Source organism: Panthera tigris, chromosome A3 (assembly GCF_018350195.1).
Source record: "Panthera tigris isolate Pti1 chromosome A3, P.tigris_Pti1_mat1.1, whole genome shotgun sequence".
NCBI classification, from domain to species: Eukaryota; Metazoa; Chordata; class Mammalia; order Carnivora; family Felidae; genus Panthera; species Panthera tigris.
Window position 1 is genome coordinate 67821887 of NC_056662.1, and position 288358 is coordinate 68110244.

Sequence of the window (288358 nt, forward strand, 5' to 3'; positions counted from 1 at the left end):
CCAGCTACTCACCTCTTACATATAACATCTAGTGCTCATCCCAAACGTGCCCTCCTTAATGCCCATCATCAATTTAGCCCTCCCCTCTAGCAACCCTCAGTTTGTTCTCTTTATTGGAGAGCCTTTTATAGTTTGCCTCCCTCTCTGTTTTTATCTTATTTTTCCTTCCCTTCCTCTCTGTTTATCTGATGTGTTCCTTAAATTCCACATGAGTGAAATCATATGATATTTGTCTTTCTCTGACTGACTTATTTTACTTAGCATAATACAGTCTAGCTCCATCCACACTTGGAGCTTGGCAAGTTGTTGTTACAATCTTGTTGCAATGGCAAGATTTTATTCTTTTTGATGACCAAGTAGTATTCCACTGTATATATAATGCCACATCTTCTTTATCCATTTGTCAGTAGATGGACATATGGGCTCTTTACATAATCTGGCTATTGTTGATGGTGCTGCTATAAAACATTGGGGTTCACATGCCCCTTCAAATCAGCATTTTTGTATCCTTTGGATAAATACCTAGTAGTGCAATTGCTGGCTTATAGGATAGTTCTATTTTTAATTTTTTAAGGAACCTCCATACTGTTTTCCAGAGCGACTGCACCAGTTTACATTCCCATAAACAGTGTAAAAGAGTTCCCCTTTTGGAGGCATTTTTAAAAGCTAATCTTGAAATATAATGTAATCATTCAGAACCTCTTAAGTTTTGTTTTTTGAGTGTAAATTTTTTACTGCAACTTTCTAACAGTAAGGGATAGGCAGAAGCTCAGCCCGGGCAGCATCAAAAAATAAGAATGTAATTACATATCCAAATCAGATCTTTAGACTATGGAATTATTTTTAAGAGGATAAAGATCTGGGGGTGCCTGGGAAGCTCAGTCAGTTAAGCATCTGACTTTTGATTTCAGCTCAGGTTATGATCTCACAGTTCAGGAGATTGAGCCCTGCATTGGGCTCTGAGCTGATAACACATAGCTTGCTTGGTATTCTCTCTCTCCCTCTCTCTTTGTCCCTCCTCTGCTCGTGTATGTGCATGCATGCTCTCTTTCTCTCAAAATAAATAAATTTAAAAAAATCTGTCTACTTTTGATTAGGTCTGTCTCATAGTCTTTACCCCCTCCTCCCCCTACCCTGCAAGCCCTGTTTCTCCTGCATTCTTCCTCATCCTGGGAAAGCAACTCCATTTTTCTGGTTGTCCAGGTTTATAACCCCATGACCATCTTTGACACTGTTTTCTTTTATATGCAATTTGTCAGTGATCTTCAATTTGTCAGTGATTTTATTTTCTCTGCTTTCAAAATATGTCCAAAATCTGACCCCTTCTCATTATCTCCACTGTTCCCACCTTCATACGAACAATCATTTGCTCTCACATGAGTGATAGTCTCCTAACTGGTCTTCCTGCTTCTGTCTTGACATCTTTCAGTCTCTTCTTAACAGTAATTCTGTGAGAGCTTGAATCAGATCACATCTCTTTCATAGTTTCCCATCTCACCCTGAACAAAAGCCAGTGTCCTTACAAGGGTCTATACATCCTTCATGACATGCAAACTTCTCAGTGACTCTCTGACCTTATCTTACACTGTGCCTTCTCCACTCATCCATTCCAGTCACTCTCAGTTTTCTGCTGTTCCTTGTACATGCAGGTGTTTCCCTGCCTCAGAGTCCTCATTCTTGCTGTCTCCTCTCCTGTAATACTCTTGCCTATGATGTTCATGTAGTTCTTCCCTTCACCCTCCTTAGGTCTTTACTGAATTTGTTCCTTCTCTGAAGTGCTTCCTGGCCAGCATATTTACCACCCTGACCTTCTCTACTTCCTTTCCTAGTTGTATTTTTCTTAGTAGCACACATCACCATCTAGCATATTTTACATCTTATTTATTCCTGTTCATTATAAATCATTTACTATAAAATATAAGCTCTACAAGAATTTTTTGTCTCTTTCTGCAGTCTGTTTTGTTATCATCTATATCTAGAGCATATAGAGCATTGTCTGACATGCAGTAGGCAATCAGTGTGTATTTGTTCAATGAATGAACGCATTGGTGGTCACCAATCTTTGCTTTCTTTTTTATACAGGAAATGATACTCACTTACTTGAGGAATTTAAGGTCCTTTCCTGCCTCAAACTTGAAGGGTTGTTGGTTTTAAATATAAGACTTAGACAAAGAAAGTCAGGAACCATCACTCACATGTATTTGAAGTGGCCCTCATTCCCGGTCTTGCCACTTGCTATAGTGGTGTGGACAAAATGTCAGTTGTTAACAGACCTAAAGACTAGAAAAGTGCAGATGGCTGGTGAGCCTGTTAGCCTCTGTTCCCTCTCTTCCTGGGGCAGGGTCTAGAGGGAAAATTGTCAATAAAAAGACTCTGATCCCTCAGCTTAGTCCTGCTGCCACTTAATCATGACAAGCCAGAAGAAAGTGGCTGGAAAAAAAAGCAGGATTTTCACTACTCATGTGATATTCCTAGAATCATAAATGAAAAAAGCCTGAAGAGTCTCTGGAAGTGGCAGTCTCAAGAGGACAGTGAACCAGACATGAACCTGGTTTGATTATTAAATGGTTGAATAACTTTAGTCCCAATTCATTCATGAGTCCAAACTCATTCCTAAGTTTTCTTTTTGTTTAGTGGAGATGGATGTGACTTTGGTGATCATTGGGTTTAATTACGTCACTTTATAGAGGAGTAAACTGAGGCCCAGAAACGTTAGATAATTTTCCTAGGTTAAATAATGAAGTACCCTTGGGACTAGGGAGCCCAGGCCTCCTCCCTCTAATATCTGGGGTCATTCCACTATGTTTTGGCTTCCTTGGCCTCTCAGGAGGTGAAACTTGAGGGTTACAGGGTTGGCTTGCAGGCCTGACCCTTAGGGAGGTATCTATCCTTTATCTCTGCTTTCTGTATTTGCCAGAGAGAAAAATTGTCTTCTTCTGTCAAGCTGGCAGGGAAATGGTGAGCATCCAAGGATGGTTTGGGTAAACTTAAAGGAAAGAGAGGTGGGAAAGTTGGAGAGTAATGATCTTGGGTGAAGAAGAGTCCTAAAGTGGCAAAAATAATGGAAATATCTTAGCATATAAAAGAATACAGATAACTAAAAAAAAAAAAAAAAAAGTAAAAAGGTGCCTGGGTAGCTCAGTTGGTTAAGCACCTGACTTCAACTCAGGTCATAATTTCACAGTTCATGAGTTTGAGCCCTGCCTCGGGTGAGCTTGAACTCCGCTTCAGGTGAGCCCTGTTTCACTCTCCCCCCTACTTCTCTCTCTGCCCTGGTGAAATTCTCTCTCTGCCCCTCACTCACTTGCCCTCCCTCAAAAAAAATAAAAAAGGGCACAGATGAGAAATTGCAAGAAATGTGCACCATGGGAAAAAAAAGGAATAAGAAATGGGATGGAAGAAGTATACACTTATAAGTTCCCTGTGCTAATTAAAAACTGATTTTCAATAATGTTCTCCCTTTCTTTCTTCTGAAATATCCTGCTTTTCCCTGAACAAAGACCATTACACACACACACACACACACACACACACACACACACACACACACACTCTTCATCACTTATCTAAATGATTCAAGGTACAGGTCTACTGCTGTCTACACCATGAAGACTTCCTTCTCTAATCCACTGTGTCATCCCCAGATGCTGCCTTCTCTGAATTCCCACAAGACTTCTAGCTCTTTTGGCCCCTATGATTTGTACATGACTTACTCTCATGCTGGTGTGCTAACTTCCTGAATTCAGATCTGTGCCTGGTTAGTCTTTCTGTGCTTAACAGTAACTACCTCAGTGCATGTTGAAAAGATATTTGTTAAATGAATGAATGGGAACATTTTGTTAAAGTAAAAATAAAATTAAAAGAATTTATAAAGGATATTAAATACATACCCATATGAACAAATAGAGCAATGACTGAGAAAACATCTTGAAAAATACCGCATTAAAAGTTGTACTATGCACAAAACAAAGGAACCCCAAATCACAAGTAAAGACAAAAGAATGACAGGAACCTAAATCCTAGAATGTGTTGGGGCTTAGGAAAAATGCTAAGACCTACAAAAAAGACTTTCCATCTGCATTCAGGGCAAGAAGAACTACTGGTCATCTTGCTGTTACTGTAACACTCACAGATAACACGAGAACACAGAAGTAACTGACTTCTATTTGACTTATTCCTTCTTAATCAAGAATATTCCAAGAATAGTCTTGGAAAGCATTGAATAGTCTTTTGTCATATTAGAAATGAAGTTCATTATATGAGAGGGGAGAAAGGGAAGAGCAAGCTGCTTCAATTATGTTTCTACTTCTAGCACAGAAGTGGTATCAGAACACTGGAGGATAACAAGTAACAATCTATTTTTTTTCCAGAAAGATGGAAAACAGATTATAGAAACTATAGAATAGAAAACATCAATTCTATTAGTAATTTCCTCTAGGATTCGGCAACTTACAGTTGGCGAGGTGGTTACAAATAAGCAGATAAAACTAAAAATTACTAGAAAAAAGCTTGGATTCATTAAGGACATGACATGATGATCCTAATTTCACATCCTTATCCTACTTTGTGGTTAAAGCACATGAATCTTGTAGAAAATTCATGTATTTCCTTGTTATCTTCACTCATGTGTTTCAAACTCATCTCAAATTCATGTCCCAAACTTTACTTTTTTCTTTACCCTCCCCATCCCCTGTCAATCTGCTCATATAACCCAGTAAATGATAGTGCTGTCCACTCGATAACAAATGCTGACTTGAACATTATCCTGCATTGGCCTCTGCCTCACACTTTACATCAAATCCATCATCCGCATTTGAGGATTCTGAGTCAGTGCTTGCCTCTCTGCATCTATAGCCATCTCCAGTGGCCTGATTCCCTTCTGATTCCCTGTGAGTAGAGACTGCTAAGTGACCTACAAAACCATATGTAATGAGTTCTATTTGCCCAGGATCTAAAGAGCTTGGATGGTCAGAACTAGAGGAGTGAATAATTAGAATCACTTAGGTAGTTCTGATTCTAATAGGATAATTAGAATACCTCTATGTGCATGGCTCCGTGGAAGCATTTGGTCACTCTTCACTGATTGGAGCAAAAACTTCAGAGAATGCTTCAGATTCTGTCTCTCTCTGTTTCTGCTCCTTCCCCCCCCCTCTCGAAAATAAATAAACATTAAAAAGAATTCAGAGTTGAATAGGACTTTGGTATATAGGGCCGGGAAATAATGCCATTTCAGGATTCCTAGTCCATGCTATGGCATAGTATCCAGACCTGATTAGGTGTCTGAGTCCTAAGCTATTAGTTGAACATTTTCAACATTATGAGGCTATATTTTGGAATGTAAAGGCTACATAAATATAAAAAAGATACTGTGATTATTATTTTTTAGAAGGCTTTACTTTATGGAATTCACATAAATTAGAGCCTTGATATATCTGCAAGGCTCTGTACAATATGTCTGGTAGATCTACCAAGGTCTAACTTCAGGTTACCCAAGAGATGTGAAATTTGGGTGTTTTAAAGTACTTAAAATGAGAAGATGGGGACAGGTTTATAATTTCAAGTTCTCAGGTGAGAAAACAATCCTCCTTTCTTCTGTTTCTCCATTTTCTTAAAATGATATTTTCCTTTCTTAAAATTCATATTTAAGCTATGTTATAAAACATTTTCCTCCACTCCCCATGATGCTTTGAAATGATTAAGAGTCTTGGGGTCTTGCTTCTTGGGTCCAAATCCTGGATGTACTACTTGGGCAAGTTACTTAATTGCTTTGTGCCTAGGTGCTTTATCTGCAAGTGGTGATAATAGTAGGGCTTGGCCTGCCTGGTTGCTATGATGAATAAATGAAATGATACAGTTAAAACACTTGGAGCACATAGTAGTTACTCAATACATGAAGCCCAATTACTTGTCTGTATTGTTATTATGTCTGGAGTCTCAGCTCTCTCCACCTTAGTTATTGTTTTTGGGAAGTCTTTAACTTCAGTTTCCTCAACAGCCAGGAAGGCCTGGACTCCTGATCATTTCAAGTTCTGGTTTTGATTAACTGGCGATTGGGACATCTTGACCTTCTACTTTCATAACTATTCTCTTAGTCCAGAAAAGCTTAATTCAGCTCATTCCAATCTGATCTAATCCAATTCAGTTCAACTCATCAGTTCAATTTAGTGCAAATCATTCATTTCATTTATTCAAAAAATATCTCCTGAGGTCTGAGTCATTCATAATACTTGCCAGACCTAAGTCAGACAGAAACAAGGCATGGGAATCCTTGTTTTTGAGGGTTTTACAAATCTGAATGCTTTCTGTAGCTTCACATCCTTACTAGTGAAAATAAAAAAGACTCTATCCCCTTAAGGGTTTAAAGGACTTTTCCTTTAAACAATCTTGAGGAAAACAATAACCAGCCAATTCCAATTGGAAATAGGAAATTCAGTTCTGATACCTAAGTGGTTCTAATTATTCCCTATTCAAGGGGTGGGGGGCAGTTCCTAGAGGCTGATGAATCTTCCCTGGAGGCTGCAGCAGACAAGCTACTGAACTTTTTTGAAAAGAAGAGGGTGACTGTTGTAGGGTTCAAACAACAGCAAAGTAAACAAATACTGGGCTTTTTTATTTAGTCAAAAAGAATTGATTTTCCCTGGAGTGTCACTTACTTCATAATGATTATTGGAAGGAAGACAAATTAGAGTAAAACAAAGACAAAATTAGTTGGGTTGCAGATCAGTAGCTGATTTTGACTGCTTGTCTTGAAGGCAAAGTTAGAAAAATACAGTAAATGGGGAGGCAGGATATCTGAAACATCTTTAAATGTATTTTTCTACATTCATTCATTCATTTGTTCATTCATCTCATCTGTTTTTTTAAAAAAAGTTGGAGATCAATATGCAAAATGGTAATTTCAGGCTAATTCTAGGCAAAGTTATCTAGATCTAACTGGAGCCTACTTGCTTACTGTGTAAAAGAATAAATTAGCTCAATGTTTACATAAGTTTCTCTGAAGGAATTATTATTTTAGAAACATGTGGCTTTAGATCCAAAGATCTCTAGGCATAATATGATCTCAGCTGTTCCCCACTCCAGGCACTTGAAACAAATAAATGAATAGAAAACTAATTCTGTTTGAAAAGACTTCAAGGGACTTAAGTAATTTGTATTTCTTAACTGCAAACTAAGACAGGGTCGAATCTGTTCTACATTTAGCTTAGGAGATTTTTAAAGCCATTTATTGCAACCCACTAAGTTTCTCTGAACTACACATTGGTCCTTTTTACCCAAACGGCCACAAATTGTTAAAAGAGAAAATGAATTCTTCCTGCTAGATAATATTTCTTGAATTTGAAGATCTGGAATGGAAATATTCCAATTTCAACACCTCCCTCGCCTGAATGTGTACTTGGCATATATCTAGAAATTAAATTGATTCAGAAGCAATACTTCGGGAGGGGAAAGTCTTTCTTTGACTTGCAGGTGTGTGCTTAACTCTCCAGGTGTTTTTTCTATCTACCATGCATTCTCCTTTAGTTTATTTACCATGTATTTAAATTTTTTAAAAATATCCAGCACAGGTCTCACCTTTTCAAGGAAGTGCCCTAAGTTTAATCCCAAGCATAGGGATTTCTCCCTTTAAAGAATTCATGCAATGCTCAAATATTTTTCTGTTTATTCTATTCTTATTAGGTCATCACATGATAAACTGAAAAGCTACCTTCTCATTTTCTGTGAATGTGTATGTGTGTGCATCTACTCTCTTCAGCTACGTTAAGAGTTCATGTGTCAGGGCTATATCTTCAGCTTTTCTATCTCAACAAATGGCTGTACAAACAGTAAGTAAGTGTTCAATATAGGTGTGTTGCTGGAGTAGCAGGCTGTAGAAGATGTACTGCTTGGTTTAGGGTCTCAATGATTTTTCTGTGAAGGTACTGAACTCAGGGTTTTGATATTCCTTTTGGCTTGTTTTCCATTTGGTACCACTGCACTCTCTCTGTTGCTGAAATTACTCAACTCAAATGGTCATGACTGTAAATACACAGGGGGAAGGTCATTTTGTCTATATTCTGCTCACGAGAAAATGAATCTGTTCTTTTCCTGTGATCTAACAAACTGAAGCAGACCTGGAAAGCGTCCTTTCTGTTGTAATTCCATTTCCACCTGTTTCTACCAGATCACAGTTGTTAAGAAACAGGCCTGACAACAAGAGCAGTTGTTAGTGGCCTTACTTTGGAGGTGATAGGGCCATTACCATTCACCAGACCAATATTTAGGACACACGTACTGAATTATTTAAAACTAATAATGCACATGAAAACCATTAAGGTAAAAAATGGGATGAAAAACTCCACTGTGATAATGTTTATTTCCTCTGGCTTGCCCAACTGTTCCCTTCACTCAAGGACACACAAAGAATCTCAGAGATGATAATCCTGAGTACTGGACTGCTCTATTGCTTTCATCCCCAGCCCACTCCCTCTCTGTTCCCTCTCACCTCCAGAACCGTGGTGAGATTGACTTTGGGCATGATAGAGTGAGGAGCTATGCTGACCTGCTCTTTGGTGAAACTGGTGAAAATTATAAAAACAAGAAAATTATACAAAACAAAGGGAAACGACAACAACAAAAACTCTTCAAAGCCTTTAGAAATGGTTCTAAGGGCAAAGGCAAAGAAGGAAACATCTACTTAAGAAACATCTATTAAAATCCAGTAAAAGGAGGCAAGAGTCTATAGCATGTAAACCAAAACCACTACTTCTCTCTCCTCTTCTCATCTCTTCCATCTCAGGAAGGTGGAGACTCCACTCTAGATTGTTGCAGTCAAGAACACCGGGTTCTTTCTCATTTTGACTTCCAGCTAGAGGGCCTTCATTCCTAGAGGAGCAGGACTTCAGCATTTCTTATTCTGCCTCCAGGTGCCTGTTGCTGAGGCTACATATGACAAATGCAGTTAGGAAGTGGGCTTTTTTTTCTTCTTGCCAAGCCACACTTGTGTATTGGAGGCTCTGTCTTGGGTGTAGGCTGCTGAGAATACTGGGGCCCCAGTAGCTCTTGCCTGGACTCATGAGGTGGTGGTTCCATGGTAGAAGAATCAAGCTGAGAGGATCTTAGGCTGCTACCCTACCTTCCACCAAGTGCTTAGCTCCTAGAATGAGGATCTCAGAGAGAAACTTGCCTATGAATTCACTCCTGGCTCCAGAGCCTTGACTGAGACTTTGCTTAGGAGGGTAAAAGGGAAGCAGACTGCAAAACAGATACCTGGTATTCTCTTCCCCAAAGAACAGACTTCATTTGCAACAGAGCATGGAGAGATTTAAGCCAAAGAGCATTCTCAAATACAGTAGAGGTGTGGTAAAAGGGAATTGGGAGATTCATGGAACTAATAAGTATCTAATGTAGGCTGGCTAGTATGCAGGAGAGAACTAGGGAAATAAGACAGCTGGAAAAAGCCCTCACGGGGTCAGAACAAATATCAAATACTGACCTCGGAAATGATTTCTTTGTAGGATCCACAATTTGATTAGTCTGTAAAGAAACTTAGGTCTCCAGGGGATTGTTGAAAAATCATAACATTGTCTGCCTACAAGTCCTACAGGTTAATATCTGGGTGTGGTCAGGGAAAGGTGAGAGAGCCCTCTCAGTACCACTGTCCTCCCAGGGTGATTGTGGGCGTATGTTAAACTGTGCCTCCCTGAAGAGAACATTGGAGTCTTTGACTAAAATAATCCAGGCAGTTACTAAATAAATAAACAAATAGCAGGCCATGCAGGGAAATCAACACCTAGAATGCTACACAATATCTCTTCTACAATATCAACTTTCCAGTCCCAAATTAGGAGCCATACAAAGAAACATGAAAGTATGACTCAGATACTGGAAAATTAAGCAAGCAACATAAATTGACCATGAGAATAACCAGATGCCAAATTTAACAGAAAAGAATTTCGAAGTCATTTATAATGACTATTATAAATATGTTCAAAAAAGTAAAAGCATGATTAAAGAAATAAAATATATGACAATATTACATCAAAATGAGAATTTTAATAAAGAGGAATTATTTACAAATGTATTAATTTTAGGGGCATGTGGGGCTCAGTCAGTTAAGTGTCTGACTGTGGCTCAGGTCACGATCTCAGGGTCCATGAGTTTGAGCCCCACATAGGGTTCCTTCTTCAGATCCTCTGTCTCCCTCTCTCTCTGCCCCCTCCCCCTGCTTATTCTCCCTCTCTCTCAAAAATAAATAAACATTAAAATATATATTTATATATGAATTTTAGAGTTCAACAGTACAGTTGATTTTTTTTAAATTGGAGGGGTCTCCATAGTAGATTTAAATCTGCTAAAGAATTAGTAAAATTGAAAATGGATCGGTACAGATTATGCAAGCCAAAGAATAGAGAGAAGAATGAAGAAAAATGAAGAGAACCTTAGAGAAATAGGAGCCAAAAGAAGGGGCACCAGTATGTGTGCAATGGGAGTACCAGAAGAGAAGAGAGAGAAAGGAAAAAAAAATATTTAAAGAAATAATGGGTGAGAACTTCCCAAATTTATTGAAAAACAATATCCTACACAGCTAGTAAGCTCAATAAACTCCAGTAGGATATACACAAAGAGACCCATAAAAGATACATTACAGTAAAAATGCTTAAAGGAGAAAAATCTTGAAAATAGCAAAAGAAAAATGACACTACTTACAAGAGAACCTCAATAAAATTAGCATCTCACTTCCCATCAGAAACAGTGGAGGTCTGGGATGGTGGGATAACAAATTTAAAGTGCTCAGAGGAAGAAAACCTGTTAACCAAGAATAGTATACCTAGAAAGCTATCTTGTAATAATAAAGGTAAAATCAAGATTTTCCAAGATAAATAAAAACAGAGAATTTGTTGATTGCAGGCCTACCTCACAAGAAATAATAAAATTTATTCAGGCTGAAGCAAGTGGCCCTAGATGGCAATTCAAATCCACATAGACAAATAAAGCATTAATAAAGGTAATTATATAATTATAAAAAATTCCACAAATGCACATTTTTTTTTTTCTTTTTTGCTTTTAACTGGCAAGGAATAGAGCTATAGGTGTAACATTGTCTTTCTCACTCTTGCTCTCACTCTGGAATTAATCTAGCATAAACCCAAAGCCGATTCTGATAAGAAATATAGTAAACCTTACAGCAATTGTTAAAGCAGTTGCTCAAAACATAGTGAAAGAAATCATTAAAAAAAAATTAGAAAAGCTACGTTAGAAAAATCTACTTAATGTGCAAGACAGTTGTTAAAGATGAATAGAACAAAAGATACATGAGACATAGAAAACAAAAAATCAAATGGCAGATGTAAATCCAACTACATCAGTAATAATATTAAATGTGAATGAATTAAACAATCCAATTTTAAGACAGATTGTCAAATTGGATTTAAAAAACATGACCTAACGATACTTTCTAAAGGATACACAGTACATTCAAGAAAAAAAATAGAAAATAAAAAGATTTAAAAAGATATGCAAAAAGCAGCCACAGGAAAGCTGGAGTGGTTCTACTAATATCAGATAAGAGACTTTAAAACAAGCAAACAAAAAATGTTAGTAGAGATAAAGATGGATATTTTATGAAGATAACAGTGTCAATCATCAGGAAGATGTAACAATTATAAATATATATGTACTGAATAACACACCAAAATATCTGAAGTGAAAACTGAGAAATTAAGAGAGAAATAGAAGATTCAATGGTAATAGTTGAAAACTTCAATACTCTACTTTAAATAATGGTTAGAAAAACTAGATGGATCAACACGTACTTAGGACACTTAAACAGCCTTATTAACCAATTCCATCTAACAGGCATGTATAGAACACTCAACAACAACAGGTACAGATTCTTCTCCAGTGCACATAGAACATTCTCCAGAATAGATCATACACAAGGCCATAAAAAAAACTTCAATAAATTTGATAGGTTAGAAATAAAATAAGTTATCCAACTACAATGGAATGAAATTTGAAATCAATGGCAGGAAAAAAGCTGGGAACTCACAAATATACCAAAATTAAACGATGTAGTACTAAATAAGCAATATATCATAAATAAAAACAGAACAAAAAAGTGAGAGATGAAGGAAAATCAAGACATAGCATACCGAAACTTGTGGGATACAGCTAAGACAATGCTTATGTAGAAATTTATAGTTGTGAATGCCTATATTAAAAAAGATGTTAAATCAATAATCTTCCATCTTAAAACACTGGAAAAAGAAGAGCAACCTAAACCTAAAGTGAACAGAGCAAGAAAACAGTAAGGAGTACAGCAGAAATTAATGGAATAGAGAATAGAAAACAAAACAAAACAAAACCTAAAGCTGATTCTTTGAAAAGATTTTTTTTAATGGGCAAATTTTAGTTAGAATGACCAAGAAGAAAAGAGACTCAAATTATTATAATATGAAGTGAAGGAAGGGACATTATCACTGACTTTATAAAAACAATAAGGAATGCTGTGAATAAGTGTGCATCAACCAATTGGATAATTTAGAATGATTGGGCTCAGCGTCCTCCTACACCGCCATAAAATTTGTTAGAAAGCTGCAACTATGCAAAGTGACTCAACAGGAAATATAAAATCCAAACAGAACTATATCAAATAAAGAGATTGAGTAATTAAAAAAAATTACCCCCCCAAAATATTCCACACCCAGATGGCTTCACCACTGAGTTCTACCAAACACTTATGGAAAGAGTAATACCAATTATTCACAAAATCTATTAAAAAATTTGAAGAGAACAGTTCCCAACTCACTCTGAGTCACATATTACCTTCATATCAACACCAGATCGACATCACAAGAAAAGAGAACTACGGACCAATGTCTTTTATGAATATGAATGCAATAATCCTCAACAACATAGTAGCAAACCAAACCCATGTAAAAAGAATTATATACCATGATTCAATAGGGTTTATCTCAAGGATACACAGTTGATTTAACATCCCCAAATTGATTAAAGTACATCATATCGATAGGATAAGAAAAAAATATAAGAAAAATATATAATACTTCAACTGATACATAAAAAGCCTTTGATAAAATCCAACATCCTTTTTTTGATTAAAAAAATACTCAACAAACTAGGAATAGAAGCAAACCTCCTCAACATGATAGAGGGCATTTATGAAACTACAGTTAACATCATACTTAATGGTAAAAAGTAGATGCATTTCCCTTAGATCAGGAGCAAGACAAGGATGTATACTCTTGCTACCTCTACTTAACATTGTACTGAAGATTCTAGGTCGGGCAAGTGGGCAATAAAAAAGTAAGAAAGACATACAGACGAAAGGAAGGAGTGAAAAATATTTCCATTCACAGATGCATATTTTTGTATATAGAGAATTCTACTGAATTAACTAGTCTTTTAGAAATAACTAAAGAGTTCAGTAAGGTTACAGGTTACAAGATCAATACACAAATACCAGTTGTATTTTTATATACTCATAATGAATAAACTGAAAATAAAATTAAAACACTTTGATTCATTGAAGTATCAAAAGGAATAAAAAACAGTAAATTTAATAAAAGAAGTAAAAAATGTATAACTTGAAAATTATAAAACATCATTGAAAGAAATTATAGAAGATCAAAATAAATGGAAAATCATGTTTATGAATTGGAAGACTTCACAGTGTTAAGATGGCAACACTCCTCAAACTGAGCTACAGATTCAGTGCAATCCCTTATCAGAATCTCAGCTGGGATTGCTTTGTAGAAATTGACATGTTGATTCTAAAAATGATATGGAAGTGCAAATCAAACAATCCTGATAGAGAACAAAGTTGGGGGGTGCCTGGGTGGCTCAGTTGGTTGGGTGTCCAACTTCAGCTCAGGTCATGATCTCACCATCCTTGGGTTTGAGCCCCACATCAGGCTCTGTGCTGACAGCTCGGAGCCTGGAGCATGCTTCGGATTCTGTGTCTCCCTCTCTCTCTCCCCTCCCCCACTCAAGCTCTGTCTCTGTCTCTCTCAAAAATAAATAAATATTAAAAACATTAAAAAAAAGAACAAAGTTGGAGGACTCATACTCCCTGATATCAAAACTTACTAGAAAGCAATACTAAGCAAGACAGTATGGTACGTACACAAAGATATACATATTGATCAGTAGAACAGAATTGAAAGTCGGGAAATAAATCTGTATATCTCTATGGTCAGCTAATTGTCAACAAAGTTGCCAAGATTATTCAATAGAGAGAGAGTAATGTTTTCAACAAATTGTGATGAGACAACAGGATATCTAGTTGCAAAAGAATGAAGTTGGACACTCACCTAATATCATATACAAAAATTAATTCCAAATGGATCAAAGGCCTGAACATAAGAGCTAGTACTGTAAAACTCTCAGAAGGAAACATATGAATAAATCTTTATGACATTGAATTTGGTAAGTTATTTTTGGATATGAAACCATAAAAGCACAAATAACAAAATTAAAAAAAATATACTGGATTTTATAAAAATTGAAAAAACATTTGTACTTTAAAGGATGCCATCAATGAAGTGAAAGGACAATTCATGGAATGGTGCAAATTATACATCTGACTGGGGACTTGGTTCTGGAATGTACAGGAACATACTAGCAACTCAATAATAAGACAACCCAGTTCAAAATGAGCAAAGAATCTAAATAGATATTCAATAAAGAGATGAAAATGACCAACAAGCATATAAAAAGATGTTCAGTGTCACTGCTCATAACAGAAATGCAAATCAAAACCACAATGAGATACCACTTTATACTCATTAGGATGGCTAGAATCAAGAAGGTAGATAACAGCAAGTGTTGGTAAGGATGTAGAGAAATAGGCACCTCACACACTGTTCAAGGGAATATGAAATGGCTCAACCACCTTGGAAACAAGTTTAGTGGTTCCCCAAAGTATTAAACATCAAGTTACCATAGGACTCAACTACTCCACTTGAAGGTGCACACCAAGAACAATGAAAACACATGTCCACACAAAAACTTGTACCCAAATGTTTAAAGTAGTGTTATTTAAAATAGGCAAAGAGTGAGTAAAATGTCCCTCAACAAGTGATTGAACAAATGTGGTATGTCTCTGCAAAGGAATTCTTTCAACCCTAAGAAGAATGGAGTATGATACCTGTCAGAATTTGAATGAACCATGAAAATATTAAGCTAAGAGGCTAGTCACAAAGACCTCATATAATTCCGTTCATATTAAAGTCCATAATAGAGAAATTTAAAGACAGTAAGTAGATTAGTACTGCTGAGGTCTAGGTGTAAGAAGGTAGGTAGGGTAGTAATAGCTGAAGGAAAAGGGATTTTCTTTGAGGTGATAAAAAATGTTTGGAAATTGACTATGGTGATGGTTGCAAATATCTGCAAATACACTAAAAACCACTGAAATGTATACTTTGAATGACTTGTGAACTTTGTGTGTTATCTTAATAAAGGTGTTTTTCAGAAGCAGGTAAAAGGAAAAAGCAGTAGAGTTCTAACGAATATCTGGAAGGTGTTCCCTTGGGTGAGAGGAGAGGTAGAGGTGGCAGTGGAGGGTTTTCTGTTCTTTATGGGAGGAGAGAGGTATGCTTCATCAGCAAGCCAGACATAGAAACTTGTCAATTGTGGGTTTAAAGTTTTGGCTTTGGGAATAGAGGCTAGAAAATACCTTTAATTACCCACATGACTTTAGGCAAGTCATTTCATCTTGCTGGGCCTCAGTTTTAATTCTTAAAACAAAGGGATGGAAGAAGCGTATGCTTTCTGAAGTTCATGTAGCATAAAAATTCTCTGATTGGAAGAGCAAAGCAGGTTTTGACAGGTGAAGACTTGGCACACATAGAATTTTGAAAAGAGGGGAAATAGTTTTTGGTGTCTACCACATATATTGGGTTGTATATACTACTTCTCTCAACTCTCCAGTTCCTCTGGGTATATACGGAGGCCCATTTGCCAAAGCATAATCTTGGTTAGCTATACCTCACTAAATCAGAGTTTCCAAAAGTGTATTCTGTGGAACACTTATGGATTATATAGAATTGGAATGCTTCTGAGAGCCTTTAATATGTTATGTACTTTGTGAATCTTTAGAATGGGGGTATAGCATGCAGTTTTCCCAAACCTATTTGGTCATGGAAGACTTTTCAAAATTTACTTTCTCCTGGGGTGCCTGGGTGGCTCAGTCAGTTAAGCGTCCAACTTTGGCTCAAGTCATAATTTCATGGTTCGTGGGTTTGAGCCCAGTGTCGGGCTCTGTGCTGACAGCTCAGAGCCTGGAGCCTCCTTTGGATTCTGTGTCTCCCTCTCTCTCTGCTCCTCCCCCACTTGTGCTCTGTCTCTCAAATAAATATTAAAAAAGTTAAATAAAATTTACTTTTTCTTGAGCATCTTATAAAAGTAGAGTTATGAGGAATCTGTTTTGAAAAATGCTAGAGCAAAGGGCCAGTTTTCAAAAACTTAAAGATATTTCTCTTCCAAAAGGATTTTAGGTTCCTTTGCAGAGTCTTGGAAATTAAGGCAATCTTGAAGGCAGCAAGGATTTATTTATTAATGATGGCATTGTGACAAGTAGCAGGGGAGATGTTTTGGGTAAACTGAGCCAGCTTGCTGTTTTTCAAATCATGTTACATATGATGTGGACTAGTTAGAGCAACTTGGCCCAGACTTGAAACCACATCCAAGATGAGACAACAGAGGTACAGTTCCTCAAATCTAGGAGAAATTGTAGAAAAGAAGCTGTGAGGTCATATGAGATCAATAAGGATTTTTTTAAAAAAATTCTGTGGCGCTTTTATAACATCATCTTCAAGGTTCATCATTTTATGAGGGCCATTTAGGGAGCATCTACAGAGCTCTCCAAACCTTCAGCAAGCAGTGCCATTTCCGCATGGCATTCACTTTTGTTAAGCCTCTACAGCTACAGAAGGTCAGCTACTAAGCCTGCTTAAGGTTGATTATTTCTGAGGGACTGTCCTCAAAGGAAATATGTAAGGGACAACAGGGAGAAGAGCCAATCACCTTTTCCACAGGTGCACATATCGCCCAAGAAGCTCTTGAGCATTATTAGACAACTTCTGGTTACTTTGCAATTTATCACTGGAAATGGCCATTGACATTTACCTTTTAGTCCTATTTATACACGACCCTACTCACTGATCTTCTGTCTGCCTGCATGCTCCCTGTTCATTAGTTACTGAGTACAAAATCATGGATGGCTGGAAGGGTGGAATGCTGGCCCTCAGAGAGCTTACAGGATTTGAGAGACAAGACAATACGTGTTTTGCATTATGGATGGCTCCAGAATTGTACATATTTAAGCTCAATGAAGAGTTTAGATTGTTTGGCTTTAGGAGTTCAGAGCACAGGGAGGTCTTCTTTGTTTTTGTTTTTTTTTCAAGCTTAGTATGAACACTGGGCATTTTAAAATCAGTTTTATCAGTAATCTCAATTTCAGCTCTGAAACTGAGAAGCTGAATAGCTTTGGGTTAGTTCTTTAATTACATTTTCTTTATTTCCAGAATGAAAACAGTAATAGCTACAGTGCAAGACTGCTGGATGAGATACTATGAGAAGCAAACAGCATGGTGATAGAGTAGGACTTCCTAGATGTTTGTTACATTTGGTCTTTCCTTCTAGTTTTTATTTGCTTGAAGGGACTTTCATTTATTCATTCATGTATGTATTGATCATCTAGTGTGTACCAGGAACTATTCTGTATGCTGGAATCCTTGCCATCATGAAACTTTACTTCTAGTTTCTAGTGGATAAAAGTAAATAGGTGAGTAAAAACATTCAAATTGCAGTTACCTTATGAAAGAAAAGAGTCCTATGCGAGAGCAATGGGGATTGCTATTATAGCAGACTGGTCAAAAAAGACCTCTCTAAGGAGGTGGCATTTCAGTATACACTGGAAAGATGAATGACCACTAGAGAGGGGGAAAAAGACATATAGACAAAGAAATGGAAGTTAAAAAAAACTTTGAGTGGGAAAGAGCTTGGTGTATTAGAAGAGCAGAAGGGGCCTAGGGCAGCTAAGGCTAGTGGTGATGGGCAGGTGATAGGTGATAGATGATGTACACTATGCCTCTGGAACGGCAGGTAGAGGTCAGATCATGGAATGCCTTACAGCCATGGCAAAGCATAGAAGCTCCAAGGGGGAATGATTTTTTTCTGTTTTACTCAATATTGGTGCCCTAGCACCTAGAACGGTGCTGGTCATAGAAGGTAATCATGAAACATGGGTTGTTAAATTTTATTCTGTGTGCAATTCTAAGTGATTATGTATCATGCTCTTTAAAACTTTATCGAGCTGCTGTGTGAGGGATGGATTGTCACTTTGAGTGGAACCAGGGGATGGAAGTGGTGGGGACTATTCCAATAACCCAGGTGAGAGACAATGGTGGTTTGAGCTAGAGTGATAGTAGGGAAGATAAGGAGGAGAGTAGACATTTGTGCCTGGGTGAGAGACAATCATGGTTTGAGCTAGAATGATAGTAAGGAAGATAAGGAGAAGTGGAGACCTTTGTGCTATTTTTTAGGGGTCAGATCTCTGGCACTTGGTGATAGATTGGACTTAGGGTTGGGGGGCTGGTGCTATGTGCATTTATGTAGATGATGAAGCTTGGGAGAGGAGATTCTGAGAGATTTAGGGGAGGGTGATTAAGTGTACTATTTTCTACTTGCTCCTTTTGTTTTGTTTTGAAATGCCAGTAAGAAATCCAAGTGGAGAGACCAAGGTTTCAGCTAGATATTACCTGCCTGGTGCTTAAAGAAGAGGTCAGGCACAGCATATATATTTTGAATATAGGTGAGGTGATATTTAAAGCCATGGACTGGATAAGATCCCTACAGAGAATACAGGTGCATGAGACAAGAGTATCCAGGTGGAACCTGGGAAACTAACATTGAAAGACCATGAAGCAGTAAAGAACTCAACACAGACCAAGGTCTGTTGTGAGATGTAGGAGGAAGTCTAGTGTGGTAGAAAAGTGATTCAAGCAAGAAGATGGCTAACTGTGTGGTGTTCCTGAGAGGCATGTAAGATGTGGATAGGGGAGTGACCATTGAATCTGGCATCTGAATTGTGTGGCATTCCTCTTATATTGAAATTTTTATTTTTTATTTGAAAAGTACTATAACCACAGTATAAAACATAATGAAAATATAAGTTTATTGGTACCTGTGACAAGAACATTTTCAGTGGTTCCTAGGGGAAGAGAGCCAGAATGAGTGGGTTGAATAATGAGTGGGTTGAATAATAATTGATGAGAAGAGATGGTGTAGTAAACATGTAACTATTTATTTCCTCTAAACGCTCCACTGAGAAGACAGCATTGTTTGTTTTTTTTTTTTTTTTTTAAAGGCATAAAGCCACAAAGCCTCCTAGGAGCTGGTTAAAAATGAAGACTTTCAGGCCCCACTCCAGACTTATTGAACTAGAATCTGAATTTTCCCAATATATTCTTCTGATTTGCCTACACATTAGTTTAAGAAGTACTGACTTGGCAGTACTGCACAATCCCTAAAACACTCAGGAATTGGAGGCATTGATGTTCCTGAAAATGGGCATGAAGAACAAATAGGGTCAGGTGGCTAACGTACAAGGATTGGTAGAAAGATGAAGAGGCAGGCATGCTTCCCCCTTGGAGCATTCAGGCAAGTGCTTCTCCCCACTTGAGCAAAACAGCAAAGGTTTATTCTTTAAAGAGAGTAGAGTAGATAGTTTCTGGACTGGAGAATGCCAAGGAGTACTTAGGATGCTAAATGCTAAGACCCTAGCCCTTTTCCTCAGCTACCAAAATGCTGACATGGGGCTTCACCATCTGGGTAGGAGCTTGGGAAAATCTTACCCCGGGAATTTGACCAACTCAAGAGGCAAGATTTAGATACTGGCTCAGAGATTTCCTAACTCTAATGCCCAGGGGTTTGTCTGTCTCCCTCCTTCCCTCCCTCCCTCCCTCCCTTTCTTCCTTCCCTCCTTCCCTCTCGTTCTTTCCTTCCAACTTCTGTTGCTGTTTTGCTCTCCCTCTGGCATCTTAGTGGAGAGCTCTGCTTCCAGAGGTACTTTGTAATTTTCTCCAGAGCTAGTTTGTAATTTTTTCCAGAGCTACTTTATAATTTTCCTATCTGGCTATCATAACTGTTTGTTCATTTTTCTCTTGTCTCTAGTATTTGTTTGGGGGAATAAGATGCCATTCCAAGACTGTATGTTCTTATTGAAGAAGCCCGACAGATTTTTACAATCAGGGTCCTGATAAGCAATTCTGCTACTGTATGTAGAAATTCAGATGACCTCTTTTCTGTTCACCATATTCTCATATTTGCTTTCACTGCCTTTTCAGCTTGTTTTCTAAATTAAAAGAGTGTTTCTTGTTGCATTTTCCACTGCCTTTCTCCCACCCCCAATATATTTACTTACAGAAATTCTACACAGCTTGTTGTGTACAAAACAAACCCCAATTAAATGAAGGTTTCTTCCCTTCCTGCCCTGATCAGAGGTTAGCTTTGGTGGGGGTATAGCAGTGGCAAGGGTTTGGGCGAACTCTTGATACTTGCTCAGACATTATTTGGTGATGGAGTGATCACTCTTTTTTGTTCAATTTGTTTTTCTATTCTAAAGCTAACAAAACCATGCAGAAACAGTTTGAAATTTACACAAAAAGAAAACTGATTATACATTCAAGAGCATTTAAGGACTCCCTATTAGTGTCCTCCTTTTGCCAAAGTTGAAAATTTTAAGTTGTGTCATTTCAGAAGAGACATCTGTGTTTTGTTGAGACTAACTCTGTGTGATTACCAAATTTCAGAGATGACACTCAGCTTCTCTAGGGGAAAGCTAGCATACACAGTGCATTAATACATATGTTCCTTTAACATATTATCTCCTGGTATCCATATAATAGTATTCATGAACACAGCAGCTTTGGGGAAAATTATAAAGTTGGCAAAGAAAACAGTGCAGATGAAGCTTAACCTTTTGGTGCTGTTTTCCACCTTCTGTATCATTCTCTTTTATCTCAACTCAGAGGACCCAGTCCCTTGTATTTGCACAATTTAAAAACTTCTAGTCAAATTTAAATATTTGGACATTTTTCTGTTAAACCTTACCATAAGTTTGCAGGTGTTCATTTGTCATTCTCTTTTATTTGAGGTCCATATTCTCCTTTTAAAATAAAGCAAGGATTTTTCTGACCTTTTAAAGACTATACTGTTCTGGAAGTGGCCTTGCATAATTCCTGAAATCAAGCCTAGGTGGTCAAAAGGGCAAGTATCAATGGGACAGGCAGATGCCCATCTTTTCATCAACTGTCTTCTGACAGCAAACAGGTAGACATCTTCTCATTGGCTTTTACTGGGCGTCCATTTCTTCCATTTCCCACAATTTAGAATTTCAGATTGCAACTTGCAGTTAATTTTCAAATGAGTGGATTTAACAATGAGTATGCTGGATTCTCAGGGGGGATTTTGATCTCTGTGAACAGGGTGAGGAAAAACATCATTGTCATTATTTCTTTGATGTTCTTCTCTTTGAGCAACTCCACAAGTACAGGCAAATTGTGCCTCTCCTGTTGGTTCTGTTTTTCTAAGAGCCTAGTACAGTGCCTTGCACAAACATAACCAAATATTTGCTGTTGAAAGAAAACTTCATGAAAAATGAGCATCTTTACTTTGGTCTCAGAACCGAACCATATTGAAATAGGCAAATATACTTCAGGTTGGAGAAGGTAATAGTATTTGGGTAGGGGAATAGAAGACCTATCTGGAAATAGAAAGTAGTGCATGAAGCAAAGAGTTGAAAGGGTGGAAGATGAGAAAGAGGACAGGAGAGCTAATCTGAGGCCAAAATATGGAAGACCTTAATGTCAAACATAGGACTTGGGACTTTTTTCCTGAATCTGACCATTGAAACCCACAGGGGAATTAAACCAGAGCAAGGGCTCAGAGCAGGATCCTGGGAGGGTAGAAGGCTGAAGGCACTGATATTAATTCAGAAGCGGTTACTGTGAGATGATGAAGAATGCACATGTAGAGGCAACCCTGTCTTCTAGGCATGTGATCCATTGTCTGAACCAAAATTTAGTAGATTTTATTAGAAAGGACAGAATATTTTAAGTTAGGGCCACTTTTGAAAAATCTAGTGCTCCAGGCTGTGGCCCTTCCATATGAGGGACCTTTCCTTTTCCATGCCCTTCTTATTCCAGGAGGATTGTGGATGAAATGTTCCATGACCTCCCATCAGCCCTCATTTATTTAGTTGTAGCCATTGATGGAAATGGGATCTCCCACAAATATGTTTAAAACCCCTTGCCAAGCTGAAAGTTATGAGACAGAGGTGTCTGTGTGGAGGTTTTCTGTGTTTCATGTCAAAACAACAGAACAGTCTACTGAGTCTAATAGAACCCAACCCCCCCAGAATCCCACAACCGAAATTGCATGAGTTGAGGAATCACACACCTGCTGGATTCTGAGACTGAAAAAAAGCTTCTTTGCTTTGGGAAGTTTGATGCCTGAAGATGTTTGTAAAATCAAAGCATTTTAGAATTGAATGAGGGGTGCCTGGGTAGCTCAGGCAGTTAAGCATCCAACTCTTGGTTTCGACTCTAGTCATGATCTCATGGTTTGTGTGTTTGAGCCCCACATTGGGCTCTGCACTGCCAGTGTGGGACCTGCTTGGGATTCCCCCCCATCCCCCTCTCCCTGCCCTCCTCTTGTACCCCTCTCCCTCTCTTTCCCTTTCCCCCCTCCCTCTCTCCCTCTCTGCCTCCCCTGCTAGCTCGCTCCTTCCCTCTCTCTCAAAATAAACTAAAAAAAAAAAAAAAGAATTGAATGAAACTTTAGCATCATTTTATTTCAGGTTTCACCAATCTACTGATGAGTTTTCTCTCTGATATCCTCAATTAATTAATCTCTGTTTCACTGAAACTTAGCTGAGCTTTTTGGGTTCCTACTTTTTAAAGGTTTTCATCAAGCTTGCCAATTGGGAGATGTAAAAATTGGCTCATGCTGTTTATTTTCCATTATTTCTGACACTGGATTCTGTGATGGCTCTGTGTTAGCTGTTGCTGAAATGGTCTGGGAGAAGGGATGAAAGAGAGGACTCAAGCCACTCCTAAGACTAAAAATACCTGAGTTCAAGGCTATAGCAAGGCTTTGGTTACTTTATACTGGTTTTTTTTTTTGTTTTTTTTTTTGTTTTTTTTGTCCGTCACTTGAAGATTTTCAGATCCGCTAGCATATTCCATATGAGAGAACAAGGTAATGGCATGTTCAGGTCAGAGACACACAACATGCTCTGAGATACTTCACAGGGAGGTCAGATTAAGAACAAACATCCAGATCTCATTATAATCAGATCCTAAGCAATTAAAAATAATTACTCTCTTTTCTAGCTGACCTTGTGGGATATATAAGCTAGAGTCTAGTCTAAATAAAGCTGAATTGGAGAGTCTAAATCTAACAGCTTAAAAAAAGTGTAGTCCAATCAACCATAGTGACTAGATAACCCAATTAGTGTCTTTGGAGAAGGATAATCACAAGTCAAATGAATTTCCCATTTATTGCCAACACGTCTGGCTTCTGAAGCCCAGCTTCTTTGGTAGAGGAATTGGGTGAGGAAGGACAGTGCTCACCTTTAGGGTAAACAAGGGATTTTATCATCACCAAGCAATTGGAATTCTCTCTCAAACCCCTACTCTTCAATTGCTGATAATGACTCTGTAAATTATAGCTCTTAGCCAATTCTGAGGGTAGAATTCATCTTGTATTTTAAAGGATTCTTTCCCTGCGATAGAATTTCTACTTTTTCCTTTTCAAGATAAGCATTATATAGTTTTTCCTATAGTCATTTTTCTGATTTCTCCATGGGGAATATAAACCTCCCTTACCCTCAGCCCAATTAAATTCCAAATGTTGGACATATACCTACCATTTCTCACTAAAGTAGGTGCTTGATTTTGTTCCAAGAGAAAGGATTATGTATGCATTAGCAAGAAAACTGTGCTGTTTGTTTCTTTCAAAGAAATATCTAAACAAGACAGCAAGAGTCTCCGGATATGGACACTTGGGGCAATTTGCACAGTGGGGTGTTTGATTTTGATATCCAGACAGAACTACAGTAATCAAAGCACATCTGGGGAACACAGAAAACCTCATGTTCAGGTTTTGGAATCTGACCTTAATTGGAAAAAATTATATTTCTTTGAACATTACTGCATGGCTTGATGTGATTTTGTTTAGGCAATTTCATTTATCTTTTTAATATTCTCATTAGGTATAGAGAGGCAGGTAGTATTATTTACGTCAGGAGAACTGAGTGACGTGCCTAGAATACAGGATGTTCAACCTTTGGAAGATTTTGCTTCTGATCTTTGTATCCTTCTGAATAAATTAATTAATTCTAGAATGACATATAGGCATTTTCTTAAAACAAACACATAATAAAAAAGCAAGGAAAATAAGAAAACTATCAAATCCTATAGTACTGCACCACAGGGAGAACAATAATCATCTTTTATAAGAATCTTTTCCTTAGTATTGAAGAGCGGAGTGAATAAACAGATGTAATTCCCCCTGATTTATTATATCATTTGTTCTACATGTAATTGAAGGCCCAGAACATACATTGCATTGAACCAGGCACAACAAAGAATACAAAAGAAATTTTCACTGCAGTTGAGGAAATACAACACACATGAACAAATAAGAGCAAAGTAAGATTAAGTGTGAATCGAACAGTACTAGTATCCAGACTAAATAAAGATGAACTGGTCAGGGAAGACTTCATCAAAAAGGCAACCTTTGAGCAAGATTATGATCCGTAGGTCAGACTTTAAGAGGCAAGAAAGAAGAAACTGAGGATAGTATAAATAGGCATAAGGTGAAGACACAGGGAGGCAAAAATACACACACTGAATTAAAGAGCCAGTCTTCATCAGCCTTGCAGAGTAGCTGCCTCCTGTTGGACAGTAGTGAGAGGCAGTCAGAAAAACAAGCCATTGAGTAATTTTGAGCTGGGGATTCATAACATGGTGGCAATGGTATTTTATGCAGAAAAATTCAATGGCGGTGTGTAGGCTAATTTGGAGAAGAGGGAGAGGTTGGTTGAAAGGAGATAAAGTAGAACATAATTATACAATCCAGGCTTTGAATGTTCAGGGACCAAACAGATGATGGCAATAAAGAAAGAGTTGCTGGTAGTAGCAACATGAAGGGAGTTTGTAAAACTGATTGAATGTGGGCAATCAAGAAAGTCAACCATCAATACTCAACAAATCCAGAAGTCAGGGGTGGTTTTAGTAGTTTTGTAATCCAGTGTTTTATCTTTCCTTTCTTCACTTCAGTGTAAGTAACATCTAGTTTCCACATGGCTATAGTCTTCAAAACCATCTTCTTCGTGAGAACACAGTACATTCCTAAACGGTAGCTTCTCAGACACAAAGTACTAAAAACCCAGCCAAAGATTTATCTCCAGCTGATGCTGAATACTGAATTTTAGGAGTCAGGAGGTCCAAGTTACAGTTAACACTTGACAAGGGGTTCATTCTAGTGGCTGGGGTTGAATAGAACAGCTTTTGGATTAGCCTTTCCTAAAATGTGTTCCGCATAATATGAATTCCAGAATATGCTTTTCAGAGGGAAAAAAGTACAATTAAACTTGTTCACAAACATCAAAAGCTGTATTTCCTTCTTAGAGATCACAGAGCCTTATTGGCATAGGAAAAGTCTTCCCTTTTGGCACACGGTACTTAGAACTAAGGAAAGTCTAAAGGAGCTCCTAGCTAAACAATAATCTATGATGATGGAGTTAGGAGAGTGATCTAAACCAAAGCAGTGAAACAAGAAGTATAAGGCAAAGGAAGAAAACAAAGCAAAACAAAATAATAATTAGATAATTACAAGTAAGGGCTGGCCAATTGAGACTGCAATGAGATACAGGAACTTAAAGTGAAGAGAGGGGTCAAAAAAGGCAGCCTATAATAAAATCTCAGTACAGATCTCTCTACGTCGACAGTGACCGCCAGTGGGCCCTTTTCTCCTCTTAGTATTGTGGTCATCTGACCCTGCTGAAGAGAAAGATAGCTGTATCTGCACTGTCACTTAGTCAAAATTTCAGATTTTGAATGGGTGTTCACATTCTCCTTGGAAATTGTAACTCCAGGAAGAAAAAAGCAAGATCAAAGTGTCCTTGCTAAATTCATTGACTGCCTCCAACTGAAACTGAGTTTCTAGGGTAAGTCAGAAATCAAAATTCCTTTGACTGTGGTCAGAACGAAACCTCCCTGAGTTCTTGCCAAATATTGAAAGCCTAAAAGAACACGTTTTCTTACTTAGAAAATAAGTGCACAGAGAGTAAGTCCTCCAGCCACTGGGAGGAGGAGGAGATTATTCTTTTTTTTTTAATATGAAATTTATTGTCAAACTGGTTTCCATACAACACCCAGTGCTCATCCCAGATTGTTCTTAAGTAAGTAGGAGTCTTATAGAGTTATAAAGATCTTTCTATCAATTGTGAAAAGCATTCTCATACCTATTGATTCATTTGGTCGTCATGAATGCCCTCTGGTGTTTTTTTTTCCCTAGTGTTTTACAGATGACAACAGCAACAGCCATCACCACCACCACCTGAGAGGCATTACGCTAGGTGTTTTATATTCATTATCTCATATAGTCCTCACAGCAACTCTTTGAAAAAGGCCCACATTGCAGTTTCCATGACATGGCCAAGAGGCCATGTGATTGAGCAAAAAAACAGTGTCACATCCTGTGTTTGAACTCCAGTCTCTCGGATTCTAAAGGCTATACTATACCATCTCTGACTTGTCAAAACAGCAAAAGATCCTCCTATGAATATTACCTGGGGTGCCTGTCTGGATCAATTGGTTAAGCATCATAATCTCATGGTTGTGGGATTGAGCCCCGAGTCGGGCCCCATAGCATGGAGCCTGCTTGGGATTCTCTCTGTCTCTTTCTCTCTGCCCCTCCCTGGCTCATACTCTCTATCGCTCTCAAAATAAATGTTAAAAAAAAGAATGTTATCTTAGAATTCCCTCCATTCCTGATCCAGCTTACCTAGTTTAGTACTTTCCTCATGGCACCATGTTGTTTCAGACTGCCTCAACTCTACTTAAGCCAGTAATATTTAGCCACTTTCAGCTATAGTTTAAATCACAGGTGGGCAATCTATAGCCTGTGGACCATACTTGGCCTATCTGTTTTTCTGTGGCTCATGAGCAAAGACTATTTTTCATCCTTTACATGATAAAAAAAATCAAAAGAAGAATGATACTTTGTGACATGCGACCATTATATGAAATTGAAATTTCAGTGGCAAAAAACAAAGCTTTGTTGGAACACAGCCATGCTTATTCATTTACATTTTGTCTGTGTCAGCTTTCCTACAACTGTGACAGAGTTGAGAAGTTGGAGTAGAGAATTATGGCCCATACAGCCTAAAGTATTTATTATTGACTCTTAACAGCAAAACTGCTAACCTCCAGTCAAAATTCTAAAGGACATCTTTTGTTTGTTTGAAGAGGAACAAACAAAATGAGTCAGAGGCTTTTATTTTATACAACAGAGATAAGCTGTGGGAGCACGGGCTCAGGTTTGGATCCCAGCTCTGCTATCCAAGAGCCGCAGGACTGAGCCTGTCGAAATTATCAAACTCTAGAGCTCTTTGGTTTGCTTCATCTGAAAAATGGAACAATAATACTAAACTTGCAGTTCTACTGTGCAATTTTAATGAAGTATTATGTGTAAGGCTTCAGGAAAATAGTATGGGCCCTTTGGTAAATGGAATCTACCTGCCTGTTGGTGATGCTTTCCTATTCCTTTTGTGTTAACATTGGCATGTGCTGATGGTTGGGAATTAGAAATCTCTGGTGATAGCTGGCAGATAGATAGAATGAAAGTGCTGCAAGGTGGATGCTTTGCTAGGATAAACTGTACATGGTTAAGATGTAGCACCTGTTCTCCCCTGGGTGAATTTGACGGACAATGAAGCTGTGATGTATTGATGGATTAAACAGTTGCACTCAGTGAAGCCCAGCTATTCCATCCATCTCCACTTGATGTGACCATCATTAAAGTCAATATCCAAATGCAGAAGACTGCAAGGTGAACTAGAAATGCTTAGTTGAACAAGCTGTTTCATCTTCCCTCTGCCAATGTTCCAGATAAACCCAATCCAATCCTCTTAAAAAGCACAAATAAAAATAATGGTTCTTTCATTATAACTCAGCACCTGAGTAGTTCATGTGGCATTTTATCTGCTCTTCTGTGATGAACAAACTAACCTCCAAAATATCCTCAAATAATTTTTTTATGTCTAGCAACCAAAGCAACATGTATCTTATTTTTCTGTATATACCTTGCCCAGAAGATTGCAAAGCTAAACTCTAAAATGGCCCAATTCACACCCTACTAATGAGTGTGCAGAGAAAAGAATCTTCTCAAGATTAGATATCTGGGAGAACTCTTTCAAAACTCTCAAGCAACTACACTCACTCCTGGGATGGGGGGAATGCCAATAAAGGGCATTCCCCTTCTTAGTTTTATGCAACTTTGTCCTCTAGTATATACACCTAAGGAAGGCGTTGACCAGGGCTACCTTTTGTCAAGAGTTACAAACACTCTTACCTACAGTCTCTTTCTCAGTTGCAAAGTATTCTTGGACAGACAAATTTTAGTCATTTATATCTTAGTATGAATTATTTTAAAAAATCATACGTCTGCTCCTTCCACACTATACACACATACTCCCTGAGGTTTGGGGTTTGGGAATGGATTTTCGTTTCTTTCCTCCCTCCTTCCTTTATTTTCTTTCTTCATGTTTTCTATGCATAATGAAAAAAAAATCTAGTAAAGAGATGTAAGAAAGTAGATGGCCTAGTGCAGAAGGGAGTTTGATATGGAGGATTATTACTAAAATGAAACCTTGTTAGGGGTTGTATGCTCTAGTAACTGGTTGGCACTGCTTGGCCCACAGGGAAATATTGGAAGAAGTGGAGAGGCAGAAATGGCTATATTTGTGAGGCAACTATGTCTTTTAGTCTTAATAACAACCCAACCAAACTGGTTGTAGTAAAACCACTTCAGAAGTGAGGAATCTGAGGTTCAGAAGGGGTTAAATAATTGTTCAAAGTTGCTTAGGAGCCAGTGACTTCTTTCAGGAGCTCAGGTGCATTGGCCTTCTCCTGTGTTTATAATGACTAGACTGTGCCTAGGCACATTCTTCCCCATAATCAGGAATAACTGTCTCATCTGAGACAGTGTACCCAAAACACAGAGCTGACGAGTTATTTACTCTGCTGCTGCAGCTGCCTCTGGATAGGAACTGAGGACTTAGGATGTCCAGGGAAAAAGTAGCAAGTGGAACCAACCAAGTGTACTACTAACCACTTGTCCCTGAGTGACAATGTGAAAGTCACTACCATGTTTGAGTGTGGCTGTGGTAATTGTGAACTGAAAAGATGACCATACTCTGCAGTAAAATAAGAGTCTTCCTTAGCCTTATGGGACCAAGAGTGAAAGAGGCGTCCAGAATAGCGGCTTCTATTTAAAATACATGGAATAAGGGGCACCTGGGTGGCTCAGTTGGTTGAGCGTCCAACTTCAGCTCAGGTCATGATCTCATGATTCGTGAGTTCGAGCCCCGCATCGGGCTCTGTGCTGACAGCTCGGAGCCTGGAGCCTGCTTCAGATTCTGTGTCTTTCTCTCTGTCCCTCCTTCACTCACACTCTGACTCTCTCCCTCTCTCTCTCAAAAATAAATAAACATTAAAAAAAAATTTTTTTAATAAAATACATGGGATAAAAATACTGAGTGTATCTATATCCTTTGAGCTGTAACCTCCCAGTTCTTTGGGGAAGTAGTAATCAATTGGACAGAATGAGGTTTGGGGGAAAGAAGAGTAGACTATGAGTCAAAAGGCCCATTTTCAGTATTGACTATGCTTTGGCTCCTTGTAAGAGATTGCACGAATCTTTTGTCTCTCCAGATCCCAGATTCCTCATTTGCAAAATGAAGAGATAAAGTGAACTGGTCTAAGATCTTGTCCAACTCTGAGAGTCTGTTGACTTCCTATTAAATAGTTTACTAAAATTCTCAAGTTGGGAATCACATTTTCCTAGCTGTTTGAAAGACGATGCTATATTTTTCATGCCCACTCTGCCTCCCCTGTTCTTTCTCCCTTTCTTCACACCCCTTCCCTTCTCCTCTAGTTCCCTGTTTCTCCAGGAAGCAGAACCTCTGTTGAGGAATTACTTGCTGGTGGCTCCAAAGTGACAGTGACTTGTGCCTTCTTGAATTCAGTGTCCTTAGGAGACATGTTGTGTATTTCACTTAAATCAAAACTGTCTTTCTGCCTTTAATTCCAGGTCTTCAAAGTTTCTAGTTTTTCTAAGTTTTACTTTTCTGGTTTCATGAAACATAGTTTGGAACCCAAGAGCAAATGTGTTGAAAAGACTCAAACATTTTCCTTCTGCCTTTGAATTGAGCTTTCCATACTGCCTTCCTTGTCTGGCTGAGACAGGCTCTCACTAAGATCCTGGGAGAGCAGAGTTGTTAGGATGGGGGAGTTAGTTTTATTCAAGCCTTTGGTCAGTGCAGAAATAGTTCAGCCCAACCGTTATCAGCCTAAAGTGAAAATAATAATAGCACACAACATGCAAATGCCAGCCCCACCATTGTTCCCGCTGCCTCTGATACTCACAGTTCAACTGCGTTCCTGGGAAGGTCGGAGGGAATCTCTGTCACCTTGCTCTCTTGGCAGAGGAAAACCCTGTGCCAGCAGTGACAGATCCGATGATGACATCCTGAGCCTAAGCTCAGGAATGCCAGCAAGGAGACCAGGAGCAAGGCCATACTTATTCACCCATCCACCTGCTTTCTTGCTGCATCTGCAGAGAAAAATCTCCACAAATTTCAGAAGCTCCACACAGCGCTCTTATGAGAAGATATCTGCCAGGGTCACGTGGCTGACCAAAGGAATTTTTTTTTTTTGGTCACTTTCAGACAAATAGCAAAATTCCTGTGTGCCTGTAGTGATTTCCGGGGCAAGATAAGCTACTCCCTTATTCTTCTCTATTGGATTTCTTCCACCCTAACGCAAGGAAGAGAGTAAATAGAACCTTGATGCATGTCTGGAGTAGTTTACATTTATTAAACTGTAGAAGTGTCCCTGCTGATCACCGTTCTCTTCTCAAGAGAGTGACATGATTGACTTTCTCCAAAAACAGACACAACATACAATGAGAACCATCAATGAGAGTGTCACTCAGTGAGGGGCATGGACCTGTTTCTAGTCTTGGCATCAACCTCTTCCTCCAGCCTACTGGGTATAAAACCTGAATTTGTGGGTCTTAGTCATGAGCCCTCTTTCTTGGTGTAATTAACAACCAAAACTGGTGTTGCTCAGAAGATAGATGGGTGGGTTAGTAAGTTCCTGGGGGGAAGGCACTTATGAGAGGGTTGTCCACAGATATAAGTGACTAATCTGAGTGACCTGACGAACGGGCTGTATTTTCAGTGTGGATTTAGTGGACACAAGCAATCCACTCTCTGTTGCGGATCCTTCTGGCTTCTCTTATTTTCAGGCTCGGAAGATTGTCCTTGCCTTTGGGACATTGGCACAGATGAATTTATTTAATCTATGCTTTTAAGTTAATTCTAAGTGCTCCCTGTAGGTGATAGTCTTTGCACTTTGATTGGCATTCTCAACGGCTGCTTGTTGGTCAGGAATCAGGAAACGTTTGGTAACACTTTCAGTAAAGTGGCCTTCTACTTCAAACTCCAGAATCTTTGAAGATTAAAAGGCTGAATATTCTCCAGGACTCTCCCTAAAATTTATTACTTCCTAAAATTAGTTTCAACACTATTTTTAAGTAATTAGTTGCATAAAATTGAGTTAGCTGAAAATGCTAAACATGTATATATTTATCTCTCTCCTTCCTCCCCCTCACTGAGGAATAATGACTTAAAATGAATGGATTAAATTATCATTAAAGGAAAAACAGAAACAAGTGACTTGTAAGGTGAAGTTGTTCCCTAGCTTCTTCTGGGAGCAACTGATTCATTCTAATTCCAATACTGGAAGATCAGGGTGATACTTATATGGACTCTATGTAGTTACAGGTTTGGCTAACATTAATAGTTAAATTATTTGACTTGACAATTGACAATAATAGTCTTTCAGATATGGAGGGGATTTAATGCAGTCAACCAACTAATGCTTAAGTTTTTTCTAAGATATTCACAATAATTGGGGCACCTGGGTGGCTCCGTTGGTTAAGCCTCTGACTTTGGCTCAGGGCATGATCTCATAGTTTGTGGGTTCAATCCCTACATCAGGTTCTGCACAGGGCCTGCCTGGGATTCTCATTATTTCCCTCTCTCTTTGCCCCCTCCCCAAATAAACAAATAAACTTAATAAAAATAAAGTATTCTCAATAATTTAAAGGGATTTACCTGCCTATGCTTGACTAACACCAGTGACAAAAAACAAAAACAAAAACAAAAGCAAACTCATTACCAGTCGAAACTCCCATCTCTACCCCTGCCTCACAAATCTCCACTTAGGCTTCTGCAACTCCAATTATAACGAAGTTAGACCTTGTAAAATGAGCACAAGTCCTTTTAAAATTTAAATTTTTATTTTAAAACTGTGTCATATTCAAAACTTACAGAACATAAATAAAATACATATAAATTATTAAGCAAAATTATAAAACAGGGCGGCCTGAAGAAATGGGACATTACAAGTGCCACTGAATCTACTTAGTTGCTCCTTCTGATTCCCTCTGATGTTCCTATGCCTGCAAGTGACCATTAATGTGAGTTTTGTGTTTCAAAATTCCATTAATTAAAAAAAATTATCTCCAGGGGCGCCTGGGTGGCTCAGTCGGTTAAGCGTCCGACTTTGGCTCAGGTCACGATCTCGCGGTATGTGAGTTCGAGCCCCGCGTCGGGCTCTGTGCTGACTGCTCAGAGCCTGGAGCCTGTTTCAGATTCTGTGTCTCCCTCTCTCTCTGACCCTCCCCTGTTCGTGCTCTGTCTCTCTCTGTCTCAAAAATAAATAAACGTTAAAAAAAATTTTTTTTAAAGAAGAAAAAATAAAAAAAAATTATCTCCGAAGTATGTATCAGCAAATAATATATTGCTTAATTTTGCTTGCTTTATTTTGATTTTATACAAATTGTATCAATCTTTAAGTAGTCTTTTGTTACTTGCTATTTTACACTAACTTGACATTTTTAAGAATAACCCATTTGCTATGTTATAAGTAGCTGTAGTTAGTTAATTTTATTACTGTAGAATATTCTATTGTATAAATAGGCTATAATTTATGTTCTTATTCTCATGTGATCTTTCTTTATCCTGAGGTTAGGAAAATATTCTCCAATTTTTTTTTCCTAAAAATTTTGGGGTTTTGCTCTGCACATTTAAGTCTCTAATCTACTTGATATTGAGAATTATATATACTTTGAGTCAGGAACTCAATTTCAGTGTTAGTGATATAATAGGTTTTTTAAAATTTTTTTTTAATGTTTTTATTTATTTTTGAGATAGAGACAGAGCATGAATGGGGCAGGGGCAGAGAGAGAGAGGGAGACGCAGAATCAGAAGCAGGCTCCAGGCTCTGAGCCATTAGCCCAGAGCCCGACGCGGGGCTCGAACTCACGGACCTCGAGATCGTGACCTGAGCTGAAGTCGGATGCTTAACCGACTGAGCCACCCGGGCGCCCCAGTGATATAATAGTTTTTATCCACATGAGTAAACAGTTGTCCCAGAACCATTTATTGAATAGACCCTTTCCCCCCCTCATCTATAAAAACTACTTTTCTCCTATCTCAAGTAAGTGTTTTGAATAAGTTTGTGTTGAAGCTCTTTTATAGTCCATTGTCCTTCTTATCTGTACCAGTGCTCTACTGAATCACTTAAACTTTAAGTCTTGATTGATACATGATATATGGTAAGAAAATACTCTCTCAAGTAATATCTTGCCTATTTGGACCTTGATTATTCCATATGAATTTTAGAATCAGCCTTATTAAACTTCTTATTTTCTTAAGTTTATTTATTTATTTTGAGAGAGAGAGCACAAGCACTTGTGGGGAAGAGGCAGACAGAAGAGAGTCAGAATCCCAAGCTGGCTCCACACTGTCAGCGTGGAGCCCAATTCTGGGCTCGAACCCACAAACCGTGATATTGTAACCTGTGCGGAAGTTGGACACTTAGCTGACTGAGCCACCTAGGCATCCCTACTTGTCAAACTTCTTGAAAAAAACTCTGATAGAATTCTGTTTGGAATTACATTGATTGTATAGATTAATTTTGGGAAAAATTATCACCTTGAAGATATTAAGTCTTCTTAGCCCTAATTGTGGTATATTACCATCCTTTATAGGGCCTTCATTGATGTCTTTCAATACAGTTTTATAGTTTCTCCACAAAGGTCTTAATATCTTAAGAAAGAAGTTATGTAGAAGTTATATCTACATGACATATACATGTTTTTGCCATTGTAAACAATACCAGTATTTAAAATAACTTTGTTATCACATTGTAAAAATGCAATTGATTTTGGAATATTTATCTTATACCTAATTGCCTTACTACACTTCTATGTAGACTACCATTCACATCTAAGCACATTGTATGTAGCACATATATTATATGTATATATGAGTCTATTTTTTCTTTTTAAATTCCTTCCTCCCTTCCTGTTCTTCTTTCTCTCTCTCCTTCCCTTCCCTCTCTTCCCCCTCCTTCATTGTCTCATCCTTCTCCTTCTCCACCTCTCTCTCTCTTTCTCTCCCTCTCTATCTCTCTTTCTTTTCTTCTCTGGGTAGGATATCCAGTGCAATGATGATTAGAAGTTTATGGTGAGCCTTCTTGTCATGTTCCTGTTTTTAAAGAAAATATTTTCTTATTTTTCATTACTCAAATGATATTTATCACAGGCTTTTGGTGTGTACCAGGATAGATATCAGGTTAAAGACCTTAGAAAAGGTTTCTAAGAATTTTTTTTTAAGTATCAATGGAGATCAATATTGTTTAATGCCTTTTCTTCATTTGTTCCCCCCTAAAAGAACTATTAATTTGCTGAGTTATGATGCTAATTTTATACTTAAACTATTCATATTCTCAGGATTAACAGACTTGTTTATGAGTAATTGTCATTTTATACACTGATTTAATCTCCCAATATTTTATTTAGAATTTTGGCATCTATGCTCCTAAGTAATTTGTAACTTAGTAATGAGTAGTTTTTATTTATTTTTTTTAAATTTTTTTAACGTTTTATTTATTTTTGAGACAGAGCATGAACAGGGGAGGGTCAGAGAGAGGGAGACACAGAATCTGAAACAGGCTGTCAGCACAGAGCCTGATGCGGGGCTCGAACTCACGGACTGCGAGATCAGCAGAAGTCAGCTGCTTAATCGACTGAGCCACCCAGGCGCCCCAGTAATGAATAGTTTTTAGTGAGCAGTGTAATTTCTACCTTTCTTATGTTGTCCCTTTGTGGTTTGGTATCAAGGATATATTTTTCTCAGACTGAATTGGGAAATGATCTTGGTTATTTTGTTCTTAGGAAAAAGAAGTGTTACAGATTAGAATAATCTACTCCTTGGAAGTATGGCTTTGCTTGCATGTAAAACCACCTATGCCTGGTTTTATGTTATGTGTGTGTATATATGTATGTTTTTAAAAATATAAATTCAACTTTTTTGAAAACATTTTTTGAGGTTATTTATTTACTTTTTAGAGAGAAGGCACAAGCTGGGGAGGGACAGAGAGAGAGGAAGAGACAGGATCCCAAGCAGACTCTGCACTGTCAGCGCGAAGCCCAATGCAGGGCTGGGGCCTCAATCCCACGAACCATGAGATCATGATCTGAGTTGAAATCAAGAGTCAGACGCTTAACCAACTGACCCACCTAGGCCTCCTTCAACTTTTCAAAAAATTTTAATGTTTATTTTTGAGAGAGAGAAATAGAGGGAAGGGGGGGGGGAGAGAGAGAGAGAGAGAGAGAACACAAGAACGCAAGTGGGGGAGGGACAGAGACAGAGGGAGAGACAGAGTCTGAAGCAGGCTCCGGGGCTCTGAGATGTCAGCACAGAGCCCCACACAGGGGTCAAACTCACGAACCACAAGATCATGACATGAGCTGAAGTTGGCCACTTAACAGACCCAGGAGCCACCAACTGCTTTTTTTAAAATTCAGACCTTTATTTGTGGCTAATATTCCACTGACAGAGACTTTGTATATTTCCGTCATATTTTTAATTATTTAAATCCAAGTTAGTTAACATATACTTTAATAATGGTTTCAAGAATAGAATTTAGTGATTCATCACTTATATAGAACACCCATTGCTCATCCTAACAAGAGCCCTCCTTAATGCCCATCACCCATTTATTCCATTCTTTCTCCCAACTCCCCTCCAGCAACCCTCAGTCTTTTCTCTGTATTTAAGAGTCTCTTATGGGGAAGGCTGGGTGGCTCAGTCTGCTAAGCGCCTGACTCTTGATTTTGGCTCTGGTCATGATCTCACAGTCCAGGTTTCCTTCTCTCTCTCCCTCCCTTTATGCCCCTTCCCTGCTCACATGCTCGCTCGCTCGCTCGCTCTCGTGTGCTCTCTCTCTCTCTCTCAAAAAAGAAAAAGAGTCTCTTGTGGTTTGCCTCCCTGTTTTTATCTTATTTTTCCTTCCCTTCCCCTGTGTTCATCTGTTTTGTTTCTTAAATTCCACATAGGAGTGAAATAATAGAATATTTGTCTTTCTCTGACTGACTTATTTCACTTAGCATAATACATTCTAGTTCCATCCACCTTGTTGCAAGTGACAAGATTTCATGCTTTTTGATTGCCGAGTAAATACAGCACTATCAGCAATAGCCAAATTATGGAAAGAACCCAAATGTGCATCGACCGATGAATGGATAAAGATGTGGTATATGTACACATATACATATATACATACAGTGAATTCAACTTTATAAATTGTGACTGTGTTATTTAGGCTTCCTATTTTTTCTTAAAATTTTTGTTATAATTTTTTTAGAAACTTGCTATTTCATGCAAGTTTTAGTGTTTATTGTCATAAAGATTTTTAGTATTTTCTATGAAATCTTTTTAAATCAATTAAATTTTTTTAAATTTTTATTTATTTTGAGGGAGAGAGAGACAGAGTGAGAGTGGGGCAGTGGCAGAGAGAGAGGGAGACACAGAATCTGAAGCAGGCTTCAGCCTCTGAGCTGTCAGCACAGAGCCTGGTGCGGGGCTCAAACTCATGAGCCGTGAGATCATGACCTCAGCTGAAGTTGGATGCTTAACTGACTGAGCCACCCAGGTGTCCCTTAAAACAATTTTTAGTATTTATTTCTGTCCATTTATTTCTATTGAAGTATAATTGATACACAATGTTACATTAGTTTTAGATGTACAACATGATTCAACAACTCTATGTGTTATGCTATGCTCACCATAGTTTAGCTCCCATCTGTCACCATACAATGCTATTAAAATACCATTGACTATATTCCCTACAATGTACCTTTCATCTTCAGGGCTTGCTCATTCTATAACTGGAAGCCTGTACCTTACTCACCTTCACCTCTTTTTGCCATCCTCCCACCCTCTCCCCTCAGGTAGCCATAATTTGTTCTCTGTGTTTATGGGTCTGTTTCTACCTTTTTGTTTGTTTCTCAGATTCCACATGTTAGTGAAATCATAGTTTCTTTGTCTTTCTTTGACTTACTCACTTAGCATAATACCCTCTAAATCCATCCATGTTGTCATAAATTGCAGGATCTCATTCTTTTTTATGGCTCAGTTGTACTCCATTATACATATATACCACATTTCTTTATCTATCATCTGTTGATGGACACTGGTTGCTTCCATATCTTGGCTATTGTAAATAATGCTAAAGTAAATATTGGAGTACATCTATCTTTTCAAATTAGTGCTTTCATTTTCTTTGGGGGAAATGTTTGGTAGTAGAAATACGGAATGGTGCGGTATTTCTATTTTTATTTTTATTTTTTGGGAATCTTCATACTGTTTTCCACAGTGGTTGAATCAATTTACATTCCTGACAACAGTGCAAGGGGGTTCCTTTTTTTCCACATCCTTGCCAACACTTGTTATCTCTTGTCTTTTGGTATTAGCCATTCTGACAGGCGTAAGGTGATACCTCATGATGGTTTTGATTTGCATGATGATCAGTGATCCTGACCATCTTTTCATGTGTTTGTTGCCCACCTGTATGTTGTCTTTGGAAAAAGATATATTCATTTCCTTTGCACATTATTTAATTGGATTATTTGTTTTTTTAGTGTTGAGGTGTATAAGTTTTTTAAAAAATATATTTTGAGTATCATCCTTTTATTAGATATACTACTTACAAATATATTCTTTCATTCAACAGGTTGTTGTTTCATTGTGTTGATGTCTTTCCTTGCTGCATGCAAGCTTTTGATTTTGACATAGTCTCAATAATTTATTTTTGCATTTGTTTCCCTTGTCTGAGGAGACCTATCTAGAAAAACGTTGCTTAGGCTGACATCAGGCAGATTACTACCTGTGTTTTCATCTAGCGGTTTTATGGTTTCAGGTCTCATATTTAGGTCTTTAATCTGTTTTGAGTTTATTTTTGTGTATGGTGTTAGAAAGTAGTCCAGCTTCATTCTTTTCCATGTAGATGCCCAGTTTTCCCAACACCACTTATTGAATAGACTGTCTTTTCTCCCATTATATATTTTTCTTCCTTTGTCACAGATTAATCGACCATATAAATGTGAGTCTATTTCTGGCATCTCTATTCTGTTCCATTGTTGTACCTGTCTGTTGTGTGCCCATATCAAACTGTTTGGATTATTGCAGTTTTGAACTATATGTTGAAACCTGGAATTGTGATACCTCCAGCTTTGTTCTTCTTTCTCAGGATTGCTTTGTCTGTTTGGGGTCTTTTGTACTTCCATACAAATTTTAAGATGATTTAATCTAATTTTGTGAAAAATGCTCTTGGTAATTTGATAGGGATTGCATTGAATCCATAGATTGCTTTGGGTGGTGTGGACATTTTAACATTCATTATTCTAATCCATGGTCATGGCATGTCTTTTCTTTTGTTTGTGTCATCTTCAGTTTCTTTCATCACTGTTTATACTTTTCATTATATAGGTATAATACTTTATACTTTTCATTATATAGGTCTTTCACTTCCTTATTCTTTTTGGTGCAATTGTAAATGGAATTGTTTTCTTTATTATTATTATTATTATCATCATCATCATTATTATTTTGAATATGAAATTTATTGTCAAATTGGTTTCCATACAACACCCAGTGCTCATCCCAACAGGTGCCCTCCGCAATACCCCTCACCCAGCATCCCCTCCCTCCCATCTCCCATCAACCCTCAGTTTGTTCTCAGTTTTTAAGAGTCTTTTATGTTTTGCTTCCCTCCCTCTCTAACTTTTTTTTCCCTTCCCCTCCCCCATGGGTTTCTGTTATGTTTCTCAGGATCCACATAAGAGTGAAACCATATGGTATCTGTCTTTCTCTGTATGGCTTATTTCACTTAGCATCACACTCTCCAGTTCCATCCACGTTGCTACAAAAGGCCATATTTCATTCTTTCTCATTGCCACAGAGTACTCCATTATGTATATAAACACAATTTCTTTATCCATTCATCAGTTGATGGACATTTAGGCTCTTTCCATAGTTTGGCTATTGTTGAGAGTGCTGCTATAAACATTGGGGTACAAGTGCCCCTATGCATCAGCACTCCTGTATCCCTTGGGTAAATTCCTAGCAGTGCTACTGCTGGGTCATAGGGAAGATCTATTTTTAATTTTTTGAGGAACCTCCACACTGTTTTCCACAGCAGCTGCACCAATTTGCATTCCCACCAACAGTGCAAGAGGGTTCCTATTTCTCCACATCCTCGCCAGCGTCTATAGTTTCTTGATTTGTTCATTTTAGCCACTCTAACTGGCATGAGGTGGTATCTCAATGTTGTTTTGGTTTGTATTTCCTTGATGAGAAGCAACGATGAGCATCTTTTCATGTGCCTGTTGGCCATCTAGATGTCTTCTGTAGAAAAGTGTCTATTCATGTTTTCTGCTCATTTCTTCACTGTATTATTTGTTTTTTGTGTGTGGAGTTTGGTGAGTTCTTTACAGATTTTGGATACTAGCCCTTTGTCCAATATGTCATTTGTAAATACCTTTTCCCATTCCATTGGTTGGCTTTTAGTTTTGTTGATTTTTTCCTTTGCAGTGCAGAAACTTTTTATGAGGTCCCAATAGTTCATTTTTGCTTTTAATTCCCTTGCCTTTGTGGATGTGTCAAGTAAGAAATTGCTGTGGCTGAGATCATAGAGGTTTTTTCCTACTTTCTCCTCTAGGGTTTTGATGGTTTCCTGTCTCACATTCAGGCCCTTTATCCATTTTGAGTTTACTTTTGTGAATGGTGTGACAAAGTGGTCTAGTTTCATTCTTCTGTATGTTGCTGTCCAGTTCTCCCAGCACCATTTGTTAAAGAGACTGTCTTTTATCCATTGGATATTCTTTCCTGCTTTGTCAGAGATTAGTTGGCCATACATTTGTGGGTCTATATCTGGGGTTTCTATTCTATTCCATTGGTCTATGTGTCTGTTTTTGTGCTAATACCATGCTGTCTTGATGATTACAGCTTTGTAGTAGAGGCTAACGTCTGGGATTGTGATGCCTCCCGCTTTGGTCTTCTTCAAAATTTTGGGGCCTTTTGTGGTTCCATACAAATTTTAGGATTGCTTGTTCTAGCTTCGAGAAGAATGCTGGTGCAATTTTGATTGGGATTGAATTGAATGTGTAGATAGCTTTGGGTAGTATTGACATTTTAACAATATTTATTCTTCGAATCCATAAGCACAGAATGTTTTTCCATTTCTTTATATCTTCTTCAATTACCTTCATAAGCTTTCTATAGTTTTCAGCATACAGATCTTTTACATCTTTGGTTAGGTTTATTCCTAGGTATTTGATGCTTCTTGGCGCAATTGTGAATGGGATCAGTTTCTTTATTTGTCTTTCTGTTGCTTCATTATTAGTGTATAAAAATGCAATTGGTTTCTGTACATTGATTTTGTATCCTGCAACTTTGCTGAATTCATGGATCAGTTCTAGCAGACTTTTGGTGGAGTCTATCAGGTTTTCCATGTATAATATCACGTCATCTGCAAAAAGTGAAAGCTTGACTTAGCTTTGCCAATTTTGATGCCTTTGATTTACTTTTGTTGTCTGATTGCTGATGTTAGCCTAGCACTTCCAACACTACGTTAAACAACAGTGGTAAGAGTGGACATCCCTGTCATGTTCCTGATCTCAGGGGGAAAGCTCTGTTTTTCCCCATTGAGGATGATATTAGCTATGGGCTTTTGATAAATGGCCTTTATGATATTTATGTATGTTCCTTCTATCCCAACTTTCTCGAGGGTTTTTATTAAGAAAGGATGCTGAATTTTGTCAAATGCTTTTTCTGCATCGATTGACAGGATATGGTTCTTATCTTTTCTTTTATTAATGTGATGTATCACATTGATTGATTTGTGAATATTGAACCAGGCCTGCAACCCAGGAATGAATCCCACTTGATCATGGTGAATAATTCTTTTTATATGCTGTTGAATTCTATTTGCTAGTGTCTTATTGAGAATTTTTACATCCATATTCATCAGGGATATTGGCCTGTAGTTCTCTTTTTTTTGCTGGGTCTTTGTCTGGTTTAGGAATCAAAGTAACACTAGCTTCATAAAATGAGTCTGGAAGTTTTCCTTCCCTTTCTATTTTTTGGAACAGCTTGAGAAGGATAGGTATTATCTCTGCTTTAAACGTCTGGTAGAACTCCCCTGGGAAGCCATCTGGTCCTGGACTCTTACTTGTTGGGAGAATTTTGATAACTGATTCAATTTCTTCGCTGGTTATGGGTCTGTTCAAGTTTTCTATTTCCTCCTGATAGAGTTTTGGAAGTGTGTGGGTGCTTAGGAATTCGTACATTTCTTCCATGTTGTCCAGTTTGTTGGCATATAATTTTTCATAGTATTCCCTGATAATTGCTTGTATTTCTGAGGGATTGGTTGTAATAATTCCATTTTCATTTATGATTTTATCTATTTGGGTCATCTCCCTTTTGTTTTTGAGAAGCGTGGCTAGAGGTTTGTCAATTTTGTTTATTTTTTCAAAAAACCAACTCTTGGTTTCGTTGATCTTCTCTACAGTTTTTTTTAGATTCTATATTGTTTATTTCTGCTCTGATCTTTATTATTTCTCTTCTTCTGCTGGGTTTGGGGTATCTTTGCTGTTCTCCTATTTCCTTTAGGTGTGATGTTAGATTTTGTATTGGGGATTTTTCTTGTTTCTTGAGATAGGCCTGGATTGCAATGTATTTTCCTCTCAGGACTGCGTTTGCTGCATCCCAAAGCATTTGGATTATTGTATTTTCATCTTCATTTGTTTCCATATATTTTTTAATTTCTTCTCTAATCACCTGGTTGACCCATTCATTCTTCAGTAGGGTGTTCTTTTTTTTTTTTTTTTTTTTTTTTTTTTATTATTATTATTTTTTATTTTTTTTATTTTTTTTATTTTTTAAGTAGGGTGTTCTTTAACCTCCACGCTTTTGGAGGTTTTCCAGACTTTTTCCTATGGTTGATTTCAAGCTTCATCGCATTGTGGTCTGAAAGTGTGCATGGTATGATCTCAATTATTTTATACTTATGAAGGGCTGTTTTGTGACCCAGTATGTGATCTATCTTGGAGAATGTTCGATGTGCACTCAAGAAGAAAGTATATTCTGTTGCTTTGTGATACAGAGTTCTAAATATATCTGTCAAGTCCATCTGGTCCAATGTATCATTCAGGGCCCTTGTTTCTTTATTGATCCTGTGTCTAGATGATCTATCCATTGTTGTAAGTGGAGTATTAAAGTCCCCTGCAATTACCACATTCTTATCACTAAGGTTGCTTATGTTTGTGATTAGTTGTTTTATATATTTGGGGGCTTCAGTATTTGGTGCATAGACCTTTATAATTGTTAGCTCTTCCTGATGGATAGACCCTGTAATTATTATATAATGCCCTTCTTCATCTATTGTCACAGCCTTTAATTTAAAGTCTAGTTTGTCTGATATAAGTATGGCTATTCCAGCTTTCTTTTGACTTCCAGTAGCATGATAAATAGTTCTCCATCCCCACACTTTCAATATGAAGGTGTCCTCAGGTCTAAAATGAGTCTCCTGTAGACAGTAAATAGATGTGTCTTGTTTTTTTTTTACCCATTCTGATACCCTATGTTTTTTGGTTGGAGCATTTAGTCCATTTACATTCAGTGTTATTATTGAAAGATATGGGATTAGAATCATTGTGATGTCTGTAGGTTTCATGCTTGTAGTGATGTCTCTGGTCCTTTGGGGTTCTTGCAACATTTCACTCACCGAATCCCCGTTAGGATCTCTTGTAGGGCTGGTTTAGTGGTAATGAATTCCTTCAGTTTTTGTTTGTTTGGGAAGACCTTTATCTCTACTTCTATTCTGAATGACAGACTTTCTGGATAAAGGATTCTCGGCTGCATATTTTTTCTGTTCATCACATTGAAGATTTCCTGCCATTCCTTTCTGGCCTGCCAAGTTTCAGGAGATAGGTCTGCCACTAGTATTATCGGTATCCCTTTATAAGTTAGAGCATGTTTATCCCTAGCTGCTTTCAGAATTTTATCTTTATCCTTGTATTTTGCCAGTTTCACTATGATATGTCATGCAGAAGATTGATTCAAGTTATGTTCGAAGGGAGTTCTCTGTGCCTCTTGGATTTCAATGCCTTTTTCCTTCCCCAGATCAGGGAAGTTCTCAACTATGATTTGTTCAAGTACACCTTCAGCCCCTTTCTCTCTCTCTTCCTCTTCTGGAATTCCTATTATACGGATATTGTTCCATTAGATTGCATCACTTAGTTCTCTAATTCTCCCCTCATACTCCTGGATCTTTTTTATCTCTCTTTTTCTCAGCTTCCTCTTTTCCCATAATTTTATCTTCTAATTCTCCTATTGTGTTCTGCCTCTTCAATCTGAGATGTGGTCACCTCCATTTTATTTTGCACCTCATTTATAGCATTTTTTAGCCCCTCATTACTTTCTTAGTCCCTTGATCTTTGTAGCAATAGATTCTCTGCTGTCCTCTATACTTTTTTCAAGCCCAGCAATTAATTTTACATCTATTATTCTAAATTCTTGTTCCGTTATATTGCTTAAATCATTTTTGATCAATTTGTTAGCTGTCACTACTTCCTGGAGTTTCTTTTGAGGAGAGTTCTTCCATTTCATCATTTTGGGTAGTCCCTGGGGTGGTGCTGAACTGCAGGGCACTTCCCCTGTGCTGTCTGGAGTAACTTGTGTTGGTGGGCAGGGCTGCAGTCAGACCCGATGTCTGTCCCCAGCCCACCGCTGGGGCCACAGTCAGACTGTTGTGTACCTTAACTTCCCCTCTCCCAGGGGCAGAACTCACTGTGGAGTGATGTGGCCCATGTCCGGGCTACTTGTACACTGCCAGGCTCGTGGTGCTGCTTTGATGGGATCTGGTGTATTAGCCGGGGTGGATCTGCAAGGTGCACAGGGGCAGGAAGGGCAGGCTTAGCTTGCTTTGCCATTGGTGGTCCCCTGCAGGAGGGGCTCTGCAGCACCGGGAGGGAGGCAGACCCGTCAGAGGGATGGATCCACAGAAGCACAGCGTTGGGTGTTCTCGCAGTGCAAACAAGTTTGGTGATGGGAACTGGTTCCCTTTGGAATTTCGGCTGGAGGATGGGAGAGGGAGATGGTGCTGGCCAGCACCTTTGTTCCTCGTGGAGCTGAGCTCTGTCTTCCAGGGCTCAACAAGTCTCCCTTCTGGTGTCCTCTCACCCTCCAGCTCTCCGAGAGCAGAGCTGTTGACTTTTAACATTCCAGGTGTTAAGTCCTGCTGGCTGTCAGAACTCATGCAGTCTGGCCCCTCTGCTTTTGCAAGCCAGACTTGGGGGCTCTGCCTTGCTGGGCGGGCTGCCCCTCCACAACCCTGGCTCCCCCTTGCTAGTCTGTGTAGTGCTCACTGCCTCTCCGCCCTTCCTATCCTCTTCTTTGGGCCTCTTGTCTACGCTTGGCTCCAGAGAGTCCATTCTGCTAGTCTTCTGGTGGTTTTCTGGGTTATTTAGGCAGATGTTGGTGGAATCTAAGTAATCAGCAGGACGAGGTAAGCCCAGCGCCCTCCTGTGCTGCCAGCTTCCCCTTAAGAACTGGAATTGTTTTCTTAATTTCTTTGCCTATTACTTCATTAGTAGTGTATAGAAACACAAGAGATGTCTATATATTAATTTGTATCCTCAAATTTACTGAATTAATTTGTTAGTTCCTGTTACTCCATTAGTAGTGTATAGAAACACAAGAATGTTGGGGCGCCTGGGTGGCTCAGTTGGTTGAGCGGCCGACTTCGACTCAGGTCACGATCTCACGGTCCGTGAGTTCAAGTCCCGCGTTGGGCTCTGTGCTGACAGCTCGGAGCCTGGAGCCTGTTTCGGATTCTGTGTCTCCCTCTCTCTGACCCTCCCCTGTTCATGCTCTGTCTCTCTCTGTCTCAAAAATAAATAAACGTTAAAAAAAAAAAAAAAAGAAACACAAGAATGTCTATATATTAATTTATATCCTCAAATTTACTGAATTAATTTATTAGTTTTTATGGTGTTTTTAGGGTTTTCTATATATGTTATCATGTCATCTGCAGATAGTGATAGCTTTACTTCTTCTTTATCAATTTGGATGTCCTTTATTTCTCTTTTGGTCTGATTGCTGTGGCTAGGACTTCCAGTATGATCTTGAATTAAAGTGGTTAATATAGACATCATTGTCTTGTTCCTGATCTTAGAAGAAAAGCTCCCAGCTTTTCACCATTCAGAATGATGTTAAGTGGATTTTTCATATATTGCCTTTATTATGTTATGTCCCCTTTAAAGACACTTTGTTGAGAGTTTTTATTATGAATGGGTGTTAAATTTTGTCAATTTTTTCTCTGCATCTGTTGAGGTGATCATGTAATTGTATCCTTCATTTTGTTAATGTGTTGTATTACATTGATTTGTGAACATTGACCTTTTCTTGCATCCTTGTAATAAATTTCATTTGATCATGGTGAATGATCTTTTACTGTATTGATGAATATGGTTTGCTAATATTTTGTTGATAATTTTTGCACCCATGTCCATCACGGATATTGGACTGTAGTTTGGTATTTTGGTAGTATCTTTGTCTGATTTTTTATTAGTATTGTTATCAATATTTTAGTATTCTCTTTAAAATACTTTTAGGACAATTTTTGTACTGCTTATTTCTGTCTCTTTACATTGACCAAGATAGCCAGAATTTTCTATAGTTTATTAATCCTTTCAAAAGACTTTTGCTTTTGCTGATCTTATTCTTTGTTTTCTCTTTCCACATTTTTTGCTCTTATTTTCCTCTATTTTCTTTTTGCTCTATTTTTTTAACCTCTTATTTGATATCATTTCATTAGTTTTCCAGCTTTTCTTCCTTCCAATATATACACCTGACCTGTAAATTTCCCTATAAAGTTTGTCTTAGCTCTATTTGACAAATATTGATAGGTAATTTTTTCATTATAGCTTAGTTCTAAATATTTTTCAATTTCCCATTTTGATTTCTTTTTGGTATATAGATAAATGAAAGGTACTCTTTTGAAATGTATGAACTACCAGAAATATTTAAATTTATCTCTTTGCCATTAACCTCTAATTTAATTGCATAATAGAGAATATGGTCTGTGGTGATTTCCCACCTCCCCAAACATGTTGATACTCTTGTTTTATGGCTTACTACAGTTAATTTTTGTAAACACTCAGTGTGAGCTTGAGAGGAATCAATATTCTCTATTTACTTGTTGACATATTCTGTATTTGTCCCATAAATCCGGCATATTACTATTTTTCTAAAGTCTTCTATATATTTACTAACATTTTAAGTTTTAATTTATCCAGTTGAGGGATTTCTATTGATATTTCACAGAATGGCAAAACTTGTCCCTATATCCTGTCAATTTTATCTTTTTGTATTTAAAATTGTTTTAATGTTTATTTATTTTTGAGAGAGAGAGAGAGCAAGAGCAAGCATGAGTGGGAAAGAGGCAGAGAGAGAGAGGGAAACACAAAATCTGAAGTAGGCTCCGGGTTCTGAGCTCTGAGATATCAGCACAGAGCCCAGTGTGGGGCTTAGACCCAGGAACTGTGAGATCATGACCTGAGCCGAAGTCAGATGCTTAACTGACTGAGCCACCCAGGCTCCCCTATCTTTATGTATTTCAATGCTGTTTATGGGCTCTAATTTTAGAATCATATACTTGGGGAGTTGAACCTTCTTTCATTTTATAGCATCTTACTATATTCATAATATTTTATGTTAAAGCCAATTTTATCTGAAATTAATATAGATATATCAGCTTTTCATTTGGTAAATAATTTCTTTTAGTACATTTTTTTCTACCTTTGTGCTTCAACCTTTATGTCATTATGTTTTAGGCATATTTCTTATAGCCACATATCAACTGGATTTTGTATTATAATCCATTCTTAAAATCTTTTAACACATGGCCTTAATAATTCAACATTTATTCTAATTATCAGTGCATATGGATTTTTTCTACCATGTAACTTTATATTTTGTTCTAATTTTACACCTTCTATTTTTTTTTCTTTTCTTGCCTTTTATTTGTTGAATTTTTGTCTTTGCTTTTTTACTGCTGTTGTTTTATTTCATTGTCTTATTATATGCTGTTCCATATATAGTTTGGGACATTACATATTCTCCTTATAAATTTTAATAGTTACTCTCAAATTTTTACCTTATGCTTTTACCTTACACCTATAGTTTTACTTAAAAAATTAATAACAATATTCCTAATGCCGTCCTAAAAATGCATGTACTTCACTTTTTAAAATGTTTATTCATTTTTGAGACAGAGAGTGTGTGTGCACAGGGGAGAGGCAGAGAGAATGAGAGACACAGAATCTGAAGCAGGCTCCAGGCTCTGAACTGTCAGCATAGAGCCCAACGCGGGGCTCAAACTCACAAACTGTGAGATCATGATCTGAGCCAAAGTCAGATATTTAACCAACTGAGCCGCCCAGGGGCCCCAAAATGCATGTGGTTTAAATGTTTAAGCCTACTCATGGGCTACATAAAATATATTTATTGTTTCCCAGTATTTTATTTCTATCATTATTATACATCCTCATTGCCTTCAGTATTTAATACTTGCTTCGATTCTCTGCCACTTTGGACCATATCCATGGAGCTCCAAGGAATCTGTTTTATTCTCACTTACCTTTGTGAATACTGTGTTAGAAAGCTTTGAGAAGCTCTGTTTTTGAGCAAATACAATCTCTTTTGAAAGATATACCTTAAAATAATTGAAGACAGCTATTTTCAATGACAAACAGGCAAATGTTTAACAATCAGCTTTCCAGAAAAATAAAGTCATTTGTTGTAGTATTTGTTAATTCTGTGGCATAAATTCTCCCACTATAGCTTATATCAACTACTGATGTGATGTCGGCCAGCTTGTAAAATACCTGAACATATGCTCTTATGAGTTGCTAAGAGCTGCTTCTAACACATCACTGGCTATTTTGTGCCTCTCGAATCATCTTCTTGTCAGAGTAATCCCTGATTCCTACAGCCATTCCTTCTCTGACATAGCTTTGCATGTGAGGAAGTGTATCCAGATCTTCACTATGGAATAATCTCCAACAGCGGCTTTACCTCAGTGGTTGAAGCCTAAAGTACTGTTCTGGGTTGTTTAGCACCATCATGAGTTCTTTGAGCTTTATGAGAATCTGGGCAGACAGGAAGTGATTTAGGGTGTAAATATGTACGGCATGGTCTCAGAAGCAGCTATCTAGAGTTGCACTCTTCTCCTCCAGTGAAGAGAAATGGCTACTTATACCTTAATCAGAGAATTGGGCATAGCAATTATGGCAGCAGTGTTTGGCAGTGGTATTGGATACAGAAGGGAAAAATCCTTCTCTAACACAAAATGGAGTCAGATGTGGAAAATGAGACTTGAACAGCTTATCTGGAGATTAGCGGTGATAAACTTGAATTAAATGCCTTATTACTGAGTGTTCAGTCCAGAAAAATTATGTGGAATACAGACCTTTTTCTCCCACAGTAAATCTCCCACTTGACCTTTGTCATCCTTTTAATCCTGTCACAGACTTCCCTTATTTTTTCTTTCATGTATTCTATTTCAGGAAGAGCTTTCTCTTAAGGTCATTTGCCAGTTCTTCCTTTTATCAGAGGACACCTTGTATTTGACACTGGCTTCTGGTTGTTCAGACTTCCCTATAGATTTCCTAGAGATTAAGAACTATGTAAACTTCAGGTGATGATAATTATGATTATAACTTATCTTAGGGATGGACTCTTAGGAATTCTCTTTAGGAATCTATTAGGAGTTCAAGGTCCCTTTTAGCTTCCTGATAAGTTAGTTTCTCGAACTTCAAAGTCCTCAAATCTCAAAGATGAGTCAGTAGTATGTCTTTGCATCCATCATTAGACTGGAGGACTAAGTGCGATTTCTTCAAGTAGGTTTACACTATGGAGTCCTGATGCTCTCACACAACTCTTTAGACTTCTTTACCAAGGAAGGTTTGTCACAGGCTAGGAATTTGAAATGGCTGGTTAATAAATTGGAAAAACTAATTGCCAAGCCAATTTTCTTTTCAGGGTAGTCATGTGAAGACAGGGTCTCTGGGGTCAGTGGAAGAATACCTGTGTGTCTGCTGCTGAGCAGAACGATGTCTTAATAATGGAGAAAGTAGCCACACAAAGAATAAAGTCCTACAAGCAAGACTGTAAAATGAGATGAGGTAGAAATATTTGTACTAGAGACTCTTCTGCTAAAAGGAAACTAGATACAAATATAAGATGATATTGGTTCCTCTTTACGTATTCAGTTAGATTTTCATACTTAACAAACAACCCCAAATAATCATGTCTTAACCATTTGTTTTATTCATGATTCTAGGAGTTAGAACTTTGGTCTGGGTTTAGTTGAGTGGTTTTGGATTTGGCCCAGTACATTCATATATCTGTAGTCAGCTATTGGGTAGATTGGAGCCTTACTGGTCCAAGATGGCTTTCGTCATCTTAGCTGATCTCTTAGCTCTGTTGCACATAATCGCTTACCCCTACCCCCTACCCCCCCCCCCCCAGGAGACTAGCTTGCTGGTATTCTCTTGGTAACATTCCAAGAAGCTCAGAACTGGCACCATTACTTTTACTGCAATCTGTTGGTCATGTCAGCTCACAAGGACAGATCACATTCAGGTGCTGGTGAAACTGACTCTACCTCTTGATTGAGAAGAACACAAAATGGTGTGCACACACAAGTGAATATAAGTTCAGGCACTCTTGCCAACATTTACCACAGGCACCTAAGCATCGACAGAGGACATATTGTCTATACTGGGTAATTTTTTTCCTTAATGTTTTCCAAAGTACAAATTAGGCCAACTAATTATGGATACTGACAATGATAATGTTATATATTCATTTTTAGCGTTTAGTAGTTTGCTCAACTTTTAAGAATGTTACTCCAAGAGGGAAAATAATATTGGCTGGTCTTTTTCAAACTATGATGTTATAAAATAACCAAAGATATTTATTCCCCCTTCAGAACTCACATTTGGTAGTTATTTGTTATTAAAAAACAACTTCTTTTCTCTTTTTATACATTATCAGGCCATGACTTCAGTTGTTGATGTGACTTTAATGTGGCCTTGCTATAATATTATAGGCCTTAGTGAAGTATGCTGTGAGACCCATGGCAAGAATGAAAATTATTTGTGATAGGACAAGAGCATAAAGGTATATAGCATGTGAATTTTCACTAAAACGTGGTAATCTTTGGACACTAAATCTTGGTAGCAGCATCCTTGAGTCCACTTTATAAATATTATAATGTTAATTATAGTTTCTGTTATACTTATTTTTTATATATTAGGCTTTATTTGTTGATATTTTATTGTTATGTCATATAATTTATAGTGAGAAATGGGATTATGTAAACATAGTACAGCATTACATAAGGGCCTAGGATACAAGCTCTGCAATGAGTTGTACGTGACCTGATGGCCCATGGCACACATTTTGCACATTGAGACAGGACATTTAGGCCATGATATTAATGAACCCTCTTGGGTTGAGCAGTGCACAACTTACACAACCACACCTGGCAGCCCAACCCTGGGGACTTAGGGTTGTCAATGACATTTAGGTGTCAATGATGTGTGCTTGACCTGGTGAGAATAAGCTTCTTGGACACTGGCAGTGGAGGCTGACGAGAGACATTTGACAGAGTTCTCAGAATCAGGGGAGGTGGTCCAGAGGAGCTTCAGCATTCCATTCTGCTGATTGCCTGTATCACCTATTCCTAAGTTCAGCAAAGGAAGGAGTATTATCCTGGAGTTGGGAGGCCCAGGCTCCGGTCATAGCTTTGTCACTACTGTGGGATCTTGGGAGATTTTCAATCATCTGGTAGTCAGTTTCTCCTCTAATATGTAATTTACAGGGCTCTTGTTAGGACAGAATGAGATGCACACGTGCATGAACTGTGAGTGAGCCTGGTGAATGTGTGATGTTCTTTTCATAGCTGTTGTGGTGAAAGGGAGGAAAAAAAATTAAACTGCTTATCACTGGAAGAGAAAATCTTTTTATTTTTTTTTAAATGTTTATTTATTTTTGACAGACAGAGCATGAGCGGGGGAGGGGCAGAGAGAGAGGGAGACGCAGAATCCGAAGCGGGCTCCAGGCTCTGAGCTGTCAGCACGGAGCCCGATGAGGGGCTCAACCAATGAACTGAGAGATCATGACCTGAGCCAGTCGGACGCTCAACCAACTGAGCCACCCAGGCGCCCCTAAAGGAAATCTTTTTAATGTCAGTTTTCCAGTTTGTTTCTGTGGTGAAGTCGTATGTGGACAACTTTGGTCACACGGTTATTTAAACCTGTATGTCTGTTGTTTAAACCCTCCTTGAGCCAGTCACATAATTATGCCATTGGCAACTGACCCCCATCTCTCCTTTTGGACCCTTTCTCCCATTTAGGACTGGGGGAGTTCAAGGCTGACTGTGTGGGCAGAGAGATGAGGTAACCTCCCTGACTTGTCCTTGACTGCTTTGGATAACAAATGAAGTATGCGGTCAAATCTGTATCAACAAAAATGTTACTATGAAGACTAAGGATAGGTGAAGGCGGGGCATTTTTGTAACTTGATGTGCAAGTTGGTGCTGCTTTTGAGTAGACAAGTGGATTTTAAAATTCTTGCTGTAGTTTAATTTCTTAGAGAGACACACAGAAAGCCTTCATCTCTTTTATAAACAAAATGGAGAGAACCAAATCACATTGTAGCTACGGCAAATAATCTTTATGTCACTGTTTTGACCTCCAACATTTCCAGGTTTTACAGTAAGGCAGAAATTAAAAGGGAGCATGCTTGGAAATTGGGACACATGCATACAGAGACCAGATGCTTCATGTGTTCAGATACCAGGCAGAGGCCCAGGGAAGGGAGTGGTGGTGGCTGCATCTAGTTACTGGTTTGATCATGGGCAGTTTCATAAGAAAAGGCAAATGAATGTTCTCAGGAATGCTGGTAGTGAAGGCAGTATGAATGTAAATACACACCTGATATCTACCAAAGTTAAGTCCGAGGAGTTGGTGTATACCTGTCTAATATAACTGCCCCTTCACTTAAGGAGCTGAAACATTTACTCAGGACAACATGACTACAGCATGTGGCATTCTTTTAAAAAATAAAATAAAATTTGAGTATACTAGATGCACATTACATTAGTTTCAGGTATGCAACATAGTTATTTGAGAAATTTATATGTTATGCTATACTCACCACAAGCATAGAGACCATCTGTCACCATGCAACATTATTAAAATACAATTGACTATATTCCCTGTGCTGTACATTGCATCCCTGTGACTTGTTTATTACATAACTGTAATCTTGTATCTCCTACTCTCCTTCACCCATTTTTCCCATTCCCCCACCCCCTTCCCTCTGTCAACCACCAGTTTGTTCTCTGTATTTATAATTCTTTTTTTTTCAATATATGAAATTTATTGTCAAATTGGTTTCCATACAACACCCAGTGCTCATCCCAAAAGGTGCCCTCCTCAATACCCATCACCCACCCTCCCCTCCCTCCCACCCCCCCTCCCCCATCAACCCTCAGTTTGTTCTCAGTTTTTAACAGTCTCTTATGCTTTGGCTCTCTCTCACTCTAACCTCTTTTTTTTTTTTTCCTTCCCCTCCCCCATGGGTTTCTGTTAAGTTTCTCAGTATCCACATAAGAGTGAAACCATATGGTATCTGTCTTTCTCTGTATGGCTTATTTCACTTAGCATCACACTCTCCAGTTCCATCCACGTTGCTACAAAGGGCCATATTTCGTTCTTTCTCATTGCCACGTAGTACTCCATTGTGTATATAAACCACAATTTCTTTATCCATTCATCAGTTGATGGACATTTAGGCTCTTTCCATAATTGGGCTATTGTTGAGAGTGCTGCTATAAACATTGGGGTACAAGTGCCCCTATGCATCAGTACTCCTGTATCCCTTGGGTAAATTCCTAGCAGTGCTATTGCTGGGTCATAGGGTAGGTTTATTTTTAATTCTAATTCTGCTCTTGTTTGCTTACTAATTTGTTGTTTTGGTTTCCACATAAAAGTGACTTAATTCATTCATTTTGACTTAATTCACTTAGCATAATACTCTTCAGGTCCATCCATGTTGTAAATTCACAATATTCTCCTTTTTAAAGATACATAATATTCCATTGTGTATATATACCACATCTTTCTTATCCATTTGTCAATCAGTAGACACGTAGGTTGCTTACACAACTTGGCTATTTAAAATAATGCTAAGATAAACATAGGCATACATATATATTTTCAAATTAGCACTTTCATTTCCTTTGGGTATATATGCAGTAGTGGAATTTGGATTGCATGGTATTTCTATTTGAAATTTTTTGAGGAACATTTTGCCTCAGTGTTTTTCCATAGTGGCTGCATCAGTTTACATTTCCACCAACAGTTCATGCTGTTTCTTTTTTATCCACATCCTCATCAACACTTGTTGTTTCTTGTGTTTTTGATTTCAGCCATTTCTGGCAGCTCTAAGGTGATACTGCATTGTGGTTTTGATTTGCATTTCCCTGATGATTAGTGATGCTGAGCATCTTTTCATGTTTGTTGGCCATCTGTATGTCTTCTTTGGTAAAATGTCTATTTAACTCCTCTGCCCATTTTTAAGTCAGATTGTTTCTTTCTTTGGTGTTGAGCTGTATACATTTAAAAAATATTTTTTGGATATTAACCCTTCGTGGATCTATCATTCGCAAATAGCTTCTCACATTAAAGAGGTTGCCTTTCTGTTTTGTTGATGGTTTCCTTTGTCATTGCAGAAGCTTTTTATTTTGATGTAGACTTCATAGTTTATTTTTCCTTTTGTTTCCCTTGCTTGAGGGGACACATCTAAAAAACATTGCTATGGCTCATGTCAGAGAAGTTACTACCTGTGTTCTCTCCTAGGATTTTAATGGTTTCAGGTTTCACATTTAGTTCTTTAATCCATTTTGAGTTTATTTTTGTGTATGGTGTTAGAAAGTGTCCAGTTGAATTCTTTTACTTGGAGCTGTCCAGTTTTCCCATAAACATCTATTGAAGAGACTGTCTCTTCCCCCACTATATTTACTTGCTTCCTTTGTCATAGAGTAACTGATCATATAAGTGTGGGTTTATTTCTGGGATCTCTGTTCCATTTTCTTTGTGTCTATTGTATGCCAGTACCATACTGTTTTGATTGCTATAGCTTTGTAGTATGTCTTAAAATCTGAAACTGTGATACCTCCAAGCTTTGTTTTTTTTGTCAAGATTGCTTTAGCTATATGGAGTCTTTAATGGTCTGTACAAATTTTAGCATCATTTGTTCTAGTTTTGTGAAAAATGCTATTGATTTTTGATAGGGTTTACATTAAATCCATAGATTTCTTTGGGTAGCATGGATATTTTAATAATAATAAATGTTTTTACTTCACAGGAAAATAATCAAGAATTAAAGTATAGCATCAGTACTCAGTTTCAAACTATGTATGTTGTAGTGCTTGTGGAAACACTGAGTTTAAGCTGAGTCTCCATAGCAGTGAAGATAAGCTGGTTTGGCAGTTTTCTACCTTATCTGGTTCCTGCACTCACTTAGGCCTCCCAATCAAACCCTAATTAAACAAAATATTTTAAATATCTATGTTTATCTATATGCAGTATGTACACATACTCAACACACAACGGACTCTTGGAGTACAGTTGTTGTTTAGGAAAGCATGAATGCCAATTGCCAGCAACACAGCACTGCAAGCTAGAAACCCAAGGCCTTTTCTATTTTCATTCTTTGGAATGAAGAAAAATAATACGGACATTCCATTATTTATGAACATGGTTAAAGACAAGAAGTGAAATTTCACTGCCTTCAAAGAATAATTTATTTTGACTCCACGTAGGGCTTCTTGCCTTTGCCTCACAGTGATGTCCCCTTCCCTGCAGATACTGTGAGTAACCCTAGTGCTGTGATAATTTGATGCTTTCCAGGACAAGGAAAGAGCCAGCAGGCAGGACCTGGCCATCAGTGTTCACTGGGCTTGGGAGGCAATTGATTAACTGATTAGGAATGTCTTGAGGGCCTGCTTTGTGCCTTGTACAATGGAAGTCGGTGCTGTGGGCAAAACTGAGGTATAAAATGGAGACTATTGTCAAGGCATTTGCTGACTCTCAGGATTGGTGAGAATGAGCCACATAAAAATAGGGCCCATTTATAAGATGGGGAGAATCGTCTACTAAATTGTTCAGAATTCACATATAGGCTATGAAAACAGTTTCTATTTATTTTGTACTAACTTTGCACTAGACCCCAGGCTAAATACTTGCATAATCTTGGATTCTTCCAGCAGTCCTGCAAGGCAGCTCTGATTATTCTCATTTTGTGGATGGAAAAACTGAGGCTTAGAGAGATTAAATGAATCTGCCTGAGGTCACACAGCTGACAAGTAATAAGACTGGAATTGAAATGCAAATGCAGTGGCTCTAAAGCCAGTGTCCTTCCCTTCTGGAAGAGGGGATAGCCCAGGACAGGGGACCAGAAGCAGCAGGCTGAAGGTGGTTGACTGGCTGGCCAACAGCATGACTTCTGCTGGACTGTGCTCAACTGCCCTTCCAGGGGAGGGGAACTCCTCCCTTTGTTGCCTTAGTGACCCTGAAGACCATGGTCCCTCACTTGTTCCTGCCATCTAGTCTTGCTTAATCATCCCAACCTCCTTGTGGCCAAATTACCTTCATTCATGCTACATTTTTATTTCTGTGGCTCTGACTTAGCTGGAAATAGCTCAGTTATTGCAGTGAGGTTTTTTTGTTTGCTCTAACATTTAATTCATCATGTAAACCAGGACACATTTGAGAGTGAAGGGGGACCACATTAGTAATTATGCTAGGACTATCCTGGTCAGGCACCCAAGGCTTAAAATCAACCTATCACCTGGGTGGCTCAGTCAGTTAAGCATCTGACTTTGGCTCGGGTCATGATCTCACAGTCAGAGAGTTTGAGCCCCATGTCAGGTTTTGTGCTGACAACTCAGAGCCTGGAGCTGCTTCAGATTTTATGTCTTCCTCTGTCTCTGCCCCTCCCCTGCTTGTGCTCTGTCTGTCTCTCTCTCAAAAATAAATAAACATTAAAAAAATAATAATAACCCTACCAATATGGGATTGAGGCATACAGTTAACATGGAAATAAGATCTGCATTACTCAGACAAGAACATCTTCAGAACAGGGAACAGCCACATGGAAGTGAATTTCCTCTATCACAACAATGATTATCTCCTGTCTGATGTGAACTCAGGCAACTTTGTCCATCAACCTTCACCTACTCCCTACTAAGCCAAAACAGCTTTGATTTACCATGTCAGAGTGACATTGTTATGTGGAAACCTCTTGCTTACTGCCAAAGTTAGTGACTTGGGGCTATTCTAACTTAAAGCAATTAAAGACCTTATTTTTGAAGGCCTTTGGATGTTCTTGCTTAAAATTTATAAGCTGGACTGTAGCAAGGGATCATACAGTTTCTCTTAATAGGTAACTTAACCCAAAACATTGCATGAACCTGGAAAATAATATGTATTGCTGATCTGGGCTCTAAAGAAGGGGGATAAGAAGTGGGGAGGGAGAAAAGAAAGAAGGAAGGGTGGGTGGGTGGGTGGGTGGGAGGACAGTCTTAGGTGGCTTTAAGCCAGCAAAATCCAGGAACATCTTCCAGTGTGACCATGTACTTGGAACCCAGACCCCTCCTCCTTTCAACCCCTGACCTTCTGGTCATTTGTTCTCTTTGGGCTGACAAATGAGGGTTGATTTGTGACAGCATCATTGATCAAATGACATGTTGTCTTGTGTTATGTCTGGTAATAAAGAAACATAAAAATGTTTCTTGGATTAACTTGACAGTATCAATTTAGTTAGTAGCATCCTGTTCTAAATCTTTCTGGGATTGACAAAAAGTTTCTTTTGTCTAAAACCTGAGTGTTTTTTTTTATTACTGATGCCAAAAATAATGCATGATCTAAGAGGCTCCTCAGCAATTTCCATCTAACTACCCTGAATGGGGAGGGGGTGGTAAGTGTTCTAACGGGATCCCCAATAAAGTCAACATTTCTTTGGGGCCTCTTATTTTATATTCTAAATCAATGTGAATTTTACATTCTATTTTACAATATCCATGTTTGCATGGCTTTATTATCAAATTTCTTGAAACATCTTTAATAAGACTTATAGGCAAAGAAGACACACCATTTTTATTCTGCACTATTGCATTACCTCTGGTGTAACACCACATTCTCCATTTTGGGAACCAGGGAATAGAAAACCAATCCCTAGCAGTTGACAGCAGGGAGGAATTCATTATTTTTGTAGACATAAATCCAGAATTTTGATTGTAAAAGTAAAATAAAAACCTGAACTTTATTTCAAAACTTCTTTTTTGAAAACACTTCACAAGACCAGAAATACAGTAGGAGATAAAGAAGTTACTCTGATGATGATAATGCACACAAAATGGATGTGCAAAGAGTGAGGGAGAGAAAACAAGGAGACAAATATAATATAGTCACACTGACCCTGTACAATCTGTAGTGGCCTTTTTCTTCCACATGGCTCCATTTCCCCTAAACATTCATTAGTTTTTATCAGAAGGGCAGTTTAAAATTTTGGATTTCAGGATATAGTAGGATTAAAATAAAGATATGGGATATTTTATGTGAGAATTCTTAGTAACTCAGAATTTATCCTTATCTTTTTTGTTGTTGTTGTTAATGTTCATTTATTTTTGAGACAGAGAGAGACAGAGCATGAATGGGGGAGGAGCAGAGAGAGAGGGAGACACAGTATCGGACATAGCCCGACGCGGGGCTCGAACTCACGAACCGTGAGATCGTGACCTGAGCTGAAGTCGGACGCTCAACCGACTGAGCCACCCAGGTGCCCCGATCCTTATCTTTTTCTTGATGGAGATGTAGTTTTCCTTCTTTGAAGTGAGGAGAAATGGGTATGAACTTTAGTATGCTTGGAACAGACTTAAAAACTGATGCACTTTTAAACTGTTTTGACTTTATGATAAGAACACAGGCAACCTCAGGACAAGCCTTTCAATATAATAAACATAAAATAGGCCTTTTCTTTGCATTGCTGTTAGCATCCTAAAAGCAATAACAACAAAAAGAAAACAAAAAAATGAATGACATCCCTAAAACGAAAACACACTAAAGCTGAAAATGTTGATCACAATAAAGAAAAAAAAATGATTTTAGGAAACATTTATCCATTTCCTTTAAATTTTAAAGTAAAATTTAAGTAAATTTTAAGTAAGTTAAGTAAATGTGTTGATATAGATAATCAAATACATTGTCCCAATGGAATGCTTCTACACTTATTGAGTCACTGGAATTCAGTCTCGTCACATGAGAAATTCTGGTCCCAAGAATGCATCATACCATTCCCATCATCTGCTCTGAGCATGACTGAAAACTCAAATACCTTATCATCTATATAAATGTCCTTCATTCACTGACCACTATTTCTGAATCTCTTATATGTCTTCAGCCCTGTGCTTGCTGCTTGGTAGTTGAAAATAAATGAGACACATACCTTGTCTTCTGATACCAGTTTGGAGTATAAAAAGACAGCTAAGGTGTATTGGACTGTATTAGGCCAACTTGGCCAAATCTGAGAGCTACAGCTAATTTCCCCAGATAATTTTGTCTGCTTGCTTTTTCAAAAAATAAATAAATAATTAAAAAAAGAAAAAAAAAAGAACTTGAATGCAATTTTGCTGACAGAATATCATCAGACTCCTTTGCTCTCAGAAGGTCTTTGTTGTCAATTGTGATGATGGACAGATATAGAGGTTCCTGGTAGGCTCCAGCTTGTTCTTCTCCCCTCCCCTCCTCATCCATCTTGTCTTCAAACAGTGGCTCTAGACCCACCACCAGACACTTCTCTGGGGACCCATCAAGCCTGCAGTTATGCAAAGGCAACCTCTTCCACAGAGGGAGACAGTTTCCAGAGACTTCTCATGAGTTCTCCCTTTGTGGTACCACTTTGGTGATATGTTGAATTTCTCTTTAAGCTCCCACTAGTCCAATGGACTATTTGACTAGTGACTAGTGTTCTAATCCTCCAGCCTTCCCTTCCATATCATCTCTTCCCAGCTCCTTGCCTATTTGTGTAAAGTCTAACTCAATAATACATACTTTTTTCCCATGGTGGATCTGTTTTTCTATGTGAATCCTATTCAAACCACTGAATGAGGATATTACCATGAGGGCAAGTAGTGGACACAAAGGAAGATGAGAAAGGAATGGCATCTCACCCAAATTGGGTGGTGTCAAGGCTACCTGAATGGGCTGGCCTGGAAAAACAGGGTAGGGCATTCCATAGAGATGGCACACAACATTTTGGAGCTGCAAATAATTCTGTATGATCATATCATAAGGTATGTATTGAAAGGCATGCTGGGAGGGAAGTTTGGAGAAGTGAGGCAGGAGCCAGATCATGAAATCCTTTTATGCCTAGCCAAGGGGTCTGTTTCATGGATAATGGGGAACCTTGGAGCACCTGTAAGCAAGGAAAAGATGGATGAGATTTATTTTGTGAAAATTCTCTGGTCGTTTTGTAAAAACTGAATTGGAAAGAATGAAGACTAAAAGCGAGAGGACCCAGAAGGAGTCTGTTGAATCAGTCATCAGTCCAAATTAAAATAAAATGTAAACACAACAATGTGGGCTCACCAGAGCAGGGGAAGAGCAATCTGAGAGAAAGTGGGTGCATCCCTCTATAATGGGCTGAAGGAAGAGATTTGTGAAAAGCTGAGGAGGGGGAGTGAAAGAAGTTAAGGGAGAATCTGAAAAGAGTGGACAGAAAAGGAGGGGAGGACATGAAGAGAGAGAAGTGGTCAAGAATGTAATGAAATCAGGACAGAAAATAACCCATTCTTGGTTTGTTTGTTTGTTTGTTTTTAACCATTTAGCTAATGTAGCTATCATTGGTGACCATATATGAACTAGTTCCTGTTATGTTTGCTTTATTACTAGACTTACGGTCACAAACTCTTAAGAAAATCCTATTGTATGTGTAGTGAATTTCTGCAGTTAAGGAAACAAAGCATTCTTAGCTCCATGGTCAGCTAATTTCCCTCATGCACAGAATCCACTTCATCCAAACAGAAAACAAAATGTGCTGATTAAGGTCTCAGACCCCACCTCTTCTATTCTCCCTCAAGAGAAGTCAATTTTGACTCTTATAAGTGGTAGGATGCTTAAAACCTTTCAGTAACTTGTCAATAACTTGAATAATGATGAGAGAGACGTGGGAAGAGAGATGGCTTTTCCTAAATCTGATGCTTGCTTTATTTTTCCCTTTTTGATCAAAAATCATGTTTTCCAATTTCTCTGAATGAGTCATCATCTTTCTTCATGAGACATAACATATGAGGGTGATTTTCCATCAATATTTATCATAGGAATTCTGGCTGCTGCCATTGGCCCAGGTGACTCAAGGAGGAAGCTAAAGCCACTTTGCCATGTTGATAGGAAAGATCACAGAAGCTGAATCCCAGAGTACAATTCTCTTCCTTATTGGTAGATGGAATTATTGTATGATTCTATCTTTGCTCCTTTTTGACATTCAATTCTCAGAGATCCATCTTTTTTTTTTTTTGCATTCTCCTGATGTCTTAACAAACATTAATTTGTTTTCTTTTATTAAATTTATTAACTTACTTTATAAAGAGTGGGATAAACCACAATTCGAATGAAGCAACCCCTGCCTTGCAGGGGCTGTGATTGAAGAGTGGCTTCTGCTATGTCATTGCCTATTGCCTAGGGTAGCCAGTGACTTGTTACAGAGGAGAAACACTTGGAGGCACCAAATATTTTCCTCTTACATGGCTAGATTACAAACCTGGAAATGACTATTCATGCTTTGACCTCCTACTGGTGAAAGGCAACCCTCTCAATCTGCCTACCACCCCTTTGCCCTCCCAACATGCACATACAAATGACCACCCACTAGATTTTAAGTGATTTGAAGGCAAAGGTTATGCTTTGTTTACATGGATCTCCAATTCCAGGCATTGTGTCTAGCATATATAAATAATAGATGTGACTGAAAAGTTCCATTTATTTTGCTCCTGAAATGGGTACAAAATGATAATGTTTCTTAATCCAAATTTTGGGGAAGCCAATCTTTCTCCCAAGTTTGTCTATCAGGTGGGACCCCAATGAATGCTTACATCTCCTGCAAACTCATCTTGGTAGTCACTTGTTACTTTGTCCACTACCTTAGCTCCAAACCATTGCTGTTCCCAAATGCCACATTATCATGTTATCTTATAATTAACTTCTGCAGACTACTGGCTCTCTTTACTAAGAATGGGCACTTTTTTATTAGGTCTTTAAAAGCACATCTAAGACCAGACTCCCTTATAGATCACTGGTGGAATAGTGCAAGGACAGCCCCAAATTCAATATGCACTGTCACAAGCATTGGCCACTCCCAGGACCCCTGACACACATGTCTCAGCCTGCAGAAGGTTTTATTTCCCTAATACAAATACCAATTTATGTCAGAGAACTTTAGGAACAGCAGTTGAAAGAGTCAGCAATATATTTCCCCAAGTAGGAGATATTCTAATTTAAATAATGCCATTTAAGGAGCATTAATTATTAATCCTACCTTAGGACAATTGTCTGAATCTTTCAGGGCCCAGTCTGGCTTATGATAAATGCACCCAATTTACCCAACCAAAAATAGGCAAACTTCGGCTCATATCATCTGCATTCACATTTGTGGGGAGATACATTTTCTGTGAAAACAATTAATGGCATTGGAATTTACATTTTCTTTGTGTAATGGAGAGTTCCACCCTGTTGGTTTCTCCCAAACCAAGAAAGTTGGCTTCAAAAAATTCTACAGTTTCTTTTTTTTAGTATATTCATTTATTCTGAGAGAGAGAGAGAGAGAGAGAGAGAAAACGAGTGCAGGGGAGGGACAGAGAGGGGGGTGGAGAGAATCCCAAGCAGGCTCCACACTCTCAGCACAGAGCCTGATGCAGGGTTTGAACCCATAAACTGTGAGATCATGACCTGAGTTGAAACCAAGAGTTGGACACTTAACTGACTGAGCCACCCAGGCACCCCTCTAATAATTTCTAAATAGAAGTTTTGCATTAAAATAAAAGCATTTAAAGTTTGTGTTAATTGGTACAAACTTATGTAAGTATTTGTTGAATTAGTAAATGGATTTTAGGGTCCTGTGATTTTAAAAAATACCTTTAATAATTGCATCTTAAACCAATGGCAAATAGAGCAAATGGCAATAGACAAGAGAAATTAACCAAAAATTCTGCATCATCAGCCATAATGTCACTTTTTGTAAAACACGAGGTTCCAGTATTATATCTTAATAGAGATGCAAAGTGGCTCTTGATTCTTCCTTGTGTTCACTCTCTTTTCTCTACAGTCATAGTAATAATGTGGGAATCTCCTGCTGCTACAAAGTGGGTGGATGTGTTATTTGGTTGAGGTAGTGTGTTTTAATGCGAACAGCATGAACCAGGAGTCCAGGCCCATGTTCTGGGTCTTTTACTTCCTTCAGTGAGGTCCAGCAAGTCAATTCTTTGTGCTACAATTTCTTCATCTATTCAAAGAGGGTGATGATGCTTGTCTTGCTACAAGATCAGATATAACAAGCCAATGTAGGATTCAGGTCCATTGCTTTCTTTACTGATGGACCTTTTGTGGGAAGACCTAGGTGCTGGGAAACAAGAGTGTGAATGTCGATGGGACTTACAGAAACAGAAATGTGGGGATGTGTTGAGGGTCCAGAGAAAGGGGTTGAGGATGGAAGTTTTATGTGTATTTGAGAGATGACCTTAGAACCAAATTTTTTAATAGTCAAAAACCCTTTCAGGAGCTGGACCACTCTCTGCATACTGGATGCTGGGAAACCAATAGCCATGGTCCATGTTTTTCAAACAAAAACCCATAGGCGAATGTCTCATAAAAGAATTTTTTAAAGTTTTTGTTTGATGTCAGTGATACTCTGATAAATTAACAGATCTATTCTGAATAATTTTAAGGTCACACCTTCCAAGAACCACCACACAATTTCTATGTGGACATTTGCATCTGTTTTTATAAATTTTATTTTTACTAGGAGAAGGTCGAATGACTTTAGGGAGTGATGCACTAATAAAAATTTCACAGGAAGAAATGTGATGGGAGAGCTTAGCCATCAGAGGGCCCAAGGGCTGTATGCATATCACACTCAAAGCCATATGCTCCTGGGCAGGCAATCCCAAACTGCACAGACACCCACTACAGAATCCATCTTTGAACAAGCCCAACTGTCACCACTCATTCACTGTAAGCATGGCCAGACACATGAAATGAGACCTGCTTCTGGCAATCAGGGTTTATTTAATGAAAATTTCAATAATGTTACAGTCATAGCCTTCTTTTCAAGTAAACAGGACAGCATTACAGAGTTATCAAATGACACTGAATTAAAATTGACACTTGAAGATTGTTTGTTGGCAGCGTTTTGGAAACATGTGAAATCTATTTATTGTGAACCAGCAAGCAAAGCCTTGAAATAATTAATAACATACTTAGGCTAACAGGCATTATCTGAATTACTGAAGCCAAAATACACATAAAAATATTAAATACGGAACCTGACATGAGGCTCATCTTCCTCTTGTTAAAACCCACATGGATGGTCTAGTTTCAGCAGAACAACATCCTTCATCACATTGAATTAATGTTTTTAATTTGAATTTTACTGGCCTTAAAATTTAGTTATTAAATGTTTTTAATATATATGTTTGGTTTTGGTTTCATGATTTTAGAAGGGGTTTATAACTAGTTTTATATTTGTTCACATTTTAATAAAGTTGTAATAAAAGTAACAAGCCAGATTACACAGGATTTTTTTAAAAAAGATTCCTTTAAAGGGGTCTGTGCATTATTCAAATTTGAGAGACGTTGTTGTAGAGGTTAAGAGCATAGAGTTTGAAATTAGAGAGACCTGGGTTCAAATAGGAGCTTTGGCACTTTAAGCTGTAAATATAAGCATGTTATTTAACCCAGTTGTGCTTCATTTTCCTGATTTGTTAAAAGGGGCAATATAATATAATATAATATAATATAATATAATATAATATAATATAAATATATAATATAATATAATATAATATAATATAACATAATATAATATAAAAATACCTTCATCATGGTGTTGGTGGAAAGAATAAATAAAATAATGGCTTCTCAGTATATGATCTCTGGGATACAGTATGTTAGCCATCATCACCACTATGATCATCATCAGTTTTTAAACTTTAAGGGACCCAAGAGATGGCTGAACCAGTCAAGGAGATAAGAGTTCTGTAGGACAGGCTGCTGGGAGCCATTACTATCAAGACTAGTAATGTCTCTTAAGGATTTCTGGGCTAGAGCAGCCTCAATAACTCCCTGAAGGAGTAGCAGTCAGGTCTCCAGAGGCAGCTGAAGTTGTCAGTCTGGTAGACTTCATTACCTGGAGGTCTCACCCCTCTCTAACAACCCTACAGTATGGGTCACCTTTGAGGAAGAGAGCCATGGTTGAGTCTCTGTTGTCTCTTTGTTGCTTCCAGAACTTTCTTGATGTGCTCAGCATAGCTGTCTGCCTGTGTTCTCATAGTTTCCCCTTGTACCTGACCCCTCATAGTTTTGCTGGTCTGGGTTTTCTGATTTTGCTCAGATTATGTCTGTTGTGACCATTCAAGGGATGTCCAGCTTCATGTGTTATGTTGTTTGAGACTTCCGTGGCTGTCATTCCCTGTGGGTTTTCCCCAAATCCAATTAAGGGAAACCAGAGACTTTCTTGGGAATGAGATGGCTAGTGGGAACATTGCATAGTATAAGTTAGTTTCTGCCATTGTTCTCTTCCTTTAGTGCTTGAAGGTTTGTGGAAATATATCTGAGTCAGAGAACTAACATAAATCCTGATTGGATCATCCAGTGGGGTTCCCTCAACTCTAGGTTCCCCCTGCAATTATTGGATTGCAAGTGTTTCTGATTTGGTTCAGACACCTCAGAGCTTCTGACTGGAAATTTGGGTAAAGCTGACCAGAAAATAAAGGAGGCAGAAGCCTGTAAGGATAATGAAGAAGGAGAAAATAGGCAGGCTGTTTCAGCTTTGCAGACCTCACAGAATGTTTGCTGTATTATGATTAAAAAAATAATAATAAAACATACATTTGAAAAGCTGGTTGAACTTCCACAGAAAGCCAATCTGATTCCTTATCACACGATCTGCAGCAAGATGTGCTGATCCAGACACCTGGTTAGAGTTGCATCAGTATGTAGTATACATATCCCTCTCTTCCCAAACCCACAAACCCCTCTGGACAGCTTTCCCCCGCCCCCCCCCCACTTCTTTTTTTCCAAGAGCATCTCAAAGCCTTTCTGTGATCCCAGAGAGCATGAATTATTCACCATATATAGCGTCAGGCTTCAAAGTGTACTTTTAAAAAAGTAAAACTGTCTAAACTACCCAATGCTTCGCCTCTGCCTTCATGTTCATTAACTGGACAGCATCTTTAGAATCATTACCCACCTTCCTTCCTGGCTAACTTGCTGCTGATGTGGTTTCTCTTCCCAACTCACCCCACCTCAGTAAGGTGACAGGACCTCATTTTGTCCTGTCTCAGGCATGCCCTGCCCAAGACTGTGGTTTACGCAGATAGTCATGTTCCTTGTAAATGTTATCATTTACATTTTAAACTCTTTGATGATCACAACTGGAAAGGTATCCTATCTCTCTCACACAGTGTCCACCTGGCTGCAAATTCAACTGACATAGGAATTGACTACCAAAACTCATGCCTTTAGCATTTATTAAGATTTAGGAAGCACCCACAGCTTTGGTTTGCATTCCAGCACTGCCATCGACTAAATGAATGACTTTCCACTCATAGTGTAAACTTCTGCCTCAATTTCCTCAACAGCAGAGGATGCCTAACCAGCTTCATGGTGAAAGGTTGAGACTTAATGCACACCCAGCACTTAACATGGAGAAAGTACTTGATTAGTGGTATAAATAATTTACTTCCTTGGTGGCAGTTGTTTTACTTATGGTCAATGATCTAAGTAAATGACCGTATAGCCCCTGGTTCCAGCAGTTGCAGCCATATCATACATCAAGTGTTAGGAGCTCAGGCTCTGATGGTTATCAGATTCGAGTTCAAATCCTTTCTGGGCCTATTTGATCCTGTGACTTTGGGCGATTTATTTCATCTGTGAGTCATTTCATCTCTTCAAGCTTACTTCCTCATGTATGAAATGGGGACCATTAGAAGTGCCAACCGAATTTTTTTTGTGATGATTAAATAAGACATTGAATATCAAGTGTTTAGTCCAGTGCTTGACACTTAATAAATATTTGTGTTTTTTAATGTATTTTTAAAATTTTATTTAAATCCAAGTTAGTGGTTTCAGGAGTAGAATTTAGTGATTCATCACTTACATATAACACCCAGGGCTCATCCCAACAAGTGAGCTCCTTTTTTTTTTTTTTTTAAATATAATTTATTGTCAAGTTGGCTAACATACAGTGCATACAGCGTGCTCTTGGTTTTGGGACTAGATTCCCGTGATTCATCACTTACATACAACAGGCAGTGAACATCCCAACAAGTGCCCTCCTCAATGCCCATCACCCATTTTCCCCTCTCCCCCGCTACCCCCCCCATCACCCCTCAGTTTGTTCTCTGTATTTAAGAGAGAGTTTGTTCTCTTATGGTTTGTCTCCTTCTCTGTTTGAGACCATTTTTTTCCCCTTCACTTCCTTCATGGTCTTAGGTTAAGTTTCTTAAGTTTCACATGTGAGTGAAAACATAAGATATCTGTCTTTCTCTAATTTCACTTAGCATAATACCTTCCAGTTCCATCCACATTGTTGTAAATGGCAGAACTTCATTCTTTCTCATTGCCAAGTAGTATTCCATTGTATATATAAACTATGTCTTCTTTATCCATTCGTCAGTTGATGGACATTTAGGCTCTTTCCATAATTTGTCTATTGTTGAAAATGCTGCTATAAATATTGGGGTACATGTATCCCTATGAATCAGCAGTCCTGTATCCTTTGGATAAATTCTTAGTAGTGCTATTGCCAGGTGGTAGGGTAGTTCTATATTTAGTTTTTTGAGGAATCTCCACACTGTTTTCCAGAGTGGCTGCATCAGTTTGCATTCCCACCAACAGTGCAAAAGGATTCCCATTTCTCCACATCCTTGCCAGTTGTTTCCTGAGTTGTTAGTTTTAGCCCCTCTGACTGGTGTGAGGTGGTATCTGAGTGTGGTTTTGATTTGTATTTCCCTTATGATGAGTAATTTTGAGCATGTTTTCATGTGCCTGTTTGCCATCTGGATATCTTCTTTGGAGAAGTGTCTATTCATGTCTTCTGCCCCTTTCTTCACTGGATTATTTGTTTTTTGGGTGTTGAGTTTGATAAGTTCTTCATAGATTTTGGATACTAACCCTTTATCTGATATGCCATTTGCAAATATATTCTCCCATTCTGTCATTTGCCCTTAGTTTTGTTGATTGTTTCCTTTGGAACGAAGAAGCTTTTTATCTTGATGAAGTCCCAATAGTTCATTTTTACTTTTATTTCCCTTGCCTTTGGAGACACATTGAGCAAGAAATTGCTGCAGCTGAGGTCACAGAGATTGTTGCCTGTTTTCTCCTCTCGGGTTTTGATGGTTTCCTGTCTCACATTTAGGTCTTTCATCCATTTTGAGTTTATTTTTGTGTATGGTGTAAGAAAGTGGTCCAGGTTCATTCTTCTGCATGTTGCTGTCCAGTTCTCTCAGCACCATTTGCTATAGAGACTGTCTTTTTTTCCATTGAATACTTGTTCCTGCTTTGTGAAAGATAAGTTGTCCATACATTCGTGGGTCCAATTCTGGGTTCTCTATTCTATTCCACTGATCTATGTGTCTGTTTTTATGTCAATACCATGCTGTCTTGATGATTACAGCTTTGTAGTAGAGGCTAAAGTCTGGGATTGTGATGTCTCCCGCTTTGGGTTTCTTTTTTAACATAATTGGCTTTTCAGGGTATTTTGTGGTTCCATATGAATTTTAGGATTGTTTGTTCTAGCTTTGAGAAGAATGGCAGTGCAATTTTGATTGGGATTGCATTGAATGTGTAGATTGCTTTGGGTAATATTGACATTTTAACAATATTTGTTCCTCCAATTCATGAGCATGGAATATTTTTCCATTTCTTTGTGCCTTCTTTAATTTCTTTCACAAGTTTCCTATAGTTTTCAGCATACAAATCTTTTACATCTTTGGTTAGGTTTATTCCTAAGTATTTTATGGTTCTTGGTGCAATTGTAAATGGGATTGATTTCTCTTTCTGTTGCTTCATTATTGGTGTATAGAAATGCAACAGATCTCTGTAGATTGATTTTTTTTTTCCTGTGACTTTGCTGAATTCATGGATCAGTTCTAGCAACTTTTTGGTTGAGTATTTTGGGTTTTTCATGTAGAGTATAATGTCATCTGCAAAAAGTGAAAGCTTGACTTCTTTGCCAATTTGGATACCTTTATTTCATTTTGTTGTCTGATTGCTAAGGCTAGGACTTCCAACACTATGTTAAACAGTAGTGGTGAGAGTGGACGTCCCTGTTGTGTTCCTGATCTCAGGGGGGAAATCTCTCAGTTTTTCCCCATTGAGGATGATATTAGCTGTGGCATTTTCATATGTGGCTTTTGTGATGTTAAGGTATATTTCTTCTATCCTGACTTTCTTGAGGGTTTTTTATTGAGAAAGGATGCTGAATTTTGTCAAATGCTTTTTCTGCATCTATTGACAGGATCATATGGTTCTTATTCTTTCTTCTAAAATGTGATGTATTACACTGATTGATTTGTGAATATTGAACCTGCCCTGCAGCCCAGGAATGAATCCCACTTGATCATGGTAAATAAACCTTTTTATGCTGTTGGATTCTATTTGCTAGTATCATATTGAGATTTCTGCATCCATGTTTATCAGGGATATTGGCCTGTAATCCTCCTTTTCTGTGGTGTCTCTGTCTGGTTTAGGAATCATGGTTATGGTGGATTCATAGAATGAGTATGGAGGCTTTCCTTCCATTTCTATTTTCTGGAACAGCTTGAGAAGGATAGGTATTAACTTTGCTTTAAATGTCTGGTAGAATTCCCCTGGAAAGGCATCTGGCCCAGACTCTTATTTGCTAGGAGATTTTTGATAACTGATTCAATTTCTTCACTGGTTATGGGTCTGTAGTGTGTGGATGTCTAGGAATTTGTCCATTTCTTACATGTTGTCCAGTTTGTTGGCATATAATTTTTTATAGTATTCTCTGATAATTGTATTTCTGTGGTGTTGGTTGTGATCTGTCTTTTTTCATTTATGATTTTATCTATTTGGGTCCTCTTTCTTTTCTTTTTGGGAAGTCTGGCCGGGGTTTATCAGTTTTGTTTATTTTTTAAAAAAAAAAAAAACAACTCTTAGATTCATTGATCTGTTTTTTTTTAATTCTATATTGTTTATTTCTGTTCTAATCTTTATTATTTCTCTTCTTCTGGCTTTGGGGTGTCTTTGCTGTTCTGGTTCTAGTTCCTTTAGGTGTGCTGTTAGATTTTGTATTTGGGATTTTTCTTGTTTCTTGAGGTAGGCCTGGATTACAATGTACTTTCCTCTTAGGACTGTCTTAGCTGCATCCCAAAGGGTTTGGACTGTTGTGTTTTCATTTACATTTGCTTCCATATATTTTTAATTTCTTCTTTAATTGCCTGGTTGACACATTCATTCTTTAGTAGGATGTTCTTTAACCTCCATGCATTTGGAGGTTTTCCAAACTTTTTCCTGTGGTTAATTTCAAGTTTCATAGCATTGTGGTCTTAAAGTGTGCATGGTCTGATCTCAATTCTTCCATATTTATTGAGGGCTTTTTTGTGACCAAGTATGTGATCTATCTTAGAGAATGTCCCATGTGCACTTGAGAAGAATGTGTATTCTGCTGGTTTTGGATGGAAAGTTTTGAATATATCTGTCAAGACCATCTGGTCCAGTACATCATTGAGGGCCACTGTTTCTTTATTGATTTTTTTCCTAGATGATCTGTTCATTGTTGTAAGTGGAGTATTAAAGTCACCTGCAATTGCCATATTCTTATCAATAAGATTGCTTATGTTGGTGATCAATTGATTTACATATTTGGGTCCTCCCAAATTGGGGATAAATATTTATGATTGTTAGGTCTTCTTGATGGATAGACCCTGTAATTATGATATAATGCTCTTCTTCATTTATTGTTACAGCCTTTGATTTAAAATCTAGTTTGTATGATGTAAGTATGGTTACTCCACCTTTCTTTTGACTTCCAATGACATGATAGATGGTTCTCCATCCCCTCAACTTTCAATCTGAAGGTGTCCTCAGGTCTAAAATGGGTCTCTTGCAGACAGCATATAGATGAATCTTGTTTTTTAATCCCTTCTGATAACCTATGTCTTTTTCTTTGAATTTTGCATAATTTATTGGAAAAGCATATTGCAACAGAAATAAATTGATACATACTGTACTCAAAGGGAGTTGCAAATAGATGCAGATGCAAAACTAAGAATATTCTGAAAATAATGATAGTTGACTAGAAACAAAGAAAATATAAAAATTTACAATGTAAGGAACAGGTTGGTCCTGTGGAAGAGGGGAGGATTGGGTGAGCTTGGATAAAGAGGCATCCAGAAGCAAGAGGCAGTGATGGCTTCTTTTTTGTCTTTAATTAATTAATTAGTTTATTGTTTAATTACTTCCAAGTTAGTTAGCATATAGTGCAACAATGTTTTCAGGAGTAGATTCCTTAATGACCCTTACCCATTTAGTCCATCCCTCCTCCCACAACCCCTCCAGCAACCCTTTGTTTGTTCTCTATATTTAAGAGTCTCTTATGTTTTGTACCCTCCCTGTTTTTATATTATTTTTGCTTCCTTTCCCTTATGTTCATCTTTTTAGTATCTTAAATTCCTCATATGAATGAATTCATATGATATTTGTCTTTCTCTGACTAGTTTTGCTTAGCATAATACCCTCCAGTTCCATCCACGTAGTTGCAAATGACAAGGTTTCATTCTTTTTGATTGTCAAGTAATACTCCATTGTATATATATACCACATCTTCTTTATCCATTGATTTGTTGATGGACATTGGGCTGTTTCCATATTTCGGCTATTGTTGATAGTGCTGCTGTAAACATTGGGGTGTATGTGCCCCTTTGAAACAGCACACCTGTATCCCTTGGGTAAATACCTAGTAGAGCAATTGCTGTGCTGTAGGGTAGTTCTATTTTTAGTTTTTTGAGGAACCTCCATACTGTTTTCCAGAGTGGCTACACCAATTTGCATTCCCACCAGCAGTACAAAAGAGATCCTCTTTCTCCTCATCCTCTCCAGCATCTATTTTTGCCTGAGTTGTTAATGTTAGCCATTCTGACAGGTGTGAGATGGCTTCTCATTGTGGTTTTGTTTTGTATTTCCCTGATGATGAGTGATGTTGAGCATTTATTCATGTGCCTGTTTGCCATCTGGATATCTTCTTTGGAGAAGTGTCTATTCATGTCTCCTGCCCATTTCTTCACTGGATTATTTGGGTTTTTTTTTTTTTTTTTTTTTTTGGTGTTGAGTTTGATCAGTTCTTTATGGATTTTGGATACTAACCCTTTATCTGATATGTCATTTGCAAATATCTTCTCCCATTCCATCAGTTGCCTTTTAGTTTTGCTGATTGTTTCCTTCATTGTGCAGAAGGTTTTTATTTTGATGAGGTCCAAATAGTTCCTTTTTTCTTTTGTTTCTCTTGCCTCCAGAGACATGTTGAGTAAGAAGTTGCTGTGGCCGAGGTCAAGGAGGTTTTTGCCTGCTTTCTCCTCTAGGATTTTGATGGCTTCCTGTCTTACATTTAGGTTTTCATCCATTTTGAGTTTATTTTTTGTGTATGGTGTAAGAAAGTGGTCCAGGTTCATTTTTCTGCATGTTGCTGTCCAGGTTTCCCAGCACCATTTGCTGAAGAGACTGTCTTTATTCCATTGGATATTCTTTCCTGCTTTGTCAATGATTACTTGGCCATATGTTTGTGGGTCCATTTCTGGGTTCTCTATTCTGTTCCATTGATCTGAGTGTCTGTTTCTGTGCCAGTACCATACTGTTTTGATGAGTACAGCTTTGTAATACATCTTGAAGTCCGGGATTGTGATGCCTCCAGCTTTGCTTTTCTTTTTCAAGATTGCTTTGGCTTTTGGAGTCTTTTCTGGTTCCATACAAATTTTAGGATTGTTTGTTCCAGCTCTGTGAAGAATGCTGGTGTTATTTTGATAGGGGTTGCCATATTGATACCCTATGCCTTTTGATTGGAGCATTTAGTCCATTTACATTCAGTGTTATTATTGACAGATACGGATTTAGTGTCATTGTGTTATCTGTAGGTTTCATGCTTGTGGTGATGTCTGGTCCTTTGTAGTCTTTGCAGCATTCCACTCACAGACTCCCCCTTAGGATTTCTTACAGGGCTGGTTTAGTGTCATGAACTCCTTCAGCTTTTACTTGTCTGGGAAAGCCTTTATCTCTACTCCCATTCTGAATGACAGTCTTGCTGGATAAAGGATTCTTGGCTGCATATTTTTCCTATTCATCACATTGAATATTTCCTGCCACTCCCTTCTGACCTGCCAAGTCTCAGTGGATATGTCTGCTATTACCCTTATGTGTCTACCCTTATAGTTAGGGCCCGTTTGTCCCTACCTGTTTTCAGAACTCTCTCTTTATCTTTGTATTTTGCCAGTTTCACTATGATATGCCATGCAGAAGACTTATTCCTGTTAAATCTGAAGGGAGTTCTCTGTGCCTCCTGGATTTGGATGTCTGCTTCCTTCCCCTGATTAGGGAAGTTCTCAGCTGCAATTTTTTCAAGTAAATCGTTTGCCCCTTTCTCTTCTTCTGGAACTCCTATGAAAAGGATATTATTATGTTTCATTGAATCACTTAGTTCTCTAATTCCCCTCATGGTCTAGTATTTTTTTAATCTTTCTTTTCCTCTGCTTCCTCATTTTCCATATTTCATCTTCTATTTCACTTATTCTCTTCTCTGCCTCTTCCATCCTCACTGTCAATGCATCTAGTTTATCTTGCATGTCATTTACAACATTTCTTAATTAATCACTATTTTTTAGTTCCTTGATCTCTGCAGCAGTAGATTCTCTGCTGTCTTCTATGCCTTTTTTCAAGCCCAGCGATTAATCTTATGACTATTATACTAAATTCTTGATCAGACAAATTGTTTATATCTGTTTTGAGCAATTTTTTTAGCTGTCATTTCTTCCGGAGATTTCTTTTGAGGGTAATTCTTCTGTTTCATCATTTTGGCTGATTTTCTGTCCCTATGTGTTTAAAATTTTTTTTAATGTTTACTTCTGAGAGACAGGTCATGAGAGGGAGAGGGGCAGAGAGAGAGGGAGACACAGAATCCAAAGCAGGCTCCAGGCTCCAGGCTCCAAACTGTCAGCACAGAGCCCAATGTGGGGCTCAAACTCCCAAACCATGAGATTGTTACCTGAGCCGAAGTTGGATGCTTAACTGACTGAACCACCCAGGTACCCCATGTCCCTTATGTGTTTTAATAGCTTTTTATGTGTCATGCAGCTGTGAGCACTCCTATATTAAAAAGGAGTCATATGCTGTCTGCAGTCTGGTCTTTCAGGAGGTGTTTTTGAAGTGTGTTATATGCTCTCTCTTGTTGTGACTCTGGTTGTTTTATGTCCCCACTTGTAGTGATGGTTTGGACCTTCCATCAGGTGTGCTTTGATTTGATTATTGAAGTAACCCTGGAAAAAAAATTAAAAAGGGGGTGGTGGTGGAAGAAGCCTTATCCCATACAAAGAAAGAAATGACAGGGGTGGGGGGAAAAGAAAATAACATTGAGCAGGCAGAGAAACTATATGGATTAATCCAGAGAGAGAGAGGAAATTAAAGGAGATACAAAAGAGGTGTAAAAAGAATAGATTAAATATGTCTGCTTAAACAAACCAACAACCAGAATAACCAAAGGAGAGAAGAGAAGAAATAAGAGGATGAAAAGGAAGAGAAAAAACTGATATACATAATAAGAATTGACCAAGAATTAAATCAGAAAATCAAGGCACAGCTGGGTGCCTTGGAACTAGTGGCTGCACTGGTCTGGAAGAGGGGCTGTCTGGTTGCCCGGTCGGTTGGCATCAGTCTTGCTCTGGTAGATTCGCAGTTACCAGGTGTGGAGGGTTGTGGTTTGGTGTAGGTGGGTCCGGGCTCCACTGTAGGCCCTTTGTTCCCTGAAGCCCTGCCCTATTTGTAATGGGGAGAAAAATGGCAGCACCCCAGTCTCTCCTCCCTGGACTGAGTGTCCCAGACCACTCTGTGCAGGCTGTCTTCACAGTGCTGCATGGGCGTGAGTGGACCAGTTTTTTGTTTCTTTGTTTTTTGTTTTTTGTTTTTGTTTTTGTTTTTTTGCTCCACAGTCTCCTGTGCCTCCCAGGCACTAGATTCAAACCCTGATGTTTTAAAGGATCCTGCTCCCCACACCCTAGTTCAGGGGAAGTGCCACTCCACCTTGCTGACAAAGGGCCTTTTGCTCCTTACAGTTTCTCATGGGCGGGGTGAGGTGGTTTGTTCCCCTCCACAGTCTCCTGCACCTCCCAGGCACTTGGCTGGGATTCAAACCTTGATGTCTTAAAGGATCCCACTCCATGTTACCTGGATCTGGGGTAGAGCCACTCTGACCAGCCAATAAAGGGCTGGCAGGCACAAGCAGGGTCCTTTGTCCTTGGTATGGCTCTTTACCTTCTTCCCACAGCACTCAAGGGAGGGAATTGCTTTCTCCGACTCTGGACTGTGGTCTGCGGACTGCTCTGAGCTAGTTACCAAGCCTGGGCTGGCTCCCCTGCTCCCCAGGCATGCCAACAGGGCAGCTGGTCCCAGTCTAGAGAAAGCCCTACAGTTAGAAATTTGATCTTTTTTCCATTTTTTTCAATCCTTAATCCGTGGTTTTTCTCTTGTCCAAATATAATCCTACACTTCTACAACCTCTCTTCCTCTTCCTTTGGTAGTTCTGCAGAAGGGAATCCCTCCCCTCCGTGCCTACACCACCCATTTAATCTCTCCCAGTTCGCAATCACACTCCTATGGCCTGCCAAGTTGTCCCCATGGGCCCATGGAGATGATTCTGTCACTCTGCAGCCTGGACTCCACAAGTGCCCTTCTTCATGCCTCCCAGCAATTGTACTACTAAGTATTTATCCAAAGAAACAAATATTTGTTTGTAAACTGCAACTTACATGCGTTAAGTCTGGCCATTCTTTACTTTCTTTATTGCCTAGAAAAAAGGTTGAAAAAAATGTTGAGGGAAGAGAGAAATGGCCATAGGCAAAATTATCTCATGTTTTCCAGAATAGCCTCTTTAACAATTTCTCATTTTATTATGAAGAGTTTAATACATACAAAATAATAAAGATAGCATATATGAGAACGAATCAGAATATTAAAAACTTAACAATGAAAATATCATGAAAAATGAAGTTTTCTAAACTCTGGAAACTTCTATGAATTATTCTGATTCCATTTCCTTGCCTTCCCTGTCTTTGTTTTTATTTTCTTTCTTTTTCTCATAATGTTACACATATGTATGTATTCTTAACATATTGTTGAGTTTTGCTTCCTTTTGGGCTTTATGAAAATGATAATGTACTGTCAATATTACTATCAAACTTTTCCCATTCAACATTTGTTTCTAAGATTCATTCTTGTGTGGGGCTGCTGTTCTTCATTTTTATTGCTGCATAATTTTCCATTACCTGAGTAGTCTACAATTAAGTTAATCTCTCACGTGTCAATAGATATTTGAATTGTTTCCAGTTTTTTTTCTGTTAGGTACAGAGTTGCCATGAATATAAACATTGCTATACATGTTTGCTGTGATTCCCTAAGTTATACTGTCCAGTATGGTAGCCACTAGCCATTTCTGGTATTAGAAATGTATTAGGTATTATCAGTATAAAATAGGTATTATCAGTATAAAATACACATCAGATTTTAAAGATTTAATGCAAATAATGTGGAGTGCCTTGGTGACTCAGTTGGTTGAGTGTCTGACTGTTGGTTTTAAGCGCAAGTCATGATCTTACTGTTGGTGGGATGGAACCCCTCATCTGGCTCTGTGCTGATGGCAGCCTGCTTAGGATTCTCTCTCCCTGCCACTCCCATGCTTTCTCTCTCTCTCTCTTAAAATAAATTTAAAAATACTTTAAAAATACAAATAATATAAAATGTCAAATTAATATTTTTTTATATTGGTTTCAGGATGAAATGATAATTTTGGATATATTATCTATTTATTTATGTATTTATTTTTAATGTTTATTTTTGAGAGAGAGAGAGAGAGAGAGAGAGAGAGCGCGAGCATGCACAGGTGGGGAGGAGCAGAGAGGGCTCTCAGTCAGCATAGAGCCTGACATGGGGCTCAAACCCATGAACCATGAGATTGTGACCTGAGCCAAAGTTGGGCACTTAACCAACTGAGCCACCCAGGTGCCCTGTGGATATATTGTTTTAATTAAATATCATATTAAGAATAAGTTCCCTTTTTAAAAATTTATATTTAATATGATTACTGGAAACATTTACATATGTGGCTTGCATTTAATTTCTATCAGACAACATTGCTTTAGTGTATAATTAGGATATTCTTAGAAGTGGAATTTCTGGGTCACAGGGTTGTATCCCTCAGCTTTACAAGATGTCAATTGTACTTTGAATTGACTATACTTAAGTCAATGTGCTGTTATTAAGCAACTAGATTTATAGCTAGTTTTAACTAGTAGTAGCTGGTTATCTATTCATAGTAGAACCTGGAAAGGTACCAGAGAAGTGTGAAAAATATCTGAATTTCCATTATTAGTGTATAATCTTCATTGCTACACATTTTTTCATGATTGATATTGTCAGATTTCTGAATTTTTGTCACACCAGTGATTGTGAATCACATTTCATTATTTTGCAGTTTTCTGATTACTATTTAGGATGAATATATTCTGACATATTTATTAGTCATTTATTTTTCTTCTGAGAAATGTTTGTTAATATCTTAAGATTTTTACTTGTGGTCGTATGCCTTATTTCTTAGTGATTTTTTGAAGCTATTTTAAAATTTAACTTTTGTTCTAATCTTTCTCAGGTTATGGCTTATATTTTCTTTTTCTTTTTGGAATCTTTTGATGAATAAAAGTTCTTAATGTAGTCATTAAAAACTTTTAGATCTAGTAAAATATTTTCTTTTTATGGGCAGCCCTTGCTTCTCTACCTTGAAGTCATAGAAATAAATTTCAATGTTTTCCCTTTTACATGTAAGTCTTTAGTCCATAAAGAATTGATTTGTGTGTATTGTGACCTTAGAGATACAATTTCAATTTTTCTATATGCCATTTTTTTCTAGCATCATTTATTAAACAGTTCCTCATTTCCCTACCTGTAATGCTACATCCATCAATATGGCAAATTACACCTATATCAGACTGGTTCTGGGTTCTCTTTTCTGTTCTATTGTATTTGCTTATCACTGAGCTGATTCTTAATGCTTTATGTATTATAGATTTATGATAAATCTCTTTCTCTGATAGAACAGGACCTCTTTTCCTTGAGTATTGGCTTTTCTTGGCTTTTGGCCTATCATACACATCTTAGAGTTAGCTTGCTGAATTTCTTTAAAAAATTTCTGGGTATTTTGATGAAACTGCATTCAAACTGTAATTCAGTTAATTTAGGTGCATTTGTGGTATTTAGTGTTCCAACCCAAGATCATTGTGTATCACTGACCTCAAAGATCATTTATTTAATTACTCATTGCACTTATTAATTGTGTTCTTAGGCAAAATATACATGTCCACATTACTGTTAATATACAGGCTATCTTTAAAAAATTACACTTTCAACTGTTTTTGATACAAAAATTCAGTTAATTTTATATCACTCTTTTATCTAATTATATTCAAAACTCTTATAAATGCTAACATTTTGTTTGTAGATTCTTTTTTGGTTTTTATTGTAATGATATAATTCTTTTTTTAATGTTTATTGATTTTTGAGAGAGAGAGAGAGAAACAGAGACAGAGTATTAGTGGGATAGGGTAGGGAGGGGGAGACACAGAATCCAAAGCAGGCTCCAGACTCTGAACTGTTGGCACAGATCCTGATGCAGGGCTTGAACTTAGGAACTGTGAGATCATGACCTGAGCCGAAGTCACACACTTAACCGACTGAGCCACCCAGGCGCCTCATGTAATTATATAATTCTTAAATAATGAGATTTTGTGTCTTCTGGATAATCCTTCCACATCTTTTTATTCTTACTAAGATCACTAAGACCTTCAATACAATGCTTAACAGATTGTGTTGAGCAGTGTGTAGCCTTGCCTTCTTTTTGATTTTTAAAATATAGTTCCACTATGTGAATATCCAGTGGATCGTGATTGTAGGTTTTTGGTGGACACCCTTAATGAGGATAAAAGATACTCAGGTTTGTTTTTTTTTTTTTTTTGCTTGTTTCTTGGAAGCTTTTATTAGAAATCGATGTTGAATCTTATTAAATGCTTTTCTGCTTTTGAATATCATTTGATTTTCCTCTTTTCAAGTTAATAAATACTATAATAGATTTTTTAATACTATATTAATCTTGCATCCCTGTGTTAAATGCAATTTGATCATTACTAGATTTCATTTTCAAGTACTGTTGAATAGCATTTTCTGTTACTGTGTTCAAGATTTTTGCATCTATATCCATGCCTTATCCTGCCTAACCTGTGAATTGCATTTTGATGCAGTTAGCTACTCTGGTTTTCTTCTGCATGTCTGATCACTCTTTAGTCAGCATCATTAGTTCTTCCTTAGCTTCCTGACTCTTCACTGTCTGTGGGTTGACCCCCAAATTCAATCCTTGGACTCTTCCCTATTCTATCTATGTTCACTCCCTTGGTGACCTAATCCAGTCTCATGGCTTTAAAACCATCCATATACTGATGACCATCAAATGTATACCTTTTGGTTGTACCGCTCCTCTGAACTCTAGACTCATGTACCCAGCTATGTATATGATCTCTCTCCTGGATGTTTAACTGACATCCAAAGGTTAATAGATCTAAAACCGAGCTTCTGCACCTCCCACAGCTCTCCCCTTTTAGGAAATGGTAATTTCATCCATCCAATTGCTCAGACTGAAAAACTTGGGAGTCTTACTTGACTCTGACACTCTACACATCCCCTTGGTTCTACCTCAAAAGAAATCCAGAATCTGAGCATTATTTATCACTTTGGCTACTACCCCTGACTTCTAAGCCATTGTGATTTCTCACTTTGTGGCCTCTGACCCATGTCCTTCCATCTGTTTTGCATCTTCTGTCTATTCACAACATAATAGAGTGATATTTTAAAACACAAATCAGATCAAATCCTCTTCCAATCCTTTCTTACTAATAGTAAAGAACAACATTTCTTACAGTAGCTATGCAGCCCTACCTGGTCTGGCATTCCTCTCTGACCTCATCTTCTACTACTCTTCCTCAAGTTTATTCTTCTGAAGCTGCAGATAACTGGTCACCTTATTGGAATAATATAGACATAATTCAACCTCAGGCTTTCTTCATTTTCTGTTCCATCTGCCTAGAATGCTTTCCACCCAGATACTGCATTGCTTCCTCCATCACTTCCTTCTGGTCTTTATTCAAATGTTCTTTCTCAGGGAGATTTGCCATGGCCTACCTATTTGAAATTGATACTCTATCCCCTTGAATCTCTTGCCTAATTTCCAGCTTTAGTGTTTTTCCTCATTATTTATCATTATCTAATATACTATAGACTTTATTTACTTAAGTAATGTCTGTCTTCTTCCAGGAGAATATAAGCTTCATACTATCTCTGTTAACATTTGTTAAGTATTCCATGTAAACTTGAAAATAAAGTGTTTTTCTCTGACTGACTTATTTCACTTAGCATAATACCCTCCAGTTCCATCCACATTGTGTGTGTGTGTGTGTGTGTGTGTGTGTGTGTGTGTGTGTGTGTATACATACCACATCTTTTTTATCCATTCATCAGTTGATGGAAATCTGGGCTCTTTCCATAATTTGGCTATTGTTGATAGTGCTGCTATAAACATTGGGGTACATGTGTCCCTTTGAATCAGCATTCCTATATCCTTTGGATAAAATCCTAGTGTTTTCACTCATATGTGGAAGTTGAGAAACTTAACAGAAGACCATGGGAGGAAGGGAAAGAAAAAAAATAATTACAAACAGAGAGGGAGGCAAACCATAAGAGACTCTTAAATACAGAGAACAAACTGAGGGTTGATGGGGTTGGGGTGGTGGGGAAAATGGATGAAGGGCATTGAGGAGGGCATTTGTTGGGATGAGCACTGGGTAAGTGGTGAATCACCAGAATCTATTCCCAAAGCCAAGAGCACATTGTATACACTGTATGTTAGCTAACCTGACAATAAATTATAAAAAAAAGAAAGAAAATAAAGTGTTAGTGCCACGTTTTCATATTATTTATTATTTAAACTTGTTAATAGTAATATTTAAATCTTCTTTATGGGCACTGAGTTTTGGCCCGCTTCATCTGTAAATCACTCAGAGAAGATTTAATACCTGATAGAGAATTGATAGATTTGTCAGTTTTTCCTCATAGTCCTTTCAGTTTTAGTTTTGCATGTTTTAGATCATCTTAGGGCAATAAGATTTTAGAATTAATAAATTTCCCAGGAAACTGAAAAATATTTTTCATTATAGTGTGAGCACTTTAATTCCAGTTTTAGGGATGGATGGATGGATGGATATATAGTTAGAGAAACAGAGGTGTGTGTGTGTGTGTGTGTGTGTACACACACACACATAAATATATATATATATATATATATATATATATATATATATATATAAATTTTTTATTTGTGATAAAACCTATTTTGACTTGTATGATATAGGTATACCAGATATGTTTGGCTAATATTTGCCTAGTATATCTGTTTCTTCTTTTTATCCTCAGTATTTCTCTGTCTTTATGTGTGAGAGTTATTTCATCTAAAGGGCATATATTACTTCTTTTTTGTAATCAAGTCTGACAGTTCCTGCCATTTACCCACAGAGCTCAGTCTATTCTTGTTTACTATAATATCTGCCATTATTTTGATTTATTTTTACCGTCTTATTTTCAAGATTTCTATTTGCTTCACTCTTTCTTTGCTCAGATTTTCTCCCTTTTTTGTTCCTTTTGAATTAATTGAGTTTCCCCCTGCCTCACCCCACCTCATTCCATTATTGAGCCCTCATCATACTTACTTGGTCTACTTCTATATTTCATTCTTGAAATTTTAACATGTTCTTTGAAATCCATACTTCATACACTTAAGCCTAAATTTGATTGAGTTTTACTCTCCTTCAAAAATATAAAAGCCCTAGAATAATTTTCTATTTATCATAAGATAAATTTATGGAAATAATACATGGACTGTATGATAGATATGAAGGGATAAGCGTCCTCAACTTGCACACTCACTCACCCTCTCCTGGTTTTTTTCCATAGAATTTATAATCATCTGGCTTTATTTGTTTGTTTATTGCATGCTTTTCTATAATAACATGCAAATTTCACAGGGATAAACATTTTTGACTGTTACGTGTACCCTGCATCAAATAGCTTCTGCTTTCATAAGTGCTCTCTTAATATTGTTAAATGGATGAATGCTTGAACGGCAAACACACACTCCAAACTTAGATGATATGGTTGGTTAGCTTTTTAATGCTCTTACTTGTTTTTAAACTCATTAATCATTTTATTACTATTTTAAAAATAATGTTATTTTTCTTATTTTGTACTAGAACAGTTTGCTTAGTTTCATCCACATGTTTAGTATTTTTTTTTTTAGCCACTATTCATCCTTAAGGTAATTTCTCTTTTGTCCTGAATGGCATCCTTTGTAAGCTTTAGTGTAGGTCTGTAGATGTCAGACTCATTTTGTTTTGTTTTGTTTTACGTGAATATATTTTTATTTTATTCTCGTCCTTAAAAGATACTTTTTTTTTTTTTTTTTTTTTTTTTTTTTTTATTTATTTTTGGGACAGAGAGAGACAGAGCATGAACGGGGAGGGGCAGAGAGAGAGGGAGACACAGAATCGGAAACAGGCTCCAGGCTCCGAGCCATCAGCCCAGAGCCTGACGCGGGGCTCGAACTCACGGACCGCGAGATCGTGACCTGGCTGAAGTCGGACGCTTAACCGACTGCGCCACCCAGGCGCCCCTAAAAGATACTTTTTAATGGGATACAAATGTAGATTGACAGTTCTGTCACAGTTTGAAAGTATCTGAAGGTACTATTCCTCAACTTTCTGACTGCTTTTTTCCCCATCAAAAAGTTAGATGTCAATCTAAATATTGTTCCTTGTGCATAGTCTAGCTTTTCTCTGTGGTTCCACTTGAGACCCTCTTTTTTTTTATCTTGGCTGTAATTTGATTGCACTGTACTCAAAAATGGATTTTTTTAGTATTTACTCTCCTTGGGGTTTCATGAATTCCCGAATCTAAGACTTCATGTCTGTCTAGATTCTGGGAAAGTCAGGCATTATCTCTTTGAATATTATCCATTCTTCATTTTCTTTCATATTTCCTTCTGTCACAGCACTTAGTTATGTGTTGGTCCATTGTGCATATTCTTAACCTCTCTTCTATTTTCACTCTCTTTCATTCTATACAGTTTCATTATATCTCCCTTCCACTCAGCTTCTTTACAAATGTGTCTCTTCTAGTGTTTAACCCTCCACTTGCATTTTTTTATTTCAGTGTTCCTATCTTTCAATTTTTAGAGATCTACCTGAATCTTTATCAAACCAATTTGTTGATTTTTGATAGTCTCCTGCTGTTTACTCTTATTTTTGTGTCCACATTCCTTAAATGTGAAGTTTTTGTGCCTCTAATTTCTTTTATTTGTATTTATACTGGCTTTCACTATCTAAAAATGTAGGGGCCCCATGCTGAGGTATTTATCTAGGAGCATTACTACAGAACCAGATTTACTTTATTTTTTAAAAATATTTATTTGTTTTGAAAGAGAGAGACAGAACATGAACAGGGGAGAGGCAGAGAGAGAGGGAGACACAGAATCCAAAGCAGGCTCCAGGCTCCGAGCTGCCACCACAGAGACTGATACGAAGCTCAAACTCATGAACCGAGATCATGACCTGAACTGAAGTTGGACGCTTAACCGACTGAGCCACCCAGGCGCCCCAGAACCAGGTTTACTTTAAGTTCTCAGGTTGTGGTTTCTTCAACTGAAAAACAAAAGTGTAAATTTAAATCCAAACTCATGTGGGTCTAGGGATCCATATCAAAAGACACAGCACATCCTTGTTTTTTAGCCTCTACTGCCTGGGTTTTCTTCTGATTCACTACATATACCTGAGCCTTTGCTTTGTGTGGAGTGGTCTAAGATTCAGTGCCCCATTCTGCACATGCACATTAACCTTCCCCTCATCCACTGATGCTCCAACCCAAACAGATTTCTAGATGTGTCTTGGGTATGCAATAACTAAGTGCTGGCTTATCTCCTCCGACTCCCATTCCCATTTTTTCTGAACTTCATTTACTTTATTCTAGGTTTACTCATTAATTTATACTTGTCCTTTAACAATATTTTGACTAACATTTTGACATTTTTGTAACCAGCATATACTAGGATTTCTGATCTCTTCTATTGATGGAAACCAAATTGTGCAACAGTCTTTCTCAGCGGGCACTCCTAGAGACTTACTGCCATCTACCAAGGCAGGAGGAAAGTGAGATAACTAGTCCTGTCCATGTGCTCTGTGATCATGAGATAATGGAGATCAGACAGAATTTTTGGTGTCTCCCCTCAGTCTGGTGACTTGGAATCTTCTGTACCTTCAGTCACTCTATTCATTTTTGCATACTCAACAAATCCCAGGTCCTACCTAATGCACCCCTCTGTGGCTCCACATGAAGTACAATGTAGCAGCTAGAGTTAAGCAATGATCTTTATAATTCTTATTGATTAAAAAGCTTACTACATTTTAATATTAATGCAGTCAGTATTATGGGAGACCAACAGAGATGATTGTTTTCTCTCTCCAATTCAAGGAGCTGTGGAAAATTTTTTGTTAGACTTACTTTTGTGTGGCTGAGTCCCTACTTCATTCATCTAAATAAAATATGGCCTGGCAGGGAGTACAGTATGAGCATCAAGTGTTGCAGAATTCATATTTTATTGCTCCATAAATGGCTATCCTGAAGTTTATCCTTCTTGTATTCTTCCTCTATATTAGCATGAGAAAAAGTTTTCATGTAGGTGTGGGGTTTTAGCAAAATTTAGGGTAAGCACTATTACAGGTAACTACGGGCCATCACCTCCTTTCTATCTAGGGTCCAGCATGGTGAGGTGTTAGAATGAAGCCAATACTGACCAGAAGGCCATGGTGTTTGAGCTGACCATTCAACACAGGCAGGTAGCCAGTAGAGTATGAGAAGTGGCCAGAGAAAGCTCTGAATCTGTCTGCAGAAGCCATACTCTTATACCTGTGATGTCTGAGACTTGTCTTTAAGAGCAGATGTTCAAGATAAAGCCAGAATATTTAGAAAACACATGTAAAGCAAACTAAGAATTGTTAGCTCAGTCCAGCCATTAGCTCCATATTAGAAAAATCACTTGTGCTTTATTTACTGAACTCCTGAAAAGACCAGTTCTGGTTTTCCTGATCAAGGATAGCAAAAAAAAAGTTTACAACTGTGAAGATCATAGAGAAAGATAAGAGTTATAATACTTAAGGCAGATAATCATGTAATGAGATGTTGAACTTGGGAAAACACAGAAAAACTGTAAAAATTCCTTTTGCTAGGGCAATTTCAATGTCTATCACTGTATTTTAAATTTTACTTGGTTCTTTTAAAATCTGTATTATTCTTGTGACGTGTTTTTAAATGTTTTTATTTCTATATTTCAATTGTTTGAGGTTTTGAGGAGGATCTGATTTTGCTGTTTTTGCACACTCATTTATGATAGACTGTCAACTCATTTGTTCTATAATTGGGATTTGAGCTCATTTTGGAGGGTGTTTATCTATAGATATCCTGTGTGACTTGAATTGAGGGTGTATCTCTATGAGGTAGTTTTTAATTTGTTTGTGTCTGTCACTTGAGAAACGTTATTGGTCTAAGACAAATTTTATGCTAATTCCCTGTCCTTCCCTGATGAGTTCCTTGGGATGCCCCTGCTGAAGTGAGGCAGGAACTTGTCCGTGTGGAAAGATAGAGGAGAGGTTGCACAGGGTGCTGTGGGAGTCACAAACAAAATGGGAAGCCAACAGGAGAAAAACACCTCTCCGATGATGTGCTGGCACTTTGACATTGCCTGCAGGAGGTGCCCAACAGAAACGCCTGCTATAACAGCATTGCTGACTGTATTTCTGGTCCCACAGATCCTAGGCATTGTTCACGAAGCCTCTATTCGATCCAGCTGTCCCCATCAGTTGACTCTGGCCAGAAATCCTGGAATATTCAAATTATAAAATAAAAAACCTTTCCCTGTCTTCTCTTCCCCTGATTACCTCTTGTGTCCACTTATTTATTACTGAAAGATAGATAGCATGGTAGGTTTGCCTTTCCCATTAGCCCATCCTAAAAGGGCAGGTCTAGGGGGTAAAAATATTTTCATTATTTATGCACAGTTAGATTTTTGGAACATACTCTCTTCCTTTACTTTTTCACTCGCTACTTGTCAGCATGGATGTTTCTTTGTGGGTTGCCATTGTGGTGGTGAGGGCTGCAGTTGTCCAAAGGAGAGACCCAGCTTTGGGGTGAACCAGCCACATATTCACATCTTGTTGCAGAAATGGCTGCAGCCCATGGATGTTGCTTTCTCAGAGGTTACTGCTGCTGCCTTATCCCCAGGGACAGTTGAGCTCATACAGGAATTATTTTCCAGATGTGGTGAGGGACAAGGAAGTAGCTGAGATCATGTAGGCAGTCACAACTCAGCTTTATAACTCGGAGGTTCTTTCCACCTTCAGAGCTGCTTTTAAACTCAAGAAAAACACTCATAACTTATGTAAGTGTTAATAGAGGTTCATTGAGTCACAAAAGTATCTCAATGTTCAGATGAGTATTTTGGTGGTAGGATATCCTGGCATGTGGGGATAGGAGAACAGGAGAGAGGGAATTCTCTTATGTTGGCTTCCATGCTTTGCTTTCATGTGTGCTGGGCATCTTCTTCCTCAGTCATCCAGTGCTACAATGTTCCAGCAGGAAGAGATCTCAGAGGCTATCATGTTTTTAATTTTTATCTTTTATTTAAGAAAATGTAATTCTTTTGCACAGGAAATAAATGCATAATATAGAGACGAGACTAATCATAGACAGGAAGTAAGCAAGTAGCTCGTGAGCCATAGAGAAAACTCATGGATTGTTTGTCAGTAACCTGTGAGGCACAGTAGACCTAGCTAGAATAAATGGAACATTTGTGTCTTGAACATAGGCCAAACGATGCAACAAATGAAAGTGTAACATATTATTGGCAGAAGATAATGGAAGGCCAGGTAAATGTTAAATACCACAAAGCACAGGTCATATCACCCCTGGATTCATAGCTATACCGTATCTGAACTGGTATATACATCTGTGCTGGCTCATTTATCCTTTTCTCAAGACATGCAGTTTTACTGCTTAGAATGTTATTGGCTGTTTATTGTTAGAGCCAGGAGTAGTTGCCCCTGAGTCTCCACAATAGAAGAAGCTCCAAACACCTTTGGTCTGCAGATCTTCCTTGTTCACCCTACCCTCTAGTCCTCAGAAACTCAGTGTTGACCAGAAGGGCAGGGGAGAATTGGGGGAGAGAAGAAAGGAAAGGGGAAAGTAAAAGGAAGAGGGTGAAAGGCAAGGCATTTGGTCATTGTGCAACCCAGGATTGAGGCGCTGTAGTGCTTCCACCTGTTTGTACCCTGTCCTGTGTGTGTTAAACTACCCTCATCTATTTCTCATTGCTTCTCATTGTGTGATTCAAGGATCTCAGTTTGGTCTGTGAATCTTTTCATTCTTTCTGGAATAGACTGCTGGTAGTGTACTTGGAGGATTCTGAGTCAGAAGCTACTAAAGCCAATGCTTTCATTTAACATATAAAACCCCAGGCCCAGAGAGGTCAAGGGAAGTGCCCTGGTCTCTCAGAGAGTTAGTAATTATTAGGAGACTGACAGAGCACAAATGCCTTCGTATCTCTCTACATGGGTTCTCTGCTTCCCAAGGTCTTGGATGCATGCCCTGAATATGAGTTTTCACTGAAAGAAAATGCTGTTAATTTCCCCTGTAAGGCAAAGCATTTAGAGCTCTAACAGGTGTGAACAGTCTCTGAGCGCAAGCATGAACTGGGCCCCAAGGACATGCTTTGCCTGAGCACAGGGAAGGTGGGAAGACATATGTGTCAGCCACTCTGCCTGCAAGCCAAGCACCACCAGAAAGGAACCCATTTCCTCTGAGCACCATGGAGGAATGGAGTGGAGATGCTCTTTCTGCTGGGGAACTCTCTCTTCATTGAGTGTGGAAAAGCACAGATGTTTAGGGAGAAAGGAAGGCACTCTACCTCCAGAGAGCTCTAGCCTTGATTTTTCTGTGCATCTACACTTCTCCATGCCCTCTTAGCTGGCATCACTGATGCCTTCTACCTCTAGAGTCAGGATGCTGCAGTAACTGATGAGCCCCACCCATCATCTCTGCCTCCACAGTCACACATAACCTGCCTGGCCATTTACTGTCTTCTATTCCTAGGCCATTTGTAGATGCCACAAATGAAGTGATTAAGACAGATTCCCTACCTTCAGAGAGTTATGCCTTAGCGAGGTAGGTGAACAAGTGAATACAAAAACTAAAAAGTACCAGAAAAGGGGACTGGATTTTGTGACTTCCAAACCTGCTTGGCAGGGTTTAGAAATACTTAAACAATGAGGAGCTGTCAGTATCCCCTGTGGAACTCCAAATGCCCAACATGTTGGCTCATTGTGAATGATTGGGCTTCTGCCTCAGTTTCCCTGCTTATTACTCTACTTTGTTGCTGTATATTGATCCTTTGTCTGAACATCATGCTGTTTGTTCTGGACTCTGCTGGGGAGCTTACAGTTCTCCTTCTAAAATTTTTTTTTTCTGATTAGGGTCTTATAGTAATAGACGAATGATTTGTAATTATCTGACTTGGAGTTTTGCTTGCTGCTCCTGCCCCTGTATTAAACCCTGCTGGCAACATGACCATTGACATTATTTATTTAAAAGGGGTCACTCTGCTGGCTGGGCTGCCTGTGTTCCAGATCAACTCCTACAATGCCAGCATGGTCTTTACCTTCCTTCCAAGTTTTGACACTGAACTTCAAAGGATTTCTCTAAATATATCTTACTGTGTACACACAGAAAACATACATCCTTTAGAGGTTCTTTTGTTTTTCCTGAATATAAACTTTGCACATTTACCAGGATGGTATACTCACTGTTGTGTCTCCTTTTCCCCTACTTCCTAGTCTCCCATGTGCATGTGCACACCACATGTATTTAGAAGCCTTTAAAACTGTGGAGTCTTATTTATCCAGTTCCACTGTAGGCCTGACCAAACACATCTACCACACGGTATCACCCAACACAGCCTCCAGCTGACTTTCTGAAATAAAGCCTCAGAAGTTAGAGACGTGGGTCATGGCCACTTTTTAAGTAGGGCTAACTTTACTGCATGCCTTACACATAGTGGAGGCCACGTGATCCAGGAAGATTACCCAGAAGTGCCAGTCTTTAATTCTTACCCTCCAATTCAAAGAGGCAGATGATATACCTGGCTTTAGTTTGCCCATGTTTTGTTCATCTGAATAGAATACTGGCAGGAAGTTGGTCTTAGTAAGAAAAGACCATTACTCCTCACTGCTTCTCTTCTTTATTTGTTAGCCCCTAAATGGTAATTTTAGAGTGCACCTTCTTGCTCTTTCTTCTCTCTCTCATTGGTAAGGAATTTGGGGTGAGAGTCTGCAGGATCAGATAAGGAGGACACTGGGAGTTCCATATGACTAAACACATCAGGCGTTAAGGCTGTGGACATGAGCTATATAAATCTGTTCATGCCTGCTTTGTCCAGCTTGGCATAGACTTGTGGGTCTTTGGTGGGAGTTGACCTGTACTGACAATCTTTTCTAAGGAAACTGCCCCTATCACTTTAGTCTGTGATCCTGGTAGAACCTAGCTTTACTGGCAATTAGGTTGGACATGTGACCAGGGTCAGTAATTTCCATATCTTTCCCTGTAATATCAATAGTGTCTGGTTGAACTGGAGAGAGTGGAACCCTTCCTCTAAATTCCTGCACTAAGAAAAGTATGAGCTGAGGTCTGACTCTCCTGCCTTAAAAGGAATCATTGTCAATAGCAGGGAGGGGGGGAATGAAATCAGAGACCATCAGAATTGAGAGATACATGTATAAGGAAAAGATGATGCCACTGTTAACTCCTTGTTTTACTTCTCCATGGTCCTGGAGCTGATGTTATTCCTTTAGCTGTACTTCTGTTTCTGTGAGCCTACTCAGTTAAATGGGGCAATAAGCTCCTTTTAGTGTAAGTTAGTATGTGTTCAGTTTCTGTTATGTATGTGCAGATTCCTGAAAAAACAGAAATTAGTCATTAGAAGTGAAGCATTACAAATATCCAGCCCCAGCATTCAGAACTGGTTGATTCCAGGGAGAATGTTAGTATAAGATGACTATTATCTGGGCTGGGAAAAAGGAATTACGTTAAGTAATCTTACAAGAGATGGTTAAATGATTTCCTGTTATCTCTTGGGCTCATAAACAATTGTATATACCAGGACAGGGCTTTAAGACTTAGAAGACAAATGTGGGGATAGTAGGAGGTGCTGGCTTACTCTTAGGGGTATCAAGGAGTTCTCATAAAGTGACATGGGTGAAACTATAAAAGGAACAGTGTTCACTATTGATCCAATAAGGCTCTCTACCTGTCATCAGAATCCTTCTTGGTCCTGTTGAAGCCCCACCTCCTGCACAAAGTCTTTCCTGATTACTCTAGCCCACTCATTTATTTCTTCATGTATTCATTCTGCAAATATTTATTTAGCACTTCCTGAATGCCAGAAATTGGGCAAGGTGCCAGACATTTCTACTGATCCTACTGTTGTTAGGACATGATTTGTTAGTACTGTACTTTATTCATTAAAGTTGTTCTTAAAAACATAACTCAGGGAAAAATAAAACATAACTCAGAAACTAAATTGATGGCAGGTCATCAGGGGAGTTTTGGTCCTAGAATTTTCCCAAGAGAGGAACCACAAAAAGCAAGGTACATATTCATCAATATTAATTGAGTGCACACTATGCAAATTTGACCTGACTTCTGTCTTTGAGTAGTTCATAGATTCCTGGGAGCATTGTTCAGTCAACATGGTGGGATCATGGTGGATTATCAGGAAACCAGCTGCTGGGGTTCCCTTTACAGGGATTATATTTTCATTCTTTCCTAGGAAACTATGATATAGTTTGAACATTTGGACAAATGCCAAAACCTTTTTACTGTTGAGTAAAGTTCCTTTGGGGTGTTGGTATTCATATCTCCTGGCTACACATCCTTGCCTCTCTGTGCTCATAGAATAAGATTACTGACTGTCAACTGTGATCATCAGATGAATTTGGAAGCTTACTCTTTCTTTTATTCATTAATTTGTTAAGTATTTATTAATTTCATGCTATGTGGCAAGTTGTGTACCAGGTGAAATCAGAGGCAGAGTAGAGCTGAGAGTGAGTACACTGGAACTGTAGATACTGTTTTGTGCTGAGTGACTGTATAATCTTTGGTGAGTCATGAAAATGCTCCTCATCTCAAGTGCTGTATTTGTAGAATGGGGATTACAAGATGATCCAGGAGTATAAATGAAATAAATATCCATGAGCCCATAGTTATATAAATAAATGATCAGACAAGTAAATGAGGAAAAAGGAGCAAACAGAAGAATTCTGAAAATAAATGCAGAAGGAAGTAGAAAAATAAAATCATTAGGTAATTGCTGCAGTTAAGATCCACGGGTGAATGCTAAAAACGGTGAGCAAAACTTTAAGGAGAAACAGAGTATTTACATAGCCTTAAAGCATTTCCCCCAAATATTAATTAAACGTGGTGGTGATTTTAACACATCTACAAATTATTTGATATTCCTCTTTCCAGGAGATGGGGCTAATTCTCCTCTGCTTGAATGTTGGCTAGACTCAGACTCACTTCTACCAAAGAATATGCAAAGGGAAAAATATCACCTTGCATTGGAGAAACCTGGCAGATCCCACCTTAACCTCATGATCAAGGTTAACATCACCAATAACAAGTTATATTGATATCATTTACCTCATATGATATAAAGAAATGGGCACCTTGCTTCTGTGGTATTTTCCCCCCAAACGCATAACCCCAATCTAAGCATGAAAAAATGGACAAACCCAAACTTGGGGGTGGGTGGTATTCTACAAATCCCTCGCCAGTATTCTTCAAATGTGTCATAGTCATGAAAAATAAAGAAAAACTGAGAAACTACCACAAATTGGAAGAGTTTAAGAAGAGCAAATGCTTTATGGGATCTTGGGCTGGATCCTGGAACAACAACAACAAAAGTATTAATAGATACTGGTGGAGAGTTTTGTGATTTCTGAATAGAGTTTATAGTTGAGAGTGTGGCACAATAATTAATTTCTTAGTTTTGACAATGTGCCTTGTTAAAATGTTAACATTAGGAGAAGTGGGGTAAAGGATCTACATGAACTCTCAGAACTACTTTTGCAACTTTTCTGTAAATACATAATTATGTCAAAATTAAAAATTAAAAAAACTACCTCATAAAGTTGTTTAAACAACTCCTGTGATAATATTTGAAAATACCTAGAAAAGTGTGGAGTACTATGCTTACATAAAATAGGAATTTTCTTTTTATATATGGGGGAACAGAAACAGAAATAATAAAGAATAGGGGCAGTTGCTGGCTAGCACAGGAGGTGAAGGAGAATATTTTAAGTGACATTTTTAAAGGGTTCTAAATCAGTGTCTAACTCCCGCTTACTGGAACATCAGCTTCAAGATGGGAGAGGGTTTTATTTGTTTTGTTCAAGCTTTAGAATGATCCTTTGCATAGAGAGAGTGCTTAATAAGCATTTTTGAATGAATGAATGAATGAATGAATGAAAGAAAGAGAAAGAAAGAAAGAAAGAAAGAAAGAAAGAAAGAAAGAAAGAAAGAAAGAAAGAATAAGTGCTGTTTTCCATAATGGTCATGAATTGAGGCAGAGTTGGAATGTGTTGACAAGAGTGAGAAGAGATTATAACCACCACCACCCCTCCCCCAACAGTGGTTAGGACATAGGAGAATAATCTGAATCTCAATCTCTTTGGTGAGGGCTAGGGGTGAGATTGAGGTCAGAGCAACATGAGGGTTTTCAAGAGGAGAGGAAGAAGATGGGGGAGTTTTCTTGGGACAACCAGGTTAAAAGCACTGAACTAAAATGTAGAACTTGAGGTGAATGAGGAGTGTCTGGAGCAGCTCTCAGAGCCTTTAGCCTTTTCCAAAAGTCTAGGATTGCTCCTTACTGAGATCTCAGTTCCTCTGAATAAGTCCAGCCACTGACTGGTGGCAAGAAGAGCTAATTGCCTGAATGTAAACAAAGTCCTCTTGTTCCTGCTAGACAGGTTACGCCCAGGTACGTGACACCCTTAGTTCCAGAACAATTAGGATTATGGATTTCTGTCCCCAAATTTGAGTTCCAGCTTTTGAAAGAATCATTTTATAAAACCATATGGGGAAAGGCAGTGAGTATGGCAGAGAGTATATTTTATGTGGCTTGGTGGTAGTTGTCTAAATTGTACAGACCACTGTTGTCTTTCAGAGTTGGGATGTGTAGTTTAGTATAGCTAAGCAAAGCGTAGACCTAGGCAGACTGTTCCTTAATTCCAGGGAACTTTTAAACTGTGTTTTCTAGCAGCCACTGCATCCCAGGGCTGGGGGCTCATTCCACAGTCTGTTGCAGTGTTCCTTGGTGAAGGAGACTTGTCCCCCATAGAGTCCATAACAAAGTCCTAAGGAGTGTTGGTAGGACTATCTGAGGCTCCACAGAGCACAGAGACAACATATTCTCTTTCCCCACTCATGTAACACAGGAAAATTAGTTCTTTCTTTGCCTTTTTCAGATTGATTTAATTTCTCCTAAATTTCCCATGCTGAGCTCTATAACATGGGCTAAGGCTGGCTTCTGGCTTGGGACCATTATTGTCTAGTTGCAGTTTCCTGCCTAAAGTTAGTTTTTCCCAGAGTTGGTAGCTCAGCTGTTTCATATCATAATGGGGTGGGAAAATGGCAGGCAGGCTGTCAAACCTGATGCAAATGCCATTTTATAAAAAGTGGTTTAAATTGGCTGAAGCTGTTTTTAGACTGATCAGTTAAAAAAATATATATGTAGGGCATCTTTCTGACTTGCAGAAACATAGCTCCTAAGAATTAGATTTTTCATCATATACTTTGCAAGAGATTTGTAGGCGGGCATGGGCTCATAAAAACTAGATGAGGATTTGTTAATGTGGGAATATGTAAATTGGATTCAGCCTGCCCTCAATTAATAGGAAAGGGCTTGTGAGCCAAGTGGGGAGAAAGGGAAAGAGCTACCAGAATGAATATGCTGGCACACCCTGGAGAGATAAGCTTTGTTCTTGGTTTCCCCTGGGGCTATTCAAAGAGTTGCAGGAATTTTGCCCCAAGACTGGAGAGGTAGGCTCCTTTAGCACTTTGGGGCTACAATTACTCTCATTTTCAGCAGGAACAAAAGAGGCAAGTGATATTTTGACCCTTGATAAAGGGATTTCAGGAGTAGACGCAAGCAACTGGGGAAAGTTGTTTCTGAGTTCCGTGACGACCAGTTCCCTTCAGATGAGCCAAATCAGAAACTCAAAATTTCACTGAGAAACTTTGGTGTTTGTATTAATATCTGGGCTGCCCAATTGCCTTTCTTTTCTTCCTTTCTACTCAAATCTCACTCAGCCATTTTTTCCTGTCTCAGGGCCAGTCTAGATGCAGTAAGTGTGTTTACCTCTCTGAGCTGACCCTGCTAACCCAGGAGATGTGCCACTGAACAAAACGTGGTTGTTGTCTCTTCTCTCCCATCTGTGCACATAGGCTCTTTGAAGCCCATCTCTGGTATAATCTATATGAGACACATACTGAACCTATTCAATCACATTTGGTACAACAGAGAGTAGATGTTGGAAATTTATATACACACACATATATATTTATACATATTACATACATATTATATACACACACATATATATATATATTTATACATATATATGTATATATAAAATACATATATATGTATTTTATATATACATATATATGTTATATATATATATAACATATATATGGCTACCAAATCTCCTCCTCCTGCTGGCTATCAAGAATTCTAGTTAAGTTTATGCAGTATCTCTATTTTCTCCTAGGATATATTTTAAGATATAGGGGCAGTGGAGTGAAGAGGAGCAGAGGAAAATAATTAGATTTTGTGGGGCACCTTCAGGTGGTTTTGAGAAGAGTCCTGAAAGCAGGTGCAATGTATATATGTGATTCACACCCTGGAGAAAGAAAGAGACTTTAAGAAGTATTGAGGTTCACTCAAGTCCTTTTCATGATGTTAAGTATTAGGGAAAAAATAAGAATTGGAGCTGAATTATTTTTGTATTATTTTGGCTGCATGGTCCATGTTCTTTGACTACAATTCCATTTTGGTACAAAACCATGTGGATCATAGCATTATAAGCACTGAATTTGGTTCAACTGGTTCACCAATCCATGCATATTGTTGGATGTCTATTATCTGCCTTTTTCAAGACAAGTAGAAATTGTGGTTTGAACTCAACTACTTGGGAAGGAATCTACTTGGGAAGATAAAAGATAAGAAATTTGATAGAGATGGTAGTTGTTTGCTATGGTGGATGGATTACCATGATTACAACAGGAGAGAGGCTAAATCACACAAAAACTGCAAGAATAACTGTTTCCTGCCATAACTAATCTCATCTTTGTTTGACTTTGCAATATATCTAAATGCTGGCCTTTGCCTTCCTGACCCTTCTTCATATTATATTCCAGCACTCTTCTTTGCTTCATTCAGGTTATCCCTCTCCCTTGACTTTGTACATCTTCCTTAATTCTGACTCTATATCTTTGCTCAGACTGTCACCATCACTTGGGGACATCCTGTCATCATTCCTTCATCTATCTGCATTCTACCCTTGCTGCAGGAGACAAGGCAGGGTCTGATGGTCAATGAAACTTTTCCAGATTCCCAAATTCACCAGGATCTTTCTCTGTTCCTTGTACTCTTTTTTCAATTATTATTTACTTTATGCAACTTAGTAATTAGGATTGGAGAGTTGGAAGAACACTTAAGAGAGTTTAGCTGATCAGCTCCGTTCAGTTTTTCAGATGATGCAACTGAGGTTCTTTGACATGATGTTACTGACATTAGATAACTGGGAATATATGTTAACATGTTTATAAACTAAAAATTGGTATAGAAATAACAGTTATTCTTATAGTGGCAAAGTTATATACCCAAATCCTCAGACCCTTTCCTGCTTTATCCATTATATCAAGCTGCCTCTACTAAATTGCTATTGTCCTATATAAGCCTTATTTGCCCAGTGTGAGGTGGGACATCAAAATTTGGATGGAAGTATCAGGTGGGACCCACAATTCACCAGGCACATTTATTACAAATACTCCGAGATAAAGTATCACACTTATTTTTTACAAATGAGGACACTAAGCCTCAGAGAAGTTAAAACATTTGCCCAAGATCACACAGAAAGCAATAGAGCCAGTATATAAATGTAGATCTGCCCAACTCAAAAGCTTGCATGTGTTTTCTCTTTCCTCTACTGTGCTCTTTGAGGCAGAGCTGGGTTCTTTTTTCTTTTAGTTGCCTCAATATTTATTCCATCTTTGGCCACAGTATATGATCACTTAGGACATTCTGTTTCATTGGTGGCTAAGTCCCCCATGGTAAGTCTCTGTGAACCTCATCTTTTCCAATGGGCAATTTCCAAGAATAATCTATCCCACTAACTATTTTCTAATGGTCCACAATCATTAAAATAAATCATAGGTTAAAAATAACTTCATATGCTATGGCTCTCTAAAGAAAGATGTAAGAATTTGGCTGGTGTTTTGAACTCTTCAGTTTAAAGTTACTCGTGAAATACAGAGGACAATTAATCTTGTTTTTTTTTAATGGGTGAATTCTGCATGGTGATTGACAAGAATAAAAATGAAGTCAGAGGCTGTCACAGCCCCAAATGATGTGAAGAGTTGCTCCTTGCCCCACCACCAGATAGTAGATGCTAACAACAACTCTTCTGGATAACACACAGATAGCAGTCTCCTAGGTACAGTGGGCTTTGGTCAACTAAAGAGGTTTTCTCATTTCCACTTTTAGTTTTCTCTCTCTCTCAGAGAATCCTTTTACTGAGCCTGGCCATTTTTTATTTGGGCCTGCTCAGCTGGCTTCATGAGATGCCAACTTAAGCAGCGTCAGCCCTAAAAACAAGTATTAATGCTACTGTGCTAGAGTAAATTTATTCTTTAAGAGGGCTAGTAGACTCATAATTCTTTCACTTCTAAAGAGTGGATGTAATTTAGGGTTCCTGGTGGTATAGAAGGCTGATGGAAAGGTTGTTGTTGGCTGGGTATCTATACATATTAAGTGGAGAAAAGGAGGGGATTTTTTTTTTTATTCCTTTTAGGTCTACCATAGTGTCTGTTGAGTACCATGTATTGAAAATGCACCCTAATTTGTAATGAGGTGAAAGGTCTGCGAGCTGAAGAGATAAGAAGTAAATTTCCAAGTTGGGGGATTCACCCTAAGACCAAAATCATTTTGAGTTATGGCTTTCTTTTCTCTACAAAGTCTTACTTGCAGACTTAACTCTTCGTGGTTATGGGTACATTTGTGACTTTGCCATTCATTTCATTATGCATCATTCCCACTGATTCATTCAGTACCAGCCCATATTCACCTGGCCTTCACCCAGCATCCTTTTTTTTTTCCTTTTATTCTTTTTCTGGCAACTACTTGTGAGTTATTTAATCTCAAGTGATAATCTACATCTTCAAAAATGACCCTCAGGCATACACTGTACATAACAGGGTAGCCTTCATCCAATTTTACCTGTCACTACCTATCCTTTTCATCTAATGATGTGAGAGTCTATTTGCCATACAATTGCAGTTTGGACTATGATTTTGAACAATGCAGATGGGTTTATTCAGTTGCTAGGGATGGCATCTCCTGATGGCTCTCCTAATGCTCCTGTGTTTATTCTTTTCACTGCCAAAGTGTTCTCTTATTCATCTGAACTATCAACTTTCCCGGTAACCTGTCTTTTAAAATAGCAACCATTGTCTCTCTGGGTCCCCTGAGGATAGAAAGGTTAAAAGACAGGTTTTCTGCTTCTATAGTGTGCCCCTGCTGAGAGAGGAGTTCTTGACCGGACCACATTTCCATCTAAAAGGTGTTACAGAACCCTGGATAATTACAGCAAGGGGCAGTCTGATGGCCAAAGCATGCATTTTCCTCCTGTAAGTTGGAGGGTTTGTTCACTTAACATCTGTCACAAACCACGTATTCATGCCTCCTGTGTTCTCTGGAGCAATTTAAAACATACTCTTGTCCTGACAGAGTTTGCAGTCTAACCCGCCCATTAAAGAATACGTATGAATTGCCTTTTATGTACAATACCTTGCATCGGAATATTAAACGTGTCCCTAGATGATCACAATACAATAAGATTAGTTTTATACAAAACATAACACAATGCTGTATGCAATAAATGACATGAGTACACTATAAATGTTCAGAGGCAATGATTATCCAGCTGTTTTGCAGGTATGCCACATTTTTAATGTGTAATGCCAAACTCCTTTGTTTTATTTTTTCTTTCCTACTCTCAATATCGCTCCTCTTTTTATCTTCAAACAGTGTCACTTTAGCCAATAGAATTAAAATATCAGTCTTTTATTTCTCTCTTTTACCTCCCCTTTCCCAGCCAGATTTTGACAATTCTATATGATAAACATAACATATGACTTTGCTTCTCTTCTCTGCTCCCACCCTCTTTCTCAAGTGCATTCTCTTTTCATTTGTAACTTGGGCTTTTGCAATAATTTCTAAGCAATTGATCTGTCTACAACTGCTTCTTCATCTAATTCATCCTCTACACTGCTGTCAGAGTTATAATTCTGATGTTATTTGACTAATTTATTTCAATAAGTATTCATAGGAAAAAAGTTCAGCTATGTAAGCATGGCATATAAAGACCTACACCCGGGGTTGGCAAAGTTTTTTTCTGTAGAAAGTCAGTAAATACTTTAGGTTTTATGGGCAATGTAGTCTCTGTCACAACTACTCAACTTTGCCATTATAGTGCAAAAGCAGTTATAGGTGATACATAAACAATTGGTCATTGTTAGATACCAACAAAACCTTTTTTATGGACACTTATTTGAATATAATATAATTTACATGTATAGTATCCTTCATAAGAAAGAGAGATGAAACGGTATCCTTGATTTTTTTTTCAACAAGCTAAAAATGTGAAAGCCATTCTTAGCTTATGAGCCATATAAAACAAACGGCTGGCCAGATTTGGTCCACAAGCCAAACACTGGCCTACAGATTCTGATCCTTCTTTGTCTCTCTGATGCCTCATTACCTCCACTCCTTTATCTTTTCTCCAGTCCTTTGTTTCTGGCACAACAGACTACTTACCTATTCCCGTACATGCCACATACTTTTATACTTCTATATCTGTGATTCTTAACCCTGACTGCCCTTGCGCAAGAACATTCAATACAGGATCTTAAGGAATCTCCCCATATCCTTGATCCCAGCCCATGGAGCCTTTGTACTTAGTCTTCCAGAAAACTATGCCCCTGTGAGCATCTAATATCCTCAAATTATCAAGACAGTAAAAGACTGAGATTTTATGCTGTTTGCAAGGTAACAATATGGACATTTTATAAAGTCTATAGTGTAGCATAATTGATAAGATCTTAATTCACAAATATCAACACCTTGTGTTAATATTCATTTTGTACTTAAACCTTCTCTTTTAGAAATGAATTAGGTAGTCTCTTATAATGTATTTTACTACCTTTCAATAAAGGCTAAAACGTAGTCCAAAGGCAACGACAGAAAATAAATGCCAAGTTACACTTTATGGTGTGCATTAGTGTCTTTAGCTCTTTGTAAAGTTAATGAATGGCCAAATCACCTTTACAAAGCAGTTGATACTGTGAAATAGCATGGGTTTCTAGGTTGTCATCCAGCCATTGGAACCTCTTATATTCAGAAACATATACATTCTGTCAAACCTCACTGATGTCTTAAAGATAGAAGTACTTTATATTATAAAGGTATACTTTTTTAAGTACAACCTGCTACAATATAATATTTTTATGTTGTGAAATCTCTGGAAAATATGCTGGATCCAGTGGATCAGATTACCTATTCTGAATCAGACGAGACTTTACTAGTGTTTTAATATAGCATTAGTTATCTATTCTGCCATAAGAATTTACTACCAACTTAGTAGATAGTTGGTGAGAAGTCTGGGTGGGTGTTACTGGGTTCTCTGTTGAGGTCTAATGAGGCCAAACTCAAGGTGTTAGCAGGGCTATATTCCTTACTGGTGGTTCTGGGGAGGAAACTGTTTCAGGCTCATTCCAAGCTCATTGAATTCAGTTCCTTGCACTTAGAGAACTGAGATTCCTTTTTCCTTGCTGGTTGTTAGTCAGGGACTGGTATTTGCTCCCAGAGCCTGCCTGCATTCCTTTTCATGCTTTCCAAATGGCCCCAGACATGGCAGGTGGAATCCTTTTCCTGCTTCTAATGTCCTTGACTCCCCCTTTTACCACTCCTCCCTTGCCTCCAGACAGAAGAAGTTTTCTGCTTGTGAGGGTTTATAGGATTAGATTTGGCCACCTAGATAATCCTGAAAAGTCTCCCTGTTTTAAGGTTAGTAACCTGGATTACATCTGCATGTAATACAGCATGTTCAAAGAGTCCAGGGACCAAGGCATGGACATCTTTGGAGTGCCATTCTGCTTACAAATATTATTAATATTTCATTTCTTGGTGACTGGAAAACTTATTAGGTTAACAGGAGTAATGAAACAATAACATGAAAATAAAAATGATTTTTATTTATCATGGAACAAGGATCTCCACATTATAGCCTTCATCATCTTCATATGCTCTTTATTCCAGACTTCTGTCTCTGATGTAAAAGAGGTAGTAGCAGGCATAACAACAGGTATCAAGGGTTAGTTTATAAAAACCTTTGGCTGGCCAATGACCATCGCAAAGGCTGTGACAAACTTTAGAAGTACTGCTTTGTTCAAAGTTTCTTCTATCTCTGTTATCACAAGGAAGGAGTAAGAGTATCCTCTGGCAAATAAAAAATTGACTTCTAGCTAACTTAGGGAATAATAATAGCTAACACTTATTATGTCATTTGTATTTATGACACTAATTAACTCTTCACATACAGTGTTGTATTTGACATTGACAGCAATTCTGGGAAGTAGATACTCTTTCCCACAGTATACAGATAAAGAGACATTACAGAAGTTAAGGGATAAGCCCAAGGCTTCTAAGTGGCAGAACCAAAGTTTTAAAAACCAGATGCAAAGGCTGTGATGTTTAGAAAAGAAAGAAGTGCTTATTAAAGTTCATGCATGAAAATATTTTGGTTATTATATAAGGCCCATATCACTCCCATTTTCATCTCCCAAAAGCAACTGCTTCCAATTGTTTTATCTATTTGATTACCTTCATACTTTATATCATGTACTTATGCTACTATTTCTTGATTTTTCACTGTCAGTACTTGTCTAATGACACATGCCTTTGGAAGATGAGGATATAACTTCTCTCATCTGTGTTATGTCACTTCTTTTTTAAAACAAATCCTATTTTTCCATCTTGTCATTTTGCACATCTTTTTTGACATTTTTTTCCCAACTGTTTTTTCTCTCCTTTTAATTCAATTTTTAAATGTATACTATCAGTTTTAATTTCCAGGTTTTTTTTTTTCATCTGAACGTTACTTTTGCACAGCATATTGTCAGTTCTATGAAGATATTAATGATCTATTTGAGTGTTTTTTGTTGTTGTTGTTATTGTTGTTGGTTTTGTTTTTCCCCCAAGTTTTCTCTGTTTTGGTCTCTGCTTTTCAAGTAGTTTTCGCTTAGTTTGCTGATTTTTGCCTCTCTGCTTATGTTTTTTATTTTTTTAAATATTTATGCTTATATTTAAGATAATGGAATTTTTATTTGTGTGGACTGGTTACTCATGGGCTTCACCAGTTGGTGTCATAATGGGAGATCATCAGGTAGGTTAGGCATTTTCTCTAGGGCTGGCCAGATTTCCAAGACTAATAGCTTTCTAAGGATTTCTAGTGGTGGTGGTGGTGGTAGTTATCTTCAGATTATGTATGCAAGCCTTCACATTTTTACCATTTCCTTGGTATCACATTCCTGTTCTTAGAACTACTTTCTGTCCTCTAGAGCAGAGACCCTCTCCTTTTTTTTCTGGGGAATAAATCTCTAATCTGATGGAGTACAAGTGTTCACTACACCAGAGAGATGATCTTGGGTTTAAGTGCTATGTAAGCTGACTTTGAACTGATTCTCTTATTTGGACCCCATCTTTACATCCACCCTCAGAGGTGACAGGATGCCCTTTCTTTTTTTTTTTTTAATTTTTTAAAGTTTATTTATTTATTTGAGGGAGACAGAGACAGCGCAAGTGTGGGAGGGGCAGAGAGACTGTGGGAGAGAGAGAATCCCAAGCAAGTTCCATGCTGCCAGCACAGAGCCCGATGAGGGCTCGAACTCATGAAACTGTGAGATCATGACCTGAGCTGAAACCAGCTGTTGGATGCTCAACAAACTGAGCCACCCAGGTGCCCCTAAGATGCCCTTTCTAAGCTTTTTGCGGGTTCTGCAGTATGAATCCAGTTGCTGCTCAGATGCATTCTCTATGTAAGATTCAGCATTTGGAGTTTGCCCTTGTGCCTCTGCCTTCCAACTTCTGTAATGTTGCAGCTCATGCCTCTTGTCGTTGAGATTATGCTTTTTAAAAATTGCCTTTCTGTCATCTCAGTATGTCCTGAAAGAGAGCAGAGGTAAACACTTGTGTGTTCTCTGCCATCTGCCATCTCTCACTGGTTCCTGAGCCAATTGTGTTATTGATCCGGGCGTGTTATCCTTTCAGGGCCTACTCAGTTGACAGTGGCAGTTTGAATTGTTCATTCAGATGAGCAAATAAGGATTTAGGGTAAGAGCAATATGCAAGGGGCTGACTTAGTTCAGGGCTTCATGGAGTACACTGGTGTTGGGTACTGATTTTCAGCTGCAAATACCAACACCTGCCCTTCCTCCCCCAACAATAGCCTTTAGAAGCAGTTCTAGTGCTGCCACTTAGCTCAGCTCAGCTCAGCAAAGGCTCCTAGAGGAGTGTGTTAATTGTGGTTGAGTGTCCTTTAGACTTTTTAAGGAAAAGGACCAGAGACAAGGCTTTCTAACCGTGTTCCCTCAAGAAGGAAGAAATCCAATTATGTGTACAAATCTGAGCATTAAAACAAGACATCCAGGTTCTTCTCCCTGCAGTAACTGTGCCAGTGACAAGTTACCAGGGATTCTGAAAGCAGATAGAAAATAAATCCATTACAATTATAGGCGGAAGACTGTGATTTAATTTGAAAACTATTAGTTCTCGGAAATTGTACTTTTTCTTGAGTGGATCAGTTATCTGTAACTACTTACTAAGCACTACTAGCTTTAGGCCAGGCAGGGTAGGAGGCTCATGGTGTTGCTACTAAAAAGAGATGTAGAGTAGCAACTACCACTGTGCTTCGAATATCTTGGAACTATTTACCTCAATAAATATTTGTTAAAGTGATAATATGGGCACTGGTCTCATATAGCATGTTCTCTAGACAGCAAGGTAGAGACATTTTGTGAAAGCACACAGAAGAAACTTCAGATAGGTCTGAAAGCTGGAGTAACAATCAGGTGAAAACTAATTGCTAACCTGACTCCCCTCCCATGCATGGCTGAAAACTTTGAACAAGTTAAGGGGAGTAAATAATTGCCTGGGAAAATTTTGTGCAAAATATTCAAGACATTGAATATTGTCTGGTATGGCTAGACATATCAGGACTGTGTATTTGGCATCCCAAACAATTCTGTAAGTAAGGGAAAAACTTGGATCTTAAAGCTCTCATGTCTAAATTGGACCGTTTTTCCTTTGTTTCTCAGTGCAATAAGTATATAAACCTGGGCATACCTAGTTTGCAAGTATTTATATAAGGCATTTTTGAATAAACTGTTTTGACTAGAGTAAACTGTTCAATCAAAAACCCACTCCTATAACAGGTTTGAGTGACATTTTAAATCTGGAGTCCCTTAATTTCTTATATGGTGAAATGGTTGTATTCATCCAGTTATCTTGTCATCATGTGAATACAGTGGTAATCTGGGGCTCAATTTATACAACTAAAGTAAAACACTTGAGGAATTTTGTACCATGTATCCTTTTGTGATAATTTTAGTCTTGAAAAATATATGCCATCATTCAAAGGGGACTATTTAAGCTGTTTTAATATGTGTGCCAGAAATAGTTTACTGGCACTTAACCATATACTCACTTTTCTACTGGTAGTGCATTTCCCAGACCCTCTTTTCTGTTGAGCTCAAGGAAAGTTCTGTCAATAGGAGACCTTCATGGGATATTAGAAACTAAGAAGGCAGTAGAAGCCATTTCCTTCTGCTGTACCTTAGGCAGAAGAATTAGCAGTGGTAGCAGTAGGGTCATGGTTCTTGTTTAGTATCTTCAGTGGCACCAGCAGCAAGTGTAGTCCCCTGGGTTTTTGCAAGGGCACTAGCAGCTTCTTGACCTGTGGTCTGTATCACCCTCCCTCTTTTGCTCTGTGAGAATTTCCAACATTTTTCTAACTAATGTCTTGCATTAAATATCTATCTCTGTGAGCTATGTAGAGTGGTTTCTGTTCACCTACTTGGGCACTGGCTGATAAAGAACATAATTCCCTGAAATTAAAATTGGGATTTTCCTGTGTTTTTTGGTAAAGTGTTCTATAATTTCTAGATGTTGGCCTTATGCTCTGGCTTCTCTACTTTTAAGTCTTCTGGGGAAATTGGTTTAGTTTATTTGAAGGCAATATATGTAACTATATAAATAATATAATCAAATGGTGTTCAACCTTTTATGAATATACCACACTTTATCTACTTTTCTATTATACATTAAATATTTAAATGTTCTTGATTTAGTTATCTATTGTAGCATAACATGTTATCCCAAAACCTAGTGGCTTAGGACATTTTTTACCTCAGTTTTTGTGGGTCTGGAATCTGGTGTGGCTTAGCTGAGTCACCTCTCTTCAAGGTCTCTATGAAGACTGCAGTCAAAGTGTTAGCTGGTGTGTGGCCTCATTTGAAGGCTCAACTAGTGGAGGATCTGCTTCCAATATGTGGTTTTTGATTGGATGCAGTTCTGCATGGACTATTGGACTGATGACCTAAATTCCTCACTGGTTGTTTTTCAGAAGCTGGGTATTCAGTTTCTACTCACTTGTTTCTCAACAAGGGAATTCACAATATGATATAGTACCTGGCCTTATCTTAGAAAACAGGAGAGAAGACAGGAGAGAGAGAGAGAGAGAGAGAGAGAGAGAGACAGACAGACAGAGAGACAGACAGAGATAGAGGGAGAGAAGAGATGGAGAGAGAGAGATTGAGAGCGTAAAAGAGATTGAGAGGGAAAAAGATTGAGAGAGGGAGAGAGTGGGGAGAAGGAGGGAGATTGAAAGAGAGAGAAGGTCATAGTCTTTATAACCTAATTTTAGCCGTGGCATGCCATCACCTTTTCCACATTCTATTTGATAGAAGCAAGTCACTACATCCAGTTCACATACAAGGGGAGAGGGACTATACAAGCACATGAATACTAGGAAGTGATCATTTGGACCCATTTCAGAATGTGCCAGCCACATCACTTTCTAAAGAAATGATGTATTCTTTGATTTCTGTTCCAGTGCTTAGTAAAATATTGATGATAGCTGAGCTTGTATGTAGTATAGAGATAGCCTAATTATTTAGTTTCAGTGACCATGCATATATAAACTTGCAAGTAGTAATCATAGGCAGCCAGGCAAATTAATCCCTATCATTCGTTTTGAATGATATAATATATGAAATCACCATATAAACGAATCATCTTAGCTGTTACTAGTTTATCTGAGAGATGTTTTTCTTTAGTTACAAAGAGAACTTTAGGATTTCAAGTCCACCTCCACTCTGGAATCATCCCCTAATGGCCACAGAAATGGAAAATATGCCACCTGCAGACTTTGAGATAAAATGAACCCCATTTCCAGTGGGTGTGGAAATGTCTACTTTTGATGGGATCTTTCAAAATTGCATCATGCTTGCACTTCAGTTTCTCACCTAAATCCTGATAAATACCAAAGTGCTCTCCTTGCATAGGGTCAGGTTTCCACTGTTAAAGATGTCTGTATAGCGACCCTGTGCTATTTCTTACAAGTCCTGCCAATGTCTTTATCATTTCAAATATAAAAAAGACTTAAAGTGGCTCCGTTAAAACCCTCTCTATGAAAAGTCAAAATCCTTCAATAAGTCAGAATGAGATGCAGCTATATAAAGACACCGCGGTTACATGATTTTCCAGGTAGGAAATATATTGGCTATGCTGTACCATATTACATTTGAAGAAGAAAGCTTTTATATAAATCTGAAATATCAAGGCTATCAGCACACACATTTTAAATATATGCATTAAAATATTTGGTGCAAGGCTTTGCCCTGCATGAATGTAGGGATACCATTTTCCAAGTGGTGAGATTTGAAGAGCAAATGGACAAACCAATACCCTAGAGAGACTCTACATCTAGTTTGACTCTGATGCCTGCTACTGTTTTATTTAAGAGCCGCTGCTTTGGATGAACTGATTGTCCCCTTTCCAAATGCAAATGCCTCTGGAAAGAAAAATATGTAATTAATTTTCAGAACCCAATATCTTTGGGTAAATTAATTAAATTCTTTCCATAGGACTGTTCTTGATAGATGGCAGAAGGTAGAGGGAAGGATTCTAAGTACTTTCCCCAGGCAAAGGGATAGACACGAAAGATCATGGGGCAGTTAGGTCATCGAGAGCAGATGGCACACTGGAGGGGAATGAGAAAACCCTATGAATCAAGTATTAAAATGTGTGCCAGAGACTGTGTGAAGTATGACATATACCTTATACAATCCAATCTCCCTTGCATGGTTAGAAGTGGCAGAGCTGGGATTCAGGCTCAGCTCTGACTCTAAATACAGTACTCTTTTAATCACACTTTCTCAGAATAATACCAAAATTTAAAGTGGGAAGTCCCAAAGATAGAATTGGCAACGTATTTTCTTAATGTATGTATGGTGAGGGAGAATGTGAGAACCATCCCACACTGAAAATGAGATGCCTGTTACTGTCTTAACAGAGATCAGATTTGGATCCATTTCTCTTTCCCAAGGAAGATGTTTGTTTGGTTATCTTAGAATTTCTGTCTTGCATGCTTAAGGCCATTTGGCATAGATGGCTGAAGGGAACTGTGAGGAACTAACTGCATTTGCTTACATGACTCCTCTCCTTCCTGCAAATGTCAGGCCAAATTACATCAGAGGCAGAAGCAAACAATAATTGATGTTCATGCTAATAACCTGAAACATCAAGAAAACGTCAAATTGTGTTCAGTATCTATATATAAGAAAGTAAAAATATACATCCTATATTTCAGAAAGATTTTAATGTTTATTTTTTCTAAGTTTTGGCATCTAAAACCATTAATGTCAGTTCATTCCTTGACATATTGCTTAATTTTTAAAAATGCCTAAGAGGTGTTTGGCATGATTCTTGTCCTCAAGGATTTCTACTCTTGTTTATTCAACAAGTATTTGTTAAGGGCCTACTGGACGTTGTACAGAGGTCTAGAGGCTAGAGATAAAGAAATGAACAAAATCATGTAGATTAAGAAAACAAGATTTTTAAAAAAGGCTATGGGATAGTGTCTGTGTTCTTAGTATTATAGAATTCCAGGGAGAAAGAAAAACAGGGAAAAGAAGTGTTGGGAACTCTGCACTTGACCAAATAAAGGCAGATTTTAATTTCCTGAAGCATTTAAACTTTAACTTAGAAAAATGACTCCTCTTAAAATTGTTTTCTGGTTCACGTGTCCTTCTCCCCAGGGATACTATCCTGATACCAGCCAGCCAGCCAGTCAGCCAACAAATTCTTCAGGGTCTAATATATGCAGGACAATGGGTTAGGTCTTGTTAATATAATGATGAAAAACAGAGAAAACCCTGACACTTATGGGAATATTTATATGTTGCGAAGTTGGTATATGTGTTGCTACACAGGAAAATAACAAGGCGTTATTTAACAGGATACGTATTGAAAGACCTCTCTTAAGAGATGGCATTCATGCTTAAAACCTGACATATGAGAAAGAGGCAAGCAACTGAAGATGTGAAAGAAGAGCCTTGCTGGCTCAGCATTTAGCCTTCACAGGAACCAAGGGTAAGAATGAGATGGCACGTTTAGATAGGGAAACAAGGCCAGTATGGCAGATGCATTGGGAGTGAGGATGGCAAGCATATAGGGTAGGAGAAGTGGGCAGGAATCAGACTGACAGTGCCTTGTGAGCCATAATAAAGAGCTCAAGTTTTATTCTAAATACAAAGGAAGCAGTGATTGGTTTTAAGCAGAGGGTGATTCAATTTATAAATGTCATTCTTTCTGCTTTGTGGAGAACGGCTTGGAGAAGAGAGGATGAGAGACTACAAGAAGGTTTTAGCTATAGACCAAGTGGATACATCATCCATAACTTTTGCATGGGGCAAATGTAGCAGATCATAAACCTGGAGTCAGCACTAACTTGATTTCCGTTTGTCTGAAACTTACTCTTATTTTGGTTTAGAAACATGGAATCAACTCCACAGTGGCAAATGGCTTTTTTCTGGGGACCACTCTGACTCAGGAGATGTCAAAGCCTGTGTCTAGTTTCACTCACAATGGGGTCTTTTTTTCTAGATGTTGAGTAACCTCTTCTCCTTTTCCTTCTTTTTGTTATTGTTGCTGCTGCTGCTGTTGGTATAACTTGCCCAGCCTTCCTTGATTCCTCCAGGTAATATTTGTTGTTTCATGCCACACCTACTGTCTCGCTTTCCAGCTCAACAAAGAAACTTCTCACATTCTCAGTCATGCTAATCAAGTAAAAAGTACATACTGACCACATTATGTACCATGTAGAGAGCAGGAGAAGAAATGGTTCTTATATGGTCGAAGAGGTTCTATCATGCTCACCATTTAACAACACAAGGAGACAGCTAAGTGATAAGAATTATGATTGCCAAGGGCATGTGAAGTCAGTGGGTGATAAGGAGGTGACATGCCAGGAGGTCATGGATGGCAAGGATACAAACTCCCTAGACCATATTAATCTTTTTTGGTTGCCATAACAAAACACCATAGACTGGGTGGTTTAAAAAATACATTTATTTTCTCACAATTGTGGAATTTCTAAAGAAGTCTGAGATCAGGATGTCAGCATGGTCAGTTTCTTGCTTTGCAGGTGGCCACCTTCTCACAGTGTCCACACACAGCAGAGAGAGAGCGAGAGAGCTCTCTTTTTGTACCAATATTAATCCCGTCATGATGGCCACCCCTCCCCTGCTCTCCCCTCCCCTCCCCTCCCTGTGACCTCATCTAAAACTAATTACCTCCCATCAGTCCCATCTCCAAATACCATCACATTGGGTATTCAATCTTCAACATATAAATTTTAGGGGTCACAAGTCCCTAGCAGACTGTATCAAGTCTTCCTGGAATATTTTATCATAGCCTTTTATACTTTTCTTTCATAGCATGTATAAAATATGCATATACATTATATAATTATATGTTATATGATATAAAGTATATATATTTATAACTATTAAATTTGTGTCTATCTCTTCGATAATACCAAGCTCCATAAACACAGTCCTTTGCTCATTATTTTATTTCTAGGTGTTAAAATGGTAGATAGCCAGTGGTGCCTCCGTGGCTCAGTCAGTTAAGCCTCTGATTCTTGATTTCAGCTCAGGTCTCATGGTTCATGAGGTCAAGCCTCATGTTGAGGTCTGTGCTGACAGTGTGGAGCCTGCTTGGGATTCATATTCTCTCTCTCTCTCTCTCTCTCTCTCTCTCTCTCTTTCCTCCTACCCTGCTCATGCACACACTCTCAAAATAAATAAACATTTAAAAATATAAAACAGGGGCGCCTGGGTGGTGGTTTAGCCGGTTAAGCATCTGACTGTGGCTCAGGTCATGATCTCCCAGTTTGTAAGTTCAAGGCCCTGCGTCAGGCTCTGTGCTGACAGCTCGGAGCCTGGAGCCTGCTTCGGATTCTGTGTCTCCCTCTCTCTCTCTGCCCCTCCCCTGCTCATGCTCTGTCTCTCTCTGTCTCAAAAATAAATTAAAAAAACATTTAAAAAATTAAAAAAAAATTTAATAAAATGGTACATAGCACATATCTATCTAAATATCTATATTTAAATTTGAAATATAGTATAACTTTATATTTAAAAATCATTTTGTGATTTATATATTGGGATTCTGCAATATTTCACTTTTTACAGTAGAATAGATTGTAATGCATGTAATACATTCGAAGAAAATACATATAATGCATGCTAAGAAACTTTCAAAACATTGGCTTCTAGAATTACCTGCATGCTTCTCCATAAACTCCTCTATCATTTGCATCGTGGGCAAACTGAGAAATTTACAGTGTTACCTAAAACCTTCTGTGACTTCTATTTGATAGGTTTTATTACAAAAATAACTTCCATTGCTTTGGGCCAGGAAATCCTAGCTAGGAACCTAGGACTCACTATAATCTGGTTCCAATCGACCCTCTAGTTTTGTCACCTCTTCTCTTTTAGTCTGGTGGCTCCAGGGACTGTTTACCAGTTTGTCTGTTTCAAAAACATGCCCTGCAATTTGGCCCCTGCCGCCTTTCTAACCTCATTGATAGCATTCTGTGCTGAGCTTTTCCCAAGGCATCAGCTACATAATCCTATTTAGTTCTTGAAGTGATCCTATGAGGTAGGTATTGTTTTACAAACTGTAGCTGGAGAAACTGTGGGTCAGAGAAGAGGAAAAAGCTTGCCTAAAATGACCTTTCTTATGAGCCCCAAACTCGTATCTCTATCGCAAAGCCTGTAATTGCCAATGTAATAATTGCCTTCACTTCTGAAAGGCTCTAGCCAAATTTACCTAAATGTTCAAGGCCCAACTTGGATTGCACTTCCTCTGTATCTCTTTGCTAAACACTTTAGTTGATGGAATCATCCCTTTTAATAACAAAAATAGCTAACATTTGTTCAGTGCCTGCTATACAGCGACTTGTGTTAAGTTCTTACATATCCATTATCTCACTTAATCTCTCATTGACCATATGAAATTAGTATAGCATTATTATAGATACGAAGTTAGTTTCACAGTGATAGAGTATCTTGTTCAAAGTCACAGGTCTATCATGTTTCAAAGAAGGGATTCAAACCCAGATATGCCTGGATCTAGAGCCAGAGTTTTGACCCACTTGTCGTATCTCCAGTTTTAGGAATATCACCTGCTAGTTATAGGATAATGTGTTAATGTGAAGAATTTAAGTGAAGTTATCCTGATTACAAATAATGACATGGAACAACCAACACAAATAACACAGATCCATATTAAAGAGTATAAACTGGTTGGCTGTATTAGGTTCCTATGTCTTTTGCAACTAATTACCAGAAATTTAGTGGCTTAAGATAACACAAATTTATAGACTCACAGTTCTGCAGGTCAGAAGTCCTAAAATCATGGTTTTGGCAGGTCTGCATTCCTTGTAGAGTCTCTAGGAGAGACTCTGTTTCCTTGTCTTAAACAGTTTTTGCATGTTGCCTGTATTCATAGGCTTATGGGCCCATCTTCCATCTTCAAAGTCAGGAGTATAGCATCTTTCAGTCTTTCTCTCTGACTCTTACAACTCTCTTTCTTACAAGGACCCATGTGATTACATTGGACCTAGCCGGTTAATCCAAGATAATTTCCTCACCTCAAGATCTTCCACTTAATCAAAAGTCCCTTTTGACAGATCATGTGACATATTTATTTTCTTGAGATTAGGACATGGACATGTTTGGGGGGGGGCATTATTCAGTCTACTATAGTGGTGGTGGTGTATAGGACATCCAGCTACCAAGGGCTGGAGAGAGGGAGATAAGGACTGATTTTTTTGGATCCACATTACTAGTATTTTTATTTTGAGGAAAGACAGAGAGTAATGTATAATCCAAAGGAAAAAACCTCTAATGGTGAGATTTCAGCCACCTGCAGCAGTTTTCAAAATTCAATACGTAAACAATTTCCTATTGTACACACATAAAACATCAACCTAGGAAAAATTACCACAGCAATTCTCAGCAATTCCTCACTAGGGAGTAAAGTGTGGTAATCAAATATCCTCTTGTGAACCTCTTCAGTCCCATTGGAATGCTAAGTAAGAGTGGAGACATGGTCAGATAGCAGGGAAGCATAGACTTAGAGTCCCTCCAGTTGAAATGAGCATACCTGTTTTCTAGGTGGTATAGAGAAGGCATCAAGGTGCCTGACTTGATTATCCAAGAGTTCACTGCAAATGGGTTGAAGGATTGAAAGTGAATCTGCAGTTGGTTGAATCTCATTCCAGTACCCCTTTCCGTATGAATGAAATGGAGGAATATCCTGAAGACAATGGAAGGAAAAGGGATGTCAGCTAGGAAAGAACAGAAAACACTGTGAAAAGGCCAGCAGTTCTGAGTGGGGAGTTGGTGGAGCAGTGGATTTCTTTCCATGCTTGGCCTTTAAATTGTGTCCCACCTCCATGATCTCCTCTTTGTCCCTTTTTGCTCTTCAAAGCAACATCAGAGTCTGTGGTGGTGGCATGGTATGGGTGCTTGGGAAAGGAAAGGCTAGGCTAGAGATGGAGGAGGATAGACAATGCTTGTTTTCTTTTTTTCCTCAACTCAAATTCTGTTTGTGTTGATCACATGACTTAGAAATGAAATGGTTAAAGGGGGAAACAGACCTGCTATAAGTCACAAAAAGTGTTTCAGATTGTTATCCTGCTTGTATCATGGTATCTCCATTTCCATGTGAATAACACCTTTGAGAGCTGGGCTCTAAATTTGGTGTTACTCTTCCCCTCCCAGTCTGCAGTATAGGCAGAATGCAAATTGCTGAGTTTTTTAAAAACCACTTTGTTGAAATATGGTTGATATGTAAAAAAGTGGTTTGATGACACTTTTATCCCAGGTGGAGAATTACTGAGAAATTTTTGTAGGATTTTTTTCCAGGTTGGTGCTATTATAATGGGAAATTATTTACCCATTGAATTGTACACATTTAATGTATACAACTTTATGAGTTTGGAGATAAGTACACACCCATGAAACCATCATCAATGCAAAGCCATAAACATATTCATTGCTTCCCAAAGTTTCCTCCCATCCCTATTGTTGTTGTTGTTATTAGTAGTAGTAGTACTAGAACTCTTAATGTAAGATCTACCTTTTTAGCAAATTTTAAGTATATAATATAGTATTTTAGCTATGGGCACTATGCTGTATAGTAGATATCCAGAACTTATTTATCCTATATAGCTAAGTGCTGATTTTTTTTGAGGCCACTATATCAAGCACTCAGAGCAAAGATACAGATGTAACTCTAGCATCTTGCAAATAGAGATGCAAATAGTTAAGGAAATAAATAGCAGACATTTGCAGAGTAACCTGAAGGAAATAAATCTCTTTAGTGAGATAATTTTAAAATAGCTAATTCAACTATAAGAAGTATTCTTTAAGTTGGTTGTCTGATTATTGCACTTAATATCTTGGTATACACGTTTGGTAAACTGGTTAAGACACCAGTTCTTGAAAACTGTCAGCTTAACAAGATGTGTTTAAGTCTCAAGAGATTACATGTTAACACTTTACACTCTGGAAAAAAGTTGAAGCTACTTTTTCAGCATAAGATTTTCCTCAGCCTGCATAACTTCTCCTTTACGTATTTACCTCATCCAAGCCAACGCAGGCTCTCCAGCTTATCCACACTGACATGTTAATACAGATGTGACCCCCTTTTCAAGGGAATTTGCTTTTAAAAAGTGTGAATGATACTTTCCACTATAACTAACACAGAATTGCAGGTAAAAATGGAGAAGATACTTGGAAAAAAGAGATTTTCTTCTACAAATAAGCAGCACAATTTGTACTCTTGTATTCCAATCCCCTTTACCACTAAAAGCAATTTAAATGCTCATTTCTCTCGCAGTGTAATGTCCAAGTAGTTTTTTTTGAAACCTCAATGTCTGGAACACATACAAACCTATTAACAGTTGACTTGGGGATGGACTTCCAGAGGTGGGTTGGCTCTCATTTCCCAGTGTGAGGGTCAGAAGTGAATCAGCAGTGTAACATCCAACAAGCCCTGGAACATCTGGAACAACAGCAGAGGTGTAAAGGAAATAATTTCTCATGGCCAGATCTCAGACAAATTCAAACACAAACAAATCCAATCTGATGATAAATTCTCTTTGGCTCCTGCTCTTGTGTTGGAAGCATCAAGTCTCTGCCAGGACAACCAGTATGGCAGAAAGGAGAAAGTTAAAACAGCAATTAGATGGCACTAATATGGCTGCAATATAATCCCTCCTCTGGTTTCAAGTCTCTGACTGCCAGGGCTCTTGGCCACCATCCCAGGGCTTAATTGCATTTTGCAAGTAGCCATAGTACACTTGCCACTATATCTCCCTAAATAATTTTAGACACAGTTTTCTTACCCAATTCAGTACAAAGGAACTGAAATACTTCTGACGGAAAAATGAAAGTGTTTTATAGTTTAAAGATTGGCTCAATTAAGGGAATAGCTCGTTGAGGAAGGGATAAAGAATATGGCGGTACAGTAGAGGTACAAATCATAGCCTTGAAGTCTAGAATTCTATTTTTTAGGAAAGCAACATAGAGGAATGGTTAAGATTTGAGACATTGCTACTATTTAATGTTTAGATACATCTTCAAATAAAACAGACTTTAAAAAAAATGTTTATTTACTTTTGAAGGAGAGAGACACAGAGAATGAGCTGGGGAGGAGCAAATGGAGAGGGAGACATAGAATCCAAAGCAGGCTCTAGGCTCCAAGCTGTCAGGACAGAGCCCAACGCGGGGCTTAGACTCACAAGCCATGAGATCATAACCTGAGCCGAAGTCTGATGCTTAACCAACTGAGTCACTGAAGTGCCCCTCAAGTGAAATGGATTTTAATTGGAATTTGGCCTTAAAGTAATTGAGGGGCAATGGGGCTTAGTGGTTTTAAGCACTGGTTTCATTTTGGTGACCACTGGCTATAGGCCAGATCAATGGTTTGAGTCTCACCTGGACTAGTTACTAAATATACGCACTTGAATAAGCCACTTGAAATTGCCATATCTCCCTTTTCTCATCCACATATTAAGGATAAGAAAATATTTCTCTTACCTATTTTTTTAGGATTGATAAAATACCTCTAAAATTATGAAATGTTGAACCTAAGACCTTATATTAAAATGTAACTAGTAAATACTTCTAGTAAATCAAGACCCATACAAGTTGTTGAATGCATATTTCAGAGGGAATATGAAATCCTAAAAGGAAGGAAAAAAAAATAGTTGGAAGAGGCTTCACTGATTTGAGCAGAGCCTAAACAAGTGGTTAGAAGATAGGGAAAAGGGTAGCTGTTTCAGGAGAGGGGAACATAATGAATAAAAGTGTGGAGAAGGGAATAAGGGTGATGAAAAGACAGGTAGCTATGTTAAGTAGAATGTGATTCATAAATCTTGTCACAGCTCCTGTGTAAGCAGATATGTTACTCACCAAAAAGGCATCATGCATTTAAAACCCACACTAAAGAGTAACTCATATAATTCAGAAATGTCTGATTCTTCCCAAAAGACAGCAGAGAGTGTGGGTAAACAAGGCTAAACTGAAAAAGATAAGAATAACTGCAAAAGAATACATGAAAATAAAAGGGCCAAGTTTAATAAGGGCCAGAAATCGGGTGTTAAAGTCAAAATAGAGAATCAACAGTTTGAAATCAAGGAGATGAGGCCAAACAAGAGTAGAACTTCTACAGAGAGGGAGTTAAGGAAACAGGGCCCTGATCTTAGCCTCCAAGACCAGCTAGTCATGAACACTTGTTTTTTATGAGCCAGCAGAAGACATTCAAGACTCTGACTTAAAGGTCTGGGATGGGGGAATGGATGGGAGGCCATTAGATCAATAATAACTCTCAATAATTCTGTGTTGCAATCTTGTCCCCTTAAGACTCTAGTCATAGGAAGAAAATCTCATACTTACTGAGCCCAAAGAACCACAGAGCCTGAAAGAGACCTTAAGTGGAAATTCTTATTTTATTTAAGATAAATTTCCAGTATTACTAATAAATTTGGAGGACTCTTTGGGAAAAATTGACTCTCTATAGGCTGGAAGAAACAAAATCATCAAAATCAATTATGTTTTGAAACACCAAATTGACTTCCAATAGTTACAGAGAATGTTCATCCTTTACTATTTGAGATAATGGGAGAAACAGGGACGTAAAATTGACTTTTCAAAGCAAGGTCTCCTGAAACCAGTGTCTACAGTGTAATCTCTTACAGATTTAGGAATTTTCTCTGCAACTTTCTCTGAATAGAGCAATATTTCCACATGGAGTATCAAATGCCCACTGTTGCAAAGGTAATGGTTATAGTGTCAATAGTATTCTTATAGTAACCTCACCCTGAAGACAAGTTTTGGCAGAAGCAAAAAGGGGAACCCAATCAGGAAACTAGTTGTTACAAAGGCCATTCGCCTTAATAAATTTTACTAACAAGTCTAGAAAGTCAGCTCAGAGTCTATGAATTACATTGTTGCATAAAATAATGATCTGGATTCAATTAATCTTGTTAACCTTTTATTCCTGGTACCTTTGGTTCTGTCTTATCAGTAAAAACAAATAAATAACAAAAAAACCCAAAGAACCACAACAACAAAACAAAGAATAGAAATTATGAGCAGACAACACAGTGAATTGAATTAACATGTGAAAAAATCTAGATGCTCACCGAATGCCTTAAACCAAAATAAATTCCAGATGGACTGAAATTTTAAATATAAATAACAGAAGTTTGAGAGGACTAGAAGAAATAAGTGAATAATTACACTTGGTAAAGGAGAACTGCCTAGGCATATCCCCCAGCACAAAGCTCATAAGGGAAAATATTGATAGATCTGATAACAAAAAATTTTAGATTTGGTAATGCAATTAAACCTATAGGTCCGACTAAAAGCAAATCCCAATCTGGAAAAACATTTATATTACATTAGACAGATAAAGGTTTAACTTTCTTGATACTTAAAGAAATTTTACAGATCAGTAAGAGATGACAACCCCAAGAGAGAAATGAAATAATAACCCTCAGAAAGCATGTTCATCATTACTGGTGATCAAATAAATGCTAATTTGATGAGTAATAAAAAAGATGTTTCAGCCTTGAGATTATAAAAGAGAAATACCCACTGTTGATAAGGGTATGGGGAAGAGACAATATCATATACTGAAATAACAATGGTTAAATTTTATTTAATACATGATATATGTGTCATACCCCATTTTGCATTTCTATGTATATTTTCACATTGAATCTTCAGAATAACTCTGTGAAACCTTTTTCAGATGTGGAAATTAAGACCTACAGGGGTTTAGTATGTTGCCCAGCACCTTCAACCAAAGATCATTAAGCTAGGATTTGAACCCATCATCTACCTAAGAGGCTATTTCTATTTAAGAATATAAATTGATAATGCCCTTTTGGGAGACAATTTGTCAAAATACACTCTAACTTTAAAATGTTTATATGCTTTTACCTAAGCAAACATTCCTCTTTTAGGAATATAATAAATGATGTGAGAAAAATGCAAAATTATATATTCCATAGCATTTATTACAGTGTGGTCCACAGTAAGATGACAACTGAAATATTAAAGATACAGGAAGTGGCAAAGTAAATTTAAGGGACATCTATTTTGGAATATTAAGCATGTATTAAAAATAATGTACAGATATATTTAGGGTCAGGAAAATGCTTTGGGGTTCAAAAAGCCTTGTACAACAGGCTATATATAATTTGCTGCTAAGTCCTATTACAAGCCCTTTTATGATAATAGTATTATTCTTATTATTACATTTATAGAGAGCCCTGTGTGTATTGAGTACAGCCAAAATAGACAGACAACCCCATTTTCATGGAGCTTACATTCTAGTGGGGGAGACAGAGTATAAGCAAGGATGAAAAGAAAAACATAAAGCATATTAGAGTTTAAGGAGAAAAAAATAAAGCATATGCAAATTTGGTAGGAGGGTGACAGTAGAAATTAGGTGGGATGACCAGAAAAGACCTCACAGAGAAGATGACTTTTAAGCAAACAGTGCATATCCCATGAGGAAATTGAAATAGAGTCATGAGTTAATTTCCTTGCATCCAGGCTCCTAGTTAGTACAAGAGGCAGAACAGAAACACCCTGATTCTACCATGCTATAAATAATGACTTCAGAGTTGTATTTACCATTATTAATAGTAATTATTTATGGGTAGTGAAAAGATACCATGTTGGCTGATGTATAAGGCATGTGTCTTTTAGTGTTGATTTGTGTGACCACAATATTGGTAAAGAAATGAAAGAGTAGCCTATTAGAAATCTTAGGCAAGGCGCCTGGGTGGCTTAGTTGGTTAAGCATTCAACTTGGGCTCAGGTTGTGATCTCAAGGCTCGTGGGTTTGAACCCTGCATCAGGCTCTTTGCTGACAGCCTGGAGCCTGCTTTGGATTCTGTGTCCCCCTCTCTGTCTCTCTCTGGCCTTCCCCCACTCATGCTCTGTCTCTCTCCCTCTCAAAAATAAGTAAAAATTTTTTAAAAAATAAAAGAAATCTTAGACAATTTGTGAATGGATACAAATGTACACTAGACCCATCTCACTTCTCTGGCTTCTGCCATAGTGATTGTGCTTCAGTTCAACACTCTGATTCTCAGTGATAACCTTTAGTTCCTAGACATGGCATCTCCAAAGTATGTTTTCCAGACTGCCTGTACAATGGCACCACCATTATTCAAGCCATTGGATCTCTCCTTTTTTTCTTCCTACTTCTCAGATCCCACATTCAATTAATGGCCAAATGTAACAAGATTTACCTTCATGAAGGCTTTATGTATGTCCTTTCTTTACCATTGTCACAGCTATGACACCAATTTAGGCTTTAACTCTCTGTCTCCAGGAGACCATCTTCAGGATTATAGCTGGATTTAACCAACCCAATCAACTCACTCTTCTCATCAAATACTTTCAATGGACACCCCAGTTCCTATTAAGGTAAGTCCAAATTATTTATTCTGACATTCTTGGCTAGAAGTGACTGATATTTCTCAATTTTTACTTTGATTTGTACATGTTTTATAGACTAGCCATGACACACATAGTAATGCTCACCAAAGGACCTAATTTTCTCTACATTTCTCTGTTCCTTGTGGTTAGGTAGGACATATGGCTAGCTCTGGTTAATTGGCTCTTAGCAGAAAATACATGTGTTTCTTCTGTGCCAAAGCATAGAGGAACAGGTGTGAATTATCCATGCTTCTTTATTCTTGTGAAGCAAAAAGGAAAGCTGCATGTTTCAGATCTTGCAGCTACAAAATGGCAGAATTTGAATCCCTCCTGATCTCTGATGGATATGTATTGTGAGCAAGAAATAAACCTTTGATGTGTTGATGCGTTCTTGAGCTATTGGGATTCTGGAGTTAATTTGTTACTGCAACACAACCTAGCCTCTCCAAACTGATGCATCACCAAAGTAGGGGAACTCATCAACTTGGATATCATTTTGTGTTTTCTCATATCCTTATCCTTGCCTTTGTGTATCTCTCCACTGAGTACTTCTTTCTTTGAATGATCCATTCCTCCAGACCTTATCACATTGCTCTACTTAAGTTTTACTCATCCTTGTAGAACCATCCTTTTTTTTAAGTTTATTTATTTGTTTTGAGAGAGAGAGGGAGGGAGAGAATCCCAAGCAAGCTCTGCACTGTCGTGAACTCACTGTGAGATTGTGACCTGAGCCAAAATCAAGAGTTGGGCCCTTAACTGATTGAATCACCCAGGTGCCCCCTTGTAGAATCATCTTAAATACCAACCCTCCTTAGTGCTTGTCTTTATTTGCCCAATCAAATATAATTTCTCTTCTAATCATAAAGAAGCTTGGTAGTTACTTTTTGAATGTTCTCCACAAATTATGCCTCCTATTGATGTTACCTGTATACTTATTTTTCCTCTCAACTAGAAAGGAGGTCCTCTGAGGGTCCAAATCATTTATATATATATAAATGAGGTCCCTTGTATCTAATAGTTGTCCAAAAAACATTTGTGAAACTGAGTTGAAGAATCAGAAGTATGCATTATTGCTTCCAAAGTTTCTACCATATTGGCTAAAATAAAGTGTGTTTTGGGTATTTGATGAATTGACTTTTATATAATGATTTTTTACACAAGTTCTGTTATTTTCCTGTTTCTTTTCTATTTCCATCATGAAATGGTGAACTTTTTCATTATTGTCCTCTCAAGACCTAGGACATTACTTAGCAAAAAATTAAGTGCTAGATAATGTCAGTGAATAAATAAAGATTCAGTACCTAAAATATTACTGTATAAAAATTTGAGTTAGCTAAGATTTAATTGCATATAAGACCTCTAAACCTAGAAAGAGTCCTCAACATATAAGCTGACAGAGTTTTAAAGCTAATAGTGGCTTCAGAATAAGGAAAATGAAAACTAAATTTTGAAGAAGGTGCTCCATTTGCAAAGGATTCTCATATATATTACTTCATCATTTGATTGATAAAATCACTCCCTGAAGTAGTCAAGTATCGTCTCTATTTTAGATATGAAGAAACTAAATCCCAAAAAGGTTAAGTGACTTGTGCAAAGTCAAACAGCTGTTTAAAATGGGTTCTCAGGTCTTCTAATTCTTGGTCCATTGTTCGCTCTTCTATGTTATTGCCTTTCCTTACCTAAGTTTTGGTCCATTGGTCATGATTCTATGTTATTGCCTTTCCTTGTTTAAGTTAAGGACCAGAAACATCTTTAGTGTCATCATTATGTTTGTATCATGTGTTATCTTGGCAGCAGCAACTATGGTAAGTATCTGAAGAAGGCGCACACACATGTACACACACAATTATGCAAGCCTCCTTCAGTCTAGGCTAAAATAGAATTAATCCTGTGTTCATTGCTGGTGAATGCTGAATCCTTCCATATCGGTGTTTGTGTTTAAGAATAAGTCACTATACTCACTCTGTAATTGAATGTCAAGAAATATGAAAATATATTGTTTTATTGCTACTGTTCATTGATTTATCGGAGTGATTTATTGTCGATGGACATGCAGTACAACAAATCACTTTGCTGACACCATCAGCTGCCTTAACTAGGTTGTCAGTTCACGACATTAAAGGTAATGGATGGTGATTATTTTACAGTAATGGGTTTAATCAGCGCTTTGAATGACTTAGCAGTCATGTCAGAATAGAGCCAACTCATCATTCATCAAGGCAGCATTTTGTTTACCAACATCATCTATAATTCATTTGATTGTTGACAATCATCAGCAAATAGCTCTCAGGCAAAGTTTTATCAGAGATGGAAATCTGCACAGCTGCAGCATGCTAAATCACCCCATGGGGCTGCCTGAGTAGATGCAGGTGGGGAGGAGATGCACTTTTCATCAGCCCCCAGAAAGGTGGCTTCCACCAACTGGGTTTATAATCTTCTTGGCATTCTCATGGATTGGATTCTTTCAGGTTCTCTTTAGCCCCCAGTGTCATAGGGTCTTCAGTCACCAAGAAAGATTTCAGGTAGGAAAATGAGAAGCACGTGATCTTGTTGTTTAATTCAGCTCAACACAGCTAAACACATGGTCCTGGTTTTGCTACTTACAGCTAGTAGCATGGAGGCCTGATCTGCGACCACTACTAAGGGGTTCACACATCTTGGCAGGTTTGGTGACCCAGTGGATAGATGTAGCAAGGGTCCATTTTCATAAAAGATTATAGGGCTTTGTATAGGAAATCTCAACATAAAGCTACGACCTTCTTTGGCCCTTTGAGTATCTCATATTTCTTACCAGAAGGAAAACAATTTATATACATGCAACATTTTTACATATAATTTTAGTTTACAAACTATCTAGCCATAGGGAGCAAAGTAGAATCGTTAGGACCTCTGATTCTTATTTGTTGGAATTCCTTACTGTGTTTTTTATCTATTTATTTTCATATGTGAGCCAAGCAAGAGACACAAGGATCCATAGGTAAAAATTTGAAAGGAAGAGTTATTTTGCAATCCGGGGACAGACTTCAATATACGTTGCGCTACCTTGGTCTTCTGTGTAAGAAGACATACTACACAGCACATACCTTTGATGCCTTATAGGTCCCAGAGTGTTTGTGGGGGTGTAGTGCCCAGTGGGAGGCAGTGGTGCCAAACGGAAGATAGCAGCATCAATGGGAGCAGCAGTGTTGATGCCCAGCAGAAGCAGCAGTGGGAACTGAAAGATGCCATAGGATCTGCAGGTGCCATGGACCCAGCATTAACTGGAAAATGAGATCATAACTCAAAGAGATGACCAAAAGAGGAAGAAGAGGAACAGAGAAGCCATGCAGTGGCTGTTAGGACAGTTTGATATTGAGCATTTGTGGGATATCCTCTAGAGGTTGCCAGAAATTATTTTATGTAGTGGCAAGCATACTTCACAAGAAGCTGGAGACTCTAAAATAGTAGGGGTGGAAAAATAGCCAGGGGAGAACTGGTCCCAATAATTAGCAACATATCTTTGGCAGAATGATTGCTCCTCTCTTGCTCTTGTTTTTCTCCTCCATAAACTGAGAAAGTTAGGATATGTTGATTCCAGTGGCAAGGAGTGGGCAGAGCTACATCAGATCATCTGATTGGCTTTTCCACAATACACATGGTGCTTTCAATGAATCTTAACAGAACTTGGGTTTGGGGTTTGGTGGATGTCAGATGAGGAGGTGAGAGAGTTAAGGGTGTTTGTATGTATGGTAGAGGTGATGGATATTACTCTGATTAGTATTTCCAACATTGATAAACATTTGGTTGTACCATTTCTAATTTCCTTTTAGTTCTATGATTCTATAAAAATTTGCTGCATTAAGTTCTTAAATCAGCTTTAGTTTCCTTTTGTAGACCTATTCTTATTTCTTAGGCTGTTCCAAGCATCCTTAGTTGTGGAGGGAGTAGGCTTCTCTAAGTCAGATTCTGTGGGTGAGACATTAGACATGGATGCCACTGTCAAGTAGTGTAAGAAATGAAAGAAATATAATAACATTCAATGAGTGCTTGCAATGTGATAAACACTGTTCAAAGTGCTTTTCATATGTTAACTCACTCATTTAATCTCACAACAAATTTAGGACATAGGTTCGGTTGTAGGTTAAGACAAATCCAGGTACGTAGAAATAAAATAATTTGCCCAAGTTTGTCCAGCTAAGAAGCGACAGAACCAGGCTTTGAACACAAGCAGTCTTCTCTCTATTAAAGTCCCATAGAAAGTGGATCATGATAAGGAAGGAGAGACCACTGAGGATCACCACCATGATGATGAGATCATCACTATATTTTTTGGCAGTGTCTGGACACAGATATGGACACTGAACCCTGAAGGAGTGGCAGAGATTTTTTTAAAAAAAGAAGAAGACATAAGAAAGAATGATAAAACAAAAAGCTTCTCAATCCTACTTTTGATGTCAGTGGAAGAAAGTGATGATGTACCTTTTTTTCAAAACAAAATTGTTTAATAGCATGCACTTTATTAGATAAACATTCTTTCCACCTATTTTATCATCTGCAAAAAGCTGGGAAATACTCAGATTAAACAGCTAGTGTAAAAAAAGAGGAGACTATATAAAGGAAGCTTTTACTGCTTTTGAAACAACTCCATTTCCTTACATCTCCATAATGCACCCAGAGCTGCCTGCCTCCACTCTGGCTCCAGGAAATATTACTATGTAAGTCTTCCCTCTGTCAATGCCATCCTCTGTCTTCTTTAGATAATAGAAAGGATGCTCGGGAACTGACTAGAAGGGAAGGAGAAATGGTCTTCAAAATGAGTTTGTTCAATTTGTGATGAGTAAAAGCTACCACTGCAGAGATGTTTCTTCATTTACTAGAATGTGTTCTTGCCAAATGCCCTTCACAAATCTCCAAAATGAGGACACACCGGCTAAAATTTTCACTAGTAAGAAAGTTCCCTTACCAAAAACTGATGTCACACTCAAGAGAAATTATGAGTGTTCATAAGCAGGACATCTATGTACCTGTTTCTCCTGATGCAAGGGTAAAGATGGAAACTGGGATGGCTTCTTACCTTTGAAAATCCAAAGGCTCAACTAATTGAAATTTGAAAGCGCTTAGATAATCAAAGCTTATGTTCAAGTCCTACACAAAAAGCTCAGAGCTTCTGAGAGGTTTCAAATATTTGAGTAACCACAGTGGTCATGGAGGGCCTGCACATACAGAAGATAAGCCCCTACATGACAGTACAAAACTGAACATGACCCGGAGATTGAAGCAACTGCAAAAAGGAGGTATCAGCATGGGCTGAGCTAGTTAGGTAAGGCATTGGAACAAAGGGAACCTTGAAGAAATGATTGACCACAAAAGGAGTGAGGACAATCAGAGCAAAAGTACATTAGCTTTAGCAGTGAGAGTATTACTGAAGAATGAGGTGATCCTCCTAAGTATAACTTGATTTGGCTACAAGTATGTGTGTGTATTTAAATCATTGTCTGAAAGCATGCTAATATTACTGAAATTTTTGGTGAATAACACATGACTCATGTAATTTTCAAACTTTCAAAACTAAATGGATGAGTAATGTTTAGCTAGTGGAAAAATAGCAATGGGAGTGTTGCAAATTTCTTTCTACAAGAAAGAGGGAGAAAAGGAGAACAATGTCTCTATGTGGTATTTTTGCTGTGAAATGTTCATCATTCAGATATTTTAATGGTTGAACGAGTTCTATATTGTTGGATGGGAAATATCCACAGAATTATTTTATTTGAACTAATTTTGAATCTTTAATATAAATAATGCATCTATATATGCTAATTGTAGAAATGTTTTTTTTTAAATGCACATTAAAAAGTAAAGAAAAATACCTATAAAGTCATTGTCGTCCACCCTGCCAAAGGTAAATTAATATTTTGGTGTATCTCCTTCAGACTGTGTGTGTGTTAGAATGTGCTCATAATGGCTTGAAATTTGTGGTAGACTGTATATGGCTGCTGATGAGTCATCCTTCTATGTGTGCACATGGCTCCCACATTGACTTTGGGTTTAGCCCTGTGATTTTATCAGCAGGTGGGACATCAGGAAGCATGATGCAAGTAAGAAGGCCTGATAACCACCTGGTATAGACTTCATGAAGATATAAGACCTCATTTATAGGGAACTACAGTCTTAAAAGTGTCCCACATAAGCCAGGCCCCAGGTGAGCCTGTAGCTCCATTGCATAGAATTACTGCATCAGTGATTCCAGAAGATTACAGCAGAAGGCCTCCTTAGCCAACCAAAAGATTATGAAATATACCATAGTATTACTTTAAGTCACTAAGTTTTGGGGTATAAATGATACATATTTTAAACATAATTTTACATTTAATATACTGTGAACAATTTCTTATTCTTAAACAGAACTCAATAATGTTATTTTTAAATTATGTCACCATATTCCATTACAACATGTACTATAACCCATCCAACTAATGCCCTATAGTTTGAGGTATTAAAATTAATTTTTAATGCTCAGTTGGTGACTCTCTAATGCCTCTTCTACTATCTGTGGTTCAGGGAATGTAAACTTATTTTGAAACAGGTTTATATGTCACTGTATTTTAAACTATTTGAGAATGCTAGCTATGATTTAATCACCTTTTTCCCCCTCAAGCCCCTGCACTGTGCATGGAAAATAGTTGGTGCTCAAAGTATTTATTGAATGAAAAAAACATGAATAATTTCATAAAATTTTAAAAATAACAGTTAACACCCTACACATTACAATACAGTGTCATATCCATGCAAAAAGTAACAGGTATATGTTAGTGATCTGTCTTCCTCTACCTTGGACTTTCATGTTGCCCAGAAGAACTAAGAAGAGAGTGTTTCCTTTGAATTCACTGTTGTCACATAAAAATTGTTATTTATTATTCTTGGGATTATTACTTCCATGTCCCATTCTCTTAATGTCCCACTTAGAATGTAGGAAACAACTAGCTGATGAATGAATTTGTACCAAATTGATAGCTTTTTGTGGTTACCATCCTCAAAGATGTGTATGCTCATAAAGAAATAGTATCATTTTTCTAAAATCATTTGACATCACCTATATTTTGGTCTTTATGGCAAAAAAATACTTTGAGGTAATATGCTGTTTTAGGATTTCTGTTTCTTTGGTTCCCTCTGTAAATAAGGATAATTCAGAGATGGCCATATTGTATTTTTTAAGAAATTACCATCCTTCATTAAAGTTAATCCAGTATTAAATTTAGGTTTGAAGTTAAATGTTTTAGAAAAGTAGAAGAATCAAGATAACAAGTTATTTTTTGCATTAACCTTTAGGGCAACTTCTTTTCTATTTTGTTTTATTTGGATGAGAGAAGTAGATTGTAATCTTCATTTTTAATTAGGTTTTAAAGTATATTTAATCCCCAGGTTAAAGCATATTATTCACGTTTAATAGAGAAAATGAACAACCTTAAGGATGTCAGTTTCATACTGAAACCACCATTACCTATTTGGGTAACAACACTGTGTAGGAGGCACCGGAGCTGCAAAAGACTTTCCTGTAGTTTTTTTTTTTTTTTGGTTTGTTTGTTTGTTTTATAATTTTTAAATTTTATTTATTTATTTTGAGGGAAAAAGTGAGAGAGAAAAAGAACGTGAGTGGGGGAGGGGCAGAGAGAGGGAGAGAAAGAATCCCAAGCAGGCTCCAGCTGTCAGCGCAGAGCCCCACGTGGGCTTGAACTCACAAACCATGAGATTAGGACCTGAGAGGAAACCAAGAGTCAGACGCTTAACGACTCTGCCACCTAGGCACCCAAGACATTCTTGTAGTTTCAAACTTTGATCCACAGAACTCTTTTCCTTCACTACTTTTTATAGTTAACCACTGAATATCTGCTCATTTCACTTCATCTTCTCATCATAGCATCCTCCCTCTTTGGGAAGCAGGGGAAAAGAGAACCAACATTAATTAAGCATAGCCTGTGATCCCATGAAATAGACCCAACTATTCACATTTTATAGCTAATAAAACAGACTCAGATGATTACAGATCATTTGGTTGTAGAGCTGGCACTCAGATCTCTCTAAATTCAAAGAATGTTATTTCTGATATGGAATAATCAGAAGGCCTCAATTCTTGTTGTAGTTCTTGGAATGCTTGTGAGATCTTAGGCGAATACATGAGCCTCAATTTCCTTATTAGCAAAAATTTTCTACCTTTCTTACCTATGTATAGGGCTAACATTACTTTTCCCACCTGTCTCATGGGGTGATATGATATTGGTTGAGAATATGTTTTAAAAACTGAAACATTTTCTAGAACTATATTGATTTAAGCTCTAGATTCTGAATGAATTTAATGACTGGCCCACATATGGTACATGAGCATCTTGGCCATCCTCATGAGTGAGAGAAAGGACTCTTTAGAATGTCCTTTTGAACTGAGCCTTCTGCTTTTCTGTATATGGTGACACATTGATTTTCATTTCTTCCTGCCTCAAAGCAGTCTTGGGGAATTTTTGTTTTTTCTTAGGTAACAGGGCTGAGATCTACTCACCAAGAACAGCTTTTGAAGGGAAAGAAAGTTGTGCCTTAGAAACACATACTTTGAATCTGGTGAGAGAATGGAGATGAATTGGCTGATTTCCAAACATAGAGGGAGACATGTCTTTGAGTCAGTGATTGCAATTACTGACTTCGGTGTGCATATTGAGTGAGTCAACCCCCCTTCTTCTGTCCCCTGAGCACTAAGTACCTTACATTGTCTTTTACAACTTTTCTTTCTCTGTAACAGGTTCCCTCCTTTTTTCTTAATCTCTAAAATAACACTTTTTTTTTATGCCAAGAATTGGGCACTAGATGTTGAGGAACATGTTGTTTGTCAATTTACATTATGGTTGGTCAATTTATTTATAGCAGGCCTTCAAACTTCACACCTGCAAAAAGGGGATATGGTGTTAGCTCAGGTCTCTCCATTCTGAATATTGAGAAGGTGTTTGGAGAACTTGTGGGTTCCTCTGAATCACACTGATTGCTTCCAGTATCTTCTCGTGATGGCAGATACTAGTTCAATGTTCCAGCACTTTCTTTCCTCCAGAGGCAACATGCATTTTGTGAAACAATGTAATGTTTCTATTAGGTTGAACTGTGCGAATTACTGTATTTGTAGGGAAAAATAGTCAAATACCAGCAGTTTCATGTAGTTCAACCTAGTATCTCCAATGATTATCTTTTTGCATACATGTTTACCTTCTAATATGTGGACCAAACTAAACTAATCTATCCCAATTCTCTAAAAAGAAATAATAGCATCAGGTGTTCCTACTAATAGATAATATTAAGTAATTAAGTTTTCTTCTTTTTCTTCAGTCTAGAGTGATTATTCATTAGATGATGCAGCTCATGAACTTGACAGGGGTGATACAGTCATGAGGAAACACAGTGTCACATTTTTGCAGGTGGGCAGGTTTGCAGCATTTCAGTGCTCAGGGAGATGGGAAGCTAGGCAAACTGGTGCTGGCAATAAAGAGGAAAGGATGGGGGAAGCAGGCATGACACTGTGGCCCAGGCCAGGGAGCAGTGTGAGAAGGGGTACTAGGAAGATCCCAAAGCCTTTTCTGTAAGCATTCCCTTTGTTTTAGAGAGGAGCTTCTGATTGTTGAGAAGATAACCGCTGAGAATAGGGAAGCCCAAACACTGGGGAGTATAGATAGGCTGCCTCCAAATCCCACTTTACCACTTGCCCCAAGTGTTATGTATCTTCCCATGATGAAAATAGAATTTGGTGATTGCTTTAATGGCAATTTGCAATCTCCATATTTAAAGTTTATATACAGTATATTTTTCCTATTAATTATATTTCTTTCTATAAATTAGTTTTCCAAATTCATGTTAGAGGACAGTATTAAAATGCTCAGGGACATTGCTCTGTCTGTGAAACCATGACAAGAATAGTGGAGTGCTCCTGAAGCTGTGAACTAGCCCCAGAGTGGCAGCAGTGATTTGCCAGCCAGTCATTCCATTAAAGGGGGATTCACCCCGTATTACAAAGCAGGCAGCTCGGGAGATAATCAGATGTGGAAGACTTGGGTGAAACTTTTTTCTTGTTTTTTTTCCCCCTTCCATTTTGTTATGCTTTGAGTACTATTATGCCATTTTTCACTCCTACATATGAGTATTTATTTACTGTACAGCATTAATGATTATAAAAATGATATAAAACCAATATTGAACACTCTTTATGTGGTAGATTCTCTGCTAATGGATTAATAGGCTCATCTCCTTTAATCCATACAAAATTCTTGTATGTCAGGTACCCCCATTTTGCAGATGGAGACATCTAAAGTTTGAGATGTTGATTAACAAGTCTCAGGTTATAGAGTTAGGAAGAGCAGAACCAAAACACACACCATGATTTGTCTGACAGCAAAGGCAGGTTATTCTATGAATTCTGCATTCTACCACTCTGATTAGCTTGTGCAAGGACAAGAGGATGAATCCAGCTGAACACTGAAGTGACTTCTAAAGGCGGTATGATATTAAGGGTGTGTATGTTTGGTGGACCAACCAGGCACCCCTGGCATCTGTGTACAGGAATAAAGCTCCGCCTACCTATAGCCATATTATGAGCTAATCTGCTTCATTTATTCCAAATTGACCACTCATTAATTTCCAGGTGACACTCTATTCTTCCATTTAGAAACTTGAAGTATTTCTAAGTGAAATAAAATGGCGATCTACAAACTTTCATGTTCTTTGTCTTAAAGTTCAAAACACTGGCATTAAAACTTCAATACCCCACTGGCCTTCACTGGCCTAATATTTCTTCTTTTACATCAGTTTTGCTCACCTTGGAGATGGAATTTGAAAGTAGATTAAATAATTTCAGAACCTTTGTTACTATGGTGACCTAGGATGGAATGTGTGAGATGCTTTCCTTCATATCTTGAGACTGAGAGGTCTGCCTATTTGTCACTGTCTTTTCAGAAGTTCATGATGTGATAGAAGGGATAATGTATGGGAAAAAGTGGTTGGTTTAGAGACAGACTGAGAGAAATTCAGCTTCATAATGGGCCTTTGTCTTCTTTTGAGAGGTTCAGATGTGGATAATTCTGTGGCTCATGTTCAAAGACTAATAAGTCTTATATGGTTTGAAGCCTGATTACAACACTGTATTATTTATTTCTGAATGTGGCCCGAAACATATTCTTAGGTTTCATCTCTTTTCTCAGCATGCTCATTCCTGGGTAATGTCACTTAGCCTCAAGTTTTGAATATCATCGATATAATGATGATTTCTAAATTTATATCCCCAATCAAGAATTCTTTCCTGAACTCCATACTTGAAACTCAAATGCCTTCTTGACCAGCATTGCCAAATAAGATTTAGGAAACCCAGTTAAATTTGAATTTCAGATAAACAATAAATAACTTGTTAGCATAAATAAATATAATATTTGGGACATACTGCATTAGAAGTTATTATTCTTCTGAAATTCAGTTTAACTGGACATCTGTGTTTTACTTGCTAAATATGGTAACCCTACTCCTCAATCCAACACCTGTATTTAGATAGCTAAAAAAAAATGCCCTAGGCTTATCATATCCCAAGAAAAACTCCCAGATATCCTCAACCAACATGCTTCCCTCAGTCTTTTTCAAATCAGTGAATGACTACTTCACTCTTTTGGTGATTCAGGCTAAAACCTTGAACTCTTATCTTTTTGGCATACCTATATTGAATCCAATTATGAATTATTTTGATTCTACATTTATTACATGTCTAAAATGTGACTACCATTACTACATCCATTGATTTTGTCTTGGACCAAGTTACAACCATCATCTGCTGGGCTACTGAAATAGTTACCTTGATTTTGCTTTTGTATGAAGTCAGACTGATTCTTTAAAAATATAAATCATAACATGCCAGAAAGCTCTAATTCTGAGTAAAATCCAAAGCCATAAAAATTGTCCAAAAAGCCCTGTGCCCAGCTGTCCTCTCCTTGTTATAACCTGTCCTTCCTCATCCCTAAACACTCCTCTAATTTGCTCTATGCACACTAACCTCCTCATTGTTCCACAAACACACCCAGCAAACTTGACCTTAGAGCTTTGTACTGTGCTGTCCTTTGCCTGAAAGCTTCCTTTCCTCACCCATATGACTTCCTCCCTCACTACATCCTTCAGACTTTATAATGTCTTGAAGAAGCTTTCCCCCATTCTCCACCCTCCAGCACTCACTATTCCATTTACATTGTTTAATTTTTCTCCATGGACTTGAACCACATGGAATTGACCAACATTTGTCAGTTGATCTACATAGAATGAAAGCTCAGTGATGGCAGGGACCTGTACTGTTGTAGCCCTAGAACTTAGGACACTACCTGGTTCTGTGAAAATCTGGTGAATAAATGAATGAAATCATCAATGGTTTTTGCAGTAGTCAAATGTAGGAAAAACTCACAGAAAAAATGGATACATGTGTGTCTGTGAATTAGAATGTGCGTATTTGAGTATAACAAGATGCACATGGACATGGAAAGGTAATTATCTTTGTGTGTATGTGAGGGTCTCACCTAATCTCAGTATGCTTGAATGATAAGGATGCCGGAAGACTTAACTTACTTCTCTGTTCTCTATTACTAGTAATCTATTGATGTCTTTGTCTAATGCTTTGTGTATCTATAATCAGAATTTATTTTTGCTTACGCTATTTTGAAAGACTGAGGAGGTTTTTCCTTATTACTTTGGGCAATGCTTCCTTGAGTCATATGTTAGCAGTGGTAACTGTTTATCGTGGCCATTCCTCTTTTCTCTTGGCATCTACATGCTTTCTTTTAATCACATTGCCATTACCCTCTAATTATGTAAAATTATGTTACATTAAGTATAACTTCTGCTGGTAGCCACAGGGTGGCATTCATGTTCTTTGCTATCACTTTAATGACTTATAGATTACAAGGTCACTTTGAGTAGATAAATAGCCTATAGATCCTTTCCAGTGAGGTTCACATTCTGAATTTTCATATTAACACTTGTAAATTGCAGAACTTATTATGCTATCCCACCTGCACCTCATTTTGCTTCCAGCATCTCCAGTCCCTTTCTGCAGGAATCCAAGATGTTTCTATCAGGTGGCCTTGTTTTAATATTTGACTCAGAGAGAATCTAATGAAAGCCAGCAGCTGACACTGCCTTGGTATTCATTTGAACTCAGCCATCATGGGAAGATTTGCCAGCAGCCGTTAGCACAGGGCTCTGACTGAATGCTTGGTGGTAAACACTAAACTGAATAGCACGTAGGATCATTTACCCCAACAGGTTTGTGCCAGTCTAGGTAGATTCTCCAGACTGGTCCTTGAGGCAGTAAAACCATCTATTTAATATTTAAACATGACTTTGATTATTAAAAGAAAACACACACAAAGAAATGTTTACATGGGGAGATTCAGCTGTAATGTGGCATCTGGTTTGTGTTTTTGAGATGCGAAGCTTATCTCTTCTACTCTTACACCAGAGCTGACCATTCATTAATTCATTCTTTTAGGTAACTCCATCTCATTCATTAACTTATGGTGAGTTCATATATCATTATATGTTTTATCCATATTGTCACATTTATTACATATTTTATTACATTTCTCGAGCATTATTTTTCCCACTTGATTGATGAGGTGAGGATTAGCAGAGTTAACAATTAGTTGAAGGCAATACTGAAAGTAAACTATAGGGGTGAAATAGAGGGTTTTGACTCACTTTTTTCCTCTTTTTATATACCTACAGTTCTGGGGGCGGGGGTGACAGAAATACCTCTTACTTCCAGGTGCTCCAGCACCTGAAAGTCCTCTCCATTCTCTCACTATCTCATGTAGTGCTATAGGGGTTTTGTTGGCTTTCCTGACTTTAACCTCTTCACCTATTCTATAGTACTTTCCCCTTCTTCAGTCAGCTTACTAAAACTCTGATGTCCTTTTTTTCTTAGAAAAAAGTGGGATCTCATTACAAACTCATTTTACCTTCCTTTGACCTTTTAAAATTAATTCACTGAAAAATTTTCTCCCTATAAACCCTTGAATGTTCCAGTGACTCAGATGTAACGGAAAGCCTTGTGGTTTCCTTAAGCCACAAATATAAACCCAGTACAGAAAGCCAGATGTCCATTCCAATATATTAAGCAAGACTTTAACTTTCATTGGAATTTTCCTGTCTTCAGGGAGCAAAATGCAATCAGATTCATCCTTTTGGCTTGCTTCCCTGTCCTCCTGTCTGCTAGATGCGCTTACTGACACTTACAGGGTTGTAGTGCATGTAAAGAAGAGAGGTAGTGGAACAGGGAGTTCTTACGTGGCTAATATTATTAGAAGACACCTTTGCTTTTCCAATGCCTGAAAGATAGGTAAAGTGACCCTATGCCTTATGGCATTTATAGGTTCTTCAGCAACTCCTTGGCTGGGCCCTCAGACTGTAGCTCCTTTCATTTGAGAATCACCTCTTCTTTGAGTTGGTGTTCCTTATGCCCCTCAACTTCTCGTTTTCTGGCTGTCCACTTCACATAGACCCTCTTTGGGAATTTCACTGGCACTAAAAACAACCCTTTTGATGCAGGATCATTTTAAACATGACCCTAACCTCATATTTCTTTTAATCATAGGTTCTATATCTGGTCCCCAGCATTCATGCATCTTTGATCATCACTGAGAGTGGTTACTCCCCAGATAAAGCAATTTTACTCTGCTACGATGAGCTGCTTTAGCTGGCCTCTTATCTGGATTCTTTCACATAGAATCGACAATGTTCTTCCATGTTCTCCAAATGTAGAGAATGTTTCTCATACTCTCAGACTAGTCTCATAAATCCTTTCTCTGGGCTTGAGAAAATCCATACATTCTCAACACATTTGTGTCTTCTTTCTAGGCCAGTTGTCTAACTAACTGGCTCCCTGAAACCTACTTTAAAAATATCTGCCTCTTTGTTGTCTCACTTTTGCATTTAATATCAATGGTTGGATGCTTCAAATATAAATCCCAAAACATATATTTGAAAACCATTATTTAGAATCCACTTTGTGGAACTGGTAGACTAGGTAGTTGAGACTAACTCTACATTCAAGGATAAAACATAAACCAATTTTTGTGTTTTAATCTGCTGGAAGGCCTTGGAGAACTAATAAGTCAGTGAGGAATTATTGCAACAGCATCTTGGAGATCCTGGCATTTGGAGTTCACTTTTGTCCAAGAGGCATTTTCTGAATCGAAGAGCTCTCTTGGAAAAGGAGCAGCCCTTTTGACAGCTTAGAAGGGCCAGTAAAACAGATTGGAAGTCTCAGAGTTTCCCTGAAAACTCCTAAAGAGCTGCACCCCTGGTGAAAGAACAAACTTGCAAACAAGCTATTGGAATCACTGAAGAACCTTGAGTCCTCTCAGTGACTCAGAAGTTTTCAAGTCCTATAATTTGTTAACCTAATTCCTGATTGTAGTTCTTACAGTCACCCAGAAGAAGCCAAGTGAAGTCCCCTGTGAAGGAAATGAGCATCACTCTAGGCCCCAACTAATCCCATAAATATTAAAAAAAAAATTAAATCCCATAAATATTTAAAATGCAAAGTCTGGCATAGAAACAAAGAACCAGATGTATGCAGATAAGAAAACGTAAAAATGAGAAATAGTAGAAACCTCAAAAATAGAAAAAACCTCCCAAAGGCTCTAGATACTGTAATTTAAAACTTAAAATTTTACTTATTTTCTTCAGAGAGACAGAAGATGAGATACAAAATGTTGGCAGAAAACATGACATTCTAAAAAGTGACAAAACATATTTGAAAGGAACCAATATAAATTCCCTGACTACAAGTGCAAAAAACAAAATGACAAACTCATTGGATTTGTTGAATAGGATATTAAACATAGATGAGAAAATTACATATCTACAAAAAAGCGTGGAGAGACAAAAGAATGGAAGATGTAGGGGAGTGGGCAAGGGGAAGATGACACAGCAAAATTGATATATTCTTGCCACCTCAAATCACATTTGAGGTGCTAATGGTTAAGAATTTTCTAAAACTGATGAATCATAGACTCAAGAAATCCAACAGAACTATAGCAAAATAAGTGAAACTAACCAATACCTAGACAGATCACAGTGAAGTAATAGAAAACAAAAATAAAGATCATCTTAAAAATAAATAGGAGAGGGGAAAAGAGTTTATCTTAAAAGAAGCAGTATTGAGATTAAAAACTGATTTCTCAAAAGCATCTTAGCTTTGAAAAGTTAGAAAAGGGCAATGAAAAAATACCTTCGGTGTTTTGGAAGAAAATAATTGGCAACCTTAAATTTTAGCCCAGTGAAATGTCCTTCAAAAATGATGGTGATCATGACAACCAAATGTAATGTTTGATCTTGGGTTGATACTGCATCAGAAAAGATAATGCTCTGAAGTATATTATTGACACCATCAGAAATATTTGTTTTTTTTTAATTTTTTTAACGTTTATTTATTTTTGAGACAGGGAGAGACAGCATGAATGGGGGAGGGTCAGAGAGAGAGGGAGACACAGAATCTGAAACAGGCTCCGGGCTCTGAGCTGTCAGCACAGAGCCTGACGCGGGGCTCGAACTCACGGACCGCGAGATCATGACCTGAGCCGAAGTAGGATGCTTAACCGACTGAGCCACCCAGGCGCCCCAGAAATATTTGAATATGTACAATGTAAACTTAAAGTATGGTCTGTGGATCAGCTGCATTAGCCTTATCTATGAACTTATTAAAAATGCATAATCACAGGCACCCTCCCAGACCTAACAGATTAGATTCACATTTTAATAACATATCCACATGATTTGTATGCACACTAAAGTTTGAGAAGCACTATATTAGTTAATTGTATCTTATTTATGTTAAACTTCCTGAATTTGATAATATGTAAGTGTGATCTGTCAGAAAATGTCTGTTCTCTTCAGATAAATGCTTAAGTATTTAGGGTTAAGGAGCCATGATGTTTCAATTAGTTCAAAGTGCTTCTTTAAAATGGCCAATGATGAGAAGTAAGCGTACCTAATGACAATAACGAAGAAACATATATTATTACTATGAGGGAGAGTGCAAAGTATATGGTAAAGTAAGTATAATTAGCAAGTCTAGGTGAAGAGACAAGTGTTTCTTGTGCTACTCTTGCAATTTGCAATAATCAATTTGGGGAAAATGATTCTTTTGGGTTTAAAAACACATGTAATCTATATCACAGCAATTCCACTACTAGATATGCATTCAGGACAAATGTGTATGCATGTCTACTAATAGACATAAACAAGAATGTTCAGAGTAGTATTGTTTGCAATGATCCAAAATTGGAAACACTTAAATTTCTGTCAACAATAGAATGGATAAATTATGACATAAACACACAATGGAATACTATACAGCAAAGGACATAAATTGACTACAACTACAGATAATAATATTCATAATTCTTACAAATACATTGGATGAAAGAGTCCAGAACTAAAAAGAATGCATACTGTGTAATTCTATTATAGTTGACAGATACCTAATTAAGTGGTAAAAGTATAAATATAAGTAATTTATCACTTTACGTGTATTTGTAGGAGGGCAGGAGATGGTTAGGGTTTGGAAGGAGCTTGTTTAAGATCTATGTGCTAGTAAGAGCCTACACCTTGAAATAAGAGTTGTTTGATGTATATTTGCCTTATAATTCATTGAGGTGAACATTTGTATTTTATGTACTGTCTGTATAGCTGTTTTATTTCAAGACCAAAAAGAGATTTAAAAAATAGGAAAGAAATAATCACTGTGGGGGTGTCTGGATGGCTGAGTTGGTTAACCGTCTGACTCTTGATTTCCGCTCACGTCATGATATTGTGGTCATAAGATAGAGCCACGCTCAGCGCGGAGCCTGCTTGGGATTCTCTCTATGCCCCCTCCCCCCTCTGGTTGTTATATGGAAAATGGACTTGAGGAGTACAGAATGGAAAGAGGGAAATAGGAGAAGTTTGCTATTGTCTGTGTGACACATGGTGGTGGTGTGGACCAGAATGATGGCCAGGGAAATAGTGCTAAGTGATTGGATTCCAGACACAATTTGGCGGTAGAGTTAATGAGACTCATTAATGGACTGTATGAGTAGACTGAGTCTTATTCCCTTCCAAACGAAGGCATGAAGTATATCATCTTGGTTTTTTTTAATCTTTTTTAAAAATTAATGTTTATTTATTTTTGAGAGAGAGAGAGAGAGAGAGAGAGAGCATGAGTGGAGGAGGGCACAGAGAGAGGGAGACACAGAATCTGAAGTGGGCTCCAGGCTCTGAGCTGTCAGCACAGAGTTCCACGTGGGGCCCGGGCTCACGAACCACGAGATCATGACCTGAGCCAAAGCCAGACGCTTAACAACTGAGCCACCCAGGCGCCCCAGCTTCTTGGCTTTTAGACTGAGTAACTGTACAGTTATGGGGCCACTAAGATGGTGAAGAATATGGAAAGAAAAGTTTGGAAGAAATCATAAATTCATTTTTGGAGTTTTTATGAAAAGAAGGCTGTGGAGACCAGGGCAAAATCTCAGGGCACTCTGGAGAAAGTAGTGCCATGGAAGGAAAGAGAAGTGTTTGAAGAAGGAGAAATTAGTCAAGCAAGGTGAAGACAGAGGAAGGACTTTTGAGTTGGGCGAGATAAAGATTACTAGTAATTGTTGCAAGAGCAGTTTTGTTGGAGGTGGTGGTAGGGATATAAGCCTGTTTGAAGTGAGTCAAAGTGAGGAAGTTAAGAGTGCAAGAACTGACCATTCTTAAGACATTTTGGGTGAAAATAAGATAAAATAGTGCAGTAGCTAGGCAGAGACATTGGTTCAAAACATTTTTTTTAATAAGGAAGAAACAAGGACCTATTTCTAGGTTGATGAGAATAACTCAATGAAAGGAAAATGGTAATGCAGAAGAAAGATGGAATACTTCCAGGGATCAAGTCCTTGAGCAGAAAAGAGGTTATGGGTTTTATTGAGCATCCATTATGTGGCAGCCTTTGTTCAAGGAACTACAGGTATTCAGCATAAAAATTCATGTTCTGCCTTCAAGGACAGCACAGAGCACTAGGGGAGAGAGATATGTAAACTAACAATTGCAACACAGTTTGCTGCTAATATACAGGAATGCATGGAATACTTCACTACAGATCTCCTAAGTAAGTCTTGGAAGCAGTGAAGACTTTCTCAAAGAAATTACACTTAAGCTGAATCTTAAACGGTTTATTTAAATCTAAACAAATGTGAGAAGGATAATACAATAAAGGTTCTCTTGTAACTTTCCCCACTCTCCCCACTAAACTTCCCAGTTTTACCATTTGTCACAGTATCCCTGCCTCCAAACATGCATGGGTAAAGATGCCCTCACATCACAATACCTGGCATTTGTCTAACATGTCATGCTACCTTATGATGCACAAGCTGTTGGTGTTCTGTGACGTGTTCTGTCCTTTCTGGTGAACTACTCATCTTTCAAGACTCAGGTTAAAATCCACTTACTCTTTAATACCCTATTTAACTGTATAGGCGAAAGAAGTTGCTCTTGCCTCTGTGCTCCTGTGGCACTTTATAAGTGTCTCTGTGGCATGGGGGTGATTGTGATTTTTTAGGGAGAGAATTGCTGAGTGGTTGCAAGTATGGACTCTGGTGTGAGGCTCCCTGAGTCAAACTGTAGCTTTGCCATTTACCAGCTGTGTCACCTTGGGCAAGTTCCTTAATCTATATGCATCCCAGTTTCCTCCTTTCTAAAATGGGAATAATAAAACTAACCTGCTAGAGTGGAAATGAGAGCTCAGAAAAAAGGGGACGGTGCAGAGGACACCCAAGAAGAAATTTTCAGAGCTTGTGATTTGCTGCATGTCTGCCCAGCTTCCCCTTGACCAGCCTTGTCCGTGTTCCCTGGAGAATCTACATGTTGGAAGGAAAATTGGTCCTGGTTTCTAACTTTGCAAACATAATTGCATTGACTATGAATTATTTGTGATTCTAGAAATGAAACTGGTTTTATTTTTGACAAGATCTTTTTTGTTCTCTGCATCTTTTTTATTTTTTTAAGTGTACTGTCCATTTTGCCAATTTGTTTCCATAGAAACCACTGAAAATTTACAGCTTGTTTAAGTGGGTCTGAGAAAAGGCACAGGTTGTTGTGGGTATAAAAGGAGTTTATACTGCAAAGCACTTAGAGCAGCATCCGACATGTGAAAAATGCTCAATAAATTTTAGGTATTATTTCTATAATTATATATGTTTTCCCCTATGATGATAAGAATAGCTCTTATTTATATTATATATATATATATATATAAATCTTCCGCCACCCAGCCATTTCTACCATCCAGCCATTTGCCCTGCATGATGTGAAGGAGCTCAAAAAAGATACATCATAAGGGATAAATGAATAAATTTCTCTCTCCTCTCCTCAACTGGTTTATAGCAAGGCTCTTTTCCTGGTGGGCTTTTTTCCTTTGGGCTTTGCATACTTTTGGACATAAAGCATTCATGGCATAGTGCTGTTTGAATGATTTTTAAAAAGTACTGGCTGCTAAAGATTCCTGAAATTTCGGGAATATAAGGAGAGAAGGTACATTAAATCCTTTATACATTAATGTGGTTGCTAACAGAATCAAAGGTTGCTAAAATAAAACTTGAAACTCAAAGGATTGAGTTTCCTTCTTTGCTAGGGGATCCCTTCTCAACATCCCTGACCAGTGGTCAGGCCATTTATGCTTTACTTAAAAGTGGCTAATCAGGAAACTTATTTCTGTGGAGAATGCAGACACTGGATGCCAGGGTGGAAGTAAGAGAGAACCAAAGAGAGGGGTAAAGGGCAGAGAAGATGAAAAGAGGGGACACTCTGAGCAACAGGTCCAGATCTTGTGAGTTTGCCTGCAGGCCCTGCCCTACTTCCTCTTGGCCAGCCTGGCCTAACTTGTTTGAAGAAAGTGTCATGTATGTATTAGAAGGAAAATTGGTCCTGATTTCTATCTTTTGAAATCATAAGTTGTAATGACAAGTGACATGCGTGTGATTTTGTAAAGGAAGCTGGTTTTATTTTTTGATAAGGTCCTTTATGTCCTTTGTGTCTCTCCTCTCTTTTTTCAAATGCACTGTCTGTTTTGCCAGTTCGTTTCCATGGACACCATTGGCAATTTATAGGTTATTTAAGTGGATTTGAGAAGAGGCAGTAGTAATAAATAAAGCCTTGACATGGGCTATAAATAGCAAGAGTGCTCTAGACTGCCCATCTTCCATCTGTCTACTTACCACTTAGCAAATCAAGTTTACAATAATAATTTAAAGAACACTAGACTTTTTTTTTTTTCCTGGTTGTCAATGGTAGGAGGGAGGTGACCCTTGTCAGTCTCTATCTTTCTGTGTATTATAATGGAAGTTGTGGCCAGTCTAAGGAGAAGGGGGCATTTTCACTGGTTGGCATCTGGCCCACACCCAGCTCTTGGTACTTATTTTTCTCAGAGCAACTAGGGAAACTGTGGCTCTTAAAATGATTGCAAAAAGCAGGGAATAAAGAGCTAGAGGTTTTGTCCTTTTCAATGATAGTGAAGGGGATAGATGGAGCAGGGAAGTGGTAGTTGCTAAGAGCTTCAACAGATGGACGTCAAGACAGAGACAATCTCTGTCTTACAGGGGACCATCGCCATAGCATCCATAACAGAGGAGTCAAAGCAAGGAGAGCAGGAGAGCTGGGCCCCAAAGACTGACTGGCTCAAAAGAATAGGGTTTCTTCCATTCAGATAAGTGTATCTCCTACTCCATTTCCACCCATGCCCTCAATAACCATGATATGTAGGTACCATTTCTAATTGCTCAGGTTTAAATTAGGTGGGAGATGTAAAGAAGGCTAAGATTCATAAGAAATAAAAGAAGAAAATGATTAACAAAGCGAGAAAAGATAGGAATGGAGATACATAGGCATAGAGACAGAGGGATAAAATTCAAGACTGTTGAAGGAAAAAAAATCAATTCTAATCATAAATATTTTAAGATTGACTAATAAAAAATATCAGGGATTGTCTATCTACCATTTTTCCAGCCTCCTTCTAGGCACAAGGGGGAAAAAAAATGAAGGTCAAAATTTCTTCCCTGGAAAATTTACAATAGATGAAGAAATGCTGTGGTCAAATGGTTTGGAAAATAAAGTTGAAGAAAATGGTTCATATTCTGGTATGGCAATGAGATCACCAGGTTAACTTTAGTAATCACACCAATTTCCTAGTTTGGTTCTAATACTTAGTTGGGATCTTACTTATCAATACGAAGAGGTGACAGAATTGAGGAGCTAAGAAGAGACTGATTGCCATGCCAGACCACTTAAAGATGTTCCCATCAACTACATGTTCTCCTTAGCTCAGTGTGTAAGAGGGGTGGAATCTAGAGAAATTGTGTCTGGTTTGTTTCCACATACACACAGACGAGAATCTCTAGGAAGTATGGAGATGGCCCTCTTACAGTATACAGCACTGAAATAAATACAATTTAATGGTGTGTTTTAAAGGGTACTAAAATACGTTATTTATCAATTTTGGTAGCTTGAAATTAGACTGTTATTATATGAGGTAAGGGGCTCTGAGTAAGTGAAGTAACAGAATAATTGAAAAGATTTTTGGGGCCTTTGTGTACATTAATGATGAGGATAATTAGATAGAAATTAAAGTCTAATGGAGGGGTCTAAACCTCACTGAGGAGCAAGAGAAACTTCAAAAAGGACTGGTAAAGGTGGATCACCCTTATAAGAAATCCAAGGAACAAGCCAAGTAGACCAAGTGGATAATATATCCAGTGAATGATGTACTTTTATACAAGATGTTAAGAAACTTGTCTATTGACAGTTTCACCAGCTAGACAGAAGACACACAAACAGATGAATAGCCGGATAAATATTGCATATAGTAATTATGCACCAGCTATAAATATGGTGAGTTGATGTTTTCTGCCCTCAGGGATGTGCAGTTAAGATTAGGATAGCGATTTTGATGAGAAAGGAATCAGAACTCAGGGAATCTGAGTTCAGAATTTTAAATAGCCCTGGAGACTGGGTCATCATAATAAAGCATTATACACCACCAAGGAGAATTTTATTTTCCTGTGTTATTCCCCTGAGGTTTGCATGCGAAGAGGAAGTTAAGATTCTTTCCTGCCTCTTTTGTTTCTAGCAGTAAGATTCCTTGGGCTATGATGTCCATTTGTGTTACAGTATTTAGCCACAGGCAATCTGGTCTGGTTGCTTTTTTATTTGCTTGGATGCTCCATTGAAGTAATAATAAGATTAGCTCAAAAAAACCAAACATCTTGACCCCTGTCTTTGCTAAAACTTCTCTATATGTTTGGGAAGTGTAAAATCTGAAGGTAAATCCTGTGGTATAGGAAGGAAAAAAAACCCTAGGTGCACCTCAGAAAGTTATATCTCTGCTAGTGATTTATGTTTTCTGCTTTGTAAACTGTGATAGAAATATGGTCTTAGATATAAGGATAAAGTATAATATCCTAGTGTTCAAAATATATATCCCCAGTGCAAAATTCCTACACTCTGAGTTGCTGTGATCTTGGTTAACTGTTTCCTTTCTTTAACTCTTTAAAAATCTGTTTCTTGTTACTATTTGACACTTATAGGTCAACACTGATCCTAAGAAGTAGCTGCCCTTCCTCAATTTTTGTAAAAGAAATGAGTAAAGGAAGTGGTTCTCACTGGTAGGTGATTTTACCTATTGTGGATTAGTCCAGGCTTAGTCCAGAGGGGAGGAGAATCAGGACCCCTGGACTCATGCTCACATTGTAACTTCTTGTATGTTCCACTGCGGGAGTTCTTCAAGATGAGAGTGATTATTACATATCTCCACTCAAAAATATTTCTTTGGTTCCTTACCACTTGCTGGTTTGAGTCTAGATTTCTTACCATGGTATCCAAAGCCCTTCATAATATGGCCCCAACCATGCTAAGCCTTACTGTACCTTTCTGTCCACTGATCACTCATCCCTAGAATCACCTCCAGCCCACCACACCTTCATTTCTTTTTGCCTTTAAATATTCTGCCTTCTCTGCTTGGAATACTATTATTCTGCTCTCTCTATCATACACCCTCTCCAAGTCTACTTGATCTACTCATTCTCAAAGATGAGCTTAAAAGTTACCTCTGTGAAGTCCTCCTAAATGACTCTTTTGATACTGATGTAATAAAACCCATTGATTTGTTTCTTTTCTAATAAACTGGTTCACTCAAGGTTAAGGATGGTTTCTCATTGGCCTTATCTTCCCCCAGTGCCTACCAGAATTCCTAACACATACTAAGCACTCAGTAGGAAAAGAAGTGTGGAAATAATGGGTAGATACTAGTAGAATACAAATACTTACTTAAAAAGAAAGATACCATATGTTTTCACTCATGTGGATCCTGAGAAACTTAACAAAAGACCATAGGGGAGAGGAAGGGGGAAAAATAAGTTACAGAGAGGGAGGAAGGCAAACCATAATAGACTCTTAAATACTGAGAACAAACTGAGGGTTGATGGGGTGTGGGGGTGAGGGGAAAGTGGGTGATGGGCATAAAGGAGGGCACTTGTTAGGATGAGAACAGGGCAGCTGTTAGTGTTGTATGGAAATCAATTTGACAATAAATTATATTTAATGTAAAAAAATAAGAGCAATGCATTAAAAATTACATATGTATTTTTGAACATGTGATTCATATTTAATTTACTCAATTATTTTATCCGTATTTACTTTGTCACTGGAAAGTAAAAAAAAATAAATTCAAAAGAAAATCATGGGGCACCTGGGTGGCTTAGTCGGTTAAGTGTCCAACTTTGGCTAAGGTTATGATTTCGCGGCTTGTGGGTTCCAGCACTGCGTCGGCTCTGCTGACAGCTCAGAGCGTGGAGGCTGCTTTAGATTCTGTGTCTCCCTCTCACCCTGCCCCTTCCCTGCTCATGCTCTGTCTCTCTCTCACAAAAATAAGTAAACATTAAAATTTTTTTGAAAATAAATGCAAAAGAGAATCACAAAGTGTAATCTTTATTGTTAATCCATAGAAGAACTTCAGATTTACATGAAATGGATAATTCTTTTGATTATCTATTCCTGCATTATAAGCTACTCTAAAACCTAGAGGCTTAAAATGAAAATTAATTATGTCATTCAAAATCTTGTGGGTCACAAACTCAGGAAGGATTTGACTGGATGATTGGTTCCTGCAGTTGGAGAATCTCCCCCAAGATAGCTGCTTTATACATAAGCAGTTCAGTGCTCTTTGCCCTGTCTCTCTCCATGTAACCTCTCTTCCTCCAGGGCATTTTCACCTGGCTTGTACTTCTCACCTGATGCTCTCTGAGTGCTGTACTTCTTCCCTGGTGTCTGCCTCCCAGAGACAAGAAGGGGATGCTCCCAGGCCAGTCAAGGACTATCCCTAGAACTGGCACTGGCCACTTTCTCCACACTGTAGTGGTAAAAGGAGACACAGAGTCCAGATGGATTCAATGGGGTGGAGAAATGGACACCACCTCATAATGGGATGTGACAAGATTTCTTACAAGAAAAGCATGTGAGGTGGAGAATATTTCTGCATCTATCTTTTGGAAACATAACCTATGATGTAATTACTATATGTTTGATAAATCAGTGCCTATGGGACCTGGTCATAAAAATCAAATAACTATAAATGTTCAATGATTCTTACTGTGATAAGGCTTAACTTAATGTAAGCTGTTTTTTGTAGTCAGTCTCTCTGCCATACACATGGAATCTCTAAGGAAGGAAAGGGAAACCCAACCTTTTATCCTCATCTCGATCTTTTGATCCCATTTATCTTATCTAACTTACTACATAATCACAATTGAGAGGAAGTTGTATTTACCCTTCTAGAACACATTTCCCAAAAAGGTGGCTTTAGGTAAATTCATGAGTAATAGATACTCTGAGTTAAAAACTAGAAGTGTTAGAGGTAGATCCCTAACCATTGAGGCTGACAGTACATAGAGCAAGGCTTTTCAAGCTATAAGTTGTGACCCTATTAGCAGATCATGAAATCAGTTTAGTGGGCTGGAGCCAGTAGTTAAAAATAAAAAGAAATTGAATGGAATGCAAAGTCTCAGTTACACATATACATAAATATGTATAAGTGTGTTTTTTGCATGTGTGTGGGGGTATTGTAGTACAGTACAAACTCTATTTCTAACTGTGAGCCACAGTCAAAAATGCTTTTAAAGCTGCTCAATAGAGTATCTGTGTCCTCTTGTGAACCCTCTCTTGGTTCCACTTTGAAAGGCAAAACATAGGACTAGAGAGACCACTGGTTTGATCCAGCATGGCATTTCTGATATTCTTATGAAAAATATTTTGTTTGGGGACCAGAATGACAAATAGCTCAGAGTTCAATAGAAACATCATTTTCTAAGAGAAGAAATTGCTTTATGGACAGTGTACAGCAAAATAAAATATCTCACCTCCACAGCTTATGCCCTCTGTCGCCTATAAAGAATTTTTACAGAAGATTTTTTTCTTTGCCTCTTTTCAAACTTATATTTGGTTGAATAGATTTCCCAAGAGTTTAATTCTTCATCTATCCAATGTTTCTGACCCTTGACAGGCTACAAGACATGGGACAGGTTAGGTCCTGAAGCACTGAGAAATACCTGGGTGTGCAGTGGTTGGACTGGGAAGCTCTCTCTGCACCATCATCAGCACAAGTGTGGGGGTTGGTCAAAGAGATGTTTCTTCTGACTCAGATCTTTTACATGTCACTCAGTCTTCTTCCCCCCTGACAAAATATTTCACCATTCCTGCCCATCCACAGCCGTAAAAGCACGATAGTTTTATTCTAGTATCTATTCTTGTCTCTCCATATCAAGCCTCTTTAAGATTATAATTTGCTATGAATAATAAAAAGTGCTTTTCAGATATACTTTTTAATTTAATATTGAGAACAAACTTAAGTGCTGGTTATAATAAATATTTTCATTTTAAAGTTGGAGAAGTTAAGGCTCAGGGAGGTTAAATGACTTGTTAAAGGTCGTATGCATATATTAAACAGCAGGCTCAAAACTTGACTTTTGACTCCAAATCCTCTATCACACTGCCCTTGCCCACAGAAAAATGGGCCTGAACTAGCTCTCTGGACTTGTGCAATTTTCTTATTTTATTTTAAGTTTCTTTCCTAAGGATGCCTTTAGGGCATTTATCCATTTATTGGCCCAGCTCTCACAATCAAGAGATAGTTCAAATTCTGCCCTACTTCTAAAAGTCAAAGTGAGTGTAAAAAAAATAAAAAATAAAAGTGATATAGGGGAAAGTATCCAATTATGGCCAATGAGAAATATTTAACATAGACACTTTGTCTGTCTTGGGCTTGTCAAATTTCTGTACCTTTGCTTGACCCTTGATTTGGGCTGTTGAGCCCCCAAAGTATTGGTAGGGGATTAAAATAAGGAGACATCATACGACCCACCTATGTTGTTCTTAGAGATACACATTCTTTAAGGTTATGTAATGTGTGAAGAAGTAGTAGAGATTTTGGTTGGACATTTTTGGTGTTGATTTTCCAAGCGCCTTAGGAACTTGTCAGTTTAGTGTAACCAATGTAAGTTAACCAGGAAGTGTTCTTCTGTGCTATGGGGTGAATTATATCTCATTAGCTAAATAAGCTAGGCACAATTATAACATAACAAGCTACATTATTATACACTGTGTTACAGTACTAACTTCTCTTTCTTAATCAATAGTGGTGAAGCTTTCATCTCTATGTGAGCCAGAGTAATGTCTCTCTGTTCTCCTCTTTCATACAGTTCTTTTATATATATATACATATAAATATAAATATATAAATATAAATATATAAATATATATACATTGTTTTTTATATTAGTGCACATCTGGATAAAAGTAGGAATATCCTAATATTAGGGCTGATACCCTAATTACAGATATAATTCATATGTCACAGGCCCAAATAGTCTATAAAATAATGACACAATTACATTGATACTCAAATTATTGTAAAGACTTCCCATCCTGCTTAAGTTCAGGAAGTTTACTCTTTTTGCCATACTGTTCTTCCCCAGAGTCTGCCTATAGTTTCTCCACAAATCAGCTTGATGTTTCCTTCCTGTCTCAGCCACCTCTGGCTCCTGACTGTCTCTCTGAGCCTATCACTGTTTGCCTTCCTTTAAGTTCACCTGTTCCTCCTGTACTGCCATTTCTAGGCAAGTGGACACTGGTAATACCTCTGTTCTGGCCTATAGAGGGGACGAGGCTTTCTCCTGACTTACTTCCTAGGATGTCTGGCCAGGTTCTCCAACTACTGCAATGCTTTAATTCATAAAGACTGTCTACACAAGTTAGATTTCAGAGTTCCTTGGTGGACATTCTCTGCCTGGCTCCTTGATGTTCACCACATGACAGGAACAAGTTTATACAACCCTTATTTTCCACCAGGTACTGAAAATTTCCAGAGTTCTCTACACTTTAGAATCCAGACCCAGCAGAAATCCTGATTGAGAAAAAGAGCTGTCACTGCCCCTAAGAAACATGGTTAACACTTGATTTACCTCTGTGCAATCTAAGGGGCTTTGCAAACCATTCTCTCCTAGAACAGAGACTCCTTGCCCCAGAGGCAAACCCCAGAAGCACAAATGACTTATATCTTAAAATAGAGGTTTTTCCTGCTCTGAAAAAAATGGTTAAGGCCACTGGGTACCCCACGATGCAGAGAATTCTACATCTGGCTATTTGCAATTGCTCAGAGGTTCAAAATCTTCACAACTGTTTACATATAAACTATAGGCAGTTGTTTATGTGTTTGTGACTCTTGTAAGTTGAGTGTTTAAAAGTTAGGAGTACCAATGCACCTAGAATTTGGGAAATGGAGGAAGAGTATGTGTGTCCATGAACCCATTACTACCGATCAACTATATACATTTTTGAAATCCTCTCATTTGGTTTTTTTTACTCCCTACCACATGCACACAACCTCCCCATCCCACACCTACAAATAAGGTATAGAACATGTTGGTCTCTTATAATCAAAGGCACATTGTTCCTCTTCTGTCTCTTTCCTCTCAAATTCTAGAGCCTGAAGGTGAAATGGGGAAGTGGTTTTCCATGTCCCTGCCTGGCTGAAGTTCTGCCGGAAACTTGGAAGTCCACGTTGATCAGATTATCCAAATAACAACAGAATTGCCAATTCATTTGTCAACTTGTTCCTTGTTCAGAGGATACCAATCAGAAGGGACTTACATTGTTTTCCCTAACATTTATTTCTATAACTTCCAAGATCCTCTCTGACCAGCTGAGATGGAACCCTGAGCCCGATTCCAATATGCACTTATACCAGATCGTGTCTTTGTGCCCATTCCCCACTGCCAATCATTCACAGAAGCACTGCCTATTTGGTTAAGAGGGAGCAGGTCTTGGGAAAGAGGATGAATAGGGATGCACAACTGAGGAAAAAGTTGTGATTCTAAAAAAATGTATAAATAAAAACACTAATTAGAAATGACTGAACACCTAAGAGGCAGGCTTTACTTTTGGATTATGTTTTCAGTGTATCTGCTTTATTCATGTGTTTCCCTCTCTCTCTCATGCACACACACAGAGCTAAACATAAATAATAAAAAGTCCTTTCATTACATAAGACCACTAAACCAACCACTAAACCAAGTTTACAGAGCAAATTCAGTATTATGACATTTTTCCTTACCTGGCACCCATGCTGATTTGCATTAGATGTGTAGCCTTTTGTAAGACTTACTAATATGAACAAGAATTTTGTTTGGTAGATTAGAATTTACAAGTCTTTAGTCAATTTCTCCCTCTTTCCTTCCCTTCTCCTTTCTTTCCTTCTCTCTTCTTCTTTAAAAAAAAGTCATTGAATGCCTACTACATATACAACACTATGTCAGTTTTGTGAAGGATTCTAAAAAGCATGAATTAAGATGTCTTTGCTCTCTTGGACACTGTAATATGGGAAAATAAAACAAATGAACAGGACATGTTAACTGTTGTATAATAATGATGATAATGATAAAAAAATTTATGTCACAAATTAGAGTATGTACCACTAAATGCCAAAAGGGCAGTACAGACTAGATCCCTCAGAGAAGGAACAGAGCGTGAGCTGAGGGAATATTTGACAGATGTGGTAGCACTGTAACAGAGCTTTTATGCAAATCTAAGCTTGGAATAAATGGAAATGAGGTAAAGGAATGCACTGCAGATAGAAAGAGTGTCTGCAAAGCTCTTCCCATTGGGGAAGATCTGCTGGTTACTTCCTTAGAACAGAGACTATACCTTTTACTATTAAAGATCTAGCAAAGGGCCTGGAACCTTGGAGCATGTGGCAAATGCTGAATAAATGCTGTGTGCAAGGGTGAATTTCCAAATAAAGCCACAAGGGCATCCCTACTTAGCCCCTATATCTGAGGCTGTGTATTTTGATATGGAAAATTTATGGAACAAACTGTTTTATTTGTTTTGCTTTGCTTTGATTTTTAAGTCTACAACAGTCACTGTACACAGATGTTATGAGCCACTCTCTGGAAAGAGAATTGTTTTAGGGAGAGAGGGGTCATGAAGACAGGGATGCTGATTACTCATAACTTATTGATTGTAGCCCTCAAACAAGAAACCACCTGTGGTCCAGTGCTCTCCCCTTCTCCTTTCAAATAAAGTAATTGTTCGCAGTTTGAATGCTCATAAACTTCTCAATGAGTAACATCTTTCTTTTTCCTTTTTCTCCTAAACTTAGAATTAATATCTCTTTTGTTACAATCAAGGGACCATAAATCAGGACAAGATGACTTTTTCGATTCTAGCTCAACACCACAGACAATGGGTCTATGAGGGGAAATAGTCCCAAACCCACATCTGCCCAAGTTTCCACCTTTTGAGAACAAAACAAAACAAGAAAACCTTTCAAAATGTTCTTACTTCACGTAAGATTATAGTAGCTGCATAGGAAATAAAACAATTATATTCTCCACCCCTGAAACATTTTTTGTTCCTTATGGTGAACTTGGTTCAATTTAGATGGAGGGATTGTCCTTCATCCTTCCTGCTGGTAAATAATAATGTGCAATCTGATTGGTTCAGCTGTCAATAGTTTTACTGTTCTCTCCCAACAGCATAGATGCACGTATGCCCTAAAGTTTGAGATCATGTTGCTAATTTACCAGATTTATTGGGTTATTTTTTATTACATTCTTCAGGGGCAAAAATAGAAAAGAAAATCAATTTCTGATGCAACTTTAATCTAAATGAATACTCTTGGGAACTAATAGAAATAAAGCCATAAATTCAAAATGCATAAATGTGCTGGATTGTAGCGGGGGGGGAGGGTCAAGGGGGATTTGTTCAAGTCACTTAGACTTAACAGCATCCACATTTCCCAGTGAAAAAAAATATAACAGGTAGTTACTGAAGTACGCAAATGTCAGGGAATTTTAGGACTAATTCCATTCAATTTCTTGCGTCTACAAAATTTATTAGGTAAACTTGATTTTATGTTGATGAGTTATGAAGCTTCAGGGCCCAGTGTGACCAGGGAAGTCTACCTGTGATATGACTATCATAATGTGGCTGCTGATCTTCCCAGCCTGCAGTCTCAGGCAGCTCTTCTCAGGGATGGTGGCTATGGCAGTGACTATGAACCTCAAAGAGGAGTTATCCTCCATGTTTTGTTTGCTTTTGTATCTATGGTGTCTAGAACTGTGCCTGGAACAAAGGAGGCCCACAGCAGGTGTTTGTTGAACTAACGATATCTTTTAATGACTGGTTTGAGCTCCTGCTGTGACTTTTCCTCTCTGAATTTACCGAATATGCATAGAACAAATGAATCACCAGAGAAAATAAAAGTACTATCTAACTTCCCTTCCTCTCTAACTTGGCTAGAAGTAGAAAGAAGAGCAGATTTTCTCTGTTTTCTCTACCAGAGCTTTATTTGAGTCCTGATGAATTGCAGAATCCTCAAAAACTCCATTGCCTTTCTAAAGTGCTTTTTATTTTTTATTTTTAAATTTATTTTAGTGGCCTTTTCTAGCCTGATTCTTAATCCATGCACTGAAATCCTGTCTTTGGCCTAAGTTGACATCAGTGAAGCTGAATTGGTAACGTTCATGTCCAGAACACTCAGATATAAGTGGGAATTGGAAAATATGCCAGACTGAGCTATTTCCCACAGCGCATCATGCTCTCTCACCCTTGTGTCTTTGTACAAGCTCTGCTTGGAACCTTAGATATGCTGGTTACTGCATATAAGTTCCACAACACTCAGCCCAGGGATTATGGGAACTAGAAAGGTTTTACTGCATTCCACTCTGGGATAGGGTCTTTCCCTTGAACTCCCACAAATCCCTATATGTTCACCAACTCTAGTACTTGCTTCTCTGTCTTAGGCTTCCAACTTCATTTTCCCCTGCATGCGTGCGTGTGCGTGCACACACACACTCACACAGAATTATAAACTTCTTGAAGACAGGGCATTTGTGAGTGTAATAATCTCTGTTATGTCTTTAGCTAGCACAATATCTGACAGATATTAGGGTTGCAATACATGTTTTTGAATAAATGAATGAGGCTGTTCTAAAGAAATGATCCAATATGATTTTGATAAATAAAAACATGGTGGAAAGAGAGGAGGGCTGGAAAGACTGTTTCAGGTGTTTCATGGATTGATCTAATTTGTAAAATCAACTGAAGTCCTGGGTCAAATGTAGTAGGCCTGGGTTCTCCAGTTACTGGGATGATGAGCATGACAGCCTCCTTTCCACAAACTATTCCCCTGAGAAAAATGGGATGACTCTCATCACTTTCCTGAGCATAGAGATGAACATGTGAGCATCCTCTGCACAGAGTTTTCTGGGCACAAGATATCAAGACCATACTCACAATAAAGGGAGAAGAGAACATTCTTAGGCCCTTATTTCCCTCTTCCAGCTTGAGTCTATGCCTGTGCTGAATCTGTCCAGATGGGGTAATTGTCATCCATGTGAAAAAAAGTGAACCTCATAGACCCCAAATCTTTTACAACCCTGAAGGAAAAGATAATACTGTTTCCACCAGCTGTATTAACACTTAGGCCTTCTTGTCCAGATCTGTGCTGGATGCTATTCGGTTATTTGTGTGAAGTTGTCTGGGTGAACAGTGCCAAAGGATATGTGATCCAGTTCCTTCTCTTCCGGGGTCTAGAGATTACAATGTGGTCAAAGATAGAGAAAAGTATATATCTGTTATACATATATATTTTTTTAATTTTTAAAAATTTTTTCATTTATTTTTGAGAGAGAGAGTACACATAGGAGAGGGGCAGAGAAAGAGGGAGACACAGAATCCAAAGCAGGCTCCAAGTTCTGAGCTGTCAGCACTGAGCCTGATGCAGGGCTAGAACCCACAAACTGTGAGATTATGACTAGAGCCAAAGTTGGAAGCTTAAATGACAGCCCCCCAGGCGCCCCCTGTTATACATATTTATTAAAAATGTAGAGGGGTGCCTGGGTGGCTCAGTCAGTTAAATGTCCGACTTTGGCTCCAGTCACGATTTCACAGTTCATGGGTTCAAGCCCGCATCGGGCTTGGCACTGACAGCTCAGAGTGTGGAGCCTGCTTTGGATTATGTGTTTTCCTCTTTCTTTGCCCCTCCCCCACTCACACTCTGTCTCTCTCTCTCTGAAAAATAAATAAACATTATTTTTTTTAATTTAGATGAAATCCAATGTCATAAATGTATATTCAGCATGTTACTGGGAGTGGTACAGGAGAGAAAGATCAGTCGTGACTGACGTTATTAGAAATTGAGAAGTGAAATTGTTACACTCTTCAGGTCCCAAGAGTCTCCAGGTCCCTTTCATTCCTGTTATTACTTTCTCTCACCCATGCCTGTAGTCTTGCCTTCAAATTCATCAAATGACCTGAAACCTATCTCACAGCTGCTATCTTACCCCACTGTTTATCATGTTTGAGGATGATTTCAAGTTCTTTGTGGGCAACAACTGTTCCAAAACCTTGGATTCTTGGTTTTTTAATGTAGACAATCTTAGTGACATACCTACTCAGATGTATCTAGATCCCAATGTCACTAGAAGTGTTTCTACTCTAAAATACTAAATCTAAGGTCTGAGAGGATAAGAGGGAATAAGAAGAGTTCCAGAATAAGATATCAAGTAGAGGAGAAAGAGTTAGTAAAGGACACTGAGGAAGGAAGAAAACCAGAAACGCATGGTTTTTATTTTCACAAGAAAAACATGTTTTTTGGAGATAAGGTCGGGTTAACTGTGTCAAACGCTATCATGAAAATAATGACAGACAAATGGTTGTCGGGTTTGACAATATTAATATTATCGGTAACTTTGGGAATTACAAGTTAGAGCCTGGGAATGATATCCTAAACAGCACAGAGCTCCTAGGAAGGTACTGTTGACTGGAGGTAGAGGGGACAACAGAAAATGAAATGGCTTGTGCACCAGTGGGAATGTGATTTTTTACAAATCAACTAAGGAGTAGATTCTGGGAGAGTATTGAATTCTTCCTATCTTAAAAATATTGGGGTAGGGGATTAGCCTAAACAGAGCAGGAAAACCAAAACAAGTATCATTTGAGTAGAAACAGCCAAACAGTTGCATAGAACCACACAGGAATTCAAGTAGGGTCTAGAACTGAAACTAAATAATTCATGAACAGGGGTGTCTGGGTGGCTCAGTTGGTAAAGTGTGCAACTTTGGCTCAGGTCATGATCTCATAGCTCGTGAGTTCGAGCCCCACTTCGGGCTCTGTGCTGGCAGCTCAGTGCCTAGAGCCTGCTTCAGTTTCTATCTCAATCTCTCTCTTCCCCTTCTCTCTCTCTCTCTCAAATATAAATAAACATTAAAAATTATTTCCTGAATGTATGCTGGGCATTGTTTATTAAATAAAGAGGAGCTGAAAGCTGGGTCAAAGAAGGTATTTCAGGAGAGAAAAGAATGTATGTACTAAAGAAAGATTTGAGGCTGCTGAGGAACTCAATGGGTCAAAACTGATGTATGGTTTTTGTCACAAGGCAGAACAAATAAATGGAATGCATATAATCTCTCTCTTTAGCTGACCACAGCCTTACCTGTGTTCGGACTGTCAGTGTAATGTAGAGAGGGGAGAGGGATTAGTTAAAGCTTTCTCTCTTCTAAATTACAGTGTACCCTCAAGTACAATGTTGGTTTGGACCAACAAATGAATTCTTGGAGCCTCGATGTACTTGTAAATTGAGGGGTAATTTACTCAGTGAGTCATAGGAAACCATTTCTTTCTCATTTTTCCACTGACCTAAGGAACAATAATTCTCAAACTGACCAAACCCAGAACAAAGTTTGTTTCTGATAGACATGTATGTATGTATGTATGTGTGTATATATATAAATATATATATATACACACATATACACACATATACATATGTACATATGTGTGTGTGTGTGTGTGTGTGTGTGTATATATATATATATATATATATATATATATATATATATATATATGGAGCTATGTGCCCAGCAGAAGGAAACTTGAAATAGCAATATCCAGAAAAGATGTACTGTTGCGACTCCATCTTTAGCCTCATGCATTATGCCTTTGTTTTAAAAGATGCAGAAATCTAAGCAAGGAACTGGAACAATTTGCTCTGGGCTGGTGACAAATCCTGTGGGCTGCTACATGGCAAGAGGAGTTATGTCATTGTCAACCCTCTCCTCTCTATTTTCTGATGTGTCAAGAGAATTCAATAACTGTTTTTTTTTAATCTATGTGACCCTTTATTCAAACATGAATTGAATACCTACTATGTCGCTGGGTATAGAAAATAAAATTTGGATGACACAGTCTATGCCTTTGAGGAACTGACAGTCTAATGAAGGAGATAGAGTGTATCAATTGAAATAGTTGCAGGTGCTATTAACACATGAATAGTGCTTTTGGTGGATGTCTCTCCAATCTACATTTCACTTGCCTTACATTGGGCAGTGTGGAGGATGACTCTAGCCTTGGGATTGGGATTTGTCAGCCGTATCCACATTTATGTCTTCATTGGACTTTTTTTTTTAATTAGTATTTAGAGTGTCCCATCTATAATTCTGAAAGGACCTATAGACTTAATAAAGGTAGCAAATATTTAAAGCACCTCCCTTAAACCATGGGTAATCAAATCCATAAGGCAGGTTATTAAAACCATTTTCAAATGGTTAAACTGAGGTTCTGAGAGGTTAAATAAAATGTCTGATTCAGCGTGTTTCACAATCACCTAGGAGGCTTATGAAGACAGATTCTGAAACTTTCTTTTAGGAAGCTTAGCTTAAGATTAACAGTAAAAAGATGCATGGAATGAGTTTGGCAAACATAGATATTCTGCTTTTTTAAATAGGGTGACTGCATATCCCAGGATGTCTTTTTTATATCTTTTAATCTGATATATGGTAATTAGTTTTCCCTTTTCAAGGCTCAATAAATGCTGAATAGTGTTTGCTCTCCTAATTTCCCAGTTTTGGTACAGCCGCAGGACATCTTTAATGCATAGGTAACTTTTTGTCAGGTTAGGTTTCCCACCGACTCCCATATTCATTGCTTTTGTCATTTTAGGAAAACTTTCACTGACCATTGGAAAACAAAATAGCCCAGTAGAATAACATCCACAGCGTAGGATAAATCATGCTTACTCGACTCTGGCTGGGTGAAATGTTCATCTGGGACAGCCCTCACTGTTCATTTCAGAATGTGTGGTATCTCAATTCTAGGATGAAATTAAAATTCCTTTCTTTGCATCCTCAGCCACTATCTTCAGGTCATTACTTCCAGAAGACCCTACCCACTTGACTTTACTCCATAGGCCCTCTAGCCAGCCAGAGAAATAGGCTTTCCGAGGGCATCATAAACCTGTGTGAAGCATCAGAAGCCACTGCCGGGGGGCCTCTTGAGAGGGTGTTAAGAGATCACTAGCTGTTAGTTTTCTATTCTTTATCCAGTTATTAATATTTCTGCCAGGACTCAGCAATGACCTCTTCCTTTTCTCCCTTGGGTGAGCTGTTTTATCTCCTCCTTCTTTCCACTCTATTTTTTCCTTCTGCTGTGTTCCTTGATCTATTTATTTCCTCCATTCCCATTCAGTGTGTGTTTTCCTTTGGGCTATTGTCCTGAATTATTTAATAGTCATTCTATTTTTCTCTCCTGTTTGCTCCTTCCCCTTGCTTCCTTCTCTTTATTGGTTTGTTTAGGTCTCTTTTGCTCTACTGTACAACTCACCCAGCAATCCTTATCTTTCTCCCCATAAATCATGGGGAGAAGATTGTGTGAGGACACTAGGCAGGAGAGATTCAGCCCTAGGTAGGTGGACAGGAGAGGAGCATGCATCAGTGACTGGTTTTCAGGATGTAACAGATTTGATCATTTTTCAGAGAACACAGCAGGTAGCTTTTAATTGGTAACAAAGACGCATCTTTTCATTGTGTTTGCTAGACTGTACCAAACTTGGGTTCACTCTGTCTGCGGTCTTCATACTTTTCCACTGAGCTTTTCTCTTGGCAGCTCTGGGTATAGGTAAAAGGAAAATAATTTTGTTATTAATTAAAACTTTATTCTAATTTTTCAGTATTTTCATGGTTGTTAATAGCTGGAAAAATAGCTTTCAAAAGGAGGAAATTCTTTTACCTACAGGTCCACACAAATACACATATCCACATACACATTTGTGAAACTTGTGACATTAGATGAGTTAGTCCTTTGGTGACCTGTTTATAAATCCTTCACCCGCACCCCTGCGAGGGTGGGGGGGGGTCTCTCCATAGAAAGTAACTATTGTCTCTTCCTCCAGTCAGGAAAAAGAGGATCATAGGATAAATTTGTTAAGTATACATCACGATTCCTACAGGGAAGATCGCATTTAAGAAAGGTACAAGCAGGAGGGCTGAACCTAAAGAAAGATCTTCTATAAAGTCTTCTGGGATGCCAGTGTGGGAGACACTTTTGGGATAATGCCACATTGATATTTCCCAAACCTTTGCTGTTACTTTTCTCTACCTGTGCAGTAAACTGAGGAGTCGTCAGCCATGTTCCTTGTGATATCCTCTGTCAATTGCTATTTAGACTGTTTTTTTGGAGTAACTTTGTCATAGGGATGCTAACTATTTAGATACTCGTTAGGTTTTCTTTACTCAAGTATAAAACTAGTTATTCTGACTTATTTACTTATTCCTTCAACCAATATTTGTTTTAGTTCCTATTTGCAAAGCAACGGATAAATCACATTGAGTGATAAAGAGATAAGATCTGATCGTGTGACCTTGCATCCATGGTCATGGCTCTGTCTTTTGTTTAGTAAGAGCAATGATTTATTTTAGTATTCCCTTAATTGTAATCCCTTTGGACACTGGATCCATGTGTCATTAATGGGTATTTGGGGAAAAGTGGGTTCCGGGGTAAAATAAATGGGGTAACATTGGGAAAAATAAGGTTTAAGAATGTTTTTGTAGTGCAAGGACTTCTCAAAGTCTTTGATATGCTAATAGATATTGGAGGTGGGAGAACCAGGTGAGTAGAGTTCTTCCAGATTCTACCTTGGGAAATGCTGCCTAATTCAATATGGAAAGTGGTTAAGTGTGTATGACAGATACAGTTAAAGTGGCTTGAGTGAGAAGAACAAAGGATTAACAAATTTCTTTTTAATATTTTGAGAGCACATGTGGGGGAGGGGCAGAGGGAGAGGGAGAGCGAAAATCTTAAGTAGGCTCCATGATCAGTGCAGAGCCCTACATGGGGCTCGATCTCATGACCATGAGATCATGACCTTACCTGAAATCGAGAGTGTAACACTTAACCAACTGAGCCACCCAGGCATCCCAAAGGATTTTTTTTTAAGGTGGGAAAATTAAGGAATCCACAGAAGAGATTGCATTTACATTGAATCCTAAAGAATCAATAGAATTTGGAATTGGGATTTGTGAAGTTATTTAGAAGAAGGGTACTTTAAAAAAGGCAAGTAAGTTGAAAACTTAACACACATGTGAAAGGTTAGATGAGGTGGATAGAAAAATCATTTGTTGAATAGTCAGTTGTGGTGGCTTAGGGCTAGAAATGTAGATTGAAATTCTGGAAGATTTACTCAAATGAAGGAGGCTTTTATTTTATTTTTTTTTCCAGTGGAAATGATAAACATCTTTCTAGTCTAAAAAATAATTTCCCAAAACAACTATCGGCACATACCTCACGTCACACGGATCCTCTGTTTGGGGATGACAATAATGACTTCTTGGGTTATTGTGGTTATTAAATGGATGTTCCATGTAATGGCTTTAGTATGGCATCTGATACATGGTAATTACCTAATATTAGTTATTTAGTTACTAGTTTCTAGGAAGACAAAAAAGTATAAGCAAAAGCTACAGGTGTTCTAAAACATGTGGAAGACTGGTCAGTTCTTCCTGCTTTGACCAGCATCTGTTAGTCCTTTCATTTTTAGATTTCCTGCAACCCAGATTTCCATCTGTACTTTTACATTTTAAATACTGAAATTTGGTCATTTCAGGCCTCACTTTTTTTTGTCTTTGGGGATTTTGCCTTTGATACTATCTGCTCTATCCTCAGCCCTAACAACTGGTTCTCCTAACACACACACACACACACACACACACACACACACACACACACACACACATGGTTATTATGAATTTTACTGATAAAAGGATGTGTAGTACACAATTTAAAAGTTGTAGTAACATAAATAATACTCTTTTAAATTCCATTAATCCAATTGATTCTCATAGAGTATTTTGTTGATTTAAAAATTTTTTCTTTTATCTGTAGACAACCTATGGTTGCCATTGGTGAACAGAGGTAGTTTCAACCTGAATCTTGGTTGAAATTTTCTTTAGATTGAAGAGAAAGATGAAAGTAAAACGGGGAAGATATGTATCAGAAATTTACACATTCATCAAGGACACAAGGACATATTTTCAGTCAGAAAATAGTTTTTGACTACTAGAAGAATATTTCCTTAACTTTTTGTGCATTTATAATGTGGCAACTATAGAATAACACAGATAACCTTAATGTGCATTATTACTATAGTCTCCATTTATAAAGGTCTAGAAAACCAAGTAGGAAAATCCTGTCCTTAGTGCAGAATGGAGGTAGTGTATATACAAAAGGTACAGTTCTTTCTCAAACTTGAGACCATAACTTTTGGATCAGGCACCCAGCATGGAGGGCTAGCTGTGTACCCATGTGTCCAGCACTGTGCTGGACATTCTGGAAGATTGAGAAGAAAATTCAGTAATGGTCAACCATTTGAAAATTGCTCTTCCCATACTCTATCCTTTGCTTAGGCAAATGGATTTATTGTGCTGGCCCAAACATGGTGGACTTGTAGTAAAAAGCCTGGAATCCTTTTCTCAGGATCGTTTATAGACTGATCATTCAAGGTGAGGTTGAGGCAGTTGGACACTGACTTAGCTGAAGATGATACGCATGTTTTCTGAAGATATTGGGACCAAAACAACCGTTCTCATTGGAGAGTTGCTGGGAATCTCTGTCTCTTGCTTTCCCTCTATACTTTTTTACACTGAAAAGGAAAAATGTTCTTCTTTAATTTCCCAGCATAGACCTGCCTCCACCAGTGTCTTTTTAATTTGGTTCTAGAATACCCCTCAGTCCTGCCTGCTTTAATCTCATCACAACATGTTCCAGTAACATTTCTCAGCTCATGTTTTTGATACTTGGCATCACCATCTCTAAAATGAATGCTAAATTTTATAAAGAATCACATGATTAAGCACTAGGTAAAACATCACAACTCTGGTCATCATTTTGGGGGTACTGTGACAGGTGTTAAGTTTCTGAAACAAATTTCATGCATAGGGAATTAACTCACTGGCATTTCAATTTTGCTTAATGATTAATTGGTATTTCCAATTTTTATCATCAAAATATATCCTCTTTAGAAAATGTCAGTGATAACCCACCATGATCCATTCTGAGGAACATCCTTTTTAAAAATGAGAAACATCTAAGTTTCAGAGCATCCTCTCTCCACCGTGATACTTTCTATAAAGGTGTAAGTATCACTCTTTGTGTAACTTCTGAGTAACTGGGGCCCAAATGCAGGAATTTTTCAAACCCATGCTAATGGCAGGGGAAATAAAATTGCTGTATACCAACCATATCTTGCTGAGGTTAGAGTTAATTCTAATGACTAAAAATGGAGCTGTGAACAGCAATTGCCGATTGCACAGGTGTGGCTGTCCACAGCATATTTAAATTATATAAAGATTATTCCCCAGGTTCAAATATCTCTATTTCCCCCCAGACCTCTCTTTTAAATGATGCTGGTGGATATTGGTATCAACGTTCCTAAGTTGGCCGTCCTGCTGGGACTTGTTTAAAGGAATATTCCTCTACCCAGAGTATTGCCATTACTTGTCCTAGAATCTGCTGAGCTGATCTTTCTTTACTCCTTTGAACCTACTTGTGGTTTTCAACTTACGCTGTGTTTTTTTTTTTTTTAACTTTTCAGTCCATTATGACAAAGACTTTTGCTTCAGTGTCATTCCAGACCAAGACACGGTGACTATGTCACTGACTGTTTGCTGGTGTCCCTCAAATCTTTGTGGCTTTTTCTTTCCCCTCCCCCCACCTCAAGAAAAGGCAAATGTCTCTCATCTTAAAAGTTAATGTGGATGGAGAAATCCCATAAACTCAAAGGCTGTGCAGTGATTTTCATGAGCGTTGATACCTGCATTGTTTACAGAGGACAGCAGGGACAGGTTTGTTCACTACCACATGCAGGCTGAGAAAATTAGGACAAGTACATGCTTAATCACTTCCCGGAGAAATAGAAATGCTACCTTTTCAAATGTGCCTCTGAGAAGGACACAGTGAATGTTAAAAATATAGAATCTAATTACCAAATAAAACCTGAACTACATATTCACTGTATCCTTTCCCCTAAAATGTTATATTCATGGGGATGTTAACATCTTTTCAAAGTCGCTTCTTCCTTCCTTCCTTCCTTCCTTCCTTCCTTCCTTCCTTCCTTCCTTCCTTCCTCTCTTCCTCTCTCTCCTTCCCTCCTTCTTGACAAGTGAGTGAATTTCCTGTTGGAATTTTGGTAAGCTTTTGGTAGTATAGAACCATTTGTTAGAAACAGATATGCCTAAGGTTGCCCCGGAGGCCCATAGCTACAGAGGGTGAATATATCAAGGGACAATATTCAAATGTTGGAGTCAGGTATTTGCTCATCTCCCTGAATGATTTTTTTCTGACCTAACTTACGTGATCTTTTTTAAGGATAAAGCATTGACTGCTGTAAAATACAAAATATTGAATACTTATCTTAAATCCATCGTTTTTTAGTCTCCATAACCAAACCATCATGATTTCTTGCCTGTATTGTTGTGGTAACTTCCTAACTAGTCTCCCTGATTCCATTGTTACCAGTTCTATAATTCATACTACAGTTTCTAGAATGAGCATTTATGAACACAAAACAGATCCTATCACAACATGTATATACAGAATAAAATCCAAACACTTTATCCTGGTTTCCCAAGCTCTGTATAATCTGGTCCCATTTACTTTTCCCATCTCATCTCCTCACTTTGTACCCCAGCTGCTATGCTCCAGCCTCACTGGCCTCCTTTCTCCATTTGTGACAAAGTAAGTGGGCTCCCATATAAGGACCTCTGCATATAGTCTCCCCCATGCCCAGGACCCTTATTCTTCTCTGATGTTTATGTGGCTGGGTTATTCTTGACATTCAGATCACAGCTTAAATATCACCTTATCACAGGAGTTTTCCTTGACTATCCTAAATGTGCTATCTAGCCGATTAATCTTTCTCACAGTACCCAATTTTAATTCTTGGCAGTGCTGTGAGCAGTATTTGTTCTTGTTTGTTTATTTGTTTGTTTGTTTCCATTCATTCGTTGTCTGTGCTCTGTTAGGGAATTTTCTATCTTTCTCAATATCATATCTGTGGTGCTTAAAACGGTGCATGCACATATGGAAGCACTTAATAAATATTTGGAAAATGAATAAATAAAACCATGAAAGAAATCCAAATACGCCACATACAAAGAGACATCTGTCCCTGACATGTCGCATGCCCTCACTTCCCTCCTTACCCAGCTTAGATTCCATTACCATGATCCTCTCTACCTGTATATCCTTCAGCTCCTTTACCTCCTTCTCCTTTCAGCCATTTTCCCCTGGTAAAACTCCACTTCTGGGCACAAACTGTCTATCTACTCTTAGCCAGCTGAACATGGATGGGTGGAGAGAAACATGAAATCATGCTAGCCAGTTCTACTTTGAATCCACCATCTGAAACTTCAAATGAGATCTTGGTTTGGCCTTGTAATTATGCTATCATATTTAACCTATTCTGAGACTCAGAGTTTTCCACAGTTTAACATCTCTGAAATCAGGATGCAATTCACAGTCAATGTCAATGTCTGTCATCAAGATGGTAGTTGTGATTTTATAACATGGCTGCATTCCTGGGAGTATGGCTCAACTGAAAGGCAGCTCCTCCACTTTGCAGTCAAGAAGTCTTTAAGGATCATCTGAAGAAAAATTATGAATCCTGCTTCTGGTTTGGAAACCTTACATTAATGTTTTCTGATAGAAAATCTTCAGCATCAAATTTGCAGAAAGCGTACTTGTGTTCACACTCGGTAATCTTCTATCATTCTTACTGTTTTCACAGAAATTTTAACAAAATATTTTGAATAAATAACTTATTTATATGGTTCAAAAACCAGACAATTTAAAAGTTTGCTTTGGGAAGCTTGTTTCTACCTCTGTCCTATCCTTCTGGTTTCTTCTCCCCCTCCAATAGGTAACATAATTCCTAGATAGCTTTCCAATGATTCTTTCTACAAATATGAGCCAAGATAAACAAATACTATTTTTTTATCCTTTTATTACCCAAGAGGTGTCAAAAATGCATCTCTTTCACCTTGATTTTTTTTCACCTAACAATAAATACTACAAATCAGTACATATTAGTTCATAGAATTTTCTCAAACATTTCTGCAGTTACACATATTCCATTGTGCAAATAAGGTTTGTTTAACTGGTCCTTATTGGTAGTCACCTGGCTTATTTTCAGTCATTCATTACTACAAACGATGCAATGAATAACTTCACACACCTATAATTTCATGTAGATATAAATGTGTAAGGTAAATTCCCCGCAGACAGGTTATTAGGTCAACGGGAAAAAGTATGTTGTGGGTTGAATAGAATCACCTAGAAAAATATGTTCAAATTTTAACCTTTGGAACCTGTGAATGTGATCTTATCTGGAAATAGGGTCTTTGTAGCTGTATTAAAGTTAAGATGAGGTCATACTCAAGTTTAACTGAGGTTAAGTTAAAATGAAGGCCCAAACTAATCCAATGACTGTCATCCTTATGAGAAGTAATTTTAGACATATAGGGAAGAAACTATGTGAGCATGGAGGTAGAAACTGGTGAATGATGCATCTGAAAATCAAGGAACAGCAAAGATTGCCAGCAACTACTGGGAGCTAACGAGAGAGAGGCAAGGAAGGCTCTTTCCCAGAGTCTACGCCCTGACTCTGCCAACACCTTGATTTCAGGCTTTGAGTCTCTAGAACTGTGCCCACCCTCTGCCCCCTGCCAAAAAAAAAAAAACAAAACAGAAAAAAATTCTGTTGTTGTTACTCAGTTTGTGGTTCTTTGTGATAGATGTCCTGGGAAACTGATAAAATGCATTTATACTTTTGATAAATATTCCTGGGTTATCCTCCATGGACATTTACTGTGTGACTTCTCAACAACAAAGTATGGCAGTGATTGCTATCCTTTAGATTCACCAATAGAGGATATTAAGTTTCTGGGTTGCTGCCCTTATGATAAATGATAAATGATATATCAGTGTAGTTTTTATTTCTATTTTCCTTTTCAGGAGTAAGTATCTTGTCAAATTTTAGGGCTGTTGATATCTCTTCTTTGTGAATTCTATTTGTATATTTTGTGTTTTTTTTTTTTTCTCTTCCTGTCATTCTTGTTCCACTTGTATTAGGGGATCAGTGCTCTGTGATATATATTTTCCAGTTTATCATTTATCTTTTGAAATATAAATCTGCTAAATTTTTGTTGAATTTATTAATCTTTTATGTGGCTTCTGGAATTTGAGTCATGATTAGCCAAATTTTCTCCATTCCCAGTTTATAAGGGAATTTACCCATGTTTTCTTTCAGAATTTTTTTCTTCATCAAAGCATTTCATTGGAAAACTTGAAAGAATAAAGTTGGATCCAACTTTATCTTTTTCCAGATGGTACATAGTTTATTTCAACACCACTTATTCTTGAAATGTTACCTTTATCATATACCAAATTCTCATATATATTGGGTCTATTTCTGGAAATTCTATTCTGTTGCATTGGCCTGTCTTTCTATTCATGTGCCAATAAAACCTGTCTTTATTTCTGTAGTTTTGCAACATATTTACATATGTAGGCAGGTTGGACAATTTCCCACCCATGTTCTCTAATAAAACTATTACAATTAAGGCTCCATCTTTACTACTTTACCCAAATTGTCCTTACCAAGATTTCCAGTGAATTCTCTATTGCTAGGATCAATGGTCAGTTCTCAGTCTTCATCTAACTAGACCAGTTAGTAACATTTAATGCAGTTGAATAGGCCCTCTCCTTAAAATATTCTGTTCAAGGATAGCCTTCTCTCTTGATAGTGTCCCTACTCTACTGGTTGCTCCTTCTTAATCATCTTGCACATTCTTTCTCAATGTTCTGGATTGCACATGTCGCATGGCTTTGTCTTGACATCTCCTCCAACTTCTCCATGTTTGTTTTCTGGATGATATCATTTGGAGACAGGGCTTTAGATACAATCTGTCTCTGAATGCCTACCACATTTTATATCTCCAGCCAGGTCCTCTCCTCTGAACCTGAGATTCATATACCCAACTTTTTACTCAACATTTCTACTTATACTAAAAAATTACTCTCTCTAAAACTAAATTTATACTTTCCTTCTACTAAATATACTCTTCTTTCAGTTGAACAAACCAAAAATATTGAAGTAATCCCTAACTCTTCTCTCTCACACATCACATCTATTCTCTCAGCAAATCCTGTTTGAGTTCTAATATCAAAATATTCCGGGAGCTTAACCACACCTTAATATCTCCACCACCAAGCTCTGGTCCATGCCACTGTTATATCTTGACAGGAGTATTGTTATCCTCCTGCCCAGCCTCTCTACATCTCCTATAGTCTATTCTTCCCAACAGTAGCCAGATACAGAGTTTATAAGACATGTCGACTCATGTCACTTTTATGTTTAAAACACTCCATAGGTTTATCGTATCTCAGAACAAAATTCAAAGTATTTATCATGACCCAAAGGCACTAAATAATGTGATCTCCATGACAACCTCTTCTCGACCACCTTTGCCCACTCCATGCTGTTTCTTAAACCTGCCAGCACATCTCCCACTGCATAGTCTTGATACTTGCTATTCTCTAACATTTTATTTTATTAAATCTTTACAACCATTAAATGTGAGGATTATTATTCTCATTTTGCTGATGAGAAGATAGAGTATGAGGAGTATAAAGTTCCTTCTAAGTGTGTACAGTTATTAATTAGCAGAAGTAGGACTCTAACCCAGATCTCTTTGGTAATTAATTATATACTCTCTTTATTTATAGAAACTTTCTGGTTTAAACACATGCCACTCTTTGTTAATCTCACATAAACCCAAGAGTTGGTAACCATATGGCTCCTACTTTACGATGATGGAATAGAGGCAGGGTAGGTTCTGTTACTTGCTCAAGATGACTCTGCTGTGAGAGTGACAAGGGAGCTCTGACCCAATCTCAGACCTTCCGAATCCCATTCTCATTTTATTCTTTTCTTTCTAACCTCTGCCTTCTTCTTGGTTGTTCTTTTTTTAAAACCGATTCCTCTGAGAAGCTAAGGGACTGCCTTGACTATAAACATGTTTCCCAGTTTACTCTTGGGTGCAGGGTCTCTAAGAATACTTGAGCAGTGGAAAAGCCCAAAGGGATGCAGTGATAAGTTCATCTATGTCTGTGTATCCTATGTCATGAACCTATTTCTTAATATGTATAAGCAGATATAGACCAACGTGGTGTAGACAAATACCTAAAGAGACAGAGAGCTATCTGTTGTCAAGCACACTAGAAAAGAATATCTGTCTCAAGCTCAGGCTAAAAATAAACTGTTTACAGTACACACACCCACCCTCACACTGCAGTATCTCAGGAATGGAGGCAGAATTTAATCATTTCATCCTCTGAAATGAAGGTCTCTATGGTTTAATATGCACACATCACAGATTTCAAATTTTGTTCTTGAAATTCAGTTTTCAACTAAAACCTAGCTGTCTCTTTGTATTGAAATGTGTTCTAAAATGTATAATAAAGGTCTGTTGAAACCAATAAAGCATTTCTGGAAAATGCTGATTTAATCCACATAGCCAATTCCCTTTTTCATAAATTCAATTTGAATTATTTGGTTGAAGAGGCTGTTCTCTGAGCCCTGACCTAAGCGGGTGTTGAGGCTAACACTTAGGCTAGAGTGTGCATGGAAAAATCTGTGGGAAAAATCACATAATTGATCTCATTTGTTAGGTATGTCAGACCCTGCCTGGATCTAAGACTCTGCTCTCTCTCATCCCCCTCTGTCCCCTCCTCCACCACCCCCTGCTAAAAGCTGCTGGAGCAACAGAGTTGGCTCTTCTCTCATCCCTGGATCTAAGTAACTCTTGCTTGACTTGGATTATCTGGGTGTCCAAGATTATGTGGGGCTTAGGCTTCTGAGATGTGCTGTAGTGTTCCTGAATAGACGTGTGCTGTTTGTTTCTGAGACCTGGTCTTGGTACATTGGTCCGAGTGTTGAATTTCCCATCTCCTATGAAGTCCCTGCTTACTCCCAGCTTAGTTCCTGATTCTTCACAGCATAGGGAGCATTTCCTGTTTATATAATTCTCCTTATCCCCAAATCTGGGGTTTCTCAACCTCAGCACTATTACTATTTTGGGTCTGATAACTATTTGTTGTGGGGGCCTGTCCTGTGCCCCCACAGGATGCTAGTAGCACCTGTATGCTACTGGCTGCCAGTAGCACCTGACCTCAATCATGACAATAAAAGATGTCTGCTGATATTGTCAAATCTTCTTAGAGGAGGTGGGAGAAAACTGCTACTGGTTGAGAACTAGTGTTTTATTCCCATCCAGGGACCAATGTACTGTGTGTGTACCCAGGTATGGTTGCCAGTAACCACCAGAAAATCTTCAGTGATCTCAGTACCCAATAGAAATGTAACATGAGCGGGGTGCCTGGGTGGCTCAGTCGGTTAAGTGTCTGACTTTGGCTCAGGTCATGATCTCAATCTCATGGTTCGTGGGTTCGAGCCCCATGTCGGGTTCTGGGCTGACAGCTCAGAGCTTGGAGCCTCTTTCAGATTCAATGTCTTCCTCTCTCTCTCTCCACCCCTCCCCTGATCATGCTTTGTCTCTCTCTGTCTCAAAAATAAATAAACATTAAGAAATTAAGAAAAATGTAACATGAGCCTCAAATGTGAGCCACACATGTAGTGTTAAATTCTCTACTGGATATATTAGCAAAGCAAAAGATAGACTTAATTTTGATAATTTATTTTATCCAATATATCCAAATCATTGTTATTTTTATACTAAATCTTTGACAAATATCTGATGTGCATTTTATGCTTACAACAGTTTGGAGTAGCCATATCTCTAGTGCTCAATAGACACATGTGACCAATGGCTTTTGTATGGGCTGCAGTGATCTAGAATTCTAAAATTACTCCTGTTCTTCAGTTCACTCTGAGACTCAGAATAGTATAGCGATATAAACATGGGGCTGGGGTGTTGAATTTACCTGGGTTGAATATCCCTGTATCTTTTTCAGACATTATGACTTTGATCATTACTGAATCTCTCTGAACCTAAGTTTCAGAATTTGCATTAGGGAAATAATAATATTTGCTTTTCAAAGACTTGTTATGAGGGTTACATGAAATAATATACATACATAGTGCCTAGAACAGAACTGGTACTCACTGAGATAGTTCCATTTTCTGTACCTCCAGTATCATCAGAGAACATTAAGTTCCTTTACTGCTAGCCTCTTGCTTGAAACAACATCCATGCTCCATCCTTTGGATATCATTCTCTGGGCCTATTAGACACCTATTGGGTATGCAAAACACTGAATCATCCCAGGAAATCCAAATCTATCCCACATGGTCCTGTCCAGCTGCTGTTAATTAAGCCTTCTTGATCTCCATCTAAAGAAAGTGACAAAAAAAAAATTACTCAACCCTCTCAGTTTTTATTTCTATTGATATTTGTCCCATCTTTACTACAAGTCAAATAACACAGGCTGATAGAAAAAGCATTCTTAAATGCATCTTTCCCAGGAAGCAGGAAGCAGGGTCACTTGTATAGCATAATCCTTTAAGACACAGTGCCATATTGCTGGAAGGTTTCATATGCAAAACACAACATTAACATTTTGGTCAAAAGAGAACAAATGACTAGACCACTTGGGCTAGACAGGTGGCTACTTAATCCATTCAAATGGGTAGGATACATGAAAGAAACTCATTACCATGGCAAGGACAGCCAATATTAGAATATGTGTTGCATTTCCATAAATACTTGCTTAGTTAAGAACTCATATCTATGAGGTGTAAACTGTTCATGATGGGAACCTGATAGTCTTTTTGTACAGTATTTATTTTTCATGGTTTCCTACCTTGGAAGGGGGGTATAATTCCTTCTTCCTGTGAATCCCCTTTTACCTGTGTCCAAGTATGCATGGTCCAACACAATGTGTTATTTAATATTTCCCATTTAGCCCTGAATTGTCTTTGTCAAAGTCTTAAAGGAGGTTGTATTTTCTCTTGATCACCGTGAAGTTATTGTGAAAAGCCTACCAGCATTAGCTGAGAGACATGTTCTAAGTGTCTACTACGTGTCAGGCATTGGGGAAGCCAGATGATTAAAGGAGTTTCTACACTAGAGGACTTCACAGCCCAGGAGGAAACAGCATGTAAATAAGTGATCACAATAAGATATGCAACTCGTGCTAATGGGACTTAGGGAATACAGACAAAGGAGCAATTTTTCATTCATTCACACATTTATTGAGCATGAACTATGGGTTAGACAAGCACAGTGTGGTAAGGAAAAGTGACACTAAAAATAAATTTAAAAATAAAAGATAAGAAAGGCCTATATTTTGGCTCCCCCCACCCCCTACTAACAGTTGTTGTTCCTTTTCCCAGAGAAGGAATAATAACAAAAGATACTTTTATCTTTGTATTCTATCATATAAGTATTTTTTGGATGGTATCTTTTCTAACCTCTGATTTAATTCTGAATTTATGGGCATATTCAATTAAATCAGTCAACCCAAAGAAAGTTTCAACAACTTACGTGAACCTTTATTACTATTAGGCTTATTTCTCTGGTCAAATTAATGAAGAGAGGACTGTAGTTAATAGAGTTGCTGCATATATGAATAATATAATTTGATGATCAGTTTTAAGTTAAAGACTATAATGCACTGAACTTAACTCAGCCTGTTTTAAAATTAGCTTAATCTCTTATTGCTAGTTTAAAATGTTCCTTAGCATCTTGCAGGGTCTTAGAATCTTCATATATATCAATAACAATGTCATAACAGAAATGTGGACTTATGATGAATTGTGTGTGTGTGTGTGTATATATATATATACATATACATATACACATATGTACACACATATATACATATATACACATATACATATACATATACATACATATACATATATATTTTTTAAAAAGAATAGTATCTTAACTAAACTGTCTTTTCATAGCAAGCTTTTATTCAGATTTGTTTTTATTAATTCTCACAGTAGTCCTTTAGGATAGAAATAATATTTAAAAAAAATTTTTTTAATATACATATACATATACACACACACACATATACATATACATACATATACATATATATTTTTTAAAAAGAATAGTATCTTAACTAAACTGTCTTTTCATAGCAAGCTTTTATTCAGATTTGTTTTTATTAATTCTCACAGTAGTCCTTTAGGATAGAAATAATATTTAAAAAAAATTTTTTTTAACATTTATTTATTTTTGAGACAGAGAGAGACAGAGCATGAACGGGGGAGGGGCAGAGAGAGAGGGAGACACAGAATCGGAAGCAGGCTCCAGGCTCTGGGCCATCAGCCCAGAGCCCGACGCGGGGCTCGAACTCACGGACCGCAAGATCGTGACTTGAGCTGAAGTCGGACGCTCAACCGACTGAGCCACCCAAGCGCCCCTAAGATAGAAATAATATTATACTATTATTCAACAGAACACAAAAGATGAAGTGGTTGGATAGAATAACTTGACCTGTAATACCATGTTTAGAGCCTGTTTCCTGAGTCTCAGTCTTTGAGCCCAGAGAATATCACTTGGGTTTACTTAAAATGTGTCTAACTTTTTTGTTGTTGTTTACTTATTTATTTTTGAGAGGGAGAGAATGCATGAGAGTTGGGGAGAGGCAGACAGAGGGAGACAGACAATCCCAAGCACGTCTCGCCTGGTCAGTGCAGAGCCTGATGTGGGGTTTGAACTCACAAATGGTGAGATCATGACTTGAGCCAAAATAAGAGTTGGACACTTAATTGACTGAGCCACCTGGGGATCCCAAAAATATGTCTAACTTTCAACGGATTTTTCTCAAATTTCTAGCCTTTTAAATATTCTAGCAACATCATTTTTATTTATCTGTTAGTTGAGAAATTTCACAGTTTGATATAATCAATCATTATTGTCTACTAGGTGTAGGATGGCCAATTACAAGACAGGGAGCAAAATTGCTTTCTTCAAGGAACTTACAATGTAAATAATGTATTGATGTATTAAGACCACCTTACCATGGGGTAGAATAATTATAATAATTATTATAAAACCTTTTAATTGTACTAACCAATGAAAGTATTATTGATCAGAATTCACTATAGTTATTCCATCCCTGGTCTTAGAGTCAGTGTGACTTTGAGTTTATTTTTGTGAATGGTGTAAGAAAGTGGTCCACTTTCATGCTTTTGCATGTAACTGTCCAGTTTTTCCAGCACCATTTATTGAAAGGACTGCCTTTTCCCCATTGTATGTTCTTGTTGGGGATTAGGTGAGATTGAGGGGTTTTGTTGTTGTTGTTTATTCCTTGAAGTAGGCCTTTATCCCTATAAACTTCACTCTTAGAACAGCTTTTGCTGCATCCCAATAATTTTGGACCATTGTGTTTCTATTTTTATTTGTCTCATTGATTTTTATGTTCACCCATTAGTTGTTTAGCAGTATGTTGCTTAGCCTCCATGTGTTAGTGGTTTTTTTAGTTTTTTTTTTTCTTATAATTGATTTCTAGTTTCATATCACTGTGGTTGGAAAAGATGCTTGATATGATTTCAAATTTTGTAAATTTACTGGGACTTGCTTTATGGCCTATCCTAGGGAATGTTCCATGTGCACTTGGAAAAATGTGTATTCTGCTGTTTCTGGAATGGAATGTTCTCCACATGTTTGTTACGTCCATCTGGTCTAATATGTCTTTCAAAACCACTGTTTACTTGTTGATTTTCTGTCTGAACAATCTATCCATTGTTGTAAGTGGAACATTAAAGTCCCCTACTATTATTGTATTACTGTTAATTTGTTCCTTTATGTCTGTTAATATTCACATTATATAATTAGGTGCTCCTCTAATGGGTGCATAGATATTTATAATTATTTCATTCTTTTGTTGGATTGATCCCTCTATCGTTACATAATCTTCTTTGTCTCACACTGCAGTCTTTATTTTATTTTTAATGTTTATTTATTTTTGAGAGAGACAGAGTGTGAGCAGGGGAAGACAGTGAGGGAGGCACAGAATCTGAAGCAGGCTCCAGACTCTTTACTGTCCACATGGAGCTTGATGTGGGTCTCGAACTTGAAAACCATGAGATCATGACCTGAGCCGAATTCGGCACCCAACTGACTTAGGCACCCAGGTTCCCTTTTATTTTAAAGTTGACTTTGTCTGATACAAGTATTTCTACCCTGGCATTTTTTTTTTTTTTTTGCTTCCATTTGCATGGGATTTTTTTTTTTCCATCCTTTACTTTCAGTCTGTGTGTTTAGGTCTGAAGTTAGTCTCTTGTAGGCACCATTTAGATGGGTCTTGTTTGTTTGTTTGTTTGTTTAATCCATTCAGCCACCCTACCTATTTTGATTAAAGAATTTAGTCTATTTTACATTTAAAATAGTTACTGATAGGTATGTACTTGCTGATATTTTATTGTTGCTGTTCATTTTTTGTAAGTCTCTGTTCCTTTCTTACTCATTTCTTTTGTGGTTTGATTGCTTTCTCTAATATTGTGCCTAGATTCTTTTCTCTTTATTTTTTGGGTATCTATTATAGGTTTCTGATCTGTGGTTACCTTGGGGTTCATATATAACATCCTATGTGTATAGCAGTCTATATTGCTTACTTAAGTATGAACACATTCTAAAAGCAATAAAATTTTTATAACCCCTCCATGTTTGATATATATGATGTTATATTTTATATATTTTTAATGTATCCCTAGACTAACATTTTTATAGATACAATTGTTTTTACTAATTTTGTCTTTTAACTTCCATACTAGCTTAATAAGTGATTAATCTACTATGTCTACTATATGTTTGCTTTTATGAATTTTTTTCATAATATTCATGCTTCTAGTTCTAGCCTTTTCTTTCGACTGAAAGAATTTCCTTTGACATTAAAAAAAAGTTTTTAACATTTATTTATTTTTGAGAGACAGAGAGACACAGAGCATGAGCAGGGGAGGGGCAGAGAGAGAGGAAGACACAGAATCCAAAGCAAGCTCCAGGCTTAGAGCTGTCAGCACAGAGCCTGATGTGGGGCTTGAACTCATGAACCATGAGATCATGACCTGAGCCAAATTCTGCACCCAACCTATGAGTCACCCAGGCACCCCCCCTTTAATATTTTTTGTAAGTCTCTCTTAGTGGTGTTGAAGTCCTTTAAATTTTGTTTGTTTGAGAAAATCTTTCTCTCTCCTTCAATTCTGAATGATAATCTTGCTGCAGTAGAGTATTCTTGGTTGTTAAGTTTTTTCCTTTCAGTCCTTAGCATATATATCATGTCACACCCTTCTGGCCTACAAACTTTCTGCTGACAAATCAGCTGATAGCCTTATGGGGTTTTCCTTGTATGTAACTGTTTGCTTTTTTCTTATTGTTCTTAAGATTCTTTATCATTAACGTTACCATTTTATTATTATGCGTTATGCTATGGAACTCCTTGGGTTCATGTTTTTGGGGCTCTCTGCAATTCCTGAACATGGATGCCTATTTCCTTCACCAACTTAGGGATATTTTCAGCTATTATGTCTTCAAATAACTTTTCTGCCCCCTTCTCTCTTTCCTCTTCTGGAACCTCTATAATGTGAATGTTATACATTCACTGAGTTCCCTTAACCTATCCTCATTTTCTATTCTTTTTTTCTTTTTTGCTATTTAGTTTGGTGGCTTTCCATTATGCTATCTTCAAATCACTGATTTGTTCTTCTGTATACTCTAATCTACTGTTGAGTCCCTTTAGTTTATTTTTTATTTCAGTTATTGTAATTTTCAGTTCTGACTGATTGTATTTTCTGTCTCCTTGTTGAAGTTTTCACTTAGTTCATCCACTCTTCTCTCAAGGCCATTGAGTATCTTTATGACCATTACTTTGAAGTATTTATCAGGATATCACTTATCTGTTTTGTTTAGCTCTTTTTCTATGATTTTTTTCTTGTTCTTTCATTTGGGGCATATTCCTTTGTCTTCTTATTATGTCTAATTCTGTGTGTGTGTGTGTGTATGTGTGTGTGTGTTTTCTTGTATTACGTAGGTCAGCTACATCTCCTAGCCTTGAAAGTGGTGGCCTTGTGTTAGAAGAACTCCTGTGGTGCCCTGTAATACAATCTTCCATGGTCACTAGAACCAGACACTCTAAGATTGTTTCCTATGTAGGCTGTGTGCACCCCCCTGTCCTGACAGAGCCACAAAGGCTATGGGAATGCTGGTGGGTAGGGCTGGCCCTTAGCCCTCAGTGCAGGCACACTGAGCAGGATTTGCTCTTGGTGCTCTTGAGAGGCCTAGCTGCAGCCACTGATGGGCTTTCTGGTGGGCAGGGCCTGTCCTCCTTCTTGCTGTTTGCAATTAGCTGCTGTGACAGCTGCAAGCACACAGAAAGGGCTTGCTTCCTGCACAACCAGCTAAGAGGCCCAGATGCAGGAACTACAAGTGCCCTGGTGTATGAAATTACCTCCCCTGCTTCCCAGGGCAGGAGTCACTTTAGAAGGCTGCTGGTCTTGGTCAGAGCTGCCTACTGGATGTGGTGGGGCAGGAGCCACTTTGGAGGGGTGCCTGCTAAGGCAGGCTGGTTGGGTGAAGCAGGTATGTCCATAGGGGAACACAGGGCAGGGTTTGTGGTGCTAGCAAGATAGATAAAGAGTGTTAGAATGGGCTCCCACAAGCATCTTGTTATCAGGGTTTGGGGAAGCAAGAACAATGGTACCCACCAGCACTTTTGTTCTTAGAGAAATCTGTAGATTCCTGCCTTTCTGGCACACATCCTAAAATAAGTCAAGAAATCACCTTCATGTATACTCCAGGCACTTTTCAAATGACTGCTTATGTGCTGTGCCTCAAGTCGTGTTTTCCAGTGTGTTGGAAAGCACTCTGCTTTCCTGAAGTTATTCCCTCTCCAATTTTTAAAGCTTCCTAGAGTTAAGTAAGACCTGCTAGTTTTCAAAGCCAGACATTATGGGAAATCATCTTTCTAGAGTAGGTCCTCAGGGCTAGGGGTACCCGAATGTCTAGGGGTGGAGTCTTATTTCCTTTCTCCTACATGCTTATGATGTCCCTTCTATTGGGGTTAATTACTCAGGGGAGTGTTGTTCCCAACTGTGTCTCCGCCCTTCCTATTCTTTTTGATGTGGTCTCTTCTCTAGGTCTAGTTGTGGAAGATTTGTCCTGCTAGTCTTCAGGTTGTTTTCAGTGTTAGCTACAATACATGTTTTTGTTGCCTTGGTGTGTCCATGGGAGTAGGTGAGCTCAGGTTCCTTCTACTCTGCCATCTTCCCTGCCACATCACTAAGATGATATTTTCAATATATGGTGCTGAATTACATGGATATTCATATGAGAAAGAAATGTAATCTGACCCCTACCTTATAACATACGCAACAGTAATTTGAGATGAAGTATAGATCAAAGTGTGAAAGGCAAAGCAATATATCTTCTAGAAGATGACACCTGAGAATGTCTTCATGTTCTTGTGGTCAGTAACAGTTTTTAAAAGTATAGCTCAAAAACATTAACCTTTCCTAAAATGTACTTTATTAAAAAAAGAACTTTATCCACCCAAAGTGATCATTAACATAAGGAAAAGTAGTCACAGTTGGGAAAATTGTTGCATTGCCTATATCTGACTGAGAACTCTTCAAAATGTTTGGAACACCTACAAATCATTTAAAAAAAGGTAACTAAAAGTAAAATGGGCAAAAAATTGAAGACAATATGCAAATACCAATAAGCATAAGAAAAGGTGCTCAACACCATTAGTTATCAAACTAAAACCACAATGAGATACTGCTATAACTCCACTTGAAGTCCCAAGTCAAGAGGACTGACAATATCAAGTGTTGGTGAAGATGCAGAGCTACTGAGCCTCTTAATAGTGCTGGTGGGAGTGTAAGTTGATATAACTGCTTTCAAAACTCTCCAGGAATATCTACTAAAGCTGAAAATATGTATACGTATGAACCAGTAGACATACAAAAGAAAGTTCATGATTGCTTTCTTCACAATAGCCCCAAACTGTAAACAACCTAAATGTCTATCCATAGAATCGGTAAATCAAATGTGATATATGCACATTGTGGAATAATACACAGCTATGCAAATGATAAACTGTTGCTATAGTTGCATGAACACGATTGAATATCACAGATAAACAATTGAGAAAAAGCAGCATTACACAAAAATAACATATATTATTTGATTACATTTATCTGAAGTTTTCAAAAACACAAAACACACCATCTGTCAATGGTGACAGAGGTCAAAGAGTGATTATCTTTGGAGAAGTGTATGGACAAAGAAGGTTGCCAAAAGTTCCAGAAAATGGGAGTGTTGGAAGTGTTCTGCACCTTTTCTTAGTGGTGACTACATGAATATATACACACACAAAATCATCAAGTTGTATACTTAACATTGGTACAATTTACTTCCAGTTTTATATTATGTGGGAAAGAGGAAAATAGCCTCACTGACCCCAAAATGTCCACAACCCAATCCCTGGAACCTGAGAAAATATTACCTTATTTGGCAAAAGTAATTAAGATTTTGCAGAGGTCATTCAGATTAAAGATACTGAGATAGGGAGATTAGCATGGACTGTCTAAGGTGGCCTGATCTAATCACATGAGTCCTTAAAAGTAGAAGAGGATGGAAGAAGGGTGGGTTAGAGAGATGAGACATAAGAAGGACTCAACCCATTATTGCTGGCTTTGAAAACAGAGGAAAGAAGCTATGAGAAAAGGAGTGTGAGCAGCTTAGAATCTGGAGAAGGCAAGGGAAGAGATTCTCCCCTAGGACTTCTAGAAAGTAACATAATCCTACGACACCTTAATTTAGCCCAATCAGATTTCTGGTCTACAGAACATTTGTGTTGTTTGCAGCCACTAAATTTGTGGTAATTTGTTATAGCAGCAATACATAACTAACATAAATCAAAAAAACTAATAGAAAAGGAAATGAAAAACAAAACACTCCTACTTCTCCTTTTTGAAAGGTCTTAAAAGCAACACTCACTTGCTTCCCCTAAACCTGGTTACTCTATCCTTGGAGTACCCACAGAACTCCATTTTACAACCGTTCATCTTATTTTGCCTTGTTTCCCTACCAGACTGCAAGTTCTCTGAGGGCATTTTTATATCATCCCGAATCCCAGATACTAATGTACGTATGTCTATTTTATATAGTAGATGCTTCATCCATGTTTGGTAAATTAAATTAAATTGAACCATTTATCTGTATGAGAGGCAGTGGCCAGGACGGGCATGATGCCGCTAATGTGTTCTTTTAGCTTGCTTTTCGCTGCAAAGATACATTAACGGTAGTAGTTCTGAATAATGAAGCTGAGGTTGTTTAAAACAGCAGGCTGGCATCAGATGAAACATTTCCATATCCTTCTAGATTAAATAAAACATTTACCATTTCATGCTTTCTTTCCTGGCAATTTTGCCTTGTCCTTCACGTTAGTGATTTGTTCCACATGGCCACTCATTTAGGATAATAGCAGGCCAAGAGGCGTGACAATGGGAGACAGGCCATACCTGATCACCAATATTCCATTATGCTTCTTTGAGCTGTGGGCCTGGTAAAACTGTCAGTGTGTTAAAACAAAGAAACTGTGCTTGAGTCTACATATTAGGAATTCAATGACTGCATTTGAAGTAATCAAATTATATAGTAAGTGAAGCCACATGGCTATAAAGGGAGGCCACCATCAAAATGAACTGTTTTTCTTGTGTCCAGTTGAACAACAAATATTTTTTAGCACCTGTTATATGTGCAGCCCTGTAATAAGTACTGTGGGAGATATGAGAAAGAAGATAGATTCCTTATACTTCAAAAATGTATAATACAATTGGGGGAATAAAACATTTAAGAAAAGTAACACAGGAATGGGATCAATATGTACAAGAAAAATTCAGATGGAGAGCACATGGCTTTGTGGAGTTGGTAGGTGTCGAAATAGGAATTCTGCTTAGGAAATGGAGGTGGAAAGCTGAGGATGCATGGTAGGTAATATGTGCTTGGAAAATCCCAGGAACAACTCCTAGCCCCATTTGTCTAGAGCAGGGTTTCTTAACCTTGGCATTATTGGCATTTTAGACTGTGTAATTCTTTGTTGCAAGGGCTGTTGTGGGTATTGTAGGATGTTTAGCAGCATCCCTAATCTCTGTCAGCTGTATGCAAGTCTCTTCCCCCTCAGAGTTATAACAACCAAACATGTCCTGTGGGGTAAAATTGCCCCCAGTTGGAAACCACTATACGAGAGTAAAAGTTCACAGAGGGAACTCAAGGGAGTTACATTCCAAGACAAGGAGCTTGGATTTTATTCTCCCTGTAATAGGGAACCACTGAAAACCTTTGTTCTAAAGATTGTCAGGCTGAAAATTGTAGTTTGAGGGTAATTTATCTGATTGAGATCCCCAAGAAAAATTGGAGGAAGTCATTGTGGGGAAAAAGGAAGAATAACCCAGATTCTATCCCAATAATCTAAGCATGAAATGATGAAAATTGGTAGCAGCAGGACTAGGGAGTGCTCAGGGCCTGCAGGTATTCTTTATGCCCTGCAACCTCAAAGTGCTTTGAAATTTAGATCAGAGTTTTAACATCACATTGCATGTTTTATTCGAATACCAAGTTCTCAGAGACAGTTCTTTTAGGAAAATGAAGCAGAACTCCTTGCACCCACTCATGGTCTTCCCTGGAGAGAAGAGCAGCCACAGGCAATCTGTAATCTGGAGCAATCCATAGTTTGGGAAACTTGGCTGGGCACGCTCGACTGCCTGATGGTTAGGAAAAGCAGTGTAGCAGCCCAGGACCAAGCATGTGGTGCAAGTCCTCTGGGACCATACTGCAGGCCTGTGGAGAGAAGACTAGCAGAAAGCCTCTGAGGCAATGCTTTCTCTCTCATGCTCCATTCTCTCTGTAAATTTCAAATTTACACCAAAATATGGTAAAAATATATTTTAACAAGTATTTTTCTTTTTTTTCCTAGTGATATAATGGGAGGAAAAGGGGAAATAAATGTAGACTCTTCACTCTGATGGCCCTTTCTTAGCTCAATGAACCTGACTGGGATGTTGGGAAAGATGTCAGCATGGCTGAGCTGCATGGAGGGCCACCTGCTTTTTGATTTAAAAGTAACACAGTAATGCATTTACATGTAATAAAGATATTTATAAGAAAAAAAGGAAACAAAAGCTTAAAGAGATTAATAAAAATTGAGAAAACTTGCCAAGTACGATAACACAAAATTAGCAATTTCAAAAACAGCAAATATTCTAATTAGTAAATATTTCCATTTTCAAACTTACAGAAATTAATTCATCTCAATAATATTTAATGAGATTTTCTACAAGAAAATTTCAATTGTTATTATGTTTAAAAATAAACTTGAATGAATGGACACAAAAGGATATGACTAAGTGGAAAGATTAAACAAGTATTTCAGGTGTCATTTCTTAATTTACTTAATTTTGAGAATTTGGGGGGAATACAACATGATTTTAAAGAATTTGGAATTCTCATTCAATTGAGGTTACCCTCCCTCAAAAGTTGTGAAAAGGTGAGAAATTGAACACAAATAAAGTAGACCTACCAAAAATTAAAATGTGAAGGAAATAAAACTAAACAAAAACCAGTTAAAAGATAGGGCTACAAAACAGATTTCTAGCATGAAATAGCTTAGAAGAATATATAGACCTTTGTGGGGTAATATTTCAAATAAAATATTTTTAAAATATTAAAAGCAACAACACAGCAACACTGAAACTCATTAGATAGGTGTTCATATTTAGGATACAATGATAGAATTCTAGAGATTTCCTCAAATAGATTAAAATTTCCCTGAGGACAATTACAACAGAGTTTTCATTTATTTTTCTATATCCTCATCCAGTAAAATGATGGGGAAATCACAACTTTCACTCAGGACTTGTTTGAAATTAAATTCACCATGACCCATCAGTAAAATTATTTGTCAAAAGAAGTTCCTGAATGTCATGGTAACATACCACAGGTTGAGGACATGTCCTACTCAACAGAAGTATGATGTATTGCCTATGAACTCGGATTCAGACAACTGGGATTCAAATCCTGTCTTCATTGCCTTCTGGGTATATGACCTTAAGAGATTTTTTAAATCCTTATCTGCATACATACATACATACATACATATGTATGTATGTATATGTATTCACATATGTATATATAATACATGAAATACAATACATAAATGTTCATAAGTGGAAAATTATTGGAATGGTGAATACAAATTAAAGTGAATATTTTAATATTTTTAATATTTTGAATGTTAGTATTTTCAAAGTGCTGGCTATTTAAAGGGACCTGCTAGGAAATTTTTTAGGACGTGAAGAATCACCTTCTGATTTGTATTTAGTGGGTATGGATTTTAATATATTGATTTGCTGAAAACAAAGAGTTCCCCTTAATCATGAGTCACCTTAGGAGTCAGCAATCAGTAGAAAAAGCATGATCTGGGGTCAGATCTCAGCTATGACACCGATACTTTCTATGACTTTGCTTTCTTGAGCCTCATGCCCTTGCCTATAACAAAGAGCTAATGCCTACATCCCTTGTTAAGAGAATTAGTGTGTATGTCATCTACAGGGTCTGGGCCACAGAGAAGTTTAATATCCCATTTACCTGTCTCAAGAAAAGAGACTGATCGGTGTTACCACATGGAGGTTGCTCTGATTCCTAGAAAACATAAAAAAATGGAGAACCTCTGATAGAAAAGTTCTCATTTGCCATATAAATGCAAAAATATTTCCATTTCAATGGCAATCAGTCCCAAATACAAGTCTCTCAATCACTTTGACTTTTTCTATCATATATATCAAGTAAATGGGCCTGGTTCAAGTGGGCTGCAAAGCTTGCTGGGGAAGGAACAGCCAAAACATTAAAGAATAAGGTCCTGCATTATGATTTTTGGGAAGAGGCATATCTGCTTTGTAGCAATCACTTCCTTGGCCCATGAAACTCCCTCCCTCTCTCTCTCTCTCTCTCTCTCTCTCTCTCTCTCTCTCTCTCTCTCTTTTTTATTGACTATAGAATGTAGATATACTGTCAAGGGATTTAAATCAATTTTATACAATCACTTTCTTGAACTACCATTACTCCAACAAGATTCATATCTGCAGCTGATTTGGAGAGAATTGTGACTAAAATATCAGAGCTGCAGCTCTTATTGAAAAATTCCTCTCTGTAGATTGTTATTTTTCTGGCACTTAAAAGCCTAATACCAGAAAGAAATGAAATCCCATTTTGTATCAGCCTCTTTAAATGTGGCTTTTAACTATCATAATTCCTGAGCCTGGCTTCACACATATCACATTACTCCAAACAGAACATTGGGATTAATGGTCTGGTATTAAAAGCAGAAACAAAAATGCAATTGCTTGGGGAGGCACTTAAGTACAGTAATACCTGGCAGAAGAAAAGAGTTGATATACAGCTGAAAAGCTAGCTTTGCATTAGTTATCAGTGCAACAATGTTGGAAAGTAATAGATCATTCTTCCATTTACTGGCATTCTGAAACAATGGTATAACTGATGTGTTTAACCCTTGATAAATTGGGTTCATTTACTGCAGCATTAAAAATAAGTAAAAAAGACCAATCCAGATATCTCTCCCTCTTCATCTTCTGACCAGTGGGATTCCTGGTCATTAGCTGAAAAGAGCCAGAACACTCAACTCCTATTAGGTCCTCAGTATGCCTATTTAATACTGTGTAGGTACTGTGGACACAAAAAGAAGAAGAAATGATTCTTGCCCTCACATACTATAATGAAAGGGAGATGTGATCAGTTAATAGCAAAGGTGTCTTAAAATACAAGTAATAGAAAATTGGCATCTAGTTTGAGACCACTTGGAGTACAAGTAAAGACTTAACTTCTTTAACTAGAATCTTAGAATTTTCATAAAGAAGAAAAGGAGATTAATGGGTTTCAGAACACATTTACCAAATAAAATAAAAACATTGTGAACCGGTTTGAGAATACGGTGATTTGGCCTCCGGACATGTGTTTGTGGGAGGGATGTTGGGGTGTGGCTGAAGACCAAGAAGGATAAGGAAGTAAAAAGTAGACTGCAACATGAGAGGACTAAGAGGACATTGCAGGTTGCCAGAAATAGTTTTTTAAACACGTCTTTTTCCTCTCTATTATACTGCTTTGAGTAAATTTTGACCTGCACACAGCCACTATGGGAGAGAAAATTAGCAGTCCAGTACCAGCCCAGTCCTGTACCAATCATAGGCAGTAAGATCATGAGCATGGAAATGGAATGGGCATGAAGAGATGCTACATCAACAACTGAAGATCCGTCCCAGAACATCCTTCTTTTGGCTTTCTAGTTCTTCCATCTACAACCAGGGAACCCCAGATGAGAGTATTACCTGGGATCGAGGTATTAGGAGAGTCACTGAAATTAGGAGATGGCTATGGGCAAGGTAAGAGAGATGTAAAAAGAAGTTCAGCTATAATCTGAGTTAATGTATGGGAAGATAGGGTTGAGAAACTATCTCAGAGGATATTAAGACAAGATAGATGAGAAACCAGGGGCTCTAGGATATGTGAGAACTTTATCCCCAGAGAAATGACTATAGCTGGTGAATATTTTATGTAATATGTAAATATTTAGTATTTATATATTATGTACACACATACAGAAATAGATATCTATATATGTATGCATCTCTTTATTATCTACCCATGCAACCATCCAAAGAAACCACTTAATATCACTAGAAATTGTTCTAACTGCAGACAGCAAATGAAGAAGCATTCATTCAAGAAATCTAGTAAATATCAGTAAGAAACAGCCATAGTATGGCACTGGAGTCACAACCCACTCCTTCTCTAACCACACCCCAGCCTCTCTTGCTTAAAATGATGGAAACTATACTCAGGTTAAGTGTGGCCAAGAAGACAGGCCTAGCTCTCTCCTCAGCTCCTAGTCAAAGATATGGTATATCAGTGGGACAGGTAGGCCCTAAGCATGTCTCATCATCCCTAGCTCAGAGCTGCAGAATCTAAATTCCTGGCAAATGTAGCTGAAAGGTCAGGATCTCCCTTCTTCCACCTAGTTTATACATGTATGCCTGATATGGAGGGCAAGAATGCTGGGACCTCCTTTAACCTTGCCCAGGCTTGTATGTAGGGAAAAGGCTTCACACTGGGAAAGGTAAGCTGAAGCTATCAGAGGCTAGTGCCCCTATCCCTAGTAAATCAGGAATGCCACTCAAGAAAAGTAAGCCATTGCACATACAACCCAATGTTTATAGCAGCACTATTGACAATAGCCAAAATATGGAAAGAGCCCAAATGTCCACTGACTGAAGAATGGATAAAGAAGATGTGATATACAGGTATAATGGAAAATTACTCGGCGATGGAAAAGAATGAAATCTTGCCATTTGCTGAGACGTGGATGGAACTAGAGTGTATTATGCTAAGCAAAATAAGTCAGAGAAAGACAGATATCATGATTTCACTCATGTGGAATTTAAGATACAAAACAGATGAACCTAAGGGAAGGGAAGCAAAAATAATATAAAAACAGGGAGGAAGACAAATCATAAGAGACTCTTAAATACAGAGAATAAACTGAGGGTTGCTGGTGTGATGTTGGGTCAGAGGAAGGGCTAAAGCAGTGAGGGCATTGAGAAGGACCATTGTTAGGATGAGCACTGGGTGTTATATGTAAGTTATGAATCACTAAATTCTATTCCTGAAATTATTAAACTATATGTTAACTAACTTGGATTTAAATTAAAAATAAACAAATTTAAAAAGTAAAATATTACCAAAAAAAAAAAGAAAAGAAAAGTAAGCCACTGTATCCACTGTCACTTCCAGACCTGTGGCTCACAGATAATTCCAGACTAGGATAACACAAAATGAACTCCAAGTAAGAAAAAAAAAAAAAACAAAGAAATTAATACCTAGATATATGATTATAATAATGCTGAAAGTCATGGGGAAAGAGAAAAATTTTAAAGCAGCAAGAGGAAATGATTGCTTGCAAAACAAGGAAACCTTAATAAGCTTAAGAGCTTTCTCTTCAGAAGTGATAGGGGCCAGAATGAAGTGGGTTACTTGTTCAAGTACTGAAAGAAAAGAACTGAGATCCAACAATCTTATATCCCGCAAAAATATCTTTTACAAATAAAAGAAAAATAGAGTTGTGGTACAAGATGATGGCCTTGGAATACCCTGAACGTCCCTCCTCCCATGGAGACACCAAATCTACAACTATACCTGAAATAAGTCCTGCTGAAAAAGAGCTGAAAACTAGCTGAACAGCTCCCTCCCTCCATAACAAGGGATAAAGAGACCACACCCAGACTCCTAGGAAAAACAGACGTGTTCTGGTCAAAAACCACAATCCCTGCGTGCAGCATATAATAGGGAGGGATCTCACAGATCTGGAGCTTCTCCCTAAGGAGTGAAGTGTTATATATAACTTAGAAGGTGTGGTAAACACAGAGACATATTGCTCATCTTTCCCTTCAAAAAAGGACTTGAACCAAACTTAGGGAATGCAGTGGGCTAAGCCTTCAGCATTCTGCTCCTTTAGGGCCCAGCTCACTAGCTGAGAACCTTCTGCTTTTCCCGGGAGGTCATGTCTTCCTAGAGCACCTATTATCTGGTGAATGCACAAGGTGGTATATGAAAGCTTGTCTGTTTTGACTCACTGTGACTCAATATGGGTCAAGTCTGATCAGTGGTACTTATCCCAGAACTCTCTGCTGAGACAGCTGAAGCTTTAGTCTGCATGGCAGCTCAACTTCTCTCTCTCCTCTGTGCTGATTCCTCCCCTTGCCTTTCATAAGTATTGATTCCCCAGTAAACACCTTGAACACCTACCTCTGTTTCCTTTAGGTGAACCCAATCTGTGACAGAAACAAAGGTATCACTGATACAGAAAACATAATGGAATTTAATAAGAGTTCAGAAAGGTTGCTGATCAGAGGTTCCAAACTTTTTAAAAGTCAATTTTATATCTATGCCAGATTAGCAACGTACAGATCAAGTTTCTCACCAATAACAAATAAAAAGGCTGGATAAAATATGGAGAACTTATGTTTGAAAGAATTAGCTGAAAAGATAGGACTGAAGAACCAGGAAAAGGCAACTTTTCCTTTGATGTATTTGAATTTTTTTTTATTAGCACAGCAGTGAGGCTAAGAAGCAAAGCATAAAATGTAGCCACTAAGAGATTCAGGAATTCTCAACAGAAATTTGAGCAGGCCCACTTTTAGGAGTGAGCAAGTGAGAAAAAAAGCCACCTTTGAAGAAACGAGGTATAAATGTCTATTACAAAGGCATAGTTAAAGAAACTGTGTGCCACTAACTCAAGAACCAATCAATAGGCAATGGAGTTAAATAGAAAGCCTAGAATCACAGCCATCTATGAATAGGAGGCCTCACACTTTAGTAGGGCAAAGAATGGATTTTTGAAGAAGTTGTATTGGAAAAGTAGGTTCACTGTATTGTAAGCCATAAAATTTCTTTTACTATCTCATCCCTGAACTCTATATGGATTAGAAGCCCAAATGTGCAAGTATAAAGCCAATATAAGAAAAGCATAGAAGAATATTTGTCATTTGGGATGGTGAAGGAAATTTTAAGCAACACACCAAAAGAAAAATACTTGTGAGCAGAAAAATTGATGAATTTGCCTTGTCACTGAATTACTCCATGGATGAAGTTTACCACCTTTGTGACAAGATTTGAGGGAGTATTTGCACCATTTACACAGACAAGGGATTGATAACTACAATATAAAAGAAGACTTGGAAATAAGGAAACGAGAAAGAGAAATCTGGGGAAAACATATAAACAAGCAATTCACAGAAAGATCAAATGACTAATATATAATAGTAATGATGAAAATATTGATAATAGTAGTCATATTAGAAATAGCTAATACTATGTTCCTAAGAATTAAGTATGTTACATGTTAATTTTTAAAACAGTTACACTAATCCTCTGAAGTAGGTTTTTTAAATATGTAAACAAGTATTCATCTTTATTAATAGTCTCATAAATACAAATCAAACCAATTAGATACCACTTTATAAGGGCCACTAGGAAATATAAGAGGCTTTAAAAACATCAGGTGTTGTTAGGGATATGAGAAAATAGGGATCCTCATGTACTACTGTGGGAGTTTCATTTAAAGGGGTCTACTATAGAAAAAAAAATAGTTCAGTGTTCAGAGAAGGTAAATATGTGAATACCCTCACAACCTCTCCATTTATATCTCAGGTCCACAGTGAGACATAAACAATAAGACCCATTTCAGAACCGTTTGAGGTAAAAATTAGGGTAATAGAAAGTAGATAGTCCTGGGGCACCCGGGTAGCTTAGTCGGTTAAGTGTCCGACTTTGGCTCATGTCATGATCTCACAGTTTGTGGGTTTGAACCCCATGTCAGGCTCTGTGCTGATGGCTCAGAGCCTGGAGCCTGCTTCAGATTCTGTGTCTCCCATTCTGGCCCTCCCCTGTTTGTACTCTGTCTGTCTCTCTCAGAAATAAACATTCTTAAAAACTTAAAAAAAGAGAGTAAGCAGTCCTCACTATAAAACAGGATAAGAAACATGTAATATCGCATGTGGTGGAATACCATATAGTTAAAGGAAATACACACACACACACACACACACACACACACACACACACACCATCATGAAAGGCAGCTGGAAATAGAATGAAATTTATAGCACAATATCCTTCAGGGAAACCAAAACACACACACATAATACCAATTTTAAGTTCATGTGTATATCTGCATAAATCTGTAAAGATGGATTTGACAGATATATATTCAAAATACTGGAATGAGTACTTAAGCAGGGAGAAAAATGAGAAAAAGATAGGAAATGAGGGGTTGCTATATTTGAAAGTGGGGGGTGGGGGAAGGAGACAGCTGGGAGAGAATATTGTATTTTTATTTTGAGACTATAATCAATTCAGTTTTATATACTTAAGGTCTTAAGTGGAAAGAGGAAAGGAGGGAGGGAGGGAGGGAGGGAAGAAATCTCATCACAAGCTAATTTAAGCAATTAGGATGTTTCTCATCTCCTATACCTAGAAGACTTGATCCAGTAGTTTTGTCTTCATTTCTCTGGGAGTTTTTTGGATGAACTGCTGCTTATAATTCATCTGGGAACTATATTCATACTGAACCTGGTAGCAAGATGGTTGCATTAGCTCCAGTCTACTTATACCAAATGATGTTCAGAATAAGACTGAGAGAGAGAGAGAGAGAAAGAGAGAGAGAGATGTGACAGTCTTTGTAGCCTCTCTTAGAAGAAAGAAATTTTTTCAGAAAAATAACAATGGACCTCAACTCCAGTCTCATGGGCCAAACTTTGGTCAAATGTTCTTTCCTGCTATAATCACTGGCAAAGTGATGGGTTTATTCCTGGAAAATTAGTCCTGCCATTGGAGCTAAAAGCGGGTTTGGCTTGACCTAATGTAGTGGTTCTCAACTGGGGGTAATGTTGTCCCCAAAGGGACAATTGTCAATGTCTGGAAACTTTTTTTTTTTAAGTTATCACAACAGGGGTCAGTTGCTACTGGTATCTAGTGGGTAGAGGCCAGAGATGCTGCTAAACATATTGCAATGTACTGATAGCCTCACGCAACCAAGTCACCCAGTTCAAATGTCGGTATTTCTGTCTTGTGGCATGTGAGCTCTCTGTGGGAGGCATAGATCGCTGAAGAATTTAGAAAGAATCTCTAGATAGTAAGAAGGAAGAGGGAAACATATAATTGTTTCTAAAAAAGATGTTATAGCATGCCAAATAAGGGGAAAAAAATACAATAGAGCAACTGAGGTATTACTCCATCTGGTGGAGGATATATGTAGGTGAATGAATATTTTTGAGAATGGCTTAAGAAAGCTTTTGGGGGATGTTTGAGGCCACAATGTTTAGAATTCTATAAACACTGGTTAGAGTCCCAACCTTGCAGTTTACCAGCTATGTAAATTTGGTGAATTATTTTATCCTTCTGAAAGTTTGCTAGATATAGTGTCAGTATATAAAAATTAATTGCATTTCTCCACACACCACATATCAAAGTCAAGAAAAATAGTTTGCGACATCACTTAGAAAACATACATAATTAAATCTAGAAAAATATGTGTGTGTGTGTATACACACACACACACACACACACACACACACACATACATATGTAATGTGTATGTCTCTTGAGCCATGAAGCAGTATTCATTCATTAAGAGAACTGTTAGAATTTTCTTGGGTTAGAGCTAAGGTTGGACGCAGAGTGAGGGTATCAAAAGAGACTGAAGGGGTGGTCATAGGCCTTTATCCGTCATCTCCCCTCACTCTTATCATACATTGCTACTTGCCTTCTTCTAGTTTTAATAAGTGGACTTGTTTTCCTTTTAAAACTTATTTCTAAGTCATTTGCTAATATCCTTGGATTTTCAAAGCTGACAGGTACAACTGAGGTTGAGATGGTGGCTGTAACCACGGACTCCCTTAAGAAACATAGCTTCATCCTGCAAATTCAGTGATGGAAGGAGTTGCTATAGGTCGTATCAGAAGTCCTCATAAAGAGATCCCATGGGAAAGCTAAGTCTTGGGATGATCTATGGCTTTCAAATTCATTGCGCCCTCCCCACATGGAGATTCTCCAAGGGATACAGAAGTAGGTGTTCTTTGGAGCACAGCTGGAAAGAAGAAATAGAAACAATCTCATGAGACTGAATTAAGCTCAGTAACCTGTTCAGTTTTGAAAGGACCGAGGATGCAGATTTTAGAAAGAAACACAAAGTCACTTAAAATAATATGCCTTATTATCAGGAAGAAAGAGTTTAGTGGGAGAGAAATAAATTACTAAAGATTAATGTGTTTCATTTTTCTTTAAAATTCTACCTCATGAGAATAAACAAAATGGGGTAAAGGCAGCAGAATGGACATTATCCTGTATTTTTTTTCCCCAGATAGTAGAGAATACAAATTTCAGAGCTGAAGGCAAAGACATTCATCCCACTGGCTCTGTGGGGAAGGAAAGAAAAAAAAGCAGTATGCTCTATGCTTCATTTCTATTCTAACCATCAAGTCTCCAACAGTTTCCCCTTAAAATGTAAAAATGAAAATAAATTGCATTCAAGTGCACAGTGAAAGATAAGAAGGATGTGGTTTGTTTTTGTTGTTATTTCTTTATGGTTCAAATATGTCTGTGGCTCTTTTTTCAGAATGACAAGTGCTCATGGTCTAAGATGCAGTCAGTCTATGTCCCCCCAGGGGGCTTGGCTGTCAGCAAGTTGCTGAGCTGCATTCTGAGGGTAGGATGAGGTCAATAAGGGGCAGGGGCATGTTAGTGTTCTTGTACATACTGTATATGGGATAAAACATACAACCTGGCTGGGATTGAACTGTACTCTGTCACTGTCATGATGAAATGACTCATCATCCTTTGGGGCTCTCCTAGAAATAGTGCCCAGGATTCACACAAGCCCTCTCTATTTTCACCATTTTCTAAGCATTGATGTCAACCTAATTAGAGACTGGTAAGGGTTAAGAATTTTGTCTCCTTTAAAAATTTCTTCTCTTTTCATGTAATCTTCCCAGCACCTGGTTGGCACTCATGGGCTTTGCTACAGCATACATTTTGGAGGGAGTGCACCCACACTTTGTGTTCAACTGGGATGCTGGGCTACCACTTACAGAGATTAGTATCCAAAAGATACCCCTTCTTTGTTCTTCTAGGGTTAGAGACATGTGTATTCACGGGATAGATGCCCCAAAGTGGTAATCATTGCTTCTACCATTGCTATAACATGTTTACCATTGTTTGCAAAATCTAGGTACCACCTAAACTGTTTCCTTTAATCATTCATTCATTCTTTCTTTCCTTCTTTCTGTCTTGCCCTCTTTATCTCTCTCTCCTTCTCTCCCTTCCTTCCATTTTTTCTTTTATTTCTTTTTATGAATGGAATTTAAAGACTTTTTTCACTACATTAATTGACAATATAAATTTTTAAAAATGAAAACAAAAAATGTTATTAAATATCAACCAGATTCAGCTGCCAACCAAGGATTTTAACCATGAGACTTGATCTTGTTGTTGTTCTTCTTTTTTCTTTTTGTTCAAAAAAGTAAATTCATAAGTGTTCATGATATTTTACCCCTGGTTCTTGTTCTTGATGTAATCAGAAGAAATGGAAAGGGAATAGATTTCATACAATGGCTCAAGGTTGACTGATGCCCTGTTCATGTAACAAACTCAAAAGTTTGTTATCTCTTGGAACCAGAACAGAAAAACACTGGATTACATTTTTTTCTTTTTGTTTTTGTTTGACATAATCATAGTTGCAGGACCAGCTCATTGCAAGTCTGTTTGTTTATTCAACAAGGTCTTATTGACCATGTACTTCATGCTGGGCACTGTTCTAATTGCTGGTGAAAAAAGTGGTAAACAAAATGGAAAAGTCACTTCCCTCATGGAATTGCATTCTATGGGCTGAGATACAAAACACACAAATAAGCTATACATACACAGTTAGAGGGAGATCCATGTAATAGGAACTAAGAAAGCAAGGATGGGGAGAGAGAATGCTGGAGTGGAACGTAGTGGGAATTGGTAAAACATGAGACAGCAAGAGCAGCATGAGCAAAATGCATGCCTGCTCCACCAGACAGATGTTGGCAGTAGCAGAGTGGGCAAGGGGGAGCTTGGTAGAGATGGGGACAGAGGGTAACTGGAGGGGTGGGCAGATTATATGCAGACTTATGGGTCATGTTGGCTTTCACTCTGCAGAGTGCATTAACAAGCTGACCATAGCCTACCTGGATTGCATACTACCAGCTTGCAGCTCTCCTCTCCCTAACTGATCACATCCTCACTTCCCATTTCCTCTCAGGTGGCCTGCAATATAAACTTTTGATTCCTATGGGGTCCTGTTCTCAGGAGTAGATCTGAAAAACATAAAATGAGGTAGGGGGCTGTTATGACTGGAAAGTTGGTGGGGGTGGGCAATGCTTTAAAAAACTTTTTCTCCTGTTTGGGTTTATCCCTGAATTAGGTCAGTGCCATGCTTTTGTATACTGTTACAGAGTCAGAGAGAATAAAATAGTTTTGCAATTTTTATTTAATGTATGCATACTTGGGTGCATAGATTAGTTACCTAACCAGAAGGACCGGGGGGAAAACTAAGGAAAATTTCAGAAAAGGCACATTAAAATATCTCTAAGTTTAGGCAGAAATATAAACTAGGTAAAACTGTACATGATGAGTCAGAGTAGAGCGATCAACTTTGTGATTGCTAGGTTGAGAGAAATAAGATCCTTGCAGATACTAATTTTTCATGGATATGGGGAATGAAGATGCTGGCTTCATGTTACCATGGTTTCAGGGAAGTTGAAAGTCTCCTCTGGATGCCAAATGCATCCCATATGTTATTATAGGGCAGAGAATTTGGATTGAAGGAATTAATGATAAATGTAGGTTATCTGGGAGTAGCGACTTAAAACTTCATAATCAGTAATTGATGCCATAGCTAGGACTAATTCATCTGATTGGCTTATCTTCCAGTGGGAGATTAAGACCATCATGTGTTCATTCAGATATAGGAGGAAAGGGAGAATTTTGGAAAGGTCCAGAAACAGGGACTCTCCTTATATAGGACTTCCTATTGGGAAGCCGTGGCCAAAGCAAGTGTGTGTGTGTGTGTGTGTGTGTGTGTGTGTGTGTGTGTGTGTGAGAGAGAGAGAGAGAGAGAGAGAGAGAGAGAGAGAGAAAGGGAGAGGGAATAAGCCCCATAACACTACAGGGTTTTGTTTATCTCCTCAATGCATAAAATGTCATATGAAGAATAACAGGTACTCAAAGTACACTTTGTGAATTAATTTACTGACTACATGGATGGTGAAAAGAGGAGAATAAGGACAAAGTAGGATGTAGATACCTCTAGAATAGAAAGTATTTTGACTAAAGAGCAAAATGACTGCTTCAAGTGGCTTTCCTGAGAGCAAGACTGATGAAATGAAGAAAGCATGATATGTGGAAGGAGAGGGGCAGCTTAAAGTGTAGAGTAAGGAAATCATGACCAAATCAAGCCTTTTTACCTTTATAAGTGCCCCAGATTTAAAGAGAAAAAACAGTTTGTCTATAAGTATCCTACAGATACTTGGACTTGATATCAGGGGCCTGAGGACCAGGCCCAGAGTATCCTCAGCCTCTCCATCATCTTCAGAGTAAATAAGGTGCTGTGATCTCATTTGAAAAGAGTATTGTTGTCAATAAAGGTACAAAAGGGTTTCATAATGTGTTCATGTTTGCAGAGAGGGTGGTGGTAGAGAGATATCTCATAGATAGTATTTTTAATAGGCTGTTAAGATGAGGAAATAGAACTGACCTGGTATTTTACTATTGTAAATGAGGCTGACCCTCTCTATCAGGCAAATCTAAATTTGTATAATGCTTGTACATTTGGGAATGCATCAGAATCACCTGGGGACCTTTTGAAAATAAGTTCCCTAGGCCCGTGGTGATTTAGGTCTACTGAATTTACAACTTGCTTTTTGCTTTTTGTTTTAAATAAATTTCTCTGGATAGTTCTGAAGGTGCCATCTTGGCAATAGGAAGCTACCTTGATAGGAGTCACAGCTACCTTTGACAGTTTTCTTAGACTTATAAATGTCATATTTCTCCTTTGAAAAGTGGAAGTACGAATAGTAACTTATCATATGTAATGTCATAGTGTCCAAGTTACACTGTACCCTTTTGCCTCATCATACACCAGGTCTATAACCTTGCTTCCATGTTACTCTTAGTTATTCACATTTTTGATGTAAATCACCTCTGATCTCAAGAGACAAGATTTAATGGTCAAAAGCATGGGTTTTGGAGTCAGGTATTCAGAATTCTGCACTGTCACTTACTTCCTAGGCAATTTGTTCAAGATCTCCAAAGCTAGTTTGTATATGTGTCTTTGTGGAGTTTTTGTTTCTTATTTGTTTTTGTCTAAAAAAGGAGAATAATATCCATAACTTTACCATGGGGTTAGTAGAAGGATTAAAATAGTATGATGCCTTTCAAGCATTCAGGATTGTGCCTGCCACAAAATGAGACCTGACACTTGGCCTTTGGATTTGTTGCATTGGCATTCAAAACCAGAGTTGAGTGTGTGAAACAAGATTCCATTTTAATTATGAAAAGGAATGTGCAACAAGAGGAATCAGTAGGGAAGATATTATTTGAGACCATGTTAAGGTCTTAAGGGAAAGCAAACGGTAGGGTAGGGAAAGCAAAGTTTCTACAAATTTAGGGGTAGAGGGCAGGAGAAAGAGTTTGGCTATGCATTAGAAAATAGCATACAGTCAAATCCATGTTTGGAAGACGTCCTCAAAATCTGCTCAGAACTTTGGAATTTTAAACCTTGAAGGAATCCAAAAGCCAAGTTCAAGCATGGTTATATAACTTGCCTGAGGTCACAGAGTGGCAGGCTTAAGATGAACTGAATTCTAGTATGTTGCCTAGATGTTAAACATAATCCAAATGAGTGAAAGATAACTACAGCAAAAGTAGTTATTGAAAATATCCACACTTATGTTTCACATTCCCAATTTTTAAGCTTGCTGACCTGCCACCATGGATCAGGCTAACTTCTTTGTTTGGTTTATTATATTATGACAGTGATCGAAATATAGGTGAGTTTCTTCATTTGTGAATGAGGGTTAAAAATGGTATCTTTCAAGGAAGCTCATTATGAGGCTTGCATTCAAAGGGCTCAGTACAGTCCCCGAAGCACAGCAGTTGCTAAAATTTGTTAGCTGTTATATTAGTGCTGTTAATAGCTTCTTTAAGAAATGTATCAGTGTCATCCTCCCCAAATGTGTGCATGTAGCCTAAATTGGCACCATTAACACAAAGTTCAGACCTTCTTACAAGGAATTTCAGGGCTCATCACCTGGATTGAGATGTAATTTTCTTGATCAGATACTTCTTGGTATCCCTGAAATGAACTTTGATGAGTCTAGAAATCTCCAAGAATTGAAAGGAACTAATGTTTAGAATACACTTACTATGTTCTCGATGCTTTCCCAAGCAATTTATGAATATTTTCTTATATTTTTCTAACAATAGTCACTTTTGATTATCGATATCCCTATGTTACAGATGAAGAAACTAAGTTGCAGAGAAGTTAAATAACTTGGCACGAATCATAATTAGTGGTAGAGAATGAATTTAGACTGTCTTCTTTCTCTTTCTCCTTCCTCGACTTCTTTTCTTTCATCTTCTCTCTTAAGTAGTTGAAAGTTTTCAAATTAAATACTTGAATTATTGTAATAATTCAACAATTGTTTGTTGGTCATTTACTCTATGCCAGGGATGGTCTTAGTCTATAGAGAGAATAATGATAAAAAACTTCATCATGAAGGGTAGGGGAGAAAGTGCTGCCCTAAGTAACTTTGGAAATGAGTGGAGTTTATAAAACTAAAAGCAAAATAAACTACATAAGCACTGTACTGTAGTTGATAAAATTGTATGCCATGGGGCTATGGGTAAACAATTCTCTTCTGTGCAAGTGTTACTGGAATTGAACAATTAAGTAAATGGATGATAGATAGTTGGAGCCAGGTTTTTCACTGTTGCAGTGGGAGTTTACAGATAAGAAGGGGGACACTATAATGATCCATGTGATAATAGAGGAGAGTTGGAGACATCAATACAAACTGATGTTTAGCTTACTATAGATAGAGATGGTTGTATATAGAAATATTTATAAATACATAATATACACTCAATAATATATTTCTTGCAACATCAACTATAATAAATCATGTTGATAGTATAAACCCTTGATAGGATGGAATTAAAATGGCTCCACCTTTGAGGTTTTTCTCACCACCAATTACCCATAACCCAAGTGAAATCATGTTGGAAACATTAAACAAATCTCAATAAAAAGGTATTTTACAAAATATCTGACCAGTACTGTTCACTTATTAAAAATAAATAAAGTCTGAGAAATTATCATAGCCAAAAAGTCTAAGGTGATATGATGAGTAAATGTAATATGATATCCTGGAAGACATACTGGAATGGAAAAAACAATGTTAGTAAAAAGAAAGGCAAGAAGAATAAACTTTAGTTAATGAGAATGTTGGTTCATTAATTGTAACAAATGTGCCATTTTAACCTAGCATGTTAATAATAGTGGAAACTGGGTTAGCTTATGAGAGCTCTTTGTCCTATCTTGGCAATTTTCTGTAAATCTAAAACTGTTGTAAAATATAGTTTTTCTAAGAAAACAACTTAAGATGGGTGACTGGTCTTATAGAGACTAGTGGGAAAGATAAACTAAATTTGTGAGGGAGAGTAGAAGTATTTAGAGTAGTTAGTGGGCTGTTAAATAATACCTCAAGAGATTATAGACATTTGGATGAGAGTGGTAACATTATAGAGGTTGAAGAGGACAGTTGGAGATTATTTGGGAGTTGAGTGAGCAGAATTGTTGAATGTTTGGAAGTAGCATTGGTTCAGACTTGCACAGACTAATAAATGGTGGTGGTACTGAAAAGATAGGAAAGACATTCTCAGGTGATGACGATGGTTTTGGGGGCATATTTGGTTCTTGGTGTCAGAATAAAAGAATACAATTGTATTTACCACATACCTCGAAATCAGAGTGAAGGTCTGGTTTGGAGATATCAACATTTAAAATCTCTTCTTATGAGTGATAACTAGATACATGGGATGAGATCAAAGAGAGAACAAATATAGAAAAGAAAGAGAGCCTAGAACAAACTTTAAAATGCATTGTCAGAGTAGAGTTATGTGAGCTTGCAAGTGGTCATGCCAGAGCAGTTAAAAAGATCAAGAAACAATATTGTTGCAGAAGCAATAGTAAAAGACTGTTTCAAGGAGGAAGTAGCCAGTGGGAATATCTCTGAGAAATAAAGTGAGATGAGAACTGAACATATCTGGGGATTTAGCAGGATGGAAGGCCAATAGTGGACATTATTGCTGCTGTGCCTGGACTTCTTGGATCCCTTTACAATTTATACACCCCTCCATTTCCAGAGGGTTTATTTTCTAACAACTCACACCTGTGCTCTCTTTGGAGGCCTTGCATCAATCTGGAACCAGTTTGCACCTGTAGACCACTTTTTCCTTTACATGAATCTCTGGGAAACCATCTCAAGATAAATCCCTATTAAAAAAAAAATTCACATCTTTGGTTAGATTTATTCCTAGGTATTTTATGCTTCTTGGTGCAATTGTGAATGGGATCAGTTTCTTTGTTTGTCTTTCTGTTGCTTCATTGTTAGTGTATAAGAATGCAACTGATTTCTGTACATTGATTTTGTATCCTGCAACTTTGCTGAATTCATGTATCAGTTCTAGCAGACTTTTGGTGGAGTCTATTGGATTTTCCATGTATAATATCATGTCGTCTGCAAAAAGCGAAAGCTTGACTTCATCTTTGCCAATTTTGAGGCCTTTGATTTCCTTTTGTTGTCTGATTGCTGATGCTAGAACTTCCAGCACTATGTTAAACAACAGCGGTGAGAGTGGGCATCCCTGTCGTGTTCCTGATCTCAGAAAAAAGCTCTCAGTTTTTCCCCGTTGAGGATGATGTTAGCTGTGGGCTTTTCATAAATGGCTTTTATGATCTTTAAGTATGTTCCTTCTATCCTGACTTTCTCAAGGACCTTATGAAGATAAAAAGCTTCTGCACAGCAAAGGAAACAACCAACAAAACTAAAAGGCAACCAACGGAATGGGAAAAGATATTTGCAAATGACATATCGGACAAAGGGCTAGTATCCAAAATCTATAAAGAGCTCACCAAACTCCACACCCGAAAAACAAATAACCCAGTGAAGAAATGGGCAGAAAACATGAATAGACACTTCTCTAAAGAAGACATCCGGATGGCCAACAGGCACATGCAAAGATGCTCAACGTCGCTCCTTATCAGGGAAATACAAATCAAAACCACACTCAGATATCACCTCACGCCAGTCAGAGTGGCCAAAATGAACAAATCAGGAGACTATAGATGCTGGAGAGGATGTGGAGAAACGGAAACCCTCTTGCACTGTTGGTGGGAATGCAAATTGGTGCAGCCGCTCTGGAAAGCAGTGTGGAGGTTCCTCAGAAAATTAAAAATAGACCTACCCTATGACCCAGCAATAGCACTGCTAGGAATTTATCCAAGGGATACAGGAGTACTGATGCATAGGGGCACTTGTACCCCAATGTTTATAGCAGCACTCTCAACAATAGCCAAATTATGGAAAGAGCCTAAATGTCCATCAACTGATGAATGGATAAAGAAATTGTGGTTTATATACACAATGGAATACTACGTGGCAATGAGAAAGAATGAAATATGGCCTTTTGTCACAACATGGATGGAACTGGAGAGTGTGATGCTAAGTGAAATAAGCCATACAGAGAAAGACAGATACCATATGGTTTCACTCTTATGTGGATCCTGAGAAACGTAACAGAAACCCATGGGGGAGGGGAAGGAAAAAAAGAAAAAGAGGTTAGAGTGGAAGAGAGCCAAAGCATAAGAGACTGTTAAAAACTGAGAACAAACTGAGGGTTGATGGGGGGTGGGAGGGAGGGCAGGGTGGGTGATGGGTATTGAGGAGGGCACCTTTTGGGATGAGCACTGGGTGTTGTATGGAAACCAATTTGACAGTAAATTTCATATATTAAAAAAATAAATAAACTGATTTGTATAATCCAGAAAAAAAAATTCACCCTTATTTGAAATGGAGGTAGATGATGGGGTGCTTGGGTGGCTCAGTTAATTAATCATCTGACTCTTGATTTTGGCTCAGGCCATAATCTAATGTTTCATGAGATTGGACACTTGAGTTGGGCTCTGTGCTGACAGTGCGGAGTATGCTTGGGATTCTCACTCTCTCTCTGCCCCTCCTCTACTCACATAATCTGTTTATCTCTCTCTCACTGTCTCTCAACTAAAGAAATTTAAAAAAGGAAAATAATTGGAGTTCTTAATCTGGGATCCATGGACTCCTTTGGGGCCTATTAACAGGCTTGAAAGGATTAGTTAACTCTGAAATTATAGGAAAAATTTACATGTAATTGGATAGCTTTAATCACATTTCCAAAGTGATTCATAAATTCCTGTAAAAAGAAGAATAAGAAGGATAGGAGGAGGAGGAGGAGGATGTGGTGGAGGAGGAGGAGGAGAAATTACCATTGGAATTGGGATATCTGGTTTCCAGGAATGAACCATTATAGTATAATGCAGCCACAACATCTAATAGGATACTGAATGAAAAATGTCATCAGATACTGCAATTAGAAGATCTCTTCTTGGGGTGCCTAGGTGACTCAGCTGGTTAAATGTGGGACTCTTAATTTTGGCTGGTCATGATCTCATGGTTCATGAGATGGAGTCTGGAGTCAGGCTTTGTGCTGACAGCATGGATCCTGCTTGGCATTCTCTCTGTGCTCTGTGCCCCTGTTCATATTCTCTCTCTCTCTCTCTCTCTCTCTCTCTCTCTCTCTCTCTCAAAATAAATAAATATACATTAAAAATAATAAAAACTTGAAATGGGTGTAGGTGAGAAATGGAATCCTTTCTGCTAGAAATTCTATCCATTTAAGCCTCTGGGGCAGTGCTATAGAACTGAAAGTCCAATATCACAATTTGTAAACTGCGCTACAACAAGCCCCTTTTCCAGGAGGCCACCAAGACCTCATGAGTATTCATTAGTAAGGACAGCCATAGTACTCAATGCTCCTTCTTTATGGCAGAAGTTTGTGTATGAGGGAAGTATGGTACAGAATATATGTTTGTGTTTATATGGGGTGGCTGGAATATAGAGGGGATCATAGCAGATACCAAATTCAAAGGTCAACAAAGGCAGAAAAGAAGAAGAAGAAAGAGAAACTTAGGAGACTGTATAGAAGCAAATGTGACTCCAGCTGCTTCTGGTATATGGTAGGGAGAAAGATGTGGGGGTTTACAGTGGCCATGTGGCACTTACATAAACATACCTACTTGCCCACACAGCATTTGATATGTTAGAAAAACATACACAGGTGATATGCTGGAATGTCACACTTACAGGGGAACCTTTTTTAAAAGTCAGAATAATATCATTTGAGAGAGAAATGAGTCACTTGTAAACATTTGGAAAGATAAACTGTCCATTTATCTAGCAGAATCACATGTTTTGATCTAATCTCTCAAAATATTATAGTTTAACAAGATAAAGATCTAATCATTAGTATTTTAGGTTTATGATATTCATTATATTATATGAGAAGATTTACTTCTTAAAGCAGAATGAATCAAAGATATCATTCAGGCAAAGACTATGCAAATTTTTTAGTTTAAAATAACAATGACACCCTATGGTAAGAGAGCAATCAATAAAAGTATTTTTTAGGATTAATACTTACATTTTATGCTTAATTGGCTCATATATAAAAATATCTTTATGTTATGAATTCAGTTAATGTGCTTTAAGTGCATAGAAGATTTAAAGGGCTCCAGGGTGAGGAAAACACATAATGTAGCAAAGGCAAAGGGTGTGAGGTCATCCATTACCCTACTTACATAAACAGACTGCCTGGAAGCATTCGCAGAGGTAGTTAGCTGTATATGTATGTGATGTCAGGGGACACAGGGGTATTAGCTGCCGTGTTTTTCTCTAGCTGATATATTGTGTCTTTGATAGAGCTTAAGTGTATACAAGCCTGACAATCATCGCTCTCTGTGTCCAGTACATGTTTTTAGCTAAAAAACCAGTTTCACCCACAGCCCCTGTTCAAGAAAGGAAACTTGGCTCAGGGGCTATCACTAATTGGACCAAGAGTGGATACTTTCCCCAACAGTGGCCCACTCATAGGCTAATCATTAAGTCAATAGGTGTCCTGGTACAAAAGTCATTAATAGAATTTTAATAATGATAGTTCAGTTTAGCAGCTAGCTAATTATGTCAAGAGTCTATAGAATTTTGATGGGAAAATTTTAGAAGATTTTTAGTTAAAAGGAAGCATACATGGAGAAGAAGACATGAAATGAGGGAAATCATGGTTTCTGTGAGAAAGACCTATAAGTATCCAAAGCTGTTTTAGATCCAAAAGTCTAATTCCTTAATTAAAGTCTCACATTTCAAAGATGTCTTAAGTCTCTGCTCTTTGCAAATGAAAGACCTGATAATTCAGGGCAACATTTGAATCTAGAAGGGAGAAGTGTGTACTTGGAGTTAGAATATGTGGATTTGGATCCTGGTTTGTTCTTATTTAATAAATAAGGGAATTTAGACAAATAAGTTAGTTTCCATGGGACTTAGGTTTTCTATATAATACTAATTTTTAGGGATGCTGTGAAGATAAAATGTAATGTGTGTGGCAGCACTTGGTAAGTAGTAGATGAATGGTAAATCCCTTCCCCCCCATATTCTGGTTTTCAAAGATGGAGTTTTGTAAAAGAAAATACCCTTGGGAAGGGGTGACACTGAGTATTGAGTAATGAAGTAGGAAGAAGCCAATCCCAGTCGCCATGTCCCAGAGGGGCTGAGGAAGGTTAAAGATCAGGATGGATCATGAGACTGGGTGCCTGGAAGACAAATTTACCTGATACAGTTATTTTCCATGGACCCGAGGCATGTTTATTCAAACTTTTCTGAATCACTAAGTTCATCAAAGTCCCAAGGCTATAATGTATGACAGAAGAGGGGTTTGAGTTTCTCAGTAGTCATTCCAATGTCAATCCAAGCCTGAGTTATTGCTGATAAAGGTAAGGTCTATACACATCCAAAGCTGGATAGAATCTTAAGTCAGTTATGTAAGTACATTCTTGTTTTTGATTATGGTAGCATCTTTTGTTTAATCCGAGTTGTTGTTTGCCTGATTCCTTACACAGCTGTGGAAAAGTTCAAAACCATTTTTTTAATTTTATGAGAGGAACTAGTATAAAGTTTTCTTCTGATTGGTTGAAACCTGCTTAACAGTTTTCCTTTACATCATACCTCTGGAAAATCGATGAGAACTTTTGATTTGGAGGTTGAAGCTGGAGCTGAAAGCCAGAAGGCAGAAATGCAGACCTACTTTTAAATCTGGAATCAAAGAGCCAGGATAGGAAAAGCACAAATAGGGGCACCTGTACCCCAATGTTTATAGCAGCACTTTCAATAATAGCCAAATTATGGAAAGAGCCTAAATGTCCATCAACTGATGAATAGCTAAAGAAATTGTGGTTTATATACATAATGGAATACTACGTGGCAATGAGAAAGAATGAAATATGGCCTTTTGTAGCAACATGGATGAAACTGGAGAGTGTTATGCTAAGTGAAATAAGTCACACAGAGAAAGTCAGATATCATATGTTGTCACTCTTGTGAGGATCCTGAGAAACTTAACAGAAGACCATGGGGGAGGGGAAGGAAAAAAAAAAAAAAGGTTAGAGACGGAGGGAGCCAAACATAAGAGACCCTTAAAAACTGAGAACAAACTGAGGGTTGATGGGGGGTGGGAAGGAGTGGGTGGGTGATGGGTATTGAGGAGGGCACCTGTTGGGGTGAGCACTGGGTGTTGTATGGAAACCAATTTGACAATAAATTTCATATTTAAAAAAAAAAGAAAAAGCACAAATAAGTGGTCATCCTTATGCATGCTGCATTTCAAACAAGTCACTTTGGCTCTGTCGAGGCTGGTGAGTGTATTGGCTGTGGACTTAATGCAGGCTTCTTAAAGTGGGAAATTTATATTGCTTTTTTCTTTCTCAGTCTCATCCAAGGCAGTTTGAATTCTAGGTGTACCTGTTTAAGTTACTACTGCTTCCCTCCCCAAATTGAGATTATAATGATTACTGGGAGAGATAGAAGTGGTGTTCTTCTAGGAAAAAAAGGAAGTCATGAGGACTCATTATAACCCAGTAGCACAGTGGTGTAGAATATGAATTTTAGCCCCCAGGCAAACTTTTGAAAAGGTTCATCTCCTTGGCATAAAATTCTCTCCATTATACAAGTCTTTACTATATTCTGTACATATCTTGTATCTCCAAGTGATACAATTTTAAGATTCAAAGAACCATCTAATTCATGTCTATACTTGCTCAGATGGGACAACTAAAGCACAAAGAAAATAATATGATATCACACAGATATTTGGAGGCATAAGCAGAACTACATTTGAGGGTTCTTAACTCTCACCCACATGAGTTGTTTTTCACAAACCATGCTGTCTCTGAAGTTCTTTCAGTTCTACAGGAGACTGTACTTCTACTTCATCCCACCCCTCTCTTGACACATGCCAGAAGCCCCTCCTGCCTTAGCATAGTCAAACTTCTCATCCAAGGAGGGACACATAGAGATATCATCCCAGACTCTCCTTTCTCAACCAAATAGGAGGTTCTTAACCTGGATTATTTATTTAGTTTCAGGAGTTATAAATCTTCATAAATTTTATGTAGAAGTTTGTGCCTGAGTGCCTTCCGTGTAAAAGATGCACAACTTACATCAAATAGATTAAGAACTGTGGCTTTAAAATAGGGATCTCAGGCCAAACTCTTGGCTTTCCTGAATATGAATGAATGGCACTCTCCCTACGTCATTTTATTAGGATGCTGTGTGTCAATTAGATACGATAAAACCTTCACAGGGAAATACAGGTATTATTACGTGGCTCATTAGCTGCTATTGGAATATCTGGCCTTGAACATTTCTTACAACTATGTCCTCCTTCATGTATCTCATGGTAGTTGGCACCTTCTTTCCTGATGATGATAGATGGCAGGCAGAGGAGGTACAAAAGAGAACAACACCAGATGCTCAGGTACCCACCAACTTTGAATCAGACTTGTCAAATAAGCCCTGTCTCCATGAAGTCTTTCCTGACAACACTTAAAAAACAGCAAATATAATCTATTTCCTTGAATTTTAGAAACTGTGATGTCTTTTGCTTCTTCATTGTACAGAGCAGAGTTAATTTTTATTCTTGGGCAAGATAGTCCTCTGCACAATTAACCATGCAAAATAGTAGAAATAAGAGATGCAGGGAAAATGTCCAGTTCTCTGACTTGGCACATGAAATGACTAAGGCCCAAGTCACTTTCCACTGAGTACCTCATCCTGCTTTGGGAATAGCCAAAGGGCCAAATGAGATTACTTATAAGCTCAGACTTGAGTTTAATACAAATCCTCACATTGCTCACTTTGGGCAAATCATGAGGCTAAATTCAGGAAATGGACAGTTAGCTTGGATCAGAGGAAATGCTCAGAGTGGACTTGTGCAGGTTGAGCATCTGCAAAATCTCTGTGCTCTGATATCTCTTATGTCTTGGTCTCAATGTAGAAACAGTGTCTACATTAAGTTTAGGAGGAAATGCATTACAATAATTTATTTAATCATCATTAATTTATTCAATAAATACCTATTGGACACGTATGAAGGGCCAAGCATCATGGTATGTGTTAAGGAGCCTATGTAGTAAAAAATAAAAACATGAAAACCAAACCAAAACCATGGTCCCTGCATCAAAAAGTTCATAATGTAGTAATGGTGTTTATCCCTGATATTTATTGAATACTTACTGTATGTAGTAAGGATTTGCCTAAGCATTTTAGCTTTTTATTTCATTTACTTTTTTAAATTTTATGAAATATTTTAAAAGTAAAACTTGTTGGGGCGCCTGGGTGGCGCAGTCGGTTAAGCGTCCGACTTCAGCCAGGTCACGATCTCGCGGTCCGATCTCGCGGTCCGTGAGTTCGAGCCCCGCGTCAGGCTCTGGGCTGATGGCTCGGAGCCTGGAGCCTGTTTCCGATTCTGTGTCTCCCTCTCTCTCTGCCCCTCCCCCGTTCATGCTCTGTCTCTCTCTGTCCCAAAAATAAATAAAAAACGTTGAAAAAAAAAATTAAAAAAAAAAAAAGTAAAACTTGTTAAGCAAATTAACCTTGGGTACATGTTAAAGTTTCTTTAAGTTTGATAACATGAGAACTAATAAGGATATATCTTTTTTTTAATTTTTTTTTAACGTTTATTTATTTTTTTGAGGCAGAGAGAGACAGAGCATGAGCGGGGGAGGGTCAGAGAGAGGGAGACACAGAATCTGAAACAGGCTCCAGGCTCTGAGCTGTCAGCACAGAGCCTGACGCGGGGCTCGAACTCATGGACCGCGAGATCATGACCTGAGCTGAAGTCGGCCGCCCAACCGACTGAGCCACCCAGGCGCCCCTAATAAGGATATATCTTAAGATAGTTGACACTGTTAAGGGTGGAGGGGAGAATTTCTTTACTCTATAACAATGCTGCTCAATGTACAGTCTAAGGATAAATTTCAGTCTGCAAGTTATTACCTGTCTGAGACAAGGTAGGTAAAAAAAAATCGACACAAAGAGTTTAGGAACTTTTGTAGATATTTGACATTTCAGCAACATTTAATGATTCGTTGGTGGCCTCATCTCATTGAACAGGCTATAGATCATTTTGTGTTTTAGACATGTCTGGTGAATTGTTTGTAGTGGTGCACACGTGAACTGGCTTTCAAGGAAAGAAAAAGCCTTTTTTTTCCTTGCTGATTTCTGGTGAAAATACTCCCACCATGGTTGATTTTAAGCTGCCAGTGTAATGTCAGATATAGAAAAATTAACAGCTCTCTTCAGCCAACACAAGTGAGCTAGAGCACATCAGTGGGTGATGTGATCTGCATACCAGTCATGTACAGTAAGACTATATATTAATCCACAACAGATTAGGGGAAAGGACTAGTCCTTCAGAAACAGCAAGGTACAAATCACTGGCTAACAGCACATTTTTGTAAGTCCTTCCTGTTTTTGATTTAGATGAACCCTAGGACATGGTAGTGCAGAGCTGTCTTCCCCAAGATGTCAGTTGTAAAGATCAGAATTTAGCATACTTACCAAGACCCATTCTTTCTCCCTCTCCATTTTCCAAACAGTTAATTTTGTTTATGTTAACGTTCACTGCTTACCTTATTATCGCTGAGTAGGTAGTTTTCACTGCTGAGCCAAAAAGTGGACTAATTTGTCGTCAGTGGCCTTTTTAATCTGGGGATTTATGACCTTTGATTCTGCTCTCTTTATTTATTTGTTAATTTTGTCTTCTCCATTTTCTCTATACTGTCTTTCTGGAACACCTAAGCTTTCTCAACATTTTTTTCTTCTACTTGAAAAGATTATTGAGGTATAATTGATAAACAAAACCTATAGATATTTAATGTGTACAACTTCATGTGCTTGGAGATAAGTACACATGTGTGAAACCATCACCATAGTCAATGCTATAAACTTAACCATTACCTCCAAAAGTTTCCTCCCACCACGTTGTTTTTATTTTTGTTTTCTTTTTGTAATGAGACCACTTGACATAAGATCTACCCTCTTAGCAAAATTTAAAATGCACAATACAGTATTATTAATCATAGGCTCTGTGTTGTAGAATAGATCTCCAGAACAAATTTATTTTGAATAACAGAAACTTTGCATTATTTGATCATTATCTTCTCTTTCATCCTCCTCCTAGCCAATGGCAGGCACCATTCTCCTGGCTTCTAATGAGTTTGTCTACCTTAGATTTCACACCAAAGTGAGATCATGCAGTATTTGTCCTTCTGTTACTGGCTTATTTCCCTTAGCATAATGTCTTCCTGATTCATCCATATTGTCACAGATAGCAGGATATTCTTTTTATTATTTTATTTTATTTTTTAAATGTTTATTTTTGAAAGAGAGAGACAGAGAAAGAGAGCATGAGTGGGGGAGGGGCAGAAAGACAGGGAGACAGAGGATCTGAAACGGGCTCTGCACTGATAGCAGTAAGCCCCATGTGGGACTTGAACTCAAAAACTGTGAGATCACAACCTGAGCTGAAGTCAGACGCTCAACTGACTGAGCCACCAAGGTGCCCCAGGATTCTCCTTTTCTTAAATGGCTGAATAATATTCCATGGTGTGTATATACCACATTTTCTTTACTCACCTGTCAATGGACACTTAGGTTGTTTCATATCTTGGTCAATGTGAACAGTGCTGCAGTGAGCATGGGAGCTCACCTCGTCAAGATTCAGATGATTTTGGAGAGTTTGTTTCCCAGGGTAAGCTATCAGATACACCCAATAATCTTTGTAGAACCTAATATGTGGTCGGCGTTGTGATTGTCCAGGCACATTGAGTCCTTTCTGAATTTTTACCCTGAAAGGCAAGGAAGGATCAACCTTTCACTTTCTCTAGTTTCTTCTTTGCCTCTGATCAGGACAAATAACCAAATAACAAATAAGCAAAAGCACAACTTTATCAAAGAGAAGGATGGCAAGTGAGTACAAAACCTTTGTCATTAAAGATGTGAAAATAAAAACCATGGTGAGTGTTACTACATACCTGCTAGAATGGATATGATGCAAAAACCCACAGTGACATCAGCTGACAATATTGAGTGCTGGCCAGGTTGGTGAACACTGGATCTGTCATATGCTTAGTTGGAATACAAAATGGTACACTTGGGAAATGGCTTGGCAGTTTCTTACAAAGTTAAATCTACACTTACTATATGACACAGCAGCAATCCTTTCTTAGGTATTTACCTGAGAGGATTGACATTCTAAACAAAAATCTGAACATGAATGTCTATAGTAGCTCCAGTCATAATCATCCCAAACTGAAACCATCCCAAGTGCCCATCAACTTGTGAATGAACTAAAAAAAAAAAAAAAAAAAAAGTATCCCTGCAGTAGGATACTACTCAGCAATTTAGAAAAAAAAAAAAGTGAAAGAAGCTGGAGGCAAAGATTGTAAGATACTATAGGATTTTATTTATATGACCTCTAAAAAAGGCAAAACTACAGAGACAGGACAGTGAACATGTGGTTCAGGACACATGTCACACAGGACAGTGTGACAGTGGTTGTCAATGGCTGGGAGTGGGGGAAAGTGCTGATTTCAAAAGGATGTGGAGGAATTTGGAGGGGTGATGGAAATATACTGTATTTTGATTGTGGTGGTGGCTACATGATTAAGTAAATCTAAAAGTGGATATTTCAGCTCCAGTCAAGCAGCCTTGAGATGACTGTAGCCCCCATCACTGCTTGACCACAACTTCGTTAGAGACCTTGAGCTAGAACCCTAGATTTTTGACCAACAGACACTATATGATTATAATTGATTGCTGTTTTAAGCTACTAAGTTTTGGGGTAATTTGTTGTGCAAATATAGGTAACATATAAATATAAATACAAATATAAATATGATCTATTACTTATTCTATCATCTGTGTATCTTTATTAGAATATAGTCTGCATGGTTTGAGATCCACTGAAAGATATACCCACTGTCTTGTTTTAAACAGAATACTTACAATTTAAATTTGAAATACTATCCTTTGTATTATTTCTGTTTATTTTTTTCTTATGATTACCTTTTATCTGCCTCACCTAAAGGGTCTGTGAAAATGATTCCCTCTATAACTAATAACTTTCTTCAATATAAATTCTAATATTTATCATAAAAACCCGTAGTTTTAAAGTGCTTATAATTTTAAAAATAGCCATGCATGGGCCACTGGATGACACAGTTGGTTAAGCATCTGACTCTTGATCTTGGCTCAGGTCATGATCTTCCAATTCCTTAGTTTGAGCCCTGCATCAGGCTCTGCCTCTGCGTTGATGGTGTGGAGCTTACTTGGGATCCTGTCTTTCCTTCTCTCTGTCCCTCACCCACTTGTGCGTGTGCTCTCTCTCTCCCTCCCTCTCTTTCAAAATAAATACATGAACTTAAAAAAATGGCAGTGCATTCATTCAATAACCACTTTTTGAACACCATTTCTGTGTAAGACATGAAGCCAGGAAGAGAGGTTACATTGCTATAAGAGATCAAGGTAGTCTTCACCTTCATGGATTTGTTTGTAGTCCAGAAGGGAAAAGAGACATTAAATGAATAATCCAACCATTGAATACAATTGTGATAAAACACTATGAAGGATATATATAAAATTAGAAATGTTCACTTTCAAAATATCCTACAGTCTCCATTGGCATCTCTGTATATAAGAAAATTTTAATTGGTTCCTGACGATAAACATTTATAATTGTAGATATAGAACAAAGAAGAACAAAGTGCTCTTAGAGAAAGATTAAAGTGTTCCTTATAGAAAAACAAATGAAAAACTCAAAAAGGTTTGGAGAAAAAACTGAAAATTATATGAGATGACCTTGTGCTGTTTTGAATCTCCTTTGTCCATGGAGGCAATTCCTCTCTTTTCTTCAGTGGGAGGAACTGGATTTGTAGCTGACCCTGCATATGAGATTCCTCATAAGCACCAGCTGCTACAATGTGACCTATATCCTGCCCACACCTTGGATCAGATGAATTAGACATGTTGATCCTTCTGTTTGCAGCCACATGGGTCTACTAACAGCAACCTACAGCCATTTTGGGGGGCCCTGAATGGCCTTGAAGTTGTTTATGGGGTTGGTGTGAGCTGGTGCAGGATGATGAGGAATCAAAGGGGTGGTTGCCCTGGGACTGAGCTGCTGTTGTCTAGGCAACTTTATTAAGAACCTTCTGTTCCTCAGAAAATGAAGCGTAAATTAACTCTTAAGTTCTTACAAGTAAGGCTTTTCATTTATAAACTGGTCTTTGGTATTTGGAAACTTCCTGGTCTCCTCAACTGAGTCATTTTCACCTTGTTTGAAGCCCTAAAATATTCATTAAATGGCACTGGTTGTAATAATCTCTTTATTCTTGCATTACAAATAAAAACAAATGATTTCACCATTCAGATGCCAATCACTGCATTTCTAGAATGAGTTTTAACCCCAAGTTCAATGCCCAAAATCTGATTTGGCCTCCAATTCTAAGACCCTCTACACGCAAATAAAATTCATAGGATGTGATTTTTAAATGCATGTTTCTTTACCTAAGTACAATGTGAAAAAATCATGTGTATTTCCCAAGTTTTAGCGGTAGAAGCCTCACAGCTAAAAGACACAGCATGAAATAAATCATGTGCTGCATTGGGAATCAAAGTACCTTCTTTCAGTATTTCTAACATGAAGAGTTTTTTGTGTGTGTGCATGTCCGAACAGACAGCTATTTTTTCAGTGGAGCAGGAGGCATTAACGGTTGATCCTTACAGAGGTACTTAAGGTTTAGGCACTTATTTATTTATTATTTATTTTGTGCAGTTTGAAGATATTAACTCATTTAATCTTCACAACAGCCTTCTGAGACAAATGCGTTAGTGTCTTTATTTTATAGACAAGGAAATTTAGGCCCAGAGAGGTTAAATAACTTGCCCAAGGTCATAAATAGTAAGATTCAGAGTCAGGGTTTAAACTCAGGCAGTGAGGCTCCAGAGGCTCTGCTTTTAATCACTCTTATAGCACTTCCCAAAGTGGTCAGCTTGTGCTTAGGAGTCACAGTATAGGAAATATTGCCATTTTTAAAGCTGGAATTACACTCTGCGCAACAAAATGCTCACACTTAAAAGGCGTATACAGGAACTGAGACCAAATTATAAAATTGCAGGCTACAGACTCACACTTTCAAGATAGTTAATTTAGCATCAGCATTATTAAATTTCTCTGTGTGTGCATGTGTGTGTGTGTGCGCGCACACATAGGCATGCTTGAAAAACAAAGGCTTTAAATTCCAGTTTGAATTTTGGCTTCATTGTACCTATTGTTTGTCCTTTTATACCAGTCCCTAAACCTTTTGTTTTCCTTATCTATAGAATTGGTCCATTATTGCAAAGTTCAAAGAAATTAAAGTATATGAATTCTATGTAAAATATAAAGAAGAAAGAATTTCAGGGATTGATTTTTATTATCTGTATGTTGAGTAGGTGACCATTCATTTGACGTAATTTGAAATCTTCCAACGTCTTGCTTTCTCGAAATATCTCTCATTCTAATTTTTATAAGTGCTTGAAATCCCACTAATGAGTGAATTCTTTAAGTTTTGAAATTTCTATTGGTAAAACTAATTGCTTAAATGTTTAAGTTGTTTAAACCAGTGCGAGGCGTAACTCTTATTAAACCTTTTCTGCTAATTCACTTGGGATTACCTAACAGATATTTGTCTATCTGCCCCTGTGGGGATGAGACAGGCACCAGACCAGGAAAAATGTGATGGGACATAAACACTTTGCAGATAGTATACTGTTGCTAAATCTCAGCCTTCAACTCTTTGAAAGCCAGATCTCTGTGCTCTTTTATTAATGATGTTGTTACCAAAATATGATAATTTTTACAATTACAGCAAATTTGAGCATAATACTCTCCTTATTAGAATCCTATTTCTGCTCATTTATTTATTCTTTATATACTGAGCACCCATTGTATAAGATGGAGCACATATATGGTAAGACAATGTCTAGTGAGAAATAGGGGATTCAGACAATAAACATATAATCATGGCACAGTGTGATGAGGGCTGAGAGAGGTAGCAAACACAGCATGCTCTGACATTACATTGGAGGAAAACCTACCAATACCTCTAGAGGGCAGGGATAGTTTCCTAGAGGAAAATATATCTAACCAAAGAACAGAAGCAAAAGAAAAAATTAGCTGGGCAACACTGTGGTGGGGGGACAAGTAGGAGATTTGTGTTTCAGATCAAGAGAATGGTATATTCAGTGATTCTGAGTCGAGATAGAGCAATGCAGATTCAGAGAATTGAAAGGTGTTCCAGAAAGCTTGAGCACAGAATGTGAAGGTACGAATTGGAATCAAAGGGTAAATGAAGATAAGGTCAACAAAAGCCTTGTAACTCATATTAAAGAGTGGGATTTTATCAGTATTTATATCAGGGTATTGACCTGGGAAGCTGGATCAGATTTCGCATTTTTTGTGGTTCCAGACCCTCTCTGATCTCATCTTCTACAACTTTCCCTCTCGCCCTTCTGTGCTTCAGCCAGATGCACTCCTACCTTGTCTCTATGACTGGCATTCTACTTAAGTAAGACTTGCCGCAAGATTCTCATCCCCTTACTTCTTTTAAGCCTTTGTTGAAAGGTAAGCTTCTCACTCAGACTTTCTTTATTCATCCAATATTTATAAGATCAATCCTCTTTCCTAATATTCTCTACCCTCTGCTTCCAGCTCCCTCCCTCTTTTATAGTATTTGTCAATATCTTATATACTGTGTAATCTATCTATATCATCTACTTACCTGTTTATCACCCACCCACACTAAAATGTAACTTTCATGAGAATAGGAATTTGAGTTTACTTTTATATCCTTGCCACTTAGAATAATGCCTGGCATGTAGGAGAAGCTAACACATACCTGCTAAATGAAAAAATAAAAGAATTTTAGAGTGGTCATTCTAGCCTCAATGTGGAGATAGGATTGGTGTCAGGGCTGGAAGCAGGAAGTCAGCAAGAAGCTGTTACAGAAATACAGCCAAGGGCATGATGGTGATCTGTAACAGTGATTCTAGAACGTTTTAGCAAATACAATGTATAGGGCTTGGTAACTGATTGGGAATGATGACAGTAGAAGTGGTGGTAGGTTATTGATAAAGAGAAGGAATAGTTAATAATGATGCCTGGGTCTGATAGATTGAGTTATTTGTAGGGAAAATACTTACTCACATCCCCACTGATGTTGGATTTGGCCATGTAATTCACTTTGTAGAATATTAGGAGAGCAACGTGAATAAGAGCCTTACGTGTCCTTGAGCAGTTTGGGCTGGATCTTGCACTCTAATATGTAGTGTCTGAAGGATATGCTCAGGGTGGCTATTTGGCTTCTCAGCCTAGGCACCAGAATCTACATGTGTGAAGTAGACCTGGACCCAACCTATACCTTCAGCCAAGCTAGTTGATCTGCAGCCGGAAGCAGAGCTGTTCAGCTAAACTCACACAGGATCAATCAATGATAGTTAACTTTTAGACCTAAAAGCATGAGAATAAATAGTTGTGATTGTAAGCCACTGAGTTTTGAGGTAGTTTGCTATATTGTATTATTATGTCAATGGCTGATTGATATGGTCTGATTTAGGCTACTTGGAAGACACTTGTGCCTTCTATAAACATGGGGAATCTAGAAAAAGGAGCAGATGGGGGGGTCAAGATATTAGTTTAAGTGATTATGTCAGGTTTGAGGTACCTATGTGATATCCAAGAGCTTTGGTCTAGTAGATGGACAGAGCATTGTGTCTATGCCCACGAGTGAGCGCTAAGAACTATGATTTGGGAATCATCACCTAGAAAATGATGGAAGCAGTGAAGGAGTACAGAATGAGATCCTAGGACAGAGACTTGAGAGACAGTTTATTTTATAAAGGACATTGAAGAATCTTTAAAACAGCTGGAGTTTATAAGCAGGTTAAAGGCAGTGGGTCATAGGTGAGAGGAAGATATTGCCCAGTCCTGGTTTAGGGGTTGATTCAGCAGGTGTGTCCCATACCCAGAGTTCAGCCCTAACTAACAGATTCTCTGAGTTTGCTTCCATTCTGTTCTCCACATGATCCACAGCTCTCATCAGAAACAACAATAACCCCAGAGGACTCAGAAGACCATTTCATATTGCCCTTTCCCAGGCCACATGCAATGGCCATTTCTGAGCTCTTCATTATGGAAACACATAACAAGTTACAAGTTCCCTCTGATTATGGAGAAGGGCAAGGAAGGGCAGAAGTGTTCTTCTCTGCTCAATGATCCATGCAGTTCAAGCAATATCCATTGTAGGCAAATTCAAGACAGAGATAAGTTGAGATGTACAGCCCAGCAGCTCTCATAAATGAGTTTAGTTCAAGTTGAATTAAGGTGATCTGTGAAAATGTGTTCCAAAATGATTCTCTTCAATACTGGGAACACCAAATCATTCTGAAAAATGGTTTAGCACTTTTGGTAAATGTTTCTATTATAGCCTTATAATTCTACAGAAGTTAGACTAGAGGCCTCTAATGAGCTTATTGAAACAGTGAACACTAAATGCTATTTAATATTTGCTGTCACTTTTCGGAAGGCAAAAAAGACTTCTTCATTCTGTTTTTGCTGACTGCTTCAGCAAAATTATGAATGGGTAAAAAGACCATGTTTACCAGGCATGGAAAAAAATAATCTGTTGAAGCTGGAAATCACAAATTATTATTCTTGGTGAGGAATGGTGACGGCATTTGAGAGAGACAGGGGCTTTTCTGTTGGAGAATCCTACCAGCAGCATTTTCAGATTTTATGGGAAGAACCAGTCAGGATTCTGACTTCTTTCATTGCTTACTTATCAACCTTACTAAACTCAACTCAGAACTTGCTGAATCCCAGTTCACAAAGTGCTGCAGGAGGTGAGGGACATCAAGGAAGCCAGAGAAGGTTTCCCAGAAGGGCCACATTTGGAGGAGATCTGAAGGAGTTTAATGGCCACCAGAGGAGGAGGGATTAGATCTCTATATTCAGTACAATAGGGGAGCCGTTAAGTATCTCAAGCATTAGGGGAACGTAGTAAGTTTAGTTTGGGAAGAGATCACTTGGATAACTGATTCAAAGAAAAAGTTTGTAAAGGTGGATCAGTTAGGAGGCTACTGCAGTGGAGTTATCCAGATAAGAGATACTGGTAGGTAGAATTAGGGTGCTGGTGGTGGCTATGAACATGTGAAGATATATTTGAGAGATAATTAGAAGGTAACCTAGGCAGAACTTGGAAGTGAATACAGAATGGTGAAGATAGAAGATGGAATCAACTTGGTTTGGGGTTGGCCAAATCCTGGAAGAGAACCAGTTTATCCTATTTAGTTAGTTGGGACAAACAGTGAAAGGAGCTGCTACTGGAAGATCATTGATTTGGTTTTTGACATTTTAAGAATGAAGCGTCACTGAGACATCAAAGTGGAGATGCAAGTAAGCATGTGGATATATTGATCTAGAGCATAGAGCAAAGTCTGCCTGGAGATAAAGATGGGTGTATAAATTGCATTGGTGGCGGTTAAAGCTGAAGGCATGGATAAATTCTGGTAGGGAGAGGATACTTGAGTGAGTAAAGTAGTGGGTCTTGGAAAGCACTCACTATGGAATTTAATGCTTGGAGGAAGGAGGGTGAGATGTTAGGACAATACAGAGGGTTTGGAGGAGGCAGAGAAGCGGAACAATGAGATGTCTCAGTAGCAAATGAACATAGCATTGTAAGAAGGGGAATGTGGTCAGCAGCATCAAGTAGAATGAGGATTTAGAAATATCCACTGAATTCAGTGATAAGGAGGGAGTCATTTGGTAAGCAGTGAAGAGAAGAAACTACATTAGAATGGAGTGTTGATACTGAATACATGTAAGTTCTTTTAAAGTTTGACTGTCAAGAGGAATAGAGAGATATATAGGGTATTAGATGACCCAGGAGGGAAATAGCAGGTCAAGAGAGTTTTTTGTTTATTTGTTATTTATGGGAGAGATACTTGATCATGTCCAGAGGTAAACAGGATGATAAGGATGGTAGTAGTGTGCTGAGAGATAAGTTGTTTTGAAAGGGCTATAGTTAAAGGATATGGCAAGGTACACCAGGGAGTGTGCACAAAAGATGGAGTGGCAATGTAGGTCACTGGAGGAGGAAGGGATCAAGGAAATGAATAATAGTCAAGATATTGGATAGGGAATCCATGGGGATGACGAAGTGCTGAGATTTACAGCAGGACTTGGACTGGAGAAAGGGGGTACAGGCCAAGTGCCAAAGTCTATAGACTTTAATAAGAGGGCCTAATCAAGAATGTGATTGATGACAGCAATGAGGAAAGAGGGAGGTGGTGGTAATTGCTGTAAAGCCTAAAAATGAAAGCAGCAGAAATTTTCTTGAGGAGGTGAGAAGTAGTGTTGAAGAGTAAGGAGGGCATCAACCCTACCTGTGATCCTGAAGGTCACAATTTGAGAGAGCTGTATTAAAAGTAGGGTCCTTCTGTTAAAAACTGAGAACAAACTGAGGGTTGATGGGGGGTGGGAGGGGGGGAGGGTGGGTGATGGGTATTGAGGAGGGCACCTTTTGGGATGAGCACTGGGTGTTGTATGGAAACCAATTTGACAATAAATTTCATATATTAAAAAACAAAAACCAAAAACAAAACAAAACAAAACAAAAAAAAGTAGGGTCCTTAAGGGTGGAGCATGTTCAGTTAAAACTAGGCATCTTGGAGAGTGGTGGGGGTGAGCTTATGGTGATTTTTGTTGGATTTGGGGTAGCAGATCCACTGTAGAATGTGGTAGGTTACACATTACCAAAAATAATAATTGATTTACTTCTAAAATTTCTTCATTAAGTACTTAAAATTTAAATATTGAAAACAAGACAGTAAATTTTTAAAAATGTAATATCTCAAAACTTGTCTAAATTTCTCATATTTTCAAACTGGGTTTTTTAAAATTAAAACATTTTTTAAAAATGTTTATTTTTGAGAGAAACACATTGCGAGTGGGGGAGGGGCAGAGAGAGCCTGATGTGGGGCTGAACCCTCTAACCTGGATCTCATGACCTGAGCCAAAGTCAGAGGCATAATGGACTGAGCCACCCAGGTGCCCTTCAAATTGGGGTTTTAAACTAATAAGGCATATTTCTTTTTAGACTATAATTAGGAAGCAGGTAGTTTCTGGTTGGACTATTAGTGATTTCACTATTTTTTAAATAATAAAAATAACCACGATTACATTTCCCCTCAACATTACATGCTGAATATCCCATTGTGCAGCCAGGGACCTCACCAAAGAGCCACTCTAACAAAGAGCAAATCTTTTATTTGAATGGGGATTTTCAGTACATACAATGCCAGTGTGCACAATAGTGCTACAAAAATGTGCCACTTGCAAGGCTGTGCTTCACCTTGAGTGCAGTGAGTCTTCTACATGGATAAAATTTATTAAGTGTCCAACAGCTCCCAACAGCCACAAACAGTAGTCCCAGCTTCAAGAGCTTTTACTGACTCAACCAAGCTGGACGATTTCAAGTCAAGTGGTAGCACCCAGACAAGCACACTTTTTATGTTACTCCTGTGTCTGTCTGTATTCATTTTTATGCCTTGGAATGTGCTCAGCTCTATTTTGGGGAGCTTAGAGAATCTTATCCTCGCATCAGAACGTTGATAAAGAAATGAGAGATACTGAGTAGTGGACAATTTTGATTAGGGGCATTTTAGTAACACAAAAAAGAGGACAGAGTTTGTAAAATGAGTTACTAGTTGAACCAAGAAGGGAACCAGAGATTTCTGAGTCTCAATTTGCCAGTTAGCTTTGGGGCTTAACGCACCATATAGTGTCATTTTCATTTCCATTTTAAATGCCCAAAGAGCTTTATTCATAGACACCTATGTTGCCAACTGTCTTTTTAGAACCTGGCTCCAATTTTTTTTTTCCTTTTCTCCAATACATAACAAGCATGCATGCTATAAAATGCCAAAAAAGAAATGGGCACCCATCCTTATAAGATTAGTTCTAAAAAAAAAATGCAGCCATCACAGCCAATGTTAAAAATTCCTATTCCTAATTGGCTACAATAGGGAGTAGGGCTATGGTTCTTGAGACCTGAAAGTCACACAGACATGGGAAAAGTGAAGAGAATGGTAATTTTCCAATGTCCCTAATTAAAGCCATCTGTGCTTCCCTAGTGCTGTTCCCTTAATGCATTCTAATGCAAAATAGCCTCTTCTCTTGTTTATTTTGGAACACAGCTGTTCTCTTAATGGAGCCTAACAGATAATGGAAGCATTGTTGATTCCCTCACCCCCTTGTCCAAACAAACTGGGATTTGAGGAAGATGGGAAGGAATCCTCTTTGCTTTTGGGAATCTGTGTGTCTGCTGTAATACTCCAAATGTACTTATTTATTTATATCGTTAAAAAAGGGAAGTGAAAATATCTATCTTTGTACACATATGTGTGTATCCTATTTCTCTTGGAATTTGAACTTCAGATATTTGCTTTTCCTTGTAGTCTTTTGGTAGATTTCCCCCTCAACATTGTTAGCACATAATATATCCATAATTAGGATTGAGCTTTCAAAGAAAATCTTTTTCTTAGTGCTTACATTCTCCAAAGGAGAGAAGATGCCAATGATAGAATAGATTGGTTTTCTCTCTTCTTGTCACCTATCCATGCCCCTCTATCCCTCCCTCAGAAAAATCACTGCATGCTGCTTTGAGCAAGTTAAACTGTTTCATACTCTATTGTTTTTTTGATCTCCATAAATTTACTTAAATATCATTATAGGATATTTCAGATTTCTAAAATGTACATTTTGTGGGGCATGAAACCTGTACAGTCTAGTGAACTCTTGTTAAGGAAAAGAATACAACTTTTAAACACTGACAGCATAAAACTCACAAATTCAGAAAGATAGCAAAATATTTTATTAATTAACTGCGTAAAATACCTCTATGAAGTCTTTATATTTTCTCTACATATTTTGGCTGCATACTTTTTGATTGTCTCTTCATTTGATAATGAGTTTAAAATATTATTTTGTATTAGAATAAAGAGACAATTCAGTTTCTTCTTTTATATTGTTGGTAGTAGCATCAGTTATTTGTGATACATAAAACATGTGAGTTCACAGTTACACTTGCTGTTTACAACATTGCTACAAGTCTGTGTCCTACAAATACAGAAGGTCAAAAAAATTCATATTTTGTCATACTTATCAAAAAAGAAAAAAAATAATGTATGGAGTTTCCGACCATCACGCAAGCAGTTCTGGAGTTGATGTCTTGGCTGTAAACTCTAACACCAGACCAAATGTGTTAGCCAGTGGTTTTCAGGCACTGACATTGGGCAGGACTGCAGTATCTGAGGGTGAGCCTGACATTCATCTTGGGTCTATAACAGTTTCCTGATTCTGATTTTGCCTAAGCAAAAGCATGGCGATATTGCTGAGGTTGAAGGAAAAGATTGGATTTTGGAGCTTCTGAAGCATAAAGAACTTGTAGGGCAGGTTACAGGAAAGGAGGGAATTCTGCTTGTGGGGAGGGTGTAGAAATCGGTGTGGAATTTTCCAGGACCTTCACTGAGGCCTGGGCTATAAAGGTGTAACGCCTTGAGTCCTAGTCCAGAACAGCTGCCATGGGGTGGAAAGGAGAGAAAAAGACACTAGGAGTCACAGGGAGAACTAGGTACTCCAGCCCAGCCAGAATGGAGAGACCTTGTGAACACCCAGGCTTTTGTCTAAGACCAATCCTTTGCATTAAGAACACCCTACCATAAGGACAACTCTAATGAAGCCTAAAATCAAATCTCAGCAGGTTCATGGAGAGTAGTCAAAATATGAACTTCCTGCCAAAACAAACAAACAAACAAACAAACAAACAAACTCAATACTCTTTAAAGGAAGACAACATAATCCAGCCTCCTGATAATGTATTATGCACAATAACCAGCATATAATAAAAAATTCCAGATATCTGAAGAAGCATGAAAAGGTATCTTAAAAGGGAAATGATTGTTTAGAGCTGTAGCAGCATCCTGCTAAGTTGAGATTTGTACTTCAAGTAAAATTAAAATATATGTGACAATAGCAAAAAGGCTAGGAGTGGGTATAAATGGAATTATAGTATTGTGAGTTGCTTACATTTGTTGAATGTGAAGATGGGTTGAAAGAATGAAATATGAGCTGGTTCAATATTGATTCTATCTAGACTGTGATAAGTTGAAGATGCAATCACTAAAAAATAATAAAGGTAGTACAGGTAAAAAGTCACTATAGGGAATAAAATGGAATTAAAACGTGTTTAATGAACCTAAAGATAGCAAGAAAAGAAGGGGGAAACTGTAAAAACAACAAAACAAAACATATGGGATGAATAGAAAAACAACAGCAAATTGGTACATAAATGTAATAAACGAAACACTCCAATTAAAGTTAGATATTGTCAGACAAGATAAAAGAGCAAGGCCCAAACATATAAAAGTGAAGCACTTTAAATACAAAGACACATATGGCTTGAGAGAAAGAGTTTGGGGAATGATGTGCTATGTTAAAAGCATAAGTAACAGAGTGTTTCCCATAAAGATGGTAATTTTATAACAATGAAGGGGTCTAGTCAATGGAAAGACAATTCCAAGCTTGTAAAGTAACTAAATAATATAACTAAATATAAATATAACTAAATATAGAGATAACTTAAATATAACTAAAATAAGAGTTTCAAGAGTTAGAAAGCATAAATTGACAGAACTAAAGAAAGAAAGAAATCCATAACCAAACTTGGAGATTTTAGTATTTTATTCTCAGACATTGTTAGACAAAGTTGACAAAAGCATATGCAAGGATATAAAGGATCTGAATAACACAATCCACCCAGTGAAACTAATTTATATTTATAGAGTACTAACCCCAACAATTTTTAAAACAAATTTTCTTTTTTTTTTTTTTTAATTTTTTTTTTCTCAACGTTTTTTATTTATTTTTGGGACAGAGAGAGACAGAGCATGAACGGGGGAGGGGCAGAGAGAGAGGGAGACACAGAATCGGAAACAGGCTCCAGGCTCCGAGCCATCAGCCCAGAGCCCGACGCGGGGCTCGAACTCACGGACCGCGAGATCGTGACCTGGCTGAAGTCGGACGCTTAACCGACTGCGCCACCCAGGCGCCCCTAAAACAAATTTTCAAGTCAGTTTCACTACAGTTGAAGACACTTAAATCTTATAAAATATGTTCTTTAACCCTAAAGGAACCAAATTAAAAATTAGTAGAGATTTGTAAAATTGTCAAATAATTAGAAATGATAAAATATGTCTATTTATAATTCACTTCTAATAATTCATGGGTCAAAGAAGAAACCACTTGGGAACTTAGAAAAAATTTCAGACTGAATAAATAATGCAAACACAACATATGACAATTTGGAGAATGCAGCTTAAGCAATTCTTAGAGCTATATTATAATTATAAATGCATATTTTAAAGAAAATTAAAATTACATTAACATGATTTTTTTTTAATATTATTTTATCTTTTTTTTTCAATATATGAAATTTATTGTCAAATTGGTTTCCATACAACACCCAGTGCTCATCCCAAAAGGTGCCCTCCTCAATACCCATCTCCCACCCCTCATCAACCCTCAGTTTGTTCTCAGTTTTTAAGAGTCTCTTATGCTTTGGCTCTCTCCCACTCTAACCTCTTTTTTTTTCTTAATAATTTTATAATTCTTTAATATTTTCTATATAAAAGTCATGTATGAACATGATTTTTTATATAGAAAATATTAAAGAATTATAAAATTAAGATTAATAAGTGAATTTATAATGTCACAGGATAAAGAAGTCAATGTACATAAATGATCTAACAACTAGAAATTCAAGTTAAAAATAAAATTCTACTTACAATAGCATCCAAAATATTGGATACTTAACAAATACTTTAAAAAGTATGTGTGAAACCTCTACACTAAAAACTATAAAATATTGCTCAATTTAAAGATGATCTGAAAAGTAGCAAAATATGCCATAATTGTGGATTAGAAAACTCAATATTGTTAAGATATAAATTATTCTCAAATGTACGTATCTATTCAATACAGTTCCAGTGAATATCCAGGTAGGCTTTTTAAAAAATGGGAACTGAGTTTAAAAAAAAAAAAAACAACAGTTAATCTACATAAATAAGGTAATAAATAGACATCTTCTGCGCTTTAAGAAAAACATACACACATAGTAAGAGTCCAGTGAGAAATGACAATTGACAATAGGTCTTGTTTTCTGGGAAACAGTATAGTGATAGAGTCTGTGTGGAACTGGACAGTCTGCTTGTCTCAGGAAGGCAGTACCTACTGAGCTCGTGGTAATTGTTACCATGTGGGAATGGTGATGGTGGGGATGGTGATTGCTAGAGCTTCTGAATTTTCAATAGAAGCTAGACATTAGAATATTTATGTGAAAACTTCTCACTGTCAATTTTTGAAATAATTCAGTTCATTTTCTAACCATGAAAATGGGAAAAATAATTCATCTGAGGATCCAAGGGTCATATTCTGTCCTTAATGCTCTGATATAGACTTTAAGACATGGCAGTTCTATAAAGAAAATGGCCAATGGAGGACAGAATGGGGTGTGGGTTTGAACATTTAAGCTCATAATTTTGGATATTTGTTGAATACTTTCTGTGTCAGGCATTAACTTCAGGGAACTATTTGTATTCTTGATGAGGAAACTTTGAGTCTTTCAAAAGTTAAGTAGCGTATACACAGAGGAGCTGGCATTCAGCTCATGTTTGCATGATTCCAGAGCTCAAACTCTCAATTACAAAACTATATTTCTCCCCGGTGGAGAGCAGATGTGGAGAAAGAGAAGTCCAGACTGAAGAAACCACATCAGTAAGGGGTAAAAGAACCCCCACAAAATGTCCTCTTGTAATTTGTGTCCTCTCCTTCCACTTGTCGCCCAGCACTGCTTTCTTTTCCATGTCTGGGCCTAGACCAATCAGCACATTCACATTGTTTACATAGCCCACTCTTTACATAGAGAACATCCTCTGGAAATGTAATTGTTTAGGGCTTATTACTTTATCTGCAAGCAAAGTTCATGGTCTCAGCTGACATCAGTGAACATGGTAGTTTCAAGATTTGAACTAACAATCTACATGAACATCTGTGAGTCCAGTGAAGTGAACTGCATTATCCATTTCCACATGGGTTTGAAATCAGAATGAGAAGGCAGGCTCAGAAGCATGGTGAAGCACAGAGACACAAGGGGGAAAAAAAACACAGGGCACATGAAGGAATGCTGGGTTGCTTCCCAACCTTCCTGCCTAACAGGGCTGCTAAAGCAAGCTCTCACCTAAGCCATCAGCAAGAAGGGCTTCCACTACCACTACTTCCTGGAAAACTCGGACAGCTCAGCAGGGTCCTTATGTCGTTCAGGGGATGAAGGCCCTACCAATGATATAAAGTAGTTTCCAGCTAAGGATGGGTCCTTGCCCTTAAGGAGCCAAGAGGTTAGTCATGTTGCCAGAGGGCTCTAAGCAGGCAAATTGAGTTGAGTTGGTACTTATCACATCATACAGGAGATAATCCATCCACACATATGGATGCTCAGCCATCTTTAGGTGGTGTGGGCTCTTGGGTTCCCAAGATGCATTGTTTGCACCTTCCCTTCCTTAGTATCACTTCCTTTCTCTCCTGTCAATTGCCTTGGTCACCTACTTCTTCATTCCCCAACAGACACTACCTAGGAAATACCAGAAACAAAGGCAAAGCAAAAATGGCCATGAAAAGTTTGAGAAATGTCACTAAGGAAGAGACTGTTGAGTGTGTTTATTAAAGGTAGACTTATTTGTAAATATTATTTCAAATAATGGTAATTCTGTGGACATGCCCTCAAAGTATTCTTAGCTGGTGAGTGAGACACACACTACTGTAACAGCATTTGCCACACAGAGATTTACACCCAGTGCTTTCAGATCCTAGAGGAAGGTGTGATTGATTTTTGCCTGAAGCCATTTGGGAGTAGGACTAAGAAAAGGCTCATATATTTTGGGTGGGTGGTTAGGGCCACATAGCATGTACCCAGCGTAAGAGCACCATTCTCCAGCTCTGTGTCTCATGCTGTTGTTCAGTGCAACCCTCTCTCTATACATCCTGCCCAAATTGGAATAGTTTCAATGGCAGGACTTGTCAATTATCCACAGTTGTTAGCAGTCACTGACCTCTACTCCTGAAAAATGCATTCACTTGGTCCAAACTCACCCTTGATAATTGGCATGTGCCTTCCTAGGAGAGTTGCCAGACATCTGGTGCATGACTTTGCACCTTGATGGAAAGTCCGACCATTTGTTCCTCCATGCCTCATCTGAATTCTGGCCCCTCTCTTTGCCCTATCTCTTTGCTTCATTCTTGCTTCCTCTATAATCTTTCTTGGATATTCTTGTCCGCTTTCCCCTGCAGACCCCCTGGTCCCCAAACTACTTTTCTTATTTACAGCTCAGATACTGGACTCACCTCCTTCTGTTTCCCTCCTGGATTTGCTTTAAGGTTTGACTTGACTTTTCTGTTTTCATATACTCTGGTATGAAATGAATGACATTTTGCTGATTTACATGATAGGTGTTTATGTGTTTTTATTCCTCTGGTCTTTGCTCAGGCAATTCTCATGCTTTATAGAATAAGAGATGGACTTCACAGTCGGATAGGACTGGGTTTGCATCACATTTATTAACTGTATGTCCTTGGGCAAGTTACTTAAACTCTTGGAGTCTTTGTTCCCTTACATGTGAGATTGTTATGATGACAATACCTGCACTACTTAAGTCATGGAGCTGTTTTAAGTAGTTAATGAAACAAGGCACATGAACCATTTAGCACAGCGACTAAAACATAGTAAATTTTCAGTAAGTGTTACTTATTGTACCACCAGCCACCCAATCACACATAACAGATCTTCAATAAACATTGTGAAAAGTCAACATGGAAAATAGCCAGAGAAGTCAAAATGAGAATACACACACAAAAAAAAAATCCATGGTAGCTGAAGTTATATTTTATAAATCAAACTCATTACATATTTTATGCTCCACTTCATATATTCTTGTTTGGGGAGTCCCTATGGTATACTGAGTAGGGGACTAAGAAGAATCAACTCACATACCTGTGATTTATGCTCCGTTAAAGGATGGAATGAGCCTCAGTCATGCTGGTTGGCTGTGCAGGGATAAAGTCCTGAAGTTGTGAGATCTGCCACCTTCGGTTGCACAAATACAAAATGCAACTACATAATGCAGTGTGGAAATTAAATATGATATGTTATATCAGTTCTAGGCACATTAGCAGAGATTGAAATAGTTTCACACTTAGACATTTTCAGTGGATGACAAATAGGGTTAATGGATTGTGACTGAAACTCTCCTGCCCTCTTAAATCTTTCAGGAGGCTTTTAAAACTGGTAAATACATATTCTTCATGATAGTTGGCAAAAATCTGCTCTAATTCAATTTTGAGCTGCTTAGGACTGTGCAAAAATGCAAAAACATGCAGAAACATCCAAGCCCTGGCACTTAAAAAAAAACAAACAAACAAAGAGTGAAAATGACACTTTAGATCATTTGGCTTTCCATTCTCTTTTGAAGTCCTGCACATTAGAGTTTGCCTAATGTTAATCTTCTTTTAAGAATAAAATTCAAGGACAGTGTGAAGCTTTGGAATGCTCAGGACTGATCTTTGAATTGATTTGTGTAAGTGTCCACTATAGGAAACAGAAAAAGGAATTTGGGGTCATGGGTCTTGTCATCTAGTGGCTGCAATGTCCCCCACTTTACCATAGCTAGCTTTCAGGGAACCAAGCTGACTTGAGCCAGAGGAGGAAATCGACTGGACAGCTAAGATTGTGACTCTGTGTGGAGTTAGCCAGCACTGCTGCCCTACCGTAACTCCAAAGGCTTGACAGATGCATTCCCTGAATAGTTTGTGATCCAGTAGTCTTCAACAAAGTGCTCTGTAGGTATCTGCTGTGCTGTCCCCTAGTGATAATGGGAGAGGAGAGGTGGAAGGAGCCCCATGGCTGTGGCATCTCAAGGTGACAGATCAAACTCCAGGAACAAAGAAGCAATCTGAAGTAGCAGTAGTGTTCTCTGGGAGCCAGTGCACCCAGGGCACTGTGGCTGTTAGGAAAGCACAGGTGATGCCAGACATGAAGGACAATTCAAGCTGAGACCAGAATAATATTTCTAAAGCATATCAGCCTTGAGGGGGAAAGGGAGAGAACCACCCACTTTAACCCACATACTGGGCATTGGAGTCATTCCACTGCAGGAGCAACATACTTGTGCTCCAAAGAAGAGTATTAGAATTTGTGTAGGAAACCTGCATTCAAGCCACTTACTAGCTGGAGATTTGTTCTTTTGAAAAGAGGCATAGTCAAATCTACCTTAAAGGATTACTTTTCTCCATGACATGAGATAGAAATATTTTCTAAACTTTAGAGTCCTACATAAGTGTTAATTATCTCCAGTAGCACCATCATTAATTTCTCAGGAACTTATCTGACGAAATGGAGCTTGCTTCTCCCAAAAGGGTGTCACATCCAGAGACTTCAAACTACCATGACTACTGATTCCTGGTGAATGGGCAGGGGAAGCAAGTTCCCCTCACTCAAATTTACATCTTACTTTGACATAAGAAGCCTCCATAGTAAGTTAAATAAAATAAATATTTCTTAAATGATTTAGTAACAGTAATGATGAATCGGATGTCGATGTGTTTTAAGCTTTACCTCCAAAGGATTTAGGAGAATGGATGGTTAGTGAAGGAAAGGAGCCAGGCCCAGGACCACATGTTATATATAAAATAGAAGTCCTAACTTTTCTTTTTGAAGAGACCTTTAATATTTAGACCAACCTGGGTAACTGGTAAGGTGTCTTCAGTGCTTTATTTGACCAAGTAAGGACAGTAATACAAAACAAAAAACTACCATATACTCTTATTTCATAATGGAAAGGCTATTTTAACACCTAGCCTTCCAAAGTTTGAAAGAGATGATTATAGTTTTTTTAGGTAGTATTAAGAAAAACATACCTAAAATCCTTTTCATGTCCTAATAAAGTCGTAACATTGTCAAGACCAGTGGGATCTGCACACCTGCATTTGGAGACTATTTATATGTCTGTCTCTGGAGATATCAGTCTTCTGAGACCTCTCCCAAACCCACTTTCTCCTTGCTTCCTCCTCTCCTCTGTCTAAGCAGTTATGCCATCTTCAGAAGAAAGAGGGACAGGTGAGACTATAATATTCATATTCCCAGAAGCTAGTAACTCTTATTATGACACTTCCTGGAATAATTGATTCCGCATTGCACTGGGCATTTGACAGCCACACATTTTCCCTTGTATGTCTTTCATCGTGGACATAGAAAGCAAACCACCCAGGATAATGGAATAAAGTACCACATTAGGATCTGTAAGCATATGTGCATTTATTCATAACAATGCCGAAAAGAATTTAAGGCATTTAAATCAATTGCACATGTATTCACCATATAATTTAATTAGCACTTATGGAAGGCACCATAAGAACTTCTATTACACTGTTTCCATTACAAATAATTACCAAAAAAAAAAAAAAAAAAAAAACAACTTGTAGCATTAGGGATGGTGTTCTCTTTGTGATTACAGGAGGGCCATTTGTTTAAAAGCTTCAATGACGTCATGTATACAATAGCTATTTGTCATTTGAGCACAAAGCAATAGATAGATCTTTGCCAAAGGAAATTGTGTTTGTCATTGTAGAACTTCACACTATTTAAATATACATAATGAAGCCAATAGAGTTAGGTAATCCCTAACTACTTAAATTGTCTGATTTTAAAATCAAATTTCAGAAAAAAGGAGGGAAAATAGTAACCTCAATATTTGTATTGAAAACAGTAATAACTGTCACCATTTATTGTGGGGTAGGGAACTAGATTGAATACATACAATGCCTCCAATTCTTACAAATAACTCTAATTCTTACAAATGATCTCAATTTTACTTAAGAGGAAGCTGAAACTCAGCCAGTTCCTTAAGTAAATTGTATAGGGTCAAGTTAGAGCATCAAGAAATGAAGTTGTTTCAGAACGCCCCTATTATTTCGAGCAGAGAACATTGTTTTTACTAAGGTATAATGCTTTAGTATAAATGATAGGTGAAAATCCACTGTGACCTGCCTTTGCATTTTCTTGGAAGAGCCAAGGGAGTTTAAACTATTTGCTGGTATGTACAGACAAACCTATAAATAGTGAAGTGAAATCAGACCAACTAGATTGTTTGCAACTTTCATCGCAAATGAAAGTTTTGACTATCTTAGTGGAAGAAAACAAAAATACATTCCTTCCTAAATATTTTTCACAAGAACAAATTATTTTTTTTCTTCCACAGTAAGAGACCAAGATATAACCAAAAGACCTTCTGAGTCTTTAAGATACAACACGACAGAGGGAACCTCAGTTTTGCAGAGTAATGCTGAATTTAAGAAAGTCAGTACAGACATTGGTTACTTCCGATCTTCTTCCCTTACAAATATTTTTGATGACTTCTCAAAAACATAGGGTTCACTTCCCAATCCATTTCTTCAGAGACAGCATTAGTTCATTGGGTAGACATGACTGATAAATTTTGTAATCTGGTACTTTAAGCCCTTTAAAAGTAGACAGCCTTGAAACACTCCATTGAAATTGCTTATTAGTAGAAAATTGCATCTCTAAAGCCATTATAAGAGTGATAGCTACCTCCACAGCTTGCTTCTTTCTGTAACTCTAAAACCATTGTTAGTGTTGTTGGAAAGAATATACCATTCTGATATATTGAATTGTAGATTCATTTTCTCCAGGACTAAGACTTTATGTGGAATGCTATCATTGTAAGAAAATACTTATCAGGGGGTGCCTGGGTGGCTTAGTCAGTTAAACGTCCAACAGTTGGTTTTGACTCAGGTTGCGATCCCATGGTGGTGGGATTGAGCCCCACGCTCTGCACTGACAGTGTAGAATCTGCTTGGGATTCTCTCTCTCACTCTCTCTCTGCCCCACCTTCCTTCTAATGTGTGTGTGCTCTCTCTCTCCCTCAAAATAAATAAATAAACAACAACAACAAAAAGAAAATACCGATTGAAATAGATCAGTGTTTTTTTCCAACTGGTATAAAGTAAATAAAGGCCTCTTGGAACTTTTTGTTCTTGTTGTTCCTCTTTAGAGAATCACAGTGTATATTAGCCTTATAAAGTTTCTGAGAAATTCTTCAATAAAGAAACCTATTTAAATTTCTTTAACTGAGGGGCACTTGGGTGGCTTAGTCTGTTGAGTGTCCGACTTCAGCTCAGGTCATGATCTCGCAATTCGTGAGTTTGAGCCCCCCGTTGGGCTTTGTGCTGACAGCTCAGAGCCTGGAGTCTGCTTCAGATTCTGTGTCTCCCTCTCTCTGCCCCTTCCCCGCTTGTGCTCTGTCTCTCTGTGTCTCTCAAAGATGAATAAATGTTAAAAAAATTAAATTTCTTTAACTGAGCAGTTACAATTTCAGACTGAAGCTACTGCAGAACAATTACAGTAGACTCAGAGATATGCTATCCATATACTTCTTCAAGGAAGGACTTCTTGTCCCAAATGTCAGTTCCTTTAGGGTTTGCCTCAGTCACAGAGAGCCTTACCCAAGATTTATACTTGAAGAGGGAGTTGAGCCCGTATCCAGGGGCTAGCCAATTTGGCTAAATGTAAGATAGCTTTAGTCAGCTCCACAGTTCCCCATGGGGTGGGATGAGGTTTTGTTGAGCCTGAATGGCAGTTTCATTTCCCTTAACCTGGTTTCTTCTCCCTTTCTTTCACATGGTTAATCTCAATAAGTATCTTGAACACAAAGTTCCATCTCATAACTCTTTCTACAGAAATTCATTTATGAATTTATTAACAGGAGTGTTCCAAGAAAACAGGTCATGAGGTGAGATTTTAGAGCTAGATAACTCACTACCCAACAGGCAGTGGAGATCCCATTATAATCCTTGTGTTGTATGGGAAGCACAGAGGGCTCTTGGCACCAGATGGCAGTGGAATCATTTAGATTCTCATGATCTGTGAATTGGGATGTTGTACTTGGGTAAGAGAAAACAATAGTTGGTGTGATTTTTCAGGTGTGTGAGAAATCCAGAAGAAATAGTATCTATATGGATGATGGGTAGTGTGATTATTGCTAAGTACCACTAGTATTCCTAAAAAGGGTAACAAAAAGTTGTGATTGGTTACCATACAATTAAAAGCCAATTTTAAAAATCAGAGTTACAACTTAATTACAATTTAAAAATGTAAGTTACAACTTATATCATGGGGCAGGTCCAGCATTCTCTCATAAGATGGAGGTGACATTTCATATGGCTGGGATGATGCACTTTTGTCATGAGTGGGGCTCAGACCAATTGGTAACTTAGACTCCCATATGGTAACTGGTAGACTCCCAAATTGGTAACTTAGACCCCAGTGGTGCTCCAGAGTTCTTTCCTCAGCTCACACCTATGGTCATATGAGCAATTCATTAAAATCTAAATCAAAAAGCCTAAGTTTTGTTTTAAGATGTGTCAGCTTGGTTTATGAATGCAAGCAAAATATGGATAGCAGCTTTACAGAGACCTCATTTAGGAATGCCTGTAAAAACAGTGCTAAGGGAAAATATTCTCAAAGGGTGGAGTGGGGTACCAGGTTCTCAAATTGTATGTAAAAAGGAGTGGCTTGGGGTTATATATAAGCTTTTGAGCAGTGGTAAAAAGCTTGGCTAGCTGGCCAGGAGCTTGAAAGAAGAAAATTTGGAATTTGAGAATGAGGTAAGAGCTAAAGATATGTGGAAGAACATTTAGGAATGAGCATGAAGTGGGATCTTTGTACCACTAGAAGGTGCCCAGCAGGGAGGAGACACTAAACACATAAGTAGAAAAAAAGACTTAAACACTGTTATCCATCATCCTCAGTTTTTGCACCCCCCCTCCCCACTGCAGGGTTGGCACAATAAGCATATGAATGAAGTGGTCATGGTTGGAGAGATTGTCATTAAACATGAGCCTAACAGCATGGTCTTCTGTTTACAAAGGCTGATTTGGCTACTACTACTTCTAATTACCCAACCTGCCAGAGACAGAGATCCTCAAGGAGACCAAACAGCCAATTGATGCCAAGTGGACCATATTTGAAACACTTCATTCCTGTAAGTACCAAATGTTTGTTCTAACAGTAATAGATACATATTCCAGTTATTGGTTTGGTTTTCTGACTGTGGCACAAGCCAGCACCACTTTTCCACTGGGTTATAGAGTGTTTGATCTATCCACATGGGGTCCCATATAACACTGTCAGACCAGAGGAGTCCTTCTACGACAAAGTAAATACAGGAATGGGTCATGGGCATGGGGTTCACTAGTAGAATCCCATGCTATATCATCCAGAAGTTGCTTTCCTAATAAAGAATCGGAGTGATCTTTGAATCTCAGCAGACATGGTAGCTGAGAGTGAGGGGGATTTAGAGTGAATAGTTGAGGAAGGAAAAATGGGCATCAGTTGAAGCTTGAGAAAATATACAGTTGCGGGGACTGTAGTTCACTTCACTAAATTTCTTATCCAAAATTTGACCCAGAATGAAAGGCCCTCTGGAATACTAGAGGTGCTACTTGGGGAACAAATATGGAGTGGATCTGATCGGCACAAAGAAGCAGACTGAGAGATACAGCGTTGTGCTGCCCTGATCCACTTTCAAGAAAAGACTTCTTTCCTGAGCTGTTAATTTCTTGAGGGTTTTCCTTAGCCACAAAATACTGTTTCTCTCAAAGGCTTGTCCTTCCCATAGCAACTCGTATGCAATGAGTGATAGAAATGTAAGGATTTAGCTGATTCAGATACATGCAGGACAACTCTGATGGGCTGCATTAACTTATAAATCTCCTCCAGGGGAGGCTTTGCTAATGTGACTCACACTTCACCTTCTTCCTCTGCCCATTCTGTTGCTTTCATTGCCTTTCACAGATATTGATCCCTAATTTAGACCCTGAACTCCAAACTACATTCTGAGAATTAGCTTCAGGAAACCCTACCAATGACAAAAAAAATGTTCCATAAAATACTGATTTGGGAAAAGTTATACTAGAAGATTACAAGAATGAGTTATATCCTTCTTCTCATTAATCTTTTAAAAATACCAAGTATCTTAAAAATTATCACCATCTTTCTATCTTAAATCTTTTCATTTTCTCTTAATTAGGTGGAGGATCATTAATTAAATGTATACAGATTAAAGCAAGCAGAAAGAAAGGAAGAAATAAAACATTAAACACCTTCATGCTGGGCATTACTATGCCTGGAAACTATAAAGGATATTGTGCCCATACAGGATTCCGTGTTGACTATAAGTGGCTTAGAATCCTATTGAAATGCAAGAAACATATGAAAAAAATAATAAGAATAAAAGATTAAAAGCAGTTCATCTTATAGTGCAGTAGTCATAAAGCAATGCATGACCAACTTTTCAATGAAGGAATATAGGTAATATATAGGTAATATGTGCTCTAGAAGCTACCATCACAAAAAGGACATAGTTAAAATACTAACAAAGTGTTAAAAATAAGAAAGTTCAGTGGGAAGTTTTTGGAATCTTCAGAGAAAAGAAGGGATTTGAATTGAATTGGTCCCTCCCTTCTGCATATACCTGCTTTTTAAAATATACTTGTATAAAATAAAAATGCTCAAAATAATAATTTGAAACAATTTCCATATTTTTGAGGCATAGTGCTATATTCCACAGGAAGAAATTGCTTTGGGTTGAATTGTTTGCCCCCAAAATGTACATATAGAAGCCCTAATCCCAATGTGACTATATTTGGAGACAGAGCTTTTAGGAGGTTAAATGGTTAAATGAGGCCATAAGAGTGGGGGTCCTAAAGTGGTAGGATTGATAGCCTTATGAGAAGAAGAAGAAAGGGAATGAGCTTTCTCTCCACATGCGTACAATAAGGGAAAGCCATGTGAATGCAGTTATGTGAATATGGTAAGAGCTCTGTTCATTGTCCTACAAGAGAGTTCTCACCAGAAACTCAATCTGCCCACACCATGATCTTGGACTTTCCAGCCTCCAGAACAGTGAGAAAATAAATTTCTGTTGTTTAAACCACCCAGACTATGGTACTTTGTTATGTTGAGCCTAAGCTGATTCAGACAGAAATTATCCTGAAAGGAGAGGTGGCCTCTTCCCTGTCAGATTTTATATCTTGCCAGAAAAAGAAAACACTGGCAAGACCCATGTCAAGAAGGGAAATGTTCCAAATGCATGTGTTGTATATAAGTAGGAGAGGAGGAAGATAAAATACACACATATATCCCACTTTATTTTAGTTTGATATACCAACTTTACTTGATTATAAGATATTTATAATTTTGTAATCCAGTAAGTACAAAATAAGCATGTTGGGTGAGAGACATAAGGGATGGAAAATATTCTCTGAGCAGGAGCACAGACCCTACAGAGAATGTATGGCAGTTTTGAGGGTGGGGGTGGCATAGGGTGAAAATTGGTGATACAATCTTTTGATTTAAATAAGACAGAACAAGTAAAATGAACAGAAGCCACTGCACCTAAATGCAGAACCTCATTTACATAGAAACAGGAACAATTTCATGTTTAAGAAATGTCAGTTTTCTATAAATACGGAGGTTCACTCATTACCACCAGAATTATTCATTATACTATGATTCAAAACAAGATGAATATACTGGGCCAATATTAGGACTCCAATCCCTAAAGCAGCCTTTCATGTATTTTTCAAAACTAGCTGTGTCCATCCAAAAATAGAAGTGTGCTGAGTATGTGGTAAGGTCGGGGGGAGGAGGAAAAGAAAGAAATGAATTCATTTCTTTCCCAAGTCAAGTGAGCAAGGAATAGTCATTAGAACATTTGGGACATATACCTGACATAATTCTCATTTCCTTAATTTTTTTTAAACTTAAAATTTGGCAATGGAAGAATATTAGCATCTGAATTCTCATTCCAGTTTTCTCTGTACGGCCCCCACCCACATCTTCAACCACTTCTCTTTTCTATTATTTACCTACCTCTATCATATCCATTCTTCAAGTCTGCCTGAAACTCTTCTTCCACAACGTCTTTTTTTATTTATCATTTCCTTTAGGATTTGCTGGGGGAGTGTGTGTGTGTGTGTGTGTGTGTGTGTGTGTGTGTACGCGCACACGCGTGTGTGTTGCATGTTCAAATACACATGTATACTCTTATCTTGCTCAAAGTTTAATGGCCCTTTTAAAATTGAAATCTCATACCTGACCTCAATTTCAGGATATTTTAGTCTGTTGTTCATTTCACAGTTTTATCATCACTGCCTTTGTTCTCTCAATCTTGAACTCTTTTTAGACACACTATATAAATCTTGAATATATGCTCCTAGTTTCTGAATTTTTCTTTCCTCTGTTTCATATCTTCTGTATTTGACTCCACGTTTGCTTCTAGATTACACATTTTGTCTTCAACAGTGATCATTCTAATGAGTTACAAAGATGTATTTATATTTAATCTCCACTTTTTTTTGTTTTCTGTTATTTTATCATAGATTTTGAGTTTATATTATGTATACATTACCTTCTCTAATTTCATCGAAGCCTCACACAGTTGTTTCCAAGTCTTCCTCTAACACCTCAATTATGTCTATTTCCTCCAGAACCATTCTTTCTGTGTGTTCACTTTGTTCTTATTTTTTCATGGTGTTTTACTCAAATGAATGGTAGTCTTTGGTGGTCTGTTCATGTTCATGCAGAAACCGACTTAATAGAATCAGGTGGCATGGGATTTCCCTCAAGTTCTTCCATTCTCTTCTTTCACAGTCTTTGATCCTGAATGGAAGGGCAAACTTAGGTTCTGGGTGTATAATAATCATCTTGTTTCAACTACCTAGAAAAAAAAATTGTTACAAGCTACTTTTTAGGTGCATAGTCATGGAGTTTCCTCAGTTTTGATCTCCCCATTGCCAAGTAAGAAGAGCTTTATTCTGGTAGCAGGGAGCTGTACTATGTTTCTGTCCTCAGTAGAGCTGCCTTTCATTACCTCTTTTTTCTTTTCTTTGTCTTCTCTCTCTCATAGGAACTTGCAATAAGCCTTCAGATCAAGTCTGAACCCTTCCCAGGTGGTCAGAGTAGTGTCTTCACTTTTTGGATTTTAGCCCAGGGTAAAAAGCTTCTGCAGCCCCACTGCTCAGTGTGTGTGTGTGTGTGTGTATTTGCATAGAGACCAGAGATCTTTAATAAAGAGCTCTGATGGATTGCTCCAGGAACCCATTTTGTTTTATTTTGTTTTGTTGCATGTGTTTACTTTGAGCTTGATATTTCTCTCTGTGTTTATCTTCAGGATGACTTTCAGCTGCTCATAATTGATGCTGTGTTTTATCCAGTTCTATCAGGCCCAATCCATCTGCTTTTTGTGTTTCAGGACTCTTTTACAATAGCTTATATTTTTCCCATCTGTTATGAACCCATTTTTGTTTTGTTTTATTTTTAAGTTGAACTGAATTTACTGAATATAATTCTAATTATTCAGCATACATAAAACTTCAAATTTGAACAAGGTGCCTATCAAATCACACATATTTAAAAGCATATTATTTTGAATGTCAACCTTTCCTAGCTAATTGTTAAATTGAACTAATATACCAATAACTTTCTCTTTTATGTATATATAGCCTGTTTGGGCATACATAAAATCTTGAGAAAAGCATAAAGATTGCATATCAGAAGTTAACTCAAATTCATACTTTTAAAATCAGATTTAACTATGAAGATAACTTTTTTTGACTTAGTCTTCATCTTGATCTAATTTTAAAATGTATATCCTGGCAATTTTATTTACTTTATTGACTAGAAAAATGTAAATGAAAAAAATGATACCTCTCTTTCCACTAAAATGTTAATATCTGGGTATATTTGAAAATAGCAACAAGAAGGCAATTTTTAATCTTTTTAATGCAGAATTAGATCCTGGCCATACCTTAGAGCTACTTGGAGCCTTGGGTTGTTCATTACTGGTTTAAGATGTTTCCACTTCCAGGGGCATTTGCATTTTAATAGAGAACTCTTGTAGCACAAAAACCTTCAAGACCAAAAGAAATTAATCTCTAAAAGTAAAATTTGAGATATTATGAGAACTCTTGGGGCAAAGAAGAGAGGGGAATTTTTAAATGGCAGTCTTTACTCCCACCTTTAAATTATATCATACCTATCATAAAACAAGCTTTAGTAGGGAAAGGCAGTAATTCATATAACCCCATATTTCCCATAGGAAGTAAAATTTATTTTAAACAGTACAAAATATTAAAAGACTGTAAAAAGTGCATAAAATTTATGTATTTTGAAAAATATACACAATGGATCTTTTGATATAGTAGACTATTGTATGAAATGTTACTTTGAACTAATAATGACCTAGCCAAATAATCTCCTTCCTTGTTATCCCTACCAAACAAAAAATTGATTGAGACATTTTATGTAAAGTGTATAGAATTAAATGACATCCATGCATGGATGTGGATATAGTGCCTGGTATTCCATTGGATATTTTGGGAGTAAATAATATTGATGATAGTGATCTCTGAGTTGAGCACGTTGCCAAAATTCAAGATACCCATAAAGAAGACCGAGTTCATGATTCAAAAATTTGTAATTAAATTTGATGTCCTCAACTGAGACACAATGGATCAGATAAATCACATAGGCAGGTAATTATAGACCCTAGGTTATCCAGTAGTTTTCTTTTACCCCACCATGTACAAGAGTAAGCAATTTTGGTTTTCTTTTTCTCCTTATTGTATTGTATTACCTACTTCTGAACCTACAGTTATGTGTAAAAGTTAGCAAGTAAATAGAAATGGTGAATAACACCCTCAAATCCTAGAAATAAGTGATTGAGACTATAGAAAATGAGTGCCATATTTTTTTATTTTGTTTGAAGAAATAAGAGAAAAAGTTAATCAAGGAGAAGTTAGAAATAAGAGTCCAATATCCAGCCAGAAGAAATCTAAAATGAATTTTGACCCCTGCACAACTAGAACAATTGCTTAGTGACAATGTGGATATGCTGTTTTGCAAACCAGGTTACATTTTCCTTTTATTTAAGCAACATAGTTGTCTTTATTTAAAAACGAAGTGAAAACTGGAGAAAGAGGTTTTTAGTTCTCATTACATAACAAATATCAACTGGAGTATTTTAATATCCCATCTATTAAATAGAAGAAAAATGATACAGGAAAAATTGTGTAGCTTCAAATATTTATAAAGACAAAAATTCTGGTGACATTAGACAATCTTCTCTCTGAATACCCTGAATCCTGATCATACCACTTTTATATTTCCATTGGTGGTAGTAATAACTGATTTCACTCCATTTAGTAGCCATTTTCCTAGAAAAGCATCCTTTCTGCAAATGAATGCAATATTTTTGACCATCAGAACAACAACTTAAAACTAAGGTTTTAGGACTATTGTTCCTTTTAACTTAGAAGAATGTTATCTATATTGCTTTTTTTTAACTATAAAAAAGATTATCCAGACTCTTCTGGAAATAACAGATGTCACAGACAAGAAGAAACTCTTTAAGTCATGTGTCACAGAAAGAGCAGGTGTGCCCTCAAGGCAAAAAACAATCTTGTTTTCAGGCAATTATCTTTTTTAATGAAAATAAATGAAGTAGAAAAACTCACAAGACCGTATCAACATCAGTATCTTCTCTTTTTTCCCTTCCCAAGCAGTTTTCCCTGAAACTAAAGCAGCTCTTTAACCTCATCAATTCTTGAATCATCTACTAAGTAAGCACTCATCAAGATAAGTACTGAAATCTGAAAAGAATCTTACTGATTGGGTTTTAAAAGCAGCCATTCAACTTCACAAGAGTAACTTTTTTAAATTAAGAACTGAGCAGTAGGTAGATCACAAGAACATGGTAGAACAGATAAAGGAAGCCATTAGAAATGCAGAGAATCTTAGATAATAAATGGGAGAAAGCATTCAAAATACAGTGGTCCCAAATGCATTTTGTGCTACAAATTCAAGAGATCAGATGAGAAGAAAATTAGAACATTATAATCCAGAATAAAAAATTAAGATACTTGGATCAGAGAAGGGACTGAAGTATTTCATAATTGCACTCTTGTTCCATTTATATAAGAGAGTACAATGGGAAGATTGCAGTTGTTTGGAGAGAAGTGTAAAAACAGCAGCCTTAGAAACCAGATGGCTCATATTATGAAAAATTTGAGTGTCAAACCCCCAATGAGACTAACCTGTCCATGAGTGAGTGGTGAAGTGCTAAGAATTATACTCTTCATTTTCTTCTGTGCATTTTAAATGGTCTCACCTTTGCTCATTTATTCTCCCTTCAGGAATACTCACTTCCTTCTCAACAACAATTATTTATATTCTACTGTTCTACACTTCCTATCTCTCCTCTGAATACTACTGTTTTTTTTCAGGCAATGGTATCGAAAACAAAGGGAGGGACAATAACCAGGAATTCATTTCTCACCCATTGAATGCTTTAGGTAGGTGTTTTTAGTAAGCAAATAAATGCTATTAGTCTGACCTGAAGACTAGTACAAATGTTCTTTTCAAATGTAAGCATGTGAGTTTGAAATTATTAATTATTACAGAAGTCAGAAAAAAAGGGGGGGTGTGTAGAGTGATTAGGAAACACCAGTGAGAAAAGATGGACTTGAGGTGTGTTTTAAAGAGTAAGAGGGAGACGTACAAGAAGAGGGACAGAAAGGTGGTGAATCAAGTCAGTAGAAAGAACAAGACCAAAGGCACAGTAACTGGGGTGTAAGGTGTTCTTAAGGGGAAGATGCAATTAAACTTTAAAAACTCTAAGTTGGATCATGGCCCTCCTCTTCTTAAGACTTTCAGTAGTTTTTCCTCACAACAGGATGAAAATGTAAACTATCTTCATGACGACGTTCAAAGCCTCCTTTGATTTAGTTGCTATCTACTGTTCAGATATCACTTCCCATTGCCTTCTTTCTTGTTTATTTAGATTCCACCACTGAGTTCTCTTATGTTCTGGGCCACAACAAATTGTTGCCACATTAAGTCTCTGTATCAGCTTTTTTTTTTTTTTTTCCAACTAGAGTGCTCTTCCTTTTCCCTATCTTTACATGACTGGCTCCTTGAAATCATTCAAGTCTCAGCCCAAATGCTACCTCCTGTAGAGCCTTCCTCAAGTTTCTCTCCATCCCATTAATTTTACCTTCTTCTTAGCACTTATTGCTCCTGAAATTTACTAAGTGATGGTTAGTATCTCCTTCTCAACTCCAAACTCAGGTAGGAAGTGAACCATATTAGAGAACAGACCTCTTCTGTATTGCTCAGTGTTGTGTCTCTAACACCTAGCACTCATTCTAGCATGGTGCTACATAGAGGAGCTGGCCTGTGAAATGGTCATTACCAGTTTGTCAAAATGTGTATCACCAAAGTACTCCCTTTATCAAGAAAGTTTTTCTACCAAAAAAAAGTCAGCTAAAGTAAACATATGTCTAGTGACATAGTTGATTTATATTCTGGCACAAGTTTCCTATCTGCTCATGGATCACTAACAATTTGTGGACTGTGCTAGTCTGTACATCATACTTTGAGGAGCACTGGTTTAACTTATGGGAAAGGCTGGAAGGTTTTGTTCCAGCAGAAGCAAGTTGTTCCAGCAGAAGCGAGTAGGTAATGAAATGTGGGTTGTTTATTAGAATATTTGATAATTTTGACAGATCATTCATAATTGTCTTGTAGGTATTATATTCAGTGATAATTTGTTAGTATGAAAGAAGTGGGGAGTGATGTCATCAAAAAAGTTGATGTGGCTCCACTAACAGGTACTAAAGCCAGGAGAAGCCAGAGCCTAGGAGGAAAGGACAATTCATTGGAGCAACTGGCCAAGCTTAATAGCAGAAGTCATTAGGGATGGGATTTTCACTTAGCACACACAAAAGTTACCAGAAGGTAGAGAAGACATAGGAATGTTCTAATGACATCTAGGGGCAATGTTGTTTTGTTTTCCTAAGAAAGATTACTATCCTGAGATAGAAAATGGACACTACACTCAAAGAAATTAGGGTGCTTGGGAACCACCTTTGCTACACTTCAATAATCAGAGGTGGTAAATGAAGATTTCCAAAAAGGAAAATCAGAAGTTTAAGATCCCAGTAAGTTTTAAAATACAGTCATTACAATTACCTACATTTGTGGAATGCTTATTATGTATCAGATATGATGGCAATCTATTACATCAATGAATTCTCTCAACAATCCTTTGGAGGCAGATACTGCTGTTACCCATTTTAACTGAAGCTTAAAGACATGGCAAGTGGCAAAATCAGTATTTGAACACAGGAGATCTTAAATGAGAGCCAATGCCCTTAACATCTGTACATAGATCTTCCTCATATAAGAAGCTCAACTGAGAAGATTAACACACACACACACACACACACACACACACACACACACACACGGGGTCCAGAAAAAATCCTAAATAGTCAAATTAATTGTCTAGGTCACAGATGAGGTATGATATTGAGACATAGTGATAAATGGTACAAAACAATTTTCCACCACCTGACTGTCAAATCCTAAATGTCTACAATCAGGGATTCCTTTCTTTGGATGTTGAAAGCTTTTCAGTTTACCAAGGTGTCAAAATAAGAAGGGAGAGATAAAAACTTTCCAAACTTGAGTCCTACTGTATCAGAATCTCTGAGCTTGGGAATCTGCATTTTTTTAAAGCTCCAGTTATCCCCAGTGAACAGATAAGTTCAGAAATCATTGCCTTAAGCTAATCTCTTATTAAGAAACAGTTGGAAACCTCGATGTCAGACTCATTCTTCATGTCAGAATAGTAGGAGAAAAGTAAGTGGAAAATAAAACATTAGAAACAACATTTTCTAACATTGTGGCCCTGTTAAGGAGAATTCTTTTTCACACTGCCTTACCTCTTCTAAGGCTCAGAGGGGTCTAACTTGGTACCTTGGATGAGTAAGTGTCTTGGGGACTGATAACCTGAATGAATACAATATCAGCCTTTGGACAATGAGCTGGAAGCCAACTGTAAGAATCATCACGTGTTGAACAGCACAAACAATGTTACATTAAAGTGAATATATGTGACCTCATCAGTAAGTTCCTCATATCAAAATCACATGTATTAGTGATCTTTTTCTAATGATGAGTTGATACTCTGCCTGGTATTTTGGCATGTCACTGTGACCCTTGCACTTATAAAACAGAAAAATGTAACTATGTAGCAGCAACCCTTGGAACATGAATCAATACTGGTAAAATAACAGAAAGCAAATGGATCTCAAGTCAAAGATCATCTTCATGTTTTCTGTTTGCCCATTTGTTGCTTTGTACACAGCTTTATTTTATATCACCTTGTGTTCATTGGTCATATATATCTATTGAAATGGGCCAAGAGAATCATAATACCTTATATAATATTATCAATATCCATTATCTTCAAGTATTGTTTTCAAGTTAATTTCATCTAAAAAAATTTAGGAAGAGCAGCAAGACTGTTTTAAGAAGTAATCATAATAATTATAAGATTATTTATTTCTTTATTTTTAGATCTGGATACAATGCAAGACATCTTGGGTCATTTATACCACGCGATAATGGTGATGGTGATAAGAACACTTCATATTTGATGAAAGTAAATCTTAAATGAAAGTATTAACAGTCCAGAATAGTTATAGTTTCTACTGAGTTTAAGAGTAGTTACACAAAAATTCCTGTTACCTAACTCATAATTATAAAAAGTAGAAATGAGGGGAGGCTGGTACAAGATATTTTCTTAGGGTTGGTGTAAATTCATTGGAGGCCTATGAGGAGTTTTTATTGATAACAAATCTATTATCCATTTATTTTTTTTAAATGGTAAAGGTCAGAAAAATCTACTTGTCTCAGAAAATGTCAAATTCTTACTATTTGCAAGGGAGCAATAAGAAGATTTAACTGTGAACAGTTGGTAAGAAAGGATAACATTAGGATATAATATATAGGAAAAGTGAATGAGGATGTTTCCATGTAATAAATGTACACAATATCATGTTGCATGATACTGAATGTATAAAATGTGAGATTCATTATAATCAGTGTGGGTTAAATTCAGATAGTGATACTTGGTGCCAATAAAATTTGGATGCTTATCTAAAATTCATGTACACAATCTGTGCTTCATAATCAGCAAAATGGTGAAAAAAACTCTAATCAGTTTCTTTTGGAACTGCTGATATATTTGCTTCATCACAGAGGAGAAAGTAGTGGTGGGTTCATCCACCAAGTAAGAGGAAAGATTGACAAAAAATAATAGATAAACATTTGTAAACTTGGCAAGTTTGTCTGAGGTTTGGTGAAAGTGAAAGACAGTTTAAGGTCATTTCTCACTTCATCCAAATAAATATCCTTAGTCTGAGTTATACGTTTGGGGGGGATATAATCTACAAAATGCTGCAAATCACTTAACTTTCTTTCACCCAGATGAATTTAGTGTGGCTGGAAGGCTCTGTTCAGGAAATGAAGGTTTCCAAATTGTGGCTGGCTTTATCAGAGGGTAAATCTTCCCTTAGAGAGAGGATCAGACATGTGAGGAAAGGTCCTGGCCAGCAGCAGTAGCCGACTCTGTGTCACAATGCTAGCAGTGGAAGGAGAATTGAAATCTAAAAATGAAATGTGCTTTTCGAATGATGCATCCCCTTTGTCTTTTCCCCAGATACAGTCTGTTCCCACTGGTTTAACATACTCCTTTGGCTTGGCTTCCCACAGTAAGGATGAGATCTAGAAAGGAAAACTGAAACTTTGAGCTAGTTCATAAAGTGTGTAATTATTAATGAGACTCTTTGGTTCTTAGTGCTTTATACATGATTTTGGAGATGATGGGTCTCTGTTTCTTGTGTCTGATATCACTGCCTAAGCAAGCATCCATCCCATACCAATTTCTCCAGTGGAGAAATGGAATCAAAGGTGAAAAGCAGCATGAAAGTGATTTATTCTAATGAAACCTGGGCAACACATCCTGGTCATACTGTCATACTGTCAGCTGTCAAAATGCCACTGGCCTTTTTATCTACTTGTTTCAGCACCTACTCATGGAGATCATTAATCTTTTTTAAAAGTTTTTATCTAAATTACAGTTAGTTACCATACAGTGTAGTATTAGTTTCAGGTGTTCAACTTAATGATTCAACACCTCCATAAAACACCCAGTGCTCATCACAAGTGTCCTCCTTAGTCCCCATCAACTATTTAACCCATCCCCCTGCCCACCTCCCTCTGGTAACCATCAGTTTGTTCTCTGTGGTTAAGAATCTGTTTCTTGGTATGCCCCTCCCTCTTTTCCACCTCCCCCTTGCTTGTTTGTTTCTTAAATCCCACCTATCAGTGAAAATGTTTGATATTTATCTTTCTCTAACTGGTTTATTTTGCTTAGTATAATACTCTCTAGCTCCGTCCATAGAAATCATTAATCTTTGGAATTGGCACTTGAATTAAAACCTAACAGGAAGTGGTTGGCATGAGTTTATGCATATGTGTAAGTGTATGTATATGTGCACACTTGTTTGGAGTTTGTACCTGTGTGTGTATGTTAACATATGCAAAATATATACATATTTCCAAGTGTCATTATATTTTATGCACTTAGGGTTTGTTTAAAGTCATGTTTGTGGTTTTGGAAAAACTTGTAATCTCATGGATACACTTTGGAAATTGTAATAGATGAGCTTATTTCTGAAAGGAGACCTATTGTAAGCTTTCAGAAACAAATATTTATTTGAAAAAGAGTGAACAATATCCCTTTTTGTAAGTTATCTAAAACTTATATGTTTATAGATTATATTTATTTCAAATAAGAAAACTGCAGATGATAGTATTGACTCTGGTCACGCAAAAGAGCAATTAAATCTGAGGATATTCTCAAATAGACCAATGCCTAGGAAACCAGCGTGTGTCTCTACCTATCTGAGATATCCAGTTAACCAGTCAGATTGCTCCCTTCTGGCACCTAGTTGGATATGTCCTCTTCTAAAAGAAGCTTCTGTCTATAAACTCCAAACCCCATTAGACATCTCCTTTTTTTTTTTTTTTTTGAAATGCATAAACATCATTTTATTAGAACTGTAACTTATTTTTGAATATTGTCCATTTCTTAGCATGGGAATGACAATGCAATTAAGTGATAACTTATCCGTACAAGAATAAACTTTTGTACAAGAAGGTTTATCACAGATCATCTTCCCAACTTCTTATTTTTGTATATGAGTACATTGAGTCACAGGAAGTGGTAAAGAGACATCTCCTTTCAAGGAACTGTCTTTAGTTAACTATCATGTTGGATGATGTTAAATCACTGCAAAGGTTATATGAGGAATTCCTTTTAACTAGAGCACAGCCATGACTTCCACAGATGGTTGTCTGGTGAAATGTCAAGTTCCAGAAACATAGGGATACACATAAAGGAAAGAACTAATCACTGTTTCCAGGGAGTTTTCACTCTTTATGGGTTATCGCCCAACAATGCAAAGAAGTATGTTATGTTTTCTGCAAAAGTGCAAAAAAAAAAGTATCTGATTGTGCTCTGATTTCATTAAGTTGAAAGGCCAAGTTGACTATTTGTCCCCAGTGTGCAGTTTTTATACCGTGAAAATTCAGCAAAATCCCTTATGCCTGCTTTAAGGAACCCTTTTTTCAACAAGCCATAGTCACTTTTGTGTATTGGTAGAAGAAAGGGTGAATCTTGAGAGAAAAGTTCCAGGCCAGTTTTATTGAGTCAAGAATAAATAGAGACTTTTATGATTACCAAGAAAGGACTCATCTGCAATCAGAGTGTTCTGGACCACAGGATTTTCCAAAGGTAGGGATATATGATATGTTGGGAACATCAACAGAAAAAGTAACTCAGAAGTAGCAATGAAGTGGTGGACTGTTTTGCTCTGTATTTCTAGACTGAATGAGGAAGAATAAATATAGCTTGTTATATTTCAATATAACAATTTCAATATAACAATTGTTCAATATAACAATTGTTATATTTCAATATATCAGTCTCTACTGTCTCCCATAGATGGATCATATTAGGTAAATTGTGGCATCTTGGCAATCATCACCTTGCAAAAAGATGCAGATAGGTTGGTATGGTGAAGAATAAGGAGGTGGGAATGTATCACTGTCTGTGAGACTGGCTTGTATGAGATTGGGAGATGACAAGTGAAGATGGTAGTTTTCAGAGTTAGAAGATAATGAGAGAAAAATCTCATAAAAGACTAAGGAGGAGACTATTGTAGGGGCTCCATTGTATCAGTTTGCTAGTGTTGCCCTAGCAAAATACACAGACTGGGTGGCTTAAACAACAGAAATTTATTTTCTCACATTTCTGGATGCTGGAAATTCAAAATCAAGATGTCATCTTGTTTGGTTTCTTCTGAGGCTTCTTTCCATGGCTTCCCTCTTGCTGCCCCCTCAAATGGTCATCCCTTTGTACACACATGCCCCTGGTGTTTCTTTGTGTGTACAAATTTCCTTTTTATATAAGGCACTAGTCAGATTGATTAAGGCCATTCTAATGGCCTTATTTTAACTTAATAATCTCTTACAGGGCCTATCTCTGAATATAGTCACATGCTGAGGTACTGATGGTTAAGGCTTCAGTACATGAATTTTGAGAGAACACAGTTCATCCCATAACACCCACTTTACCATATATTCCTAAGTGCTATTATCACACCTAGAGCTTAGTTTGGTCTTGGTTATGTACTCAGATTTTCAAAGCTCCGCAGTTGGTTTTTGTATTTCTCTACGATTTCTGGGATATTATTCCATGAATCTGCGATTTCCTCCCATTATACTACCTCTATTTCCAGTTATATGAAGCAATTGATATTAACCACCTCTGGAATATAGCTTTCTAGTCAAATGTTCATGCCCCTTTGTTATTTGTTTTAGAGAGGGAATCACAAATTAAATGCCTAAGGGGAATGAATAGGGAACACAAATGATGAAGCTAGCCCATCGGAGGGTAACAGCAATGTCAGGAACTTGGGTGAACTGGAAATAAGAAAGCACATGACTCTTTAAAGGGTACAGTGCTAGAGAACTCTAGATGATTGAAGCCATGTGAAAATCCCTGGTATACCAGAATTTCTGATTTTCCTAGAAAGTCTGAGAATACAAATGTTAATTGAATGCTTACGATTTTTAAATTTTGTGAACTGTTGCACATAAAATACAGTGTCCTTCCCTATTCAATACTGTCTCTTCAAGATTGTATCTTGCACCTATTAGAGATGCTATTTCAGAGCCAATGATAAAAATGGAAATTCTCATAGAGACTAGGAAAGACTAGAATAGGGTATTCATTCATGGAAGGAGATGGAGACATTTTTATTTTCCAGAATCCATCTTAGGTGATGCACTATGTGTGCTTCGTTGAAAAAATGCTGCTTAGAGTAAAAGGAAACCTACAAGGCATTCTCAAGCAATAAAAACATATTGCTAAACTATAAGTCACAAGAGGGAAGAAGGTTAAAGGAAGAAGAGAGCAGGAGAAAGTAAGCAGAGACAAGCGAGCTAGTGAGATGGTGTGGCGGGGGCGGGGTGGGGGAAGGGGAAAGGTGGTGTCTCAGAAGTGAGGAAATTGTCTAAACAATTAGAAGCAATCAGAAAAGCCTCATGGAAGTAAAAGTACTTGAGCTGGGTTAAATAAATAAATAAATAAATAAATAAGCAACTTTTAATTTTATGATGTGGAAAAGGTAGAAACAATATGTTATATTGCAAAATAGTAAAGATTTTTTAATCTTAGAATGGAGGCCACCCATCTATAAAGTTAAATGAGATCAATTGGTATCTCTAGATTGGTATTATTTCTGGTTGAATTTCCTAACCCTAGGATCTTTGTTTAACTTAAAAGAACAGGTAAGAGAAGAAATAAACACTAAAAGAGTCTTTTTCTAGAAAAGAGGTCCACAGTCTTTGTCTAAGGGCCATCTATGTGCAAGCACTTGGCACTGCATGAAAACAGCTATACACAAAACATAAACAAATGAGCATAGTTGTGTCCTAATAACACTTTATGTATAAAAAGAGATGGGCCAAATTTGGTCTACAGGTCATAGTTGGCTGAGTCCTGATCTAGAAAGAAAAGACACACTAGTGTATGCCTAGGGGTAGGAGAGGAAGGAGGAAACTTCCAGAGAGTGGTGCCAAGCACAATACTGAACAACCTTAAAATGATTAATATGTTTTGTTGAAACTCTGTGGAAGTAAAAACAAGAAAGGAAGGAAACTGTGGGAAGGAGATGGTGGATTAGAGAGATTTCAAAATACAGATAGAAATATGTGGCACTATATAGGAAAAATAAGTTCTAAATGAAATGTGAGACCAAGCCTATTTGAGAAGGCTAAACCAAAGAAGAAAAGCCAGAGCATGAGGTCAAATCATTCAGAGAAGTATCAAACATCAGGGTGGAAAGGATCTAGTTGGTGTAATAATAGGCAATGATAAAAACCCACTGCAATAAAAGGTCTGGTAAAGGGGATTTGGGCTCTTAATTCTACTGGGGCTACTTTTTTTGAACCAGGAGCCCATCAGCTCATTACAAAGGTCTGCTGTTTCTTTCAGAATCCACTCCAGATTTCTTGCTTTATCTCTAAACAATTACCCCAATGCTGAGAGGCAGATGAGAAAATAAGAATGAGAGGAGAGAGTGGAGAGAGGGGAGAATAGGCTTCTGTTGATGTTTCTGTGCCCCTCCTCACCACTAGGCCCAGTTGACGTCTCTCCTAATTTCTGAAATATCTGTCTATTCCCATGAGGTATGGACAATCCCATAGGCACAGTATGGTGTTTATAGAAAATGATGCCTTACAAATGTCATTAAGGCAAAGTTACCAGCTGATAAAGTGAATGCAGCCATCAGGAGACCCAGAGAATTGAGTTTATCAAGGGCATTATAGTACTCTTGTTATCTAGTTTAACATTTTGAGGATCACCAAATCCCATATCATCATCATCCCTTTTCTGCCAATGTTTTCTACATCTCTTTCAAGACCTGCCACTGAATCATTTCACAGTATGCTTTAATGAGAGTGGATATGGGATTCACTGTGGTTTCATAATAAAGCTACAGCTGCCAGGCTTGTCTAAAGAATTACAAGGTCTCTTTTCCAAGCACAATGAAATGAATATCACATCAAAAATAACATCTAGGATTTAAAAATAAAGGGTACTTAGATACAGCTTATAATAACCAAATTATCTTTTAGTTTTTCTTCCATAGAAATTCCTAAGCTCTGAGATGCCCTATGAGAGAAGTGGAATATGAGGGGAGGATTTGGTTAGGATAGAGCTAATCATACCTGTGGCGTCTACAACAAACCCAGCTGACATTTTACTCAGATCCATGTGGAGCCAGGACCTGGCTCAGTGCCTCAGCATAGGACATGCTCTCTATGTGGGTGGCAGGTTGAACAGATGAGTAATTACAAATGTCTTTTGTGCTTCTCATGTCTTGGGAGGGAACTGGTTAATATTCTCTTCTCTTATTTTGTCTTTACTTTGCAAATTACCATCAGGTTTGGGATGTATTCCAAAGAGAGATTTTTTTTAATGAGCAGTATGAAAACCAGGCAACCTACTTTCTTGTTTTCAGTCAAAATGTGAACCATTGCTGAGGAAATATTTTGAATTGGTAGACAGCTGGATATTATTTCTTAATACCACCCTATGAATTGGAACCTTTAGTTATTTTTCTATTGGGCTTGTTAATGTCTATGCTGTGGTTGGTACTAATCTCAAATCGACTTGCTTTATAATTACACAAGTACCACCATGTGGTTAGGCATTTTCTCACACTGCAAAGCACGTAGGATCTTCTTGATCATACCTTCTTTGTGCTCCTCCTTTGTTACCTCTCTGCTTTTTCTCCAGGTAATTAAAATATATAAAATTCAGGACTGACCCCAATAGTTAAATAATTTATTGTATAGTTAATAGACAAGCCGTACTCTTCACTTATTGAAAGTACAATTAAAAACACATAAAACTTTAATTCATACAATGTTTAATTGGTAGGTTTGATGCCAATTATGGTACCAGTGTACTCTTACCCTAATTTTAACTCCTACATTATTTTTCATTAAAAATGTTAAATTAAAAGAAATTGTCATTAAGTACCAGGAAAAGCTGTCACTGAACCTAGCAGGTGGTATCTGTTAGCAAAGCTAGGTTCACTTAGGGAAATAGCTCCAATGGAATTATTTCTTAATAACCACTGTCAGGCAAAATGCACACACACACACCTGCAATATTCAATACTGAAAGGTTAAGCAGATATCCAAGTCAGAACATTGGCAAGTAACAAAATACGAAAAAAAAAATCCATATTGAAATAAACATGAGTTAACACAAGATGATAAAATTTGCACTCTTGAAGACAAAAATGCCTTTAAGACACAGAATTACTCAGCTTAAAATTTTAAATGCTTGCTGTCCCCGTTCTTGGTCTTGCTCCATTCCAAAGAGGTCTTTCGCAGATAAGAAAAAGTTTTAAAAATCAAAGCCATTGGTAAGGTTGAACCCCTTGTCTGAATGATAAAATTTATCTCTGCCCCTTTCTGTTTCAATATATTCTAGGAGGCGGCCATAGTTAGCATTTACAGTCTTAATCAAAGGAACTTTAAAAATTGTAATCCCCTTTCCTTTTTGTTTTACTCATTTTCTCTATTTTCTATACTTCTTTATTTTTATTTTATTTTGTTTTATTAAAGAAATCTTTCTAGAGTTTATTTTTTTATTTTTAAAATATTTAAAAATTTTTTTAATGTTTATTTATTTTTGAGACAGAGACAGAGCATGAACGGGGAGGGTCAGAGAGAGGGAGACACAGAATCTGAAACAGGCTCCAGGCTCTGAGCTGTCAGCACAGAGCCCGATGCGGGGCTCGAACTCACGGACCATGAGATCATGACCTGAGCCGAAGTGGGCCGCTTAACCGACTGAGTCACCCAGGCGCCCCTAAAATATTTTAAATTTACATCCAAGTGAATGGATAAAGAAGATGTGGTGTATATATATACAATGGAGTATTACTTGGCAATCAAAAAGAATGAAATCTTGTCATTTGCAAAAACATGGATGGAACTGAAGGGTATTATAGTTCTTTAATTAAAGACACTGAGTGAGAAAAAAAAAACACTCGTCCTGGAGAGTGAAGACTGTGCACAGTTGTAAGATGGGATAGCAATCATGCTGTCCCAAGGAAAAAATCAAACATCTCATCATTCTGTGGGCATATATGGTTTTTCCTTGGGATGGTGTTTTCTAATAATTTCTTGCTAATGGATTTGAGAGTTGTATTAGAACTTTAGTTCACATTACTGAGTTCAGTTCACTTTTCAGGGCTTCCCATCTAATGTCTCTTTCATGTGAGTTCCATGTTGCAAGGAACCCTAAGTATTTTACTTTATATTTCTTCCAAGGTGCAGATCACCTTTCAACAGCTCTACTGTGTCACCATTTGCCTTCTGTTTGAAAATTTCAAAGGGAAGAATACTTGCTCTTCAGCAGGCATCACATTCTACTTGTAGAAAACTTCAATTTTAAGAAAGAACTCCCCGGTAACTTCTAGCCCTTATCCTGGATTAGGATCTAGATGTAGAATTAAGGTCGTTTTGTTATCCAAGGGCAGGATTTCTCAACCTCTACAGTACTGATGATTTGGGTGGGATAATTCTGTTTGGGGTGGGAGGTGCTTTGCACCGTAGGATCCCTGGCCTTTCCCACTAGGTGCCAGTAGTATCCCTCCCCCAACCTTCTCACTCTCCTTGCCAGCTGTAGCAATAAAAAATGTACCCTGGAGGGAGGAATTAACTCTAGTTGAGGTCAACTGTCTAGAGAATGAGAATATAGCTTGCTTATGGCAAACCCAGGCTTCTTTTCTTTCATTTCTGTACTCATTTAGCACAATCATTTAATAGATGTACTGGGTGGCTCAGTAGATTAAGTCTCTGAAGCTTGATTTCTACTCAGGTCGTGATCTCAGGGTTAGTGAGATCCAGCCCCACTTGGGATTCTCTCTTTCCCTCTCTCTCTCTGTCCCTCTACCACTTGTAAATGCTCTGTCTCTGTCTCTGTCAAAATAAACAAAAATTTAAAAGAGATTAGGTGTATGATGACAGGGATTGGGATCTTCTAAGTGGATCTGTGTGGTACCACTCAATATCACTCAGTAGGCCTGTTTCTACTTTTTCATGAACAAAGTGCTCCCCAGACTAGTGAATTGGACTAGATCTATAAGAGTCTCTCTTCACTAAAATTCTGTAAACTTAAGTGTTACATAATAAAAAGATTTAAAGGTAAGACATCACATCACCTCTGCCATGGCTTGGCGTGGCCTGCTGCTTCTCAGACTCCTTGGATTCTGGCTTTTCGTTGGACATTTTGCTAATTTCATACCCTGCTGTCCTATACCCCATCACTAACTCTGAAAATACGTGTATATTTTTATAAGGATTTATATTGGTGTTTTTGGTGCTTTAACAAGCTTCCCTTAGTTTTGAGTAGTCTTCCTGAATCATTTTTTTTCCAAGAGCCCTATTATTTTTAGTGATCAGTTTTGTGAAATGTAAGGTTTTTTGGGGTTGCAGATACTGTGTTACAACTGTTGTGACTTGTACTTTAAAGAAATCAAATAATATTAAAAGGACTATAAAAATAGCCCTGGATTTCTGTCTCAAAACCTTTAGAACCTTTTCTTCATCGCTGGTGCTCTAAGACTTCAGGATGTGTCTTTCTGTGGGTCTTTTTTTAATTGATTTCACTGGGCACCCAGTGGATGCTTTTAATCTGAAGTTATATGCCTTACACTTTGGAAAATTTTCTAGTATAATTTCTTTGATAATTCTTTGCTCACTATTTTTTCTAGTCTTCTATTAATATAAAGAAAGCAGATTTAAATGAAACTTCCGCAGTTATGTAATACAAGCTATAAAAATAGAAGTGAAAGGAGGCTGATGCCAGGTGTTAGCCTAAGAGTGGGCATGTATTTGTTGAAGGTTCATTGCAAGTGAATCTTGCTGTTATTTGTTTAAAAGCTAAAAGTCAGAATAGCCACACACACAAAAAAACCCCAAAACAAAAAACCTTAGATCGTTCCAAAACTTATTTGCACAGTGTGTCTGAGAGAAAAGAAAGTAAGAGTACTAAGCATTATTAAGAAATGATCAAATTATTCTGCCTAATGAAAGTGAATGAGAAGAGTATATTTGGGCAGTCTGCTCCTTACCAGCCAATGTGGCCATCCTCTAGTTGCTAGGGGTGTGGGCTAGTAAGTCATGGCATTTCTTTCTCTAGGGACTTATCCTGGCCAACTAGTTGCTGCCTCTTCTGATGGCTATGCACCTACCCCTCTGGGCTCAGACCTCTGACAATAACTGACTGACATGGGAGTAAAAGGGCTGGACCCTTGCTTCAAAGTGGGATTGATTCAGTGTTGCAATGTATATTCTGAGTTTTTCATAATGGGACCAGACTGAAGGAAGTCTTATGAGATCAGATTTTTGGGTAGGTTTTTTGCCATATCCTATCCTGCTTTTCTCCTCTTTCCTGAAAGCTTTCCCTCAATCTATCATTTGAACAAGAATTCCCATCTCAGACTCTGGTTGTAGGGTACTCAACTTAAGACAGCAATTATGGATTTAAATTCAAGGGGCTCTTTTTCTGCCTCTGATTATTTCTGTTTATAGTATCCTGTTCTTGATACATGAATGTGGTATTTTTAAAGGTTTGTTCTGTTTTCTGCATCACCTGTATTTTCTTTTTATCTGTTTGCATTGGTCTCTCCTTCACAATATGGCTTTCCTGAGATATCTGATATTTGTCCATCCATTACTATTTAAGGTAGGGACACCAAAAAATGGTTTGTAAATTCTATGTGGATGATGGACTTGTCTCTAGTGTACATCATTTGTAAGATAGTTTAATGGCCACTAGCTTATCATTAGATATGCCCAAATATTTTATCTTTGAATGGTTCATTTTCTCTGGAGAAGGGTTCCCCTCTCTCTGTCCTAGGTAATACATGCTTGGTTCTGGAGCCAATGGGGGGAAGGTCCTACAGAATCATTTTTTTAGTGAGCAGCTTTCACTTCATCCCCTTGTTAAAATCCAATGGTTCATTCTTCCTTTGTTTTTTAATTTTAACTCAACATGTTAACTACTAGAAAATACCCCAAATGAAACCAACACTAAAAAAGTATGGGGATGGGTGGGTGGCAATAACAGAATAGAGTATGTAAATCTCCAGTACCTTCTTGAATGGATTAACATGGGTTTGCCCCCAAAATACTTACATTGCTTACATTTTTATTATTTGTATTTTTATTACTGAAATATAGTTGACATGTGATGTTATATTAGTTCCAGGTGTATAACATACTGATTCAGCAATTTTATTTTATTTTATTTTATTATTTTATTTTATTTATTTATTTTTTATTTTTTTATTTTTTTAATATATGAAATTTACTGTCAAATTGGTTTCCATACAACACCCAGTGCTCATCCCAAAAGGTGCCCTCCTCAATACCCATCACCCACCCTGCCCTCCCTCCCACCCCCCATCAACCCTCAGTTTGTTCTCAGTTTTTAACAGTCTCTTATGCTTTGGCTCTCTCCCACTCTAACCTCTTTTTTTTTTTTTTCCTTCCCCTCCCCCATGGGTTTCTGTTACGTTTCTCAGGATCCACATAAGAGTGAAACCATATGGTATCTGTCTTTCTCTGTATGGCTTATTTCACTTAGCATCACACTCTCCAGTTCCATCCACATTGCTACAAAAGGCCATATTTCATTTTTTCTCATTGCCACGTAGTATTCCATTGTGTATATAAACCACAATTTCTTTATCCATTCATCAGTTGATGGACATTTAGACTCTTTCCATAATTTGGCTATTGTTGAGAGTGCTGCTATAAACATTGGAGTACAAGTGCCCCTATGCATCAGTACTCCTGTATCCCTTGGATAAATTCCTAGCAGTGCTATTGCTGGGTCATAGGGTAGGTCTATTTTTAATTTTCTGAGGAACCTCCACACTGCTTTCCAGAGCGGCTGCACCAATTTGCATTCCCACCAACAGTGCAAGAGGGTTTCCGTTTCTCCACATCCTCTCCAGCATCTATAGTCTCCTGATTTGTTCATTATGGCCACTCTGACTGGCGTGAGGTGATATCTGAGTGTGGTTTTGATTTGTATTTCCCTGATAAGGAGCGACGTTGAACATCTTTTCATGTGCCTGTTGGCCATCCGGATGTCTTCTTTAGAGAAGTGTCTATTCATGTTTTCTGCCCATTTCTTCACTGGGTTATTTGTTTTTCGGGTGTGGAGTTTGATGAGCTCTTTATAGATTTTGGATACTAGCCCTTTGTCCGATATGTCATTTGCAAATATCTTTTCCCATTCCTTTGGTTGCCTTTTAGTTTTGTTGGTTGTTTCCTTTGCTGTGCAGAAGCTTTTTATCTTCATAAGGTCCCAGTAATTCACTTTTGCTTTTAATTCCCTTGCCTTTGGGGATGTGCCGAGTAAGAGATTGCTACGGCTGAGGTCAGAGAGGTCTTTTCCTGCTTTCTCCTCTAAGGTTTTGATGGTTTCCTGTCTCACATTCAGGTCCTTTATCCATTTTGAGTTTATTTTTGTGAATGGTGTGAGAAAGTGGTCTAGTTTCAACCTTCTTCACGTTGCTGTCCAATTCTCCCAGCACCATTTGTTAAAGAGACTGTCTTTTTTCCATTGGATGTTCTTTCCTGCTTTGTCAAAGATGAGTTGGCCATACGTTTGTGGGTCTAGTTCTGGGGTTTCTACTCTATTCCATTGGTCTATGTGTCTGTTTTTATGCCAATACCATGCTGTCTTGATGATTACAGCTTTGTAGGAGAGGCTAAAGTCTGGGATTGTGATGCCTCCTGCTTTGGTCTTCTTCAAAATTACTTTGGCTATTCAGGGCCTTTTGTGGTTCCATATGAATTTTAGGATTGCTTGTTCTAGTTTTGAGAAGAATGCTGGTGCAATTTTGATTGGGATTGCATTGAATGTGTAGATAGCTTTGGGTAGTATTGACATTTTGACAATATTTATTCTTCCAATCCATGAGCAGGGAATGTCTTTCCATTTCTTTATATCTTCTTCAATTACCTGCATAAGCTTTCTATAGTTTTCAGCATACAGATCTTTTACATCTTTGGTTAGATTTATCCCTAGGTATTTTATGCTTCTTGGTGCAGTTGTGAATGGGATCAGTTTCTTTATTTGTCTTTCTGTTGTTTCATTGTTAGTGTATAAGAATCCAACTGATTTCTGTACATTGATTTTGTATCCTGCAACTTTGCTGAATTCATGTATCAGTTCTAGCAGACTTTTGGTGGAGTCTATCGGATTTTCCATGTATAATATCATGTCATCTGCAAAAAGCGAAAGCTTGACTTCATCTTTCCCAATTTTGATGCCTTTAATTTCCTTTTGTTGTCTGATTGCTGATGCTAGAACTTCCAACACTATGTTAAACTACAACGGTGAGAGTGGGCATCCCTGTCGTGTTCCTGATCTCAGGGAAAAAGCTCTCAGTTTTTCCCCATTGAGGATGATGTTAGCTGTGGGCTTTTCATAAATGGCTTTTATGATCTTTAAGTATGTTCCTTCTATCCCGACTTTCTCAAGGGTTTTTATTAAGAAAGGGTGCTGGATTTTGTCAAAGGCCTTTTCTGCATCGATTGACAGGATCATATGGTTCTTATCTTTTTTTTTTTGTTAATGTGATGTATCACGTTGATCGATTTGCGAATGTCGAACCAGCCCTGCATCCCAGGAATGAATCCCACTTGATCATGGTGAATAATTCTTTTTATATGCCGTTGAATTCGATTTGCTAGTATCTTATTGAGAATTTTTGCATCCATATTCATCAGGGATATTGGCCTGTAGTTCTCTTTTTTTACTGGGTCTCTGTCTGGTTTAGGAATCAAAGTAATACTGGCTTCATAGAATGAGTCTGGAAGTTTTCCTTCCCTTTCTATTTCTTGGAATAGCTTGAGAAGGATAGGTATTATCTCTGCTTTAAACGTCTGGTAGAACTCCCCTGGGAAGCCATCTGGTCCTGGACTCTTATTTGTTGGGAGATTTTTGATAACCGATTCAATTTCTTCGCTGGTTATGGGTCTGTTCAAGCTTTCTATTTCCTCCTGATTGAGTTTTGGAAGAGTGTGGGTGTTTAGGAATTTGTCCATTTCTTCCAGGTTGTCCAATTTGTTGGCATATAATTTTTTATAGTATTCCCTGTTAATTGTTTGTATCTCTGAGGGATTGGTTGTAATAATTCCATTTTCATTCATGATTTTATCTATTTGGGTCATCTCCCTTTTCTTTTTGAGAAGCCTGGCTAGAGGTTTGTCAATTTTGTTTATTTTTTCAAAAAACCAACTCTTGGTTTCGTTGATCTTCTCTACAGTTTTTTTTAGATTCTATATTGTTTATTTCTGCTCTGATCTTTATGATTTCTCTTCTTCTGCTGGGTTTAGGCTGCCTTTGCTGTTCTGCTTCTATTTCCTTTAGGTGTGCTGTTAGATTTTGTATTTGGGATTTTTCTTGTTTCTTGAGATAGGCCTGGATTGCGATGTATTTTCCTCTCAGGACTGCCTTCGCTGCGTCCCAAAGCGTTTGGATTGTTGTATTTTCATTTTCGTTTGTTTCCATATATTTTTTAATTTCTTCTCTAATTGCCTGGTTGACCCACTCATTCGTTAGTAGGGTGTTCTTTAACCTCCACGCTTTTGGAGGTTTTCCAGACTTTTTCCTGTGGTTGATTTCAAGCTTCATAGCATTGTGGTCTGAAAGTATGCATGGTATAATTTCAATTCTTGTGTACTTATGAAGGGCTGTTTTGTGACCCAGTATATGATCTATCTTGGAGAATGTTCCATGTGCACTCAAGAAGAAAGTATATTCTGTTGCTTTGGGATGCAGAGTTCTAAATATATCTGTCAAGTCCATCTGATTCAATGTATCATTCAGGGCCCTTGTTTCTTTATTGCCTGTGTGTCTAGATGATCTATCCATTTCTGTAAGTGGGGTGTTAAAGTCCCCTGCAATGACCACATTCTTATCAATAAGGTTGCTTATGTTTATGAGTAATTGTTTTATATATCTGGGGGCTCCGGTATTCGGCGCATAGACATTTACAATTGTTAGCTCTTCCTGATGGATAGACCCTGTAATTATTATATAATGCCCTTCTTCATCTCTTGTTACAGCCTTTAATTTAAAGTCTAGTTTGTCTGATATAAGTATGGCTACTCCAGCTTTCTTTTGGCTTCCAGTAGCATGATAAATAGTTCTCCATCCCCTCACTCTCAATCTAAAGGTGTCCTCAGATCTAAAATGAGTCTCTTGTAGACAGCAAATAGATGGGTCTTGTTTTTTTGTCCATTCTGATACCCTATGTCTTTTGGTTGGCGCATTTAATCCATTTACATTCAGTGTTATTATAGAAAGATACAGGTTTAGAGTCATTGTGACGTCTGTATGTTTTATGCTTGTAGTGATGTCTCTGGTACTTTGTCTCACAGGATCCCCCTTAGGATCTCTTGTAGGGCTGGTTTAGTGGTGACAAATTCCTTCAGTTTTTGTTTGTTTGGGAAGACCTTTATCTCTCCTTCTATTCTAAATGACAGACTTGCTGGATAAAGGATTCTCGGCTGCATATTTTTTCTGTTTAGCACACTGAAGATATCGTGCCAAGCCTTTCTGGCCTGCCAAGTTTCAAAAGAGAGATCAGTCACGAGTCTTATAGGTCTCCCTTTATATGTGAGGGCACGTGTATCCCTTGCTGCTTTCAGAATTTTCTCTTTATCCTTGTATTTTGTCAGTTTCACTATGATATGTCGTGCAGAAGATCGATTCAAGTTACGTCTGAAGGGAGTTCTCTGTGCCTCTTGGATTTCAATGCCTTTTTCCTTCCCCAGTTCAGGGAAGTTCTCAGCTATAATTTCTTCAAGTACCCCTTCAGCACCTTTCCCTCTCTCTTCCTCCTCTGGGATACCAATTATGCGTATATTATTTCTTTTTAGTGTATCACTTAGTTCTCTAATTTTTCCCTCATACTCCTGGATTTTTTTATCTCTCTTTCTCTCAGCTTCCTCTTTTTCCATAACTTTATCTTCTAGTTCACCTATTCTCTCCTCTGCCTCTTCAATCCGAGCTGTCGTCGTTTCCATTTTGTTTTGCATTTCGTTTAAAGCGCTTTTCAGCTCCTCGTGACTGTTCCTTAGTCCCTTGATCTCTGTGGCAAGAGATTCTCTGCTGTCCTGTATACTGTTTTCAAGCCCAGCGATTAATTTTATGACTATTATTCTAAATTCACTTTCTGTTATATTATTTAAATCTTTTTTGATCAGTTCATTAGCTGTTGTTATTTCCTGGAGATTCTTCTGAGGGGAATTCTTCCGTTTGGTCATTTTGGATAGTCCCTGGAGTGGTGAGGACCTGTAGGGCACTTCCCCTGTGCTGTGGTGTATAACTGGAGTTGGTGGGCAGGGCCGCAGTCTGACCTGATGTCTGCCCCCAGCCCACCGCTGGGACCACAGTCAGACTGGTGTGTGCCTTCTCTTCCCCTCTCCTAGGGGCAGGATTCCCTGTGGGTTGGCGTGGCCCGTCTGGGCTACTTGCACACTGCCAGGCTGGTGGTGCTGGGGATCTGGCTTATTAGCTGGGGTGGGTAGGCAAGGTGCACGGGGGCAGGAGGGGCAGGCTTAGCTTGCTTCTCCTTAGGTGATCCACTTCAGGAGGGGCCCTGTGGCAGCGGGAGGGAGTCAGATCTGCTGCCGGAGGTTTGGTTCCGCAGAAGCACAGAGTTGGGTGTTTGCGCGGAGCGAGCAAGTTCCCTGGCAGGAACTGGTTCTCTTTGGGATTTTGGCTGGGGGATGGGCGGGGGAGATGGCGCTGGCGACCGCCTTTGTTCCCCACCAAGCTGAGCTCTGCCGTCCGGAGGCTCAGCAGCTCTCCCTCCCTTTGTCCTCCAGCCTTCCCGCTTTCTGTGCAGAGCTGTTAACTTCTGACCTCCCAGATGCTAAGTTGCGCTTGCTGTCGGAACACAGTCCGTCTGGCCCCTCCGCTTTTGCCAGCCAGACTCAGGGGCTCTGCTTGGCCGGTGAGCCGCCCCTCCGCCCCGGCTCCCTCCCGCCAGTCCATGGAGCGCGCACCGCCTCGCCGCCCTTCCTACCCTCTTCCGTGGGCCTCTCGTCTGCGCTTGGCTCTGGAGACTCCGTTCTGCTAATCCTCTGGCGGTTTTCTGGGTTCTTTAGGCAGGTGTAGGTGGAATCTAAGTGATCAGCAGGACGTGCGGTGAGCCCAGCGTCCTCCTACGCCGCCATCTTCCCTCTCCAGTGATTCAGCAATTTTATACCTTACTCAATGCTCACCACTATAAGCGTAGTCACCATCTGTCTCCAAAAAATGTTATTACAACACTGACTGTATTCCCTATGTAGTACTTTTTGTCTCCATGACTTACTTTATAACTGAAAGTTTGTACCTCTGAATCCCTTTTATTCATTTCACTCATCCCTCTCCTCAGGCAGTCACCAGTTTGTTTTCTGCATTTTAGTCCATTTCTCTTTTTTTGGTTTTAGATTCCACATATAAGTGAAATCACATGGTATTTGTCTTTATCTGATTTATTTCACCTAGTGTAATACCCTCTAGCCCAGCCATGTTGTTGCAAATGGCAAGATCTCAGTTTTTAAATAGTTGAGTAATATATGTGTGTGTGTGTGTGTGTGTGTATATGTATATATATATATATATATATATATATATATATATATATATATATATATCACATCTTCTGTATCCATTCATTTATCCATGGACACTTGGGTTGCTTCCACATCTTAGTTATCATAAATAATGCTGCAATAAGCATAGGGGTGCATGTATCTTTTAAAATTAGTGTTTTTATTTTCTTTGGGTAAATACCCATTAGTAGAATTACTGTATCATAAGGTACTTCTATTTTTAATTTTTTAAGAAAACTCTATCCAGTTTCCCATAGTGGTTGCAACATTTTGCATTCCCACCAATATTGCAAGACGGTTCCTTTTTCTCCACATTCTTGACAACACTGGCCATTTCTTATCTTTTTGATACTCGACATTCTGATGGTATGAGGTGTTAACCCACTGTGGTTTTGATTTGTATTTCTCTTACGATTAGTGAGGTTGAGTATCTTTTTATTTGTCCCTGGCTATCTGAATGTCTTCTTTGGAAGAAATGTCTATTCAGGTCTTCTGCTCATTTTTTAATCAAATATATATTTTTTTGGTAGTGAATTGTGTTTTTCATATATTTTGGATACTAACCACTTATAGGATATGTCACTTACAAATGCATTCTCCCATTCAGTAAATTACCTTTTGTTTTGTCAATGGTGTCCTTTGCTATGCAAACCTTTTTTATGTTGATATAGTCACAACAATTTATTTTTGCTTTGGTTTCCCTTGCCTGAGGAGACATATCCATACTTATGTTGCTAAGGCCACTGTCCAAGATATTATCACCCATGTTTTTTTCTAGAAGTTTTATGGTTTCATGTCTCTTATTTGGGTCTTTAATCCTTTTGAGTTTATTTTTATGTGTGGTTTCATTCTTTTGCATATAGTTGTCCATTTTCCCCAATACCATATATTGAAAAGACTATATTTTCCCCATTGTATATTCTTGGCTTCTTTTTCACAGATTGACCATATAAGTATGGGTTCATTTCTGGGCTCTTTATCCTGTTCCACTGATCTATATGTCTGTTTTGGGGCCAGTACCATACTGTTTTGACTACTGTAGCTTTAAAATATTTCTTGAAATCTGGGATGGTAATACCTCCAGCTTTTTTCTTCTATCTCAAGATGGCTTTGGTTATTCAAGGTCTTTCTTTTGTGGTTGTACACAAACTTTAAGAGTGTTTTAGTTCTGTGAAAAATGCTATTTGTATTTTGATAGGGATTGCATTAAATGTATAGATAGTTTTGAGTAAGGTAGACATTTTAATAATATTTGTTCTTCTAATCCATGAGCATGGAATGTCTTTCCATTTCTTCCTATTTTCAACATCTTTTATCAGTGTTTTATAGTTTTTGGAGTATAGTTCTTTCACTTCTTTTGTTAGTTTTATTCCTAATTATCTTATTATTTTTGGTGCAATTATAAATGCTCTTAATTTCTATTTTTGCTGCTTCATGTGACAGTCCTTTTTTTTTTAAGTCTATTTTATCTCATATAAGTATTGCTAGCCTGGATTTTTTTTTGTTGTGGTTGTTCCATTTGCATGGAAATCTTTTTCCATCCCTTCACTTTTAGTCTGTATGTGTCTTTAGGTCTCAAGTGACTCTTTGGAGCTGGCATATAGATGGGTCTTTTTTTTATCCATTGAGTCACAGTATGCCTTTTGATTGGAGCATTTAGACCATTTATTATTTTCTGGTTGTTTTTGTAGTTGTCTGTTCCTTTCCTTTTCTCTTGTTAGCTCCACTTGTGGTTTGATTGTTAGCTCCACTTGTGGCTTTCTTTAGCATTATGCTTGGAATCCCTTCTCTTTATGTTTTGTGTATCTATTATAAGTTTTTCATTTGTGATTACCATGGTGTTCATAATCTTATGTGTATAGCAGTCTATATGTAGTTGACAGTTACTTAGGTTTGAACACATGATAGAAGCACTATTTACTCCCCAATGTTTTATGTATGTGATACCACATTTTTCATCTTTTGTGTATCCCTTGACTAATTTTTGTAGATACAATTGATCTTACTACTTTTGTGTTTTAGCCTCCATAATGGCTTTATAAGTGATTACTACCTTTATGTTTGCTTTTACCAGTGAAATTTTTCCTTTTATTATTTTCTTCTAGTTATGGCCTTTTCTTTCCAGTGAAAAATTCTTTTAACATTTCTTGTGAGGCTGGTTAAATAGTAATAAACTCTTTTAACTTTTGTCTGAGAAGCTCTTTATTTGTCCTTCAATTCTAAATAATAACCTTACTGTTTAAGGTATTCTTGCTTATAGGACTTTTTTCCTTCAACACTTTGAATATATCATTCCACTCCCTTCTGGCCTACAAATTTTCTACTAAAAAATCAGCTAATAGCCTTAGGGGGTCTCCTTTGTATGTAACTGATTTTCTCTTGCTGCTTTTAAGGTTCTCCATCATTAACTTTTGCCAATTTAAAAATTATCTCTTGTAGTGTGGCTTTTATTTTGTTCATCTTGTTTGGGGTTCTTTGTAATTCCTGGACCTTTATGTATGTTTCTTTCCCCAGATTAGAGAAGTTTTCTTCTATCATGTCTTCAAATAGGATTTCTGCCCCTCCTCCTGGGATCCTTACAATGCGAATGTTATTAGGTTTGATGATGTCACAGAGGTCCCTTAACCTATTATCATTTTTTTAATTCTTTTTGCTCTTCAGCTTGATTGCTTTACATTATCCTGTCTTGTAGATTGCTGATCTTCAGCATCCTCTAATCTGCTATTGATTTCTTGTAGTATATTTTACATGTAAGTTATTGAGTTCTTCAACTCTGAATTTTTCTTATTTTCTCTTTGTTGAAATTCTCACTGAATACATCCACTCTTTTCTCAAGGCCAGTAAGTATCTTTATGACCATTTATTTTGAGCTCTTTATCAGGTATATTGCTTACGTCCATTTTGTTTAGCTTTTTTATTTTTATTTTTTAGATTTTGTCGTGTTCTTTCATTTTGGACATTTTCCTCTATGTCCTCATTTTGTCTGTTTCTTTCTATGAATTAGATAGGCCATTTATGTCTCCTGGTATTGAAAGTATTGGGGTTGTGTGGAACAGGTCCTGTGGTGCTCTGTAGTACAATCCTCCTTGGTCACCAGAATGAAGTACTCTAGGGGCATCCCTTGTGTGAGCTGCTTGCACCCTCCTATTGTGACTGAACTACAATTGCTGCAGACATTTTAGTGGGTGGGGCTGTCATTCAGTTAAGCTGGTTGAATGACCTGTTTCATCTGCTGCAGGTGCACTGGGCAGAGCTTATGCCTGGTACAGTTGAGAGACCTGGCTGCAGCCACCATGGGCTTGCTGGTGATTGGAGCCAGCACATAGCCTAGATGTCTGCAATTGGCTTCTGTGACAACTGCAGGTACAGGGAAGGGCAGAGCTTACTCACTGTGCAGTCACTACGAGGCCTTACTATAGGACCTGTGGGTGCCCTGGTATGTGGAGTTTTCTCCCCCTGTCACTATGGAAGGAGTCAATTTTGAGGAGCACCAGTCCTGACCAAGTCTGCCTACCAGGTATGATAGAGCAGGGCTGCTTTGGAGGGGTGACTGCTGAGGCAGGTGGGTTGAGTGGGATAGGCATGTGGTGTTGGCAGTATAAATGGAGAGTGTTAGAACTAGCTCCCTCAAGCATTTGGCTATATGCTGGGGGAAGGCAAGAAAAATGGCGCTTAGCAGCACACTCTTGTTCCTGAAGTAATCTGTAGATCATTGCCCCTCTGGCACATGTCCTAAAATTAGCCAGTAAATCTCCAGGTATATCATAGATGCTTTTCAAACTGATGCTTCTGTGCTGTGTCTCAGGTTGGTTATTTAGCCTGTTGGCTCTTTAAGTGTGGGGACTTGGTTTCCTATCTTCTTTCTCCTCTCCTGGAGTTAAGCTCTGCTGATTTTTAAAGCTCGGTGGGTTTAGAGTTAAATCCATTGATTTTCAAATCCAGACACTATGGGGACTTGTTTTCCCAGTGCAGGTCCCCAAGGCCAGGGTTGTCTGGTTTGGGTTCTGATCCCTTTGCTCCTCCTTGCTTGTGATGTCCCTCTTGTTTGTGGTTGGTTGCGCTGAGGGTTGGGTTCCCACATGTGTTTTTGCCCCTCCTTTTTCCCATGTAGGCTTCTCTCTACTACTAGCTGTGAAAGATCTGTCCTGCCAGTCTTCATGGCATTTTCAGAGCAATAGACGTAGTTGTTGGTTTGGTGTGTCTGTGGGATAAGGTGAGCTCAGGATCCTCCCACTCCACCATCTCCTCATCCTTGCCCAGTTTAAGCCTAATATTTTTGCTTCCACAGCCTTTCTGGTTTCATTTTTCTAGAAAATAAACCCAATCATCTGACAAGAGTGAGGGTGGGGAGGCGGTAACTAAATGTCTAATTCTTACTACAGGGACTTCTGGATAAACCCATGTGTCGTTAGCCTTACCACCCTAGTCTTCCTTCCTGCATCGGCTTCTTTTTTATTATCCCAATCATTACACATTATTTTTTTTAGAATAGGTGTTTCAATGATATTTTATTTACATAAAAACTTATGTGCTGCTTACTATATGCTAGTGTAGGCATAAGCCCTCTGCAAATAAAACTCATTTCTTTTTTTTAAATTTTTTTAAACGTTTATTTATTAAGAGACAGAGCGTGAACAGGGGAGGGGCAGAGAGAGAGGGAGACACAGAATCGGAAGGAGGCTCCAGGCTCTGAGCTGTCAGCACAGAGCCCGACGCGGGGCTTGAACTCACAAACCCCAAGATCATGACCTGAGCAGAAGTCGGATGCTTAACCGACTGAGCCACCCAGGTGCCCCAAAACACAATAATCCTATGACATAATATTACTCCCATTTTATAAGCAAGGAAACTGAGCACAGAGTAACTTGCCCAAGTTTCATAGCTACTAAATGGCAGTGGTAGATTTTGAATTTAGGCAATTTGGCCTCAAGGTTTTTCTTCTGAGATACTATATGATTGTTGGCTCTACTGTTGGGTCCCTCATGGCTTGGGGTTATGAACATCTGAGTTTTACTGAAAGTAGAATTTGTTTCCAATTTTTTTGTTTTGGGGTAAATTTCAAGAGGAGATTACCACGTTTTTTTGAGTTCCTCCTGTGATTGAAGTTTTAGAGTAGACATAGTTATTTTCCTTAAAGTCCTAACAACTGGTTAGAGAGACAGTAGTATTATAACACTATAAGTGGGAAAAAGTAAAATGCAGTCTTCTGGCTGCATGTTAAGTTTCTGGGGATTTTGATATCCTCTCTGAGAAAGTCATCTCGTATATTTTTTTATATTTTTATTTTTGAAAGAGTGCGTGCAAGTGGGGGAGGGGCAGAAAGAGAGGGAGACAGAATCCCAAGTGGGCTCTGCATCATCAGCACAGAGACCGATGTGGGGCTCAAACTCACAAACTGTGAGATCATGACCTGAGCCAAAATCAAGAATCAGATACTTAATCCACTGAGCCACCCAGGCGCCTCTGATCTGTATACTTTCTAATAGCTTTATTGAGTTATAGTTGTACTTAGAGTTACATAAGTAAACCATAAATAAACTATATATTTTAAGGGTAGGATATGATAACTTTTGACAAATAATGGTGAAATCACCAACAATCTAGATAATAAATATATCCATCAAACCAATAGTTCTCTGCTTCCCTTTGCAGAGAACTATCCTGCCAACTTCCCCTTTCCTGGGGCCCATCCCCAGGAAATTGATCTGCTTTCTGTCACTACTGATTACTGTGTATTTTTGAGGTTTTATGAAAATGGAATCATGAAATAATAAAGTATGTCCCTTTTTTTTTGGTCTTATTTTAAGAGACCCATTCATATTTTTTATGTATCAATATTTATTCCTTTTTATTGCTAAGCAGTGTTCCATTGTATGGATAGGACTCCTTTTGTTTATCCATTCATCTGTTGATGGGTATTTGGTTAGTTTCCAATTTTTACCCATTACAAATAAAGCTGCTATGAACATTTGTATGTAAATATTTTTATGAACATTTTTATAATTTCATTTGGATAAACTCCTGGGAGTGGAATAGAAAAAACATAGGATAGATACATATTTAACCTTATAAGAAACTACCAAGTTGTTTTTCCAAAGTAGTCATGTCATTTTACATTATCATCAGTAGTATGTGAGCATTTCACTTTCTCTATACCCTCATCAACCTTTGGTATGGTCAGTCTTTTAATTTTAGACATTCTGATAGGTGAAGTTCATTGTTTTAATTTGCATTTCCCTAATGACTGGAGCACTCTTTTTAATGTGCTTATTTACCGTCTATATATCCTTTTTTGGTGAAGCATTGGTTGAATTTTTCCCCCATTATTGAGATTTGAGAATTGTTCTTGTAAAATCTAGATGTGAATCTTTTATCACATAAATGATTTGCAAATGTTTTCTTTCTATCTGTAAAATCAAATTTACAAACCTATTGCTCATGTTTTACACTGCATATTTGGTTTTTGATCTAGCTCAAGATCATAAGATTTTCTCATATTTCTCATGTTTAAAATTTTTTAATGTTTATTTATTTTTGAGAGAGACAGAGCACAAACAGGAGAAAGGCAGAAGAGAGGGAGACCTAGATTTCAAAGCAGGCTCCAGGCTCTGAGCTGTCAACAGAGCCTGACGCAGGGCTTGAACTCAGGAACTGCAAGCTCATGACCTGAGCTGAAGTCGGACACTTTGAGCCACCAAGGTGCCCTTCATGTTTTAAATTGTACATCAAAGGCTATTACCCATTTTTAATTTATGTTTATATATGTTGGAAAGTATGGATCAAAGTTCTTTCTTTTGCATATGAATATCAAGTTGTTTAAACGTCATTTTGTAGAAGCTCTACTGAATGCAATTGTCAACAATCAATTCAACATATATGTGGATTTGTCAACTAGTCTGTTTCATTTATCTCTCTTTCCACCAATACCTCACTCTTTTCATTACTGTAACTTTGTTCTTTTTCAAAGATAATTTGATTAAAATAGATTCTTTGCATTTCCACATAAATTTTGAGGAAATCACACAAAGGACTTTGTTCTATCTAGTCTTAAGTCCCCTCCTAGAGACTACTTGACAGTATTTTTTTGTTCATTTTTTGTAGGCTTCAAGGACTCAATCTTCTTTTCTCTCTTGAAATTGCTAACACCCCTCTACCTCTTAGAGTCTTTATCCTTGCAAACCTGCCTGCAGAGTGAGAATCTATATTTCTTTCTTTCCTAATGTCTTGAAGATAAGCACACAGACCCTTTTTATTTTAAGAAGGTTAGTGCTAATCACTATGGGGAAACAGATGGTAATAGCAAAAATAGCATTACCAGGAAAGTTACAAAGGTTCTAGAAATTTTACAAAATTCTTACAGTTGTATTCTCTGATCCATGGTTCTTGGCTCCCTGAAAAGGGATAACAATCAGCCTTTTGTTTACTGTTTTTATCATTTGTAAGTGGAGTTCCTTATCCACTTTTAGCAAAGAATTTTTCTTCTACATGTGACAATCTTTAATGACAGGATGTAGTAAATCTAAAGATTCAATAAAAGGAAGCACTGTATTCCCTCAAGTTGGAAGTTTGTATCTCTGTAGATATTCTAAACTTGGTGATAGCTGTAGTCTGTCCAAGAATGATTGATTAGGTATTTCAACACAATGACTGGGGTTACGCAGGTGAATCCACATGGGAAAATCCTTGGAAATAAATTTCAGAATGAAAGTTCCATTAGGAAATAAACAGAATTCAGAATGAGTTTCCAGAGGCTAGGAAAACGGAGACCAACTCTCAGAATTCTCAGAAATTTTTGGGTAGGTGTAGGGTTTTGCTGTCTCCAGGAGTCCAATGATGGGGAGCAACTAAGGAGTAGGAACCAGTCCAGGGTCAAGACAACCAGGAAATAAAAAATGAAAACAAAAACAAAAACACACAAACAAAAAAACACCTACATAGTAGACAGTGATGGATGGAATCAGAAATGAAGTGGTGATTGGAATCAGATAAGAAAAGCCAGTCTGAATGGTTAGCACTGAGTTGAATAGCAGTGAAGGCAGAAGTCATTTGGCGTCACTAATTGTAAAGAGTTGCGTCAGAGAGTCATGCCAGCAGTATGGCACAGTGTCCTTGAAAGTTTTTGAGATTTAGCTACATGGGGTTCTGACTTTTCTTTCACCTGGTCTATCTTAAAGATGACTTCCTTTGCCAATTATCTACTTCCTTACGTGGCCTCAGTCACTTAAACCTGTTATGTAAGTTCATAGAGGTGGCATAAACACTGTGTGATCGTCTACATCAACCTCCTCATTTAACACATAATGAAAAATATAAACATTTATTTTTTTAAAGTGAGACAAGTGTGACACTGTATTGGTCCATGAGGTATCAGGGAAGAGCATCCAAACAGATGTCAACAGGCCTTGAGGAGATTTCTGCCCAAGTTTATTCTGCATTGTGGATCCATCCTCTCTGACATCTGTCTGCCTTGTGCAGTTGCATAGTTTCAGTATCAGAGGAGATGATACTTGTGAAGGCTCTTTGCAAATTGAGAAGACAGCAGAAAAATAAATTCATCATTGACTGAGTCTTGGACTTCAAAAGTCCCACGAGCCAGAATTTGGAAAATTTGTAGAAGATTAAGTGTAGGCACATATAAGGAAAAAGAAGTGACCAGCAAATATCTGTAAGCTAGGGTGTATGGGACAATTAAACAACAATTACCATTTGCTGCATATATACTACATTCTCATCTCATTTCATTCTCACAATGACCTCTGCATGATTCCCTCTATTTTAAGAATGAGGTGACTGAAACTCTATGAGGTTAGGTGTACTCTCAAAAGCCAAGCAGGCAGAAGAAGCTGAGGCAGAACTGTAAGCTCATGTGCATAGCTAACCACACTGTCTGACCTCCTTAATAAAAATACAAGTTCTTGGAAGATTTTTGGGCATACTATGTTGTAAAAGTGATAGCCTACAGCATTAGGTCTGATTTTTTTTTCCTTACCAAGAGATTTCTAAGAAGAGGTGAGTAGGTACTTACCAAGGTGATGCCCTAGGAGAAAGTGAGCATTCAAAGAACAAAGTAGGCTCTCCAGTGGAAATCCCAGTCAAGGGATGAACTAACTACCCAACTACCTGCCATCAGCAAATTTAAGAGGAAGATTTCCTGTGACCTACTGTTTGGAAAATAGGGTATGAAATTGCCTCATTAAAAGGGGATGGTAGAGCTTTGTATTTTACTGATAATGTGTTTATGAGGACTGCAGAGGCTCTGGTTGCACTGTCAGTCCAGAGAGCTAATTAAGCTTGGAAATGGTCTTAATGGATTGGAGAAACAGAAAAAATATCTTCTCTTTCCTAAGCTCCTAACTCCCATGCAGGAATAGCTCATTAACATCAGAGTTCTGGTTATGTAAGACCCAGGGATTTGCTGTTCAAGGGAATGTAGCAACTATTTTGAGATTCCAGTGGGAATAAAGAGGAATGAAAAATTGCTGCAGGTGGGCCTCAGTTTGCTAACAGGAGAAACCGGAACTAACAGATTTTGACAGGAACTGATTTAGACCCCATTACTAGATTTACTGAAAGGAGATTGGAATGAATCTGGAGGCCTGAAGAATCTAGCTTGGGGCTTGCATCCTGGGTTGGTTGTGAATATTGAATGACTTAATACACTGATTCTCAACAAAGGGCTATTTTGCCCTTCAGGGGGTGTTTGACAATGTCTTGAGACTTTTGTGTGTGTCACATTTTTACTGCCAGTAGGGTGCTGCTGGCATCTAGTGGGTAGAAACTAAGGATGCTACTAAGCACCCTATGATACACACTCCCCCAGTCCACACACATACACAAAACAAATAATTATCCAGCCCAAAATATGAACAGTGCTGAGATTGAGAAACCCTGCACCATAAGACAAAAAAGAAACTCTCAGGACAGTACCTGGCACAGAGCTAGCTCTCAGTAAGTGTCAGCTGTTGCTTTTATTACTACAGAGCCAGCACAACATAAAACTGCTCTGGCAAGGAAGCCACTCCTGCTGCCATGAAACAGCTGACTTTTCAATGGTCCCAGCTGTTTAGCCAGGAACTCAGTCTGGCTGTAACTACTTCAGTTTCCAGGGACAGACTCCTACAATGTTTCTGATTCTTGGCATTGTTAGGTCCTGGGTCAAAGTGGGTTGGTGTATCTGATTGATGAAATATGGATCACCAATCATGTCTGTGCTGTAAGGAAGGATGCAGTTAATTCAGATTTTCCTCTTCTGCAATGGGAGGTAGGTCTTACTTCCCCCCAAGTTTCCTAAAATGGAGATTCCCAGAGGAAGAAATTCACTGAGAGAAAAAGAATAACAAATACCCATTACACTGTAGTATGGAAGTCAATGATTCTGAGAAGTGTTCGAGATTCAGTATCATGGAAACCACTGAAAGAAAGGAAAACAGTTATCTTCCTATGTTGTTCTTAAACAGCAGAATGTTTAAACTGAGGAGTACATCTAGAAGAGATGAAGACTCCTCAACTGTTCTTTCAATCCACTGTAATGATTAGTCCACAAATCATTCTTAGCACTGCAATAAAATGGTTAGTTCTAACCTATGTCTTAACATCTCTGTAGTATTTGATACTTTTGACTCCCATATTATTTAAAATTCATTATTTTTTTGATTTCTGCATTGCCTTATTGATCTCTTTGGCCGGGTTCTTTTCTTCTCTTAAATCCTGAAGTTATCTAGGGTTTAATCCTTGTTTTTCTTTTAACTCTGCACACTCACTAGTTGATCTTGTCTGTGTCCATGGATTCTAATACCAGCTCAGGCTGAATGATATTTACATTTTATGCTTGTTACAATTCTCTCCCCCAAATGTTGATCCATATAGCCAATCACCTACTTATCATCCTAAATCTGAAGGCATCTCAGCATCAATTTGTCTAGGATGGACAAATTTCTTTATCTTTCTCCTCCACCTATTTTCCCCCATATTTTCTATCCTATTCACCACTGCCAATATTTGTCAAAACACTCTAGTAAGAAGGGAAACATTCTATATGCCTCCTTTTTTGTTGCCAATATCTAACCAGCAATTAAGTCTTTTCAACCTTTTCTCTGTAATATATCTGCTTCTTTCTCCCTAAACAAAAACCAAAAAATTTAAGTACACTCTACTCCCAATGTGGGGCTTGAATTCACAACCCCAAGATCAAGAGTCTAATGCTCTATGACAGCCAGGTGCCTCTCCAACCAAACTTATTTGTTTACATGTTTTGTCCACTACATTACACTGTAAGTCCCTTAAGATCAGGAATATGTCCTATTCAAATTTATATCTGCATAACTGAGAAGTGAGAGCACCTGCCAATATGACTTTACTGTAAAAATAAAAATATAAACCAATAAAAAATATAGTTTCAGAAAATTCTGGCATTTATTTAGAGAACCAAATTGCTCATCCAGGAAAACATTTATCTTGTTGGACAACATCCTTCTCATTTGGGAAACAATACATTTATCAGACAACTGTTTTCTCATCAAGAGCCTTATATTTGTATATCCACTTATCTAAAGCAATTGTGTTATGCATTTTTTCCTATTCTAAAAACCTCCCCACCTTGAAAGGTACACACTATTTGAGTTCAAACTGCAAAACCCTATAACTATCCTTCCCTATCTTCTTCTTTGAGATACTAAGATTATCAATAGAGTTTTCTCCCATGCTGCAATACTTCTAATAAATTCAGCTTTGTGTAATCAACAGGGTATTTTTTTTGGGGGGGGGTACATATTCTAAAAGGGCCAACAATCATTAGGCCCAAATATAGTCCCTGACACACAATGTTAACTCAACAGAGGCTTTTTTCATTAAGTAATAAGTAGAAATTTGGGTAGGGTGTTGTATAAGAGAAATGTGGAAAGGAAAGATGGGTGTTTCTGCTCATTTATACTAAAGGGATCCTGTGTGACCTGGCAGAAGTATTTCATGAAATAAGAAATTGTTGATCTCATATTAGCAATAATAAGCCCAAGTGCTAAAGGTATTTGGCATAACCTATTGCTCAATCTGAAATAATTATAGACATAAACTCTCAGTATTCCTTATTTTCATTTCTCCCTAGGCCTAGCTGTAACAAGCAAATGAGTCCTTGTTGTTCTCCTAATTCCATTTTCTACTTGATTCATCTGTCTCTTCCCAATGTCTGTGCTTCTAAGAGTCTAACCTTTTCACCAACAGTCAGGATTAGGGATTGTTCTGACAGGCTAATCTACACTAAGGTATTAGTAGGAGATGTTTGAACATAAAGGTGTTGTCATGTTTGGAATGAATAAACCAAACAATAAGCTTTATTGAATGAGCCAATAAGAGCTTTACAGAGGGTAGGAGAAAGGAAGTGGATAAATTATACATAGTTGATCCTTGACATTCTGAAAGGGATTATTATGAGACCCTAAATCTGTGAATTCACAAACATAAACAGGCCTTATCAATCTCTCAAGGTAACAAATAGTGGATACAGTCAATTCCCATTGAATTGCAGATGAAGAGTTGATGAGAAGTCTGTTTGGCTAACTTACTAGCTAAAATATTCCTCTTCCACCCCATTCTCCATAGAGATCCCCATACTTCATGCATCAGTAAAATTACAAATTACTCTATGCTATAAACTTTTGAACACATAATAACTATTGAAACCTGACTATTAAGTCTGGGAATGACATGGTTTTAATGTGTAGGACTTGCTTTCATTTACTCAATTACTTGATGGTAATTTTTCTGAAATTAGAATGCTGAAATTAAAATGGCTTTATTTTACCATTACAGAAGGCATGATGCCAAACAGAGTAGGTGTTCAATTCAAGTGTTTACTGAAGAAATAAATTAATTTCCCCTGGTGAAGAGAAATATAGAGCATGACAATAAAATGCCTCAGATCATACAAGGAGTCAGTGGTGGTGCCTGATATGGTGACTACACGTGGATTTTTCCAAGAACGTCCCTGTTGATATCCATTTTCCCATTCAGTTCTACTTAGCATTTTCCAGAACAAAAGTATCCAAATTTGGATGGTACATTATAAGATTACCCTCTGTCTAACCCTGACCTTTTCTCTAAGTTTGAAACTTATTAGTTGGTTGTTTTCTTTTTTGTTTGGAAAATATCTTTCCTGGAGCTTAAAAAGCAGTCTTTAGGCTGATTTGTTTCCCTGTAACTGACAAACTATTGAGAGCTAACTCACATTGTGAGACGTTCTCTCAACTTAAGCCAGTGGGCACTTTGCCCTGAAATTCAGAAGCTCAGTATTTCATATCCATGAAATACCAGAACATTTAAATTAAATGTTAAATAAACTGAAATTTAAAAACACTTTTCTCCCCCACACTCACCAATCTTCCCTGTACATGTTTCTTCCTTTATTATTTATCAGGTTAAAGGAATGGAAAGGGCCCTCAGTTATAACATTCTTAAATCTCAATGAGATTGTCAATTCATGAAGTTGGTCAACCAGCACGTGTGTGTGTGTGTGTATATATATATATATATATATATATATATATATATATGTTCATTTCTGTAAGAAGAAACATGAAATTACCTGATAGGTCTTGCCAGAAACAATGTGAACTTTTCAGTGTTTTCTGTTTCTAGAGGAAAAGCTTCTTCTGCACTTTGAGTTTGTGCTTAGGCTCAACATTTGCCTGCATGGGCCAATAGCAGATATTTATTCATTCATACATGCAATGAATATTTATTTGATATTTGTTATGTAATAAGCACCATTTCTGTTTCTAGCACACACTGAGATGGATAAAACAGAGTATCAGTTTTTAAGCATCTTTTGATACATGGATAGAGCTGAAAAGCTAAAGTTTTATTTTCTCATAGAGAAGTGAAAGGAAATAATATTTTAAGCCCTCCTAAAATTGTGCAGCTCTATGTTCCTAGGTTTTCAGATAATCTCTTGTTGACCTTCAAAGACACCTACATAAGGCAAAAACATCTTTCCTGGAGGGTTCTCTTTACTTTTTGTACAGATTCATATTATTTACAAAACCTGTGTGTCTTAAAAATTATTGTAGATTGCACTTTTGTTCACAGGGAAAAACAAAACCATTTTGTTTCAAGGAGTAGAACATCAGGTGATTCTTAAAATGGAAAATAAATCTTTGGATATCATTTTTGTTTAATTATGGCATTTACCAAAGACTATATCTATCAAGCCCAATTATTAGTACCACTCTCCTGGGTGGTAAATCCTAAATGCCACTTGGTCACTTAACTTTTAAAGGCACTAAATAGTTGGTAGGAATAAATCTCCTTCTTTATGTGAATACTAGGCCCTATTCTCTTGTTTTTGGCTCAAAAGAGAAGGAGGCAATATGACTGCTGTCTCAGGAAAAATGGTCTTAAGGCTTATGCTCATTAAACCACTGGCACAGACACAGACTGAGGTCCATAAGACACTGAATTATACCTCAGTAAATAAAAGATGCTTGCAATAAACAGAAAAGGAACAATTTCAGGCTATATACAAGCCAAAAGTGTGTCAAGGCAAAAAATGTGCCATGAGAAGAGGAAGGCAGAACAGCGCTCTTGGAGAAAATGAGACTTGGTGGAAGGCACTGCCCACAGAGAAAAGCTGGACAGAAAGGAGAGGTCAGGAAGCCGGGAAAAGAGGAGTCTGGACAGTTTCATAAGAGGATGATTTTTTATGGCAGGATTTAACTTTAGGCTGCATATGATCCCTGTTAGGAATAAATAAAGATATTTATTAAGTAATTAAGTTAGAAGAAGACATTCTTATTAAAGAAAATATAAGTACATTTAAGATAGAACAAAAATTACTTCTCATTACACCATACCCCTGCAGCCACTATGGATGTTTTAGTATCAACTGATTCCAGACTTAATCTGGGCATTTTAAAAGTATGGTTCCAATCAAGTCTGTATCGTGTGGATTTTTTAAATTTAACATTACAATAATAAGCATTTTCCACATTAATTATGCATTTATTTTATTTCACCAAGTACATCTACCATAGTTTCATTTAATAATTCATATATAATTATACCTTTGAATAAGCTCACATTCATTATTACAAATCATTTTGCTATTAACATCTTTGTACTTAACACTACTTTTCCATCATGTTGTCACTTAGAGGGGGAGAGGACAAAACACAGACTGTGGATATGATTAGATAAGATTTTAAATTCTGCCACTTACAGCTTGTGATATTAGGCAGTGTGTCTGACTCCTCTTGAGCCTTGGTTTCTTAAAATATATAATGTGCATCACTATGGTTACTTTGTAGTACTATTTTGAGAATGAGAATTAGTAAGTGTGAAGTGCTTAGAACAGTTGCTGGCACATAGTGCACGCTCAATAGATAATGGTTATTCAATATTGTTATTAGTATGAAGCTTGATATTATATGGCTCTTTGGAGATAATGGGGACTCCAGAGTAAAATTATCTCTTGGAATGTGGGGAAATTCTGTCAGGAAAACATGACAAATAAATTCAAAGCAGTTTATAATCTGACTTAGGGACAGGATTTGAGCAGACCCTCCAGTTTCCTAAGTCTCTAGAGGTTCTCCTACCTTTTCCCTGAGCTGTTTAGGATTCTAGCGAAAGGGAGTGTTTAATTACTGATTTCTTAAAAAAAAAAAAGTGCTTTCATTAAGTCTTTTTTCCCCTTCAGGTTAAACAGCCCCAATATTAATAACCTTTCCCTGTCAGACCTTATGTTTCTCAGACTAATGCTTTGAATTCTCCTTTTAGTTTTCCACTTAAATAGAAATAATTTCTATTTAAGGCTGTGATGTGATTCCTCTACCCACCCCCCCCAGTCCCTACCCCAACATAAATAACTCCTAGTTTGGGTCAGAAAATAAAAATTTGAAAAACAAAGGCAAAGTAAAACTTAAAACTGTCAAAATGTCAGAAAAATAAAAACTGTATAAGTGAATCCCATTCCAAATCTTTTTCTGGCACAATGAACTAAATGGCCAAGATGTGAAAGGAGACTGGATAAAATACTTTGGTAGGGGTTTTATTACTGAAATCTTTATTGAATACATGAATATGTGCGCACACACACACACACACATTCATTCCTGTAAGTCCTTCAAAGATTTATTCTCCAATTATCAATCAAAAGAACTCATAAAGGTAGACCCAGTGGACCAGGCAGGATTAGAACTGCATGGTAAGACAGATGCACTTGCCACAGCATCTGAGCTTTAAACAACCTCACTCACTGCTCATTCCTGGACCAAGTTACAGCTGACAGAGTGGCTCATGATGAACCATTTAGATTTTTTAAAAGCCACAGTCTCTGCTACTTAGGCCTAATTAAGATTGAAGCTAAATGGCTTGATTTCTTAGTCTTGTTTGTAAGAAATCAGAAACCTGTTTCCTTTAAAGAAAAAAAGAACCAAGAAATGAAATGTTCAAAAAGTTATTGAGATGTGTTTTGTTACTTTTCAGAGAAAAAAAAGTCAAAGAAAGGACATCACCTTACTCAAATTTTGACACCTTTACTGAAATCTACAAACATTGTTACTGCTTGGAATTGGAAATTATTTGGCTTCCTTCTTAGGAAGGAAGGGCGGTTGTGAAAGGTTTTTGGGTTTGGTAATATTCTCAATGCAGGCTTTGAAAGGCCTTGTCCTCTGCATGGATTTGCTTTTCCACGGACAGTATCACAACTGTCATTGAAGTAATTAAATTATGTATTAATTTAAATAATTATTTAAATAAATTATTATATAAATTTAATACATTTTATTATACATATTAAAACAATATTAGCTTAGGCAATTAATAAAGAGTCATAAAATGCTTGTTTGTAAAAACAAAACATTTTTTAATACTGAAATAGAACTTCATCATTTTTTTCTTAAACTCGTCTATTGCAGGTGTGTCTTAAAACTTTAGATTTGTTTCCCTGCCTTCCAGTTTATCTTGCCATCTATCATTAATTATATGTAAGCAAACATTTAAATACAGTAAGGGAACTTCTATTTCAGGCATTCGATATTGAGTTCATCTTAATAAAGAAAGTGAGGGAAGAGGGACCAGAATAGGGCACAGGCTATATAAGCTGAATGAGGGAAGGGGCAACTGTTTGAGGGTTTAAATTTGATGTTTAAAAGGAGCCACTGCTATGGTGGCTGTATGTGTTTTTCAATACCACAGATACGCTGTGTATCTGTTTCATGCTATACGGTCATCTATGCTTTAAACATAAAAATAAGACTTTTTTCCTCTTCCCTCTCTTGTTTACTCTCGTGGGGATGAGGTGGGAGGATGTACTGCTTCCACTGAGAATCCACGTTCTCTGTGAGCTTACTGTGACATAAGAGGAAATGTGTATATCATAATGAATAGGCAGGAGTGCCATGTGATGCAGTCTTTGAATGGAAAACATCAGAGCTAAAGTCCTTTGGTTTGGAGGAGGAAACTCCATTGGTATTTCAGCTGGAACTCCCTGGTGCTGCAGTGAGAGTGTGAGGGTAGGATTGAGTTCAATTCCTTTCCACAGAAAATGGGCTTTACATTACCCATGAGATTCACTCATTCATTCCATTAAGGCTTATTCATCAGCTTCCATATTGGGGGCTAAGGTAGTTATTGTGTATCATCTGGCTGTGGAAAAGTGTACACTTTCTGTAAAATAAGAAATACATTGAGTACTGGTATTAATATAGTTTTTCAAACTAGTCTTTTGCTGGTGTCTTTTCATATGATCTGTGTCAATTATGACAGAGATCTTTTCAGTGATCTTATATTCCAAGTTAAACATATTCCAAATAAAGGGTTCCTTAAAGAGTTAGAGGTATGCTTTAGGTTTGGTGTATGTTATAAATTAACCTGTGACCACCCCCCCCCCCAAATGATATGTTAGAGTCCTAACCCCCAGTACCTCAGAAGGGAACATTATTTGGCTATAGAGTATTTACAGTTAAAATGAATGACTGGTCTCCTTACTACAAAGGAAAATTTGGACACTCTATTAGTCTGCTTGGGCTGCCATAATAAAATACAAGAAACTGAGTAGCTTAAAACATGGAAATTTATCTTCTCACAATTCTATAGTCTAGAAGTTCAAGATCAAGGTGCCATCAGGGTTGGTATCTGATGAGACCTCTTCCTCTGGCTTGTGGCCATCCTTTTACTGTGTCCTCAACACAGCTTTTCTTCAATATACATGCAGAGAAAGATAGAGATCTCTCTTACTCTTCTTACAAGGACACCATGCTATCAGATTAAGGCTCGACTCTTACAATCCCATTTAATCTTAATTAACTGCTTATAGGCTCTATCTCCAAATACAGTTACACTGTCAGAGCTTTAACATAAGAATTGGTAAGGGGCACAATTCAGTCCACAATAGACACACATAAAAGAAGATGATGTAAAGAGATGGGGAGTGAATATAAGAAAGAATCCAGCCTCTTGACACCTCAGTTTCAGATTTCTAGCCTCCAGGACTATGAGGCAATACATTTTTATTGTTTAAGGCAGCCCTAACAGACTAATCCTGCATGCCCTTCATGATCTCATAAAGTAGACGTGATCTATGTTAGTCTCATGGTCATTACACTCAGACACTTGAGGCCTAATCAAAGGAGCAAAAGAAAAGTAAATTAAGCCTAGGTCTTCTGAAACAAATTTTGAAAGCTTTTATCAGACCGATATCTGGTACATCATTCTCTTTTAGGCAAATACATTGAGGCATTGCTGTTCCTGTGAATAGCTATCCACCTCTCGGGCATTTTGGAGCAATTGTTCTGAGGGTAAAAGGCAACTGTGGAAGCCTAGATTGAGAAGCCAGATGAGCATCCACAAAGCCAAGATGAACATTTCTGGAGAGTCCAAGACGGTGACATAGAAAGGCCCTGAACTTATGCCCTCCATAGACACACCAAATATATACCTGTTTATAGAGCAATTCCTCTTGAAGAAGAACTGAGGTATGACTGTAAAGATTCTGCACAACAAAAATAGACCACATAGAGAATGGCAGGAGAAACATGGTAATTTCTGGCACAGAGACCATGAGCAGATTTGTCTGCCCTGGGACACAGGGAAAAAAAACAACACGGTTTAAAAGGGCAGCTATAATAGAACTCCACCATATGGCAAGTGACATCTGGGAACTCTTTCCAGGTTGGAGGGTTGGTAAATGCCACAGTTTTACATGTCACCACCACCTTGATAGTGTACAGGAGGTAGGCCTACTGCTTCAAAGAGCCCTGGATTCCTAGCCCATACCATACCCAGCCACTCCACTGTGGTGTACACTGGAACACCCCTGGTCAGCACTCATTATGGCTCCGGCTGTCTCGTGAAGGTGACACAGGTGCAAAGCACTCTGGAACACTCCAGGCAAGGCCCATCCCACTTTGGCTCCAGATGACTTGCCAGGGCATTCCAGTACAGAATAACTGGGAAGACCCCGCCCCCCCCCCCCCACCCCACCTGGTGTGTGGTCACTTCAGCTCTGGTCAGCCAAAGTCACCAGGCACACATACAAGTCTACAGCCATACACAAAACCATTCCTTCAAGTTTTGGAGAAGTAGCTGCTCTGCCTAATTCATAGAGACAAACACAAAAGTCAAAATAAGGAGAGACAGAGAAATATGCTCCAAATGAAAGAAGATAAAATCTCATGGGGAAAAAAATGAAATGGAGATAAGCAATTTGCCAGATAAAAATTTCAAAGTAATGGTCATAAAGATAATCACCAGACTGGAGAAAAGAGTGGATGAACTCTGAGATGGAAAGAGATGGAACAAAGAGATAGAAAATATTAAAAAGAACCAGAGTTGTATACAATAACTGAAATGAAAAGTATATGAAACAGTATCAACAGTAGATTAGAAGATGCAGAAGAATGGGTCAGCAATCTGAAAGAGTAATGGAAGGCAACTAAGCTGAACAGCAAAAAGAACAAAAAGAATTTTAAAAACTGAAGGCAAGTTAAGAGATCTAATGAACACCAAGCAAGCAATTATTTGCATTATAGGAGTCCCAGAAAGAGAAAAGAGTGGTAAAGGGGCAGAAGAAATAATAACTGAAATTGCATAAGAAAATAGACATCCAGGTTCAGGAAGCAAAGAGAATGAACCCAAAGGAAAGTCACACTATGGCACATAAAAATTACAATGTCAGCTATTAAAGATTGAGAAAGAACTTTAAAAGCAGCAAGAGAAAATACAACTAGTTACATACAAGGGGAGAGCCCATAAGGCTCTCAGCTGATTTTTCAGCAGAAACTAGCAGGCTGAAAGGGAGTGGCATGATATATTTAAAGTGCTGAAAGGACAAAACCTGCAACCAAGAATACTCTACGCACCAAGGTTATCATTCAGAATTAAGAGAAAGATAAAGGGTTTTCCAGACAAACAAAAGTTAAAGGAGTTCATCACCACTAAACCAGCATTACAAGAAATGTTAAAAGGACTTCAGGTGGAAAAGAAAAGGCCTTAATTAGAAGACAATTATGAAAGGAAAACATTTCCTGAGTAAAAGCAAATGTACGGTAAAGGTAGTAATCACCTACAAAGCTAGTTATGAAGATTAAAAGACAAAAGTAGTGAAATCAATTATATTTAAGGGGATTCCAATAATAAAAAGTAAAACATGACAACATATATGTACAACATAGAGGGAGTAAAAATGTTTTTAGAAAGTGACCATGAACTTCATGTAGACCACTAAATACTTAGAATGTTATATGTGAACCTTATACTTACCAAGAACCAATACACACAAAAAATAGCCAATCATAACACTAAAGAAAGTCATTAATCATAGTGAAAGAGAGCAGGATAATGAGGAGTAAAGAACTACAAAAACAACCAGAAAACAATGAACAAAATGACAAAAACATATTTATTAATAACTACTTTAAATATAAATGGTCTAAATGCTCTAATCAAAAGACATAGGGTGACAGATTGGATAAAAAAACAAAACCCATCTGTGTGCTACCTACAAGAGACTTACTTCAGACCAAATGACACATATAAACAAAGTGAAGGGATGGAACAAGATATTCAATGTAAATGGCAATAAAAAAAAAAAATAGCCAGGGTAGCAATGCTACATCAGACACAATAGACTTTAAAATAATGACTATAACAAGAGACAAAGAAAGGACTTATGTAATGACAGAGGGATCAATCTAGCAAGAGTATGTACAATTTTGAATATCTATTCACCCAACATTGGAGCACCTAAATGTATAAAGTAAATATAAGCATAAGGGGAGAAATTGACAGTAATACAATAAGAGTAGGTGACTTTAGACAGACACAAAATCAATGAGGAAGTAGTGTCTTTGAATGATGCATTAGACCAGATGGATTTAACAGATACATTTAGACTATTCCATCCTAAAAGAGAATACACATTCTTTTAAAGTACACATGGAACCCTCTCCAGGATAGATCACATTATTTAAGAAAATAGCACAAAACTAAAAATCAGTTACAAGAAAAAAACTGGGAAAAATACAAACACATGGAGGCTAAACAACGAATGGATCAATGAATCAATCAAAGAGGAAATTTAAAAATACACGGAGACAAACGAAAATGTAACAGTGCTTCAAAAATCTTTGGGCTACAGCAAAAGCAGTTCTAAAAGGAGGTTTTTATCAATATATGCCTATCTCTCAAAGCAAAATTTCAAACAATCTCAACTTACACCTAAAGTAAGTAGAAAAAAAAAAAGAACAAACAAAGCCTAACGTTAGAAGGAAGCAAATAATAAAGATCAGAGTGGAAATAAAGTTGATAAACCTTTAGCCAGACTCATCAGGAAAAAAAAGGACCCAAATAAATAAAATCAAAAATGAAAGAGAGTAACAGTGGACATCACAGAAATATAAAGGATTATAATGAACTACTATGAAAAACTATATACCAACAAATTAGACAACCTAGAAGAAATGGATAAATTCCTAGAAACATATAATCTTCCAAAACTGAATCAGAAGAAATAAATAATCCAAACAGACTGGATTACTAGTAACAAAATTGAATCAGTAATCAACTTTCAACAAACAAAAGTCCAGAAGCAGATGCCTTTACCTGTGAATGCTACAAAACAGTTAAAAAAGAGTTAATAGCTATTCTCCTTAAACAATTCCAGAAAATAGAAGAGGAAGGGAAGCTTCCAAATACATTCTATGAGACCAGCACTACCCTGATAGCAAAACCAAAGCCTCTTCAGAAAAACCTACAAGCCAATATCCTTGATGAACATAGACATAAAAGCCCTTAACAAAATATTGGCAAAGCACATTCAACAAGGTATTAAAAGGATTGTTCACTATAATCAAGTGGGATTTATTCTGGGGATGAAAGAATGGTATGTATCAAAAGAAAATGAAATTATTTGAAAAAATACGTGTCCCTATATTTTTTGCAGCATTATTTTCAATAGCCAACTTAAAAAAGCAACCTAAGTGTCCAGTGATTGATGGAGAAAGAAGATGAGGTATACATATGCAACAGAATATTAATCAGCCATAATGAAGAATGAGATCTTGCCATTTGTGACAACAAGGAAGGTAAGAGAAATACTGTATGATTTCACTTACACATGGAATCTAAACAAACAAAATCAGAAACAGATCCATAAATACAGACCCATAAATACATTGACATCCATCAGTTTATTCAGAGTGGGGGAGAGGGAGATACAGGCTTGCAGTTATGGGATGAATACATCATGGTAATGAAAGGTACAACATGGCGAGTATAGCTAATGGTATAGGAACAGTGTATGGTGACAAATGGAAGGTACACTTGTGGTGAACATTACATATACAGATGTTGAACTACAGTGTTGTATCTTGAAAATACTTTAACATTGTGTGTTAACTATACTTTAATAAAAAACAAAACAAAACAAGGTGGAAAAGAAAGAATGGCCCAAATAATGAGGCTGCATGAGCAGAGTGGGACTTCAAGATAAGGTTGACTTAAGAATGTTAGTGAGATAAACAACCTTTGGATGGAGAATGAATCCTGAAAAGTGTGAATTACCTTAAAGAGTGGTAGGGAGAGGAAAATATTTTATTTGTAGAAAATTTTCAGAGAGCATGGAGATCTAATGGTGAGGAATGGGAAAATCAGAGATCAGCAAGTGAAACACCTGTTGAATATCTCCAATAAAGATTATTTACCTCTTTCAAGAGCCAAAATTCCTAACTCCCCATGAAGCTAAATTATGGGGATTCTTGATCTCCCTTGAGCAAAGAATCTGCTTTACACACTTTTTGGTTAAAAGACAATTTCTTAAATACTTAATCCTACACTGTCACATTAGTCGATTCTGGGTCCATGATTAACAGAAACTGACATAACATCACATGGATTCAACGATTTGAAGAAAAAAGAAAATGACTTTTAGTCATCTTAATACAACTCATTTTTTTGGTAGTAATCTTTACAAGTCTTTTAGAGCTCTCCTAATTCCCTTTTTCTATGTCTGGTAGAAAATATGTCACTTTTTTTTTTTTAACATTTTGCCAAAGATCCAGATGTCTACATCTTATTATGTTGTCAGACAGCAGGTTTTTAGCCTTCTATTTCAACATGTTATATTTTCAACACTCAAAGTAGCTTTTTTTTTTTAAATGGTGGTTGTTGCATTAGGACATAATGGAAGCTGTTTGCTTTTGTTAAAGTAAGAGAAAAAAAATGGAGTGAAATGAACCGTGTTTTTTTGATGCTAGTTTTTCCTATGAAGATTGTTACTGATGATATGGCAGAAAACATACTCCTGTATTAACAAGGTCACTCAGTCACAAAATCCTATTAATGTGGAAAATGACAGAACCAAGCTGTGTGGTGACAAATAAGGCCAATTCTCACCTTGTATTTTTAAGATTCCTTGATCAAATTCACATAGATAGCAGGGAAGCTGAGGACAAATTCAGGAAATGTGCATGACTCTGTAAAAAAAACATAATTCATATATCTTCAGTATTATTTTCTAATTTTACTCCCCTTTTACTTTTTTCAAAAGTGATGGTAGCAAACTAAATCAAGAAGTATTTTCTAATTTATAATTATATAAAAGATTTATCTACAGAAGTATAAAGGAACCTACTGAGTAGAAAATTTCAAAATAAACATATATATTTATAATATCCCTGACACGTTTACTTTTTTAGAACTAAAAGCACCAAATAGTCATTTGCATTTTGAACGATAGCAAACACATTTCAGATTTAGTTGTCAATTTAATGAAGCCTCAAATATTGATTTTAGCAAAACAGTAAAGTAGGAAATAAAAATAAAAAGGATCATTATAATGGTACCCCAGAGGGAATAACTATGGTCACTTCAGTCAATGATAAACTGATTTTAGTGGTATGGACTAGACAAATAAAAATAACGATTGCCTTGACTTAGCTTAAGCTGAAAAATCTTTCAGGTTTATGACTTCATAAATTGTTCTGAATGTTTAACATCCCATGAAAAAGAAGCAAACAATGAAGATACTTCATTCAAGAATACAAAACCAGTATCCTCAGGCAAAGCCTTGTAATTCAGATTTAGCATCTTATCTGTGTTTGCGTTGCAGAAGAGCCTCCTTTGACTATGCTCAGAGCACCTCCATGCACATATTACCAACAATTTTACTGTACATTCTAAACATCTAGCAGTCTTCCTGACTTAAATGGTGTTGTAGCTAACTGAAACTTTTGTATACTAGATTATTTCTTTTAAAGCTTCATGATGCTTTGTTGATTACAGATAAATTCTACACATTGTGAGAATAAACTAGTCTTGCATGTAGTGGTAGCTTAACTGCTTGGATCCATCAAATATTTTCCCTTCTCATTGGAAAACATAAAAAGTCCAGTTAGATGGTTATTGACTATGAGGCTGACATAAAATAGGATCATGAAAAAATTAAGTTTTACATTTATTTCCCAGTCAATAATAAACCATGCTATGGAAGTGTTGTCTTGAAACCTCAGAAGGCTTCAATCTGTCTTTAAATTGAACTGGAAATTTCTCAATAAATACAGCATATGCTAGACTCTATAGAGGTTAAATTTGTATCAACCATGTTCTCTTTCTATATTTAAATAGTATTTATGGAATGAGAAAGAGATTGTATTAGAGCTTTTGTTATTTTTACCTATGTCACAGCCTCAGTTACTTAATTACCCACTCTGATTTTTTGTTTAAAATGTGTAGTATATCTTAATAGAACTCCTGTTATTGCTCCTATCTGGAATATTCTTATCATCATGGTAAACTTACCTGAAGTCTAATCTTCCCTATAGATGGATGTAAAAATGTGCTTAAGTGACCCATGATACATTTCCCACCTCCAGGGCCAGTAATGACTTACTCTATTTCCCTAGGCCACTTATATTTGCCCTTGTTATAGACTCCCTTGTCTTATTTTTTTCCAAGGTACATACCCTTTAGTTCTAGCCTACTGTATAAGACCCTCAACATCAAGCATTTCAAATACACAGTTCTTTTCCAAAAAGCAGCATACACTACATACTCTTTTAATAAAATATTTTAATTATTCTTAAATTTTTCCTTTAGTTATTGAGAGGTCCCAAACTAAATTTACCTCTTATATTTATAAATATATGAATTCCCATCCCTTTAAAATTCCAGTTAGTTTTTTCCCTTGGATTTGTCTGATATGTATTTTTCTTCATGTGACATTTTAACCTATTAAAAACATATGGTATCTCTTTTTGAATCAAAAGCTAGATGACTAAATAAAGTAGAAGATTAATACATGCTTGTCAATGGGTCATTTAAAAACCTGTTGGCTACTGTGCTAAATTGCTACAGAAGTTGGTTCCTGTTTCCAGTAAGTTCAATCTGCCAGGAGAAGCTAGATATGTACAAAAAGTTCAGATTAAGAAATAGTATTTTATGTGTAAAAGCAAATGATTGTACTAATGGATTCAGCCTAAGAAGAGAAGAGTGGTTTCATTGGGACATGTAAAATGGGTCATAAAAGAGTATGGAATTTGCCTAGGTGAATTTTGGTGCAAATAATTTGTGAGACAGAGTAAACATAAATCAACGGAAAGAGAAAAGATCTTACTTACAGTTTAATGAGTTAGAACCATTCCCAAAGAACTGAGGATATTAGGATTGGTTGAAATAGATATTATTTAAATAAAAATATCTTCAAATGAACTATGAATTACTAGATAGAAGAAATGTAAAATTTATGAATAAATTTAAGGACTGTTTTTTTTTGAGAAGAACAATACTATAGATAAACCCCTTAGAAAGAAAAGGAGGGAAAAAAAAGAGAAATTTAAAAAAGTTCTAGAATGAGGAAGTGGATACAAAAGAACTTATTTCAATGAAAATAAGATACCATCTGTTCAACAAGAAAATAAATAAAATTATAAAGTTGTAGTAATTAAATGGAGATAAATTAGCACAGGAATAAACATACAGACTAATGAAACTGGGGAAAGCAGCCATTAGGAAGTCTATATACCATATAAATTTAATACAAATAGAACAATTATTCAATAAAACTGGTCAAGCAATTGACAGATCAATGAAAAGAATAGATATTTTTTCTCATACCATATAAGATGTAGGAAAATGAGTGCAGCTAAAAAAAAGGGGGGATTTAGATACCTCAACATAATAAAGGACATATATGAAGAAACCATACCTGACATCCTCGGTGGTAAAAACCTGAAAAATTTTCCTCAAAGATCAGAAACAATACAAGGATGTCCACTCACCACTTTTATTCAACATAGTACTAGAAGTCTTAACCATACAAATCATACAAGAAATAAAAGGCATCCACATAGTTAAAAAAGAAAAATGTTACTATTTATAGATGACATATAGCGAGAACTATAAAGATTCTACAAAAAAAAAACTATTAGAAGAAAAGAACTTTGGAAAGTTGCAGGATATATAATGAATATACAGAAATCTGCTGCATTTCTATACATCGATAATAAAGTAGAAGAAAGAGAAATGGACAAAACAGTCCCATTTACAACTTCACCAAAAATAATAAAATATGTAAGAATAATTTTAACCAAGGAGATGAAAGACCCACACACTGAAGGCACAAATGGAAACATGTACCCTGCCTATAAAGTGGAAGACTAAATATTGTTAAAATGTTCATATTGCCCAAAGCAACTACAGATTCAATGCAATCCCTATTAAAATACCAACATTTTTTATAGAACTAGAAAAAAAGAATCCTAAATGTACATGAAACCACCAAAGACTGGAATAACCAAAGCAATCTTGAGAAAGAACAAAGCTGCATGTATTACAATCCTAGATTTGAAGATACACTACAAACCTACAGTAATCAAAACAGTATCTGACAGAAAAGTAGACACATAGATCAATGGAACAGGATAGAAAGCCTCGAAGTAAACTCATGCTTATATGGTCAGTTCATCTATGACAAAGGAGGCAAGAATATACAATGGGGAAAAGATAGTCTCTTCAACAAATGGTGCTGGGAAACTAAATGCAAAAGACTGAAACTGGAACACTTTCTTACACCTTACACAAAAAGAAACTCAAAATGGATTAAATATCTAAATGTAAGACCTGAAACAATAAAAATCCTTGAAGAGAGCACAGGCTGTAATGTCTCTGATATCAGCCATACCAACATTTTTCTAGCTGTGTCTCTTGAGGCAAGGTAAATAAAAGCAAAATAAACTGTTGGGACTATATCAAAATAAAAAGCTTCTGCACAATGAAGAAACAATCAACAAAACTAAAAAAAAAAACAGCCTACTGAATGTGAGAAGTATTTGCAAATGACATATCAAATAATGCGGTAATATCCAAAACATATAAGGAACTGATAACAACTCAACACCCCCAAAACAAATAATCCAATTAAAAAATGGGCAGAAGATATGAACAGACATTTCTCTAAAGAAGGCATCAAAATGGCCAACAAACACAAAAAAAGATGCTCAAGGTCATTCATCACCAAGAGAATATAAGCCAAAACTAAAGTAAGATATCAACCCACACCTGTCAGAATGGCTAGAATCAACAACACAAGAAACAACAAGTGTTGGCAGGGATGAGGAGAAAAAGGAACTGTCTTGCACTGTTGATAGGAATGCATATTGGTGTAGCCACTGTGGAAAGAGAATGGAGTTTCCTCAAAAAGTTAAAAATAGAACTACCCTCTTATCCACTAATCACACTATTGGGTATTTACCCAAAGAACACAAAAAAGCTAATTCAAAGGGATACATGGACCCCAATGTTTATTGAAACATTATTTACAACAGCCAAATTATGGAAGCAGCCCAAGTGTCCATTAATAGATGAATGGACAAGGAAGATGTGGTATGTATGTACAATGGAATGTTATTTAGCCATAAAAAAGAATGAAATCTTGCCATTTGCAACAATATGGATGGGGCTAAAGAGTATAGTACTAAGTGAAGTAAGTCAAAGAAAGACAAATAGCATATGATTTCACTCATATGTGGAATTTAAGAAATGAAACAAATGAACAATATTAGAGAGAGAGAGAGAGAGAGACCAAGAAATAGACTCTTAACTATAGAGAACTGATGATTACCAGTGGGGCGATGAGGGTGATGGGTGAAATAGGTGAAGGGGATAAAAGAGTACACATCATGATGAGCATTGAGTTATGTATAGACTTGTTGACTCACTATATTGTACACCTCAAACTAATAACATGGCATGTTAACTATACTGGAATTAAAATAAACTTACAAAAAAATCTAAACTATATGGCATCAACATGGAATACATACATACATACACACATTTGTTTTTGGAAATGTTTTTGGATGAATGTGTATATATATAAATTAGGGATATAACTGTGTACGAATGTACAAATATATCCCTAAGAGCCTTTATTTACAACCAAAAAATGATTTTAATATAAATACAAGAACAAAGTTTGGAAGGCCATTGATTGGGTCATCAATTCTCTAGGAAGCTTGGGCAATAAAAGGTCAGGAATGAGCACTAAGAAGGACAAATCATGATGCTACAGAAGCCTTCTTCAACTGTCACTCCTGCCTCTGGAAATGCCCTCACTGCCAGTGCTAGAAGGAAAGTACTTCTGTCCTCTCCTCTTTGTATCATATCTAATTGGCCAAGTCTGCATACCAAGGGAGTTACCAAGAGAGTAAGTGATAACAGCTATTTGTGACTTATATAGGAGGCAATACCGACTCTCACAATGACTTATCCCTCAAAAACAGACATGGATTTGCAGATTTTCATGTGAGTGTCCTACAGCAATGTGTAGCCTGGCAGATAAGACTAGCCTATATGAAATATCTAAGGAATAAATCAGCATGTATTAAATTTTATAATTATTGATACACTTGTTTTTTGCTAGAAAACTTTGGAAAAGAGAGATTTAAATGATTAGAATGGCTGAAAAGACTTTATAGAAAAAGTACTGACTTGGAATGGACTTTAA

At 37.6% G+C, this 288358-nt stretch overlaps 1 protein-coding gene and 1 long non-coding RNA gene across 4 annotated transcripts in view; one reads left to right on the forward strand and one right to left on the reverse strand.

The window, feature by feature from the left end:
• FSHR (follicle stimulating hormone receptor) overlaps positions 1–30961 on the reverse strand; it is a 171960-nt gene extending 140999 nt beyond the window's left edge. For all 3 annotated transcript variants that reach the window (XM_042981354.1, XM_007084696.2, XM_007084698.2), the window contains exon 1: positions 30720–30961. In XM_042981354.1, coding sequence (XP_042837288.1) covers positions 30720–30871 — 152 coding nt within the window. In that variant the 5' untranslated portion in view covers positions 30872–30961. The remainder of the gene's footprint in view (positions 1–30719) is intronic.
• Positions 30962–119510: 88549 nt separating this feature from the next.
• On the forward strand, positions 119511–240640 carry LOC122237316. Its single transcript, XR_006215717.1, has 4 exons — positions 119511–119568; positions 230045–230158; positions 237462–237530; positions 240601–240640. It is a non-coding gene; the product is annotated as an uncharacterized LOC122237316 (long non-coding RNA).
• Positions 240641–288358: the final 47718 nt, after the last annotated feature.